This window comes from Centruroides vittatus, unplaced genomic scaffold (genome assembly GCF_030686945.1).
Source record: "Centruroides vittatus isolate TY-2023 unplaced genomic scaffold, ASM3068694v2 contig_19, whole genome shotgun sequence".
Lineage (NCBI taxonomy): Eukaryota > Metazoa > Arthropoda > Arachnida > Scorpiones > Buthidae > Centruroides > Centruroides vittatus.
Genome location: NW_027121169.1, coordinates 3,727,792 through 3,954,757, shown reverse-complemented (window position 1 = coordinate 3,954,757; position 226,966 = coordinate 3,727,792). Strand labels below are relative to the sequence as shown.

Genomic DNA, 226,966 nt, shown 5'->3' with positions numbered 1-226,966 from the left:
ATACCACTATACACTCAAACCTGTTTTTGTGCGGTCTTTTTTTGTGCGAATTTTTACTTGTGCGAGTTGTTTTGTGCGATTTTTTGTGTGCGGTATATGAATTTCAATCAATTTCGTATACTGCACAAAAATAATTGCACAAAACACATTGCACATATAAAAAATCGCACAAAAAGAAGACCGCACAAAAACAGGTTTGAATGTATTTGATTAACGCGATTTTGATACACGGTAACATCGAGGGATTAATTAACTGCGTTAATCAAGGAATATATATACGGGTATCTTCTTGCATAATGTACTGTACAGTACGTACGATGTCCTTTTTTTTATACCTTTTGCCACCTTCTTTTCATAGTCTGCTGGATAGTGTAGATGAATGTAAGACATAATTTACGACGACCATCACAATTCGAACAATCTGTATCTACAGGTTGAAAACCAAACTTAACATGTTGTCGAAATTCTGGAAGTGCCGCCATAAGAAATGCACTAAATACTACCAAATATTCTTATTTTCATTAACATGAAATCCCACACTGTAGATTTAAGACGCAATTTCCATTACCCACGAGATTTTCACTTTTTTCCTTCTTCCCTAGAATTATAATATGTATAAAAAAGTAATAATATTTAAACAGAAACAGTTTAATAGATCAGAAAATGTTCACGTGATTACGCAAATTGGGATCAATAAACTCGTTTATGAGAGGAATAATTTATCATTTTAAGAAATTATCCATTAGACCTATCAAATTTCCTTACGATCTTTCAAAATTCAACGATCTTTCACCCCTCAATTTTATCATTAAAAGTTAGTGACACACCCTTAGATCTGCTCCAAGTCCAACAGAACTCTTCTCTATTATGCATACATAGCAGCTTAAACTGTTTTATTATACACTCGGTGACAAGAAAGATTAGGTACCCATCAAAATTATCCTATTTCTACAAAGCTCGGCATAAAGATACGTCTCAGACGGTTATGTAAATTATTATAATTGCATGCTGGATAATGCTACCGGAGTGCCTTCAAATCGTTTCCTCACCAGTCAGTATCGTAAAGAAACGCTGGCGGAGACTATGTGTTTGGTGGTCTTCCAACACATGATTTGCCTCATATAACAAACTCTAAGTAAATTTGCCTCTGCTCCTCCAAGTGGCACTACAGAGTACAAAGAGACTATGTCTTAATCACAGGCTTGGTCTGATACTGGATGTCTTGGACTCTTTTAAATCAAACCTGAGATAAATGCTCGGGCTCTGACTAACTCTGGCTCCGGTTCTGGTGTAACCCAAGAGGGAACCACCAACCTTCATTGCATTCCTTGCCTTCCTCGCTCTCAAGTCCAACCCTTTTACATGGACATAGGTTTTTGGTGCAGCCTGCTCTGCACATAGAGTTCTCTACCAAAGAGAGACCAGCTCATAGTAACGGTCAGTGGGGTCTCCTCCCCTAGAAAAGGGGAGGAGCCACCCCACTGACCGTTCGTGTGTCCACTGAGCTTATAGGTCAAAGAGACCTATTACTTTTTCCGTCAATTCGTTTAGTTTCTTTAAGTTTCTTTTACTAGATGCTAGCGTTCGAAGTACTTGTTCAGAAGACTTAAACTAGTCGACTTGGTCAGCCCATCGGCGGATGTCCTCAGTAAGAGGACAGCCGAGTACATATTGCCTCACGTCACCGCGAGGATACCCACAGGAACAGCTACTATCAGCTTGTCCAAACTTGGACTTGAAGTGGGAAAACCTCCCGTGTCCGGTCAGTATTTGCGTCGTTAGCCAATCACAACACTCTGGAGTACGGCCACGAAGGCATAGGTTGACCTACTTACTGTACCTGAGTCCAGCGCTCTTGCCAGTATGTCATTGATCGTTGCCGCAGAGTACCTTCTCGTTCTGCTGATCGTTCGACCATCCTCGATACAAATCAGCCCCTGACTCCCGCCCTGGCCAGTTAGTTGGCGCGCTCGTTGCCCGGGATCCCGATGTGGCCTCGAACCCACCTCAGGACATGTCGTGCGTGCCTCGCCCACAGTACCCTACCTCTGATCTCCTGTACCAACTCATCCCTGTGGTACCTGTCGCTAAGGGCCTGAAGCGACGACTGGCTGTCTGAGTAAACCGGGCCCATTAGTGGCCGAGCGGTCTTCGTTCCCTGAACACTGGGAGTTCCGTCGTGGGTTCGCGCCTCGCTCGAACGGGGAGTTTTCCAGGTTTTTTTGTAACGCCTAAATAGAGGCCAGTTTCCCTTAAAAAAAACCTCTTCAAAGGCATCCCCCTAGGCAGATCGCCCAAAGTGTTGTGTTGCCATAACTAAACAAACAAACAAACTGAGTAAACCGTGACCGTCTCTGGATTCAGATGTTGTAGGATCCACTGGGACGCCCCCTCCAGGGACACCAGTTCCACCTGGAACACGGACGCCTCATCGTTCAGTCTGACTATACACTTGCACTCCGTCAGAAAAGCGCAGTACTACTATTAAGCTACCGTCTTTAGAGCCATCGGTGTATATTTCAACATCGTTACAGGACGTGCCCCTAAGACGTTACGCATAGCTAGAGGAATGTAAATTTTGCTGATTTTTCTATCGTGAAATTGGCAGCTCTTGTCATCACGACCATGGCAGTCGGCCGCAAATCAGAGTAATACTTTAATACCTCAAATACTTTGGATAATACCGAAGTTTTGGTATTTATTAGCAACAGGGGGCTTACTTGGCATATTGTATGTTAGTCTCTAAAGATCCGAAACAGCAACTGCAACATGTGTGACCTGGCCAACGGACTGAACACGTGGTTTTCAGGGTTTTTTTTTCACATTAGTAACATCTAAATAGGGGTCACCAAGATTTTTACATTTTTGACGTTTCGGGAACCTTGAAATGTCCAGAAATGCAAACAATTCCGATTTTTTTTTTTTCTGTACGTACAGATGTTAGTGTGTATCTGGAGGGGCACGAGTTTATTCACCCACTTTAAAGCTTAATAACTCCTGTCGAAAATTAATGAAATTTCTCAAGGAGGTTTGGGTATTAGGGGGATCGATGCTATTAAACTTTAGTGATTGAAAGTCGAGGAGTGGGGTGATACAGGGGTCACCTGTCATCCCTCGGGACAAACTTAATGAAGATTTTACTCTTCTCTATCCTGAAAACTAATCTTTTAGCCATTTTATGATAATTATTGATATACAAAGATTTTTGAAATAAAATATCATAACAGATGGTGCCGTACAATTTAAAATGTTTTTGCCGTTCTATCTTTTTTTAAGATATTTCTTAAATCAATCCATTCTGTATTTGTTTTAAATTCTCGTTTGCCCTCGAATTTTCATATTCTTTCATTGAATATTTCTAATTTTAAAATGATCTACATATATTACTCATACTCTATATAGGGTATATTGCTACACTTTACTCTGTTTTAAATTTAATAACGAATTTAATATCGCTAGAATACAGATAAATATCCAGATATTACACATGTAAGTTACATTTTTTCTTGTATTTTAGAAAAATAAGTCTGCTTAAAAGTAAAGATAAATACTTCACTAGTTATATAGTAAAATTATTAATAGTTGTAGATTCTTTTTATATGAATTAAATAGGAGTATAAATTACTCGTGACAAAACCATCAACGATCAACGTCCAACACACAAAAAATATCCTCTTCCAACTGGTGGTAGAGTATTAGTAAATCAAACAGAGATTCTCTGCAAATATTTTTTTATATTCTCTTCCATACGGATATAAAAGAATATTTGCAGAAATTCTTTGTTTGATTTACTAATACTCTACAACCATCTTAGGTTTAATAAAATGTATATTTTTGACTTATTCCGAAACCGTGTCTTATTTTAATTATTCTTTACTTCACAACTGGATGGATAGGAAAACACTGGGCATCTTTAATATCACTCTTTACTCCTGAAAGATATTCCTGAATAAAGAGTGATGTTAAAGATGCCCAGTGTCTACCTATCCACCCGGTTGTGAAGTAAAGAATGTATATTTTTCTTTATGTAAATTATATTATTAATGGCTAACTTCCTTATTACCTCATCGAAAATCGTGTGTATGCTATATTCCTTTATAACTCCATCGTGTTTCAATTTGTATTGGCATATTCTTTAAGAAGAATTGATTCTTACCTATCGAAACTTAAAATATTCCATTTGCAATGGTAATTCCTTGGTTACGCATTACATTATATTAATCATTCACTTCAAAAACTTTATGGAATGTTATAAAGTTTCCAGAGTGAGAGTGATTTATATTACCATCTTCTAGCATTCTATCCAATTGTTTCCAATAATACTCTTTGCAGTCCTGATTGTAATCTTGTTAGTGATTTAAATGTGTACAATTTGTTGATTCTGTTATTTTTAACCGTCTGTACTTGCTTACTGAATGACACGCAAGTAAAAATTCACAAGGTGTTAAAATTGAATATTTAAATCATTATTTCTGCATGTTTTTTAATGCAGAAATCAATTAAAATTAATAATAAATCATTATAATTCTCGTCAATATTTCTGTATCGTCTAGTAAAAGAAGACCTGCCGGATGGTCGAAAAAATAAAGACATTAATTAACCTGCTTCTCTGAGGAATCCAGGTTCGATGCGGGTAAGGATCTTCAGGAATTTTTCAGGGTCCGTCTACAAAGGCGGATTAAGACAGTCAGGAGGACCCTGGCATAACGAAACTGGAGCCATATCGTAATTCTTAGATTTAACCAAAAAAAAAAAAAATAATAATAATAATAAAATAAATAAATAAATAGACCCTAAACACTTTTAAATACTTTTTCCAAAATTGTAGAAAGTAATGCATAGACGGTTCCATGAGAGATTGAAATACTAAACTGTATCTATTTTAGGAAAGATGAATGACAAAATGGGACAGTTCTGTGATAATTTTGCTACACGTGCGAATATTTATGCTTTACGAATTTTATCAGTTATAATACGTCGGTTTTCCTTGAAAACAGCATTTGTGTAAAGAAAAGTGAACACCGTAGCCTACACGATAACTGGGAAAGTAGCCCAGGGCAGAAGGGGTGATCTATGGATTTAATAATCAGTCAAACACATCACATTTTTACTTCGACGGACACTGTTTTCTGGACAATCTTGGGATTTGAGGTTCGAGTTCCGAGAAAGTTTAATGGTGTCTCAAAAAAAGATTTTAAAAACCAGTAAAGACACGGAGATTACTATCTTCATCCTGTCATTCATCTTCCCTAAAATAAATACAATTACTACTGATCAAGTCTAATCTTTCATCGCGCCGACTATAAATAACTACTTTAGATTCCCGCTTCTACGACTTACTTTTTTTCCTGGAAAGTCATACAACTCGATGTCACAAATACATAGTAGTGTCAACAAAAATTTGCCAACTAAATATAAATATTCTACTATGACTGAAAAATATTGTAACAGTTATAACGGGAGATTTACAGTATCTAAGATTTGATGATTGAATAAATGACCCGGGTGTAGTTTTACCGAGGATTGTTAACTTATATTTTCAAACTGTATATAGGCCTAAGTAAAATAGTGGATAATATTTCTGAATAAAGAGTAATGTTAAAGATTCCTAGTGTCTACCTATCCACCCGGTTGTGATTCAAACAGAGATTCTCTGCAAATATTCTTTTATATTCTCTTCCATAGAGATATAAAAGAATATTTGCAGAAATTCCCTGTTTGATTTACTAATACTTTACCACCATCATACATCTTGGCATTGAACGACGTGCATTGGGAGCTGTGGTTCCCAAAGTGTGGGATCGCGACCCCGAGAATCGAATTCGAACAAATCGTAAACCGATTTGTTCGAAAAGTGAGTAGTTCGAAAACTGAGGTTTGATTGTATCTCTTTTCTATTTGAAACAAAAAATTAGTGTGAAACGCGCTGGTTTTTCAGAAATTATCTTGAGTTCTCAAATTGAAACTTTTTACCTTGAAAATCTGGAGTCAGTGTTCCTTTAATAGAAAGTACTGTATATCTGGGAATACCTGCCGGAAGGCATTCCCTCAGGATTTAATTTTGGAAAGCCGAGTTGAACGGATAAAAATTTTAATACGAATTCAATAAAATTCCTATATTAAGTGATAACTAATTCATAAGTAGCGTAGTACTAGAAGACACGACACAATGTAAATAAAGAAATTAATTTTAAATTTTTAATTAGGAAATGATTTTTCGAAAATTTTCTAGTGTTTGTTTTTCCTTTTCTTTTGGAGGGTGCCAGGACCCTTTGGACGAGACACTAACATTCACCTGTCGAAGCATTCAGGTTTAAAAAAAATCCCTTATCCTTAAATGAATAATGATATCATCATATCGTGAAATTAGTTACGTCAATGATATTTTGGGCTTCTCATTTGGTCACCACGTACTGTTTGCGGCATAAAGGTTTGTACCTACAGTAGTGGCCAAAAGTAGAGCTACCCTTGACATATGTTTTAAAAATGCGACCTCTATTTTGTTTACCACCTATTACATAATTAATACTGTAATAGTTAAAAAAGCACCAAAAAAAAAAGTCAAAATACTCAATTAAATCAAACAGATTTTATTTTAAATCTGATTTACAAAAGAAAAAACGAAGTTTTTATACTTTACACTGTGACAAAAGTAGAGCTACCAAAGGAAGTATGCAGATTTGTCCAGTATTTTTAGAACAAAATATTAGAATTTTGTGGCGTAACCAGAGCTTGTGATCACTGCATCACATCTACGTTCCATTGAATCAACTAGGTTGTCAAGCAGTGATTTGAGAGTCTCATACCATGCATTTTGAATGGTAGACCACAATTCATCCGGATTCGAATATGTACACTGGCGTATACGACGCTCAACTTCATCCAAAAGATTCTCTATGGGGTTTAGGACTGGCAATTGGGCTGGCCATGCCATAAGATTCACCTTTTTCTGTTAAAACCATCACTTTACCGAATTTGCTGTGTTTTGGGTCGTCGTCCTGTTGGCAGATCCATTTCCTTGGCATTGAACGACGTGCATGGGGAAGCATTTGATTCTGCAATATGTCCCGATAAACGGTTTGATCCGTTATTCCATTAATTCTATGAATTGGACAAATTTCCTTTGCAGAGAAACATCCCCATACCATTATGCAGCAACCACCATGCTTTATTATAGGAACTGTTGGATTTTGGATCATATCTCACGTTCACTGGTCATCTGACATATCGTATACCATCACTAGAGAAGACATCGAATTTAGATTCATCACTCCATAACACCTTGGACCATTTTTGTTCGGCCCAGTGATGTGTTCATGTGCAACATCTAATCTCAACTTTACGTTTTTTGCAGAGATGAGTGGTTTCTTTGCTGGTCATCTCCCATGTAATCCAAAACTAGTCAAACGTCTTCGTACAGTCCTTAAGCTTATACCTGGGTTACCCACTTTACGTTTAATATGTGAAGCAGTCTAACAAGGGTTGGCTGTACTCTTACGCTTGATTAAACGATCCAACTGTGGCAATGCTTTTCGTGGTCTACCTGACTTTTTGGCAGAAACAATAGTCCCATATATTTGAAAACGCTTCACCACTTTCGCAACAACAGTTTTATGCACATTGAAGGTTTTACCAATTTCAGTGAGGTCTTTTTTTCCTTCAAACGCATACTTACCATTCTTTGTTTGATATCATTTGTTAATTGTATTCCTTCAGACAATTTAGTTGATTCAATGGAACGTAGATGTGATGCAGTGATCAGAAGCTCTGGTTATAAAAATCCTAAAAATACTGGACAAATCTGCAAACTTCCTTTCGTAGCTCTACTTTTGTCACGGTGTAAAGTATAAAAACTTCGTTTTTTCTTTTGTAAATCAGATTTAAAATAGAATCTGTTTGATTTAATTGAGTATTTTGACTCTTTTTTGTGCTCTTTTCAACGATCACAATATTAATTATGTAATAGGTGGTAAACAAAATAGAGGTCGCATTTTTAAAACATTTGTCAAGAATAGCTCTACTTTTGGCCACTACTGTAATTCTAAGCGATCAGCACGCGCGGAAATTGAGCACGTGCGATCAAGGTCAGTTCTTTATTGGTGAAACTGCTAGAATTCATGGAAATTTTTGCATATTTCTACCTCGTCCTTATGTTTTATAAATCAAATGATTAAACTTAATTTTATTACTGCAATTTTTGTTATTTACAGGGAAGCAACATTTGGTATGTTTATTGGTTTAAAACCTTGCCTGTCACTCACGCAAGGCTTTAAACCACGCAAAGCTTTCTTCCATGGTCATAATGGGTTCGGTCATGAAGCCCAACATATCCGGGATACACCGCCAATAAAAAATTCCTGGGGAGTTGCTGGTCCGAACTCGATAGGCCGATACCCTAAGCGCCTAGAGCCTAAGTCCTAGGCCATCCGGCAGTCAGCGGATGATAAGCTAAGTAAGCAAGACAATGCAATGCACCGCGTGTTGAATGACACGCGGTGCATTGCGTCAGCTTGCAGCGAAATATATGACCATCCACAACTATTGTGCCAGAATAACGAACTTCACTTATTAAAAGCCCGCTTTGCTCATTTCTTCTCAACTTGAATCAGTTTACTGTATTTTCTTCAATTACTGAGTCAATAAAAAAGAAAATAACATCAAAGTTTATAAGAAAAATAAAGTTTAATTTTTAGTTTGCCTTCATGTTTTACATCCCACGTATCCATATGAAGAAACGATAATTTTAAGCCGTTATTAAAATCTCAAGTAAATAAAATTATTGGAAAAGCAAAACGCTTGTAGGCTTATACGAGACGTTACATTGTTTACCTATTTTTCACACTCTTCTGAAAGATTTACACAAAAAAACACACAAGAAAGCTGATGACTCGCTTTCTAAATTCACTTACAAAGCACTCAAAGTAGCACGTATTGCTTTACGTATTTCTTCATCCAATACATTTAGTCCTTTCTGTAAGAAAAATATCATTATTAAAGAATCCATACTTATTAAATGCTAAATGACTATAAATAACGATAAATGAACGTAGAGTAATTGTTGATATATTCAATTCCTCTTATGTACAGTCAAACCTGTTTTTATGCGGTGGATAGAGACCGCATAAAAAAACGCATAAAAAAATCGCACGAAACTTCACGAGTGGCTATAAAAAATAGTTTTCGCAACACAATTAAAAATATATTTTTTTATGCGGTCAATAGGGACCGCATAAAAAAAGTCTCACATAGAAAATAACTCAAAACCGTACGAAATAGAATTTATTGACAACAGATGTCAGTACTTGACTGCATCGTCTCGTCTATCGTCTGTTTTACATATTTTTGTCCAGGTGCTGTTTTTTTTACTTAAAAAATAAATTATTTCATTTTTCGCATATTCATGCAATAATATTACTATAATAAGTTCATTTATGCTATAATAAGTTTATTTAGCTATAATAAGTCAACGTGAGACATGACGAATCGCACGAGACTAGTCGCCAACTATACCGCACAAATAAAAAATCGCACAAAAAAAGACCGCATAAAAACAGGTTTGACTGTACTGAGTAAGCTGAAAAAATTTATGAATTAGTCAAGCTGTTAATTACTACATTAAAAAACAAAAAATTGTATTCTTGGATAATGAGTGATCTTTGAGATTAACACTACTTTCATAGAATTCTACAGCAGTTTATTCATGTATGGCAATGTGACAAATGGGCGATGCCTACCGGAAGACTTTTTTTGGAAAACTGGCTCCAATTTAGGTGTTACAAACGTGAAGAAAGCTCACAAGTCCTCCCATTTTCAAGGCGCGAACCTACGACCAACTACCAGCGTTCAGTGGTTTTATCCACTCGGCTACATACAGGTGTTTGAGTAACACAATACAGTATATTAAGGAAGAACTGAAAAGGCAATATACAATGTATTGTTTTATTAACATAGTAACATTTTTCTGTTTGAATCGCTAAATGAATGTGCTTATCTCTATGCTAAGGACGGACGACAGTGGGAATGTCATCTAAAACTTGCAGCGCAATATAAAAAATTACAAATCAAATATTTAAGGTATTAGCATTGGCTAATTTATTGGAATTGTATACATTATCACCATGATATCCACTGTCCTTTATTTGTAATTTTGAACATCGTTTTCCATAATGCACAGTACTTCTATTATTATCAAAGTATGTTTTCTTATTAAGCCCTCTTATTCCAATACATGCTCGTGTTCTTACCAGACAAAATAGGAGAACATTCTCTAAAACCGAGCCTGCAACTTTTCTAAAATGAACTCAGCTGGTCTTAAAAACTAACCTTTTTTGCCTTAAATTTACCCTTGTGTCGACATACTCAAACCTAATTGTCAAAATTTTATTTCTTTGTTTTCAGGAAAACATAAATAACTTATACAGTATTTTCGCTTTCGTTTCCTGAAAATATAGTGAATTTTCTTATTTATCTCTCTGGCACAATAGCTGTGAAAGACGTCGGATATTTCACTGTAAGCTGCTCAATGAATGGATGAGATTCAATATTAGATGCAACAAGTGACAGCAGCTAAGTAAGCAAGTCAGTGACATAGATAAGCGAGCCACAAATATTTTGTTCATTCCATGTGTACTAAAAGTAGGCCTTTCCGATTATGTATAAGTGATATGTCAAATATGTTCGCAGACGGGATTAACATATGCCTCTCTATACTGTCAATGGCATCATTGATATAGTGTAGAGAGTCTTGTCGCCATTTGCCCCAGCGGTGAAGTACAATTTGAATTAATAGACTTTCTCCTAAATTAGATGGTTGTATTATCAACTTGTATACAAATTAACGAGTATAAATTATTCTATTACAGTAGAAGTTTGTTAAACCGGCACCTACGAAACCAGGGCCGTGTTCAGTAACGCAGAACATCTAAGTTAGAATTCTGAGTGGCTTAGTGGGCGGAGCTAAGAATAGATAAAGGAAGCTAGCGGTGGGAGGAGTAAAGCAGTACTTAGAAACGAGTTCAACATCACAACATAACTAGACTTAGCAAGATTTCTGCGTTACTGAACACGGCCCAGGTTAGTACCGGATTACCGAGCGTTTTTGTTTTTTTTTTTTTCAAAACTCTACAAGCTACATTTTATAAAACTCTACAAGCTAAACGCGATCCAAATATTGCAGACTCTGCGTACATTTTATATTAGCATACACTGTTGTATGTTTTTGATTGTTTACGCATATCTTTAATCAGTCTGAAGATACAGTGTGTAGCTACAATATTAAGATCACATCGTTCTCCATGGCACTGTCGACAACCCCGACATGTAGCAACGTGCACGACTACAACTCTTCATTTCCACCGGGATCTTTAGCGTAACACATGTCCAAACAAATTCAGATTCGAAGCATCTCAGATTATTACAAGAATATGCCAACTTTTCTGAGAATGCCGGATTACTGACATTAAGGATAATTGAGTGCGGGATTAAGTAATGAACTGTGAATATAGTTCAAAGTTCGTTAATGTTTTCCATTTTACAAATTTTTTCAGACTATTTTATTAATAATACAGCATCAGCAGGCCAAACAAAACGTGCATAAAAATCCACGAAAATAAAATATCAAATTATACAATTGATAATTTGAATATTTACATTTGAAATTTCTTTTTTGTGAATCGTTCTATTTGGTGTGCTGATGACAGAATAAAATAATTCAAGGAAATATTATAAACATTTTGATGCCTGATCTTATTCTGTAATTATCTTTCAAGACAGTTGAAAATGTTTCTAAGTTTAACACAATTCTTTAAATAATTGTGAAATTTCAAGATTACCTGAGTCCATGCAGAACATTCAATATATTTCACTGCTTTTAGTTCTTCAGCTAATTTCTCTCCTTGTTCAATAGTTATTGGCTTCTGTTTATTTTTTGCTAACTTTTCTATGGTAGCAGCATCATCTCGAAGATCAATCTTTGTCCCTACCAATAGGAATGGTGTCTTCTGACAATGATGAGTGACTTCCGCAAGCCACTGTAAGTAAAATTTGTTATTTGTAAACTTATAATTTATAATAATAACTTTATTTAGCTTTATTTAATAAATAATTAATTTTAGATAAAGCTGTGATGATAAAGTGAGATAAATGTAATCTTTAATATGCTCTTGTTTTTGGAAACTAATAAACAGTGCAATAAAGGCTGTTGCATTGTCTGTAGCAGTATATTTTATCATTTTTAAAAACCTAGCAATGAGTTGTATAACTTTTCCGGCTGTTATTTGATTTAATTTAAAAAATAATTTTTATGTTGTTAATTATTATAAAATGGGTAGGTGGGTTTTATTAGATTAAGGCAACGCGACACATGGGCGATGCCGAGGGAAATGCCTCCGGGAGATCCTTCATGGGAAACTGATCCCTATTTAGGTGTTACTGACGTAAAGAAAACACGGAAAAATCCACGTGGCGACGCGCGAACCCACGACCAACTAAGCGTTCAGTGGTTTTATCCCCTCGGCCACTGATTATAAAATGGGAAAAGAATTTTGAGAGGAGAGACGATATTTTTTTAAAAGAAACAAAATTATGTATGCTAATAACAAGTAAAATCTTCAAAACCTACCGCTTTACATGTCGTTGAAGAAAAACACGAGACGGAAACATAACTGTCTACCTCTAGTCAAATTAATTAATTTCTAATATTTAATTATAGCCTTTGCAAAGCCCAAGAATTTGGTATATCGGTTGGTGTGAATGAAGGTCTTATTTGTGAATCGGTTGGTGTGAATGAGGGTGGTTACGTGTCACTCGAGTTATGACACGTAACCACCCTCTATCTCCCCACTCCCTCGACTTTTAACCACCAAAATTTAACAGCATCAATGCCCCTTATACATAATCTACCATGGAAAATTTCATTTCTTGATCATTACCACCATCCTGAGATATCAAACTAAATGCATTCCCATACACAAATCCACGAAATTTTTCTTCGTTTTTTTTTTAACTTTTTTGGGTTCATAAAGTCTCAAAACATGGATACGTGGATTTGCAACAAAGTTGGAGGGTCAAATTTAACACAATTTCAATACTTTCCCTTGTTACGTGTAGGTAACATGTCAGGAAAGTAAAACGCAAACAGGAATCAAAACAATTGCAAAATTTTGATCTTCGTATAAGAAGAGAGCACGCCGTTTCCAGATATAACATATTGTTGGCATATTATATAATAAATAAGCTATACAATAAACACGATTTACAGTAGAAAAAATATTTTTAATCTTAGGTTTCAATTAGCAATTAGCATTTATAAAGAGTGATAATTTTAATATATTTATATGGCGATATTTTATCCAAATATTAATCAAACATTATAAAAACGAGAAACTAGCTTCTTAGACATTATTTTATTATTTTCCTTACAAAATTTTAGTAATTTATTTTAAAAATATTTGACAGATAATATTTAATTCCAAAAATACTTACTTTTATTTTCACATTTTCAAAAGATGAAGGAGAAACAACAGAAAAACAGATCAAAACAACATCTGTTTGAGGATAAGTTAAGGTCCTTATCATATCATAGCATTCTTTTCCATCTGTGTCAAATAAATCCAATTTAAATGACTTGCCATCGACCATTAGTGTCATTGCATAGTTTTCAAATGCCTGCAAAGATTAATTAATTTGTTAAGAAAATGCTGAAGTCAGTTAAAAATAGACATTTGTTAACTGGCCATTACATGTTTTGTTTAAAAGAGTGAAGGAAGACTTGAATGCCGAGTAATTAGTGAAATTGAAATTCATAAAAACAATGTTTACAACATTGTTTTTGTGAATTTTGGGTTTCTTAAGTTTTTCTAAATCGAACTAAAGATGGTTTGATTTCAAAAACTGACACCATGATAGACACCAGACAAACGACAGTGAGAATTTTTAGGTCTACAAATTTACATATTTTGAAAATTGCAACCCAATGAAAACAATGGCAATGCTACAGTTGCACTTCGAGAATTTCACAGTCAAGGACCATTGACTCCACAAGCTCCCAGAAGTATGATACTAAATTCGAGAAACTTGATGTCTAGGAGTTTTACCCTAGACAGAGGCTCCAAACCTACCGCTTTACATGTCGTTGAAGAAATTAACACAACTATTGTTGTACAGTCAATAAATATTGTTGCAGGTTCCAGTAGTGCACGTGCAATGTTGGGTGTATGCTATGATGCAGTATAAAAGATACTGAGAAAGTTGGTGCATTATTGGTCATATAAGACCAGTCATAAGCAGCAATTGCTTGCCTCCAACAGAAAAAGCCGACTGATCTTTTCATTGACTTTCTTTGCAGAAAGTGGATGTGTCGTAGCAATGGACTGGATTAGATTCATAATATGAGGTAACGCAACAGTAAACAAGCTGCCAAGGGAGGATGCTCCGGGAGGACTTTCTATGGGAAACTAGCCCTTATTAGGTCTAACATACTTGAAGAAAACCCGAAAAACTTTTTGTAACTAACCAGTTGGCAAGGCGTGAATCCGCGACGAACTACCAGTGTTTAGTGGTTTTATTCACTTCACACTTCTGATGTCGCAGACATGAAGATGTTGTGGATCAACAAAATATATGAAATACCTTATGGAACGGTAGATACTTGTGATTGTCGCATTTCATGTTTTACAGTAGATTTCAATTGCACTCACCTAAAGTTATAGTTAGATGAGGATTCACAACCACATTTATCCTTCGGCCATTTTTCTTCAAAGAAGCTAGCCCCATTGGTCCATAGTGAGAGATGCTTAACACTTTTGTAGCACCCCAGCTGCAACAGCGACAATTCCTTCAGTCAACCATTTCGTGTCAAACAGAACGTTTCCTGGACGGCCGGATGGCCGAGCGGTCAAGGTGGCAGCCTACCGCTCTGGGAGACCCGGGATCGAATCCGAACGGGTCGATTAATTCCCAGGAATTTTTCGGGGGGTGGTCCGTTCGGATATGTCGGGCCCCGTCCCTCACCACCCGGTCGCCCCATTGTGGACCTGGCCGAACCCATAATGGGCCTACTAAAAGAGGCCCTCTTAGTGCCCAGAGGGCGGAAAGAGTTAAAAAAAAAAAAAAACAACGTTTCCACATATCAGATGATGCATACAGCAGTTTCTACATTTCACAGATAACAGAGTGATTAGCCCTGTATTTCCCACCCCTGGCCACCTCATTTTGCGGATCTTAATATGTATAAATTTCGGGTGTGGGACACTTAAAAAGTGTAGTTTATATAGGACATGTTGCAAATTTTTCGCCCAGCGTGTGAGGACCGTCATAGAGAGTGACTCTCGATGTCTCGGCGGGGAGTTGTTAAAAAATTGTGTCAAGTAAATTACGCTTCGAAGCGGTACCCATAAGATTTTTACCTGTATTATTCTTTTCTACATTTCGCTTCGAAGCGCCAAGCTTATCTTTACCAAAGAAAAACTCATATGAAAATATTTGACCGTCGTCTAAATTGTCGTAAGTTTTTACTTGGTGCAATTTTTTACATCTCAGATGTATTTGTTTGGATAGAGAATCAGTTCGTCTGTCGTTGAAAACACTGTTCCAGGTATTACACCTTCCAAATGGGACCACATTAAGTACTATCGTGTACATCGCTATCCCTTAAAAGTATGTGTCTTGTACATAGGCTTGTTCGTTTCGCCCAGAAAGTGTACACTTTTACGTCAATTTGACGTCGTTTTTAAACTTATTTATGGTAAAATTAAAGACAATACATCAAATTGATGTAAAAGCGTACACTTTCTGAACAAAACAATATATATTATAATAACAGAAAGTTAGAAAAACGATTTCTGTTATAGAGCATTGTTATGATTTAGAACTGAATTATTGCAAACTGATAATATTTTTGCTAGTATTTTTATCTGAAAAAGTTTATCTTACTAATTTCAGAGAATAAGAAAATAAATAATATTGATATTTGTCACATGATATTTTGTAACGAAATATCATGTGATAAATATCAGTATTATTTGATTTATTATATCATATATATGTATAATAAAACAAATACTACTACATATATATATATATATATAGTATCTATCTTTATATAGCATATTATATAGAAGAAACAAATAATACTGATATATATATATTAATAATATAGTGACCACTCAAATGTCAAACTCTTTTAAGCTAATTACCCTCTTAGATAATTATATTTTCTTAGAAGAATATTTTAATTCTATATGACTCATTGTTTTTTAATCCTCCTTAAGCAAAACCACCCCTTTACTGACCAATGACCACCCGGACTAAATGTACCCGGACTTGAGGGTATTTCACACAGGTTGCCTCAAAGAGGTTCAAATATTTCATGCTTATGCCCGCTGGGTTAAAGCGATATTCATTACTTTAACATCTTTATCAACCGATCCCAAATGTTCGGATGTTATTTAATATTGTAACAATCTATCTGCATCCTTATAAATTAGAAAAAAAACATCAATTGACTACTTACCGGAGGAATATTTACAGGTGGAAAACGCTTTGTTGTATAAGTAATAAGCAAACTTGTCTTACCAACTGCCTCGTCTCCTACGACAACGCATTTTACAGCCTGCATTATTACAGTCTTAACTCGTCTACACTTAGAATATAATTATTTTTCTCTCCAAAACTGACTTAGGAAAGATAATTTTAATTATTACTAATAATTTATGAAATGTTGATAACTTGTATGTAGATACTAACACTTCATAAACCTGGCGATTTATAAAAATTACTATATATCTATTGGAGTATATCTAAAGTAACTGTAAATGCAATCATTTTGAATTTATTATCAACAAGATAACAAATGGAGTGTTACTGTGTCACATTTATTACATTCAACTGATATTTATCAACAGTATACATCTAACAGGTATTCGTTGCTTAACGCTGAGAAATTAATTACGACAATCCCTTTATATATGCGGCAAGAGTTTTAATTAAAGCAACTTTAATTTCAAATTCACCACGCAAAAGAATGCAAGCCTCGAGGAGTGTTTGCTGACCGAAAGTCACGAGCGTGATAACGTTATTCCTCCTATGCAGCAGCCTGTGAACCAGACAGTTACTTCGCTGCCAGCATTCAAAGTGGATGTAGCTCAAATTGTTCTACTGTTTTTACAAATGACCGTTCTTAGTAAATTGTACAGCCCATTGATCGAAGCATGCTTGTTTGCCGAAGTCTAGAAAGTCATTTTGCTTATTATCGTAGAATTTATGCTGATAAGGGGGAACTAAAACTGTTCAAACAATTATTGATAACTCTAGCAAATATTTAATAAATGCTTGCAGGTACAAGCATTTATTTTTTTAAATTTTTTCCTAAAAGAGTATACAGTAAAACCTCGCTTAACGAGCACCTCGCATAACGAATGGCCAGGAGAGGAAGTCCTGGATTGTGCGCATGCTCCATCTAGCACTCGTTCAGCTAGCATCTTAGCGTCGCTTGTGATCACACGTTTTTCCAAACTTTTTCCAACACATATTACGTATAAACATCAAAAACCATAGCCCGTTATATAATAAACACGCCAAATGATATGCAAAATTCTTGGGCTACGTAAAAGCTATAATTTCATATTAGAAATTAATTTGACTAGAGGTAGGTACTTATGCTGCCATCTTGTATTAAATTTAATGACCGATTCCAAATTAAATTCCAGGAATGTCAGAATTAAAAATTAACTATTTATAATTATTAAATTTAACACGAGATGGAAACATAACTGTCTACCCCTAGTCAAATTAATTAATTTCTAACATTTAATTATAGCCTTTGCAAAGCCCAAGAATTTGGTATATCGGTTGGTGTGATTATCAGACAAATTATCTGATTTTTTTTTTTTGGTTTTCTGTAAATCGAATTCGCATTTCAGGTTGGTTCATTCTGCACTAGAAGAAATGATGATGATTCACACTCCTTAACAATGTTTATTGTATAATTTTCTTTGAATAAACATTACACATAAAATATTTGAGTATATTTTTCGCGTGGAACGCATTATCGTATTTTACATTAATTTCTATGAGAAAAATTGTTTCACATTACAAGTAAGACCCTGGAACGAATTATGCTCGTTAAGCAAGGTTCCACTGTAATAGCATATGAGCAAATGTTTTTTTTTTTTAACTATTTCTGCACTGTGGCCACTAAGAAGGCCTCTTTTAGCTAGCCCATTATGGGCTCGGCCAGGCCCACAATGATACGTTAGGGTAGTGAGGACGGGATCATTCATTCCCAAAAATTTCTGGGGTTTTATCGACTCGTTTGGATTCGATTCCGGACCCCTCAGAGCGGTAGGCTGCCTAGAGCGGTCTATAATAAAATTGAAATTGATTTTTCTTGTAAATAAATTTTAACAATACTTCTTTCAAAGGCAAATGCTTGTTTTATAACAAAAGCTTGACCAAATCCCTAATCAGACCGGCCGAATCCGAACGGGTCGAATAATCCCCAGGAATTTTTCGGGGGGTAGTCCGTTCGTATATGTCGGGCCCCGTCCCTCACCACCCGGTCGCCCCATTGTGGGCCTGGCCGAACCCATAATGGGCCTTCTAAAAGAGGCCCTCTTAGTGCCCACAGGGCGGAAAGAGTTTAAAAGAAAATCCCTAATCAAGAACATGCATTCTTCACTTAAAGAAACACTTTCTTTTAATAGAAAGCATACTTTTTCGTTTTTATGAAATGCTATACATTATACTCATCTGGAGTATTGATAATGGCAATATAATAGTAGTTTAAATATTGATTTCTTTCTCTGTTCTAATTAGTTATACTAGTCACTTAGTCTATTTTGCATTTTATAACAAGAATTTTATCTGATAATGATATAAGGGTTGATCAAAGTTTTCGTTCTACAGAGCTGCATGTATGATATGAGTCGTGTCTAGAATGAGTCGATGATCCAGACTGCAATTAGTGAAGTATTTGTTGCACTCAGAATTGCGTGTAGAACGCGAGGTAAACATATTGATGGTATTGTTTCTACAAAATACTTCGAAATGTATTCAACATAACGTTATCCTGTTTTTGGCTGCGGGAGGAAATCGCAGAATGGTAAAGATGTATGGGAATGAGTGCCTGTCCAAAACAACCATTTTGAAATGGTGTGCAAAATTCCTTTAAGGTTGCAACAATACGCATCCCACGTTGACATGCCGTCCAGCAGAAGTTGGACACTTAAATGGGAAGCTCCTGGATCACCTGCTATAAAGTCCAGTAAGAGATCTGGACTTTACAGCGGGTGATCGGTCATCTGAAAAAGTTTTTGAAAGTTTCGATTTTTATGCTGTAGCCGGGCGACTTCTACAAGAATCGTTAACTCAGTTCGTCAATGGGATAATTTTCTTGAAAGCAGTGGCGATTTCTTCTAAATGGAATGAATCTATAACTCTCTAATGGAAAATTATTGTTGATCTCTTAAATTATGCACAACACTTTAATGCAAATAAAATAATTTTATTTATTGACATATCTAAATCACTACTACTGTTGAAAAGCACGAAAATTAATATATTTTAATCAAAAATTCTTTTCTGGAAAGCTTGACTGGACTTAATTTCAAAACTTCCATTCGCTACTAGGTTTACTTTATGGATGGCGCGGTATTTATTCCGCCATTTTTCATTAATTATTTAGTATATTTTAATATTCTTCTCAGAACGAAGAAACTATTAATAATCAATTATATTCTATTTCGGCGATTATTAATCAAATGTGCTATTTAATTCGCATAACTAGAAGTTGTGAATCAATCCATTTATATCTTAAAACTGACTATGGACTATGGAATTACATTTCTGCTATATCGATATGATCATTATCGTAGATTAGACGATCTTTTTATTTTTTAAATATCTGCACCTAATCATTTTATATAATTTTTGATTTCTTATAATTAAATTTCCTAAACTACTTTTAGTTATTGTGTACATCCCAAGCCAACAACGGCGTGTTTTTTATATTTCATGATATAGATAGAAGTATAAGCGGCTAACTCCAAAATTTTTATAGAGTATTTCTATTATATTCAACACGTTGTATTTGGAACTATAGATAGATATGTAAAATTCCAAACGGTTACATAAAATTTGCTAGTTTTGCTTTTCAAATCCTGTTTTCTGAAAATTACTTATACACAGTTGGCTGTGTACGGTTTTATACCCGTGATATTAACTATGGTTAATATGGATTTCAGAGATGAATAAGGCCACACTCGTAATTGTATGAAACATCCGAAAGGAGCATTGTGGTCATTTATTTGAAGTAATGAGATTATCATCCCGTTGTCCACAAAATCCTAACTCTGAATTATTGCTTTTTTTATGCATGCACAATCAGCAACGTTCCATCAAGCTGTGTTAAAGATCAGGGGTCAATTGAAGTCACGGAAGAAATAAATCAACAATTCGGTCTTGGAACAAAGTACTGATTCTTCCTCACTCCGTTCGTAATATAATGGCAAAATTGCAAGAAAGCGGCTTCAGTGGTGCTGACAAAGAATATATGAAAACTACAGCTGCTGAGTTCTATAAAATAGGCAAAGAATATTTGGAGCAGTGGACTTTGTTTTTTGAAGAATTAGAAATATTTGAGAAATTTAACCAAAATACCTACACAGGAAGAAATTCAGTGTAATAGATGTATTGATTGAAAAGGGATTTATTAATTGTAATCAAGATACAGAAGTATTTGATGAGTATTCTCTTATTTCTAACTACATTACACCGCAAAAAGTGACAGAATGAATACTTGGAATGTTTCAATCGACAGTCGTTGGGTAGAATTGTTCAAACACTTTCACACCAGTAATTTGAATCATAGAACTTTCGTATAATTATTAAATATATTTTGTCTGCCCGGCACTAATAAACTCGTAGAAAGGGTCTATTCTTTTATAAATAAGTTATGGACGAGAGGAAAAAAAAAACATTTGAAAATCGCAGTTCTTAAAGCAATGTTAATTACCAAAGTATATTTTAAGAAATCCTGCCAAGAATTTCATTCTTTCCAATGATTCGTTTTGAGTTCTGTCAATATGATCCTGGCTGAAATTGTAGGGATGTCTACCACAAAGCTCATTCTGATCCCAAGATTGCTTGACGGTGTCTGACCTGGATCTAACACTGTACAGAAAGTGCACAAGCTTGTGTAAGTTTAATGATTTACTGATTTCATCTGCAAGAATTACTGTTGTGCAATGGTGACGTTTTTTATTTGTGAAAAATTTTCTAGAGGTTTAAAATATCTCAGGTCTCATCCTCTATGAGGAAAAGTTAGCCTTTCTATTGTCAATTTAGGATAGTGTTTTATGTTTTGTTAATATTGCATACATTTTCCTTTCGAGTTATTGTAGTTCTATACGTGACTAATATACAACTCCAAATGAATATGTTGGTACTGACAGTGAGACGTGTTGACTGCTTTAAAAAAGTGTTTTTGCATTCAGATTTATGTTAATATTGAATTTAATATGTTATTGTACAAATAAAATAAAGAATAACGAAAGGATAGTGTTCTATGAATTTGTACTACTGGAATCCTAAATATCTGTACTACCCTCATCCATGGATTGAATAACATCTCCATTTCTGAGTACAAAATCATCTTTCTTCAGCTGTGTATTCTGCATTTCTCCAGGCCAAACTCCATTTAAATGTTAGTAGAGTAAATGTGTGTTATTTCTAATAGGTGATTTATCTGCTTGCATGGATGCAGCTTTATGTCATCCATATTTCATATGCATCATATTTCAAAATTATTATTAAAAATAAACAACAAAACCTTCTTGTAAATCAGCAGATACTTTATATAACTCTACACAACTAAAGTAAACATTTTCATCCTTTTTAAAGCTGTTCTAATTGTAACAGCATGAAGATGGTCTCTCTAAGGCTGAAAACATCCACTTTAGTTGTGTAGAGTTGTATAAAGTATCTGCTGATTTAAATGGCATTTGTTTGTTTGTTGATAATATGTAGTGTGTTATTCTTTCATGTTTGAGAATGTATCCATATTTGTTGCTGCTTAACCTATTGGAAAGTTGGTTTAAAGCCAGAAAACCAAAGTGGACTTAATGGGTCTCCCTGGAAAATGCCTTGCTTTATATGTATTTAGCTCGTTTTGATTGGTTTAGTTTATTTGTGTATGTAAACATGACATGTGGGCAATTTGCTGAAAGGAGATACTTCACAGAAGAACCTATGGGAAACATCTGTATTTAGGTATTACAAACATGAAGAAAACCCAGAAAATGCCACATGGAAAACTCCAGCCATTTGGTAAAGCACAAAGCCCGTGACCAACTATCAGTGTTCAGTGATTTTTATCCATTCAGCCACTGGTGGGCTTAGGTTGTTTTGATGTGGCATAATGTTATTCTCCAGTGTTGCATTTTGTTTTCTAGAAATATTGTTAAGTGTTAAATGTGTTTTGCAGAGATGTAATGACTTTTCATAGCTCATAAGACAAGCAGACAGTAAAACTAACTTAATATATATATATCATAACAAAATCAAATATATAATTATTCAGGTTTTACAAACAAATTTTAAGTATATTTTTAACAGATAATTCCAGAAAAAAAATTTTTAAGGAAGAGAAAAAAATCTATATTTTTAATAGTAAATAAATAGACAAAATGTATAAACCCAACTGATTACAATTATTTTATGTAAGAACGGTACTGATTCAAAAAAAAGTTCACTTGATGAGAACCAAACCAGCAATCTCGCAAGTATCAGTAAGGAATACTGCTGCCAAACTATATGAAAGGTTCTGAAAAAATTTAAAGTTAAAATATTCAGAGAGATTTAAGAGTTTCTCGAAAACATTTGAGAAGTGCACTTTCTTACTTTGCAAATAAAGATTGATACAAAGGCTTATCTACACAAGCAGTATTACAGAAATTCACAAGAATCATGTCATAACTTTCCTTTGTCAGACCATGTAAGAATGTATTATTATTAAGGCAAACTGATGATCAAAGAAACTTTTCAGATTTTTCTACAGCCAGAACAATATAATGTTCTATAAATACTGTTCTTTATACAGGATAGCCCAAAGTCATATTTTGTCAAAGTTGCTATTAATGTATATTTTTTGAGACAATCAAAGTTATGTGCATATTTTATTAAAAAATACAAAAGTATTAGGTTGCATATCATCATACAGGATCTGTTCAAAAAATAATCAAACTTTTTGAATTGGGCAGAAACAGTGTCTTAGCATCATGAGGTTGGCAACACTATGTTTGTAATAACCTACTGAGTAAGCTGCTTTTTCGAATTGTTCTTATCTCGTTTTGTTCCTGCATTTTTGTTTTTGAGTGAAAGGTGTTTCAGTGTTTGTGGCAATTTTTGCAGTGTGTAATTTTTGGGAGCAACATGAAGTTTTGCATGAAATTGGGGAAAATTTTTACAGAAACATTTCAACTTTTGAATCAAGCTTATAGAGGTGATGCTCTAGATCAGGGGTGGCCAACTTTTGTGTACATAAGATCTACTTTTTATCGTAAAAATGTGTCGCGATTGACTTGTTGTCATAGGCATAGTCTAAGTGGGGAGGGGGAATTGCGAAATACATACTATGTTTATACACTGTTTCAGTACGAAGTGAACTCACTGCTTATGAGTCGAGTCATAACTGCATGCATACAGTTGCGTTTGGTTACAAATATAATACATTAAGTCAAGACATCGCTAGCGATCGACTGCGATCGACTTGTTGGCCACCCCTGCTCTAGATCATATGTAGTGTTACAAATGGATTACCTAATTCAAAAGTGGTCATCAATCAGTTGAAGATGACCCTCAACCAGGAAGGCCTTAGACCTCAACTGATGAAATTCATGTTTAGAAAATCAGGTTAATGTTACCTATGGTTCCAAGATGACAGCCCGTCTCTGATTCCAGCAAATAGAAGGGAAACAGTGGGGATGCACATTCTAACCTAATCTAATCTATTCTAATAAATTACCATAATTATTACCAACAAAATTATTAGAATAGGTTAGGTTAGGTTAGAACGTGTGTCCCCACTATTTCCTTGCTGGAATCAGACAAGCTGCCATCTTGGAACCATAGGTAACATTAACCGAAAATCAGAGATCTAGCATCTGCAAATTGTCATTCGACTGTCAGAGAACATGCAGAAGAGGATGGGATCTCAATGAGGTCATGCCATGACATTTAATGGAAAAATGAACATGCATAGAGTTGCAGCAAAATTTGTTCCTCATTTGATAACCGAACTGCAGAAGGAAAATTGAATGGACGTTTGCTAAGAACTCCTTCAACAAGCCAATGATGACAAAACATTTATGCAAAAGATCATAACAGGTGACAAGAGTTGGGTTTATGGCTATGACATTGAGACAAAAGTTCAATCATCACAGCAAGTTTACAAGTGATCTCCACACATGAGAAAAAAGCACAACAGTCTCAATCTAATGTCAAGGTGATCACCACTGTTTTTTTCAATTTGAGTGGAGCTGCACACTTTGAATTTTTGCCTCAAGGTAAAACAGTCAATCATCAGTACCATACGTCATGTGTTTTGAAATGGATGTGTGAAAAAATTCGCAGAGAGACCAGAATTTTGGCAAGATAATTCATGGTTCCTTCACCATGACAATGCACCTGCTCACTCAGCCTTGTCAATTTGTCAGTTTTGTGCCAAAAATCAAATGACTGTGCTCCCCAGCCTCCCTACTGAGCAGACCTGGCTCCTTGTGATTTTTTGTTTCCAAAACTAAAATCAGTGCTGAAAGGATGCTGTTTTGACACAATTGATCACACTAAAACAAATTTATCACAAGCATTGAAGGACATTCCAAAAGCAGCTTACCAGGACTACTTTGCAGAGTGGAAACACCACTGGGATAAGTGTGTGAATAGGGAAGGGAAGTACTTTGAAGAGAACAAGGAATAAGGAGCAATAATTTAACTCAGCGATTCCCAACCCAGGGTATGTGATAGGTTGTTTAGGGGTACAGAAAAAAGTTATTATGGCAGAAAAAATAATATATTATGAATCACAAATTAATAGTATTAAAAAATTATTAGGTAAAAAATGTTCCTTGCAACAATCACAAACTTTATTATACAAATCAAAATGCAAAAATAGAAATACAAACTTATGTTGCCGATTGTACAATGCAACAGATCAATAAATGTTGTGCAGTCGGTCAATGGTAGTGGGGATAGCTTTGTGTTTGATTAGTGATTATGCTACGGACTTATGATGGTGGGGTGTGTTACTGTTATTATTATTATCAACTCTCTACAATATTCCCACGTGTTGTTTGAAAAAAGTATTTTTTATTGTTAACAAGGAAAAGGACATAGCTAGTTTCTCCAGATTTTCTCTACATGCAATAAATTTTTTCATTATTTATTCAGTATTTTTATTAAATTTTTAATAAAAAGTACTGAATAAATGGTCTTTTATGGGTATAGAATATATTCCTGTCATGTCATTACGCTTATCCCCTTAACCATTTTATTTAGAAACGGAATATAATTAAGCACTATACTTTTTCTTTGCTCTGTATTGCGAGGTTGCCAGTTTTGTTTCTGCATTTTCATAATTAGTGCTTCGATTTCCTTTCTCCGGGAACCATGTTGCACTGCTATCACCGTATATATTCTAATTCCACGTAAGTGTCATATATATTCGTGCAATGGGTGTAAGCTCTTTTTATCCATGCTCGAAAAGTTGCCATTTTAAAGTGTTCCGTCTTTTTAGCTTTAATAAAAATAAATTTTTATTAAAGCTAAAAAGATGGCCAACGCCCACATTAGTATTGCTAGGAACACATGGGGCCTTGGCCGTAATGCTACTAAGCTTATTTACAGGGGTGCAATTCAGCCATCACTCCTCTATGCCATACAGGTCTGGATCCATGTGACTGCCAAAGTCCTTAACCGTAAAAAAACTGTTATCTGTTCGAAGAATTGCATCTCTCCGCATTTGTAAGGACCCTATAAATGTGCAGATTGCTAGGCCAGGTGTACCTAGTTGTACTGCTCAATAGCACAGGTGGAAACTTTAGCTATTTATATGAGCTTAATTCACATTAGGCATAGGAAAGACAAAAGACACTACTTACACTATCGCATTTATTGTGACAGTAGGGTAGCTTTACACAGGATTGTGAAGTCTGATAGCCACTAAAAACTCATCCATCTCAAACACCACATTCTCAGACATTTAGACGACGACATTAGAATAGATTTCCAATGGGTCCCAGGTCACGCAGGGGTTCTCGGCAACGAGACTGCTGATCATCTTGCCAAACAAGCTGCAAAGTCTTCAGTCACTAGTGCTTTCAGTTACATTCCTACCTCGTACATCAACAATCACATCAAGAAGCAAATCTTCATTCTTTGGCAAGACGGCTGGGACCACGACACCACTAGTATCACCTACACTTTTATCCTCAAGGTTGACACTACTGTGATTCTTTAAAATAAAATAACACCTTTCTCGATCCAGCACAAAAATTTAATCAGTTAAAAAACATTTTCAAAACTCGAAAGCAATATACTATCCATATTCCAGAATGATATAATAATATACTCGAGATATGTTGATGATATTTTCATCTTGTGGAAAAACGATAGCAGTACTTGCCATTTTATGAACGTAATCAACAATAACCCGTATGGATTAACATTAGAGTTGGCTCAAGAAAGTGCAAATAATGTTAATTTCCTAGATATAACAATCATGTGCAGGGAAGGAGAGATCAGGACGGGTATTTATCGTAAACCAGTATATCAACCCATTATCATACAGAGGAATTCCACAGATTTGGAACAGTTTAAAATGGCAGCTTTTCGAGCATGGATAACAAGAGCTTACACCCATTGCACGAATATATATGACACTTATGAGGAATTAGAATATATACAGAAGATAGCGGTGCAACATGGTTACAGGAGAAAGGAAATCAAAGCACTAATTATGAAAGTGCAGAAACAAAACTGGCAACCTCGCGATACAGAGCAAAGAAAAAATATAGTGCTTAATTATATTCCGTTTCTAAATAAAATGGTTAAGAAAGTAGCCAGAAATAGGAATCTACGAGTAATTTACAGACGTAATCCAACTGTATACAGACTTTTGGGAAACAATAAGAGAAAGGATAAGCGTAATGACATGACAGGAATATATTCTATACCCATAAAAGACCATAGGTTTAACAATGATATGGTATATATTGGCACAACTTTGCGAAACTTAAAGCAACAAATAAACGAGCACAAATACTCTGTAAATAGAAGCATTGACACTACAGTACTGTCAGCATTTGCAAAACAGCAGGATATCAGCGTGTTCTGGGATAAAGCTACAATCATTAGGGCTACAAGACCTAGACAAGCAATATGACACCTTGAAAAAGTGGATATATATTTATAGGGCACAGATAACCATGCAGTGCATTAATCACAGGGATGCAAACGGTTTGTCGTCCGCCTGGAAATTGTTTTATAACAACATAAATTAACAGATACATCCTCAGGGATGACACTATTATTTATTTATGTTAATGTTTATATTATTGAATTTGTAGTTTTTGTTTATTTTTGTTGTGAATTGAATAGCATGCAAGCGCATTACCATTAACTTGTGCAACTGCAGTTTGAGTTTTGTTTTCTTATAATACATAACTTTGAATTCTTTGTTCTTTTTGTTGAACGGATAACTGATGAAGACTGCTTAAGTCAGTCGAAAATGTTTTTTAACTGATTAAATTTTTGTGCTGGATTGAGAAAAGTGTTATTTTATTTTATTTAATAAATTCCAGTAAACGTTTATTTATTTGTTTAACTGTGATTCTTTGTCACTTTTACCCTAGTTCCACTCTCACTCAGCTATTTACAGGACACGGCAACTTTAAGCAATACTTGCATAGATTTAACCTTGGGGACAATCCACAATGCAATTGTGGTATTCAGGAGGACCAAACACCACTTCACTTAGTTTTTTTGCTGCAATAGGTACAATCACATTAGGGATAGTTTAATGAGAGCTCTATTCTTGAAGGATACAGCTGGCCTTGCAATCTGCAACAACTCATTCACACATGTACAATGTTCTATTATCTACTCGCATTTATATCCCTTAGTGGGGCTCTCGAGAACACTCACTCCAGGGCACAGATGGCAATAAGCTTTTCCTTGCTTTGTTCCAACTGTCAGTATGTAGCTACCTTTAACTTTATATTTTAATTATTTTTTCTGTCTAAATTCGGTTAGTCCTAGTTGTAAGTTAGATTAGTGACTCAGCTTGGTTTCCAGTTAGTATATAATAGGTTAGGGTTTGTTAGCTTTATTCGTCAGGTTAGGTTCGTCCTAGATTATGATAGGTTAGTTTAGTTAGTTAGTAAGATAATATTAAAAAAAATTTGGGGGTCTTGCCTGTTTGTCTCTGTCAGTCCATTTGTCTCGTCTAGTTTGTCATTGTGTTCATTTCCTTTTCATGCTGTCTGTCTAGCTGTTAAGTAGTACAGTAGAGCATCGATTATCCGACCGCGTTCTAGTCGGCAAATTCAAATGTCTGCTAGTGATGTGGCGCTACAATATTTGGTTATGTCTTGGCTACTTTATTATTATTTTTGTTAAATTTTTGCATGTTTTAGCTGGCAGCACTGGCTCGACCATGAAAGGGAGACTAGTATTTAAACCAGGCCTAATACACTATACTAATAATGTATTTTTTCATACTTTTCTGTTATCCGACCAACCCCAGTCCCCAATTAAGTCAGATAATCGATGCTCTACTGTATTAAGATTCGCAATCATGTTCAGTTTTATTAGTATTAAATAGATGTAAGTCTTCCTACTAACAGTCACTTGGCAATAACTTCTACACTTAACTATTTGTGGCAACACTCAATTATTGGTGTTCGCTACACACAGGTTTTCTTTTAAACCCTTTGGAGGACTACAGCCTTGCAGCATAAAAACTGCACACCAACATCAAACAGAGAGTACTGTAGCCATATGTATGTCATTCAGAGAGATCCTACCTTTCTCTACTGTCTATCTGCTCTCCTGCCTACTTCCCCCTTCCCTTACCCTCTTTTCTGCCATCTAAACACTTCTTGTACAGCCAATATCTTTCATGTATGTATGTATGCGTTACCAGCTTAGAGGTATGAAGGAAGTACACATGTCAGAAGTTGCAATTTGGCAGAAAGTATTAGGTGCCCAAATTATGCACACACAAAAAAAAACCAGATTTGTAGGTACTCAGGGGACCAAGAAAAGAGTCAAAATAAAATTCAAAATAGCAACATTCTCTACAAACAGGCAGTGCAAGATTTGCGCATGCGTTGCTTGTTGGAAAGTTAGAAATGCCATGGGGGTACGCTAATGAAAAAAGGTTGGAAACAGCTGATCTAACTTGAAGAATAAAAATAAATTTCAGTTATTTTTTGAACAGACCTCTTATCACTCAAAAGTTTAATTTCTGCACCCAGTCCTGAATCAGTATCTCTGAAAAATAAAAATCTGTCAGTTTCATTGTAAAACACATTTGAAAAATTTCTGAAATTATTTTGAACTGCTTCCTTTAGTGAGTTCTATAAGATCTGCAATGTCATTTTTCATTCTTTTAAGATCATAACACATTATTGAACATTTAACATGAATAATATGGGTCTGAAAAGAAAAAAGTTAAGGCAATTTAGACAAATTTAATCCTTGCATTTTGTATAGAAACATATACAAAATCATGTCTTTAAGACAATTTTTTTTTTTCATTTAATACACTTCAACAAAACATATAATGACTTTTGGAATATTTCTATAGATCAAAACAGACTATGCCTATAGAAAACAAAAATGTTCTTTGATGATAAAATTATCTGCAGTTGCCTTAAACAAGCAATATCATTTTTTATTCTAACCTCATCATCACTTAATGCTATTCATACTTTCATTAAAAACTGGAAAAAATAGTATTTAAAACTCTTTCCCTTGAAATAAAAAAAAAATAAATAAATGCATTAATTACACTCCATAAACAGAATTAAGAATAGGGCATTTGTATTATAATCAAAAACCTTTTTTACAACAGACACACTAATGCTATAAAAATTCCAACTACTTTTGAAAGAAAAATTATTCCTTCCACTTTGTTATTAAAGAAGTTGATATAATTTTAGAGATGATATAACAATATTCTTTCTAATGTTATATAAACAGGAAAAGAAGCAAAAATCATAACCAAATGGTAAATAAAATTAGTTTTATATTAAGAAAATTGAATGAAACATTCATGAAAATGTAATATCTTACATATGTCAACTGTGAACATTAAACTTCAATTCTTTGAAAAATTTGAATAATATTTGTAATAATTACACAAACAACAAACAATAAAATGATGCAAATTAAAAAAAACTTATTCGAGTTTTTTTTCAAAATGTATTTTTTAATATCAACAATTATAAGTTTAACATTCATGAAATGCGTTCCAAGACATTCATCAAAGTACTAAGTATACTTAAAATGGCAAAATACTAAAAAAACTTACAATATAAATAATTATTTCTCCAACTTTTTGGCAAAGGTTACAATTGCTAAATAAAATTTCAAAAAATTGTTTAAAGTATATTTAATGTAAAATTAGTAGAAAATATTTATATATTTAACTAATAAATTATAAATTAGTATCATTTTGATCAAAATGCTGATTGCAGGAAAAAAAACTTGATCAAAAATTATTGATTCAATCAGCTTCATTTACGATGGTTCCTAATTAGAGATATGGAATGCTTATATATAAATAATACATAAAACATTTATTAATTAAATTTTATTAGAAATTTTACTTTATGCACAATTTATATGAAAGTTTGCTGCACAAATCAGACAGAAAATTCTAGTAAAATATAATAATAATAATAATAATAATAATTAAACTATAAAAAAATTGTTTGCAGCAGCAAAGAAAAAAAAATTATAATATATATATATAACCACACTCAAGAGCATAATTTTGATTGCTAACAGATTATATTAATCAAATTTAAAGACCCAGTAGATAGGATGATGCAAGGTAATACATATGTAAGCATAAAAATACTGTGACTTAGTTTCAACCTGTAATTAATTCCTGTGTTTACGTTTGTCAGCATGATTACTGAAATATGTCACTGCATACTAAATCGTAGAAGTTATTGACTGCATCACCAACACCCATTGTTACTTTAGGAACAGGAGTTAGTGAAGCTCTAATGGTCTTTTTGTTGAAAAAAGACTGGCTCACGTTCAGATTCCCCCACTCCCATGGAGTACATATTGGAGTGCGTACAACTCCTTCAAATAGATAAATTGCCTCTTTCAAATAATTCCCCAAATAACATTTTTTAAAAATTAATTAATTAATTAAAAAAAAATCAGCCATGAAAAAAATTTCCTGTCTTCTAGTATAAATGGCATATACTAATGCAGTTCTCTAACTGCAGACTTATACAGGATCTGTTTTTATTGTTTATAATTAGTACAGCTGTATTAAATAAGCCATGTCCAAAAAATTTGTCAATTTGGGAATGGATGACATAACAAAAGTTATAAATGTATTATATATTTCATTTTTTCAATATAATTTTTAAGGACATGACAAACTTATTCCAGACAAGGCAGATTACAATTATCAGGTGTAAATACCTGTCTTTTTTTTTTATTCTCTTTTTTTACATCAATGCTGAATAGAGGCTGAAGAAAACACAATAAAATTGAAGAATGAGAATAAATAGTCTATAGGAGGATGCATTTTCGTCTGGGTTTCTGTTCCGGTGGCTCCAAAGCAGCAAGTATTGCTTCATCAAATACATTCTTTAGTCCTTTCTGTAAAAGAGAAGACTCATTATAACTTAAATAAGTTTGAACTGATCAAATATAAAGACAATAGTACGTCACAATCAACCTAAGAGCAACAATGATAATAGTTAATATTGTCAATTCTTCCTCATTTTTAAAGATTCAAAATATTTTTAATAAATTAATGTTTTAATGAAGTAGAAAACAATTTAATTTTAATTTTTTGTGACAGGCAAGTCTTTTGTAGGCAACAGATCACCAATCCATGAATTTAAATTATAAATATGTTAATAAGATATTTTTAAAAGCATTATGAACTTTAATTTGAATAAAAAATATTTGATTACTGATATAGCTTGTGACAATTACTGATTTATAAATCTGACGTCAAGTTTGATAAATACAAACAAGATTTAATTATCAAATCAAATGCAATTTCACCGCTTAAATTTCCCACAACTACTAGTTTTCTCACTGGGATTTTTCACCAAATTAACTTACTTAATTCTCATGCTTATCTCAAAGTCTGATGATTATATTAAAGCCAAATAATTATAAGATTAAATCAGGCTACATCACTGCCATTAATAATTTTAAATACAACGGTAATTTGGCACTGGGAAATAGGCATCACATGCCCTCTATTATTAAAACTCTCTATGTAAACCACTTTTCCATTATTAAATATGAGTAATAATAAAATTTAAAATTCAATTCTACACAGATGGTAACAAACAGCAAAGTGTGAATGGGGAACCACTGAATAAACTGCTATCAACAATCATAATACTATGCACATGAATAAGTTAAAATATTTGCAGAAATAAGTTAAAATATTTGCTTTGAATTTAAGCTGCACCCTAATTTTACTTCTTAAATTCAAAGTAATAAGGTATTTACAACTCTAAAAAACAAACATGTATTAATTTTATGGATGCAGACAGTCTATCTACAGCATGGAAATGTATTTTTTAACCATGAACTTAACACATTAGTTATTTTTATTTTTTACTTACACTGCTGGCCATCCAAAATGTAACACCAAGAAGGACCAGAGATATCACAACCAAATTTATTTGGGAGATAACACGTTGTATAAAGATGAAATGATTGAAAATACAGTCTCTTGTGAAGTGAGGAAGATGATGGAATCAGTATGTTGCCACCATTGCTGGCTATAACCACTGCTACACGCCTTGGCATTGAGTCAAAGAGGCTTTGGATATGTTGTTGGGGTATAGCATTCCATGCTGCTTCCACATATTGCCAAAGTTGATCTGGTGTAGCAGCGGGTGGTGTATCCCGGGCCAGTCGTTCTGCAATCATCGACCAGACATTTTCTATAGGCGAGAGATTGGGAGAACAAGGAGGTCAAGGCAGCAATGCAATCTGATGGGCAAAGAAGAAGTCATGAGCAATGCGTGCCATGTGTGGTCGCGCATTATCCTGTTGGAATGTGGCCATTGGCAAGCTCTGAAGGTATGGGAGGACAACAGGCTCCAACACCTCGGAGATATAGCACTGGCTGGTCAGTGTACCGGCAATGCGTACTAGGGGGGTGCGAGAATGGAATCCAATATCACCCCAAACCATAATACCGAGTCTAGGACCAGTATGGCGATGCATAAGGCAACAGTTTAGCAGTCTCTCGCCATGGTCTCCAGACTCTGTGGCGTTGCACATCCATCCGACCATCATGGTGTTGCAGGCAGAAGCGGGATTCTTCAGTAAAATCAATGTCATTCCATTCGGTTGTCCATCATTCATTGCATCATTGCCGGCGCAAACACCTGTAATTTTGACTCAACGGTAAATGCAGCAATGGACACCTTGTAGACATTCCACTCTGCTGCAAATGACGTCGAATGGTACACGTGGACACTGATTGTTGCACAACAGACTGAATTTGTTGTGATATGGTTCGTGATGTGGAACAGCGATCCATCACTGCCATGTGCATGATATGCCTGTCATCACATGCAGTGATGAAATGAGGTGGGTGCAATCGGTCTTGTCAGTCCATCATTCCCTCCTGCATCCAGTGGTTACAGATCCGCATCACAGTTGCTTGGTTACGTCCGACACAATCGGTGATTTCTCTGAAGGATAATCCGCAATCCCTATAGGCAACTATTCTTCCTCGGTTGAACTCAGAGATGTGCTCGAAAGGCACTCATTTTCTTCTGCGAGGCATACTGAAGCTGCTTACGCCAAAAAAACACACGAAAGAACAATTCCAGTACTTCAAAACGGCCTTCTATTCTCCCTTTATATAGCGCTTGCAGGTGACACAACAGGCACCCATAATGTGCATCTGTACTGAAATGCTAATCATTTGCATATCTCGTTGCTGCAAACACATGGTGCAAATTTTACTTGATTTGGACGCTTCCTTCAGGGTGTTGCATTTTCGATGGCCAGCAGTGTATTTATGTTTTGTTAATCTTAAAATTAAAATTTTAATTATCAATTTTATTTTCTTTATTTACATATTATATTATATTTGTTTAAATATGTAAATTTGTATTTTGTTCTATTTTAATCTAAAAATGCTATTTATTATTCGATTAGTCAGTCCTGACTGAGGAAGACCTATGAATAGATTGAAAACATTTACAGTATTAAACAACTGCTGGAAATCAAAAGATGTATTTTCTTATCTAATTGTAACACTACTTTGTCTTGAGAATATTTTAATTTAATCATTTCATAATTAACTAGCATATAGACCCAAAGTTATCCACATTAAAAAACAAGTAAACTGTTCAATATCAAAACAAGAATTGTCTAATAGTTTTATATTATTATAAAACTGTTAATCATATTTTGAAAAAACATCATAAAAAGCAATTGTCTGAATAAATGGCCCCAATACAATGACCATCTCTCATACATGAAGCTTTGACCACTTCCAATCCTTCTTTGTAGGCTTCTAGAAATATGACATAGTGCAGCAGTTCCCAAAGTGTGCGCTGTGGCACATGACATGTTATAAAATTTTTATAATGTTAGAATTTGACATAGGGCACCTTGGGAAAATCTGCATTTAGCAAGGGCACCTAGAATCAAAAAAGTTGGGAATCACTGACATAATGCAATGTTCAAATCCAGTGAATCATCTAACAACACGAACATATAAGCATTAAGACAACCTATAACAAGTATACACAGTCAAGGTCACAAACATTAACTAGAATGGACAAGCAAAATTTTAAAAAGGAAATCTAGAAATATTTTGAAAAACAACATTGGACTAATAAGTTTAAGATCTTTAAACTTTACTCTGAAAAAATCTTGCATTAAGAACAAATATCCTTCATTTAGAAAGGTCCTTCGTTACTGTAATATTTACACAAATGCACCAATTTATACCTATGGCAAGATTCAACGATAAGGTACACTCAAAACAAATGGTAGAAATCTCTATTCCTGTCTTGATTATTATTGAAAGAAACTTTTAAATAAAAGTAGAACAAAACTAAAGTTGAGTTAAACTATAGCATCCTTAATTTTGACCAAAAGAAAAACATTAAAAACTATTTTTTGAATATAACAACATAATCAATTAAGCAAAGCTTAATATAAATAACATATGTAGATGTTATTTATATTAAGCTTTGATTACGAAACCATAACTACAATAAAACTGAAGTTTATAAGATGACCAGATTGACAGGAACTAAATAAAAATATATTTAATTTTTCTGTTCTTAGGACTGTGTGCAATAATCATAAAAACATTGAATCACAATTTGATTCCCCTTTCACAAAAAAAAATTACCAGAATTCTCACCACTCAACGTCCCTGAAGTTGTGAACAGGTTATAAAATGTTCTAGTTTCTGTTCCAACATAAATTGAGCTCTCATATTGATTGTACTGTACATCAGTACATTTTAATTAATAACCAAGTAGAAGTATCATTTTAGTAATTTTAAATTGCACCGTATCTATTACGCCCTTTTCAGCCCTGTAGACAGTTCCCTTTAATTTATACAATGGACAAACAGATACATTCAAAAATATATAGACATAGTAGATAAAATAAAATTTCAAGATTACCTGAGTCAATGCAGAACATTCAACATATTTCACTGCTTTTAGTTCTTTAGCTAATTTCTCTCCTTGTTCAATAGTTATTGGCTTCTGTTTATTTTTTGCTAACTTTTCTATGGTAGCAGCATCATCTCGAAGATCAATCTGTGTCCCTACCAATAGGAATGGTGTCTTCTGACAATGATGAGTAATTTCTGGTACCCACTAAAAATAAAAATTTCATTTATTATATTTGAAAAACTTACAGTTACATTCAACAATATGATACAGAAAATAGACAGACTCCCTCTAACCAACTTTTGTAAAAAAATAAAAAATAAAAAATAAAAATAAATAAATAAAATAGAAGAAAGGTTTTTTTATAAAAATAATTTTGTGAATACATCCAAATTCAAGCAGATGTCTAATTCTTTTATGAATGACAATGTATAATAATGGGTAATTTTGAAGGAAATAATTGTAAAACAAGGGAAGGTCAGTGTGTTGAAACTTCAAGCTGATTAGTTGATTTGTTGAGTTTAGATTTTATGTTTTATTTGTGTATTAATGTTTTTGTAGCTAAATTGTAAGTATTTATGCTAAATAAACAAAGATTGGAAGATTACTGTTCGACCTACAAATTCTCTTAGCAAAAATTCACTAAGAAAATAAAATTTTAGAGGAGTTATTCTTTAATTTATGCAACAAAGTTCTTTTAATTCGACCATTTTAAGTTTCAATGTAATATATTTTTATAGAAATTATCAAAAATAACCAATGCAATAATGACTGGTGTTTATTCTGTAGCAATACATTTTATTCTTTTAGAACATTTTTAAGAAAGTTTAATTCAAAGAAGATAAATTTCTATTCTAATTATATTTTATTAAAATGAATTCAGATTTTATTCCATTTTCAAATGTGTTACCTGTTTCTACAATGCTATTAGTAATTTTGGATGTAAGTAGTCTGCATTATTATTCAAATCATACAACCCATTTATGGTTAGAATTTTGTTTAAATAAGTCATATAATTAACAATTTTTAAAACTTTTTTAAATTTACAGTTCAGATTGCTAATTACTTACAAATAAACTTCAAAATGTGAAAGATGATCAATAAATTATATATTAACATGTTCTAACATCTCTGGCATTAAATTCAGCTTATTAGACATCACCTGACACACATTCAATTCATTAAGAGCATGAAATGCCCTTAATAAATTGAACCTACATTGACTTAAGCCAAGCCTTTGATTCTGTAATACCTAGCACCCTTTTAAGCATCTTTGACAGCGATCCAGCAATACATTCCTGGCTACATTGTTACTTTTTATCCAGAAAATATAAGATTAATGTTGGTTACTATTTTTTCTTTAGAATTTTCACCACTACATGGTGTACAAAGGCTTGATCTTAAATGCAAACTCTCCTCCACATATATTGACAATTTAAAGTCTAAAGTTGTGGTTTATGCAGATGATATAAAATTATTACATCATGATCCTGATGCTCTACAATTGGATTTAAATCAACTTATTGCTAAATTCAATAAAGTTAATCTTACAATAAATATACAAAAAGCTGTTGTAATATGCTTCTCCTTGCTCTGTAATCCTCCCCTCCCAGTGTACACATCAGTGTACTTAAGAGATCAAATTTTACAATATGTCAACTCTTTCAATGATCTTGGTGTAATCTATGATCATCATCAATATGATTTTTGAAATTTAGTTTAAGTGATAAAATTTCTTGAATTTCTTTAGAGATTCTGTAAAACTACCACATAAACCCATATTACACTCAATTTTTTTTTCTAATTTTCAGTCAGTTGATTACTGTCTTCCAATCTGGTCCATTAATACTCCATCACTGATTTCCGAACTTTTGCACAAACTTGATAAACTGTATTTATTATTAAATAAATTATGTACCTTACCACATACTCATAGTCCTATTGTTTCCCATGTACACATTGGTCTCCCCAACCTTAAAGAACACACATAATATTTTGATTGGGTCCGTTCTTATAAATATTTTAATGGTTTAATAATTCCCCATTGGTTTTATTTAAAAATACTCCATCAATCTACCCACAATTTTTCTTGTATATTCACTCATCACTACATCTAACAATATTACACAAATTTATTTTCTATCATATCGCAGAAAATATAAAACCTGTAGAACATTTACTACATGTTTTATATCTCATCCATTTTAAAAAGAAAATGTTAAAATATTTCATATCAGTGATGTATTAGTTTTTCTTTTTTTTAGTCAATTAGTAAGAAAAAAATCTTATTTTCTTTATTGTTCTATTATAATTCTGTATGCAATATTTGTTTGATTCTTATACTAACTTTAATATATAGACATTTTAAATTTTTTGTTTTCTCTTTTTATTTTATTGTTTTCACTATATTTTTATTATAAATTTTTAAATTTTCATACATTAATGCATTAACATATATTGTGTTATTACATAAATCATTTGTTTTAATTCTTTGTTATTTTTTGGTTTTATCCATTCTTCACTGTTGAGGTGTTTTGTTAATTGGGGTGAACATGTTATGCTGACTGGCAGTTCCTAACTGTGTAAAAATAAAATTAAAAGAATAAAAAATTAATTAATTAATGCTAGCTATTTTAATTTTAGAAATATAACTACCCTCATTTATGACAGAATTGTTAATGAAAAACAAGTGGAATTATCTGAGTATTTCAACTCATCACTATATATAAGGGGTGTTCAAATGAAAGTGATTCGAGGTGTGTATCTATGAGATGCGTAGGGACAGAAATGAGACAGATATATAGATAGAAAAAACAATATTTAATGAGTGAAATGCATACAAAGTTTGTTAAAAGAAATTACCCATGGTGTTTAGGCAGGCATCCCATTGTTTAGGAAGGTTACGAATTCCATCTGCAGGGTACCCATCGGCAACAAACTTTTTGATACTTCAGAATGTTTGTGACAATATTGTGAACAGTACTGATGGAAACGTTTAACTCATTTACGACATCACGAATGTTTTGACATCAATTTCCCTTGATTGCAGTGTCAATGTCTGTAATCAGCTTCTCTGTCACAACTTTGTGCACCTGACCGGGCCGCGGCAAATCCCTTGTCTCGTGTCGACCGTCACTAAACATTCTCGCCCACCTCATCACCGTGGGCTTCGACACACACTTGTCACCGTACACAGCCAGCATTCTGCAATGAATATCCACCCGGCTTACACCCTTCCAGTGTTAAAAACTTAATTACAGCTTGCTGATCCGTTTTGGACACAGTTGCATCCACACCAACCATTTTTAAATGAATGTCAAGTCCTTACGAATCAAGTTATCACAAATCCGATTGCGCATGTGCATGCATGGTACATAAACCTTCACTATTGCATTTGTTTCACGAAAATACATTGAAAACTGTTCGCACGCGATGCTTTGAATCACTTTCATTTGAATACGCCTCAAAAAATTTTTAATTTTTCATTTCAATTTTTCAGTTAATATCATGAAATATAAGACTTCTTTTATTATTTTGAAAATGTCAATTCAAGTATTGAATGATGAAAAAACAATTTATTCTTAAAAATATCAACACTAAATTTAAAATATTAACATTCTTAAAATACATATCAAATCTAATAAAGGTAATAATTTTTGTACAGAAATGCAAATAAATAAGTATTAACAGTTACTTAACTTTAAACTGAACTATTTACTACACAAATTCTCACTAACCTGTCAAAATAGTCCAGATGTGTCAAAACTATCACCTTTCAATGTTATTGCAACAAACCGCCAAGTTAAAAACATCTGTAAGTGGGGAACATAGAAAGATGAAGGATCAGGAAATTTTCAAGGCAACCAGGAAAGATAAGTGCATTAATAACAAGGAAGAAAGAACAATCTCAAAAGCATGGCAAGCATGCTTTCATACTTCCTTATAAACTGAATATCAAGGCATTTTGTAATGTGCATGACAGCAAAAAATTTATTCAATTTGAAGCACACATTAAATGAGTATTTCAGCATTCAATTTCCTGATGAATACCTTCAGAGTCTGTTAAAAACATTAGAAAGATAATACTTTTGAATCAACTGGACTATTTTGAAAGATATGATTTTGGCCAGACAATCATCATCAGCCGTCCATAATAAAGCGAGGTCTGTTTTATCTGTTATACTAAGGTCAATAATATTGAGATTTTACTGTATTACATTTTTATTATAAGATTTTAGTAATTTATTTATATAAACAAATAAACTGAAATCCTTCTCTTCTAAAACAAACAAAAAAACTTACTTTTTCTTTTACATTTTCAAAAGATGATGGTGAAACAACAGAAAAACACACCAAGAAAACATCTGTTTGAGGATAACTTAAGGGCCTTAACCTGTCGTAATCTTCTTGTCCAGCTGTGTCAAATAATCCCAATGTATATGGCTCACCACCAATCATTACTGTCACTGCATAGTTATCAAATACCTACAATAAAAACATTAATTCATTAAGAAAAATCAAATTAAAAAGAGACAAATGCAAAAGTCTCATTAAACTTTTGTTTGTTTACAAAGATAATATTGCCTGGTGAACAAACATCCCACAGAAAGTTACTTTGAAAAAATTACAAATAAAACAAATTAAGTATAGTACTCTCTCTATAATCCATCACTTGCCAGTCTGACACATCCAGTAATCCAGCACTCTGCAGGGTGGTACACACAAAATTTTCACTTTACCACTTGTTGATGTATGTGTAGTTGGCAAAACAGTCACAATCATGATTAAGACAATAAACTAACCTGTGAACAAAGTGCATTTTTTTTACTACATAGTACACATGCAAAATTCAGTTATCTGACACCTACTAGTCTGATATAAGTTTGATTATAGAGATTCTACTGTAATTTGTTTTTTCAATATATAGAAAATTTTCAGATCTCATTTAATTTTTTTCATTAAGTGTAATGAAGAAACCCTCCATTTCTTAGTTGAAAAACAGCTAAATTCAAAATAGTAAATCAGGTAAAGCTAATAAAAATGCTTGTGTAAACTCAATAAAATCAAGAATTTTTTTATATCATAACATTTTTGCTGTCTTTAGTGTGTATTATACTAAATGTTGATGTAAACAGACCATATATGCTTATGTTGGATGAAACGTCTTCTTATTTGTTTCATAAAAGAAATTCAAACCACTAAGTTTTCAAACCAGATCCTGACATAATTCCTAATAAAGCATTCATTCAGTTTTTCATGCCAAAAGACATGCAATATTTATAGCATTTTATACATTTTTTCCATTTAAATAGAGATGTCTATCTTTATTTAAATAGAACTGTTGATGAAAAAATATTAAAACTAAACCATTATAAAATATAATTATTAGTTTAATGTTGACTTAACATGTAAACATGATTCATACAGGAATTTGAGAGAAAACACACAAAAATTAACACATCATCTAAATACATTAAAATTCCAGAAAATTCTTTACTTAAATGAGTAATTACCATACACATACAACTTAAATTAAAAACACTGATTACTTACTGTTGGAACATATTCAGATGGAAACTTATTTGTTGTATAGGAAATAAGTAAACATGTCTTTCCAACTGCCCCGTCTCCAACGACAACACATTTTATAGTCTGCATTATTACTGTCTTTCCTCAGCTACACCTAAAATATACATAATTTTATTAATACGTTTTTAACTTTCAAAAAGTTAGTATTAACAACTGAAATTTTTTTCTAACATTTCATAAATCTAGATATCTATTGTAATTATTATAAGTAACTTAATTACTTTAGCTTCAATTATTTTCCAAATGAAGACAATTACTTAATTTGTTTTCAACAAAATATAAAATATGTATGTATTAATGACAATCCTTGTCATAAAATTTTTCTAGCATGCAGAATAGTCTACTTTTGCATGTAAGGTATAACAACATATACAGTAAAACCCTGATTATCCAATGTAATATGGATTGATGCTACCTACAATAAATGAAAACTCAAAACAAATTTAATCTGACATGGAACAACCATTCTGGATTAAAATTTATTAAAATTTGTTGGAAACTGCTTACAACAAAAATGCCTTTGAATTAAGTTGAAAATTTAAAGAAAAAAATGAACTTAGATCAAACTTCTAACTTAAATAAAGGTAATTTTCATTTTTAAATAAAACATAAAGATTTACAATAATATATTGTATTATAAGATTTTAAAAAGCAAAGATAGTCAATACTCCAATCACTTAATCTGGTTCTTGTTTTAGTGAAAAGTCCTGCTAATGAGAATGCCTTTTCCAATTCAATTGATGTGGGTGGAATTGTCTTTAATGCATTCAAGAGAAGACAGATGTTATGTGGTTTTTCACCCGTAGCTTGGAAGATTTCTACTTTGTTTTCAAGATGCATTGCAGTACTTCTTTTGCTTTCAAGTATTTTTGATTTGTCTACTTAGGTTGCTTTAATAGCAGCATCAATCTTACAGCCTAATAATTCGGCAGTTCATTTGGCTTTAATAATCAAGTTTATGAAGAAAAACTTCATACTTCATACTCATTTGTATCCTTGCCCAATTTGCACAACCTGGCATTATGCAGTTATCTAAATTACTGGGCGTGGTTAAAAATTAAGACGAAATCAGAACAATTTTTCATGATATTACAGGTTCTGACAAAGAATTTTCTGTGTCTTGCCACAAATAGGCTACATATTTATTATTAGCAATCTGTGACATGCCATGACAAGCAAATATTTAAAAAACTAATAAGCAGGCTTAAAATTAATAAACAAACTGTCAGAATGCATTTGTGAGTTAATTATACTTTCTATTTGCAAAATTTCTTCAACCTCAACACAAAATAAGAAAAAAGTGAACTTAAGAAATTTGTGGGATTTTCTGGGATGAGAAGAATTTTCTGGGATATTTTCCAAGTTAAAAAAAGCAGCTAGGATTACCAAGATTCTGGGATCCCATTAGAGAAACCCTATTACCAAAGAAATGTGAAACCTCATTCAACATTCCCTTCAAATGCACTATTTCATTTTTTGTAAGAAGCCTAATTCTACTCAAACATTTCAGTGAATGAATAACTGTGCTTCAGTGTGATCAATAAAGATTTATTTTATAAGATCCACACTTTGGTTTTGGTGTTTTGTATGTGTTCTTGTTTAAGCACTGCCAGTTTTAAGTTATTATTTCTTCTTTCTACTAAAAACAACATACTTTCCATCTTTAATTGTACAGTAACAGTTATCAATATCAAACAATCTATACAACAATTATGAGACATCTATCCATAATTGAAACCGATATCAATGATATATAATTACTGTATTTTACATTCATAAAGCAATTTGATAAAGAATCAGGCCAACAGAGTATGCAAGACACTAAAGCATGTAATAGATAAAAATTAGTTCTTGATTATTTTAAATGAATTCATTTAAAATACAATATAATTTTTGTTTTCATATTGGTCTCTTTTTTACTTTATTGAATGCAAGAATAGGAAATTATTTTAATATATACTTCTACACATTAGATGGATAGTTAGATATATGAAGTATTAATTAGGTTATGCAGGTGATCAACACCAATTCTGCTAAAAATAGTACATTAATGTTAATCAGAAAGAATAAAATCTTTGTTTTATCTTAAATTGGGACACAGCTTTCATTTATTCCCATTTTTTGCTAATGTGATACCTAAACATTACATAATTGTAAAAACAACATTGTATTTGAGTTTTTGCGCCAAACATCATCTTTTTGAGTTACGAACTTTTCGACTTGAGAACGACCACTACGAATGGATTAAGTTCATAAGTAGAGGACTTACTGTACTTTTTTGACAAACTACGTATAATCGAGAACGACGTAACTCGAAACAACATAACTTGAGGTATACCTGTATTTATTATTTGTTAACAAATCCTGTATAATCCATGTACAAAAGTATATATTTATTAAATTTATTTCTTAATAAATTCCTGAACTTTATAAAATATTAATAAACTGGGGGAAAAAAATCAAAATTGTTTTGTTGCACAATCAGAATTATTAAAATGAAAAATTATAATACCATTTAAATTAAAATTATCATTTTTTGTACTTTATCTTTTTTTCCCTTATAAGTTCATTAAAATTTGCCCTCAAACTGAGGGTGTAAATGGTAATTGTGAGAAATTCATAGAGTTAAAATATTTCAAAAAAATTTTTATCAATGTTAAATTATTAAGTGTATTACAGACTTTTCTCTAAAATTCATAATACTGCATATTTAATATAGCTGTGTTAAAATTTATAAATGACAATTGATATGGCCGTATATTACATTTGGGAGTTAGTTCGATCCCATGGCATTTTGCAATGCTTTCCTTCCTATTGCACCTTATAATTCTTCACATAAAGAATCAATATTAGTTTTTTAAATTAATCTGTACTATCAGTAAAAGAAATAAATGTATATAACCAGGGCCGGATTTACATAAGGGCATTTGGGGCCTGTGCCCAGGGCCCCCACAAAACTAAAAAAAATTATGTTTAAACATAATTTTTTTTTCTATTACCGCAACAGCCTAGTGTGGCCTAATCATGAGGGCAACAGGCAGAGAAAACCAAACCCAAGAAAAAACCTATGAAACATCGGAAAATTTCGGGAAAAAATTTCACATACGTATTTTTCAGTTAAATTAAAATAATTAGTTTTACACAATAAAATATATGTATGTTTACAATAACCTTATTTTTAAATGAAATTTACAACTTCCTAGTTCAAATCTAATTGAAAGTACAGTATTTTGTGTAAATTTTCTAAATCATCAAATTTGCCTACTCTTAAAGGGGGACCCCACCAAATTTGTGCCCAGGGCCCCTGGATTGATAAATCCGGCCCTGTATATAACAATTGTATAAACATTAAACAAAATACAAAAAAATACTCAAAGTGATTACAATTTATAAGGTCTGATTTTGAGTGATTTTAAAATACAATCTTACAATGCAATAGAATAATAATTACAGTAGAGAGTCATTAATCCGAATCGCCGGTTATCCGAACAATTTTCAGTTGGACTGTGTCATGCTGAATCAAACATTTTTGATACTAGATTTACTTCTAAAGTATAATTTTCATGCTTTTATATTCTTCAATATATTTATTTTGTTTGTACAAAATAAAGAAATAATTTTTAACGATACAATAGCCTCGATTATTATTATAAAAATTTTCGTTAGGCTTAAAATCGACGAAAATTCAACACGAAGTGACACGCAACGGAGAAAAATTTCAACATCGGACAGGTTAATATATTTTTTCGTACATAATCGGTTATCCGAACAAATCACTAATCCGAACAACCCCGAACAGTCCCAAATTGATTCGGATTAATGACTCTCTACTGTATTATTATCATCATCTATTGCACTTACATAATTATTATTATTACACTTATGTGTAATAAGACTTACTCATTAAATCTAAAATTGTACAAAAAATGCAAAAATTAAATCTTGGCTGATGGTATTTACATCAAAATATATATAAATAAAATATATCGAAGCTACAAAATTGTCTTTGTGTAGCTTTTGAAGACAATTTTGTAGCTTTGATATATTTTATTTATTTATATTTTAATTTAAAAATTAAAATTAACTCATTTGATACGGTTTGGAAAGTTTAAAGAACTGCATACAAACTTGGTTTTTCAGTATAGTATCAAAAAATAAAAATTGACGAATAGCACTTGTGTATTCTGTACCGTACATTTCTATTATACACACCCACACATTAAATTGACATTTCACTCTAATAGTTTTAATATTCTTATCAACAACAATGCATCTTTATTTAAATTGTAAAAGAAAAACTTAATACAATTTTTGAAAAACTGGAAGAACTACATGTCTCAGTACAAAATGACATGACATACAATGACATGCATTAACGTAGCATTTCTCAAACTTCACCTTCTGGTAGACCTGTTTAATAAATTTTAATGTACCATTTACCTAGTTTGCATAGTTTGCTGTCAATATATTTGCCTAGACCCACATGGTGTGTGGACCTGAGGACCACACATTGTTGAGAAATCTGCTATCTGAATTATCTCAACCACCTGGACATGAAAATTTCTACTATTCAGCACTACACACTGGGGAAAAATTTTCAGTGTTTTCAGATGATGCTTTCAATGATGTCAAATAAAGAAAGCAGTTGGGTATCTCAGAATGGACAGATTTATGGGAGAAGGCAAAACATCTGGAAATCTTGCAAGGAGGGATTCCTCCCAGGAAGACTTTCTATGGGATAATGACTATTTAGATGTTAAATTTGTGAAGAAAACCTAAAAAACTTAATGTGTCCAACCCGCTGGTGAGATGCAAATCTGCAACCAACTACCAGTGTTTTATCTACTAAGACATTGATGGGGCTAAGCACATAAGGAAGCCAGTATTAATTATTTGTGTTATTTTAAAATCTCAACTAATTCCAAAATATTAAATAATTTCATTAAAACATTATAAATTGTACATGTATGTAATTTTTCCTAATAACTTCAAATAAAATATTTTAACTTAGACAAAATGGCGGTGAAAATAATTTCAATAAGAAGAAAATTTCCTTTTTACAATATTTTTTGGTGTTCTTTACTTGGAAGTTCATCCTTAACTTAAATTTTTGAGCATTATAAAAATTCATTCTAATTTGATTGTCATAAATAACTTTTGTATTTTTAGATGTCAAAAAGACCATTAATTACTGTCTGTGCTAAAAATAAAAATAATCATTTATGGCACTGAATTCAATTTTATTTCTATTAATCAACATATTGCATCAAGTTTACAATTGTGTATGCTATCCTATGATGAAAACATGTGCTTAAATTAAATATTTTAGATTTAAAAAATGCTTTATGTTAACTTATCAATTTAGTGTTGCATGGCAAATTGTATGGTAGGCCTACTTACTTATATGTATGATTTAATTTGAATTTTCTGAACTGTAATAATTATTATTAATTAGTTCATAAATTACAGTTTTATTTTGTATGCAATAATTTTTTAGGAAATATACACAACACAACGCAACACAACACAGTACCATACCAATACCAACACACTTAAATTAAGAAACATTTACTAACATTTTCATTTGTTTATAAGAGACATCTTCAAGCATATACTGCAAAACAAAACCAGCTACATTAAAATTGAAAATATTTCTTAATTTTTGTAGCAATTTTGGGTCCTGAAAATATTCTGCACTCTCTTCATAAGTTGTATTACACCATGTTACTTGCTACCTGCAGATGGCTACTTAGTCAAGCATACTGTCACCAAAAAATCAACAACACAGCAAAGAAAGCCAATTTCCTGACTGTTTGACAATTTTTAATAAATTCCCAGACTTTCCATGACTTTTTCCAAATACTAATGAAAATCCAATTTCCAGGTGTATAGGAAACTTGTATATATGATTTGCACAAAAAGGTAATAAGTGCTTATGAAATTCAGTGAAAGCAAATTCTTTATAAAACATATAAACCAAAACAATTAGTCATGAACAAAGCAGTCTGAATAGCAAAGTTCATTTCAGTAGATAATGAGTGTCTTGAGGTCTAATTATTGCTCTCATTGTTTCGAGAAACCTACTTGGCAAGGAATTACTATTATATTCTTAACTGCTTAAACTTTTTATTTTGCAAACATTCTTCCATAAGAGGCTAACATGAAGGATCTAAATAAATTCCTTTAGAAATATATATCAAAGTTTTAAAAATCTTAGTTATATAAATATACTCATTATATTTATAGTCTTTTTAGTTTTCTAATATATTCATTCACATAATAGAAAAATAAAAGGACTATAAATGTGATAAGAAATTAATGACTATAAAATATTCATTTCCTTTCACATAAATCTATGATGCACAATGTAAAGGAATGTATTTAAGGCAATTTACTATATATTTAAAAATTACTAGAGCTGAACCATATGAAAATATTCTCATTTTCTTTTTATTGATATAAAATTGTAGATTAAACTAAAAATAAATTGGCTTTTGTCAAAGCTATTTTATACTAACTTACCCATTTGATAAAAAGACTTACTTCTATAAATAATAAAAGCAATTATTTTTTATATATTTTTGATTACATAATTTTAATATGAATGTAACAGTAAATTTAAACTTTATATTAAAATTATTATATTTTATATGTGCAAGTTTTAAAATAGTAAAAAACACTGAAACAAGTAATTGCAATAGTTCAGAAAATAGTTTGAGGTAATACACTAACATAATTCAAAGTTCTTAAATTTAAAATATCTTGTGTCATTTTTAATTTAGAAAAAGTACATTCTCCTAAATTTCACATACAAAGGCAGAATTAAAACTATAGAATTTAATGTTTTGGTTAAAGCTATTTAATTTTAGAAGCCAGAAAAATTGAGAGAGAAACTGTTTAGTATAAATTGAAAATACAATTTTACATAAAAAATCAAAATGCATTCATTAAATTGCACAAACATTTTGTAGATTAAACTACAAAACGTTTGTGTAATTTGTATACACAAATTTAAATATATAAAAAGAGTTATAAAACCAAAAAAAATCAGAATATAAAAGTAAAGCCTTTGTTTCGGAACAGGAAGAATCATTTCAGTTTTTCATGTCATTAAGGTATCTTGGTAAACAATGAATTTAAACACACTTATAAAAAGAGTTATATTTCTATCTAAAAACAGATATGGTTGCAGACAGGTTTAATAAAAGTGACAACAAATTCAGTATAATACATTATATAAACGTAGAGAGTACATGAAACTGAAATTAAAAATTCATGAGATATTCCCACAAACAAGATATTTACAAGACATTGCATATTTTTCTTAAGATATTTAACAAATCTCTTTAAAAAAATATGCAATGTTTCATGTTTGTTATTTTTTTAAATAAACATTTTTATTTCATGTTTTTGACTTGTGTTTATAGTAATTAATTTCAAGGAAACTGTTTTGAAGTGTTCTCATTAAGACCAACTAAAAATTCTCACTATGAAAATTGCTTATTCAAGTCTCCAATCTTATACAATTAAGTAAACTTGACTGTGTTTTTATAAATTGATCAAAACGATATAAACATTTTAACACAAAACATCACTGTACAGTTTATACAGAACAAAAATCTAAAAAAATAAATAATTGAGAAATTATTTATTCAGATGACAAAAGCTTCAAAAATTGCTTCAAGATCAATTCCCAACTCAAAATTGGAATTTGGTTTTATATTCTATTTTGAATGAAGTCATTTGTATCAATGGATTTTATTTGTAAATAGTAATAAAAATAACCTTATTTAAGCTATTTAAAAGTTATACTAAATTTTACATTTTACAATACAATTTTTAAATAAATTAGATGCAATGGTACAGTACATCACATAAATAAAACTCATGAACTTTATTGTGCTTTGCACTTAGTTATGAAAACTGTTACGTCACTAAAGTTTTTAGTCCACACTTAGCACCTTCCTCAGGTACAACTCCCTAAAAAAAAAAAAAAATCAAATCTTTCCAGTATTAGTGTTTGGAATGCATTGCTATTTTGGACAGAGATTTTTTTCCCCAACAACTTTTTGTGATCTTTTAGGAGGGACAATTCCCTCTCTCATGCATCCAGCTGGTGGTTCTCCACACCACCCTTCAACAATACTTCTCTTCTCCCATGCTTCGCCTCGAAGTACACAATCTTTTGACCACCGAGGCAGATCTAAAGATCACAACCGTCAAGGGGATCCAATCTCTGGACATCTGGCCCCAGACAGTGCTGGACATCATATCTCATCTGTGGCATAGATACTTGTACTGAAAATATATGACCATCTAAAGGCTGCACACCTTAAGATTAAAGTTTGTCACTTCACCCAGAAAGGCATGAATTCACCCTCCTCAGTGACAGTTTATTTTTCTATTGCAAGAAATAACTCAGTGGAACATGTCTCAATCTACTTTCATTGATACTGGTTGGCTACACCAGTATCAATCCTTACGTTCCTTCCCCATCCAAGAATGTGTCCCCATTGCTTGTCCTTCAGACACCCTTAAAACTTGCCGCAGTCACCACTGATGCACCTGTGCAGTGATGATCACAATAAAGCCAATTGCAAGCTACTCGGCACACAAGCATGTTGGGTGGGGTGACCACCGGGCAGACTCCTCCACCCACCAATTACACTATATCTAAATTAATAGTTCTGGAAGTGAAGATCAGATGGAGGTCTGGGTAATGTAACTGACAATGCAGTTGCTAAGTGGGAGTTGAGAATTCAAGTCCCACTTGGGGCTGATTCTTTTCTTTCAGAGCTTTCTAAATTTATTAAAATATTAATTTAATTACAATTATTAAATTTATCAGGAGAGAGTGCATAATGACTGTCTCATGGTCAAATTATTTAACATTTAATTATTAATACTAGCATTAATACAGCCTGATATAAGCTGGCAATTGTTTGGCTTTAAATTAATAATTGGGTTTTTAGATGTTTATATCCTCAAATACTTATATAAGGTAATAAAATTCATTAACTTATTTAGTTAAATTATAAATATTAAATAATTTATTTATTTCAATATATTAATAAAGTAAAATAAAAAAAGAAAAACAATTACTTAATTTTAAAAAATGAAACTTCAAACTTTTAATTCTGACTTTTGAATTTTAAAGTAGTTATTTTTAGGTATTTTCATTTCAACTACCATAGATTAACAAATAATCATTCTCATTTTCACTTATTGCAGATTTTATTTAAGGAAACAGAATTTAAAAAGTCCAGCAACGAGAGTTGCATAACATGTTTTATTAAAAATGTAACTTTTATATTATTAAGCAAAATAAACAAAATTGTGGGGGCACCAGTTGTTATGAGATTTTGTTATAAAAAACTTTTTAATTACTATAAAATTGCAAAAAGCTAATTTTCAGGGTATGGATGAGTTATAAAAAAAGTATAAATGTTAATGAATAAAATCTTTATTAAGTCCTAACCCTCTGAAGATATGATACCTCTTTATCTCCTCCTTTAACTGCCAAAATTCAATAGCATCAATATCCTTCATATATAAGACACCATGCCAAATTTTGTTTCTTGATCTTTAACCCATCCCGAGATATTAAGTGAAATAGATGCCAACACATATGCACAGAATTTTTTGCTGCTTTATTTTTTCCTTTTCTTTTTGGTTTCAGGTGGTCTCAAAACAAGCAGATTTGCAAAAATCTCAGAGGGTCAAATTTGACACAATATCAATACTTTCCCTTATGTATACCTAACAGTTGGTAAAGTAAAACATTCAGGATCTAGTCTGCTTGTTTCCTTGTCACAAATTAAACTATGGGAACTGAGGAGGAATTGTCTCTGTATGCATCTATCTAATACTTTTTTTTTTTGCCAATGGCAAAAAAAGACATCAGATAGATTTGGCAAAAAAAAATTTTAAAGTTTATTTGTTCAAACTTTTAAATATTATTTTTATAAACATTTATGATAGCAAATATGGTTTATTGAACCATCTATAATACAATCGTGCATGTGTTAATAAAAAGTACTTATTAATTATTCAAATATTTAAAATTTTTTAGTTAGCTTCTGGATCTGCACTGTGACTTTACAGTACATATAGCACAATATTGGAGGTACAGTAGAGTGTCATTTATCCGAAAGCCGGTCAACTGAAACATCAGTTAACCGAAAGCTTTCCAGTCGGACTGTGTCGTGCTGAATCAAACGTTTTTGATACTGGATTAACTTCTAAAGTATAATTTTTTTGTTTTTATATTTTTCAATATATTTATTTTGTTTGTACAAAATAAAGAAATAATTTTTAACGATACAATAGCCTCGATTATTATTATAAAAATTTTCGTTAGGCTTAAAATCAATGAAAATTCAACACAAAGCAACACACAACGGAGAAAAATTTCAACATCGGATAGGTTAATATATTTTTTCATACATAATCGGTTATCCGAACAACTCCAGTCCCCAATTGATTTGGATAAACGACGCTCTACTATATTCATAATATTCAATGTTTTTAATAATATAATATTTGAGATCAGAAGTTCTTTCTAGTATTTGCTCATTTCTATTATTTTCATATTAGTTTTATTTAAACTATTTGTCTTCATGTGTCCATGCATGTGTGTGCGCGCACACACGTATTTGTATGTATTTATGTTTGTATTGTATGTATATGCATATATACACAAATTAATTTTTACTTACATTTAGTAGTGAAGCCTCAGTTAATGAACTTAATCTGTTCTGTGACTCTGTTCATTAACCAAAGCAATTTTTCCCATAGAAATTAAAGCAAATACGATTTATCCATTCTAGCCTCCGGAATTTTTGTAATTTTATTTCTAAAATGAAAATATAGGGAAACATAGTATCTATCATTACAGCAACAAATATGTAAACTTTATTTAATAAAATAGTGCTGTACTGTACATGCCTTCATTTGTTGTAGTTGGTAGCAGAAGAGTGGAAAATGTACGAAGCTTAATGCTTGGAAGGAGAATCCCCCTTCATAAAAATATTGGGTAGCACTGCATCGGGAGATTCTTCGAGTTGAGGTCTCTTAAGAAAGGAACAAGAAAGTGGTCTAAAATTGATTGTCGTACTCTTTTATACAAATTTTTCTAAAATGGAATTTTTTGATATATTCCTGCACATCATTCCATTTTCTGCAAATTTCCACTAGTGATTTTTCCCTAACCTTCTCTTCCTCTTCTTGTAAGACTTTCACATGTTCTTCCTGCAAGGCAACCAGCTCTTCTGCGATTAGTTCATTTTGATGTTCATTTATCCACTCCTCTAATAACGGTAATATGGTAATACTGATCAGGTAACAGGTAACACGGACAACTCTTTATTCACACACAACTGAACACTGGTACATCTCACTGGCTCCCTGGAACTCCAAACATGGTGGTCTCGTTTCCCACCCGTATACATTCTCAACCCGTGTTGCCAACTCCTGCATGTATACATTAAATTTAATGTTTAATTTAATTTATTAGCATATATTACATCCTCCATACCTGAATCTCAATAATTAATAATTATAAGATAATAATGGCTTCTCCCCTGCATGAATTTGGAGATTTGCTATCACATGTTTTTGTGCAAAACTTCATTTGAAATGATCACATGTGAGTGCTTTCACAACCTCTAATTTTGACACAAAAACCATTACGTTTGTTATCCAGATTTCGTTCATTATCCGAGACAAAATTTTTGCAAAATAAAAGTTCATTAACCAGGACATTCGTTAACTGAAGTTCCACTGTAGTTTGAAGTTAAAAATTAGAGTAAAATATTTAAGTTAATCTATTAGTTTCCATTCTCTAAAACAGGGATAGTCAATCTTTTTACACCTACCGCCCACTTTTGTATTTTTGTTGGTAGTAAAATTTTCAAATTGACCACCAGTTCTGCAGTAAGTTAATTTAGCGCAACTGCAAAGTACTTGTAATTTTTGAGTGGCGGTTTAATAAATTTATCTTTATATTTTGCATATGTTTATAATACACAAAAATTTTTTTGCCAGTGTGCCAAGTGTTTTTTTTTTAATGTCAAGCTGAAAAAAGTAGTTAAATCTGGCAATGCCGATCCCACCAAGAAACAAGCTCAATTTGAGTGATGGCCACTGTAACAGTACAACCTGCTCCATCAATGAGTCATAGATGCACGGTGATAACGGAGTAGCTTTGGATCAGACAACCCCTACCGACCACCATGAAAACTCAAATCCACCATGCTGACCACCACTGCTCTAAAACAAAGCTGCTTTGAAACTGCTTTAACTGTTTAATTCTGAAGCAACTTTGTTTTACATTTACTAATTTAGAAATAGTTTACTGCCACAATTTTTACACACTAACAAAATGCAACTAATATAATAATAAAATTACCATTTTAATTCTATAGTTCTAAAACCAATATTTTAACAAATCATATTTTAAAAGAAGTTATTACAAATAGAAAAACTCAGACACTTTCCATACTTATTCCAGCAGGTATGTTATTTCTAATAAAATATGTTTTCAGTCACTTTCTGGGACTTTAATTTGTTTATCATACATAATGAAATATAAAAAGTGCAACTCACATCAACCAATTATCTGGTGTGAATACAAACAACATTTGAGTGACAAACATTTTCGTAACCTCTTCTAGGTCCTTCTATAGGCTTCTTTTTAATTCAAAACAGGTTGGCAGTTAACATTTGAATATAAATTGAATGGTAAATATTCTAAATGGTAAGAGATATCGAATACTGTATGCACATAATGTTCTCCACAAGATGTTTAAATAAGATTGAATAATAGGATGAGTTCAAATGCAGAGAACCTCTGTGCATACATTGCCCTTATCATAAGTGAGAGATAGGATATTGCTTCATTATTAATGCATCCTTCCCGTGAATGTTGCTTTATAAATTTTGATGGCTTTTGTACATAAGATGTTATATGTAGAAGTTTCATGTCCCCCCAACACATCTACATCTTATTTTCCAGCTTTTGATGATGTTTTATAAATAGAACATACATTCAGTATTACATTGTGTATCTCATACTGGCTAAAGAGTCAATTTATAGAGAAATTACAGATAGATTTGGAAATGTATTAAAGTATAATAATTATTTTATGTGCATTGTCATATACACAGCTTCAGAAAACCCCCATTATTTCATTTGGAAAACAAGCAAAGAAATACTGAACTTTATAAAGCAATTCAACAGATCAAACAATTATGTTAAATTTAAAAACTATCAATTCAGCATCCTTTATATTTCCTGGTTATCAAATTTACAAAGAAAGAAGATAAGTAGGATGCATCCTTCTATCAAAAAATTCAGTATATATATATTGAATTTTTTGGATGCATCCTTCTTATCTTCTTTCTTTGTAAATTTGATAACCAGGAAATATAAAGGATGCTGAATTGATAGTTTTTAAATTTAACATAATTATTTGATCTGTAAATGAATATATAGGGTAGATGTACCAGTTTTGGCCAGTGTAGTACCAGTTCTGGCCAGAAAACAAATTTAACTTAAAAATATAATCACAAATGAAACAAACTTTTATTGTTAACTGTGTGAACAGTTAACAATAAAAGTTTGTTTCATTGGACAGGTTTGAATATGTGGAGATTATATTTTTAAGTTAAATTTGTTTTCTGACCAGAACTGGTACATCTACCCTATATATCAGGGGTGGCCAACAAGTCGATCGCGATCGGCCGGTCGATCGCCAAGCCAATTTTGATCGATCGCTAGCGATATCTTGACTTAATGTATTATATTTGTAACCGACGCAACTGTATTCATGCAGTTATGACTCGACTCATAAGCAGTGAGTGCACTTCGTACTGAAACACAGTGTATAAACATAGTATGTATTTCACACTTCCAGACTATGCCGATGACAACAAGTCGATTGCGACACATTTTTACGATAAAAAGTAGATCTTATGTGCACAAAAGTTGGCCACCCCTGCTATATATTATCCCAGAGCATCCAGTGATGATAAAAAATTTAAGCTATGCTATTCTTTGATGTAAAATTTATAGTCAATTTAAATTAATCAAAACTACAGAAAAAGTTAAGCTAGATCATAATGAAAAAAAAATGAATCAACTTAAAACCTTGTGATTTTCCATCATTTGAAGTTCAGAGTAAACTAACTAGATTAGGTTTAGAAGCTTCAAGATATTAAAAATAATTTTGATGTATTGAAACTATTTTTTTAATGATGATGTCTGCAAGACTGCAATGACTTCCCCATAAAATAAATCCTAATAAAAATACAGCACTAAAAAAGTGTGTGTGTATTTCTGAACATATCTCAACTGCTTAATAGATCAAATTATATGATAGTTTTCCTGATTGCAGCATGTAGGAATAAATTTTAAGCAAATACACCAATAAATTTTTTAAATAAATTTTAAATAAACAATAAAACATTAAATAACAAGTAATTTAATAAATATCTACACCTATTAGTCTGCAATATTCATCTAAATATTGTATCTTAAAATCAGAAATGGATTTTGAATATAAAAATTACTTTACTTACATCCTGTCAGAGGACTAAACTTACCCAGACTTAAATCACTTACAATTATAGAAGTAGCTATGTTGAAACCAGCTAGAATACTATCAATACCTATACTTATGACTGCTACAAATCAGTATAATGGTATCTTAATTTTGATTGGCTGATGAGATATAAGATGCATTGTACTTACACATTCTGAAAGAGTAACTGCTTCATATTTCATTCTGGGCAATCTTTTTATTCCAAAATGGAAAATATAATATAAATTTTAGAAAATTTACTTTTAAAATTTCAATTACTTCAAAAACCTACTAAATATTAATGTTATCACAAGTTAGCAAAAAGAATTCAAGCATCAATAATGAATTTAATTATCCTAATTCTAGTAAAAAAATTACTATTAATTATTATTATTTATAAACTAACTATTGAACAGCATTTGAAATATTAAAAAAATAGTCATTAATGAGAATACCAATTCAATTTTCTTATTTCATTCCTCAACACATCACTTAAAATTTACTCCACATCTAACTTGAAATCCAATTTGTTGTTTTCAGAACTTTAAAATTTCATCTTCAGAATTAAACTTTTGAATTAAATATAAAAAACCACATAGCTATACATCCACAAGAGCCGAATTATCGGGCTAGAGTTGGCTATAATAAATAAATAATTAATAAGACAGTTTACAGGAAGTACGGTTTCTCATTTCCCGGTTTTTTGCTTGTCCCGGGATTCCGGGATAAAACTGTTTCTTTACGCCTCGAGATTGTCCGTTAAATGGTCCGTGGAAAGTCACACCTCCACACTCAATAATTAGTTATATACAGTTTATTTACAAATATTTACAAAGATGTACACTATGCAATAACATTACGTACGCTAATGTACCGAAGCTGTGATGCCGCACGTCGGCTTGTCTGGCCGGGGAACACGAGTCACTTTTCCGGAGATGGCTTAACCGTGTGGCCGTCCGTCTCTACACCAACCTTTTTCCAGAGGACTTTCCAAGAGGAGAACACTCTCTCTATACGCCTCAAAGGCCTACCTAGTGTTAGAGACCACCACGTATCCGGTCTCTCGCCCTTTCTCCTCGTTTTTCTGCCACCCTTCCAATTTAAGAGATTCTGCTACTACCTCCTGCGACCAATCAGTTCCTTCCCTTTCTTAGAGCCTTCAAAGACGTCCGCCCTATTTCCCGCCGACGTAGCTTACATTTGCGTCCGTGCTTTATTTACATTTATTTTCCCAAGCTGACCGGCACGTGGCCAACACATTGACCCTTAAGTGGTGACGCTACACCTTTGATCCTTCCGGCCGTTTATGGCCCCGGCTCCAGGTGGGAGCAATTATCTCAGTCAGGCGGTTCCTTCGACTCAGGCCGCCAAAGGCGACCTTTACAAAGACAATTTGGCACTAGAGGATGTATAGCTTTGTAACGGGTTAGTCGTTATTTATTTATATTTATACGCCATGCCGGAGTTGCGATGGCTGGTTGAGTGCCTTGGGAGGACGTGGGCACTTGATGTGTCCCCAGCCGGCATTGTAATGACCGTCGATGGTCGTCATGTTAGCTTATATGTACTGGAGGAGGCGATCGGACTGAAGGTCCGGGTAGCGTAACTGGTAACGTGTCTGCACGGATAGCAGAAGTTGCGGGTTCGAGTCCCGCTTCAAGCCGATTTCTTTTCCTCCAGTTCCAAATTATTTATTTAATTTAATTATAATTATTAAGTTTAGTAAGAGATGGTGCCTAACGCCAAGCTCTAGTGCCAAATTGTCTTATTAATTATTTATTTATTATAGCCAACTCTAGCCCGATAATTCGGCTCTTGTGGATGTATAGCTTTGTAACGGGTTAGTCGTTATTTATTTATATAAAAAACCACATATTTATAAGCAAGATTATAGGAGCATGAAAACCAAAAGATTAAGAAATCCATTCATATCAGCATAAGATAAGTTTATTAACTGATTTCCAAGTAATATAAATTTTTCTTTGTAAAGGACTGTCTTCATAGGTAGTAACAGTAATCATATAATTTTGGAAACAAATTCAATAGATAAAATTGCTTAACTTAACATTGCCTAATGATAGGTATTTTTGAATCCTGCTTACTCAGAAATAATACATTTGAATTCTAAAACTGAGTAAAGCAGTTAACATCAGAATAATTCCATCATTTTGACTAATTGTTGGACTTGCACAAAGGAAAAAATCTACTGTCGATCGACAGTTCCTATCATAGACGAAACAAATAATTGATTACTACTTACATAGAACACAGAGTTCAGAAAAATGAAAATTCAGAATTACAAATAATATCTAAATATTAACTCAATAGAACCGAATGTATCAATGAAATTGGTGTAATTTTTACATGAGATTACAAGTTTAACTTTTGAAGATAGAAAAGTTAAATTATAAATTAATAGAGCAAGACTATTTGTGCATAAAACTTACTAAAATTCATTAATTAAGTTTTCATTTTAATTTAACAGAACTTTTAATTTCTGCAACAAAAATAATGATAATGTACCTCACAATGATAACACAAACTTAAAAAAAGCAATTTGAACATAATTAATTACTACATGCAAGTAATGAAAATTGGAATATGCAAACTAACTTCTGAAATATGAAAGGCAATACTCCAAATGCAGTATCTATTGATATTCAGCAAGTCATAATTGGACTAATTAAATGATTTAATAATTCCAGAATGTGCATACCTAAAATGGTATTTAAACATTTAATTTTTGCTTTTATAAAACAAATGCTGCAAGTTTGATTCTGTGGTTTATATATGACAGTTCAGCAAAAAGACAAAACAACAATTACAGCAAAGTTAAAAAATTGGCAAAACTTCGATTAATAAAATTTGTAGTTACAATGCACCCTGGGGCTAAACCAAACAACAATTAGAAATTAAATAATTTGGTATTAGAGGTAGATGTTAGGCATTACTTTATGTTATTATTTAGACATTGATATTATGTTATATACAATGTTCCTTGGTGCATTGTATATAATATTCAACAAATTTCAGAAAATGTAATATAATATCAATAAATTAACATGTCCCCTAAAAGTTTGTAAATCCCAAGCCATTAGAGCTTGTGATTCATGATTTAGTATCAAGAAATCAAATGATAATGAAGGTCAATGTGTTTTATTCATATAAAGGTTAGATTTTTGGAGATGCATATTGTATTTTATGCATGGTTAGCTGTAGCTATATGAAAGAGAAAGTTTCACTGTAGCAATTTAATTATGGCATTTCAACTTGAGTTCTAATCATATCTTTAGTAATCCCATTTTGTTGCAGGGTGTGTAGAACAATGATTCTTTTTTATTTCATTTCTGACTAGGTATTAATTGAACTCATTATTCAAATATCCAATCCTGTTAACCAATTGTAAACACCTAATTCTTTTTCCACTTTGAATTTCCAACTTTGCTCATAACTTTAAAATGTCATAGAATTCACTAGTGATTTGACAAATTCTCACAAGCTGGAATCTTCCTTACAGTAACGTAAATGCTAGAATATTCCACTTTGAAATACTTAGTAAATCACTTGATTTGGAATGGTGCAAAACTTGAAGCAGGCCCCTAAATGAGGCCAAAAACATTTGTTTTTATTAGATTTGGTCTAGACATTATAATGAATTACATCCAATTTATCTTTAGTATATGGATACTTTTGACTTATTTTGACTTAAAGATGTCCACAATCTGTTAAATACCAACATTCTCCATAATCATTAGTGCACTAGTACCACTAATATGCTAATGACATGCAAACTAGTAATATATATAGTTTAATCTCATGTTTTCACTACTCAGGTTTACTTTGAATGTTTTTCACACCATAAATATCAGCTGAATAATGCAGACAGAAAACAAGAAAATAAAATTGTTTCCAAGGTCCTGAGGCTTCATATCAGACCTCACAGGCTACTCTTGACAGTACTTTTATGTTTTGATAGGTCATCCTGAACACAAAATCTGTGGTTTATATAAGTAAATTGAAAAAAGTCACAATATAGCAATTACAGCAAAGGGAACAAAAATGGTGGAACCTTTTTAATTAATCAGTTTTCAAGCCAAATGATTGCTGGATTATATCAGCCTGTATTAACAATTAAACATAAGTAGTTTGGCCTAGAGGTAGGTGTTAAATTTATCAAGAGATAGCATCTATTTACTTAAAATTAAATTAATATTTTAATAATTTAGAAGGTTCTGGAAGAAAAGAATCAACACAAAGCAGGATTCAAACCCACTACTCACTGCCAGTTACACTACTCTGCCAGTTATGATGGAGTTGTGGGTTTAAATTCTGCTTTGGACCAATTCTTTTCTTCCAGAATCTTCTAAATTAATTATTAAAATTTAATTATAACTATTAAATTTATGATGAGATGGCACATAATGCCTGTCTATAGGCCAAATTACTTAAAATTTAATTATTAATAGTAGCATTAATATACCCTGATATAATCTGGCAATCATTTGGCTTTAAACTAATAATCAGGTTTTTAAATGTTTATATCTGTTTAATCAATTTTGAAGTTACAAAGAACTCTGATGTCAAAAAAATGTAAGTAACAACATATCTATAGATTATTAATGTATGTCTGAGAGTTTTTAAACAGCACAAATAAACTTCAACTTACCTTAATAAGACTTAATAGACTACCATTAGTCTAAATTATTTTATATCTACATACTGAATTAGCTAAGTTATGGCCTGATTGATCTAGCATTATTATTTGATTATTATATAATATAATAAATGATAATGCTGGATCAATATAATATATATTTAGCATCATTGACTTTATACATCAGGGATAGCCAAACAGAGGTTCTCAAGCTACACACCTGCTCTTCTAGATCTTTATTGAGTGGTTACCATATATACAGTTTATTTTTATGAACATGGTACATACTACTTATACATATATAATATTTTTGCAAGTTTTCTGACCATTACATAGTGTAATTTATACAAAAATTGTACACGAAACTCACAACTTAATCTTGAACATGCAACTGAAAGCTTAGACCATACAAATAAAGTTGAATGATTTTCTAATCATAAAGTACAAGTAAAGTAACAGTGAAAATTATACTATATATCATTAAAATACTAAAAACAGAATGCAGCTCCCATGTATTTCCAATAGGAAGTTGATATGGCATATATCTGTATTACTAATGATGACAAAATTGACGTCATAATTTGAATTTTGAAATGCAAGAAAACTGTAAAAAAGGATGGAATAGGAAGAAATAAAATTGGAAAATGGGCAAAAAATATGCATTTTTAAAACAAAATAAGTTACAATTAATAAAAATTAAACAGTATTCTATTTAAAATACAATTATAAAAGACAACTGTATGAGCATTTAAATATAATTAGGCAAACTAATAAAATGAATAACAACAATGGTAGAGAGATCCACCAATCATGGTTAAGCATTATAAGAAGGGGAAGGAAGATGTATAAAAGGTGTGATGGGAACGTATTAGAATCGAAATTAAGTAGAAACGAATAAACAAAAAGAAGTAAGTTAATTGAAATAATAATATTTTAGATAATAATTAAATTTATAGTTTTAAACTGATTTTAATGTATAAAAATTAGGAATGTGTAAAATTGTATGGTTGTTGTGGATCATGAGTTTAAGTGGAAATGTAGAGAAGATCGGAAATACAGAAATTTAAGAATTTTTAAATTTATTGTCGGGAAATGTTTGTGTTTTTAACTAATTTTAGTTATAATGGTACAAAGGAATGTTTTTATTGTTAACTGTAGAAAGTGTCGTTCAAAGGCCTGCTGAAGAGAGACGAACAAGTCCGAAACACATGGTTAAAGTGTATGTGTTCAGGTGAACTAAATAAAGAACATTATTTTTGATCTGTAAGACTAAATATCTGCATCCATAATTTCCAGTATAATAAGTCCTGTTAATATATAGAAAGTACTAGTATACAAAATAAATTTTAAATAGAATTAAAAAGGACAAAAAGGCATAATAATTAAACAGTATTGATTGCAGAAAATTCCAAAATAATTTATTAAGATATACAGAGATTATTTTTTCCAATTGAAAACAAAATTGTTATAGCACACTACAAGCACGTGTTCAATGTTGCGAAATGTAAGGCTTTCTCTATTAGGTTGAAGAAAGTTTTTGTAAATTGAAAACAATTATTTATTATGACATTATCACAATGCCAAGCAGCAACTTTTAACAATATTTTAAATTTATTTAATTTAAAATGCTTTAAATGCTCTCCACCTCAAATTAGTACTATAGTGTCTTATCTAGTGATGCCACCAGGCTGGTTTTCACCTGGACAGTCTGGTTTATAATTCATTGTCCAGACTAATTATTAATTTGTCTGGTTTTCATAGAAATTGTGAAATTATGATGAAACAAAATACTGTACTCACAAATATTTTTATAAATTTATTTTATATTAACAGTTAAAGACTTCACACTCCCACCAAAACTTATCCCCCACCTCACTCTGATGTATATCAGGTTGCAACCTGTGTTGACTTTTTTTTTTTTTTTTGCTTCTTTGCTCTCTACAGCAAACAATGTAAATTTAACTGTTAGCTAATTTCATTTCTTAATGTAATTTGTTCCTACACAAGTCCCTAAATGACTTAAAACTGGCATGCACGTTATTCTTGGCATGGTAAAATGACATTGCACATGCCTCCTACCATTTCAAAATCAAACTTGTGTTGGAACAAGCCTGTCATCTGGGCCAGCAATTTTTAAAAAGCGGCAACACTAGTCTTATCCCTGTACATCATATTTTTCCATTAGCAATGGAGTTGTGCCAGTCATCTAACTAACACCATTCATGGGAAAATTCTTGAATTGAAATGAAGTGACTTCTGGTTTGCATCAGAAGTTCATATACAGTTAATCAGGACCTCCTGCCCAAACTTTTATATCTAGTCTTGAATTTCATTTATCAAACAACATTCTTAAGATTAAGGAAAGACACATGAACAGACAGATGATTGTAGGAATTTATAGGTCTGCAATTTGAAAAATTGCAGCCTAATGATCATCTTCAATAACGAGTGGTTTATTTCATAAAGCATTACTCCTGATTGCAGAAAAGCCATTGCAAGATCTTGATAGAATTTATTTCCAAGTTGATTGACAGTATTATTTAGTCAAGTTTCTATAAAATCTTCCTGTTTAGATCACCTATGTAGCTCCTTACAACATTTACATTTCAATTTTTCCACATGTTGATTCACTTGAGATGACAAATGCTTATCATCAACCAACAAAACTGAATCATATACATTACATCAAAGTAAACTTTCATCAGTTTCAATACCTTCATTTTTGAAGGAATTAGCCAATTCATACAGTTTAGATCTTGGCACTTTCGGCATTACAAAACAGCAGAAAAAAAAATGTTAGCAATGTAATCTTGTAAATTTGTCGACCTCTGGTGTTGTTATTTGTAAATCACAAATATTAAAGCACTACATTATTACTTTATATTTAATAAAGCTACACACCAACCAATGCTGAATATTATTGGGTTAGAAACAGCTATAATATTAATAATTTATAAGACAATTTGGCACTAAATTTTAATAATTATAATTAAATAATTTAGAACTACTGGAAGAAAAGAATCGATCCGAAGCAGAACTCTAACCTGCAACTCCTCCTTACAGTTTCTAACCCGATAATATTCAGCATTGGTTGGATTGTACCTTTATAATATATCGGGTTTAGTGATGATGTTTGTTTATCTTTATATTTAATAAATACATTTACATAACTGGTTTGAAACTTAATATATTTATACTGTTTTTCTATAAAAAAAAAAGAAAGAAAATAGTTATTACGAATTAAGATTAAAAAAAACTCTAGGAAAAAGAGGGAAAGGGTTCTAAATCATTGAAAAAGAAAAGAAAGGTGCATAAAGGTACAAACAAATGTAGCTTATTTGTTACATAAACATGAAAAAAATACAAATTAAATGTTTCTGAGCTTTCCCCTGAAATGTCAAAAGTGAGGTGCTGCACTTTAAAATCTGAGCTTTAGTCATAAGGTTGCTTAGGATAATTGAATTTTCCCCATTTTTGTAGAGCAGTTTTAAAATCTGGTGCAGACTCTTGCAAAGTATAGTGCCTGCTTTATTTTTGAAAGTTTTTATTATAGTTCTATACTTGTATTTAGAATTTATTTTGTTTACTAAAAATAAGATGTAAACTTTAATAAAATTTATTGCTGAGACAATAAGTATGAACTTTGAAAAATTACAAAATACTCCCTATGGACAAACTTTAAAAGTAACCTCCTCCTATTTGAGTCCCTTCATACTTGTCCCAGCAATAAATTTTTATTAAATGCATAATTTTTATAAATGTTTGTGCTGCCACCAGAGGGTACATTGTAATGTTTTGCATGTTGAGGCAGAGAAGACATCTCCAAATAAGAATTTTATGGCAGAGTCAACCTTTATTTCCTACTGGTGTATGAAGGGACTCGAAAAGGAGGACACTTTTAAAGTTTGTTCATAGGAAATATTTTGTAATTCTTCTAAGTTCATGAGATATCCCAAGACCAAAACAATTGACAAGACATCTACAAATGAATGTGCTGCCACCATTAAAAAGATTTTGTGCCATATTTCTGTACTAATAAAAAGAATACACTAAGATAGAATTTTATCTCCTATTTTGGTTGTGTACCATAGAAAATGCAAAATTTAGTACTTACAATTACCTCACACCAAAAGTAGATAAAGGGGTACTTGTAAATGATACTTATAAATCTGACAGTATTTATAACAGTAGTCAAGAAAGACCTATTTAGCTATCAGCACCTAATATAGGCTTTTATTTCAGAATACCTCATACATACATACATAAAGAAAGAATTCCTTATAAATTTAATATTCTCTGGTTTCACAAGCTTTATTTTTAACCTTACACAAGTACCCCTTTTATCCCATTTTAACTTGTTAGGTGTAAAATTATATGTTGGCCTTAAGCCTTTCAGGCAAACTATTAATTACAGGTTTGTTTCTTTTAAAGTTTTTTCCTTGTGTAGGCCTATTGTCTATTCATGCAAAGAAACAACCAGTTGTGTTTTCTTATTTTATAACAATAAATGAAGTAGCAAAAAAATTATAAGTAGTGGAAAACCAATACAAACATTTATAATAATTCCACTCAACCTTAAGCACAATATTAAAGTCAAAAGATACACTCATGAGGTGGCTTGTATATTGCCACTTTGGCTCAGGTGATTTGGGGATGATAGAAGCTGCATGCTTTGTATTAAACAAAAATTTATTAAATTTGCAGGACCATGACACATTTAGTATTAGGGTAGATGTTGACCAGTTTTGGCCAGTGTAGTACCAGTTCTGGCCAGAAAACAAATTTAACTTAAAAATATAATCACAAATGAAACAAACTTTTATTGTTACTGTGTGAACAGTTAACAATAAAAGTTTGTTTCATTGGACAGATTTGAATATGTGGTGATTATATTTTTAAGTTAAATTTGTTTTCTGGCCATAACTGGTACACCGGCCAAAACTGGTACATTTAGTATTAGCCTATATGTTGACTGATATTTTGTATTAACCAAACGTGTTAATGTTGAAATGCATATCCTCATCCACAGAACAAATCTACTTTGCATAAACCAATAACATAGTAATAGGGTTTGACTATGTATAAAACTAATATTGTTTTATAAAGAATTATAATAAACTGCAATAGAGATGTGAACAGAATCACTTTGCAGTTGTAAAACACTAGGGTCAATCACTAAAGGCAACTGTGGGTGGTCTAGTATTCTATATAATTAATGATAAAACACAGCATACGAAGTGTTGCATCCATTCTATAAAGAACTAAAAATACTGCTCTAATAAGCAGAACTTGAAAAATTAAAGATACTATTACTAAAAGGTACATAATTATTGATTTTTTGAATTATTCTTACTTTTATTGTTTCCAAAAGTGTGTGTATGCATGTGAGTGATTCATTGTCCAATAGGAAGAAATATAACTACTTTTTTCTGTAACCTAATGATTCATAATGTACTGTACTTTATATATAAACTAAATTAAAAATTTTTTCTAACATATTAACTTTATTAATCAAAAATCTACTAAAACTAATAATTAAAGGCAATGATTAACTTATATGAGATTGTATGGTATTATAAATTATGTATATAAAAACAGATTGAAGCAGTGATCTGGATAGAAAGCTTATCTGCTTGGTTTGCAACAATTGTATGGTTTAAATCCTGTGAACCTTGATCTTTGCTTTTAGACACCATAACTGCTTGCTAAATTAATTTGTTACTTAACTAATCATCAGATTTAAGTTGCTTCTTATTGAGTTTTCATGCTTTTAAGGACATTGAAATTCATAAAGATGCTGCTTAAAGCAAATCATGATGATGAACTTTGACTACTTAATTTAATGAAATGGCTACATTGTCTACATCTACTTTCTAAAAGATGATAAATAATTTATTAAAAACATCTCAGAATTCTAACCCAATGAAATCCAATAGAATCTAGTTTATATTTAGTCAAAGTTTAATCTTTAAGTTAAAAACATTATTCTTAAATTCTATTTAAAATTCAATAATGTAGGTTTAAAATGTATGAAAAATATTAACAGTAAGAATAATTAAAGCAAATGTATAAAAATTGATATCTAAAAAAAGCTAACATTTATTTGAAAACTGCCACACATGAATAATTCAGATGGTGAGCATTGGCCTACTTTGTCAATTGTCATAGATTCAATCATTACACTCAACAATTGCATTTTTTACATTTCAAAATCTTTCCATTTAAATGATTCAAGATTAAAATAACAGATTACAACATATATAAAAAAACTGAAAATTTTTTCTCGAGTCTTAAAATCTAGCCTCTCCAACACTATTGTGCAGAAGATCAATTCAGAAAACACTTATAGTATGTTTCAAATCATTAGCAGAAATTAATAGATCAATATACTATAAATAACCATTTCTTGTTCAAATAGTTTGTTTGAAAATTGCACTGGTATATGCACATACAAATTTATCTCAAGATTAGAAAACATTTTTATACAAGGAAAACATTTAGTTTTCCAACTTATATTTGATTACAAAATACAAATATTCATGTATTGAATACATGAATATGAACTTTATAAAAATGAAGTTCTTTTAAATAATTAAACAAAACTCATTATAAATGAATACAAAGTTTTTCTTTCAAAACATAGGATGGTCTATTTACCAAGAACATATTCTAATATTTTTATTCAAAGGTTCAGCAATTTTAAAAATATTGTTAGAAAAATAATAAAGAAATCTAATTACATCTCTTTTTTACAACTGTTAATATTAGAATTACTTTTATTAATAATTACATCTCATTGTAATGACAACTGAAAAATTCATTCTCAAATTTATACTTATATATATTATTCTCTCTCTAAAGAGAATATACAAATTAATGTACTTTTTTTCTGCAAATATGCCTTAAAATTTCTAAGAAAACTTCATATTTTATAACTATTACCATATCCTATTATTCAACAAATTGCAGTTATTTATTGTTTATTACACAAATTATTGAAATTATGCTAAAGATTACATAACTAATAAAAACATTCAAAAAATTTATCACACATAACTCTTACTTCATTTCTCCTTTATTAATTCTGAATTACATTATTAAGGAAAGAATAAAACAATGTTCAAGTTACTGAAGTAGAAAACATTCTTTCACTTCAGATTACATTTGTATGTAGATTTGAAACAAAACGACAACTACAGCAAAAGAAAAATAATTAAACCAGTTCAAAATAAATTTAAAAACACTTAAACTTCTATTAAATTCTCAAAATAGCATAATTTATCCTAATAGTAATTTTTTTTCTTAAGCTATTCCTGAAATTGCTTCATATCCTGCTTAAGTTTACATCTAATAACATGGTTTATCATCTTAAAAATTCCTGAGTAACTGCAGATTGATATATTATAATATTATTTGAAACAAAATAATGAAAAATCTTCATAATAGTTAAAATAAACAAACATATCTAATGTAGTTGAAATAAATATAAAATATGGAAAACAAACATTAATCCTGAAAATCTCAATAAGTTAATACCTATTCTTTTAGATAAAATATCACTTTAAAAGTTTTGCTATTCTTTTGTATTATCTTTAAATTTTTAAAATAGAATACAAAACAGTCAACACGGTCAATAATTTGCTGACAAATATGCAATGTCATTTTAAATATTTCTCAATAATCACACGTTTAATACATTCGAGTAACTTCGAAACAACTTTTAACAAACGATTCAAGGAAGGGATATATAAATTAATTTAAAACAAATTTTAAAAACTTTCTTTTCATTTATTAAAATTGATGCCAAATCACTCGAAATATCATAATTTGTACCGATAAAGTAGGACAATTCCAAATAAAAGTGTTACTCTTTCATATCCTACTTAAATAAGTTAATACCATTAATATTATGGCTTACTGATATGCAAGAAAGTTAGCTGCAAACCGAAAGGTAAATTGTATGAATCGATCATTAGACCCGAAATGTCGTATGGAGCTGAGACACAGGCAACGACGAGCCCAAGAAAGAGAGACGGAAGCGTGGAGCATCAAACAAGGATAGAATAAGGAATGAATTTATTAGAGGTTGTGTTAAAGTGAGTCCCCCAAGCAGGAAGATGCAAGAATGCAGGTGGAGATGGTTCGGTCAAGTAGCGTGAAGTAGTAAAGAGTATGTCAGAAAGCTGGTAGCAAAAGAAAGGAGGAAGAGAGGAAGACCAAGGCTGTGTCGGAAAGATAAGACTTGAATCAGAGGGGACTTAAGAGAGAAGATGCTCTCGATAGGAAGAAACGGAAGAAACGTATTAGAGAAGGAAACACAGAGGTAAATGTCTAGCCTTACCAACACCGATCCCATATAAACAATGAGAAAAGGCAAAGATAAAGAAGAAGAATGATATGCAATGTCATCTTAAATAACCTTACGTTTAATACATTTAAATCTTGTTAATAGATTTCAATTGGTATAGAAACAATTCATAAATAATGGCGAAAAGGATACGAATTTAATCATTTAAATGGACTTTCCTATCATAAAATTGCATAACAACACACACACTTTCATTTATCAGTTGCTTTTCTAATGGTAATTATTGCATAAAACCCATCAACTGGAGAGATTTTATGCATTAATTTAAATACGCGATTCATTTATTTAATTAAATAGAAATTTTCCTCGTAAAAACTGAATTAAAATCAGTGTTTAAATTTTGTATGTAAAAATTATTATTGAGGAATAAAAATATCAAAACAAGTCAATCCGCCATTTTGTTAAACGTCCCATTATAACAAATTTCGTTATATTTACGCATTTATAATATTCTTTGTCATAAAATTAAATAATAGAATTAACGAATAATAAAATATCTTTACGGAAAGCGTTTTATCTTGGTACAATTTATAAAATTACACTTACCGTTTGGATGACTGTCCGCTTCACTAATAAAAGGCACTGGGCGTTGACAATGGCGGACGAGGGGAATGACATCACTGTACTACTTCCGTTTCCTTTAAATAATTTTGAAGTACTTTTATAAGATTAACTATATACTAATATTTATTCTGTTATTGTAGTAATTAAAACATTAATACTAATTTAATATATTTAAATTTGTATTTTAAATATTTACTCAGTCATTTTAAACGTTAGGTCCAACGAGATAGAATAAGGCCAGGAACATACATACGTAAAATTCAGCGTAAAATCTAGCATAAAACAGAAAACGTAAAAATTTTTCTGAAATTTTGGTTGAAACCGAACTGAAAATAGAGTAGAGCGTGTCTCTACTTTTTACGCCAAAATTCCTCAAATAAAGAGAAGTGTTTTCTGTGACGTCAAAGTAGACATGTTCTTTTTATTCTAACAATGGCGGCAATAAGGGTTAACCCTACAATTGTGACGGTCTCGAAAAAACGAAAAATAAATGAAATAGAGGAGTTTATTGAATCCGTTCGACCACATCAGTGTCATGTATAAACACACTGTATTTAAACAACGTTTATGGATGGTTATAGGTGCAAAATTTCAAATAACAGGTAGGTCTAGTAGAATCGATTTATAGGCTTAGTATTTAGATCACACATTATTTATTTGAATTTGGAATACAAGTGTATTAATTTAAATTTTCAATATTATAGCAGAGGAAGCGGAGAAAAAATGGAAAGTACAAAGGGATAGATAGTCTATATGAGAGGAAAAAATTAATAAAATTAGCACTGTTGGTGGCTGTGGTATTCGGCCAGAATTTTTACTTGTGTGTGTTCTGGCATATAAGCGTAAAACAGAAACTGAACTGAAAGCTGATTTCTGGTTCAGTTTTCTGCCACAAAATTTTACGCATGTGTGTTCGTGGCCTAACGGTGCTAGTAGCAGTGATTACAGCGCCACTTTTTAAAGGTAATTGAAGAGAAGGACGCCATAACAGTTTCAGTGGGTTTATACCGTAAGAAATAATCATGCAAAATTTTTGTGCCGCTATCAATTGTACCAACAGATACAAGAAAAGTTCGGGAATTTCATTTCACAAGTTATAACTACGAGTTTTGCTCACACTATATGTCTAATAAAATGTTTAAAGATTAATTTGGTTAAATTTACTTATGGTAGTCAAAATGGCAGCTCGTCTCTGATTCCAGCAAACAGAAGAAAGGAAACAGAAGGGACGCACGTTCCATCTGTTTCCTTTTGTTTTGTATTTAAAATTTTTCTAAAAATCCAGAAAATTTTGCTAAAAAAATTGTAATTTTATGAAATAATATAATAGAATTATGATAAATTTTACACAATATATTTTGATACATTGTATATGTAAAAAGCAACTTCATTAATTTATCTAAATTGCAAAATATCTTCAGTTATCATTAACTTATATTTAGTCAATAGATGGAGTCCACTTCAACTGTCATGGCTGTCGCACTTCAATTCGCCTCAGCTCTAGTAACCGGTTTAGCAGTATGTTATTCTATCTCGTTGGTTAGGTCAGTTATTTTATAGCCCAATAAATGTAATATCGATTTTTTTTAAATATTGTAGAAAATGCTTTCTTTGTTTATCGTTCTGAGAAAGCCAAAACTATTGTTCTGTTTGAGCTTCGAAAATGGGTCCTCATGGTGAAAGCACGTGATTTTCTCGGCTATTTATACAAGAATACTTTTTGTTTTATTCTTTCCGCCATGTCGGCACCAAAATGGCTCTTTTAGCAAGCCCATTATGCGTTCGGCCAAGTTCACAATGGGGCGGATCGGTGAGGGACAGAGCAATCTTTTAATGTAATGACGATCAGTTGACCAAAGCGGTAAAGCATAGAATTTGTCGTTCTCAGAGTCAATTCGAGATTTAAAAAGGAAACTTCCATGCGTAATTCGATTCGGTTTATTATTATTAATGTTGCGAACGTCATGCTCAGCTGATACTGGTGCCGAGTGCTGTGCCAGACTAAAGTCAAGACATAGCTACTCAAACAAGTGTAACATTAAGATTCTGTGTCATTGGTGTATGTGTCATTGTCTAGAAATTTCCTAACAATGTGACATGCGTTCAATATTGCAACTTTCTGAAGTGCCATGTATGTGTTTTTATTAAAGTTAATGTTTCTAGACTTTCGTGTAGTATATGTAGTATAACACCAGTAGAAGAGAGGTTAACGTACAATAAATACCTCATTCATCCTCAACACCTTGAGCGAGCGAGTGGAGTGTACTTGATTTTTTCAGTGTGAGCGTTTTTTGTTATGAGTGTTTGGAACGGACATGTTTATTATATAAGCCAGGGATGAGCAATACGCGGCCCGTTAAACATGTTTATGCGGCCCGCCAAGCATTTCTATAATTGAATTTATTTTATCGACTTTCTCCCATCAATATATTGTTATAAAATTAATTATAATAAAATGGTAGTACATACTAAACCGAAACAATTTTTTGTGACGAGTTACTCACTTGTCGACGACTTGTTCAAACATGCAATACGAACGCGCCGCGTCTGTGCTTGTTTGTGTTTGCTTCTGTCACACAATCAGTCAGACTGGTAAGCTGTTAACTAGCAATTTTATCAATTCTTGTGTTTCTTGAAAGGCGTGAGTGCAATATTATTGTCAAAAAGGTAATATTAGAGTTTTTTTTAATTCAAAATTAAGTTTTCCTACAAATTTTTTTAACTTTCAAATTTTTAATCCATAATAGCATGTCGGAAAAGCAAACAAAAAAAACGGAAGGTTGCGGATGAGCACAGGCATTTCCAAGAAAAGTGGAAATTTGATTATTTTTTCACTTTCGTCAAAGATAAAGCTGTATGCTTAATATGCTCAGAGACTGTGTCGACATTAAAAGAATATAACATAAAAAGGCATTACGATACAAAACATGAACAACAATATAAAAACTTAACAGGACGACTCCGGATAAGTTTAATCAAATGGAGAAAAACTTGGGAAACCAACAGGCTATTTTTAAAAATCAAGCTATTTTATCAAATACCGCAGTAAAGGCTAGTTTTGTTGTCAGTCAAATACTGGCAAAAAAATTGGAAAATTTTTCAATTTCATTAGAAAACATTATTGGTATATCGACAGATGGAGCACGAGCAATGTCAAGCATGGAGGTAGGAGTATCGGGAAGGCTATTTCAAGACATTAAGAAGGTCACAGAAAGGGAAATATTCGTTAACCACTGCATAATTCACCAGGAAAATTTGTGCGCGAAAAGATTGAGTTTGCCAAATGTCACAGTACCAATAAGTAAACTAAGCATCTTTTGCAGAATAATGTGTCTCACTTTCCACATTTAGAAAAAGAAAACGTTACTACTTGTCAAAAATACGCACAATATATAGACATTTTAATCAACGAATTTCAATTACGATTCCAAATGTTCAAAGCTGAGAAGACAGCGGTTTCCATGAAAATGTTTTCCTCGCCATATAATATCGATGTGGATACAGTTCCCGAAGACTTTCAAATGGAAGTGATTGACATGCAGAATAATACCGATTTAAAAAATGTATTTTTCTCAGTAAACATCGAAAATTTTTATAAATCTTATGTGAGACCTGAGAAATTTCCGCTTTTGACGAAAAATGCAAAGCAAATGATGTTTCTGTTCGGAAGTACGTATGTTTGCGAACAATTATTTTCAACCATGAAATTAATCAAAAATGACCACCGATCAAGACTGAGTGATGCACGATTAGAAAGCTGCGTACGTGTAGCTACCTCATCAATTCCGGCTGATATTGATCAGCTTGTATCGAAAAAAACAGTGCCAAATTTCTCATTAAAAATTTCAAGTAAATTCGTTTTTCTGTTCTTTTCTTGTTTGTTTTTATTTTGCATTAAAATTTGTATATGAAATCTTTACTTTTTTTAAATTTTATAATTTTTCATTCTAATGTTTATTATAAATAAAGTTTTGTAAATTATTAATAAGTGTTACTTTATGTGCGGCCCGCCAAAAAATTTTAAAATTTAAATTGGCCCGTTGATTAAAAAGGTTGCTCACCCCTGATATAAGCGATCTTACTGCATTTGTCAATGAGAATGATGTTAGATGTATTGTGATGAATTGTTTTATCTGTGATTATGGATCTGTCGTAATATATTTTGTGTGTCATTTTCTAATATTGACTGTGGAGTATGGTTTCTGAATGTTTAATAATCTAATAATAATAAGCTCTTGGTGTCTTATATTTGCTATTTGATTATGCGTATGTAAATAGACTGTGCTAAGTGCTTGCAACCAGAGGTTATATGTTGTATTGTTTCTGGCAGAATATGGCATTTTCTGCAAGAGTCATTTGAGTAAGAGTCATTCTTAAGTGTTTATGACCTGATTTAGAATGACAATTACAAAATCCTCAGTCTCTCCAAACAAGTAGCTCCTAGTCAGCCAGCAGTTTGATGCAGTTTAGTCAACATAGTCCTGACTTGGTCGTAGGAATGCCTGCCACGAAGTGCCTTTTGGGCCACGACTGCTTAATGGTATCTATGTTATTTATATATTGAGCTACGTCCAGGTGCTCAGAGTGTAAATTTAAAGGTATGGTTATTATCTTCTAGAGTTATAGCTTTTATGTAATCTTGATGATTTTTTTTTTTTTTTTTAACTCTCGCAGTGCCAGAATTTGTTTGTAGTTGGTAGTAGGCTAACTATATTAGTAAGGCCACGGTCACCTTTACGAAGAAGAGATAGTTTTTCTTAATTGTTATTACCTTACTGTCAAAATATTTACAAATTACTAAACTAGTAAAACTAAATATTCAAAAGGAATAGAAAATGACTGTAATTAGTTGCTATTTCGATTAAAACACAAGAGATGTACACGTAGGGTACATAAAACGTACACTTTTAGTCAGTACAACGATACGACGACCAAGTAGTATACAGTAGTTTGTTTTAATGTACTTATATTTCTCTTGCTAAGAAAAGTGTTCCGAAAACCTCTGCCAAAATCTTTGTGGATCAACCCAGCCACTTGCTACAAAATTAGGCTTTAAATAATTTGTATGCTTTTGTGTGGTTGAATTAAAAATTGGGTTATTAAGACAAGATGTCGCCATATTCTATCTTTGGCCATGAGAATACGATCATCTAAGAACAAATTCGAGTCATCTCCACTATACATTAACATTTTACTTCTATATCAGTCGACGTTTTGGGTAGTAGGAGTTGTTAACGCATCCAGTAAAATACTTTTCAGTCGTTTGCATGCCGGCTCATGTCCATCATTGGTCGAGATCAACGACATTTTTAAAAATTCATAAACAGATTTCTAGACATAGGTGAAAAAGTCGAAAAGCGGCTTTTCGCCATTTTCAAGGTAACATCGAGTATAAACGCTAAATTTAAGAATTTACAAAAGAAATTTTTGTCAGCCGCGTGCGCATCTACTGGCCCGAACAAGATGACGTCAAGCTCGTTAAGATATTTCATACGTAGGTCAAAGAATCGATAAGTACAGTCAAACCTGTTTTTATGCGGTCTTTTTTTGTGCGATTTTTATTTGTGCGGTATAGTTGGCGACTAGTCTCGTGCGATTTGTCATGTCTCACGTTGACTTATTATAGCTAAACAAACTTATTATAGCATAAATGAACTTATTATAGTAATATTATTGCACGAATATGCGAAAAATGAAATAATTTATTTTTTAAGTCAACAAAACACCACCTGGACAAAAATATGTAAAACAGACGATAGACGAGACGATGCAGTCAAGTGCTCACATCTGTTGTCAATAAATTCTATTTCGTACGGTTTTGAGTTATTTTCTATGTGAGACTTTTTTATGCGGTCCCTATTGACCGCATAAAAACAGGTTAGACTGTAATCGACTGTTTTTAGTGTGTGATCGACTCTGGACGTTTAATTTACGTATTTAGCGAAAAACTTTTAAGTCGTAAACTTTATTTTCCTACATACTGAAATATACTTGTAACATCTAAACCTTGCGCGATAGAGCATTTTTGTGGTCATTTTCGAATTCAGTAACCCGTTTTCGGTCTGGAGGCAAAAGGTTTTCATTTGTTTCCCACAGTTATAAATTAATCTAAAAATGTGTAATTTTTTAATATTTATTTCGATAAATATCGAATCTTCAAACAGTTATTGAATTTCGTATTAAGTTTTATTAAATATAAAACCGTATTTACAATTAAGACAATTCAATTTCCAAGTTTAATTGTTGAAATAACTATTATTTAGGTTTGCACATATAGTGACTACAATGTTTTTGCTTTGACTTTTTATTGAAGTCTAACGATAGACATCACACCGTCGTCGTTCTCTGGACTTTAATTTAGTCGAAGTAGAAGAACCAGTTCTCGGACGGCGCCCAAGTGTCTGTCCGTAAATTGGAAAGGACAGAAACGAAGTCAGATGAAAGGCCGAGTCCAGTTCATTAAGTCGTAGTGGGGTGAAAGGTCATCTCCGCATGACAGTCGACTTCGGGGGAAGATAAGCTCGGCGGAGAAAAGGTTTATTTGGTGCAGAAAAAGAAAAGCCTTTTCCACCAAGTCTTCCTACTCTTGACGGATTTTTTCGGGACCCCTTTCGATTCCTACCTCGCGCGAACGCTCTCCACCGTCCATTCCGCCATCGGTATCGTATCGTCCCAGGTACTGTACTTGACCAGAGACGAGGAGATTTCGTTCGCGCGGAGCGATATGACAACCGCCCGTTTCTTGTCGGGTGTCCGCTCAACATCTTTCGAAAGCACCCGAATCACTCGAAGGGAAATGGAAGAGGAGGTCGAGGCGCTTTTCTCCTACTTATCATCTCCCGAAGTGTGCCACTTTCTCAACTCTGAAATTGTCCATTCTGCAATAAAAAACAAGCGACTGTTCTAAGAATATTCCTATTGCCTTAATTTCTTCTAAATTGTAAGTAATAAATATATAAATTTTTTGTTTGAAAAGCAATAAAGATTTGTGCTAGAAGATTGTAGAAAATGATCGTTTCAATTAAAATAAAAGTTTCAAAGTCAGGAATTTTTAATTATTAAATATAGTAATTTTAATCTTTCCGACGAGTTTTAATGATCGATGTATAATTTAAAAAATCGGTTTGTACAAATTATACAATCCTGTCGATTGCCATAACACAAATAATTAATTAATTTTCACAAATAATAACAGAATTTCTCTAAGTTTAGAGTATAGCTGTGCGAATTTCACATGGTATAAAGATGTGTATATAAACCATAGCGGGGAATAACAATTTAATGTATTTAGCAATAAAAATGGTGAAAAGTATCTCCCAAAATGAGTGGAAAGATTCAATTCGTCCATCTGGGACCAAGCCCATCAATTGTAATCTAAATGGAGCTTTGTCGGAAAATCATAGCACTAATTTCGATATTCGGCTTAACAATGTTCAAAAATACCTAAATTAGAAACTTCGTGGTTTGAACTTACCAATCAAATCGCTGCAAATGACGAAAAAAACCCGCTTCAAATCAATCACTTTTAATAGCAGGAACTAAAAATTCAACCGTTCGCCGCAACAAATTGTCAGAGTTTTATGGTTGCGTCGCTACGAAATTTAATGTCAAACTTTGGGGATTTTCCACCGAATTTTGTGATGTTTCCGCCTCTCTGTTGCCGAAGAGATGGATTATCGCGGATCGTTCCTTGCATATACATTCACGTTAACAGTAATGTATTGAAAAATCTGATATTGTCGTTTCCGGTCCGTGTATAGACGAATAAAAATCTCGATATTATGATGTCCTCCGAAGCAAAATAATAGACTTTGAGGTATAGTAAACCCAGTTTTATCTACCTCGTTGTAATTTACTTGAGTGACACACTATCATCTATTAATAAAATTGAACTTTTGTTAAAATGTCCGAATTTTATAGATAAAAGCTTAGACATACTAGGGACTAGGGAGCGAGTTACGCTTCGAAATGTAGTACGTGAAGGAAATCTATTGAATGAATATACATCCCCGTTGAGAATGATTTTTTTTCCATTAAAACGAATTAATTTCATTCTAAACGTGTTAAGCCACGTGTTAGACAAAAAAGGAAGTACATTGCCAATACGATTTTTAACTTTTGTTTCCTGCTCCTGACAGATCGAGTGGAAACGCATAGAATAGCTTATTGCTGTTACTGATAAATTTTGAAATAAATAAATTACCAATTACTATGATATACAGGCCTGATTATTGCCCTTTTATGTTCACGAAGAGTCAGAGATCAAATTGGGAAGAGAATGGAGCATTCAGATTTCATGGAAGTCTATTTTCCTCTGAGTCCCAGAGAATAAGTATAAAAAATTTGGTACAGATCAGGAAAAAGGTTTATGAAGTAATAAGAGGGATGAAATCAGGAGAGGGCTGGGATGTCCAGGTTTAACAGTAGTCTATATTTTCCTGAAAGCCTTAATCCCAGAGAATAAGCAAAACTTTGGTAAAGATCGACCAAAAAGCTAAGAACAGAGACAAATAGTTTAACTGTGACATCATATGATGTGATTTCCCAGACTAGATGGCTGAGCAGTTAAGGTGGCATCCAATCACTCTGGGGGCCTGGAATTGAAAAACCCCAGGAATGTTTTGGGGTAGTCCATTCCTCACTATCGGGTTGTGCCCATTGTGAGCTTACCCATAACTACAATGGGCTTAGTAAAAATGATCCAAGACACCCAGTACCAGGTCAGGGAAAAAAAACAGCATTTTCCACTGTTAACTGAAAGGCACTATTTTCCATTATTTACCATAATTAAGCCAATCTAAATTGACAGTATGCCTGAAGCAAGAAATGAGAATTTAAACCATGGTGACTGTTAAATCATAATTTGCTGGACTATTGATTTATCTGTACACTATGTTTAGACTGGTTCACATTACACATATTTGTCAAGCACAGCATTCTCCCAGACTGGAATATTTAGATGCTCATAAGTTACAAGCTGTCCAGCAACGTGAAGAGTCAATGGGGTAAATATTTGAGAAAATGAAAAATTCTATCGGAAGTACTGATTTTTGGTTTTCATTTCGTTTTTGTTTATATTTTCGGAAATATTTATTTGGTTTTTCTATTGCAGAGGCATTCATTTTCTTTAATATTTAAAGTGCTCTGCATCCTCTCTCCACCCACCATTTTTCAAAAGCTCTTCTTTACAACAATGTTTCCAATTTGTTGCCAGATTGATTGTGTAAGCTCAGTGCACACATTTCACTGGTTGCTACATTAATGAGGTTCTTCAAACATTGTTAACCTATTGTCTGCTGGCATGCTTTAGTGAGAAAACTTTAATCCTGTGAAAATTTTTGGTGGAAGTAGCAAAATACTGTATTTAAAGTACTTTTAGAACAAATTTTGAGTATCTCTATTTGCATATTAAGCTATGTGCTAATACAGCTATTTATACATATCAAACTAATGCAGATAAATCTGAAATTTTCATAAAATGAACCCTTATTGTGTATTATGACAAAACAATTTGAAAAACAGAATCTCAAGCATTAAAAAAAAATAAAATATGAGCTTACTTTTAATTGGCATTTTCCCCATTTATTGATATTGAACATTTTAGATGTTACAAAGGATAGGATGGACGGGAAAGCTCCAGCTTACACCAATTATTATTCTAGCTTTTTCTTCTCTGATAGAGCATTAGCTTAGTAAAATGAACAAACAGGATTTTAAAATATATTGTGTTCATCTCTCATTTTTCATAACTCAGCAACTTTTTACATTGGAATTACACAAAACAACAAAGCCCATTTAGACAAGAAAATTTTTAGACAGGTTAAAACAATCAAATTTTAACAATTGCTAAGAGTTGTAACAAAAACAATTACTTGATAAATTCTTCTTTTGTGTAAGTTTGGACCCTATTCTAGAAAAGAAAAATATTTGTAATCAAATCCGAGTTTTATTTGGCTTAAAAATTGTCTAAATTTTATATATATAAATGCTCTCGTGCAAACCTAAATTAAAACTTTTGATTAAATTTTTCATTCCTAATCTGAATTTTGTTTTTGTTCTTGAATAAAGTAGTTTTGTTTTATCATTCTAATGTATATAAAAAATTTATGAATTTTTTCTAATATTTTTTTTTCAAAATCACAGTTGATCTAGTGAGCCAGTTCTCAACTATGGTGAAAAATTTGCATTGATTATGGTTTGACTAAAAATTTATGCTGATGGCATGCATTTTAGACGTTCGTAAGCTGCCTTTTCCAGACTCTCTCTGTGCTTAGGATGTGCAATTTCAATGAGCGCATGGGCACGTTGACGAATATTCTTTCCAAACAGATAAGCTATACCATATTCGGTGACCGCATAATGAATGTGAGCTCTTGAAGTAACAACACCGCCGCCTATAAGTACATTTAAGATTTCAGTTTTTGGTAAATTAAAACTATTATTTTTCACTTATTGATGTTTTCAATTTACCTTGTTTCAAAAATGGCACAATTTTAGATTCGCCCTTGTTTGTGGTTGAGGGCATAGCTAGAATGGCTTTACCTTTACCATCGAAAGCCATGGCAGCTCCTCTCAGAAAATCGACTTGACCTCCCACACCTAATATAAAACATTGAAATGTTTTATTAATAATTAAATAACAGAATGATGCATTTTGAATAAGTAGTTATTACCTGAATAGATTCTAGTGCCGATAGAATCGGAAACAACTTGACCAGTAAGATCAATTTCGATGCAAGAATTAATAGCAGTTACTTTCGGATTTGATGCAATGATAACATTATCATTGACATAGTCTACTACTAACATAACTGTAATAAATTAATTACATTATATTATTATTTCAATGCAGAAACTTAAATTTAATACATATGCTGTTTACTAACCTATAAATGGATTATCATCCATGAAATCGAATAAGCGTCGACTACCAATTGTGAAGCTTCCTACAATTTTTCCTGGGCAAATCTTCTTCTGATGATTGGTAATACAACCTAATTCTACTAAATCAACAACTCCATCACTAAACATTTCAGAATGAACACCTAAATCTTTATGGTTTTTCAAACTGGCAAGAACTGCATCCGGAATGGAACCAATACCTTTAAAAGAAAATCAAATACATTTTTAAATTCTTAAAAAAAAAGGCAATAAATGAAATATTGATGTTTCCAGAAAATGATAAAATAATTTACAGCTAAATGATTATCAGCTACAGCTAATATTTTAGCAGCCAAACAGAATGTAATTAATTAGTACTTTCAAAATCTCAAATTTCATCTTTGAATTAACTTTTCAAAGAAAAATACTGAATTTTCTAAGAGAGCTCAATTTTAAATATAATGAGATAATAGTAACAACTAGTTATTGCATTATTGCATATAAACTTTATGCAATGATTGACACAGAAAAATGATTTGTTCCATAGTAAATCGATATTATAAACCACCACTCCATTTTCTGCCATTTGCCAAACCACGATTTAAAATAAAATTGTCATTTTCCATACAAAATATTTTGGATAAACTGCCACAAAAATTAAGGTGAAATATTGGGGAAACAGGAGTTCCCAGCAATTTTAAAATGTGAGAAACAAGTAGTTTCATCACAAGTAATGGTTTTTCTTACCCAATTGACTGTTACAATGTTAAGGTCTGTGTACAGTCAAAATAACAGTTAAAGAGAAATGGACACACATTCTGTCAGTTGAATCTAAAACTGATTAATCTTCTCATGCTCTGAATTCTTGCTGTTGTACTGTACACTGTGATTGATTGTCTTTTATGCAATGGAGAACAAAACTATCCTTACAATCACTGAAAAGCAAGAAATCTGTGCATATAGTGAAAAACCTATACATCCTGTTCTCAAAAATATATTGCACTTTTCTATTGTCTGAAAGAAAAAAGTAAATAGACAGACAATGGGAGATACTTTAAATCATAAAAAAACAAGTGAATGAATGCAGAAAATAGAGCCAGTAGAAAAATTAAAACTGGAAAATATGACAAACTTGAAGCATTGATGATATGAATTGTGCAAGTAAATGCAAAGAATGGCACTGTTACAGATGATGTGATAAGAAAAGCAAGCAGAAATATTTGAGTAACAGATGAATATAAGCAATTTTAGTTATAGCAATGGGTGGCTGCATCAGTTTAAACAGCATCATGGTTTATCACAGTGAAAGAAACAGGGAAGAAACTGCTGGAGTTGATTTGGATGATGTAGAAGAGAGAAGAAATAGTCTGTCAACAATAGTAGAGCAGTATGATATGAAAGATGTGTATAAAATAGATGAAACTGCTTTATTTTACCGATTACAACCTGACAAAACAATTGCTCATGCACTTGTGAAAAGTTGCAAGAAAAACAAACAATTATTTATTGACATTGTCACAATGCCAAGCTGCCATTTTTAATCTTATTTTTTAAAAATTTATTTAATTTAAAATATAAGCTCTCCACCTCAAATTAGTAGGATCCTGCTCCTGTACATCATACTTTTCCTGTTAGCAATTGAGTCGTGCCAGTCATCTATCTAACTCCTTTCAGGGGAAAAGTTTTAAATTGAAATAATGTGACTTCTGGTTTGAATCATAAATTTATGTACAGTTAATCAGGGCCTCCTTTCCCTAAACTTTTCATATCTGGTCTCATGTTTCATCTCTCTAACTCCACTTAATCTTCTTCAGATTAAGGAAAGACGGATAGATGGATGACAGTGGGAATTTCTAGGCCTACAATTTTTCAAATTGCAGCCCAATAAAGATACAGAAATCACAATTGACAATTGTGATTCTGTAATTCACAATTTTTGTTGTAATTCTGTAGTGATAAAGGTACTGCAACTGTTATTGGAAGATTTGCAAAGCTTTGTTGTTCTACAAATTTTGATTCTTCTGTTTATTGCCACTACAAGCACAACAAAAAAGGAGGAATGACATCCTACATTTCCAAGAATTTATTGAAGATTTTAATAGTGATATGACGAGAGAAAAGTGTAATGTTCTGCTATTGATAATGAACCCTGTCATAAGACAGTCAATTTCAGCAATGTGAAAATACAATTCTATCCAGCAAACTACATGGGAATCCTGCAACCACTTGCATGCTGGCATAATAAAGTTTTAAATCTTGCTACAAATGCCACCAGGTAAGGAAAATTATTGAATGCATCAACAATAAAATTCCTCCTTCATCCTGAAAGATTTCGATTGGACAGTATTCCTCCAAACTTTAAAACTATCTCTCATAATTCCAGCCTTTTATTTACCTTTCTGACAAAAAGAATTTTTTTTATAGGCTTCATGAGACTGTAAGAAAAGAAAAGGAAATGAAAAGAGATGTATCTAGTATGGCTATCATTCAAGAGAAAGCTAGAGAAATTTTTGAAAAACTGTAGAAACAAACTCCACATTCCTCACATGAGGAGATAGAATTCAAGGCTACCTACCACTAGATGGTTTGCAAAGTATAGAAGAGATCTAGCATTAAACAAGTGGTAATGCATGGTGAGTCTGCTAGTGCAGATAAAGCTGAGAAGGTCTGTCTCAAATTTAAAGAATTCATTAAAAAAGGATATTGTCCACAAAAAATTTTTAATTGTGATGAAACTGGTTTATTTTAGAAGCGTATGCCAAACCATACTCACATCACAAAATACGAAAAAATTATTCTTGGGCATAAACTCATGAAAGACCAATTGACATTACTTTTGGAAGCTAAAGCTAGTGGTTATACAAAGCTTATCTCATTTCTTGTCTAGCACTCTGAGAACCCTAGAGCAATAAAAAAAATTCCATGATTACAGAAAGACTGCCAGTAGTGTGGAGATTGAATAAAAGGACATGGTTTATACAGGCTCTTTTCAAAAAATGGCTATTTAACTCCAAGCTCTGAAAACTTTTTCCTACTATGCGGCTAAAGAATAAATTGTTTTTATCCCTCAGGCTACAAGGGGAACTTGTATAGCAAAACCAGTCAAACTACTTTTCTATTGGCTAATTTCAAGTTTAAAGAATTAAAGTTTGTGCCCCAACCATCAAGGATTACTTTCAGACCAATGAATTGCCATTGAAAGCACTGTTACTATTAGATAATGCACCAGGACACCCAAAAGACCCTGAAGATAATTTGCTGGAAGGCTTTCCCCGACTGACAGTTCAGTTTCTGCCTCTGAATACCACTTTGTTGATTTAGCCAATCAATCAGGAAGTTATTGTTGGTTTCAAGAAATTGCACATTCACACATTGTTCATCAGTGTTTTGAAGCATGCCAGTTTTCCTCAACAATGGCATTAAAAACATTTTGGAAAGAAAAATTTGATATTCTTGAAGCTATCAAGCTCATTCAAAAGTAGTAGTCAGAAGTCACTCAACAATAGTTGAATTCTGCTTGGTGAAAGCTGTGTCCATCCTGCATTCAGGAAGACGAAGATGATGTTCCTGAAATTATGGATGAAATTGTGACAACTGCTAGAGATCTCAAATTGGAGGTGAATGAAGATGACATTGAAGAGCTCAATGGAACACGAAACTGATCTGACAACAGAAAAACTCTAAGAACTCTTGAATGAAGAGAACCAAGAAATTCAGTGAAATATGTTTTCTTTTGGAAAAGAAGAAGGATGTCAGAACAATGGTTTTACAATGGCATCCAAACCAGGTTGAGGTTAATAGACTTGATGATTTCTACAAATACAATGCTATTAATTACTTCTGAAAAATCCTGAAGAGAGAAAAGCAATCAACTTCGGACAATTTTTTAATGCCCGACAAACAGGAAAAAAACATGACTGATGAAAATGAAAGACTGTGTACCTGTATGTGTTATGATATATAAATACATTTAGTAAAAAATTATAAAATTTTTTATTTATTTTTTTAGGGCCTCCAAAACAAAATCAAATTTCCATAAAAATCTAGGGTAAGTCAATAATCGAATAATGTTCACCCACTGTATTAAATTTCTCAATTTTTTTTAGTTGATTATTTTTGTTTCTAGAGAAAAAACTTTTATAAGACACTAGAACTTTACTATTGTTGTAAAGAATTACAGCACAATCTTATAGTAAAATTAGTAAAAATAATATAAGAAATCTAACTGTCTACCTTAGTTTCAGTGATAAAAGTTCAGCCTAAACACTGTGTATATATGACAGCATGCAAAAAAAATCCAGCATTTAGATATTTGCTTATTAAAACTTGGATATATATGTAGTAATTTAAGCTGATTTTTTTTTTATACTTATATAACAACAACTAAAAGAACAGTGGAATTTACTTAAAGGAGAAGGAAGGAGGAAGCTGATTTTTTTTTTATACTTATATAACAACAACTAAAAGAACAGTGGAATTTACTTAAAAGATTTCACAATAATAAAAACACATTTTTATCTTAATTGTCTTAAAATTGTTTAACAATCTACTGTATTAAAACTTAATTTTATCATTACCCATTTGTAAAGTTGCTCCATCTTCTACTAGATTGTCGGCAATAAGTTTTCCAATAGCAAGCTCAACTTCTCCTAATTTTTCAGATTTCAATTCTGGTAATTCCACTTCGCCTTCAACAAGAGCATCAAAATGTGACACATGAATGATTCCATCGCCAAAAGTTCGAGGCATACGAGGATTCACTTGACCTAATAATCATAAAGCTTTCAGTACATAATATTTTTTATAATACAAAGTTTGAATTTTCAGTATAAAAATATTTACTTAGTAAAATTACATCACTATAGTGAAAAAGAATTGAGGAGTTTAAAACAGAAGTAAGATAAGGATTATGTTAAACACTCATTAGAAAAAGTTGGAACATTTTTTCTCTTAATGAGTGATTAGACTATTTCATTAATTAGAAAAAAATTTTTGTTATGTTGAAGAATAGTCTTCTATTCTCTTACTGAAATATGAAAATAACATTTTCATTTAGAGGGTAGCCCAAAACTCAATCAATCAAGGTACATTTTCAGATTATTTTAATAGCTTAAGACCAGTCTTAGACATTTTAAAACTAACTTAAAAAAGTCCAGGCACAAGTTGCGTAAGTTTCCCCGTAACATTTGGTGGTGCCTTCTGTTATGATATTTTTAAACTATTATAAAATGGAAAAAAGCTAAATTTTGAGAGTAGGGTTGTAGAGTAGGGTAGTGGTTTTTGTAAAAACTGTAAATGCTAATAATAAGTAAAATTATCATTAAATCTTAGCCTCCTCAAGGATGCAACCCCGCTTTAATTCCACCCCCCCTTCGACCTTTAACAACCAAAATTTAATAGCATCAATCCTCCCTAATAAACAAACATCCCTGCAAAATTTCAGAAATTTTCGACAAGAAACTCAGGAGTTATTAAGCTTCAAACAGAGTGAACAAAATTGTGCCATCCACCCACATGAACATCCATATATACATACATACAATAAAAATCTCCCAAATTTTTTGCTATTCTCTACGTTTCAAGGTCCAGAGTCCAAAAACATAAAAAACTTGGGGAGATCATTTTTTGACCAATCACAATACTTTCGCTCTGTTACACATAACAGCCAGAAAAGTAAAATGTATGTCTTGGTCAACTGACTTTTGGGCCACTATCTACAACATTTAATAATGTCGTATTACTTAAATAAATACAACCCTGACAAAAAACACCTCAGACAGCATGTTATTTTAATCAACCTCTAGCTTATCCTTCAATAATATCAAACAAAAATTTTGTACACTTATAATTATTTTATATTAGTAAACTTTTAAGTGTACAAAATTTTTCTGTTTGATATTATTGAAGGATAAGCTAAAGATGGATTAAAATAATATGCTGTCAAAGGCTTTTTTTTGTTGGGGTTGTATATCGTTTGATGTCAATTTGGAAAATATTCAGATTTATTTATATCATACAATAAATTTTTTACAAAGTAGTCATTTTTAAATACAAAACCTTATAGTTAACAAAATTAACATTTCTCACAGGTTACCAGACACCGGGCTACCCATGGAGACAAACACTACACCAAGTGCTGGAGATGGCCCATCTAATCTGTTATAATTCTATCTTTGCATTTGATGGAACTGTTTGCAATTAACATTTCTAATTTAGTAAAAGGAATATAAGCAATTAAGTTATTTTAAGTATCTGATCTTAAAATAATAATATTTGGCAGTTAAAATTATCTGGCTCACTTTCAAGATATATTTAGCTATAAAATTTCCTTCTGGACATATTTTATCATAAACATACTTATATATCTTATGAAGCATATATGTAATAATATAAACCATTTTGAAGTAAATAAAATGATGAAATATTGTCTTTGAACAGAAAGTTCCATCATTAATTTGGGTAAAATTAAAAATTTATTTGAACTTTGAATTTATTCTAATTATCAATTTGCTCAAATTTTATTATTTTTCATTTACTAAATTCTTTACAATTGTTTCAATATGGAATAGTTTAGCAAACTTTAATTTTTTGAATATTTTTAAATGAACTTTTTGTTGCATAAAAATGTTTAAACACAAGACAAAACACCTAAACCAGCATATGTTACCTCAAATTAGCACTCTTATGAGCATTTTCACCTGTTTATAACAGACATCTTCAGGTATATATAATGCAGAACTAAACACAAATTAAAATCAAATATGCTTTTATGAACAAATTATGAATTCCAGGAATTTGTAATTTGTTGTGACGAAAACATTTGTAAAAGTGCTAATTTGTGGTAATATATGCTGGTTTAGATGTTTTGTCTGTGTTTAAGTAATATTCCAGTATTTGAGAGTAACTGACTAAAAATGTTTATTAATTAAAATGGCATAGGTTGGTTTAATTAATAGTATATCGTATAACTTCAAAGTAACTATATATATTAAAATTCAGTACGTATTGATCAGTTAAAATCAAACTAATTCAAAAAAGAACAGGATGTGTGCAAGGTCATTTACTGCCTGAGAGAAAATCAGATTTCTTTATCAGTTGGGTTTTGAATCAAATAATTAATTAGCTAATTTATTTCATCTTAAAGATATTAGTTATTAATTTCAACTTTATAATTGTAATATTTACAATTATAAAAATACAATATTTATATAAAACCATTATTATTTGTATAAGTTCAAGCCAACATCTAGTTTTAATCTTTTATTTAATTATGAAACAAAAGCATAATTATCACAAAAATTTTAATGAATTTTTGTGGTAATTATGCTTCTATTCTATATAGGAACCATCTTTAGTATTATTATACTCAATTAAAAATTACAGAAATGCTTTTGTGATAGCAACAAAGCCTAATCTACAAGAAAACATTAGCGACCCTAATATCAACCACTCCGGTTATCTGGTTCTTACGTAAGTGTGTTTTTGTATTGAATTCCGGTGTGTAAAGATTGACTAATCTACAATGATTACCAAATCCGAAAGCCAGATTTTACTGGACTATGTTTTGGCTAGACATTAATTTAGATAATAAATAATTTGGATAAAAGGGAGGCATTCAGACTGCTATCTTGTATTAACATTAAAACTTATGTTAATTTTTAGAGATATATTCAATAATTTAGACTAATCTATAAGAAAGATTTGACCCAGAAGAGCTCAAACCTGCATCTTCTATATGCCATGATACATTATCAGTTATGCAAGCAAGATCTCTATCAAATTCTCACTTCCAGACATATTAATTTAAACAATATAACCATACAGGTTAATTACTGTGCAAACAGATGACTTTGTTCCTACCTTTACCAATTTATTGAATATCTGAAATAAGGAGTAGCAAAAAGACAGTCCAATAAAATCAGATTTTAATATATTTTAATAAAACTTCTTTGTAATTGTTGTCAATACAGAAATACAGTTATTTATTCTATGATGATATTTGTCATATAATGTAATGTTATGATAAAGATTGCATTTAAAACCTGTAAAATTTAAATAAGAAACATATGTGGTAATTACAATTATCTCATCATATTATAGCTAGGATATGTACGAATAATTAATGATTACTCTAAAAATAGCTGTTACAATCATAACAGCAAATAGCAAAGTATATTCAATGTGATAATAAATTAGCGAGTAAACCCAATGTCAAAATGAATTTGTTGTAGCAAAGTATAATATTAATATACTCGACTCTCAATTTACACACTGGATTAATACTGTATAAATCGAGACTAACACATTGAAAATGGAGGGATAGCTTTTCTTTTAATTCATTTATGTGAGATGTTGCCAAATCTTATTTGAATAAAATCCATTAACAAAGACCGTATTTTATATCTATTTAATACTTCAAAAATTTCTTGAGATGAAACTGTTTAATGCACACAGTATGAAGTTGTAATATATCAATAGTACAAAATGGAAAATCTCATCTTTTTAAAACAGTGAATTGAAAGTAATGACAATGCAAGTACTGTACAATGTCATTATAGTTAGTCTAGGCCTAAGCATTAATTTTATCAATAAAAATACAGACTTAATTTTAAAACAAAATATTGTAAAGATTATTTTAAAATATGTTAAACTGCAATTAGAGTATTGCATAATTCAAAGGTTAGATGTATATAAAATTTTTTGTTTAAACTATTTTGTTACAAATTTTATCTCTAATATAAATGCTCTTTATTTTAATAACAAATTCAAGATAAAACTTACATTTATATATTTGTACTATGTTGTAAAACTCACATTTTCAAAATAATTCTTTTACAGATTATTTATACTCTGAAATCATATTACTAAATCAAAATATATCGTATTTTACGGACTATAAGACGCACTTTTTTCTTCGAAAAATTGCCCCCAAAATTCAGGTGCGTCTTATAGTTCGTAGCGTCTTAGGTATTTTTTTAAAAAATTGCTTAAAAATTAAGGTGCGTCTTATAGTCCGTAAAATACAGTACTTATTAAAGCTTAGAAAATAAAAAGAAAAGTTAAAAGTTTGTAAAAATATTGTTAGTAATTATAAATATGTAACAATCACAACTGACTACATAATTTGCTGTAAATGGTTTATAGTCATTAAGACTAGTTAATACGGATGCAACAATTTATCTGTAATGCATCAGTTTAGTTTTAATAAAATGAATATAATTTAGACTAATCAAATTGATTAGTAATTAGCAATTGTAATAGTATCATTATCACAATAAATTTATTCAATTTTTCAAATCAATGATTTATAAATTACTGAATGTGAAGAATCTGAATGTGTTTAATAATTTTTTTAAACACACACATTTGAGTGAATTATTACTTTAGGAACCACTTTAAAAATAATTTGGGTACATTTCAAGGAATTATGCTTTACTTTTTATGAAACCTATCTGGTGACCTGTGAGATTCCCACTGGACACATTCTGTTTACCTGCAGTTGATTTATATTTTTATTATTATTATTAATTAACTAAAATAATGTTCTGTATACATAGCTGTATTTAGTTTGCTTAATAAATTACATCTGTTACACAGCATTTGGCATATTGTATAGAAATATGTAAATTTTGGATAATTCAAAGTCGCGATTATTTCGTCCCTTCAATTTCAAACTAACAAGGATTTCCTGTAATATTAATTTTTCCCATCTCCAATCGTCAAACTACTGTTTTATTACACCAGTCAGAAAAACATGATCCTGTTCAACATGTTCTCACATTGAAGTTTTAAAATTTTAAATGTCAATTTAGTAGCTCAGAGAAATTAATGCATAATAATCTTAAATGAGTTTTAAAAAAAAACTGACACTGCCCACACATGCTAAAAAATTGAGCCATCATCTGCAGGCCTTTGCCATTTTGTTGGAAATATATTAACCCATAAACAAATGCCAGAATTAGAAAATTATCTTAATTTCTATCATTCTGGTTTTCTGTAAGACTGAGATGTGTATGTATAGTCTTATACAGAGCTGTATGAGAGCCTCTTAGCATCTGGAAATGTGGAGGAGGAGAATACAGCAAGCATGAAGTTATGCCAAACTTTGCCAAAGTGTTCAAAGCACTAATGAAAGTTAAATCTTTTTTATGTGAATAGCACAAATTGAAGTGTAAAATTTGCAAAAAAAAGCAATCAAAAATATCTTCAAGAATTAGTGTTTTAAATACACTAAATATATTTCAAATAATAATAATCACTAAATATTCACTAACTTTCTATGGTTTTCAATTAAACCATTTCCATAAATACAGGGAAACAAATTAATAAAATGATAAATAGGACAGAACAGAACTATTGTTTTTCTCCTATTTATCTTTTTGTTTTTCACTCCCTAAGAAATGATGCATTAAGGTTTTACTGTTTACAGACTTTAGATTTGTGTATTTGATGAATTGGATAGTTTTGTTTTCAAGCCTGTATAGCTTGTTAACTGTTTAATCTAAAAATTGTCATTATCTTGAAAAAATTAAATTACTCAGATAATTATAAAACAAACTTGGCCAATCCAAATCATTCTGCAAACTATTATCAAAAACTATAATTTTCTGTGAGCCATATACAAAATAAAACAATCTTTTAAAAATAAACTAAATAGCAAACATTTATTTTATTCATTCATTAATTTATATATATAATGAGATTTGTTTTTCTTCATGATCACTCAATTTTTTTAAAATCTACTTTGATATTGATAGTTGCATATCTTAATTGAATTTTCAGATAGCCAGATGGCCAAGTGGTTAAGGTGGTGCCTGCTGCTCTGAGGGTCCTGGAATTAAATCTGGATGAGTCAAAAAACTCCAGGATTTTTACAGAGGAGAGTCATCAGGATATGCTGGGTACCATCTCTCTCTACCTGGCTGTTCCATTGTGGGCCTGGTCAAACCCATAAGTGGTTTGCTGGAAAAGATCCTCTTAGTGCCTAAAGGGCAAAAATAGTTAAAAAATAAATTGATTTTTCAGATTTTCATCTGTTAATAAAGTTCAAGAATCATCTGGTGGACTACAAAAAATAATATGGCAGACTTCTGGTTGGCCAGGCTTGTTCTAAAATGATTAGTGAATAAAACTATCTAATAACTTACCAATTATATATTTTGCATGCTGAACAGCTGCCCTTGCAGTATCAACACTCGTGCCGAAACTGCAATAACCATGCTTATCAGGTGGTGTTACCTGGAGCATTGCTACATCACAAGGAACAATGCCACGATGGAAAAGAAGTGGAATTTCGCTTAAAAATATTGGAACAAAATCAGCACGACCAGAATTTATTGGTTCACGGCAATTCCCACCAACAAAGAAAGAGTTACTACGGAATATACCTGTAAGAAATAATTTTTTATAATTTTTTAAATGAACTTAAATTTATTGTTTTATCATTATTGTTATTTAATGGCTTAAAATTTATCATTTTATGTTATTAATTTACCTTAAAAAAATAACAACTCTAAATGCAGTAAATAAAGAGTCAAAATTATACAAAAAGAACACAGATCAACTAATATGTGAAATAATATAAAATATGGATGTCTTAAATGTTTGACAAATTGCATTAAATTCTGGGCTTTATGGCTTTGAAAATAACTATCTGAAATTGTATACAATTTCTTTTTGATCTTCTATTTTCTATAAGGTCATTTTGAAGTGAAAAAGCCATCTTTGATTGCTTGTTTTTTTTTAATATGCTGTAATACACAAGACAAGGTTTTTGTTTGTTTTGAATATTTTGGGAGTAATGCAAAGTGTTTTGTGCTTTGTTATTCTAAATGATATAACAAAAATCATATAAAATTTGAATCAAGAAATTAACTGTAGAGTGCTGATGGCCTAAATTATTTCAAAAACATTTCTAGGGATAAATACTTTGGTAATCTTAATTAACTTGGTGGTTAATTTCTCAATATCTAAATTTGTATAACTTTCAAATAATTTATGTTACATTATACTATAATTATAACGGATATTTTTTAGGTAATTCAATGAACTTAAATTATAAACATTTCACAAATAATTTAATAACAAAAGATAAACAGTTTATAAATTACAAATATATTAATACCTTGAAATTCTGGGCGAGTATATTCTGCTGCTCCTTCAGTATGAATGTGACAAACAGTTACATCTTTCAAATTTGCTTTCTTGCCATGCTCTGCCATAGCAGGCACCAATATACGTGGTGTTGCAGCAGCTCCATGTACAAAGACTGTGTCTCCTAAAAATAGTTTTAAAAATCAGTTAAATTCACCTTATTATTGGAAAAATAGCTTCATAGCTAATATAATAATAAAAATTATTTAGAAACTATCAACTTAAATAAATATATATTAAGACATTTAAGACAAGTTAAGACAAACATTTTAAGTTAATCAAATTTAGTGTCAAATTCTTTCTTCAAGTACCATTTCTTCAATGTTTTTACAAGCAAATCTGTCAACAAAATATTTTATTAGATTCAAATTCACAGTTAAAGTTAATATATTTGTAAATATTTTCTAATATTTGGCTTTAAGAGAAAACATTACATCAGAAAAATTAACATATAGAAAAATCTTAGTAAAGAAAATTTTGAAACATTGAGAAAGTTATAGATTTATCAAAGGAATATTAAAGAAAGAATTAATAAAAGTAATAGTAAAATTTTGTGTAGAAATAATACATAATTACATAAATAGTTTTAAAAAAATATATAAGGTATACCTCGAGTTACGTCGCTCTCGAGTTATGTCGTTCCCGATTATACATCGTTCGTCAAAAAAGTATATGGAAAAATAAAAATTAAGTTTAAGTCAGTTTATTCGACTTTAAATCCGTCCGCCATAAACATTGAAGTCGTAATATCACTAGAAAAGCATTGAAAGCACATAAAATCATATTAAAATATGTACATTTACAGTAAATGTTAATATAATCATCATAAATCCTAGGGAACGAACCATGAAAACATCTGTGTTTCTGTGTTGTCAGCTTATTTAGCGGTCTTTAAGTGCTCATTATTGGCGTTTAGTTACGACGTAAGTCGAAACTACGACTTATGTCGTAACTACACAAGTAAATTTGACTTACGTCGTTTTTCGACTTACGTCACCTCTCCTGGAACTAATTATCGACGTAAGACGAGGTATACCTGTATAAACAGCAGTAGCTTGTATTTCAAGTGGCTTACTTCAAACATTCTAGAGTTCAAACACTAAATTCAAGAAAAATTTGATTCAAAATTTGAACAATGCTTCTATGTTTGAACTGCACAGCAGTGAAAAAATGCACTTGCTGCATAAATGCCAACTGTTGTGTGTCCAAGTCATATCTCACTCTTTAAGCATGAAAATTTTTATGTGTGGGGTAGATCAGGCAGCCAAATTTAAAATGTTGAAGTTCACAGCATGCACTATTCTTAAGCACAAGAAAACAATAAAAGAACAAATATGCTTGTGGAGAATCCAGCCTGCATTCATGGATTCCCTCCTGTTGGTTTGTCATACCAAACTAAAACAGTTGAATATTTTAGTAAAAACCAAACTTTAATCAGACCTGATACAATAGAAACTCAATCCTGTGTATTTAATGAGATCCTTCTTATCCTTCCTTGCCCACTTTTGAATGCCACTACTTCTCCTCTCTTCACTAACTCTACCTCTACCCTGACTCTCCTTCCTCACGCCCCAGATATCTCTCTCTTTTTTCTTCCCTTTCTTTTACGGCTGTCTACTGTTGTTCATTACTTTCATGATTTCTTGTAGATTGGATATGGACTGACAAGTCTGCAATTGAGGGGAGAAGGAGTAGATTCAATATCACTACATGGATAAAGGTGTGAAAACACTGACCAGGAAACTGCATGTTATTGCTCTTTTATTTACATTAGGAGAAGCCTAATGTAAATAAAAAAGAAGCAATTGGTTGGTAATATAATATCAGAGAGGATTATTTTTGAGAAAGCCAAGCAGCTGCATAGTAGTGTGTAATTTTCGTTTTATTATATAGTATTTACACATTTTCTTTATTGTTATCATGTTTTAATTTATTTCAAACATTTAATTGTTATTTTTACTTTATGTGTACTTGTTGTGTAACTTTATCAAAATGGGTATTATTTAGGATCTGGTAGTGAATTAATTTACTTTCCATTACTTCTAATGGGGAAAATTGATTTGAACTTCAAATGATTCAGAGTTTGAATGGCTTCCTGAAATGAATTAAATTCAAAATATGAGGCACCACTATGTATCATTATCAGTACCAGCTTAACATCAGTAGTTCATCCCTAGAAATTATGCTCTACAGGAATATATACAATATGTATACAGGTATATACTTATAATGTATTATAAGTGACAAGCTATCACATTAAGAAATAAAATGCTTATAACATTATTAATTGTTTGGAAATCAGAAAGCTATGTCTGCATGATAACATTCTACCACTTGTATTGGAAATTTTACCATAGAATTTTCCCATGTATTGTTTCATTTAAAATATCATATTAAACATTAATTTTCCCTTAGAGTTATGTACATTCTATGAAGTTTGAATATTAAGTCTCAAAAAACATTCTACTGGGAAAACAAACCTTGCAGACATTCAGGGTATCGGTGTATAAAGTGTGTTTAAGCCCGAGACTCTTTGAAATGAACATTTTTTATCTGTAACTAAGCATGATATAACTATACAATTACTTATTGTGATATCACCACAATGTTGAGCTGCAATTTTAATCATATTTTAATTTAAAAATGAGCTTTCCATATCTGGTTGCCATTCTCAAAAAAACTTCTGAATTGAAATCACAACTTCCAGTCCAGAATAGAAGTTTGCATACAGTTAATCAGTGTCTCTGGTTCAAACTCACTGTATCTGGTCTTGATTTTCATCTAACTCCATTCTCAAGATTAATGAAGGACAGATGGACAGACAACAGTGGGATTGTATAGATATGAAATTTGAAAATTTCAACCAAATAAAATGAATATATGTAACTATTAATTTTGAGTAACCAGTTACAAGTTTCCTTTCAACTAATATTTAATGGAAATGGTAAGTAAATACTTCAGAATCCATTTAGAATATTTTCAAAATTCTTTTTCACAGTTATGATAATTTTTTTCTGTTACCAGGTTTTTCTTAAAGATGAGCAAGAATATTTGAAGGTGCTTGACAATATATTTAATTTAAATGTACAATAAAGTAATTATTTTATGCAGATTTAATTTTTTTTAAATTATTCCATATTTTTAAAAGCTATTAAACTTAATCACCTGTTTAAATTTCTTTGCTTGTTGTATTATTATTCAAAATCTTTTCCTTTTAGAAAGTTATGAAATAATTTACTTCTTTCCTTGTTCAATTTTTTTCATTTATTAAAAAATGTAAATTCTATAATTATAAAAAAATCACTGTTGTATAATGAAAGCTATTAACATACAGTAGAATCCTGATAAAGTAAGGTTCTTCATTATCTGAGGTGAAACATGGAAGAGAACTTTTCAAAAATTATGAGACTGTAGTATATTATCACTCATTTTACAAATCTTAATCAGATATAGTATTTAAAAAGGGGTTCCAAAAGTTTAAGAACAATTTACTCTGGTGACTTCTCACAATGCAACTTTAAAAAGTCTAATTGTAATCAGAGATTTACATTTGTTTTACTAAATTTCATTGTAATTGAAAGTATTTTATTGCATAATTTAAAAATTTTAAGTAAAATAATATAGAATTCATCCAGCACTTTAATGCAGAAAATTCCAATTCATTTAATAATTTATCAAACATTGTGTTATATGATATTTTAATTATCCAAGGCAATCCTCTATATTAGTTTGGATAATCTACTACATCTTTAATATATTTTATTACATCTAGAATGATTTATGTATTCACTGGAAAAGTTCATTTTAACATTTATCCAGACACAAAAGAGCTCTTTCCAGCATTACATGAGTATATGCATATGGTAAATTATTTTACTGTAAACATTGTAATGTAAAAGTAATTTATTCAAAACTGGGATGTGTAAATTATATTGCAATACAAATTTTTCCTTCTCTCCCAAGTGTTATGCAATGGTATCCAAATTCCTTTATTTTTAGGATTTGATTATCCAAGATAAACTTCAGTCAAGAATTGTCCAAAATAGAGATAAACAAAATAATGAAAAATGAAGTAAAAAATGTAAGTGCTTTTGTCTTTTCACTGGAGACTACTTTCAGGAAATATTCAAGGAATACAATTCCATTTCATACTTTTGTATTTTTTAAATGCTTTCGAAAGGAATTGTCATTGAAGAGAGAGAATTTTGCTTGCATTTTTGGAATTTATACTTCTTAATTTCTTTTTCTGTAATGGTATAGTCAAACATGTGATGATACCATTACAGAAGACTAAATAAATAAATAATGCAGTTTATATTTATTTGTTTTTAATAAAAAAATATAAAAACATTAATATAGATGATAATGATTTACTTTTTTATTACAAACTTTAATATGAAATGTAAGATATAGCTATTGAATTCCAGAAAATATTTTCTACAAAATGTTAATTTATTAAATTCTAAAGCACACAAGTAAATCCTGAATATACATAAATTAATTAATAAAAATTTATAAATTTCTAACTCTTCAGCATGCATATTAATTAAATTTTATATTATATTACATTTAAAATAAATCATCAAAAAAAATAGATGATCATAATTATTTTACAATTTTAATAACGAATTATGATTTATTGAAATTTTTTTTCCTTGTAAAATTAGATTGTGATGTTAATTGTGTCATTCAATATTCTCTAAACAATGATATATCAGATTATTTCTGCTAAAAAAACATTATTCAGTATTTAGACATAAGATATTCCAGAAAAATAAATTACACATAAAATATCAATTTCAGCATTAAAAATACGAATTCAAATGTGTTAAGTACACAATATTATGGCTTAAATTTTTAAATATCAAATTAAAATTGAACTAAAAATAGTTGAATACAAAAATATATTTTTCTTACTTTAAAAACTGTAATCACAGATTATGGTTTTTGCTACAAGAAAAGACTTTTGCATTATCAGTTTACTTCCATCATTGCCAAAACATTAAAAAACTCAAGTCAGCTCTTTCAACTCTGTTAGTTTAAAAATCCAAAACAATCACTTAGTTGAGCATCAAATTATGCATCAATTTTCTTTTTATTATATTCTGAAGAAAATTTTGCAAAATCTGGCAGCCCGGCAAACTTCTTATGAACCCCAGCAGTCCCCGTTAAGAATCACTGAATTATATTAACATTCAACATTTGCTTTGGATTAATAAACTTCTATCATTTACTGCATAGGCACATACTAACATACAATTTACATATAATATAAATTGTTAAATAATGAATAAGATGAAAGTTTTTTTTTTATTATAAACAAACAATCTCATTTCATAACTAAAAATTTTCTTTCTTCATAGTATAACCATCATTGTAATTAATGTGTCCTATAATAATACATTTTGTAAATTTACTGTGGAAACCTTAAGGAATGCAAGGGTAACCATGCATAAAAATAGGTCTTACAATGATGTCACATGTGTAACTTTACTGCCAGACATCTTGTAGACTAAATAAAAGACACGTTTAAAAACTGATCTCTTACCAAGTTAATTGTTTTAGACACTCACTTTGAAATGATTAATGAGTGGTTAAATCAATTTAAAAATGTAACTATTTTAGATAAAAGTTACAATTTTAAAAAATTTAATACAATTTTGTATTTTTATTGTATTAAAAAAAGATCATAACAATGCTTACATTTATTTAATTTTTCAGAAAACTTTATTCAAAAAAAAAAAAAGTTCAAAATCATTATAAAAAGTTTATTTATTTTATAAATCATTGGTATAATAATGTTACATTAAGGAAATATATATTTTATATGAAAAAATTGATTTTTTCCATTCAGTTTAATGAATTCTATTTTCAATCTATTTGTTTTGTATAGAATTTAAAGGACAAATAATGTAAGAATATACTTCCTCTTGTGAAATATATACAGGTTAATTATATCATACCTGATTTTTAATGTATTTTTTAAATTTTGAATCAATCTGCCATTTTTAAACCTTAAATACTATTTCTTTAGGTAATTTATATATGTCTGCAACTCTGATTCCTTCATTCATTGATTAGTCAATTATTATAACTAATCAATGAATTTATATTGAACATTACATACAAAAAAAAAATTAAACAGTAGAATCATTTATTATATTTTAAACTAGATTTTTAATTACATTAAATGGGATAATTTTATTGGTTCTTATACATGCTTAATTTATTGTAAATGCTTAACAAAGTATTTTTCTTTTCTTTTTGCACACTGTAAACAATAACTTGCAAAATTACAAAAGAATCAAAATAAGAGATTCTGTATTATTAAATAATTGTCACAAATTCAATGGAATAACACCTGAACACAAATTTCCAGCAATTTCCAGAATTATAGTTCCAGTTTACAGGTGCAGTTTTCGTCAAAAATTCAATATTGATTCAAAAAAACTGTATAAAGAAAGTTCAAATGAAGAATAGTGAATCAATTTCTTTTTGTTTGTTTTGTAGGTTTTTAGTGTTAATTTCAAGCATTAACACTAAAAACCTATCTTGTTACAGAAAATAGTTTTCTACGTTAATTTTGATATGTGGGCTTTTTTCACATAATATCCTATTTTCAGAGACAAAAATCTATTTTATGCAATCATTATTATTCACTTTGAATTTTTTGAGAAAGTACACTAAAAAATATAAAGAAAAAAATTAAATCTTTTGCTCAAAAATTTTGATTTGATGCCAATAGCCTTTCCTTTACACACTAACGGAATCAATAATCTTGACAACTCAGGAATAAATAAATAAAAACAAAAATATTTATATAAAAATCTACAATTTGTTACCAGCATATAATTTTATTAGGAATGTATACTTTCATTTTAATTCGGACCATCTTCAAGTTATCCAACATCAGAATAAAATACATTATTTACAATTTACATTATTAAATATTTAAAAAAGCATTCCTTTTCACACACAAAAAATAACTTAAAATTCATAAATACAATAAATTTATGTACAGTACTTTGAACTGGTTGATTCCTCACATAGAAAACACTTAATTTTCTTTAGTTATTTTAGTGATATTCTCACAATTTATGAATTAATTTCAAACTTAATGTTTATAATTTCTATAAGAAATAAACCAGCAACGAGTTGCTCAACTTTCCCGGCAAAATTGAAAATTTTGGTGGCGCCATCTGTTATCATGTTTCATCTAAAAACCTTCCTATACTTACAAAAATGGCAAAAAGCTTAATTTAGATAGGTTTAAACGACGTTTGAACCTATCTAAAACTAAGAAAAACACTATTAAAAATAGATTACTGGATATAATTATCCGGTACATATTCTACAGGCGGAAGTACGCCCGCGCCCAAAATCTATATTTACGTGAACGTAAGGATCCATTGCACAATATAGAGATAACACAAATGCGATTATCCGAGTTAAAAATCTATAATTACGGTTGCTAACCTGATTTTATAAGACTAACAGCTTCTTCGGCCGACGTCCATTTGGGTTGTCTGTTCAGAGGTTGAAACGGTTCCTTGGAGTAGGTGTAATAAGTTTTTGCCACATTTAAACGCGTTACGGATCTGTTTTCCTGAAGACACTTGCATAAAAGTCGAGAAACCGAAGAAAATGATCTAACAACCATTTCGTTAAAGTTTCCGTAATAAACGCAACCAGTCGGCGGCCCAAAATACTCCTAGTGACGTCAGCAATCGCAGATTTGGCAGTACGTCTGGCAAAATGAAACTTATCATTTTTATTTCATACAAATTATTTTTTTATTCGCTATTTTTAAATAAATTTACATTTTTTTAAAATTTTAATTATAACATCTCTAAACCCCGACATTAAATTTATTGTTATTCAGTGTGTGTGTGTGGATATATATGAAGCGTGCAATGCCATAAGGTCGTAAATGCCATTTTTCTCAAAATACGTTTTATTGAAGAAATAAATTTTAAATGCAATGTTTTTTTCTACAAAAAAATATTGTGGCGATAGTGGCGCTCTAAGTGGCTATATTTTGAAGATGAATTTATGTGCAAGCCATAACGTTTTAAGTGCCAAAGTGTAAGCCACGTGACTTTTGGCGCGTAAAATGTTACGGTTTACATTTACATCATTTTGTTATTCCAATTTGTAACGCAGTGAGTTTTTTACGCAGAACCGGATAACTGAATTCCAGTTTATTAATAGTTAACCTGTATCACCTTATTATTTGATATTTCAAAATGATATTTGGACTTCCATTCATCTTTCAAATTTGAAGTTTTTAAATACATTTTAACTTTTATTACACTAAATTAATACCTTATTGTTTATATTTTCCTTTATTTATCATAATTATATTACAATTAATTAAGATTACAGCCCAGTTCAAGTACCAAAACTGTGGGCCCAACATTGCTGAAGCCAGGAAGCAGTCACTAATAGATTATTGCCAGTTTTTAATGTTAAAATTGATATTGAATTTGTAAATTGTGTTTAATAATCTAAATGTAAGTTTTTGGTATTCAAAACTGTTTTTCAGCTGTAGAAACATTAATTTTATGATTGCAATTGTTTTTGGCATTTACAACTTTATGCACTTGCACAATTTTGGCATTTACAACGTTATGGCTCTAACCATGTTTTTAAACTTTTTTTGTTTCCTTACCATCATACTTAGGTGTTTGAAACTAAACCCAATGTTTTATTCCAAAGTGTAAATTGTTAAAATAATTTTTATAGCATTTGATTAAAGTTTGTTCATTAGAAAGTGTTTTTTTCTCTCTCCTGAAAAGTTTGTTTTTTTGGCATTTACAACATTATGGCATTGCACGCTTCATATATGTATATATATATATATATATATAATATATGTATATATTTTAAAACTATGCTCTATGGCAGGGGGTGGGGAAACTTTTTTAGCCATTACCCCAAAATATTTTTGTGTAAGTCGACATTACCCCCTCATTTTGAAAAGGAGAAAATCGATACATATTTATCGAGTCATTTTAACTGAAAATGTAAAAAGTTTCATGAAAATAATAAATAATAGACAAACCAAATAAAATTATCATTTTGGAACACAATAATTTCATTGAAAACTTTTACTCTTTAGGTTTTGGAGAAATTCTTTATTACCCCCAATAATTTCATTTTTACCCCATTTGGGGTAATTTACCCCGGTTCCTCGACCGCTGCTCTATGGACACTACAGGGCCTCTTTTTAGCACATTATGGGTTCGACCTGGCTGAACCCATAATCGATTTGATAAGAGGCCCTCTTAGTGTCCACAGGGCGAAAAAAGTTTTTAAAAAAAAGCACTCTTTGTTTCATTTCTCCGCAGAGACCTTTTTATTTCGTATTTTGCTCTTATCTCCCTGAAGGCACTAAGAAGGGAGCCTTTTTTCCATACTCATGATGGGTTCGACCGGGTCTACAATGCAACAACTTAGGGGAAACTTGCTTAATTCGTACTTGCGCATAATTCGTACTTCGCTTATATCTCGACTCCGGTAATAGCTATTAGTGCCTTTAGTGACAAAAAAAGTAAATAACAGTCGGCCATATTACCATCTGACAGACAACACGCTGTTACGCCGCTTCCGACAAAAATATTGAAAAGGTAAGTTTTTTTCAACTTTTTTTGTAATATTTTTGCACATTTCGTAAGAACGTTCTTTAAATTGGATCGTGTATAAGTTTTTTAACTATCTGTGACGTATTAATGCGTATTTTTGTGATTTCACCTGATGTGATGATATATGAGTATTTGTTGTCAAATTTCTTGGAGGCAAATGTAAAACTTGTTCGACTCTTGCGCCTATTTCGTACTCCAGGCAAGTTCTTAAAACGTACTGGTACGATTTAGGAAAACCATTTTAGATGAATGTCACAATAAGCTATTACCGATTCGTAAACTGTTATTTTTTACTAAGTTACTGATTTCAAAAATAACCGCAAAAGTATGATCAAATGCACACGATGTGAGATATGGGTATATGAACTTTGCGCAGGAACCAATAAAAAGCAACGGATTACAACTGCAATGACTGCCAAGAATTGGCGAAGACCATCAGCCGAATCTACACACGTATTAATACATTATTGATTAAGATTTTGATTCTTAAGATGCAAACCAATGATAGGATCTCAAAGTACGATTTGAGAATATATCAGTACGATTTAAGATGAATGGTTCTAAATCGTACTTTTTTAGTGTTTTTTTAAATTGTTTATTTCTCAGAAGTTTATAAGATTTATGCTAAATTTGATTATGGTAGTAATAAAATATTTCTCAAATAAAAGTTACTTAAAATGAAAAATAATTTTTGTTTATTAATTTCGATAATAAAATGGTTTTTCCTTAAGGGGTACGAATTAGGCAAGTTTACCCTAGTTGCCACAATCCGAGAACTTTTCATGAGCGATATTTAGAATTCGTCTCTTTAAATATCTTTCTTATTTGCCCGTTGTAGGCCTGACCGAACGCACCATGTGTACGAAAAACAGGCCGTTTTAGTGCCCACATGGCAGAGTCAAAAATGAAAAAATAAAATCTTTAGTCTATAGACAAGAATCCAAATGATTAGATTAATATTTTTAATAATATTTGAGAATAATTTGTCTTCACAAAATAGAAATTTTGAATATAAAATAGACTTCAAATTAGAGATATTATATTATACCATTTATGTATTATTTCTATGAGAAGCGACATCTACCGGAAAAAGTTATACTTTGGATGTTATAGTGCCATTTATTATGTTTACTGTTTTTAGTGTTAAAATATTTTGGTACAAATAAAGAATGAGACCTTTAACCGAAGAAGAGACGCGTATATTTTTTGAAAAATTGTCTAAATAGTAAGTATAATGATTAATATTTAAATAATCGGAGAAATATATAACACGTTACTAACCACGTGGTAAGTACTGTTGAAAACGTATACTTATCACGTGGTTACAATATACTTTTAAATATCAACAATTTAAAAATATATCATATTTAAACTTTTGTATGACAATATAAACAATAAAAGTGTAGAAGTTAAGAATTTACTTTCAGGTCATTTATACGTTTGTATATGTATGAAATACTTAAAAGTAACATCTGCCAAAAAGAAGCTGAGAAAAGCTGTTACTCAGTTAAATATGCCATACATTCTTCTATACTTTTATTTCTGGCTGTGTTGATCATTGTACAGCATAGTTTTGTATCGGTTTCTGAGGGGCTCTAGCCACTTTTCATCATAAGTATATAGAAATACTTATTGAGCCAGCTAGATGGCAGAAGAGGAAGCTAAGATGTCTTCCTGCTCTGGACCCAAATCTAGCATCCTAACTGGAATTCTCAAAGTAGTATGTCAGACCTCATCTTTAACTTGTGCTTGAGTTTGAATGTTTTCATGAATTGTACAGATGACATTCAGAAATTGACTGAAATTACAGAAAGAGTACATAAATATATGCAAAATTAGTGGTCTGTCTGCCTAAAATATGGATAATTGGTAACACTGAAATACTGTGTTATTTATCAGCTAATGCAGCTAGGCCTAATGGATTTTAAAACAAAAATAGGAAATTAATTTCATGCTTTTAATCATATTACATCAGGAATCAATTAATTGTTTAGACATAAAGTAAAACATGTCACAGCTTCATACAATAATGTTCATTCAGTGGGGAACATAAACAGACATTCTTACAAATAAATTGGAGTTTTGATGCTTTTATTTAAAAACTAAATTTTTTTTTCAGTGTTAAGACTAGGGATTGCAATTGCTGGATCCCTCATCCAGCAATCCAACTGGATCCAGCGCTGCAGATCCGCAAATACTCAGTTAGTTTTCTAAATAATGGTATAAAAGTCTACGTTGTCGTGTTGCCACTTTACTAACTACTAGACTGCTACTAATTACTTACTCACTACTTTACTAACACTAATAATTAAATTACTTATAAATAAACTATACCTTAATCAATCCAGCAAAATTTAATAAAATAATAACGTACTCAATCGCTTTTAACAATCTTCCTCAGTTACAAAAGAATACAACATTAACTATAGAACATAAAATGTGTTTGGATTAAATATAAAAAGAATAGTGCTTAATTACATCCCGTTTTTAAACAAGATACATAGATGTACTGCCAGCTCGAATAATTTTCGTATTGTATACCGACGTAATCCCACTGTTTTCAAACTTTTAAGAAACAATAAAAAGAAAGAGGATCGGAATTCAACAGAATATGAACGGGTTTATATATTCGGTGCCTTTACACAACCAACGTTTCAATTCCAAGCTTGTTTATGTGGGTGCAACGATGTGCAGTTTAAAACAAAGGCTCAAGAGCACAAATATACAATCAGTAAGAACCTTAACAATACTGCGCTGGCATCATACGCAAGACAGAAGGATGTTAACATCCAATGGCATCGAGCGGCAATTATAAAAATGACGATGAATAAGCAAACGGTCAAACATGTTGAGAGATTGGAAATCTGCAAGGTGCACATGACAACTGGTTGTATAAACCATAGAGATGCGGACTCATTGTCTACCGTGTGGAGATCCTTTTACATTAATTAATGTTATTAACGGACAATGCTGGTTTCGTTGTTATATCTTATATATATATATTTTTTCCGCTATTTATTTTGTTTATTTATCTATATTTTGTCCGTTTGGGCGTTTTCCGTTAATTTTTGTATTTATTTCGAATACATTTTATGTTCTATATTTAATGTTCTGTTTTTTTGTAACCGAGGAAGATCGTTAAAAACGTTATTATTTTATTAAATTTTGCTGGATTGATAAAGGTGTAGTTTATTTAACTTATTCTACTTCCAGCACATAGTTTTATATACTTATAAATAACTATAGACTAATATGTAGAGCCTATATAAGAAAACTGGTAAGACTGATAGCCACTTAGCCACTGATTATCCGTCCTTACATTATTATAATATATTAATATAAATTAATTAGTAGAATTACCTTTGCTATTATTTAACTTAAAGATTACATTATAATTATAATCTAACTAAACATTTAAAGTTAATTATCTCTAAAGTGTTAAACCGAACCAAAGTTAAGTTTACTACCTAAATGTGTAAGAAGTTTTACTGATTTATAGTGACCAGTCTAAATAATAAAAGTTTCTTAAGTATTTTTTAAAAATGTTTTATTAGATAATTACAACTTACTTGAGCCTGTACCGGTGTGAAAGTAAGTTGTAATTATCTAATATACATCCCGGTGTGTGTGAGGGAAAAAAAATGTTTTATTTCTTTAAAAATCCATAAATTTCTGGGTAGATAGATAGACAGATAACACTTTATTGCACCAAAAATACATCCACGCTGGATCCAGCTGGAATGATTTCAATCCAGCAAAAATCCAGCTGGATTGAAAACACTGCTGGATTGCAATCCCTAGTTAAGACATGTTAAATACTTTTGTCTTCGGCAGTTGCAATAAGTTACTTCATTAAACATTTTCAGATAAATTCTTATGTAACAAAATAATATAATTAGTTTTTGTTATATCCCTAATTACAAGAATTTAATAAACTAACATTTTCTTAAAAAAGCACTTTTTACATTTGACAAAATACTTGCAACAGATGTCTCCAAAGATCAGAAAAGCTCTGTCATGAGTTAGTACATTTTTATAATTTTCAAAAAGTTTTTGATCAAAATATAAAAGTGTTTTATTAGAAAATATTAATTGTTGATCAAATTTATCAAGAAATTTAAGAGATTTAAAATATTTTTGAATATCAAGATTTAGAGCAGTAATTCGTAACCTGTTGTTAATGGATTTTTTAGATGTCACAGATATCAGTGTTCAAACAATTTAGTTTAGTTTAGAATTTTTTCAAGAATTATGTGAATTATTATTACAGATTATTTGATGAATGGACAAGGAGATACATGTACTATAGAGTCAGTCTGCAAAAAAATGTCACTTGACTGCAGAAAAATATTTGACTGTACTGATGCTAGCACAGTTCATTAGATTACTATTTAAATGTTGCCCATAGAATTACTATACATACTTGTTACACACAGTAACTCTAGATAAACAATTAAATACAGAAGAATCTTCTTTTAATGGATTGCTCAGACCGCCAAAAATTATCCATTGTTTTGAGAATCCATTATATTGTGAACAATGGATTTCCCGCACACCCAGGAAAATATGTTATTTGAAAAATTTCTGTTTTTAACCTCTATATATAAGAAATACCAGTACTTGAAATTGTTCAATCTCTTGAGATCTCTATTCTTTATCCTATAGAAACACATATACAGGGTGGGCCAGCAAAAACGAAACGGCAGAGTGTTCGTGTTCGTCCAAGCAAAGCGCTTGGACAGGTCGATTTTACTCTCGACGGGACATCTTTTGCAATAAAGTTTTTGCGATTCTGAATACAACAGACAACAAAAAATTTTAAAAACTCATTTATTTTGTATTAACTAAACAAGCATTTATTTCGAAAAAAATGTTTGTTTAGTTAATAATCAGAATCGCAAAAACTTTATTGCAAAAGATGTCCCCTTGAGAGTAAAATCGACCTGTCTGAGCGCTTTGCTTGGATGAACACGAACACTCTGCCATTTCGTTTTCGCTGGCCCACCCTGTATTTGTATATTATGCAATAGGTGTGTACGACAAAGCTGATGAAAACTGTACATCCTGTAAGAATAAAAAGAGGCAAATTACATATGCTCATTAGCACTTTGCTTGACTTCACGATTTGTTAAAAAGTTTGTCCATCTTGGTTACTTTTGATGCCGCTTTTATGTCTATTGAATACAACATTGCTTGATATTAGCAGTATCATGTACAGGAGGGTCTAATGATGTGTTCACTTGTTTATAATCGATCAGCGCAAATCGCAACCGTCAATCTCGTAACGGTCAAATCGTAACGGTCAACTCTTTGATAACAGGTGCGTGTCTGGGAATTGTAACGGATAAGTTACGGCGGCGCTGATCGATTATAAACAAGTGAACACATCATTAGACCCTCCTGTACAGTACAGCCTGTTTGTTTATGCTTAAACTCATCTGGACGGTCTTCATGACTTCAAAATATTCAATGGCCTGGCTAAATTTCAGCACTACAATTGGACCAGTGACAGTGTTCACTAGGTGACTCCTCCTTAATCGTATCAGCCAACCAACTCTCTTTGTACAATTCTTCAATTGTACTGTACATATCCCAAATGTAACAATTGCATCATCAAATTCTACAAATTTCTAGAAACATCCAAATATTAACTAAATGTTGAAAAAATGCAAAATATACAATAAATTTTGGGTAGAAAAACACTTATTCCAAATAATGGATCAGCTAAAGGGGGCTAAATTATATTGATTTGGCGGGACCTGGGAAAAAATCCATTGTTCTGCAATCCTTTAAAATGAGATTCTACTGTATTAAGCATTATAAACAAGCTTAATTCATAGTTGCATATAATTACTGGTCCATGTAAAATCCATAATTTTACCATCCACAATGAGAAAAAGATTGAAAAACACTACTCTAGAGTAGTTAGTGTGTATAAAAGCTGGTTGAGATGTGCTTGATTCTGTTCATTCGTAGAATCTGAGTCCTTTGAGTACTAATGTAGACTTGTCCTTGCTACGGTGTATAACAGCGGTTCCCAACCAGTGGTCCGCAAGAGATAAAATATGGTCCGCGAAAGATTTAAAACTTTTATTCATTTTAAATTATTATTCTCACATTGATACAAACTGAATTTAATTTTTACTAAAAATGTTATGTTTTCTATTATAATAGTACTGTGGAAGCATGTTACTCTTGAGTTTAATGAATACTTTGTTAAAAGTTTTGATTAAAGTTTATTTTTAGATTGACACAGTTCATTTTTCTTAAACCTTGTGGTCCCTGCTAACAACAATGAAATCAAAGTAGTCCCTGGTCAAAAAAAGATTGGGAACCGCTGGTGTATAAGAACAGTGTGACCAAGATTTGTGAAACACACTTTCCTCTTTGTATTATATTTTAAATAGTAATGAGTTTGTATTTCATAAGCTGACAAACCAAATTTCTGAAACATAATTTAACCATTCTAAATTGACAGGTACAGTACATTATCATTTAATTGTGATTTTTATTTGAGAGCTTTAAATTAGTTTTATGGATAGATGAAAGGACAAATCTCCAAAGTTCAAAAATTAAGAATTTTTGCCTTAGAGCTTTGATTAATGATACAAATTAAGTATCAATGTTTTAGTCTTATATAATGACTAAAATTTTATCAACAAAATCTTGATTTGTTAAAAAACATTAATATTTATCTTTTGTTGAAAGGTGTGTTTAAATTGTTTTTAGATATAAAATTTTTAGAAAAGTTTTAAAATTTAATTGTAGATTTACCAGAGGTTTTATGCAGTAAATTGAAACATATTTTGTAATTATTGATACATTAATTAATTGTTTAATCTTTATAAATATTTTGATAAATCTTTTAGTATTGGCGAGAATATCAAGCTGTTGGTGGATCGTCCTGATGGAATTTATTGTTTTCGGTACCATAAAGACAGAGTATATTATACCAGGTAATAAAGCTACTTAAATTATACAGTTTTCATCAATTTCATTATAATAGATTAAACATATGCATGTGAGCATAAGCCAAAAATGACTTTATTTTTTTTAACTAAATTTTCACTTCAATTATTCATCAAAGTCTCTTACATAATTTGTTATCACAATTTAATGATTATACATTAAAAAACAGTGTTAAGTAAAATTACCTTTCATGTTTTCTATTAAAGCAGCTTATTTAAATTTAAATAAATGTTACACATGTTTTATGTGCAGTGCTCTTTTTTTTTTTTGTAAAAAAAAAACTTAGTACTAGTATGCATGTAGTGACTGGAAACACAATTGTATTTACTGAGCAAAAGTATGAAAAACACTTCTTAATACTAATTAAAAAGTATTTAATTAATCTAAAGAAATTTCTTAGAAAATGGATTCTTTGATAAATTTAGGTATCAACAAACAATGATTTATTGTGATGTCACAATAAATCATTTTGCAATCAAATTGCAGGCTGCAATTTTTAATCATATTTTTAATTTTTTTAAATTTAAAATATATGCTCTCCACCTCAAATTAGTACTGTAGTGTCTTGTCCCCATACATCATACTTTTCCGTTAGCAATAGAGTTGTGCCAGTCATCTATTAACTGTTTTCAGGGGAAAGATTTTGAATTGAAATAATGCAACTTCCAGTTTGCATCAGAAGTTCATATATACTGTATATCTCGGCGGATAAGACGATGTATAAATTTTCGTCGAAGTTTTATAGTTTCAGCATATATCTGTCCTATAAGACGACCCCCAAACTATCAACGAACTATGAATTTAGTTTAGATCAGCAATCATTATCTGTATAATAATACTGTATAGCATATATGGAATTATGTCCTATTTGTAATTTTTCGAATGAACAAATTTTATTTTCTTGTATCTGGCAATTTTTGCAAACATTCCCACTAATTCGGGCATTCGGGTAATGACCTTGACTATTTACAAAAACATCCTATGGGCTATTCTATTTTGTGCACATACCCCACTCTCTTCTAGTAAATAATTACGGTTTGTCTGTCTTTTTATAATGATTTTAATTTATATAAATTACAATCTAATTTTTTTTTGTATCTGTCCTATAAGACAACCCTGGATTTTCGGGGCCATTTTTTTATGGTTCAACTATCGTCTTATCTGCCGAGATATACGGTAATTAATTGGGACCTCCTGCCCATAAGGTTTCTGTATCTGGGGACTTATTCTGAGTTGTATCTCTAAGCTAACAAATACGATAAAAACCAGTTTCTATTGGAACCACGTGATTCGCGTTTAATCAATTGTGAAAATGCTATTCCGAGCCGTATGTTTTGTTTTTGGTTTCGATAGCCACGTGTGATAACTAAGCTTTTGTTATTGGTCACTCTCAAGCTGCCGTTAGGAACATAATGAAAATAAAAACAACGTGGCATCTTTTGTTGTAAGAATGGTTTTACTTCACGAGCAATTGGAGAGAGAGTTAATAAACTATGTTGTTGTATTGCTTAAAAATAATTACTATAACTGTTTATGAATATTGTATGAATAATGTAATTGCTTTCTTGTTAAAATTTAAAGTAAGTAGTTATAGCATGAACATTATTTCTGAAATAGGTTTCATTCGCATCTGTATAAATTAAAATGATAGTCATATATTTATATTCAAAGCTATCAGTTACGTTTCACCATCTTCCTGGATCTTTTTGTGAGCCGACTCCATCGGAATTCAGACGGTCGGCTATTTCTTGCCGCAATTTCTGGTGATCTTTTACAGTAAAGGAAGCATCTAACTTCCCTGACATTTATTTAGGGTTGTCTTCCATAAAATTAACAAGCATCTTGAACTGGTGACTTGTAGCTCACTGGCTTCATTGTCCTTTCTTTGACATTTTAAAACAAAACTATTTCACTAGCACTGATACATGACAATGCTAAAACCACGTGCTATGCTTAGAAAATGGTGGGTTGCAGTCACATGACAAAAAATACAATGTTAACTAAACTGTGATTGGTTAAAACGTAATAGCTATCGATAGCATGGAACCCAGACGCATCTCGACTGACTATGCTTTGGTAGCAAAATTTCAATATTTGGCTTCAATTTAGTGAGCTGTAACCTTAAATCTTCTTGGTGAGTGATTTCCAATCTGTGTCTGTTTTTTGTGAGGAGATTGACAACTGCACTGAAACTCGTTTCCAGGTGGTATGAAGATGGATAAGCTATCAAAAACTTTCTGGCGATAGTTTAGAATTGATTACTCATTTTTATCTTAGAGAACATTTTTATGGATGAATTAAAAAATTAAAGTTAAAATAATAATATTTGTTATTAACTGAAAATCTGTTGTAGCGTGTGCTGATTGTTGGGTCGAGTACCAAGGTACCACTGTATTTGATTAACACAATTTTGATATACATGGTAATATCAAGAAATTTATTAATTGCATTAATCAAGGGATACCTGTATATAGTAGAAACCTGTCTACTATGGAAGAGTCATTTGGTTCCTTGGGGTTTCGTTATAGACAGGTTTGACTGTATATATACAGACAACAATTGGAAGATAGCATTGAGCAGAACAGAGCCAAAGTGAAACAAATTGCATTGAAAACAAAATAAAACCACAGCTTATCCACTGAAACTCATTCATTAGTTTTGATTAATTTTAATATATTTTATTTCTTTCTTTCTCGCTATCAATTTATATTAATATGTATAAAATATTTTACAGTGAACAGATATTGAAATTAGCATATAACGTAAGTAGAGAAAACTTAATTAGTTTTGGAACCTGCTTTGGAAAATTCACAAAAACAAGAAAATTTCATCTACACATAACAGCATTGGATTACTTGGCTCCTTATGCAAAGGTAAATATTATTATATTTTTAATTGATGGTAGTTTCAGCATCTCTGGAATACTGATTTTGTAACTTTGCAATTTAAATTTAATATAATACTTAATTAAATTGAGTCCAAATCATATGCTTTACTTGGTTATAAGAAAAAGCCTCATCTTAATTTTTGGAAATTGAGATTTTATTTCATTAATTGAAGAAAACTTTGTTTCTTTCTAGCATAAAGTTTGGTTGAAACCAAATTCAGAACAACAATTTCTTTATGGTAATCATGTGATGAAGTCTGGTCTTGCAAGGATTACGGACAATACGGAAAAATATCAGGGTGTAATTGTTTGTACCATGAGTGGCCTTCCTCTTGTAAGTTTACAAAATATAAAAATAATTCTTAGAGCAAATTTAATAATATGAAATCAAAATTTGAATCGTAAATTGCATTTTTAAGTATAATTATGGCCTAATCAATATGATACTTTTCCAGTTTATAATGAGTAATATGCATTTTGTTTTTCCTTTTTCTTTATTTCATGTTCTAGAAATTATCAATAAATTAAAAAGGAGAGTATCTTTTATATTTTGCAGGGATTTGGAGTGTCGGCCAAATCAACCATGGACGTCCGCACTTCGGATCCCATGGCCATTGTCGTTTTTCATCAGGCAGACATCGGAGAGTACATCAGATGTGAAGATTCTCTAACTTAATTTTGTATTTATAAATAAAACTTTTGTTTTATTTACTATTCCATTTTACTGTTATTTTCAATCATGTTATGATGATATCAGGGTTTCTAGAAAATATGATTACAGGAAATGACTAGTGGCCACACCTGTACGAAAACACAATGACCTCTTAAAATAGCACTCACATTTCTTTGCATTTTGAATTTTATTATCCAAGATGGATTTTTGTAGAAAATTGTCCAAAATAGCACACACTTTTAATGACTGGCTCAACTGAGGATCAACAGTTAGAGTTAGAGGTAACCAATAAGTATTCACATACTAAAACCAAAGTGAATATTAATTGGTTAACTTCTAATTCTTAGTTATGAATATGATTGTTAGTGAGTGAAAAGTTACAAAATTGTGATTCTCCAACTCGGAAGTTGGAGAATCACACAAACTTTATTTGGTTGTCATATTTGAGGATCCCTGATCTAGACAGTGTACTTTAGTTAATTTTGACAGATGTTGATGGATCTATAGCATTTTTTCACAAGGTAAAATAAAAAGTAACTTTCAAATGATTTTATCTGTATTGTTTACTTACACAAATGCTTACGTATACATAACAGCAGGAAAGCAAAATAACAAGGGAAGGTATTGGAATTTATTTCCATTAATATCTCGGGAATGGGTAAAGATTAAGAAATAAAATTTAGCATGGAGCTTGTGTATGAGTGGTTATTGATTCTATTAAATTTTGGTGGTTAAAAGTCAAGAGAGAGATAGAAGGGGATCATATGTATCTCCAGAGAGGTCAGACTTAATAAAGATTTTACTCGTTATTAACATTTATAATTTTTTATAAAGCCCATCCCTTCAAAATTAAACTTTTTGCCATTTTATAATAATAAAAAGTTAAACACAATCTCAATAGCCAGAATAGTCAAACAAAATTTTAAAAAATTTAGCAACTTTGTTGCTGGATTTTTTTAAATTTTGAAACCCATTACAATTTCATAATCTTCAGAATTCTTTGATTTTTTTTTTATTTAAATCTGAAAATGCAGATAGATGATTTTTTTGCAATGAAATTCTTGGGCTGCAAGTAAACTTTGCCATATGTATTTTTTTCAATGGAGTTGCTGAGTATCAGATAATGCATAACTGCAGTTACACTAGGTGTTAATGATGACATGATCAGTCATGAGCAAACTAGTAAGCATAATATATAGTTTATTCTAATCTTTTCACTGGTCAAGTTTAGTTTGAATGTTCTTCATCACAGATATCAGCTTAATTAAAGATGCATAATGGTAGGAGGCAGAAAATGGAAAATAAAATTAAAGTGGCAAAGTGCTGGGCTTTTATATTTTGCAGGGATTTGGAGTGTCGGCCAAATCAACCATGGACGTCCGCACTTCGGATCCCATGGTCATTGTCGTTTTTCATCAGGCATTTCATTTGCCCAGCACTTTGCCACTTTAATTTTATTTTTCCATTTTCTGCCTCCTACCATTATGCGTCTTTAATTAAGCTGATATCTGTGATGAAGAACATTCAAACTAAACTTGACCAGTGAAAAGATTAGAATAAACTATATATTATGCCTACTAGTTGCTCATGACTGGTATGTCATCTGTTAACAAGAAAGCAAACATTGCCAACAACTGACGGCTTGATTTAAGTAAACTGAATCCTGGAATAAGTAGATGACACTGCACTTCAACTTTTTTAACATTACGTATTTACATTACTCTGTTGTTTTCCTTTACAACATAAATTATATATTCACAAAAATTTAAGTTTCTGTGATTAACAAGCATTCATTTGCTCTACTTGAGTAAATAAACTTTTAGTTCAATGGTTCCCAATCTTTGTAAATATGCCCTATATATGAACAGTCACAGAAAGGATAAAGCACATTAGATATCGTAGGAATGAACCAATGTGTTTATTGTAGATTTCTCTAATACTTCTCTATGATAGCTGACTTATTCAAACTTCTCAAATGTATATAGATGATTCATAGAAATACATTTTATTAATTCAAAAAATTTTAAAATTGTTATTTTATACCTTGACATAGAGGTTGGGAACTATCATTTTGGCTAGAAATTTCAGTTTTTAGCTAAAATGGTATCCTGCCTGTGGCAAGTTTCTAGCCAACAAGCTTCCTGATGTGGCCAATGTATCATTCAGACTTCTATATTCATTGACAAAAAGTTACACACACACAATTATCTGATTATTACAAAACTCAGCATGTCCAAATATATATATATGATAATAATCTGAATTCTTGCCAGGTAATTCAACCAGAGTGCCTTAAAATCATTACCCCAGTATCGTATGAAAAAGCTCACTATATTTAGAATTTTCAGTGTATCTGTTTGGAGGTCTCCAAACACTAGGAATGCTTGGACTACATAGTTGTGCATAATATCCTTGACTGACAAAATTTGAGAAAGGCCACATCAGGCTGAGAGAAGCAGGATGACTGTTTTTCCAAACTGTCCACCATCTGAGCTATTCTGACATGATTGTACAAAAGTATTAAGGGTAGTGGATACATGAAGGCACACATACATGATGCCCCAGACAGACTAGCAGGAGAGATGATTGATTAATTGTGAGATAAGTATGTGTAATGTTATCTTCATCTACCATGCAGAGACAGGTGGAAACCTTGTTACAGAATCCTCTCTCTTCCTGTACCATTGTCAGGCAACATGCAGAGGAAAAAATTTGCATGCATGGTAACACTGTGTCTACCAAAAATTCAATAAAATAAAAACCATTCAATCATCCAGCACAAATTCTTTAATATTAAGAACATTTTCAGACGCATTAAGCGTCCATCATCAGTTAAAAAAAGTAACTGATGATGGACGCTTAATGCATTTGAAAATGTTCTTAATATTAAAGAATTTGTGCTGGATGATTGAATGGTTTTTATTTTATTGACTATGTCTACCATTAGTACTCCAGCATAATTGTTTTCATTTGTAGTGATACCAAGATAGAGAAGCATATACTGCTACAAACTGGAAACAGTCTTTAGCAATGAATCCTGGTTCTGTTTGAGATGGATGACCAATGGTAAGCCCTTAAATCTTTTTCTGTTGAATTGCACACCACCCCCACTGCTGGGGTGCTATTCTATGGAACCATCTTGTATGACTGTAGTAGTGAGACATTGATGGCACAGGAGTACATTTTGGAATTCTTGCATCCTTGTGTATTGTCTTTCATGGAAAGGCTGCAAACAACCATTTTCCAGCAAGATAATGCTCAGACACACAGCTAGGATTTCCCAAGAATGTTTCCATCAAGTTGCCACACTTCCTTTGCCTTCCTGGTTTCCAGATTTGTTGCCCATTAAGCATTTGTGGGACTAGATGGGATGCCGACTTTGGCTAGCTACAAGTGTGAGGAATCTGGAGAAACAGTTGCAACATTGTAAGCAAATTCATCACAGGATAGCATACAATGTGCCTCCATGCATCCAGGCAAGAGAAGTACTAAAGGTTCCTTTAAGTTGTACTGTTGTTCCACTGGAAATTGTCTCTTTGCTACAGCGTTGCAATCACTACCGTCACATTGTAATAAAGTTTCATTTGATTTCATTATTATCATTTGGCTGCATAACTTCTTTTGTCAATGAATATATTTGTTCATTAGGTTAATTTTTTATACACATATAAATTCCTTGAAAAAAAAAGAATATTAAGATAACTCTATACATCTTTGAAACAGCATTGTACTAAAAAATATGGCACATAATACTAAAATTCTCCACGAATTTTATGAGACAGATGGTTCTTTAACTACTTGTACCTCTTGTTCCTGATGTTCTTAAAATTGGGATATGTTATTTTTTACTGTATATAAACTATGTAACAACAAAAAATTAGTTACATTAAAAGAATCTTTAAAAAATCACAATTAACAAATGTTGGAAATGTAATTCAATTAATTTTATTTTAATAAAAATTACAATTATTACAATAAATTACAAAATCTTCATTACTTTTTTAAAAAATAAATATAAAATTATGCTCAAATAAAACTTATTTTACAAACAGGATGACAAAATTTTATACTTTAAAAATGTTCATAGCAATCACTATCGTACAAAAATGGTAAATACTGTTACAATCAAGGACATCAAAATCTGTGACAATAGTCAAAATTAATTAATTTACTTTTAAAATTTCATATTTTCATTCAAAACATTTATATAAAATCTACAGATATAATACTATTCAGGGAATGTCTTACTTCATCTACTGTGCAATATGAATCAAAAACTCTTATTTACTAAGGGGACACTCTTTCTGATGGAACATCTTGTATCTAATATAAATTGTGTGTGATTAACAATTTAGTTTCTGAGCAAATATTGTACATTGAGTGATCCAGTCAAAAAAAATGTAACTAACTAAATTTTGTAGGGTAGCTGAGAGACAGAATAAATGCCAGTTTGGCATTCTGCCAGATTGTTTTTGATTGGAAATATACCATACAAATAATTTTCATTATCTACCAGAAAATTATGTTTATTACTATATTTTTAATCTTGTCAAAAAATTATAGAAATCGAAAATTTGTAAAGGTCATAATTTATTATTGTTTTGCACCCTTTGAATCCCTAAAAATCGGGCTTATTTTTGACCTGATTTTTGAAACACCCGAAGAATCTGCAACAAACTTCTAAAATGTCCCAAGACAGCCGTAATTTATGTAAAGTTAAACAAATTATTTGGTATTGAATGTATCAAGATAAAACTTCAACAATAGATTAAAAACCATTGATCTAGGGAAATATTTTATAATGTCTTCCTGAGCAGTGTGGTTTTTAAAACAAAATTAAACTCTGATTTATCTACTACTGGTTCCTTTTATATGTAACAATTATTTAAGCATAATATATTTAAAAAATTATTTTAATTCTCTTCCTGTTAAGTGATAAAAACTTTTATATAAATTTAAATATGTTATAATTCAAAATTTTAGTTTCATTGTAAATTTAAAGTATTTGCTATAAAATATTTGAATTTTAATATAAAATAGCAATTTAAAATTTAATTCATTTATAAAAAAATTTGTTAAATATCTATTTTTGAAAATTTATTATTTCAGATTTAGTCTAAAATAATTCCTGAGCTAACAGTTAGGATAATATACTGTTCATCTATGGAGTAATCAAATGAAAGGTAGAACTACTAAAGAAATTTGGTGACACTGAGTTACACTTCATGATATGGTAAAGCAAGTTATATGATATGCTTGTAGCATTATCTGCTTATGGTATCATGAAGTCATTTTCACAGATTGCCAAATTCTCTGTAAATTCTACTTGAACCTAATATAATCAATCATCATCTGATAAATGATATCCTTTACAAATATGAATTAGTAAAATTAATATAACTCAATGAAGTTATGAATGCAATGTGGTTAACAGCTGAAGCAAATTCTGATTTGGTAGTTACATTATCTAATATGTTCAATTTGGGATAAAATTAACTCAGATTCTAATTTGCATTAATTCCTATTTAATAGTTATGAATTTGAAATTATATTCTACAAATGTTTATGATACAATTCATTCATCACATGATCTGTCTTAAACCTATGGGAAATTAATGTCAAACTGATGATCGTTGCATTCACTTTCATGTAATGTAACTATTATCTTTTCTAATGATTGAATTATCAAGAATTATTGCACAAAATTCAGATTGAGGCATCATTTTTCTCTAGCTATGTAATGCTTCCTACCAACAGCTTCAAGCCTCAGACTGAGGTGTTATCTTTCTTCTGTAACTAAATGCCATATAGAAAATCCCACCTGAAGAGGGCAGAAATGAATATGCTATGTAATTATTCCAACATGTCTCATACCAATAAATCCAAAGCTTTCTATATAAATTTTTTATTTTTTTTTCGAATTTTCTAATGGTAGCTGTATTATTTGTTTACTGAATGGTTGTCTCTTCAATCCGAAAAAGAATTCCTTTGGTAGACTATCTCACAGCTATTCAGGTTAAAAACTCCTTTATTGTTTTTTCACAAATGCATTTTGAACTAGTTTAATGCTCTAGTCCCTCTTCAGTGCATAAAGAACTTCACAAAATTTTACCAACCAAATTGTCACACCCAAATTTTCCTTATAAAATGTAGATATATAGTGAGTGATCACCTGATTGACTATAATTTACATCTTAGAAATAATGAGAGAATCTACAAGTTTTCTAATATTGTACTGTTTCTATGCAAAATTAACCTGAAGACAAACTGGAATGCAACTGATTGAGGAAAAATAATACTGTACTTGCATTGATGATATAAAATTTTATATCTTCCAGTACTATTTATTCTACTTGTGTGTTTTAAACAATTGTTCATTTTTAGGTTTCTTTTACTACCTTTTGTTTAAGATTGAGATAAAATTAAGAGTAAATGAATTGCAGAATAAATAAGACAAACTGAAAACATCTCTCTCTAATCTCAAAAATTTTTTTTAACAATGAAGAGGAATTAAAGGATAGAAACTACTAGTATTTATATTAAATAAACTCACTTTCATTAAATTAGTGTTTGCAATTAAAACTTATGAATATAATAAAAACGATTATGTTTATAAGCTATAAAATCTCTAAGCTAAACATTCAATAATGTGAATTTTGCATTTATTTGGAAGGTTTTAAGAATACAGGTGATAAAAGTGCAAATATGTATTAAAAAACTTTTTCAAAACACTTATACAATGTGTCATTTAAATATCTTATTACTTTACCTTAATTATTTATAATAATAATGCAAAATTGCCTACTAACCTTTAAATTAAGACATTAAAATTGGCAAATCAGTATGTCTATATTCACAATCCAGAATTGAATCAGAAATCAATCAATTAGCATCCATTTGATTTTATAACTTTTAACTCCAACTGTTGGCAATGGCAGCTTGGTAAGATATCAGCCTAGAATATTAGGATCAGTGTTAAAATCCAAACTATATAATTTATCATGCTTAATGAGGCTAACTGTTCCCATTCCCTCATCTAGTGCTGGTTGATTCCATTGTGAATCAAGCCTCGTTGATTATTTAGTTTGATGAATCAATTGATCATTGCTCTAATTCTTGACCAGCTCACGAGTTGTAAATATGAACAAAAGAGATTGCAACATCTTTATGAACAACAATTTAATATCATTATCTCATCTGACAGTTCAGTCAAATAGGCTAAGTTTACTTTAAAATTTGAAGTCCTTGATTATATTTACAGATATCTATACTTTTTTACGCAGTTATTACCTAAATCTATAGCATAGACATAATCATCTTTTGATACAATTCCAGCTGCTCGTTTCAGTTTAGAATCGTAGCTATCAATTATAAATTTTTGTTGTCCTGTGTAGTAATCTATAATTTGGATATACGATCCGGATTTCTCAGATCTAGTAACAAGAATATTTCCTTTGTCGTCATAATGGATTCCGCTATATTGGCCTGATGTTTTTGAGCATATTTCTCTCAGAAACATTCCTTTATTATTAAAGATGATAAGCTTTGTACCAGAAATTATGATTTCATCTGAAGGGCCATTAGTTATTGAAGTTATCAAATTTATTTGGCCTTCCTTGTTCCCCTTTTCTCCAATCATTTTCAAAAATTTTCCATTTTGATTAAACAAGAATACAGATTTGGCATAATCATCAGCAACTAAAATTTCTCCCTGACTGTTAACTGTTATGTCAATTGGTTCCACAAATGCATCATGTGTAAATTGATTTATGGTTTTTCCATCGAGTGACATTTCTGTTACCAGTTTTGTTCGCCAATTTACAACAAAAATGGTATTTCTTGCTGACATTGCTATTCCAGTGCTTCCAAAAGCTTTAAGTCCTTCATTTGAGATGTGATAAAGAAATTCTAACTGTGGATTTAAGACAACAATACGATTGTTACTTGTATCTAATACAAATATATCATTTTTTGCAGTTACATTAACTGGTTGTGACAAATCAAAATTTCCAGAACCTCGCTTACCAAATTGGCAAATGGGATTAATGTGTTCTGATGCATCAAGTATAAATGGACTATTGTGAATAGGTCTGTCAAAAATTGCAATATGAAGTTCATATGTACCAGTACAAAAAGGTACATATTTTATCTCATAACTTCCATTTTTCTTATCTTCAATTTTTACAGGTATTACATCCCCATTTTTATACATTGCCTTACAAGAAATTATATCACCACCTTCCATCTGAGGATTACTAAAGTAATCTACAGTTTTTACAGAAATGGTAGCTTCCAAATGAGCATAGGTATCTTCTACTGTTGCAGTACATAGTGCAGGAAATGTTCGACTGGTTCTTAGATTACCAAAACTTTTGAATGTTTCAGTTTCAAATGTGTTGTTACATGTATAGGATAAAAATGGATTTTCTTTTGGTTCCATTACGTTATTTATTGAATCATGTTTAACATAAAGATCGGAGATCCTCTTTGCAAGATTAGAAATATCCACTTCAAATTGTAATCTATCATTTTCTTCAGTAAGTTTTTCTTTTTCTTCTTTAATATCTTCCAACTGCTCTTTTAAAACTTGTTTTTTATTATTGTAAATTTCTGTTAATTGATCTGAAAGTGCTAGTTTACGTTCTTCAACAACATTTCTAAGTTGTTGAAATGAAGAATTTATCTGTTGTAAGGCCTTTTCTATGTTTTTATCCAATTTATTAATTTCAGTGTTTAAATTCTGTGATGCAACATTTAATTTTTGAGAGCAAAGATGTGCTTTATACAGGAATATTTCTGATAGTCTTTTTACAGCAATAGAAAAAGGTATGACTGTATGTTCACAACCAGAACTGCCATGAATGGCATTAGTACAAATGATACAAAACACACAATCACAAGTTTCACAAAATAGAAGCTCTTGGGAAGGATGTACAGAGCATTTAGGAATCACTTCTCGTCTTTGGCTTGCCATAAGATCAAGAAGTTGATTAACAACAAAACTGGGAGGAAGCGCTCGGACGCCATCTCTTGGAAGTGGAATTGTTTTACGACAAATGGGGCAGCGGAATAAACCAGACTCCCGAGCCCCAGAATTTTCTACAAGATTTTCTAAACACTGTAAACACACAGTATGAGAACAAGATAGTAATTTTGGCGTATGAGTACGAGCATCATACATACAAAAACAGGTACTACAAGTTAAAAAAGTCACATTAAAATCTTCATAATTTATTGACACAGTTTCTACTAATGTTGTCATTTTGAGATATCTAAAAAAAATACAAAAAATAATAATTACAAAAGAATAAAAATATGGGTAAAAAATCATTAATACAAACTTGAAAATTTATTATTAAAAACATTATTTACATTTATTAGGAATAATAAGAGTTGTAGAGAATTAACAGAAAATTTTCTACATGCATAGAGAATATACTAAAGTGACCAGATGTCCTGAATTAGGTGGAACATCCTGCTTTTAAATGTGTTATCCCAATTTTTCAACTGTTTTATAATTTTTGTTTTCAACTGTTTTATAATTATAAAACAGTTGAAAAATTAAATTTATGTTTAATTTTTCAACTGTTTTATAATTATATTTGTTTTATAATTAAGTTTTGAATATAACTTAATTATAAGTTATATTCAAAAATAGCCAATAATCATTGTATGAATTGTAAGTCAAAAATGAATCACATACAAATTATAGCATAAAAATATTAGTATCAATTGTGCAGATCAGTTAAAAAATGAAGTTGATGGTTTTGTTAATTATCTGATGGTTAAAGCAAACATAGCTACACTAAGAGCCATAATTAATTGTTTATTTTTGCTATTGCTGTAGATTGTTATTTTGTAAATAAGAATATATGGATAAGTAAAATGTTCATTAGTTGTAACATCTGTCATTGATATCAGAAATATAAAAAACTGACAAATGTTAGTGAAAATTTATCACATGTTGAACATCATGTTGAAATGCCTGGCTTAATATCCTGTTTTTTACACTTCAAAATCTGGTCATTTTAATATACAAAGTTCATTACAAAAAATCATTTCATATTGTCTTTTCTATTTTGTTTTTAACAAAATTTATTTAAAGAATATAAAAACTGAATATCTGAATGCAGAATTTTTTACATTTATAAACAATAATTATTTTACATTGAAGGTTCAATAATGTCCTACATTTTAGGTTCTAAATTCTAAGTTTTCTGATTTTATATAATATAATTATATAGTCATTTATATATACAGTATATAAATCAAATTACAACTTAATTGCAAATTGTGAGAGTTGTAAAATAACTGTTATTACTCAAATGTTGCTGTCTAGTATCCATAAAGAACAAGAGTAAAGAATCATACATGATGATAACCCAGGATAAACTTCAAGAATAAAGAAATTGTTCCAATACCAGTACATTGTAACTTGACAGAGCACAAATTCCAAGGACAAGGTCTCCACAAAAAACAAATTTTCTGACAACTTTAAGAACAATATCTGATGTACAAGAAAGCCAAGGTTGATTATGAAGCTTACTGCATTTTTCAGTTGACAATTTTTAGTTGCCAATGATGGTAAAGCTGATTTGAAACATTTGATCTCAAAGAAATAGACCAAAAACATAATATCAATTTTCTTCAAACTACAGGCGTAATAGCTGGCAATTTGAAGAAAATTGTTATCTACTATAAGAATAGATATGCTTTATATCAATGGTGCGATTTTCTTTATATTGCTTTAAAAATCAATTCTTTAAATATTTCTTCAAAAAAATTGATGAGACTTCATAGGTTAAATCCGAAGAAGTTAACCGATGTTTTTTTTTTTTTATCTAAACTGCATTTCATCAGAGACAAAAACTTCTGAATGTTAGCTTCATTATTCTTTATTCACTATGCATTTTGGGTGCAAGATTTTTGTGTGTAACTTGCACCCCTCATCAGGTGTTAATTTCTACAAATTGGTAGAAATACAATTATTACAGTGATTATTACGGTAAAAATCCATAATAATCGCTGTAATAAGTGTATTTCTACCAATTTGTAGAAATTAACACCTGATGAGGGGTGCAAGTTACACACAAAAATCTTGCACCCAAAATGCATAGTGAATAAAGAATAATGAAGCTAACATTCAGAAGTTTTTGTCTCTGATGAAATGCAGTTTAGATAAAAAAAAAAAAACATCGGTTAACTTCTTCGGATTTAACCTATGAAGTCTCATCAATTTTTTTGAAGTAATATTTAAGAATTGATTTTTAAAGAAAATTGTTATGTTTTGTCACCCAAAAAAAAAAACACTACAAAGGAATTAATAATGTTGGCTGCAGAAACAACTCTGGCTTTTTAGATTTAAGAATCAACCAAGTTGAGTGCTCAACCAACTTGTACTACAAGTTATTCAGCAACTATAAAACTGTTTCAAATATTTCTGGCACCAGAACTGTTAATTGTTGATAATGTTTTGACACCCAACTGCCTAATTATTGTGTAGAAAAGATTAAGTAAAGAACATTCTTTGCATTGGAGTGTGCATAGATGGAAGTAATCACAGAGCTTTGAAAATATTTCTGATTTTTATCCTGTACTTCAACAGAGAATATAGGATACAATTATGTAAAATTTACAATATTTTTTGTATATTTCAAATATAGGAAGTATATGTGACATGCCTACCTATGACTTATGCCAATTGAAAGGTGCCACTGCCATATACGATTTAATTACAAAAAGATTACAAAGTTATAAGCTGAAAAGTAGAGTATATTGTGTTTATGGCAGATAATTGCAACAGTAATTTTGGTGGTCTGCAGAGAGAGGGACAAAATAATGTTTTCTTCTATCTACAAAATGTCTTTCAAAAATAATTAATCTAAATATATAAAAATAACTTGTCCTGACTGACTGATTCATCATCGCTGAACCTGAAGAGGTGAAATTTGGTACACAGTTAGGGTATGTCACGAAAACACACACTAACAAGGGATTTTTCGAAATTCCCTTCTGCAGGGGAGAGGGAGAGCATTAAGGCTTAACCTGAAGAATGGCTTCTACTGTACTATTTTAGATGCAATTTTTTGTTTTTAACTATGTTCAGTCTTCATTGAGTACTTAGGTGTATTAAATTGATAACATTTCAGACATTTGTTATAAATATTTTTATATATTTCGATTTTTTAACCAAATGTTCAAACCGTTTTAAATTCAAATTTGTTATTGCATATTGGTTCAATTATAGAACGATTGTAAACATTCCATAAAATTGATCAAATTGAAAACAGTTCATTTGATTCTCAGTAATTTTCATCGTTCTCAGCAGTAGGTGTTATATAACAATTACTATGGTTGTTGAAATACTGAATATAAATGGTGTTTGCTTGCAAAATCCGTGCAGGCGAAGTCGCGGGTAACAGCTAGTTATATCATAATTGTGCACAACTTGCTTTTGATGGTCTGCTATTCAATATTGAATCTTTTATTATGAAAATTTATAACTAATTTTTTATTTATAGAATTCAAAACTGAGGCACTAAAGGACATTCTACCTCAAAAAAATTACAGAAATCTCATTTTGTAGATAGGCATAGAGTTTTTGGTTGTCTAAAGAGTGCACACTGGTAACAGGTAGAGCATTTTAGTTAGGTGGCTGTCATTAGTTCCCTGCATACAAAAAGTATTGCAAATGTACTGTATCTTGCATTGCAAATTTATTCAAAGAAACATCCATTAATCTTCACAGATATTTAATAAAATTATTTTTTTCAATGAAAGATATTTGTGGTTCTTAAACTCAAACTTTTTCATTCCAGTATTGAAATGACTTCTATTAAACTTTTTCTCATTCAAACATTGACATTGTAAAATCTGCAAAAAGATATTTAACTGGTCAAGAGGCTCAATAATTTCTTTCACTCAAATTTAAAGAAGCTTTAAGAATTCTAAGAACAAAATCTGGCCTTATGAAAAGCAAGTTTGTCAATGAATATAAGAGATTTGTAATATCTGAAAATTAGACAACTGTGGAGGAATTTAAAAGTTTCACACAAAATAGATCAACTTGGGACAAAATTGAAAAATCACGCATTTAAAAACAAGAAATGTAGAAGTTTACGATGCCTTGTTAGTCAATCAAGCTCCTACTTTACATATGTTTTTGGAAAACTTGGTCACAGATATGGAATTTTCGAGGAAAATATTGTTGAATAAATGTGTAAATTACTTCAAAAAAAAATAAATAAAACATTATATAGAATGTGCTCAGCAAAATATTAAATAATAATCAAACATCTTTATCGTTGCCAAGAAAGTTTAATTTAAAACAAATTCTTGTTCAGCAAAATCCCTGAATTGATACATTACAAGAACAAAGTAGTAGAACTGGCTAACCTGATATACTACAAATCTATCTTCAGCTATGATGGTCAAACATATAGACAAAAAAGGGGGATTCCAATGGGAAGTCCAATCTCAGGAATTCTTTGTGAGTTGGTTGTTAGAAAACTGGAGAAAAGAGTTTTATATGACTTCCGTAAAGATATAGTATATTTTAAAAGATATGTGGACGACATCTTTATATTATGGAATAATAACCGTAAGATAAGTGAATTCATTGAAAGCATCAATCATAATAACGACGGCCTAAAACTGAAATTAGAACAGAAAAGTTCTGTAATAATACACTTTTTAGACATCAACATCCAATTCAAAAAAGGGCATTTATCTACCAGTGTTTACATTAAACCAACGCACAGTCCGCTTTATATCCCCTCGCAATCAAATGATCCATACCACTATAAGATAGCAGTATTCTAGGCTCTAATTTGAAGGGCCTTTCTATATTGTGACAATGTTATGGACAGAGCAAAGGAAATCGACAGAATTCTACAAGTAGCCAAAACCTTAGGGTACAAGAAAAACACAATAACAGGAATTGTTAGAAGATGTGAGAAGAACATAGTAAGGGGCTCAAAACAAGGTCCCGGTAAAATCACAAAATTCACTTATAACAGATACGCCAAAGGCATTATGAAAGAAATTGCAAACCGCAATGAGTCAACAATAATTCTAAAAAGAGCCCCAAACCTATATAAGATTTTAAGAAATGACAAGGATAGCATTAAGAAGGAAGATAAGGCAAGTGTGTATAGGATACCATATGAAAACACACAGCTGGGAATTAGGAAAGATTATATTGGCGTTACAAGGAATTTGAGTGTAAGACTCAAGGAGCACAAGTATAACATCAGAAAAAGTTCCAACGCCACAGTACTATCCCAAATGGCTCAGACCCAAAGTTCAGTAGTTAAATGGGATGAAGCGAACATTATCAAACCCGTGAGCTCTCCAACGTTAGCAAGGACAACTGAGAAAATAGAGATTTATAAAAACAAACTAGAAGGGATATGTATAAATGTGAGGGACGCTGAAGGCCTTCCATTGGCCTGGAAGTATATTGTTAAAAACTCTGCAAGGAACTCTTAATTTACACGTTTATTTCATTGTTCTACATTAGTATTAGTTGATACTTGTATTTAGGAGTATTTCTGAGTTTACTTTTAATTTTTATTTTATTCTTTGTTTTATTAGATATAATTTTTTATACACTATTCATTTATTATTGTTTAATCTGTTGTCAATTTTTTTGAAATTTAAATATTTGTATTCGATCCTCTGGAACGGAACTGTTCCAATTGTCAGTTTTCAACCTGATGATGGCCTGTGGAATAGATCGTTTAATAAAAATATCGTTATAAAATTAAACTTTCTTGGCAACGATAAAGGTGTTTGATTATTAATTAATTAATAAATAAAACTTCAAACTCAAATTTTTTTATGTCTCTTTATTTTGCAATACCAAGCCACAGTGCTCATGTTGAAAGTCGTTAGCATGGCAAATACTCAATGGACCTGATGGAAATGAACTAAGAATTGATTAATGGTTAATTATAACTTCAAAGAATTTGACTGCTTACAATTTTACGATGATTGTACAGGAAACAAAAAATTGTTAGCTTAAGTTCAAAGGCAAAGTACTCTTTCAAATAAAATTCTATGTTAATTAGATAATTGTAGCTGTAACAAAATCTATCTGTCTTATGTATGTTTATTGCTAAAGTACTTGCGATGTATATGTTACACTACTTTAATTTGCGATTTAATTTGATTTTTGTGATAATACTTTCTAGTCATTCAATAAAAATTATCGTCCAGAAATATTTCGATGTTATTGAATGCCTAATGAATTTCACGTGCAAAAAATTATACTTCCTTTCTCTGGCTCCCAGATTCATTTTTTAGTATTTATGTATTCTTATGACCCAGCTATGTTACTCCTAAAATCAGCTGATAGCCTGCAGCGATTTAACCATTCGCAATATTATATCGTAACATAAACCTTTTCTGGTTTAATAATTATAATTTACGGAACAGCAATCTGAGAAGATCAAAATCTAAACGTAAGCAACAATACCTGAGTTTAGAAACAGTCTCCTATGTTTACATTCTCATAAACAACTTCGTAAACTGTCAACCACAGACAAAGCGATGGATAATTCGTAATTTCGACGCTAGGAGTGCTCAGCGCTCTGAAGTAAACTTGATGTCAATTCACTAATAGAAATAGAATTTAAGTGCAGTGGCATTGAATATGTTTCCTGTATTTAATTCGTTTAATTAAAATAACTGCAAAATTTCCAAGTCAAGTCTTTTACATCACTACAGTAAACATCCTTCATTAGTTTGTTTTAAATAAATTATATATATTTAATTTTTATTAAAAATATTGTGTAAGTTTTATGTTATCAATAACCAATATATATATATAAACAATCTGAACAATAACACGTGATATGTCGGGATTCTACAAAGCGGGCGTGGCCGAACACGTGATGAGTATGATAAAGTCTCCTTAATGCTCACAAACCAGAAAAACTTGAGACTAAAAAATTATATAAGAAGCTTGATGTAAAATTCTGTATCTCTAGACGTAAATTATCCTCAGATTAAGTTACCGTATAGTTTAATTCTTTGCATTTTGATGATTCGCGAAATCATATCCAGTAACTTCAGATTTGGATTTAATTTCGTGTATCCCACCCAACATGCACGAAACTATGCATCCACTATTTTGCTCATTGTGATACTTTGGCAATATAGTTTCGTGAGTAGAAGTTGAAAACAGTTCAAATATGCAAATATATGTGGTAAATATTTACCGATATGCATTTGAATGCCATCAGGGTCGGATTTAACAATCAGAGGCCCATGGGCACAAATAAGATGAGGGCCCCTTTAACAGTAGGCAAATTTGATGATTTAGAAAAGTTATAAACTTGCACGAACGTGTATAAATAATCACGCGATATTTCAAGTATTTTAAAAATTTCAACTGTAGGAAGTTGTAAATTTCATTTAAAAATAAGGTTATTGTAAACATAATTAGTTTTACACAATAAAATATATGTATTTTAATTTAATTGAAAATGCTTATGTAAAATTTTTTTCTGCAAGTTAACTTTACACCAGTGAAACTTACAGAGCTAGTTGAACTGCGTTGAACGCCACCTGTACGCAGGCAGGGGAAACTTTTTCGGGAAAACACGAACGTCTTTGGGTTAGATACGTACTGAGACGCGGTGCTTGTTTTCTGCCTGTGATAATGAAAAACAGCTTTCTGCCACACAAAACTTCAAAAAATAACTGTTGTGTGGTCGGTTGTAGTGTTACCTATATTACTGCGCCGCCAGGTACAAAGTTTTTATTCGTTCCCGCATGAATAATAGTCCTACCCCGGGACGAAAGAGAAATGGCTGACTGCAATTTAATTCCTGAGGTTAATTACATAATGATGTGTTGCTTTCTAACCAATCTCCAATCTCCTGTTAACCTTAGTTGGCTCTATTTTAAATTTAGTTCTCTAATGTAAAGTTTAGTAATTTTCTTTTTTTATGTTATTTTGTTAATCTGACAGATATTAATTGGCATATGATGTGATATTTGAATTTACGAGATCTGTGGAAGAAAGGAGTAAGAAGCAAAATTAGTATTTTGAGAAAATGAGGATAAGAATTTCCTTATTAATACAATACTATTAGCTATTACTATGGTCCTTATTGAAGTTCCTTTATATATATGGTTAGTTACAAATTTCATTATTTACCATGAAATAGATATATAGTTTACTTCTTCCACACCACTCTTTAAATTGTACAAAATTAAGAGTATAATAAATATAAGAATATTAATACTGCTCAGTCCCAATGATCTACAGACACTTCTCGAGTTACGACCATTCGCACTTATGACGAAAAATTTCATTAAAAATTTTTTTAAATGTATCAATTTTTTTATAGGTTTCGTAGAATGTATATATATCATATACATATATATTTTGCACGCTTTTGGCGATTGATTGCGTCATCTTTAGTTATGTTGTGTAGTTAGTTACCCTTCGCGTGTGCTTGTGAAGATGGCTAACTGTTTTGTTGAAGTACAGTCACTTCTTGACTTACGTCCGAAGTTGCGGAACCGAACCCCGTCGTAAGTCGAGAAGTGACTGTATTGACTAATGCAGGCATTACTTTGACCTTAAACTGCAGAATGTATGTATATATTATATATTATTAAATATATACTTATAAGTAATATATAAATTTAGAATTTATCAAATTTCTATTTATTAAAATATAAATAGTTTTACATGTAACATACAAAATTCATACAGGATAAATTCATATGTTGCGAGAATGCTATTATTCCTCAACAACAATCAAATGAACAAAATGATGAAACAAAAGTAATGAACATGAAGTACTGAACTTTAAAATTATCAAATTGAAAAATCATTGGTAAGATCGTCATCATCAGAATCTTCCTCACTAGAATGTTTTTGTATGGTTGAAGCAGATGATGGTTTCCAAGTGTAACATTTTATCATTGTTGCTTTTAAGAACTCGGTTTTGTAGTTTAATTTTTATTAAATTTAATTGCAAAAAAAAAAAAAAAATACGTTCAACTGCTGCACTTGAATGAGGAAGCAATAAAAACATCTATTTACTGCCAAAGTAAAGTAGAAAAATATAGAAATATAGAATTAAAACGAATGTTTTGAAAGGTACTAAATTGAAAGGAAAGATATTAGGATTTCATAAATAATAGTAGGAAAATGGTGTTAGGTATCTTGGTACTGGAACAAGTAAAAAGGTATTAGATTACTACAAAAGAACTAGGTGAAACAACACTGGTGCTGCCTTTGTAGCCCCGATTCTGTTACCCGGCGTCGCCGCTAGAGGCGCCTCAATCTAGTTTGCAGTTTCTTCCACTAGCTCTATACCAACGAAAACGAAACGGCAGTGTGTTCGTGTTCGTCCAAGCTAATCGCTCGGACAGGTCGATTTTATTCTCGAGGGGACATCTTTTGCAATAAAGTTTTTGCGATTCTGAATACAACAGACAACAAAAATTTTAAAAACTCATTTATTTTGTATTAACTGAACAAACATTTATTTCGAAAAAAATGTTTGTTTAGTTAATATTCAGATTCGCAAAAACTTTATTGCATAAGATGTCCCCTCGAGAATAAAATCGACCTGTCCGAGCGATTTGCTTGGACGAACACGAACACTCTGCCGTTTCGTTTTCATTGGCCCACCCTATATATATGCAATAGTTAAGTATATAGTACTAAAAAAATGTTTAAGCATAGTTTTGTTGGGGCCCTGGGCACCGGCCCCAAATGCCCTTATGTAAATCCGGCCCTGAATGTCTTAAGTCTTATGGTAAAATATATCTTATTAAACTGTCATTTTTAATTCGTTTCCGACTGTTAACTACATATAAAACAGAAAGGCGAATATAATACACAATTACATCAATTACATAAAAATTTGAGGATTAGTTATAATCCCGACATTTCGTAGTTTCTCTTGTACGGATTCTCTTCTTTTGTGGGTAATTTAAACTCATAAAAATTGATAACCATCCTAGATTTAAATTTTTTTTATAAACTAACCACCAAACATTATTCTCAAAAATACATATATGGAGTTACATCAGTGTTTCCCAACGTGGGGCCCACGCCCCACAAGGGAGCAATTTGATTCTTAAGGGGGGGCAATTCGAAACTCGTCCAGAGTTTAAGTTAACCGCATAGCCGCCGTACGCCATATTTATTGTAAATATTGATTTAAGTTAGTTTTAATTTTCTTTGTTTCCCTTTCCTTCTAGAATTTTCCTTTATAACCCTTTTCCCTTGGGGTGGGATTAACAATTCTGGGAACCACTGAGAACAAAGAGATGAACGAGCCCCTGAAACCGGTGAAAGAGGAGAAAGAACATTCTTTGCCCAGACCTCGAGGTGGGCAGACGTGAGTTGTGGTGTTCCAGGTCGCGTTTGGCAATGACTGGAAAGTGCAAGTGACTGATGAAAGGATTGGGTTTTATCGTGGTTACGATAAAACAGTGTGGCAATTAAGTGCAAGAAAAAACTTCAACGAACACGACAACGCGAGACCTTCCAAAAGAGTTCAACATATATGTTGGGGGGGCATAAGAATTTTAGAAAGGCTTAGGTGGGGCATAGCACAAAAAGGTTGGGAAACACTGAATTACATCTTTAAAACAATCCAGCAACGACTTGTAGTTTCCCAGCAAAACATTTAAAATTGCGTTTGGTGCAATCTGTTATAATATTTTATTTGAAAACTTCATATAAATTATTATAAAATGAAAAAAAGCTTAATTTTCAGAGACAAGTTTCATTTTTCAAATGTAAATAATAACGAATAAAATCATCAAGTCCTACCCTAATCAAGATACTGTATAACACACGAACCCTCCTCTATCTCTCCATCTCCTTGACCTTTAACCATCAAAATTTAATAGGATCAATGCCCCTAAACCTCCCTGCAAAATTTCAGAAATTTTCGACGAAAGGCACAGGAGTTATTAAACTTTAAACTGAATGAACAAAATCGTGCTCCCCACAAATACTAAAATCCATACATATAGAAAACCCCAATTTTTTTCACATTTCTCAACGTTTCAAAAAAATGTAAAAATCTGTGGGTGGTCATTTTTGACCGATCGCCACACTTTCCCTCTGTAATATAGCCTATGCAGTATAACATCCGGGAAAATTAAAAGGAAATCAAATGGAATGCAAGTGTTCTAACATGCCATTGTACAAAAATGTAATAACGTTAACAGATTTAGATGCTTTTATTTATGAAGTTATACTGTATAACATGCTTTTGTAATTACGATTTAAAGATAGTAATGGTAAAAGATAACATTATCGCCGAGAGAGTTAACTTCTGAACACATCTCTCACAAGTGGTGCGTGTGTTATGCTCAAAATTAATGAAAACACGTAAGAACAGCGACTTACATAAGGTCGCAAATCTCGACGTTATTGAGAGTCACAGCAATGACACTGCTCCAAGTAAAAAAAAGTTCAGCAACTTTCCTGGCTATTATGAGATCCTATCTAGAAAATAACTTTTATAATTTTAATTACAATTTAATAAAATTGCGTGTGGCGCCATCTGTTATATAAAGTTTTTACAAGAAAATCTCATATTTTTAACTACTCTAAAATGGCAAAAAGCTTAATTTGAGGGTAGGGTTGAGTTTTTATATTAAAAAAAAAAAACTTATCTTAATAACGAGTAAAATCGTCATTAGGTCTGACCCTACTGGAGATACACACGCTCCAGTTTATCTCCCACCCCTACGACCTTTAACCACCAAAATTTAATAGCATCAATGCCCCTCATATACAAGCCACCATGCCAAATTTCGTTAATCTTTACCCCATCCTGAGTTATTAAGCGAAATAGACGCCAACACACATCCACGGAAGTTTTATGCCGTTTTACGTTCCGGGTTATGGCTATAAATAAATAATTGCTCGTTATGTTATACATAACGAATATTTATTTATTGTGACATCGTCACAATGCCGGGCTGCAATTTTTAATCATACTTTTAATTAATTTAATTTAAAATATATGCTCTCCACCTCAAATTAACAGTGTCTTGCCCCTGTACATCATACTTGTCCTTTAACAAGAGTGGTATTGGTCATCTAACATATTTCGGGGGAAGTTTTGAATTGAAATAACATGATTTCCGGTTTGCATCGGAAGTTCGTACATAGTTCATAAGGGTCTCCTGCCCTAAGGTTTCCATATTTGGTCTCGAAATTAAGGAAAAACGCTAGTAATAGCTAAAAAGCTAGTAAATAGCCAGGACGATAATCCAATTTTTAAAAAAATTAAGAATTTTTTTGTAAAGCATTTTTTTTTAACATTTTAAATTTAATTGTCGTTCTGGCTATTCACTAGTTTTTACCAGTTTTATTAACGTAAACTAGCAGATAGGCCCGGCGTTGCTCGGGCAAAAGTAACAATAGCGAAGATTAAGATTATTACATTATAGTCAACGTGCCGTTTTCACAGAATGCAAGAATTCGGTTTCCGTGTTTTCAGACTAATTAGAAATGTTTAGATGGGTCTAAAAATATTTCGATTTCCCGCAAAAACGAAAAAAACTGCATCTGCATCTTGCACGTCGCTTTCTCTTAACACTTCCATTGTTGATGGAAGTCTTAGGACTTAATCCTGTCCCTCTCCCCCGTGGGGAGAAATTTCGAAAAATCCCTTCTTAGTGTGCGTCCTCGTGACGTACCCTAACTGTGTACCAAATTTCAACTTCTAACTCCTCACCGTTTGGGCTCTGCGCTGATTATTATTATTATCATCAACTCGTCTCGATTATATCTTATATATAAAATTCTCGTGTCACAATGTTAGTTACCGTACTCCTCCGAAACGGCTTTACCGATTTTTACCAAATTTTATATGCATATTCAGTAGGTCTGAGAATCGGCTACTATCTATTTTTCATACCCCTACACCATCTCCCCCCTTTCAAAAATATATTTATATATAAATTAAGGCTTTTATGTCCAACAGATGGCGCTACCTTCCGACGAACTAAGTTTGCTTTTCTGTCAGGCATTATGCTTTTCTGTGAGAATGGACTGAAGCAGATCATTTTCTATCTATCTATATAAATAATATATAACGTTCGTTTGTTCTTTTCTATGTTGTTTATATTAGTTTTAGTTTACGTTGTTTAGCATCGCGCGTGAGTTCTTTTGTATTTTATTTAAATTTGAAATTGGTTATTCGGAACAGTATTCGAATGTTGTTAGCCTGACGATGGCCATGGAATGGGCCGAAAACGTTTGTTTATGATTAAAGTTAAAGGTTCTCAGCATCAAGGTGTTGTTGTCTTACAGTGTAATAGAGTCTGAGTGAGGTTAGGAGAATAACTATTAATTATTCCTATTTTATTAAAATTATTACTTAATATAAATATTAATATAAATAAAATATAACGTTCGTTTGTTCCTACCGATTCCTTTGAAATTTTGACACAACGTTGCATTCGAATACGCACGTGTTTTTATATAATATACATGTCGAAATTCCCCCCAGTGGGGGGAGATGGACGGGATTAAGGCTTACCGTGAAGAACTCGGCATCTATTATACTATTTTACATGCGTTTTTTGCGTTTTTAATTGCGTTTTAATAGGTTACGTCAACAGAATATACACTAAAAAGGGATTTTTCGATATTCCCCAGCGGGAAAAGTGACGGGATTAAAGGCTTACTGTGAAGAACTCGGCTTTTATTATACTATTTTAGATGCGTTTTTGATTGCGTTTTAATAGGGTACGTCAAGAGAATGTACATTAAGAAGGGATTTTTTGAAATTCCCCCCACGGGGGAAGTGTTATACATTTATAATAGATACATTTGGGCTCTGCGCTGATTATTATTATTATCATCAACTCGTCTCGATTATATATATAGATATAATCGAGATATATACATTTACGAGTTTGGTCATTGCGGACGGAATATTTTTACATGTTTTACATATCGAGGCGGATAAGAGCCTACAATACAAGACTCCGCCGAAACACTCTTCGTTTCTGAAGACGACGTAGGATGAAGGAAAATGACGAGGCCTTGTGTTTTCTTCTGTTAACCTATTGTGAAAATTTTTTAAAAGACTTTTCTTGTAAATTGAAAAAAAAATTACTTAGTTCTAAACAAATTATTTTTGACAAAAACAGAATTCAACAACAATTCAAGCATCCCACAAAGATGCTTCTTAAGTCTAAATTACAATTGCAATTTTTCTCAAACTAAATCACTTGTCACACTCCGTGTCGACTAGGAATTACTCTTTGTCTTTGCTTTTATAGTCTTAAGTACCGAATGTGAGGTCATATTTTAAACTTCGTGCTCATCTACCCACTTATTCGGTAACAATTGTTTTTGCTCGTCTACATATTCGCTATAACCGTTTTACAATTCTTTCTTACCGACAATTTTCCCCATACAATATTTGACAAACTATATACTTAATATTAAGTTGACTAAATTACCCTGTGACGTTACGATTTTATGGCCACTTTTAATTTATCAAATCGTACGTGCCGTTTTCGACAGAGACCTGCTGATGCAAGCAACAATAAGCACGGGCATCCATCAACTTTTAAATTGAGGTTAATTTTGAATGAAGAGTGTAGGGTTTTCGTCCTTTTAAACAAAAACTGTTCAAATTAAGAGAAAAACAAACAAAATATAGCGACCTCAAAAAAATAAAATAACGTTTGGGCTGAATTCTTCACACTTCTATTAAATATATGCGTTACATTCAGAAGAAACAAGAAAAAATAACGAAAATAGAAAATGTTTATTATTTAGTTCGATACGTATTTTATAGGCTCTAAGTAAAGTTAGTATCGCAACAAGTATAGTATATCGGATTTTTTAAAAACTGACACCGATAACGCGATTTTAATAACGGATGAGAGAGATGATAAAATTTTTAAAATAACTATCGTATTCATTGTGTCTTCAGAAAATATCGATTATATATCATACAATATCGTATCTGTGAAGACTGTTTGGCTCCTGGTGATGGGGCAAGACGGATATGAAAACATTTTAGTATTCTTCTAGTATATATTGTGTATAATACCGTCTACAATTTCTAATCGGAAAAATTGACATTGATTTTATAATTTTCTCCGAATTGAGTAGATCGGTAGTAAACGATATTTTATTCCTTTGACATTTTGGAGAATGGGGAACAATTTCGATTGTGACAGCTACCTGGACACGGAACCACGCGAAAATGCGATTTATAAACAGACAATACTGGCGAGCTTCGATTTTTGGCCAACTCACTCTTTTGCGAATGATCCTTCGATAACCTTAAATCATTTTTCGTATGCCAAATTCGATTTTCGTACATTTTAAACCGAAAAAATAGAAATGAAATATTTGATTAATAATGTTATAAGTATTCACATTCAATGCTCATTTAAAAAATTTACATTCACGCTCACTTCTATAGTTTTTAACGATGTAAATTCTTTCGAAAGACATTTTATATTATGGTTTCATTCCTGAAAAGTATTTCAAGTTTTTCTTAAAACCCGCTAGTAAAAAAGCTTTCTGTAGATTTCAGGAAAAAACTATCATCTTCATCATACTTTTGATCATCATCCATTTGAACGAAATATTTACATATCTTTTGCATACTTTTCTATATCTAAGCAACGCCATTGCAAATTATGTAGTTTTTAACATACATTGTGTATAATTTTTCCGGAACGACTGTGTCTTTTGTAATTGTTTTAAAAAGAATTTTAACATCCGACGGAACTTCAAATACATTGTGTATGTTAAAGAGTCAAGGTATTCACACCAAATCAAAATCGAAAAATAAAGTATTTATATGTAGTGGATCGTTTTAATTTATGAAATTAAATACATGTACTGTACGTACATTGTAAGAAACTTAAAGAATACTGTATGACAAAAATTCAAAATCTGGTAAACAGTATGAATTCAATTTAATATGTTCAATACTTAAAATTCATAATGATTTGTGAAAAACAGATTTGAAAATTACTCTATTTTAAGAGCATAAATTGCTAAGTGATGATTCAAGTAATTAAGAACGTACAGACGTCCATCTTTAGTCAAAGTTATGTCAGACGGTCTTCGAATGGGATGAGAGAAAGTCACTTTACCGATATATTCACCTTCCCAATCAAAAACCTGTAATGTTCATGCGTGTAAAGTTTCTGTTGCCTTAATCGTGTTTATTTTATTATAACTTACCTGTATACGATCGTTTCTGCTATCGCCAATAAGCATGGTTCCTGTCGGATCCAAAGCGATGCCAGATGGTTCGTTCATGGTTCCCTCAATATTTCCAAAAGTGCCGAAGGTTTTGATCAATTTACCATCCACAGTAGTTTTATACATCACACTCAAACCTGAAAATTCAGTAATTTTGATAAAATCTCGATAAATATTCTCTGTATATTTCTTCCTACCTAAATCGGATACGACAACTTCATTAGAGTAATATGCCAAAAATCGACATTTCGATTTTTCATGTCGCTTCATTAATGGTTCGTATAAATTACGGTTTTCTATGCCGCCATCTTTGTTGAAAACAAAGAGATCAGATTTCCGTGTCTCGTTTAACGTTATCAACTTCTGGTCTTCTGTAATTGCAAGACCTGTAAATTAAAGAATAATGAAAAAAACTTGATAAAATCGTCCGTAATATTTAATAAATAAAATATTGAAGCAAATCTTAGTTGACTATATAATTTCTAAAAGTTAGCAATCAGCAACAATTTCGTGAAACATCTAAATTTTTATAATTAATCGTAATATATTTAATATTTCTCTCGATTCAAAAACATTTTACTAAATGATCAAAATTCTGACAAAAAACAATCATATTTGAATACAATTTCCCACTTTCTTGCATTTCGTCTTCATTAAAATTTTTTTGTTGCTGATATTTTTTAATTAAATTTTGAAGACCTCATTTACAGAAATTTTGTTTCTTCTCTGTAACCTAAAGATATTGCGATAATGCATTATGTTTGGTAAACATAAATAAGAAATTGTTTTACCAAAAGGCCTCTGGAGTACTGTTTCACCAATACTTCTTATAAAAATGCCATCTTTATTATATAAATGAAGTCCTGTACTATCCTTTATGACAAGACTATCATCTTCCATAACTACTACTGCTGAAGGCCTGAAGAAATTTTCTCCTGTAAGATAAAAAAACACGAATAAGAATTTAAAATGATTTACATTCATAGAAACACTTACGTTTTTGATTATGAATGTATCAATAATTAGTTTATCATAGAACACGTTCTGATATAATATCGTAATTTATATCTGTTCTTCAAAGTTTGAATTAAAAAAAATAAAATAAATTATAAACGCGAGAGAGTAATAATTTAGAAATACTAAGGGAAGAATTTTTAAAATTACATAAATTCAAAAATTCTACACTTCAATTTTTCAGCATCACGTTATCAAGTGGATTATGGAATTAGATCTGAAACACACTTTCCACGTAATTTCAAAAACTACGATCCACGTATGTGATGTTAGAAAAATAATCCCATTCAACAATAATTCATTCTTACCTTTTTTCTTTTGCTGAATTTTCTGTTTGAGTTTTCCGTCTCCATTTACAATCCATACCATGTGATGCCCAGTATCACATATAATGGTGTCGTTATTATGATTTACAGCTACTCCTATGGGAAAGTGAAGCTCGACGCCATCTCGTACTCCTACCGTAGTTAGAAGATTAGCTTTAAGAATAAGATCATCATCTGGAAGAAGAAATTCATCATGAAGCTCATAAAAAAAATTATAACAGTATTTTCGCTTATTTATTAAAATACAAGTAATGTTTAATGAGTAGCGATAATCACGAATTCGGTTATTCATAACTGAGGATTGTCATCAAATTTAAAAAAATAAAATATTTCGTCATATATTCAACGTTACCAGGACTGGTAGCGTGTGTGATATGAGCTGTCGTTTAAATGGCATGTCGATTGACCTGAGACACTATTCTGAAGATTAAGTTTTCTAACTGTAGAAAATTTATTGGCCTGTTTGAACTATTAAAATAACTACCATTCGAAGAAAAAAAAAATTCGTAACTATACACCATATTGTTCAAACAATTTTTCAAAAAATTTATAGTTGAAAAAATATCCTTGACGTGCTCGTTTATCTGTTATGTATCCTACAAAAAGTTTATGATATGCGTCACGCTCGACTATTCTTCAAGAATACTTTCGGCTATATCGGTCTCAATTCGGATTTTTTATTCAGATCTGTACAGTGCATATTTTATGATATGTAACTAATTCGAGCTATCTGTACTCTTCTTTTTTTCAGAAAATTTCCGAATTCAATAGTTACGAATTGTCATTTAAACCATTTTCTCGCTGTTTTTATCCAGAAATATCTGCGACGATTCTGTCAATCTCTGATAACCGTCCGAATTAAAGGAACAATTCCTTAATTTCAACGATTATACGATTAACATCGCAATAGTTCACATTAACTATTACAAATATAGTAAAACGTTATTCAATTTTATACAAGAAAAAGAAACGTCAGATACAACATTACGATGTCAGCGGCCAATGTACTGTACTTGTTTTACGCAGGACTGTTACTTGCGGATTAATGTTTTCGCAGATGTCAAAGGGCAGAGCCGTCGAGAGGGAAAGACCTGAGACTTTTTCCGGCCCAGAAAAACCTTAGGAACTCGTAGTATTCCTATCCATATAAAATTAACATTATTTTTACAAATGGAAAATAAAATCTACAACTTTTTAAAATAAAAGCAAACATTCTAGTACGTACCATATATTATTTGTTAAAAAAGAAATGACTAAAGAAGCCAGCTAAGAGCTACTCCTGAACCCATAAACTCTCGATGGCCCTGGCAAATGGTTAGGACCTTGGCACTAGGAATGGGTTAGGTCAATCCATTTCTAGTGCCAGCGAATCACTCTCTTAAGTCAGCAAGTCGTGCTGTACTCCTAACACAGTATTACTGAAATGAAATTTAGTATGGTGAATAATATCCCGTTTTGCATGAATTTTTCTCCAGTAGTATACTCGATACAGTATAAAATTTTCATCTGCATATTAAGAAATATCAGTTATCATTTATTATAGCAAAAACATAAAGCATTTTAAACGCATTTTAGCGATTTTTCGTTAATTGTAAATGGTTGCATAAGAGTCGAGGCAATCTACTTTGACTATTTGAAATGAAGCACAAATTTACGTGGAGTTTTGTTTTACGTGGTAACTGCTGTCATGCGATCCCCGTATCACGCAAGGGTCGCGAATGGGACGTCTCGTATACAATAAAGTTTTGTTTTAAGATCATATTCTATATGATGTCACAATGTCACATTTGAGAGATATTTCTAAAGTTAAATCATAACAATAATATAAAAATAGGGATCTAAGCACCAACTCGGAAAGTAATTGTGTGTATAATAGGAAGCACTTTCGTTCCTTCTTATACATACATATATTTCGATATCAATAAATTCTTACCGTTACCTTCCAACTTCATATCCGAACATTCTGTTTTACGATTATAAAGATTGTCTTCTCGATAATCAACAGAGTAATCGTCATCCTTATCTTCAATAAATCTATCATCATTCATGTCAATGTAAACTTTATTATTTCGACAGGATGTAGTTAAGGATGTTGACAAATGAGGTTGATGACATTCTTCATTTTGGCATGTCTTGTAACTTGAATTTGACCAGGTTTCTTCTAATAAAAGTTCTTTATTTCTAGGTGATGGTGTTTCTTGTCTCACGTATCTATCATTTCTTGTAACTGGTTCAGTCTCTACAATACAGGGACTATCTTTGATGGGGTGACCATACAGTGTTACTTGAATAGTATATTTGGAATAACTATTCAAATTAAAGTAAAATATGTAAGAACCATCTTTGTTGTCCACAATTTTCGGTAATATCTTTTCGCCACCGACATCTTCGGCATATCCGGATAACGAGTTCAAGGTCATAAAATGCCACGGTTTTTTACTTTTGACCTTAGCTTCCAGATATGTTCCAATTTCAAACTTCTGCATCTCGAGCTCAAGACTTAAATCGTCCGGTTTGGTTGGCGTAGTCCTGATGTAACCAATATGATATATGGAATTAGACACGTTTGGGACAAATTCCAATGAAAGAAGACCTAGGATCTGTATGTCGATAAGTTCCATTTCTTTAGTATTAAGTACAGATTGGGAAGTACCTTCTGTTACACTAGAACGTAATTCTGTAACTTTCATTTCTATTTCTTCTAAATATTTGCGTTTTAAATTTAAAACTTTGAAAAGATCGTGAAATAGTTCCATTTTGATAGTTTTGAACATTTCCTCAATGCGATCCCTCACTAAGTGGCATTTATGTTCTAATAATGCTTTAATATTTTGAATTTTTTGTAATTTCTTTTGAATATCCCCTTGATAAGGCTTCATAAATAATTCTTCTACTGTAACATTAGTGCCAGCCATCATTTCAGAACTGAAAATAACGTTAAGAAATATTTTAATTGAGATGATATTAAATATTAAAACTGTATCGTATATTAGATGTTTATAATTTTGTTAAATTATTGATTTTTGTATAGTAAATCAATAAATTATTGTTCATTAAACTAAGCAAATTCTAGTCTCGCTAATACAAAAATATGCGCGCAAAGACATTCAACAATCAGGAAAATCGATATAATGTGATAAATTTCTTAAAATAATGACTTTTACAATTTAGTGGAATACAGTTTCTCCACAGAAGAGAGATTATTCACATAAATGTCCCACTTTCGATCTTTATTCTTAAACATCCTCTAACAATTGCTATAGTGTTTCCCCGAAAATAACACCTAGTAGAGGTTTTGCTGAATTGTTAAATATAAGACCTCCCCGGAAAGTAAGACCTTTCGTTTGGAAGCATGCCCGCCGAACAGAACACCAGAGCATGCAGCTGTGATTCTTTTTAGCCTGCCGCCGTTATCCCCTACCTCCACCGTTCGTTGCAGAGAAGTTGCATGCAGGACATGAAGACCGTTACCTACCACCAACCCTGATGTTCCCTTCCGCATCCGTTACTTGTAAATGTGCATGCTAGACATCCGAGGAGACATAGAGGCTAGACATAGAGGCCCGTCGCCTGGCCTGCCGCCATACCGTATGCTGTACTAGTGTGCTGTGGTGAGCTCCCCTAGTGGCTGAAAGCCGCCATACCATACGAAAAATAAGACATCCCCTGAAAATAAGACCTAGCGCATCTTTGGAAGAAAAAATTAACATAAGACACTGTCTTATTTTCGGAGAAACAGGGTAAGTACAAGGAAAAACATAAGCTAATTCATAAATAAGTTCGTGCAAGATCTCCAAAATTGTTGAAATATCCATAGTTACATAATGATTAATTATATGATACCAATTAAAATGCATAAAGTATCAATCTAAATTCTAAAATAACTTTAATTAGTACATTCTAAAAACAAAATACGTTTAAAATTACTTTCGCTTATTTAAATGTTTAATAATTCGGGGATACTATAGATTACCACCTATGAAATTTCGGGAGTGAGTATATTTCAGAACTGAGGGGACCGAGATGAATTCAACGATACTCTACTTTGGGACCGGAGACGAAAAATAAGAAAGTTGTCATACTTTTTTCCGGCAATCGCGTGATGATCGGGAGTCGCGTCGCTCTCTACGCTAAGCCTATCGCGTGTTTAACAGGCAGTCCGGCAAGTCGGCCATATATACCTTCAACAGAGGCAGATGTTGATCCACGAGCACACTGATCGTCAGAAGTTGGAATCAAGTCCTTTCCTCACACCCTTCGCGCTCCTCGACCTCGGGGCCTACGGCCTTTCTGCCGCCGACACGTAGGCCGGATGGCCGAGCGGTGAAGGTGGCACCCTATTGTTCTGGGGGACCCGGGTTCGAATCTGAACGAATCGAAAAATTTCCAGGAATTTTTCGGGGGTGGTCCATTCGGATATGTCGGGTCCCGTCCCTCACCACCCGGCCGCCCCACTGTGGGACTGGCCAAACCCATAATAGGCTCGCAAAAAGAGGCCCTCGTAATGCCCGCAGGGCGGAAAGAGTTAAAGGGAAAAAGTTGCCGACACGCTCGCGGTCGGCTAGTACTACGCGCCGCTATCGTGGCTTGTCCAAAAACCCTAACCTATCCCTCCGGGAGATGACCGTCACCGCTAGGCGACGGAAAAATCTGAAATGGCGTGGAATGCACTGTGAAAGGCAAAAAATCGTAAATATTATAAATTTCTTATTTTTCGTCTCCGGTCCAAAAGTAAGGTATCATTGAACTCATCTGTCTCCTGAGTTCAAATATATACTCAAAGTCCCGAAATTCCATAGGTGGTAATCTATAGTACAGCCAATAATTCTTTACGAATTCTAAATGTTTGTTAAATTTAAAATATTTGTAAAATGATTTAAATAATTCTGAAGAATTTCAAATAATTTCGTGCAATTTGAGTAAAACAATTTCGAAGAACGAATAGAGCTGCTCTGAATACATTATACATTAATTACTCCGAAAACATATTTCGATTTTCTGGGGGAAACTTTTATTAGCGTCTAAATCAGCAATGGCAAACGTTTTACCAAAGGTGAGTCAGAATTGAATTTGAAAGTTAGTTACTGAAAAGCGCGGGTCAAATATTTGAGTAATTAGAAAATGCTTAGAAGTTTTACGTTGCTGTATTGAACTCTTTTAATCTATATAAAAATAAAATAAATAAATTCATATAAGTGAAAAGAAATATTTAGTTTATGGCTGATTGTAACCTCTTTGGTTATGTACGAGTTCTCTTGCAAGTAGCATTAAAAATATAATGCTTTTTAAAAAATTCTCAAAAATGGAAAAAGGTAGATCCAAACAGTTTTTGCCTCACACAGGGTTCCTATTCATATTTTTGTTTTAAATTCCAGGTTTTTCCCCGACCAAATTTGTAAAAAATTTCGTGATCCTCGCATCCCTTGCAGTATGGCGCATTGACAAAGTAAACGAGCAATTATTTATTGTGACATCGTCATAATGCCAGGCTGCAATTTTTAATCATATATTTTAAATTAAATAAATTAAAAATACAGTAGAGTGTCGTTTATCCGAACACCGATTATCCGAAATATCGGTTATACGGACTGTGTCGTGCTGAATCGAACTTTTTTGATACTAGATTTACTTCTAAAGTATAATTTTTGTTTTTATATTTTTACAATATATTTATTTTGTTTGTACAAAATAAAGAAATAATTTTTAACGATACAATAGCCTCGATTATTATTATAAAAATTTTCGTTAGGCTTAAAATCGACGAAAATTCAACACGAAGTGACACGCAACGGAGAAAAATTTCAACATCGGACAGGTTAATATAGTTTCTCGTACATAATCTATTATCCGAAAAAATCAGTTATCTGACAACCCCAGTCCCCAATTGATTCGGATAAACGACTCTGATGTACCTTGTCCGCCTCAAATTACGGAAAAGTATGATGTACTGTACAGTACAGGGGGTAAGCCACCACGGCTTGATATAGAGTCATGCCGGTCATCCAACTACTTTCGGGGAAAGATTTTTGATTGAAATAACGTGACTTCCGGTCCAAAATAAAAGATCGAATATAGTTAATCGGGCCTCCCCAACTTTACATATCTGGTCTCGACTTTCATCTATCTCACACTGTCCTTGAGATTATGACAGTGGGAATTTATAGATCTACAATTTTTTTCAAATTGCAACTCAACAATTTTTAAAAAATTGGAATAATACGTGCCTCTAATATCTCAATGGCATACATTAACCTAGTGTTTCTCAAACTTCACTTTCTGGGAAACCTTTAATAAAAGAAAACTTGGGTGACTCCCTATAGTCGAATTTAATTAAAATACATATATATAAAATAATGTTTCTTAAAATAATATCTTTGTTTTAAACATTTTAATTTAAACTTTAACATGAATTTTAATAAAAGGTAAATATTACAAACTTTTTAAAATTTGCACAATATAATATAGTTCTTTTACTCCTATAAACTCAAATACCCGTCAACATATTTGAGATGGATCCACGAATCACACATTGTTGAGAAATCTGATACGAAAATTATCTCAAATACCTGGATATGAAAATTTATACTGTTTCAGCACAAAATTTTCAATGTTTTCAGTTGATGCTTCAATGACATCAGACAGGGAGAGCACTTAAATTAAATATCAAAATGGATAAATTGATTGAATGCAATGCAACACGTGGACAACTGTCGAAATTGATCCTATTTATGTTTACATACGTGAAAAAATCCAGTATATTGTAGCAAACCCGTCACCAACTACTAGTGTTTAATCCACTTAGCCAATAATACAAAAATTTACCATAAAGAGTTAAGCCTAAAAGTAGGCCTATTAATTCGAACTATAAATTTCGCTTTAATTATTTAAATATCTTAAATACATTTAATTTAAAATGTTAAAATATACAACCTGAAAGATATTTGTGAATATCTTCTATTTAAACTCTTCGCAAAATATCAGAATATTTTTAAAATGTCCCTGAAACACAATTGCTACAAGCAAACGACTTGACAGAATATTTTTTTTTATTCGATAACAGGTGGCGTTTTTTTCTGATGTAATTGTCAAATTAAAATATCAATTAATTAATTCGACTTAAATAAAGTGTTTTTGTATTATAAAAATAATTTCGAAACTTTTTAATGATTAAAAATAATTGTTATTAGAAATAATTTCGCTATAAAATTATCGTGTTAGTTAATTACATTACCTCGTGTTGTTGAATTGTTATATACCCGAATAGCCCAAAAACAGACAAAAGTATCTCACTAATTCACATTTTGACCAATTATTTTCATGTAGAAACAGATTATCAAATAAAAATTTTCACGGAAAGTTTACGATTTTATTCATTTAATTACATAGCAATACATTTCATTAAATATTAATTTTTATCCTATGTTTCTTTTGCATTGTTACCCTAATTTATATTAACAGGCGGCCAGTTGGCATTAGAGCTGGCAACAAAACTGGTTTTCGGTAAACTGTGGTTTTAGCAGGCTCTTTTTATCTAATGGTCTGCCAACTAATGACGTTTTCTAGTCATACATTCCATCAAAATCTATAAACATAAGGTCAAGACACCAATGTATTTATGGAGTCGCCATTTTTGTTACTTAGTTTCATGCGGTGTGGTGACATCGGTAAACAAATTCCGGAAACAAACTCCAATTCCGAAAAATTTGCAATGTGCGACTCCGACTCCTACACCGACCTTACCATTTTTTAAAATCTCACACTACTATTCCTTTTATAAGAAAGATAGGCCCCTACCACTGGATATCCAAATATTTTTATCTACAATTTTTTATAAAAAGTCGTAATAAAATTAATGGTGAGAATCAAAATACTGGATATAACAAATTTATCTTAAATCCATAAAGAAGCACATTACATCTTAATAGCCAAAAAAATTCTACTTTTATTAGTTAATTATAAAAAATTAATTTTAGTTTAATTATTTTGCAAGACAAAAGTTATAAAAAATAACATATAATACCCTCATAAATTGTTCCATTCTTAATAAAATTTTGTCCCTCTAGATTCGCGAAATCTTACACTGTGCGATAGCTGCAATCGTGTTCCGAGAATTTAAACCAGTGAATAATAAGCTGAAACAAGCCTATTAATTACATTTTGCAGTTTTCTCTTCTTTTGTTTGTTGAAGTTAGATTCTGATCTCGGTTTTACCTTTTTTCATTGTCTTTGTTTTGACTGTTTTAAGACCAAATTATGTTATCGAAGCTATAATAAATAGTCACAAATAACTCGAAACCAATAGAAAAGCAATGAAAAAATTAGTCAAATTAGTAAAAGAAACTTGATATCCAAAGTAAAACATCCATTGCGTAAAGAAAAAATTATAGCACCCGATATAAAAGTCAAATTTTTTCTTGGGAGTTTCTCTTTGGTAAAGATAAGCTTGGCACTTCGAAGCGATATCATAAGCATTTACTTTCCAGGCGATTGACTACGAGTGTTCAGTGGTTTTGTCCACTCGACCACTAATGAATCTTAAATTAATAAAAACTATTTTCTGAAAGTATAACCTAGACATGTCGCGTGAGATATGCGTAACATTTTGTTATGAAATGGCCTTTGTGAGTTAATATCATTTTGATATCTAAACTTATCGAAGTGTCCATTTCATAAGAAATTTCTTTAGATACTAATTACTTAAAAAGTATCTTTCTTGCATCATATTTTACCAATAGTAAGACCTCGAAGTCGCTCGAGGACGTAGTCGACGGAGTCCATCGCTTTCTCATCAAATAAAATCAAATAATGACGAGGTTGCGGCCGACGTTTCAGGTCAGTATAATTCAGGTATTTTGATGTAATTATTTGGAGTCGAAAAAATTTTACCGACTCCAACTCTACAACACTGGTTCCATGGCCACGATATAGATCTCATGCACTGTACATGCAGTAAATTGCATGTTCTTTCGAGTTAAAACTACGGAATTCGTCACATAATTCCAAATTAAGTATCTTTTCGTTCAGAGGCTATTCTGTCATTTACTTCAAGGCTTTAACTAAATAGATTTCAGAATAAATAGCTATCTTGATATGGCCTAAATTTGGCTAATTTTTCCAGACTTATCACACATTGTAAGTCAAGTGATGAAAACGGAAGTCAGAGATCAGATCCAAAAATATACGTTTTTATTAGCATTGGAACTGGTTGGACTGCTGAGAGACTGTAGAGTCCAAAATGCATTTCCAATGTTAAACATACATTGAAATTTTATTTCGAAATTAGAGATTTAGTTAAGCAAAACACATTTATATTCTACGTAACACAGTATTTGTAAGCCAATGAAATTTAATATTAAATTTTCAATATACAGGATCAATTACTTTTAATTGGGTTTTCTCTTTAAAAGGTATTGGCGAATTTTGTCTATATTATATTTGATTCTAATAAATATTCTTTTAAAGATGTTTGGACGTTTACATTCGTTTTTGTAACATATAAAATTGCCAATTGCTTGTAGAATTCCAATCAAATTATTGTACATATTTGCAAAAATATCCTGCAGCTTGCAAAAGAAAGTCCGTTCTTCGTATGGTAGCATGTTTGACAGACAAGTTAAAGGATAATAAATAACGCTCCAAATAATTTTGTATACAGTGAGTATCAGTTGCTGAAATAAATTAAAGACTGTATTCACAACGTAACAAATGCAGTCACATAAAACTTGGACAACGCGACAAGGTTTGCAAGATTTTCTTCCAAAAGCCATTCCCATAATCAATGTTTGATTACGTTGATCCATTGCAAAGTTTTTCGTAGTGTTCCTGTCTGGGTTTTCGGGCAAATCATGAAATACACTATTTGCATATACCTGTTCGGTGAATGAATTTAAATATATTCGACTGTTGTTAGTATATAGATTTATATGCAAATTGTTTGATGAGATATTTGGATGATGATTCAGGTATTGCAATGTTAACCCGGTATTTATATATTTAGTATCGTATATATTTCTATTTAGCATTGAGAAACTTATGCAGGATTCTTTACGTGATATGTACTTTACATGTCTGAAAACTTTTAATGAAATTTAATGAAAAATACTGTAAGCAAAGTCTTGACGATATTGATTTTATAAAAATGTACTGAAAAAGCAATTACCTTCGACTTTTGTATACTTTTTCGGTATTATATTGTCTATCTGAAATAAACAGATGCACAGGAAGACGTCGCGAAATCGTTTTACGAAAAACATGTTGATGGTTTCTTTTTTTCGCTAATTACTTGTTACTTGTAATTGTTGCTTTGTGTAAAACTGACTGTTTTATGATGTAATAAAAAATTAATTTCGAGATATTATTAACTCATTTTTCAATGACGACCGTATGTTCGAATCGGCCTACTGCTCTGTGATACCTGGGATCGAATTAGAAATTTTTCCATGGAATTTTTCATGGTCTGTCTCGGATATATCAGGCCCTCCCTGCCATTCTCATTGTGAGCTGGCCAAATCCGTTATACGCATGGGATAAAACCCTCTTATTTCTCTCCTTTATTATAGTGATTTAAAAATTTCGATTTATTTCTAAGGCGATGTTTTTCACTATTGACTGTCCTGGAGCATTAAGAAAACGTTTAAGGCCGTTTTAGTTATAGTTGTCGTGGATTCAGTTAGACCTACAATGACGGCGACGGTGAAGAATGAGACAGATGTCTCATAAAAATTCCTAAGGTTGATGTCCAATGATGTCCCAAAATTGTCCTTGGCATAATGAGTCTTTAGGCCTCAGAGTCCAGGGTTGCCAGATTGGCTTTTTTGATGCCAAATTTGCGAAATTTGGCTTTTTTTCAGTCTGATTGGCATCAAAAATTTTGTTTGGCTTTTGGTTTTTTTTCTGGCTTTTTTCGAATAACACCATGATATTATTTTTTAACAAATCTGATTTTATATTTTCCAGTAGGCATTCTAAGTTGTATATTATTGAAAGAAGTGATCTTGGATCAGACTAATTATCTCTATTTCCATTTTGCAACTCCAATAGTTCAAGAATTTGAAAGGTTAAATAGCCTTTTTGAACAAAATAAAGCAGACCCTTATCAGTTGCATGAATGTTTATTTTGCACTACAAAATATTAAAAAGTAGACTTCATTATGGTAATTATAAGAAAAGTATTTCTAAAGTTGATTTTGGAACGAATTTTTTGAATGAATGAAATAAATACCTGCAGGTAAATAATAATGGTGAAAAAATCAAGCAACAATTTCTAACTATCAAAGAAAGGTGTTTTCACATGTCAGAAGAGGATTTAAACCAAGTTCAACAAAGGCTTCCATCAGGAATGAATTTATTTCAAGATCTAGCCCAATTTAGCCCAAATATAATTTTAAACCAAGCTTTATGACCAAAGTTTTCTGAATTCCCATTTTTGAATTTTGCACAAGACAATCTTAATATGATTGAAGAGCAATACAGAAAATTACCTTTGTCAATTGGATAGACGAAGATCAATTTAAGAAATGTGGAATACCCAATGAAAGTGAGCTTTTTTACCAAAACATATTACAAAATTCCCAATTCAAAGAACTTGCGACTTTTGCCCTCAATTGCCTAATAACACCCATTAGCAATGCTACAGTAGAGAGGGTGTTTTCACTTTTAACTCATTTTAAGAATAAGGCAAGGAATAGAATGCAACTTTCTCTTCTAGATGCAATTATTAGGATTAGGTCACAACTTTTGTCCTCAAATATACGTTGCAAAGAATTTGTCCCTTCACATAAAATGTTAGAGTATTTTACTTCTGAGAAACTGTATTCCTCTGAATCAATTTCTTCCCTTAATCATGAAGATATGCTTTTTGGAAAAGAAGCATTGACATAATTAAAGTATAATGTATATAAAATATATAATACATTTTGGCTTTTTTCTGGCTTTTTTTTTAAATCTTAGTTGGCTCTTTGTAAAAGTTTAAATCTGGCTACCGTGTGATAAGTTGGTCGAGAGTTTGAGTATGACCAACGGGCTGATTGCGTGGTTTTCTTGGCGTGTTTAATACCTAAATTCAGGCAAGTTTCCCATATAAAGCCCTTCCAGATGGGCAAATCATCCATGTGTTGTATTGCTTGTACCATCAATACGTATTATTGATCTTCCATTAGAAATATAATAAAATTACAAATATAATTTTAATACAAAAACAATACTAACACCCATCAGTGGCCTAGTGAATAAAACTCGTCCATCGAACACTCGTAATTGGTCATGGGTTCGCGTCTCGCCAACGGGTTGCCCATGTGGCGTTTTCTGGGTTTTCTTCGCGTCGGTAATGCCTAAAGCCTGGTACTCACAAGCGGAAACGGATGACTGAAACAATAAGGTAAAAATTGCCTTTCTATTTTCTTTCGAGTCACGTGTACTCACTTGCGGAAATTACCATATAATTGAAACGCATGCTATCTGTCAGCAGTACAGTACATACGTATAAACAGTTACCGTCTGTAGTCGAAAATGGCGTCGACCACGATAGATTTGTTATATCAATTAAGCTTTCTATGTTAGCTAACGATCTTATCCAAAATAAAAAAGCAAAAAACGAACAAAAATATTTCGAAATCGTTGGAAGTTAGAAATATTGAATACTTTCGTTCCCGAATTACGATTACGCCATTCCGAATACTTCATGCAGTAAGTCAATCTATTTCACATTAATATTTAAATCAGAAAGTAATGTAGCGTATAAATTAAATATATTAACGTGCTAGAATATAAATTAAACAAGGAAATTTTAACATCAAAATAAATTAGTTTACAGTAATGGTTATCAGTAAGATATCGATAAAAATATGCTGCAGCTGGAAACCACAAAAATGCCGTTTATCTTACAATTTTCTTTCCTGACGAACGTGATCAGCTCCTATATGCATATAAAAACTTGCATATACAAAATATGTACACTTTTTTAACTGCACAAACACTCGCAAATCGCGTGAAGGAAAATTTTGGAAAATAATTTAACTTAAGTAAATTATTTGCAATAACAATAATTACAATATATGAATTAATGAGCACCAAGTTTTGGCTCTATGGAGGACTTATCACACATTATTGACGTTGTTGGAGCAATCACACAGAAATGGGTGAACACAGGTTTACTATAATGACGATATTGTATTTCGGACAGCCTGTCTGTCCCTCTTCAGCCTTGTTTGTTACAATTAGGTGGGTCTACAGGAGTCTAAAATTCAGGTTATCGTTACAAACATTGATTAATAATTTTAATACAAGTACAACACTAACTCCCATCAGTGGCCGAGTGAATAAAACCATGCATATAGTTGGTCGTGGGTTCGCGCCTCGCTAACGGTCTGGCCACGCAGAATTTCCCGGGTTTTATTCACATTAGTAACACCAAAATAGAGGCCAGGTTCCTATAAAAGTCCTCCTGGGAGGCGTTCCGCCTCGGCAAATCGCCCAAGTGTTCCGTCGCTGTAATCAAATAATAATTTATGAAGAAGCATTTAGATTGAATGCTTCTTCATAAATTGTTTTCTAGAAAAATTTTTCATGAATTCTAAGGACTATAGAAAACAAAGACTAAGTCCAGGGAACTAACAAAGCGTCAACATGTGCTATTTTGTAGATAACAGACTGATTAAAAAACGATTATTATCATTTTTAATATATAAACATAAGTTTACTGGAACTAAACATAAGTGTTCTACTTCTATGATTGTAGTAATATCAAAATATACAAAATATTCATATGTCCCTAACTTTTCAGATAATTAATCCGTAAATTATAAAATTAAGATTTTGCAATTAACGTTTATTGATGATTAATAATTGGATACACCCAAATTAAACGATGTCCAGTATTGAGAGAGAAAAAGTAAGTAATTTGAAATGTACATAATTTTTGTAAGATTCAATTATTACTAGATTTTTATTTTTCATGTAGATTTTTATTTTTCAATTATGTAGATTTTTATTATTATTTAATGTTTTTAATGAATTTGTACACACGTGTACATTATGGCAATAGTCATAACTATTTTAAAGCTTTCATCGCATAATACAAGTGACGATGTGTACCTTTTACAATGATGCATTATACGACGAAAGCTTCAATTGCCTAATTTTGCACTGCAAAATTTTAGAAAATTTTGGCACATGATTATTTTGTGCTTATTTTCCCTATTTATATACAGAAAATGCGTATATATCCAATTCCAAAACATTCTTTTAAGAATATTTGGATATTTGCACTTTTGTAACATAAAATTAATTGCTTGAAAATTTCAATCAGATTACTGTACGTGTTTGCAAGGATATCGAGCAGCTTGCAAAAGAAGTATCCTTTATAAAGTAGTACATTTGTAGTTTCATAACGTGTGTATTTGTAATTATAATGTGCATGTAATCTGATAGCCAAATATATCAATTATATGTTAATGTACCCCACATATCTTCATCCAAGTTACACAACGTTCTGAATGCCTTTGAAATTGAATTTATGGCGTTTATGGGCTAGTTTTACAAGGGCATCAGTAACACTCGATAACTTAATCAAATCATAAGATCATTATAATATACGGGATGATCCATTTATAATTGTTATCAGGGAATATTTCATCCTATAAAAGTGTCCAGACCAAATTTGTTTAATATCAAGGGACACAATATGTCATATTGGTTTCATATGTTTTAACGGCAGTAACTCAAAATCCTCAACTTGGGATCACAAAAACTTCACAAGACCCAAGAATGTCTAAAACCAGTGATCCACGTATACTGAAATGGCACACATTTCGTTGCTCAAGAACTCTCCATGACAATCACCTTCAAAACCATGTGAACTATTTTTGTCGTTAAATAAAATAAAATGAATAAAATTGTCAAAACGTTTTCTGATGAACATTTACTAATCAGTCAAATAAATCGACAAAATATTTTACTTTCGGGAAACATGAAGCTTGGAACTCCAAACTCTTAACTTCAAACGCCTATAACTTCTGGTTGTTATATTTAACAATAACATTTTTTCCAGATAATTTATTACTTTTTATATAGAATTAGAATAATTGAACAATTAGAACAATTGAACAATAATTGAATAAGCGATTAGAATAATCGCGAAATGATACGCAGAAATACTTGTAATACTGAAATATTTTTTAAGAACTAGAAACAATAGATGCATCAGAAATAATAGAGAACAATGCAGCACTGAAAACATTTTAACTTTTTTCTTACATTATTATTGTCATTTAGCAATAAAATTAAGACTATACAGAATGTGTGTATATGAAACTGATTTCTCTTTTCTATTTTGAATAACATCAAAATAAATATTTTACGTAAGGTCATAGTGATAAAGCCATTTAAGTTGCAATGGTTTTGAAAATATTTATTTATTTATTCAAACTTTAACAACGTAATGCATAATTTTATTTTGTTATACAGTGACTCCGGTTTATCAGGTTTTTTTAAACATTTTATATTGTAAACATTTCGGTCGTGGAACCGTTAAAACAAATATGTTGTTCACGTGAGCAAAATGTTTTAGAAACACTGGTCTAGAATATTTTTTGTAGGATGCAATTTTTCGAGATGATTCCCGATAACAATGTTAAGTGTATCACTCTGTATATACAATTACATTAAAAAACAATTTCAAGGAAATTGCTAACGGAGATGAAATGTCACTAGAAAATTTCTCATTAAATGTATCTACACGCTTTGGTAGTAATTACGGTTTAAATTATTAACTGTAAATACTTAATTAACGCAAAACATATGTTAAAAAATAGTTCATTGGTTTGCATCATATACGAATAGAAAATTCATTTCTATTTAGCATTACGGACGCAATCTCGAATATTTTGAGTTAAGAAACTAAATTAACGGAGTTATTCGGATTTTTGTTTTTTCCGATCAATTTCTTCAGCAAATAAGAAAATACAGATAACACGGTATAATTGGTAGTACCCACCAGTGGCAGAGCGGCCTTCGTCCCCGCACTTGAGTGGACTAGACCGTGAACACTGGAAGTTCGGCGGATTGCGCCTCTCTCGGACAGGCTGGCAGCATGGAGTTTTCCGGGTTTCTCCATGTCGATGACGCTTGAATAGGAGAAAGTTTCCCATAAAAAGTCCTCCCGGAAGGCATTCTTTCCCCGCGCGCGATTAGACCATTCTATAAGGCTGGCTCTTCGGTCGCCTAGCGATCACCCACAAATCTCTCGGAATAAAAGGCGAATAGCCACAAAACTCCATATGAACCACCTCCAAAAAAAAGAAGACAAAAAAAAAAAGGAAATAACACGGTAGTTAGGATCCGAAAAAGTGCCGTTTTATACGAATCCGTGCTACACGAAACAAAGGAATATTACAAAATATATGGTTAAGTTCCAAAATTATACTATTCTTCATCGTAATTACGAGAAACATAGGGTTAATTTGCCTTAAGTCAGCCGCCGCCGCCACCCAATTCATCAGTAAGAAGAAAGCGATATTGCAGTGTCTTTCACTCGTTTGTGTTGTACAGTACATCAAGTAAAATAAGCCCTCTCAATGAACCACATTTTTGAATATTGTGAGCTGAAATTTAGAGCTGCCTTTATTACAGAGTTAATACACATACTTTCGAGAGTCGTCTTCGTGAGATATTTGATCTCAGAAGTTGAGTTAGTAGAAATTTCTGTGGCTAATTACTGGGTTTGCGAAATATATGCAAATTAGTAGTTCTCAGCCAAAAGCGGATGATTACTGGTGAATCACTCGATTTGCACAATTATTATGGCAGGCAGGCCATTAGCAGATTTAAAAACGCTCTTATGAATATTACACCATAACCTGCATTGGAGATTATTTTCCCAGTAGTCAATTGCATTAAATAGTGAGTTCGGGCAATCAGTTTACCAGAAATTAGCCAGAAGCTTACAATGATCGTAAAGTTCATTTATACATAAACATATTGAAAAGATGGATGTACTTTGTTAAATAAATATATTTGATAACTTGCATTGCCTAATCCACAAACATTTTTACACCGGTCAAGGTAGGATGGGGATAAAATTGAGAAAAATGCAATCAATACATAGCGGTCTTAAGGAGTCCAATTCGTCAGTAAGAAGAGAGCGTTCTTGTAGACCACTGACTGCAATTAGATAGAATCCTCTATCTGCAAGGGAAGCAAGTCTGCGGTTTGGGTGCCCGGAGGAACTCTGCAAGACAGACTTTATGGATATCTGTGAAGGCCCAAAAAAATGAGCCCTCAGACAATTCTGAATGCTGAAGAATAAAAAAATTAGTGACTTGGGTAATTTCATAGCAAAAGCTGGTTTTCACCTCAAGAGATCGAACCTCAAATACAGCATAAAAATTTGTCGAGTCTTTGAATAAGGCCACTCCATTTAAGGTGATTTTGGGCAGAATTGGTACTCTGAACAGTCGAGGTTCTGCACAGAAGAAAGCTAATCAATCCGTCATAATCCGTCACATATATTGGGCTGCCTTTTTCATGACAGACCACACTTATTCTTATTTTTGGCTGTGAATTTTACCTGTATTCAGTTGTAAATTATCACTTTTATAACAATGTGATTTATTTGACTGTAAAGATTATGTAAATAAACGTTTCTGAACGTTATATTGAGATTTGTTTAGGCCCACATAAACTGAAAAAAAAGAATGTTAAACATAAAGAGTAATTATTTATTGTGACGTCAGAGTACTAAGCCGCAATTTTTTGCCAAAATGTTTCAATTTTAGCACTGTCTTGTCCCTGTGCATCATACTTTTCCTGTTAAAAATAGTGTCATGCTGGTCATTTATGTAACTCCATTCAGGGGAAAATATTTGAATTGAAACGACGACATTCGGTGCAAACTGGAAATTCATATAAAAGGTATAGTTAATCGGGTCTCCTTTCTCTAAATTTTCCATATTTAGTCTCGATTTTTATCTATCTCTGTTCTCAAGATTAAGGAAGGGCAGACAGACAGACAGACAGACAGAGATGCCAGTAGTAATTTATAGGTTTACAATTTTTGAAATTGCAGCTCAATAAGAAACACGGCTGACTATTGGTATCAGAAGGGCTGAGTATCGAATCTTTTTGGCTGACCATTGAGACTTGTTAATTATTTGGCTTTACTCAAGATTTACTCAAAATTAATAACCACTAAAAATGTGTACATTGAAAACAATTACATATTAAATGTTTCTGTACATAATCCCAATATCCTGCTGCTATACGACTCGGGAACCAGCAAATTCATTATAAATGCTTGGTTAACTGACTAATAGCGACTTTACCCTATTTATTAAAGCAATCAATAATTAACTAAATCAAAGCAATGGATCACAATCAAAATACACATTAATTTCACTGTTAAACACCGTTAAACAAAAACGTTTTTTGCTTTTTAACAAAGTATCATCATTGAGTTTTCCTGTTGACCTTAATATGAAGTATTGGCAATATCTTGATTTTCTCTACTTTTTACATAAAGTCTAATATTTTCAATGTCTAAAAAACTAAATTTTTAAAGATCTCTTAATGTATAAAAATAAAACACAGCGACAGTCTTTCGAGTTCATTTAAAGCACTGTCACCAACGACAACGACACTTGATTTATAGGTAAGTTAGAATAGGAAGCTAGGCCAAGGAAGAAAAATTGTACCATCAGTTTTCATTAAAGAAAATCGAACTAAATGCTCGAAACATTGAGAATTTCAATATTCTAAAATCCATGGCAAATGTGAGACAACACGGTGCTTTGAATATCAAATATCAATATCAAATGACGGTGTTTTATACTTAAAAATTGTGATGTTTTGTACGGGGATGTCCCCAATTCTCGAACCGTTTTTTTATAACACGGCATTCCTACGAGGATACCTTTATTTTTTTTTTAAATTTTCGTGTAGAGAACTGCCGGAAGTTCCATCAAATAGGAGTTTTACTTAAGCTATACAGTGCAATTCAACAGAATTTTATAATTTGTTAATTTCAAAATTAACAAATGAAATTAACAAATTAAGCTGGAATCAAATTTTTTAAAATTTGATTCCAGCTGAAACACAAACAGTGTTTTTCTAGAATGAAAAGTGAATATATTGGTAGAATTGACTTTGTTATTTCAAATGTCAGTTTATGAATTTATGAGAAAATGTACTTTGAATTTTAAAAACAAAATCTAATTAGAAATATATTTAAATATACTTTTATTTCTTAGGAAATTAAAATTTATACATTTATACACTAATAAATGCTTTATCACCACACAAAGAAACACAACATAACACAAACATTTCAAACTGTTTACAAAATATAATAGTACATGCATGAAATCAATTACTGGAATGGTCGTTTTATTTTAAAGTCCCTACTTAAAGCATATGGAATACTGCATTCTAATTACCGATTTTAGTCTGGTTTCTGGTTGCTACGAATGTAGTTGATGTGTATTCGCTATCGTGTTACTTTACTAATAAAATGCCCTGTTGTTCGAATGCTATTCGACATCTAGTGACTATAATATTATCTATAAGAATAAGTCGTATATATATGTATATACTTACAAATTTATATATATGTATACATAAACTTCTATATACATGTAAGACATTAATGGTTGTCGTGTATAATCGCAAATATAGCCTATACATTACATATATACATAATCAGATTTATATAATTCATCTATTAAACTATCACAGAATTTTAACGCTTGTATACTAATTAACGATAGCAGTTCAAGCACAAAAATATCAGACATCATTTCTTTATAGATTCTTATAACAATTCAAACAGAAAATAGAAACGTGATGACAAAAGTATTCTATCAGAAGACATTTCATGCTATGATTGTTTTCAAAAAATATTTATATGTTTTGTTTCGTTCTTAAGTCTACACAAGGACCTTTGAATTGATTAATCATCTTCAAGATACTATTCATTCATATAATGTTTGCTTTGTTTTGTGGTTTTGAATTCAAAATTCAGACACCTTTCACTTACTTTTCTTTGTTCTAATCAAATCGTTTACTCTATTAAAGACTTCATACTTTGCAATACTCCAGAGTTTTCCTAAGTTATTATTAATTTTGCAATTATCTTTCAAATGATCAAACTGATGTAACTTCCTAATTTTTGGCATACAGTATTAATCGACTTCTAAAATCTAATGTAAATTATACAGAAACTTTGTTTTTGTATAATTTAATATGGCTACGCCATTATAAATAATTTATTTTTAACATTAACTTATGTTAGCGTGTCGTGAATATTTTATTAAATTAAAATCAAAAGGATACTTACTTTAATGTAAATTTCATTTTGTAAATAAAATTAACAATCAATGTACTATATTCCAGGGAAGAATATTACATAAAAATTAAACTGAGAAAAATCTGTATTTGACATCAAAAACAAAGAATTAAAGTTCTCATCATGTTCGATGCTTTATTATTCGTTCATTTTAAGACGATAAATTGATAAGAAATGATCCAAATAATTGAGAACGTATAAACGTCCATCTTTGGTCAGAGTTACGTCTGATGGTCTTCGAATGAGATCAGACAATGCTACTTTACCGAGATATTCACCTTCCCAATCAAATATCTGTAATATTAAATCAGTGTTAAATTCCGTTACATTGATTATGCTTACTTAATGTTAATTTACCTGCAAGCGATCGTTTCTGCTATCGCCTATAAGCATGGTACCTTTCGGGTCCAAAGCGATACCGGATGGTTCGTTCAAGGCTCCGTCATTGTCTCCAAAAGTGCCGAATGTTTTAATCAATTTGCCATCCATAGTAGTTTTATACATCTTGCTCAGACCTGGTAATTATTCGGTAATTTAGATAAATTCAGAAATATCACTCCAGAACCAATCACCCTCACCTTACACTCTCTGGTTTCTTACTCAGTTGAGAATGAATGCAACTCATTCTCACATTTAATATTTAAAGTAAAGGTGGAATGAGTGACTAATCTGAGTGCGCGTATCAGGTAATGTGTGTAATGTGTCATACTTTCGTTATTAAAATGTAATGTAACCGCAGTCACCATCATGGCGTACTCGCTTCGTATTGCATCCGAACGTGATTGTTTCATTAATTTTATGAGGTTATCGAAAGTGTGAATTATAACATAAGAGAAAATCGTTCGTGACGGACGACGAAAACATTATCTGACGGAGTTGGTGGCCGAAAACAAAGATATAAACGAATATAAGAAAATTGACTGTGTCAGTTTTTAAGAGAGAAAAATATAAGGGCTACAAGTAATGAATTAAATTCAGTGGCATTGAATAATTTTTAAGTATATTATCTTTAATATTGAGTATAATAAGTCCAAATTTGCATATAAAATTGTCTGGTAGATAAACGGGAAATTGCCCATCCCTGGGATCCAGTAAAAAAAATCCACAAATTATAATCGTAAAGGTGATTGAGATATGTAACCTTACGTTTCACCATGGGATACTATCTTTTTTTAAGAAACACCAAAAAATGATTAAAATTTTGTGACGTAATTATTAGTCAAGCTTTATTGCCCATAACGCTATGCAACTTAATTGAATTCATTGCTTCTAGTGAGGTCATGTTTTTTCCTCTTAGAAATTCTAACACCGTCAGTTTTCTTGCATTTGATAAAAAAATACAATTTTTACAAAATATGGAAGTAAACACAATCTTTCATTTGAGAGTGATTTTAAAGATCTTGTGTCCCTTAAATGTCACTCATTTTTTCACTTATCTTCAACTCATTTCATTCACTTTGCGATAACTCATGCTGCTCGTTTATTTCTGAGTACCGTTTTGAGTGAGTAAAGCTGAATGAGTGTAAAGTGAATGAGTGTGGCTCGAGTGATATTTCTGAATTCCATCGAAAATCTCGGTTAATATTCTCTGTATATTTTCTCCTACCTAAATCGGATACGACGACTTCATTAGAGTAATATGCCAAAAATCGACATTTCGATTTTTTATGTCGTTTCACTAACGGTTCGTATAAATTACGGTTTTCTACGCCGCCATCTTTGTTGAAAACAAAGAGACTTGATTTCCATGTCTCGTTTAATGTTATCAATTTTTCGTCTTCTGTAATTGCAAGACCTGTAAATTAATGAATAACGATATAAATTTCATATAAAACTTCTACATTATATAAAAATTCTAAAATTTTATAAATATTTTTTCTATAAGTTATATTAATTATAATCAAAATTTAAGTAAAAAATTCAAATTTTATATTATTGTAAGAATTTAATATTTTCTGATTTCAGAAAAATGGAAAGAAAGATCATTTCATATCTAATTGTGAAATGAATGATGCTCTGATGTATGTAAATAAATAAATATACTGATGCAAATTAGAGATAGACTAAAGTATCCGTGAATTCTCTAATACTTGACACTATTCAATATTCGATTTCTCGAATATTACGTTGATAAAAATAAATCCGAATACTACGAATGCATTAAATATCGCGCCATACGCAGTTACGATGGTAGATCAAAAAATACCCAACGGATGGCTAACTCAAAAATATTTGATTAATTAATAAATAACCTACCCTTTATTAACACGTACCAATACACGACGATTACATTGCGGATGGTGGATGGTCCGATAAATCTATATTTGCCATCAATAAAGACCGGATTTGCCTGCACGAGCATGTTTCTTTCCTTAAATCCTATGATATTGAAATCTGTATAGAAACATGATTTGGATACAAGTGGATCAAATTAGGATTGTCCGATAGCATATTTTACAATATATACCTTTATAACTTTAACGGAATCTTTTCAAATGAGGCCGTTTTTAGAACTAAAGTAAGTGCTTTATAAACTTTATAGCAAGCATGTATGATACGCGTACTATAGGAGGTTTGAAAAAATAGTTCATTTTTCAAATAATCTTTAACCCAAAAATTCCTGCACTGATCTGTGCAGTAAATTTTTGCGAACGTGCACTTTCTGTTAGAAATATCACTCTGCTATCAAACTATAGATGAGTACACAAAATTCAAATGTTTGAAATTTGAACGTCTCTTATTCTTTTTTCCCTGTCATCTTCAAATATATTGTAAACAATTGTATATATAAAAATAAATTCAATAATTGATCGATTAAGATAGCATAGGAAGTTATAAAATTTTATTAAACATGTAATTTTATTCGTAATTGATTTGATTGCGCATTTTCTACATAAAACATTACAATATATGTTTTGTGACGCCATTATTTTTAAATCCCTTGTGTCACCTATTGTAGCATATTTCTGTGTCTACTAATTGCAGCATATTTTTAGGTGGGAGGGGCTAAAGTATGACCTAATAGACGTTAGTAAGACTTGCTCCGAGATAGCAATAAAGTACATATGCTGACTAGATTCTGAAAATTTTCGAATTCTGATTATTTAAATAAAAATCTGCAACAGGTGAGAATGAGAACAATATTTGTCAATATCCTGTAGTTGAGATAAGAGTACCTAAAGAAGATACTTTAAAATTCAAGGACAAAATTAAAAGTTTGAGTTTCATTTCTTAAAATTTAGTAAATTGTTTCCATTTTTATTTTTTGTTACTTTATTAATACATTGAAATAAACAAAAGTTAGATAATAAATTATTAAATAAGTATTAATTCTTTTTGCCTCTATGCCCTTACTGTTTTACAAGTGAAAATAAAGATATTTTGATTTGACTTTTGACTAGGATCTTCTCTCTTTGCTAATCAGAAATTACACCAGTATAAGTCCTATTAATAAACAAGGTCCAAGTAGATAGTACCTAAACTGAAATATTAAATAAGTAACTTATATGAAGTTATTAAATTCACTTAGTATTTGGGGTATTCAAATATTCGAGAAAAAAGTGATATGCCCAACTCTAAAAATAATCATTCCCCAAACACATTTTAAACATTCTTATTTATCTCATTATTTAGCCTTTATTAATATTTACAGTCGACTCCCGGATAAGTCGTCACCCGGATAAGTCGACACCATCGGTTAAGTAGTCAGTTTCTGTAGTCCCGGCCGACTTACATAGGCATTAATGTTAAAAAAACTCCGGTTTACTCGACACCGTTTAACTCGTCACTACTAGATAAGTCGACATACTTTTGCTGTTCCACACTCTGATAAGTCGTCACCCCCACCTAAAAAATGAATTCACTCCGCACATGTGGTGCGAACTCATTTTTTTCAGGAGGGGGAGTCGATTTATTTATTAATATATACATAAACAAAATGTTAAGGCAGTTTTATTATTTTTATATATAAAATAATAACAGATAAACAAAAAGAAAATATACAATCTATATCAAGATCACAGCAGAATCCAATTTTGCATTTTCTCACGCTAGAGGCATTAAGAATCCTTGACAATTGCGAAGATGATGTATTCAAGGCGTTCGTGATCGTTGAAGAAGAAAGTCGAGGCAGTTAAGTACTCAAAATAAACAACACTAAACGAATTTTTCAGTTTTTCATCTACAGAGTAATTGTAAATGGAGGACACAATGTATTGTAAGCCTATACTACTGTATAACGCACTACTGTATTTTATTAATTGTAGTTTTGTGGTTTTTTTCCGACTTCGCTTTAGTCGACACATCGGATAACTCGACACATTTCCACTTCCCCTTGGGGTGTCGACTTATGCGGACTCGACTGTATTATTAACTTTTTACTTGAATATTGAACAATCCTCATATTCACAGAAATAGTGTTTCGTCATCTAAATCCAAAAAGAGAGTGATAATTTACGCTAAAAAGAATGCTTTTATCAAAAATTGTTTTACCGTAAGGTTTACAGAGAACCGTTTCGCCAATACTTCGAATAAAAATGCCATCCTTATTGTATATATGAAGTCCTAAGTTATCCTTTATAACAAAATTGTTATTTTCCAATACAACTACTGCTGAAGGTCTGTAGAAATTTGTTGCTGTAAGATTTAAAAGAAGTTTATGTATTAAACAATAATTTTAATCGAATTATTATAAATTCAGAAGTAATTCATGAGTAAACAAAGCATTATTTAATCATCACAAATTATTTAATTAATAACTTATAAGATTATTAATTTTTAATTAAATTTCACAATTCAAATATTAAATTATAAATGCCTATAAATTCGAAATTCGGGTTTTAATTTTCTACTGACTCCAAAATCCTCCACAATTTCTCTTGATTTTTAATTGTATATGCGATAACCTGTTTTTAAGTGTGATGCTACTCGTTTATAGCATACATGAAAATTGAACGTTTATTAATTTCAAATGTTTACTGTGGTACTTCGACTAGAAGGCTACCAATATAAGATCGTCATCAAGTCACGCAGTCACTTTACCACCGAAGATTTGTGCTGTTGAAGAATATGTAATACAGAATCTTATAAATTTTAAGAATTAATTTTAAAAAATATATGGAAATGTTTTGGCGAGTTAGTTTAGAAATTTTTAAAGATGTTTTGTGAGATATTTTAATAATTTGATATATTTCATATAGTAAATTTTGATTGGATATCAAAACGCATAACAGGAATATACCGAGATGCTTTTGTTACATTAAAATTTAAAAGAAAAAATCAAATTTTAAATTTCAAGAAAGATTTGTCGGAGTTTAATAAGGTAACTATCTGTTTTAAGTTCTGTTGTTTTAAAAAAAAATGTAAAATGATGTAAAATCAATTTGTAATTTAAAGACAATTGAAGAGGAGTATATACAAAGCTCAAAACGTGTCTTGCATGTAAACAGATAACTGAAGTCTGTCTGTTGGTCAACAAAAAAAGACGATTTTAAAAATTACTTTAAGTTGAAAATTAAGCCTTACGTTGCTTAATTTTCAACTTGAAGACGATACAGTACAGAATAAGGCGAAACATGGTTCTAATAAATTTGGAAAATGTTAGAATTTGGTGACACACTTTTGTGTCGAGAGATTGAACTGTAGTATTTTAATACAATTAAGATCCCCAGTTCAATCTCTGCACAAGAACTTTTTCTGGTATATGTATATCTCAAACGTCTAACTTCTTTATAACTAAAGTTTGAAAAAGCTATATAATCTACATAAACGTAATTGTACATAAACATTTATCAGTTATATTTAACTCAAATGACGTGTAACCAGTGGTGATATTCGAAATATTTAACAAAGGGTTTGCTAGAGGAAAATTTTTCCCTGACAATCACCGACAAAGGAAATGGAAGTTTTGGCTAGAAATAAATACAATACCTTTTCTTGCGATATATCTAATAATCAGTGGCGTATTTGGAACGTAAGAGGCCCTGGGCGAAGACCAGGTAAAAATAGCATATTAGTGCTGTCAACCTTTTTATTTTTAGGCAGAGAAATTTTTCACCCCGAAACGCACTACTCATAGTAGACAGATATCATCACCTCTCGAAATACAATATCCTTTTTATTTCGCTGTCCATAGCCCGACACGTGTTCCACAGCCATCTTGTATTATCTCGCGCGCGTGAGATTGTGGAATCTCTCTCATGACTGGATCTAGTTTCAAGAACTCTCTTGAATCGATCGCGATTAAACCTCGTTTCGGTCGAGATTGAAACGGTCGAGAGAGATCGCACCAAGACATAGTCCGTGACCTTGCTCACAATCTAGATTGAAATGCTCGGTGCGAACGGGGTATAAGGCTTTAGTTTAGTAGTATTACAGAGTATAATACGTATATTTTAATATATTAAAAAAACAAAACAAAACCACTGAGAAATGTTCCGTGTGTTTAACAAGGTTCGGGAAACTGAAAATTTTAACAACGGGTTCGGCCGAACCTGTGCGAACCCGCTGAATATCACCACTGCGTGTAACTCACCTTTCTTTTGATGAATTTTTTGTTTGGGTCTTCCAAATTCGTCTACGATCCATACCATGTGATGTCCAGTGTCGCATATAATAGTGTCATTGTTGTAATTTATGCCCACTCCTATGGGAAAACAGAGACTGACGTTGTCGCTTACTCCTATTGTAGACAGAAGATCGCCTTTAACGATATTATTTTTATCTGAAAGGCAATATTTAGTATAAAAACAAAATCTATGAACAATAATTTCGAATAAAATGCATATGAAAAAAATTAAAATAATTCTCTTCATTATTAGAAAAATATTCAAAGTTATAAGTAGATGTGCAAAGATGCTATATGTGACATATGTCATTGTCTAAATGACATCGATTCATGTAAGGAATGAAGTCTTTTTCTAAAGGCCGACTTATTCTTTTTCATTTTATCATATTCATTGATATGATGCGAACAATTCGTTATAATTTATGTCGTGGCTATAATTTGGCTATGGGAAGGCGGCGGATACATCTCTGATGAGAGGGCGTTTTTGTAGCATTGGAGCACGAGGTGTGCTTACTTTCCATGTAGAGCTTGTGAGACCTTTGTAGTTAACAATAAAGTTGTTATGTTGTTAAAGGATTAGATTAATTGTGAATACAGATATCCTAGCATGCGAAAATAACGCAACAATTTATACATACGTGTGCGTAATATAGACTAAATTTCAGAAACAATGTATTAAGCATTCGTTAATCTGTTTATTTTATTTAAACAAACAATTTTTAAAAATTATCTTTACGACATCACTTTAACAGACCATATTTCTTCTAATGATCAATTTATGTAGCAATTGACACATCTACTAGGAATTGACAGTGCGCTTCACACTAAATTTTTGTTCACACATCTACATATTTTTCTTGGTACTGTACTTGATTTACTATTAGAACATGCACAGTAGAAAATTAACGAGCTGTATCTGGTGCGAGTTTTTTTTCCAAAAGGATGATTTCCGGATTCAGCAGTGATAATGTTATAATGTCGAATTTATGATTTTTCAAATCGAATTATTCCTTAACTCAAACTCTATAATTCAGATTAATATATTACAGCTTTATTATTACTTTATTTGTAATTTTATAGAATGATGAACGTCAGAATGTGCGGCGTGAGTTGTAACAGTCCGCACATTAAGTTGAGTATGATGTGAATAACGAATTTATACGATACATTATTACAAGAGAACGTTGCGCGGTAAAGCGACTTTAATACACCTATACAAACAAACCAATAGTATAGACCGTTTTATTTAAAACATTCTATTTCATTGGTTTGTTTATTCGGCTAAATTACAGCCGCTTTACCAGGCAACCCGCCCATTGCAGTTGAAGGCTTCGTGGTTTATACAGAAAACCGCAAAAAATCGGTCAAAAACTAAAAGGTCGAAGTATTAATTTCTGAGCATAATCTTTCCAATGATTATCGAGTATTTCAACAGAGAGAAAGTAGTTTCTCTTTCCTGAGAATCCTTTCACACACACACACACACACACACTCTTAAATAATATTCTTACCATTTTCATCCACTTCCATATCCGAACATTCTGTTTTACAGTTGTCGAGATTGTCTTCAAGGCAATCAATAAATCAATTTTTATTAAAGACAAGGATAATGATTATCATCACTCATAAAATGTAAACGTTACCATTTCGATCGGTTATTTCTTCTTCGAACATATCGTCATCTTCGTTTTTCACTTTTATAGTTGGCAATAGTTGCATCCTGTGTCTATTATTTTTCAAAATTAGTCCAATCTCAGAGGTCACATATTTTTACATTGTAATGATCATTAAATCTATTTATTTCTGAACTGATTACTTATTAAACTTACAAATAAGAATGCTCAAATTAGTAGATCTCAAAATAAAAAATAAATGATTAGAAATATTTTGTTAGCTTAACCCTATAAATTTCAGCATATAGTTGAAAACCATACAAACCTACGCGAATGATGTAGTTATTAAGGGGAGAAGTAATGCAAATAATTTTTGAAAATGTTTCTTATTTGTGAAAATGCAGTTAAAAAATAAATTTTCTGAAATTTTATTAACAATAACTTTACAAGGAAACAATATAAAATAATAATAATAATAATAAGTTATTTGGGCAACTAGATCTTACAAAATCATCATTTTAGAAAGATTTTGCTCTCCCAAGTCCCAGTCGCCGCTAATCAAATCGATTTTGCAAATAGAACTATTCGTTTGACAAAGAAAATCGTGTATACATTTGTCAAATCACGAAAGGACCTCACGATTTTTCGTCGGGCTTGAAGCGATGTTTACTGGCGAGAATTCAAACTCCCACCTATCGTTACTGTGTATAATAATCACTCCTCTCGTTTTCCGTAATCCGGGCGTTGGCACCTCAGCGGTAAGACGCAAATTATGTCATTTCACACGCTCAGTGCTTTGTTAGTAAATACTACACAGTAGATACAGATAGCTAACCTATTTACAGTATTTATTGTTAGGTTTCAGGCCTATGTTGTAAGTATATCAGAAAATTTCCGTTTAACGTTTCTCGCTTAGGAAAAATTCATAACGCCTCCTGTACGATTATAACTCAAAACCATTGACTATTCGAACATTACCTTCAATATTTCGTGAAATTAATCTGCATTCAAAACAGAATTATTATTAAAATACAACTGTATGATGTGAAAACTCAAACGTTCGAATCCATTTCGTCGTTTCTAAAAGCATTTTCGACCTCCAACAGTCATTTTAACGAAAGACAACGGCCGTACACGAAGTGTTTAGCTGGCGTAAGAAGGGAAGGGAAAAGGGGAAGAGAAGAAGGGTAAAGAGATAGAAAGAAGAGAAAGGGAGGATTTCTCTGAGCGGTGTACGTAAAGTTACAATGTTGGCGTGCAATTTTAGGCTGCAAAGCGTGGGTCTAAAAGAAAATCTGAATTGTAACATACATCAATAAGTAGTGCAGCTACATAAAAGCTCGACAGAGTACAGTTTAAAGCTTAAAACTAAAGTAAAGGCTTCAAAGTAATACTAACGTAATACAGAAACTAAGCTAGAAATCCATGTAAGCAGAATAATGTAACTGAAACAACTAGAAGAAACAGCGAATTTACAAGTAACTAACTTAAAATTTACTTATAGCTATCTTAAATCTAATTTATTACTAACTTAAAACTAGTTATACTAGCCTAAAGTTAACCCTCCGGTATGGCCTCCACATGGTAGTGACAGACCGGACCCTAGTCAGGGGTCCGGACTGGATTCATGGAGGCCCGGTATGAAAATGGCCAGCCTAAATAACCTAGCAATTTTGTGCATCGAAAATGATTTAGATGATAATCGAAAATGATCGATGATGATAAACAAATTTTAGTGACGTGATCGAAAAACTTGCTTCGGCAAAAACCAGAAAATTTACTCCGAAATAATTTAATCGATAGTTTCTTGAGTTTTGTTTTGTTCATGTGCTTCGTTTTCCAATTTCTTTCAGTTCTTGTGTTTGTTCCTATTTCGTTTTGTTTTTAATGTCGTGTTTGTCATTGTAAAGTTTGTCCGTGTAATTCCTCTATTGTCTCTAATAAATCTAATCTATGTTTTTGTAAATGTGTGCTTAATTCGTAAATGAAAATAATATTTTTTGTCATTTAGCTGTCTTATCATATCCCAAAGCGTTCGCGGGGTCGAGTGGTTAGGTCCCTCGCCTCACATTACTAAGGTCTCGGGTTAAAATGGGAAGGTGAGAGAAGGGATCACCAATGATCTTGGTCAGGAAACACTGCTGTAGGTTGTGGGGGCCATGCCTCCTGCAATTAGTTTCCATTCCTTTAACGGACGTATTCTGCAGGGTGAGTTTTAGTTAAAGTAAACGTTAAATCTAGAGTTTGCATGAAACTGGCATTCACAAAGTCGAGTAATCCTAACAGTTTCAGTTAACTCTGACGCGAGAATATTGATGGTTTAGAGTTAAAATCGAGAGTTGACGCTTGCGCAATTGCGCTCTTGTTTTAAAATGGCGACCTACAGTAGCGAAGACGAAGAAATAAAAAAAAATTTTAGGATAATTTGAAATATTTGCAATACTTTCGACGTTACTGTCGTGATTTCTGTGTAGGAAAAATTGATGGTAAGAGAAAAAATGATTTGGAATAATTGAGTGAGGTGAATTTATTTCTCGATACTGTATAAAAACGGATACAGAAAAATGCTTATTACGTCGATTTAGTGAAAAACTTCAACCACAACGTTCAAGAAAAAATATTATAACACCTCTAGAACAAATTCTTGTAGCTTTGCTTATGCTTTCCTACTAATTCTAATAGTAACTCTTTCTTCAAAAGTGCTGAAATTACATCGTGCGTTAATATCTGTTATTATTTTATACATAAAAATACATAAAACGTTAAGGCGTTTTTATTAATATGCATATATATCAGAGGTGGGCAAGCAAGAGTTCAGTGGGAGCCGAAATGTAGGTTTTGCAAAATGCATGGGAGCCGCTGTTCTGTACTGTCGTGGCGGATAGTATGGTAAGGCGCGTGATTTTAGTATATAATATAAATATAATATAAAACAAATATTGAATTTTTTTAATAAACATAGTTTCACAAAATTATAAAAATAAAATTGTAAAAATAATAATAAAAAACAGAAATTAACACTTTCAGCAAGAGCCGCATTTGCCCATGCCTGATATATATATTAATAATATTAATATATTAAATATATTAATTATATAAATCGATCCGCCTCCTGAAAAAAAAATTCGCACCACAGTTGCGGAGTGAATTCATTTTTTCAGGAGAGGGTGACGACTTATCGGAGTGTGGGAGCAAAAGTATGTCGACTTATCTAGTAGTGACGAGTTAAACGGTGTCGAGTAAACCGGATTTTAACGTTAATGTCTATGTAAGTCGGCCGGGACTACAGAAACTGACTACTTAACCGATGATGTCGAGTTACCCGGGTGTCGACTTATGCGGACTCGACTGTATATGTAAATACTATAGGCACTTCGCATCACTTGCTAAAAAATTGAATAATTAAATCATTTCTGGATTAAAGTCTTCTGTTTCTTTACATTATTATTCGTAAATGCTTAAATAATCATTATTTTAATAAAATAAATAGGTCATAATTTTAACCCCAAACACAAAAAAATGAAATGTCGGGAAATGTTTTGTTCTTAACTAATTTTAGTTATAATTGTACCAAGAAATGTTTTTTATTGTTAATTGTAGAAAGTGTCGTTTAAAGGCCTGCTGAGGAGGGACGAACAAATCCGTAACACAAGTTTAAAGGTGAACTAAATAAAGAACATTATTTTTGATCTGTAAGACTAAATATCTGCATCCATATTTTCCAGTATAATAAGTCCTGTTAATATATAGAAAGTACTAGTATACAAAATAAATTTTAAATTAACAAAAAAAACAAAAACAAAAAAATGAAGTTTAACCGATCTTCTACTCGCCATTCTAGACGTAGTGAATGCCATTATCTACCGTATAGAATTGCCAGATGACGGCGCTCGTCCGTCCGCCGTTTACATTTTGAGCTGAATACGTACGCCTCAACCTCTATTATTTTTGACCCCTAGGCCTAAATTTTGTTAGGTGCGCTCAGTTGCATCAGAGAGCTTGGACATTGTCACTTTAACCCTTATATATATCGCAAAAAGAAGTCATAGACCTTTATTTTATACATTTAAATGGATCCTCATTACATGTTTGGATTTCTCATCGCAATTAATGGAAAATGGCAGTTTAATCAAAATCGATCGATCAAATTTTGAGAACGAACACAATTCTCTAAGCCACACAGAAGCTTTGCTAACGCTCCGCCTCAATAAATGGCGTTTTAAACCAGGTAACTATGCACTGGATTTTAATTTTAAATTAAACTTCCTTCAAAAAGCTTAAAATTGAGTAATATTTAATATGTCATTTGTCGTAATTGCAAATTACGTCAGATTTCATACACTGATTATAACATCAGAAGAATGTAGGAAATGCACAAATACAAATTCAGTTTATTATAAATGAATTTGCAGTTCCTTTTTTATTGAAGAAGCTTCAATTAAAGGAGGAGCTGAAAGGGATTACGGGAAAGTGCCCCTATTTAAGTGTTAAACACATGAAGAATAAACGGAAAACTCAATTTGGCCGGCCCGCGGTCAGGCGCGAACTCACGACAATCAGTGTTCAATGTTTTATTCAGTCAGCCACGATGGGCGAATTGAAGAAAAATACAGTAGGCCTACTTTTATTACTTGGCAATGAGAAAGTATGGCAATCGATTAAAAAAAATGGCCCTCTAAGATTTTTATATTTTCGGGTTGTTCAACCTGTTTGAAGCTTAATAACTTCTGTACTTTTTCTTTTTTAAATTTCTGAAATTTTGCAAGGAAGTTTGTTTATTAGGAGGACTGATCTATTAAATTTTGATGGTTAAAGGTCGAGGGTAGGGAGATAATGGAAGTCGTGTATATCTGGAGTAGGGTCGGTCTTAGTACTTATTATTAGCATTTACAATTTTTTTTTTTTTTTTATAAAACCCATCCCTACCCTCAAAATTAAGCTTTTTTCCATTTTATAATAATTAAAAATATAAACCGTTTTTTAATCAAATGGATAGCAGATGATGCCACCAAAATTTTAAATGTTGCCGAAAAAGTTGAGCAACTCGTTGATGGTTTATTTTTTGTCTTGTTAATTTCTTGTACTTTTATTTCTTATATTCTATAGTTTAATTTGAATGTTCATACAAGAAATCCTTAGTTCGAAATTCAGGGGACAAAATATTCCCAAATTCGAATTATTCGAGATTTAAATATTTCTGTACATGCTAAATGCCACTTAACTAATTAAATCTATTAAGCAAACGGAATACGGCTACTTATACAAAACGATATTTTCGTTAATTAATAATATAAATAAACTTTAGATAAACAGCACGTGTTCTGTGAGATGTTTATTTGTTATTAAGTTACGGCAACGCAACACTTGGGCGATCTGCCTAGGTCAGGAGTGGCCAACATACGGCCCGCTTAATGGGTTTATGCGGCCCGCGATTAATTTTTCAATATTAGCTACTTAACTTCCAATAATTGGTCGAATGGATGATTTGCGATACTTCATTTTTAGAAAAATTTCATTGCAGTGATTTACAACTTTTGTATTCGTCTGTTATAAATTTACACTATTTGAAGAACGAAAGACCCCACACTCACTGAAACTCATCTGCCATACCGCCATGTCACTCCGTTTATGCTGTGTGTGACGTACTGTACAGCGTCGCCTGCCTGTCGACCTGTTTTTTTTGTTTTTTTTTTTTGCTTGTAAGTTTCACCACATTGTAAAATGACATTGCGCATGCATCAGGAACTTCTGTTATTTAACATGATTTAATTTTAATATTTCGTTCGGCCCGTGAAAAAATTTTTCTTTCCAATTCGGTCCGGGGGCAAAACTGTTGGCCATCCCTGGCCTAGGTAAATGCCTTCCCAGAGGTGTTTCTAAAAGTAACTGGCCCTATTCAGGCAGAGAAAACCCGGAAAACTACTTGGCCAGTCCGTCCTGGCAAGGCGCGAACCCAAGACCGAACTCACAGTGTTCAGGGAACGGAACCGCTTGGCCACTGGTGGGCTATCCTGTGAGAACCTCGAAATGTAGTCCAATATTGCAATCCCATAAACCATCCGTATTTTATGAAATAGAAGAAAAACGAGTATTCCATGAGTATGGTTACACCCGAAAATGTTTCTGTAAAAGCAAAGCCACATTGACCAGATTAGAGTTATTGTTGGTCTATTGTTCTCTTATATTATGAAGACACTTGCAGTAGATCTAAACCAATGGTTCCCAAAGTGGGCAGCGAGTAAATCTAAGGGGGCTAAAAGAAGAAAGTGGAAGGCAGGGGGCTGACAGTCTTTCCCTTTCTTCTGTTAAAAGGGTAAGAAGAAACATTGCGTTTAATAGTGTCCAGATGCGCGGTAAGAACATAAAGTGTGAGCCTGTGCGGTTCATAGAAAGTCGTCTTTAGAATATTTCCAAGCCTTTCTCACACAAGAGAAAATGAGTTAGGAGGTGTTGGATATAACTTTATGGAACAAAGAGAGCGGTGGATCGAAAAAGTTTGGGAATTACTGATCTAAACGAAGGAGTTAACATGTAAATCTTCATATCCCTGGCCGGGACAAAAGTACAGTGCGAACTAACGGATTTCGAACTATCCGAGTTCGAATTAACGAGGATTTCCTGTATACGTATTGCTTTACTAGATTTTATAACACCATCCCTTTATTCTATACTACAAGCTAATTTAATTCTATTTATTGTTAAAATATTGTTGCAGTAGATTAGACTTTTATAAAATAGTCCGGAGTTGAGCCGGTTAATGTTACCTATGGTAGCGAACATGGCGGCTCGTCTCTGAAACAGTGGGGACGCACGTTCTAACCTAACCTAACCTATTCTAATAAATTACCCCTATTCTACTAATTTGGTTGCCAATAATTATGGTAATTTATTAGAATAGGTTAGGTTAACCGTTAAGCCTAACGCCTAACTTCCTTCATTCGAATATGAAAATTAGGCCTAATCTCCTTCCAGACTTCATTCATACATATAAACGTGTTTATTTAAAAATATTCAAATATACGACCTGAAAGATTCGCTTGAAAACCTTCTATTTAAGCTCTTCATCGAAATAAAATATACTTCTTCTCTTTCCCTTTTTCGGAGATTATAAAGTGAAATATTTAAAAATCGCCGAAATCTAAACGTCAATTGCCAGACGAACAAATTGAATGGTTACATAATTCGATAATAGGTGGCGAGTTTTTAAAATTTAATTATCTAAATAAAATATTAATTAATGAAAGTTAAATAAGTTGTTTTGTATTTTAAAATAATCTTAGTACATTATAAATAATTAATAAAAGTTGTTATTGTAAATATAAAAATATTTTGTGACTTAGTGTAATATATTGGCATAATCATTTCTTGCTAAAAAGCAAGAAAGGATTATGCCAATATATTACACTAAGTCATACCGCTAACGTTCCATATTAGAGATTTACCCTTAAACTTAGGGGTTTTTAAGTGTTCAACGGGTAAAAATAATCGACAGGGTTCCAGGAGTAATTTTTTCTTAGCTTTTCAAATTTTAGAATGTTCGGGCACAGTAAAACTCAAAAATTAAATTGAACATGTTTAATTTTACACAAGATCCATTTATTTGAGTCATCGGTTATGGATGTCCTCCAGACGAGAAACAATGGATAGCAATAGATATTTATTAATCGTAAATTTAGGACCGTTTACGATATGAGAATATTGGTAAATTAAAGGGGTCGGTGCAAAGCTACACATGATTACTTTTGAGATATGAGCATTTGAAAGTTTTTAAAAAATATCTATAATTCCGAACATTGGGAGTTTTAATGCTAAAATTGCTTTCATTATGAAGTTTTGGGTCTTGAGTTGAATTTAAATGATTTTGTAAAATTTTTCAATGTAAAACTGAATTATATACATATGTTCAGGGCCGACGCGTGAGATGAGGCGGCATTTTCAAAAGGCCAACATTTTCGGATGACCTACCGAAATTCTTATTCATTACAATATACAAGTAAATAATTTACTTAGTTGGCTTCTTTTATAAGTTATAAATGTAAATACGTCAATTGGCACTCTATTGTTTTTATTTTGTACCACGTCAGGTTTCACTGGCACTAATATTTTTCAAGAAGTCAAACAAACAAATGCGATTTTTTTCTAGTTGGGCTACAATTTAAAAAAAATTGTAGACTTATAAATTTCCACTGTCTTCCGTTTGTCTGTCTGTGACTTTTCTTAATCTCGAGAACGGTATTAAATAAATGAAATTCAAGCAAAGCTTAGGAGCGGAAGTCCCGATTAACTATATAAGAACTTCTGATGCAAACCGGAAGTTACAGTCAAACCTGTTTTTATGCGCTCTTTTTATGTGCGATTTTTATTTGTGCGATTTTTTTAATGCGAATTTTTAATTTGTGCGGTATAGTTGGCGACTAGTCTCGTGCGATTCGTCATGTCTCACGTTGACTTATTATAGCTAAATAAACTTATTATAGCATAAATGCACTTATTATAGTAATATTATTGCATAAATATGCGAAAAATGAAATAATTTACTTTTTAAGTCAACAAAACACCACCTAGACAAAAATATGTAAAACAGACGATAGACCAGACGATGCAGTCAAGTGCTGACATCTGTTGTCAATAAATTCTATTTCGTACGGTTTTGAGTTATTTTCTATGTGAGACTTTTTTATGCGGTCCCTGTTGACCGCATAAAAAAATTATTTTTTTAATTGTGTTGCGAAAACTATTATTTACAGCCATTCGTGAAGTTTCGTGAGATTTTTTTTAATGCGTTTTTTTTAATGCGGTCCCTATCCCCCGCATAAAAACAGGTTTGACTGTATATTATTTCAATTCAAGAATTTTGCCGTGAAAGGAGTTAGATAGATGACCGGCATGATACCATTGCTAACAGATACGGGGGCAAAACACTACAGTACAGTACAATTTGAGGTGGAGAGCATATATTTTAAATTAAAGAAACTAAAAATACAATTAAAAATTGCTGCCCGACATTGTGACGATGTCACACTAAATAATTTCTCATTCTCAGTTGCATTCTGTTAATTATACAGAATCGTTATTCGCTAGAATCTTATAACTAAAACGGCAATATTGATGAGATATTCTGAAGAGGATACTCTGTTATTCAGTTATGCGCCTCACAATTGTTAGCATCGAGAGAAAATTCGGATAAAATATTTCCAGTAAACAACAATATTTTTTTAAATCTTGGAGTTTTTTTAATCTTTAATCAAAATTTGAACCTGGTACAAGTGAACGTTTAAGAGGTCGTGTGAGAATTCTCGCATTATCTAAATAAAGATATATAAAATGAACTTTCTTTGTCTACTGGGATCATTGGTTCGAAAGAGCATTGTTATTGTTTTTGATTGTAAATATTATAGTATAATTTTAGACCGTACGGATATCAACAAGCCAATCGGAATCAAGCCAATCTCTTTGGCTATTCTAGATTTTTACCCAAATAATATTTTAGCAAGTTTTTGGCTGTGAAATTAACTACTGGAACTGGTTTGAGTAAATTAGTACTGCCAGAACTAGATCGTTAGGCCTAAAAATTGAAAATATGCGTGGTCAGGCACGCATATTTTCAATTTTTTAGTACAAAGACGAATTTTAAATCAAAATCCTGAAATCTCTTTGGTGCCATTCTATGAACCTTATTGTCAGTAATGTAGCGGCAGCTTCTGGAGAAATCATTAATATTTTTTCACCGATGCAAGAAGTGTTTATATATATATATATATTTTTTCAGTTCCACTAACAGATAAAGTGCTTTAAAAATATGTAACATCTTTAACCTGAAAAGGTATAAGTGATACGAGATGGAACAGTTGTATTGATGCATTAAAACCAAAGAGATATAATTTAGAAGTATATGATGCGCTAATAGAAATTTATTTGGATGAACAAAGAGATATAAATACTAAAACCAAAAGTAAAATGCTAGTGTTTAAAATAACTAAATTTAAATTTTTTTGCGAAGTTATTATTTGGTACAAGTATTATATAAAATTAACATAGCATCAAAATTATTAAAGAGCTCAAATACAGTCTTATGAGAATGCATCAGAATTTTTAGTTTATTTTTAGGGAATGTAGTCTCAATGGATTGTAAATGCTCTGCTGTGCCAAAGAAATAGCTATAAGCATGGAAATATCTCCAGATTTCGAGCTCGAATCTCGGATCAGATTTGAGCGCCATTCATTTTTCCCAATTAGAAAATCACAATAAATTACTTGAAATTTTATATGATATTCCACTGTTAGCCGATAAAGATTCTGCAGTTATTATATTTTTAAAAAAATTGTCAGGAGTTATATGCGTGATTGACGATCGATAAGAACTTTGATATAGAGCCATTCAATTTATTCGATGATTCTTTTAATTGTTAGATATATTTAAAAAAGAAAATACCACCACTAAAAGTTTTAAATTATATCGACAAAAATAAATTGAAAATTTTCCAAATGTTTTGATAGTATTGAGAATTTTTTTAATCCTTTCCGCTCAGACGAAATTTTTGGCATTCCGGCCCTCATATTTTGAGTCTTTGTTGTTTCGCATTTTATTGCACAGGTAATTGGGGTTAGATTTGCAAAAGTTTATGAATGAATGACACACATAAATTTGTTATGCATATGTATATATTGTAATTTAACATTAATTTGAATATTAGGACAATGTTTACAGATAGATTTCCCGATATTCACAATAAGAGATATTAAGCGCGAGAAACACACAAGTTTTTCTTGTCCTCGAGGTTGAGTTTTCTCTGGTATTTTTCTCTCTTCTCTTGAATTGGCACACGCGCGCTATCTCGGAAACTTGGCTTTCGCGTAACGACAACGGTAAAATGGCGACGATGGACAACGCCGGCGATAAAGGAAATGCTCCGAGAAGCTGCAAAAAACACTGGGAGGCCATAAATAAAAGAAAGAGTTTGTTAATAGAGGAGTTTCGTTTTATTTTTCTTTAACTTTATTTCGTTGTAAGATTCATCGGACTTTTCATTTCCGCTTTTGTATAAATGCAACTAGACGTTACACTAAGGTGATCAGACTCCCGGATTGTGCGGGACTGTCCCGGATTTGGGTTGTTAGTCCCGTATTGAACGCCGTCCCGGAAAGTGTCCCGCATTTGGTCATGTAACATTTTCAACCTGTTCGCAAGTCGTCAAGAGTGCAAAGTTGTCGTTTTCTTTTACCACTAGTAGTCCGGACGCCCCCTAGTGGGCGTTCTAGCAGCAACGGTGTCATTCCGTAGTATAAATATAAATTCATATCAATAATTCAAAAATTCCTATTGCAATAATAATATACTGAATTTATTGTTAATTTCAATATCTAGGGTCGCCCCTAGTGGCTGTTTTAGGCATACCGTGACAGATATATAAACAGCGCCGCCAAAGGCTTATATATATAGATAATATGCATGACAAGTTTGTGCTAAACTTGTCATGTCATATTTTTAGCTCCCACAACACAGAAGCGTTCCGCATTTCAACCTAACATATCTGGTCGCTTTAGGTTACACCCTTTTGATGTCCTTGGTTCGCTTGGTATTACCTCTCCTATTTTTCTCCCTCTTCCTGTATTTCTCGCGTCTGCATAAACGCAGTCTAAAAGTAAAATTGCCCATTTAAAAAAAAAAAAAAATTGGTGGCTTATTGAAAAAACAGCGTAATCTCCAAAAAAATTATTAACAAATTTGGGTTTTCGATCCGTCTCATAAGAAACTTTCGCGGTTTCGTTGTATACTTTACGGGTTTTATTGTACACCTACATTAATAAAATGTTGCGTATTAAAATGCTGGTGAATTGAAACAAATTCTGTTTTTTTTTTTTTTTTTTACTCTTCTCAAAGATTTCCTAATGTGGGGTAAGCCTTTTTCCACATGCCGATTAATTTTTGTTAATGAATTTTCCCACAGAAAAAGCTTCTACCGCCATCTATAGGACATCGTGTACCTAACCGGAAGAGTTAGGTACACGAGTTAGGTCCTGACGACTGGATAACCGCGGCGATTAAGGTGACAGCTTTGGGGATCCGAGATCGACCCGATTGGTCGAAAAGCCCTAGGTATTTTTCGTGGATGGTCTACCCAAATACATATAGCGTCCTGTCCCTCATCAGCCAGACTCCCTATCGTTGGCCTGGCCGAACCCATAATATACTTTCTGAAAAAAAGGGTCCTCTTAGTGCCCAGAGGGTGAAAGAAGTTGAAAAAAATAATTTTTTTCTGACGTATTTTCTTCTAAATTAATTTAAACAAAACTTCTAATAATTAATTTTAAATGTATTTCTCTATAGCAGAATATAAATGATTGATTAAACATTTTTAAACTAAATTACGGTGACCCAAAATTTATTCCTACGGTGACAAACTAAAGAAATCAGGGTGGTCCAAAAGTCAGTTAACAACCGTAAAAACTAAATTAATTCCGTATTCAAATACTTTATGGCTTACATATTGTTCAGAATGAAATACTAACAGATAAATAACAATTTACGAATGTATCTGGGACAAACAAAACGCAGTTAACTGACTATTGATCATATATTCATATCCATATCAATAAATTATCAATATGTCATAATTGAGTACGTCCCCATTTAAATAAGAACAGAAAATTATACATATATATATTTTATATATTCATTTAATTATAATAAAAATAATAGTAAATAATTGCGGAAATATTAAATATTACATTTATCCTGTTTAAATGTAGAACGGGAAAAATAATTTAAATCTATAACAAGTAAGTACAGTAAGTATGTAAGTGAATAAGTAAGAAAATATGTAACGAGTATTTAAACGGGTGTTTAGGGATTTAACCCCTACCATTTGAGAAAAATTAAAAAAAAAAAATTAAATTAAGATTAAGCAGCGTATTGTAAATAAGTTATGTTTATTTTATACCCGTTCAGTCCTCTCTCAGTCTACTGTATTGTGTTACGCTCTTATTGTGTAGCGATATATTGTGAAAATTAAATTAACTATGTTATGAAAAAAACTACTTTTTATAAACTTACTCTTTTTAAAATCCTGCGCAAGGGCCTGACCATTAATTAAGAAGTGAAAAGAAGGTCTTTATTTAATGATTCGATGCTGTTTGTGACTGTGTAGTGTAGAGCCATTGTTTAGATGCAAGTATGTATGTCATTACATACATAATTAGCTGTATAGTTGAGTACACAAGTAAGTAACTACGTTTCTAAATACTAATTTATAAAACTTTTACTCTCTTATTGTTGCTGTATTTATAAATATTTCAAACTCCAAAAACTTTAAAAAAATAATAATAAAACGAAATGAAATATACCTAAAAGAATAATAATAATAAAAGTAATAAAATATTTTATTAATATAATTAAATGTTAGAAACGAGGTCTAGAATTCCGAAGTGTTTGTGTAACAGGTGTAGATATATTTGTATTAAAACTAAACACCTGGTGTAGAGGTGTCATTTCCAGAACTGTTTTGTTGGTAAGTAGGTGTCTTCTACACGTTTATTGTATATTTATTTGCAATTAATTCGGTTTTTAAATATATTTTTCTAACATTAAAACCGATCATGTATATCCTATCGAAAACGAAATTTACTCTCTACACACCTTATTCTCGCATCACGGCATTATAATTTTTAATATCTCTATATCAGTTATATATAAATTTTATTGATGTTTTCATATTTTAAATATATTTTTTATACTTTTTATTAATGATTTTTATTAAAATATTTAGAAAAATGTACATTTAATTCTATTTCTTTCCACTTTATTGAGTAGAATGCTTTGTTACTTGCTCGCATGCTTTATTTTCATGTTGAGTTTATCATGAAATCGTCGTTTTTCTTAATAAATTGACATATTTCATGTAAATTTATACCTTTATTTTTTTATATCTGAGAGGAAAATGAGAGGAGGTATCATAAAATACGCATGACTTAATATGACGGAAAGGGGAGAGTGTAGCGAATATTTTAAACATCTCACATTTTATTATTGCCTCCATGTCCTGGAGGATCATTAAATTTGCTTTATTTTTAAGGCTTTTTACGTATATTTAAACTTTCTCAAACGCTTAGATACAATATGCTGCTTAATTTTAATATAATGTTTTTTTTTTTTTTTAATTTAAAACTTCAATGAAGGGTTAAAATCAAACCGGTTCATAATTAATTAATTTTCTGAATAAAAATTAAATCGAATGTAATTTTTCACGCCTAGTTTGAATGCAAATCGTTTGTTTTTCTTTTTGATGTTAAAAGTGTTAAAAGATGTTAAAAGTGGCAAGAACGTATCTTCAATATGGAGTAAGAATGATGATGTGGCATAATAAAACAGCGTAGAAAAATAGAGAAGTTATGTAACAAAATTTAAAATTTCGTATATAATGTATAAAAATTTAAAGAAAAGAAGCCAAGAGTTAGGATCAGAGACTGATTTTTGGGGTATGTGAACCGTATCCTCTGTAAAATGCCATGTAACTTTTAACTCTTCTGAATATATTTAATAAGTCCTGAGAAGTCATACCTTACAGAAATTTTCACTTTAAAAATAGATAATTAAAATATAGTAAAACCTCGATTTAACGAACTAATTTAGGCGAGGGGATGTTAAAGTTCATTATATATAAAGTAGGTTTTCGAATGTGTAATTAAAATTAAGTAGGTATGATTTCATAGTAAAGCTTTCCATATGTATCATTACTTGTGCATTCTGAGTTCTGAGAATGTAATAAGCAAGTATAAATCGAAATAAATAAACAAACATGTTTTGGATGATATACTTTATGACTGCTGACTATGATCGTCCATAGAGGGAGAAAACGAACATTTGCACTCCCTGGATTTCAATCCCAGGGCAAAAATTATAATCCAAAAATTGAAATTTACAGAGTTGTAGTCTCTGATTCTCAAACATCAATAAAAATTTGAGATCTGAAAAGGTCTGTGAAAGCCTGAAAAGAGTAAGAGATCCAAAGAAGGCCTGAGAGATCCTGAAAAAGCTTGAGAATCATGAAGAGACATGAAGCATCCTAGAAGGCCTGAGAGAGTCCGAGACGGCCGAGGAATCCCGAGAAGTCCTGAGAAGATATGACAAGCCTCAAGAAGGATTGAGAAGTCCTGAGAAGGCCTGAGAGATTTGAGTAGATCTTAGAAAAATGAAATAAAGGCCCAAATTCATCATTAAATTAGCAACCCATCTCTAATAGCCAAAATAAATAAATAAATGCGTGAAATTAATAAAACAATTAAAAACAGAACTTTCACCACCACCGTAGCAATATGGCGGAAATTGAAAGGAAGGATGATAGACGGATCTGACATTTAAATGTCCTGATTTTATCGATAGCAGGAATTCAGAATATTGCAAATAAATGAGAAAACGCAAACACACAAAACGTTTTATTAATTAAAGAAGGGGATTTTTAATTTAAAAATCTCAAAATGTTACACGTATTATAGAACAAGTTTATTCAAATAAAAAATGAGGTAAGCTAATAAATCAAATTCAAAATTGTAAGAAATATTTGTTAAATTCGCTCGTATTGAGAATATTTAATACAAAATATTTAAAAACTGGCATGTCAGGTTGCTAGAGACCTAGGGCCTCTATCTAACTGTATTGTCCTCCTATCTTCCTTTTGAGTACCGGTTTTCTCGTTTGCTTTTGTTCTGTTCAATGTCCTTTTTTATTGTACAAGAAAGGTTGCTTACTGCTTGTCTAGTCGCAAGGGAAGTAGGGCCTTGCTATTCGTAAGGCCCTTTTATATGATATACGTAAAATCCGTATCATACGATAATCAATACTTTACAGTGTAAGATCTTGACAAGTATTGGATTGCCGAGATTGAGCGTCAACAAACAACGTTTAAAGCCTTTTAAAAGTGCGAGGCCCTTAATAAAGGCTTACGCTTTTGTGCCAAAAAATTGCCATTTTATTTTTCACGAAAGTGAATAATGAATTATCTACTTAATCGTATCGTTTAAGATGTCGTAATTATAGACTAATTGATAATTTAACATCTTAAACTATATATTACGCTCACGTTCGAGAGTTTGGAGTTGCTCGCTAGCTTTTTGCTTAGTACTCCATGGTGATAAACATGCGAAAATGCGAAAAAAACGTAAGTGATGAGGATTTCTATTTAAGAGAACTAATATTCTAGTACTAAGAGGGCTTTTTAATTCATATTCATCATGAGTTTGGCATGGTCCACAATGAAAGCAGAGTGGTGAGGTAAGGGGCTTGACATATTCGATCTATGAGATTCCTGATCAGGATGAGAATCTAGTTACTCTGGAGAAGCAGGTGAAACCTTTACCAGCTGAACTACACGGTTGTCGTGGGGACCGACACTCAGGATTCTGGACTGGAATCATCCATTACTAGTGAAACAAATTGAAATTGAAACAAATGTAAATGTGAATTGTTCAAAATGGGTGAAAATTCTAGAACATGCTTGGATTAAAATACTTTTGAGCTCCTTCATTAAGAATTTTTGGTAATATGTTGATCTTAATATGAAGTCGATTACCTGTATTGAACACGTAATATTGTACTTGCTGAGTTACTAAACGTTAGAACATATCAAATGTAAATTATGTCGCCAATCCAATTTGCTGGTGCACCGCATTAATTATTTAAATATTTATTAAGTTAAATCAATTTAAAAATGATTTTAAAAGCCACTTCCCGTAACAAAAACAGTTTTCTGTTTAGTGGTTTCATAAGCACTGTATCTTATTAATTACATTTTTATAAAAATAACTAGACATCACATGACCATTTGGTCACTTACTGATATAAATTTATAAAGAATGGAAGATACTGTAATAGGTAATAGTAGCGTTTTATAGATGTGTAACGCCTCCGTATATCTTATTTTATAGATTTCCCCTCGAAATAAGCCTCAGATTATCTTGGACTCGAACCTCGATCCCGCAGATGTTTTTGTTTGAATATCAGTTATTTTTGTTTAATAATTGTTTTATTACATCCGGACATAAGACGATGACGTGTAATTTGATACGCTGTTTAGTAAAATCGACATAAAAACTTTTAATTGGCATAAATTTGAGCTTTTGTAATTCTGAGTAACATTTTGAATAAGAATCATTTGTTTCCATCCAGTTTTATCGTTATAAGCATAAAATTAAGACGTAAAACTGAAATAGTTCTATGGAAACCCCGTGAACTTTGACCTATCGACCCGAAAGTTTTGCGAGCACTTCACTGATAGAAAAACTTAAGTTTGAAATTTGAGCTTTCTAGACCCAGCAGTTTTTCTCTACGACCGTCGGCAGTGCTGGGTGAAGAAGAAGAAAATACAGCTTTATTGGCGAGTTTTGCACTTTTTAATTGCTTATATATAAGTAGCCGCTTTATATAAAGTATTGAAATTTTGTACACAACCTAAGAAAACAATTACCTTTAAAAGGAGATATTCAGAATTACTTTAGATGACTCTTCTAGCAGGAAAGTATGATGTACAGTACAGGGGCAAGACACTACAAATTTAACATGGAGAGCATATACTTGTGTTTTAAATGAAATAGATAAAAAATATGATTTAAAATGTGGTAGCATTTTGCACCAATTTTTCTGTATTTAATTACAAACTAGCCAAATAATCTCATGCTTTTAATAGTAAGTTATATAGAGAGATAAAGAGTGTTTTCTAAAATAATTTATTCGCTTCAAATTTGTATGAGGGTGAGTTTATTTGGCATTATTTGTATGCTGTAAGCTATAAAATTTCAAAATATTTTATGAAAATCGATACTTTTAAATGTTTGTTTCATCGCCATAAAGATTCATCTTTCTCGGTATTTTAATAATTCTAAAGGAGTTTAAAGTAAAAAGCCCTGATTTAGGATATTTAAAAAAAATGCCATTAATCGTTAATTATCTGGACTTTCAATTTTCCTGGATTAGGAGTTAGAATGAGTTTTAAGAATTGTTTATATATTATAGAAATGAATACCAGTCCTAAAAACGAGGGTGGTCTTGTCGTTCAGCGGAGAGTTTGTTTCTATACATGTTAATTCGAACAGAACAATGCAACCAATTATTTTATAATCATTTTTCAATGATTATTTTATCAATTTTATAGACTTTACAGGCAATCTTTTCAATATAGTAATAAAGATAATTAAATTTTTTTATTGTCATATTTTGACTTTTATAGATTGCTCAAGTTAATGCAATTATTTTACTTAAATAGTTCGTCACATCTGATCGGATGTCGTACCGCAGCATAAACATGAATAATCGCAGCCAAAGTTATCTTGTATCGGAAAACGAGTAAGTATACGAGTTTTTTCATTGTTATATTCATTTTTAAGGTATATTTATATACCGGTTCAAGTTATTAGTAGAAGAACCCCACTTTTATGACCTATTCTAATTGATTTCGTCATTAATATATATACTAATGCAATCAATACATCTATTTTTTTTTATTATTTAAGTATAATTATTTAGAATTTAAGCCTTCAAATAAGTAATTAAAAATATGTAAAATACTGTATTTTTAAAATATGCATCGATTTTCATGTATACATCATTTTTTCGCAATGTTTGGTCTTAATTTACTGTGTAGAAAAACTAGAACAAGTCAAGTATTACGGTTTTAATGTGTTTCTACAAATAAAACTGTTTTTCCATTGCTTGTAGATCCAAAAGTACCACAGTGGCGCGTTTTAATACTTTTTTGTTTTCTTTTTCTTGGAAATGTCTTTTGTGTGTTCTGAAATGTCACTATATGGTTACATTTGGCCTGCTAAATATCTCTTTAAACAGTGATGAATATGGGCATTTAATAACGATCACCGGTAAATATCAGGTAAGAAAATGTTAAATCATCAGTAGACATATTGGTATGTTAATAGGGCCTATACCTACAATTAATGTTTGTGTCATATTTTCTTGTTGTATAATTATTATACATATATATTAAAAATCATTTTATTTTGATTCTAAGATTAATAACAGAATTATTCTATTAATAATTTAATTCTTGTGTAGAAAAACTCAGATTTATTTTCATATTTTGCTAATGATACATACCATTCGTTTTTACACTTATATAACTAAATACAATGCCCTAAAGAAACTTAAATTAACCTTTGTAACTAATTAATTTTCTTAAATACTCGTAAATTATCACTAGTTGAAATTAAAGGCTAAAGAATTTTGTAACTGTAACGTTAGTAACGAGCTTAGTAATCGAAGTAACGGTATGTAAAATATTGGATATCTGCCAGTAAAATGATGATGATGTTTATGAAAAGTTAAAAAATAAGCTAAAATTACAAAGGAATAGTCGGGTATTTTGTAGATAAGGAGGAAGAACGAAAAGCATTTAAGATGACGCTTTCTTTTAATTGTTGGTAGGTATTGCGTATATGATTTTTGGACGCATTTAATTTTAAATTTTAATATAGAATATTTGGAAATATTTATTTTGTGTGATTTTTTCAGTTTCGTAAATAAAATTCAGGTTTTTATTAGTTTTATTTGTGTATGGCAACTGGACACATAGACGATCTGCCGATGGGAATGCCTCACGGGAGGTCTTTAATTTGAGTTTTTCTTGAGATCTTTAATTAAAGACTAGACCTAAATAGGGGCAGTCTTTAATGAGAAACTGTCCCTTATTTAGATATTACTAACGTGAAGAAAATCCGGAAAACTTCACATTGGCGAAGCGGGAACCCAGGCCAACTACCAGTGTTCAGTGGTTTTATCCATTCGGCCATTGCCGGACGCAAAATTTAAGTTTTTAATCAATATAACTTCTTGAAAAATTGCTCTAGAATTGTCTGGCTTATAGTTCTGAGCTTCTTTGTCTGAATATAACAGTTTCGTTCATAATATATTTAAATTTTTAAAACTTAGAAATAATAATTTTATTTAAAAATTCGATTCTTCCAGTTTCTTGGTAAAATTCAGGCTTTTTAAGTAATAAAATCTCTTGCAATCTTGTTCCAGTTATCTGGATTGTATAGTCTGAGTTAAATGTTTTTCGTTCATAAATTATTTATTACAAGCAAATTAAAAGATTATCTTTCTAATTGCATTCAATACATTTCTTTGCTTAGATTTGCAATAGCTCCAGCGTTATGTACTACATCACATATATAAAACAGACTATTGTTGATATAAATATTAGTAATTATTCTAAATTTTGTACAGTTTTACGACGCAATTTTAATTTTATTAATAAAGCACTCACAAAGCGAAGTTATAATATTCTAGATATTATTCTTGAGGGTGTTTAACCATTAAATATGTAATCGAAAAAATTTTTCTTCTGTTTTCTAGCAATTTTTACATTGCATATTTCTTCTAATGTTGTAAATAATTCTCCTGTAACAAATTTATATTTATAATTATCGTTACAATCATTATCAATAATAAAAGATATTTTTCATATATTATAAGGTTTTCACAATTGAATAAACACAATAACATTTTATCTATTTATACTCGTAATTCGAAAGATGATATTGTACTTTTTATTTTAAGTCATCGTTTCTAATGGTAATGTTTTCGTAAAATGTTGCGTGTATCGAATGTGAATTTGTTTAAAGGTTTCTACTTTAAAATTCCTGGAATGATCGAAATGTACTCTAGATTTATTAAGTGGTGCCTGATTGAACTGTGATGTTGCTGGCTTCATCAGTTTTGCAGTTCAATTCGCTTCATTTAAATTTAGTAATGTCGTTAGTTCATAGATTAACGTTAAACATAAGCAACTTAGGCTTTTACTTAATTATTCAGTGGTTTTATCCATTCGGCCATTGCTGGACGCAAAATTCTATTTATAATTCGAAATTATATACCGAGTTACTACAAGTTCAAATTTGAATAATATCTTTAGAAATTGTGAAAAGTTTGGCTATTTTAGACTCCTGTCTTCATCTCCCGACTAACTTATTGAAGGTTTGAGCAAATCGTTATGGGTATCTTAATATGACAACTGGAAAGAAAAAGATAAAATAAACTTCTTAATCTACGTCAATATTGATGAACAATGGAAAAAAATACGTAAATAGTAATGCTCTTTCCACTTATAGCAATTCCCTTTGCATGTACTCGAGAGTTATGACTGCAGAAAATTTCTAAGTCGACCTGCCTCGAAGTTAATTGTTCTGGGTGTGCCCAACAATGGATAAGACCACTGAAAACCGATGGTTCGCGCCTGACATTCGGGCTGGCTACGTTGAGTTTTCCGGGTTTTCTTCATGTATTTAAATAAGGGCCCGTTTTCTATAGAAAGTCCTCCCTGGAGGCACTTAGCAGATCAGCCATTTTCATTGCGTTATTTTATCCCATCAATCCAATTCAGTCTGGATCCTGTAGCAGTGTACAATAAATTATCTATATAAAATTTTAATTTTTCAATGTATTGACAGCTCAAAACCGCTTCTTTTCACGTGTTAAAAGAGAGACAAAGGTCACATACATAGAGATTATAAGATTGGGAAACAATAATAGGAACGAGTGATGGTAAGAGAAGGAAAGAAAGGATTCGCATTTTTAATTTAAAAGACTGGTTGAAATTTTCTAAATTCTACAAAAATTGCTCAGAATGAGAACTATGTTCGCTGCACATATTAAACACTTCAGTAATTTAAGAAAGAATTACGTCTTTTATTAAATAAAATGATCCTAGATTAATTTTAATAGTGTTTTAAAGAATTTATCTTTAACCTCTAACAATATAAATAAATTCTTGTTAAAACTTAATTTTCAGCGAATCTTGTTGGAGTAGAAAAACAAAATTAGAAAAGGCCTTGATCGTGATTTGTTCATTCGCTATTGTTTTGTCTCTTTGTCTAATTATATCAATAGTCGTCGTACGTAACAATTCATGTAAGTACGTATTAGAAATTATAATTAAATCTTATAAAATGTGTTAAAAATTAATTATTTTTACACCATTTTAGTTAATCTTGAGAGAAAATACGAAGTATGTGATAGTAAAGTTTGTCGGGATGTCGGTGCGTAAATTATCAATATTTTCTCTTTATTTTAAATTGTTATGTACACCCTAGTACTATAAAATCAAAATTTCTGTGTGGTGATAGAAAATATTGCTGGTAATTACTTGATTGCTGAAGTGCCACTATGTTTTGTAAGTTACTGAAGTGTTTTGTGTGAACTATATGATACACTTTACTGTTAAAGAGAAGGCCAGTTTGGCTTATAATAATAGAATGACTCTTCTTTAGCTATATTAGACCAATTCGGAGGAATGGCTGAGACAGAAAAGATCCATGTCACTAAGGAGAATTCAAGTTCAAATTTGAATCGTATCTTTAGAAATTGTGAAAAGTTGGGCCATTTTAGACTCCTGTCTTCATCTCCCGACTAACTTATTGAAAGTTTGAGCAAATCGTTATGGGTATCTTAATATGACAACTGGAAAGAAAAAGATAAAATAAACTTCTTAATCTACGTCAATATTGATGAACAATGGGGAAAAATACGTAAAAAGTAATGCTCTTTCCACTTATAGCAATTCCCTTTGTACTCGGGAGTTATGACTGCTGAGTACATGCAAAGTGAATTGCTATAAGTATAAAGAGAGAGCATTGCGTGAAGGAACCTATTATGAAACGCAAATTTCCTCCATTTCATCATTTGAGTGACAGTTAATTGATGAAAAATTAAACAGGACAATACCAGATTCGTACTAGGAGCTTAACTTTTGATACTATTATACTTAGAACATTAATTTTCGCTATAATTTTCATATGTATAAATTATTGAAATTACAGTAAGTGATTGAATTTATATTTTAGAAGAAGAACTTATGTCTTCTATTAACCGTTCCATCGATCCTTGCGATGACTTCTACTCTTACGTTTGTTCGGGGTGGATCAAATCCAATCCACTTCCAGCTACTGAATCGTCATGGAACTCCTTTGATATGTTAGAACATCATGTAAATGATCAATTAAAGAGTAAGAAATGTATTCTGCTGAATATTGATAAATTTTTATGTTTTAATTACTCAAAATTTTTTAGAAATATTACAAGAAATGACTACTTCCGAAAATGCAATGGACATTAAAGTGAGGGATCTCTATACAGGATGCACAAATCAAGGTTTGTTTCTTCATTATGATAATACTATATATAATGTTATTAAAATTTGTCAATTTTTTTTCATATTCAATTAAATGATTTAGGAAAGAGAGATGAAATCGGAGTAGAACCATTAAAAGTTTTAGCAAACCAATTAGGAGGTTGGCCTCTTCTAGGAGGTCCATTTGACCAAAATTATGACTGGACGAAAAGCTTAGCATGGTCTATTCGAGAACTTGGATACAGTGTTCTTATTTCAATTGAGGTGGCTGCTGATTCAAAAAACACCACAAGAAACATTATACATGTAAGTTACAAGTAAATTTGAATTTAAAAACTTTTTGGGCTGCAATTTGAAGAAACTTTTAGCTCTATAAATTCCCATTGTCTGTTCTTCTCTAATCTCTATAACAACATTAGGTAGATGAAAATCGAGACCAGATGTGGAAAGTTTGTGGGCAGGAGGCCCCGATTAACTATTTAAGAACTTCCGGTCGGGAACCAGAAGTCACGTGATTGCAATTCAAAATTTTCTCCACAATAGTTACATAGATGACTGGCATGACTCTGTTGTTGTCAGGAAAAATATGATGTACAGTACAGGGGCAAAATACTATAGTACTAATTTGAGGTGGAGAACATATATTTGAAATTAAATAAATTAAAAATATGATTAAAAATTGCACAATAGTGGCACAATAAATAATTGCTCGTTATTATTGAATGTTTTCTGTTCAATACACGAATTCAGTTTACGAGTATATCTGCAATACAAAAAAGCACAGTCATTCGACTTTTGGGTCATTCTTTATAACGCTTTTACCCTACACTTCAGCTAAAATTATATTTTAATAGCTTGACTATGCCTCTTTGGGTCTTGGAAGAAAAGAATTACTGAATGCTTCCGACGAGCAATCCTCACGAGAAATTGCTGCGTATAAAAAATTAATTGAGGAAACGGCAAATTTATTGAGTAGCACCAAGGAAAATTCTACTCTTCATCGAGAAATTGATGAAATTGTCGACTTCGAAATGAAATTAGCTACAGTAAGTCATTGCAGTAAATGAATAAGAAAATGTTTAGTATTATTTTTATTTTAAAGTAATTTTAGTTTACTAGACCCGAAGAAGATCGAAGAATTCCTGAAAGTCTTTATCATAAAATGAAGATTTCCAAGTTTGAAAATTACACAGAAGGGAAGGTATGTAATGTAATATAAAATGTATTTATGTTTCTAAGTTCTTGCTGTTTTCTTATCAATTTTTTAAAAAATTATTCTATTAAAAAAATGCCATAATTTATAATAGAACTCATAAGATTTAACTTTTAACATAAATTTTACATAATTTATGTCTCACTTAGAGCCCATAAAAATTACTTGATTACTTGATTTCTTCAACATTCATATAATTTGAATTTTTTATTGGATATTTTGTTTATTTTAAATAATTAAAAGAGATAATATAGAATATAAGTATATAAATTAATTTACGAAATGTTATAGATGAACTTATTGACGATTTTGAGTGAAGTGTTCCAAGATATAGCAAACATAACTGAAGACACGGAAATTATTGTTATGGAACCAGAATCTCTGAAAAATATATCGAAATTCCTTCAAACTGTAGAAAAAAGGTATCGGAAAACTATTAATTATTAAGAAAATATTTATAATAATAAATATAATAAATAAAAATGTTAAGTGAAGACAATTAAAGAAAATTAGTTCTACAAACAACCTTCAGCATATTTCTGTTCTACTTTTTACACAACTGTGTAGATAAACAGGAGGTCCAAAAGCCAGTTCACTTGATTAACTAAATTTTTCCTATCTCGGATAATTGGTTTTTGAGCCATCCTGTATATTAAAAAATATATGTGGTGTTTAATGATATTCTAGGTACCAACTCAAGATTCAGTGAAACAGACTCATAATTCTATGATTTATGTAATACTGATCTTTTTGATAATTCTGTGCTTCCTACTTTTTGGAAACAGCTTGAAGCATAATACTATTCCTTTCATAAAATAAGGTCTATAAAGGAATCGTTTAATGAGATAAATGTGGAGAAACTTGATTGTCCTCCATAGAGTCTTGATCTGCTCCCATTGATCATTTTTGAAATGAATTGGAGTAGCCATTGACACTCAGATTAATTCATCCATTTTCAATGGATGACTTTATTAATGCTCACAGGGAAGAATGTAAAACAGTTTCAGCTAAAACATATCAACATCTAGTTACATGAAAAATCTTCTAAGAAGAGTGCATAACAGCAAAGCATGCACTCATTATAATTATTATTAAAACATCAGATTTCGGACAAGATGTCCGAATAAGTCTGATAATATAATGTATATTAATTAGCTACTTATAGAAAGTTATTGTAGTTCCTAAAATATCTTCTATTATTTAACATTTTATGTATATTTTTCTAGAACAATAGCTAATTACATAGGATGGCGAACCATAAACAAATACAGTTCTTTAACCACGAAAATCTTTCGAGAAAAGAAATTTGAATTCTTGAAAGTCCGGAAAGGTTTAGAGGAAATGGATTCTATAGAAAATGTTTGTATAAAGATTGTCGATTTTGAATTGAGTTATGCTCTGGGTAATATCTTTATAAACCGGACGTTTAATGAAGACACTAAAATTGAGGTGAGTCATTCTTAATTTAACTATTACGTTTTTTAAGTATCAACTTTAGTAAACGTTACAAGTTATTTGAGATTAAAAGTGTCTAGAATTAAAGAAAACGTTTTGTTAAAAAGTATGCATCAGTCCATAATGCAACATGTTACGACTTTTATTGAGAGCCATGGAAGATACTTCGAGCATCTGCTATAACAGAGGTACATAATTATACTATTGTGCAATGTTATATCTCGTGCGTACAGCTGCTACGATAGTAGGCCAGTTTTGTTCTTTGTCCTACCAGGAATCTATTTTTAAAGTTTGTCTCAGTTTTACGTGTACGAGGTAGTTTAAACCTTGTACACGTAAATAATAGCAAGGATCAACAAAATTGTTCACTCTATAAAGTGCTTTATTGCACCCAATATAGGGAAAATAAAATCTTTACAATTTAATATAGAAATTATTATTTTCGCTATTTCAACTAGATCGAAAGAATGATTGAAGATATACAAGAAGCGTTTAGTTCTTTCCTCACTCTTTCTGATTGGATGGATGTGGAAACAAAGAGAAAAGCTAAAGAAAAGGTTAAAAAATAACATAAAATTTAATAGATTTTCATATGTATAACATTCGAACTACATTTAAATATATTATAATCTGCTATTTTTCCATGTATTTTGTCTTTAGTTGCACGAAATGATACCTTTGATAGCTTATCCACCTTGGATAATGAATGAAACTGAATTAAATGAATACTACGAAAAGGTAACATGACTATAAAAACAATTTGGAACACAATAATATTTTTAACAATAATTACACAAATATTAAAAATAGTTAGGAGAAATCAAACAAGAAGAATTTTTTCAAAGTATTTTAAACATCGATAAATTTGTCATACATAAAGAACTAATTAAGATTAATGAGCCACGTCACAGAGAAAAGGATAGGTAAGTTTTCATGTTATTAATTTTTCTGAAGTTGCGAATTTGGTAATAAAAAGTAATGATTGAGTTTAATTCGATGCATAATTTACAAACCCATGTAACTGTTGTATACCTATTGTTCGATGCAAAATCTAATGTTGGGTAATTAAACTTAAGTTTATGAAAAACCTTTAAACAGAAGAAACATCTAAACCTTGTTATATAAATAATGTTAATATATTTTTACAATTTAATAAATAAAAATCACGTTATTCTTTTATACTTTAAGTAATTATAATTAAAGATTTTGAGACATTTAATTGAATTTAACTTGTTTCTTTTTAAATTTGTATTCATTATTGTTTGGAAATAAAATATTCTTCTAATATTCTAATATTTTACTAATTTAACCCTTGTAAAATATTTTAACGAAGTTTTTTAGAGAAAAATCCTCTGGTCTTAACAGTAATTTCACGATATTTTAAATTGGAATTTGCATTAAATTTTATGGTATATGAAAATAAAAAATAAATGATTTAATTACTTTTATAAACTTAAATACTTTCTTGTAAAAATTAAATTTAAAATTTCTGTAAATAATTTTCAAACTGAGCTTAAAATTCGTGATAATTGATAAATACATAATGACGTAAATAAGTATATATAGAAAATTTACAAAATACTAATTGCTAGAAATAAATCTTTGAGGTTATAAAAGTGCCAGAGGTCATATGATGCATCCTTCCAGCATCCCTCTGTAAAATAAAATTTTTGAATTATCTTTTATATTTCAACATTGAATTATTTAAAAGAGAATTCTTGCATATGCAATGTTTCAATATTTAAAATAATTAAGAAATGCTTCATTATAATTAATTTTTTACTCTACTCTTTCCATCCTGTGGGCACTAAGAAGGCATTTTAAGTAAGCCCATCGTGTGTTCAGCTAGGGAGGTTAGATATGAGTAAATTCATATATAATCGGAGGTGGTATATAATTTGTAGAAAATTTCTAAATCAAAAATAAAACTTCTCATAACTCACCCGCCGTATTCTTGGCGCCTATGCAAGCAGCGCTTCTCCATAAGCGTGAGTTCATAATTACAATTTAAAATTGGCCTATAACCTGCACTTTCCTTTCAAATTGGCATTTAAAACCAGATAACCTGCACAAAAATAATGTATTTTCTTCTAGCATTTACATTTTTCTTATGAGGCACTTAAAGTTACAACGAGAAAAATTAAGTTACAAAAACTTAATTTTTCTCGTTGTGGATGTGACCAGAAGTTGTGAGTATTTTGGAAGGAAGATTACGAAAATTGAGGTCTTTTTCGCAAACACAAAATATATCAAAATTGGGCGAAAATAGGTTTTGGTTGCATCTGGCAACCCTAATGGTAGATGACTTGCCCATGAAATATTATGCAACAGCGAATGCCAACAGATATTCTGCAAGAACGATTTTGAGATTTTACAAAAACAACACATGTCAGGATAGTAATGTCAACATTTATTCACAAAAAACAGTAATTGTCGGTGTCATCTGCTGTTTATGTGAACAAAGTTGACTTACAAGATGGATAATTACGTTGAAAGATATTCTGGATCGCAGTAACCTCAATATTATTTGAATATGTCCGATATTGGTGGGTGTTTGCAACCAATAAAGAAGAGAAAAGAAGTCATTATTTGAGAGGCTAAAGTTTGTGTAATTAGCTGCACAAGCCACAAAAGAAAGAAAACGGGAAAGAGTGTCGTGGATTCTGTTGAAGATGCTTTCAATCTCAATGGTATGTATTTTGACAAGCTGTTTTTGCAAAAAAAAAGTCTCAGTTGTTTTTCTTAGCGTTGACGTTATGAAAGAACATTTGATGATTATAAAGCACTTACATATTCATATTGAAGATGTATAAGCATAAGTATATATGCAATAAAACCTCGATTATCAAAGAAATTCAGGATAACAATTAATAAGTGAAAATTTGAATAACGAGTTTTCAGAAATTCTTTAGAATGAAAAATGTAAAAATTTTTACTAAATATTAACTCTTTTGATTAATTTAAAGGTAGCAAAACCTATTTTAATTTCTTTTCAGTTGGTTTGAATCTCCTACAACAGTGAATGCATATTATAACCCTGAAAGTAATACAATTGGTGAGTAATACTTAAAACTTCACGTAAAAATAAACTTAAAATCTTGAAGTATTGAACACAAGATCGTGTTAATAACAATCACTTGGCTTTTTCCACCTTTATTTAGTTATATATTAAATAGTTATTATATATAACTAAATAATATAATATATAATAACTAAATAATATATAACTAAATAAAGGTGGAAAACGCCAAGTGGTTGTTATTAACACGATCTTGTGTTCAATACTTCTAAGACAATACAACACGGTTTCACAACAAATCAACAGTTAAATTCTTGAATTTAGTAAAATTAATGGTAAGTCAATTCTTATACCTCGATAATTTTTAGCATTTCCTGCCGGAATTTTACAGTTTCCATTTTTCAAATTTGGCATTCCAACGTAAGTACAACATGCGCATTTTTTACAAATAAAATTTTGAGTTATTAATTTATCGAAAATTTAAAGTGTTTTTTGTGTTTTAGTGCCATTAATTATGGAGCAGTCGGCACAGTTATCGGTCACGAAATTACTCACGGATTTGACGATGAGGGTAAGATCTGTTAATTGAAATGCGTTTTAATTTCACTAATAATTAATGTCACCAATGTATTTTCAGGTAGTAAATACGATCAATTTGGAAATTTACGTCACTGGTGGCCTTCGAAAATCGAACAGACATTCAGCAACAAAACAGAATGCTTTGTGAATCAGTATAGCAGTTATGAAGATCCTCATACTAATATGAAGGTTAAAATTTTATTGTATAAAATTATTATTGTTATTGTATACTATGAGTCAGGTAATTGTATAAACTGATATCGTGTTTAAGTAGTTGGCAACATTTATACTGCCGTCTCTTCATCTCTCTCTCTTAAGATAAAAAAGTATTGTGAAATATATAACTATAAGTACAAACTACTTTATTGTATTTGGATACAAAAATCCTTAACCAATGGTCCACCAGGGCCGAGTGGATGACACCACTGAACATTGGTAGTTGATAGCGGGTTTGCGCCTTACCAAAGGGCTGGCCACGCGAAGTTTTCCGATTTTCTTCACGTGTCTAATACTTAAATATGGACAAGTTTTTCTGTTCTTTATTTAGATGTTAGACAACAATCCCCAAAGTTCTCCAGAAGGACCTTTTCTTCCTAGACTATTGAGGAGACTTCCTAGACTAGATCTACTGATAGTCTATAAAAAAAAGGATCGGATTGACTAAGGTCTATGTGCTCAGCCAATGCAATCAAATCCAATTAACCAATGTTGTTATAAACAATTTTTAAATAAAAAATTAAAATTTATTAATTAAACAGTCGCTGGTATGGGATCTCGTTTATATATAATCTGGACGTTCATTATTCATTATAATCTGTTCAAACCGGAGCATCATTTTTAATTTTTCATCCATATTAATCGACTCTACTATGAGTAAGGTAAGTTTGTAATGGGCAAAATCGAGGATTATTATTAGCCCATAGTATGCAAAAGTCAATCAAAACTATGACAAACTTGTTATTAACGGATCGTTCTCTGCCATCGATGATTAAAATATGTAAATTTTATAGTAATTGTTCTCCTAAAGCGTATCCCCTCCACACAAGATTTTAGTGTAGATTTTATATTACGTAAACTTGTATAAGAAGGATCACGCTTGTCTAGGGCTGGCACATTGATTTGAAACATTACAATCTTGCAATTTGATACATTTTATAAGTATTGATGAATCCATTGATGATTTCTGAAGAGATTTATTCCATATTTTTTTTTTATTCGTAATAAAATCTTATTTTGATTTCAGTTAAACGGAAAAAACACTTTGGGAGAGAACATTGCAGACAATGGAGGACTTCGAGCAGCTTACAAGGTAAAGTCACTTTTTTAAGATAAGTTTTATTGAATTTATATCAAACGTAAGAGTACATCTCATTGTCTTCAATTAGGTAAAATTAATTAACGAAAGTAAAGTAAAAGTAATATTCTCAAAAAAAAGGACCACGTGCTTTTGGTGCACACTATATAGTAATTCGTTTCTACAATGTTCGGATGGGGAGAGATTTTTATCATTATGTTGTATAAACTAATTAACCTATTACTGTTAATTTTACTAATATAACTGCCAAAATTAAAATTTTTTTCTTTAGGCATATCAGTTATATTTGACTAAATATGGAATGGATGAGAACAAAATGTTACCTACATTAGGATTAACTCCGAATCAATTATTTTTCGTCGGATTCTCTTATGTAAGTAGCATAATATTAATTAATTAATTTATTATTATTATTCGAATAAAAAAAATTATAATATGTAATTTCAGGTATGGTGTATGAATCAAAGAACAGAATATCTTCGTAATTTAATTGAATATAATCCACATAGTCCTGCCCAATTCAGGTAAATAGTTCGCATAAACTTATAATGAATATAAATTATAAAGTAAATAGTAATTAATTTGAATCATCAAAAGTAATTTTTAAAATTAGCGTAATAATGTCTAATACGAAAAAATGCTTTGTAAAGAAGTTAATTGAAATTTCATATTTTTATCCGTAAGAATATACTTAGCTCACCAGTGGCCAACTGGATAAAACCACACTACTACCAATATCTTAGTCGTGGGTTCGTGTCTGATGAAGGGCTGGCTGGGTATAATTTTTTGGGTTTCTTTTACCTTCATAAAATAGAAACTAATTTTTTGTAGAAAGTTTTCTCCTTGGCAGATCGCTCATATGTTCCATTGCATTAGTCCATCGATTTATTTCAAGAATATACTTTCTAGAAATGTCTTCGTTTATATAAAGATATACTAAGGATAAGAAAACACTCCATCATTTTTAGTAATGTTTTCCGATCTAATAAGTCTTTGTGACAGTATTGGACATTGTAAGTATGAATATGAACAAATAATTTGTTCATGAAGAGAATAAATTCTAATGGAAAGCACGGATTCTTCATATCTGTTCTTACTTGACGTCATGTGGTATCACTAGAACGGTTCAATTGGCAACAGCAACTGTATGAAAATAATTATCTAAATTGATTCAATATTGTAATTACTAGAACAACAATAATCAAACTGTTACTGGAACTCGAACAGATTTCATCTATTTGAAATTTTCTTCTCGTCCTCGACAATACAATGAAATTTCAAACGAGTTTTTTTCTCTGTTTTTTCACATTTTATTAATGAAATGGCAATATATTAATGTTAATATATTGCCATTTCATTAACGTAGTTAATTTATTCTTTTTCAGAGTTTGGGGAGCTCTCGCTAATAACGAAGACTTTTACAAAGCATTCAAGTGCAATTCCAAATCAAAAATGTTTTTGGAGAAGAGGTGTCTGCTTTGGTGATTCACTATGCAATTTCATAGATTCAATGCGCTGGAAATAAATTAATTTATTATTCTAGTTATTTTATGTATAAAATAAGTAATATTAAAAATATGACACATTATTTTATATCTACTATTCACGATTAAACACATTTTAATTCACTTTCAAAGTTCTATTTCTATATTTTTATGTTAATACTTTTGTATATTGCAAACATTTAAGTTCTACTTTAATAATTCTAATGAAAGCATATGATTTTTATATACTTTTGAAATCATTTTGATTTGCTTACAGTTTATAAAGATTTTTGTAATATTGAAATTAACTTACAGCATTCTTAAAAATGTTGGGAATAAAATCACATTAAACAAAAATTGTCAATCTGTTTACTTGTTCATTAGAAAATAATAATAATAAAACGTATCGATTATATTGTATTTTTTAAAGAATTTAATAAAATATTAATAGCTTCATTAAAATTAATTTAATTGATATTATTTAATTTGAAAATTTTTAAGCATGAAGAAAATTATTAAATTTTTGTGAAAAAACACGGTTCCCTACTACTGTGCCTTGCGAAAGTTGTTCGTACTTCAAAAAGTTCTTGCATATTCATGGCCGGACTTGGGCCTCACATAAATAAATCAAATTTTAAGTATCTACTTTTATGAACAATGTGAATATCTCCAAAGGGGTCCACCAGTGGCAGACTGAATAAACCACTGAACACTGGTTTCGGGTACGTCTGATCAACGGGCTTACCATTTTGAATTTTTCTTCACGGATCTAACATCTAATTAAGGGCCAGTTTCCGAGATAAAATCTCTCCTGAAGTTATCCCTCTTAGTAGTTCACTCAGTGTTGCAATCTAATCCAACTCCTCCAAGAGGATCCACTAATAAATATAAATAAATTATAGAGGTCCGAATTATAGATTTTGTCTAGTGCCCGAAATTTTCTTAATCTGATGCTTAATAAGTACAGTACAAGCCGATTCCTTTAATTGAAATCGGGAAAAATGTGCCGGAATATTACTATGGAATACGAGAATATGTTCAAAACTTATCATTAATTTTTGTGAAATTTGATTGGTTGGCAGATTACCGTTTGATTTTCGGCTGTGAGTGGTATAGTACAGATTTTTAGAGTTAACATTAGAAAAAAATTTAAGAAATCGTATTTTCAATTGGTGTCTACTTGACCATTGAAAGTGTACCATACGAGTATCGCGATAAACGTATAATGGTAGGCTAAAATGATCAGACCCTATATGGTTTTCGTTTTAATGTTTGTTATAATATAGCATTTGATTTATGTAACTGCGAAGGTTATCTTACGCAAGGGTTTATCAGGCCGAGTGCCCAATCTAACACATTTTAAAAATTCTTTATTCCTCTACTGTACACAATTTAAAGAATTTTTAGAATGTGTTAGATTGGGCACACGTAAGATAACCTTCGCAGTTACATAAATCAAATACTTTAATATAATATAATAAAAGTGTTAGAAGTACGGAATAATGTAATATTCTTAATGTTTGTTGTTATTTTTTGCCCGGGCAACGCTGGGATTACCTCTAGTGACCAATAAACGGCAAGAGAAATCATTAATTATTCCATTTTTTCTTCAGGTAAACATTAATTTACACTTGTAAATTTTACAAATGTAAATTCTTTGTCATAACTTACTAAGTAATTTAGTAAATTTTTAAATATAAAATTAAAAACATATAATCGAATTTTATCCTTGTCATAGTCTTGATGAAACTTTAAACGCCTATAAATTATGCTAATCATGCCTATTGTACTAACAACATGAGCATTTGATTTATGTAATCTCTGTGTTGAGCCCGATTCCGATGTCCTACCAAAGAGTCAAAATGATTAATCGTTCTGGGACTATAACAATTGAGGGTGAAGAAGAGTAAGTATACAAATACCTTTATAAATTATTTTTAAACTTTAATGTATTGTTTTAGAAAGAATATCCACATTTTTCAGTTACTCCCTACAGAAAAAAACTTCAGTCTGAAGTTTTTTCTGTAGGAGAATAAGATTTTTTCTGTGGGAGAGTAGGTTTAAATATACATAATGCCTGTAGAAGACTAACTAAATTTACCTTGATTTTATATTTTTATTTTCTTTGTAATAATTGGGTAGAATTTCTGTTGGATTTCATTCTACGGTTTAAATACAGAAATAGGAAAAAGTACTGTTAATACAAACGTTTTGATTTATAATATAATTGTTCATAGTACAGTACCTAGCCATCTCATTGTGGGCCTAACAGAACTCATGATGGACCTGACAGAAAAGTCTGAGGAAGTTTTCAATCTCTGAAACGTACCATAATTACACATCAGTAATAAGAAACGGACACCAATTAGGCCCCAAAATGCAATCAGTATTATAAAAGGAATGATATAAATACCAAATATACCTTCAAAATGGCGTATAGCCAAGACGGTAAAAGCACCAGTTTGTCGCTCTATGGATCTGGAATCGAATCTAAATAGGTTCGAATTTTCAGGAGTTAGTAGGCCAAATATAGCAGGATCATTCCTCATAATTCCTATTATAAACCAACGACAAACATTCAAAAAGGCCCTTTTAGTGCCTACAATCTAAAAAGAGTAAATTTTAAAACAATCACATATATAAAAAAAAAGGAAAAATTTGATAATTTTATGAAATTTAACAAAATGTATGTAACTGTATTCAACCAGTAATTAATTCTGATGAAAATTATTAGTGGACCCTACTGTCAACAAGTTTCCAGAATATTCATAAATAGATTTATTTTAAATAGTAGTCCTTTAACAAATAATTTTATATTTAAAAACTAATTGACAATTTAAATTACTTTATACAAGATAATTTAAGACATATTTGTGTTAATTTATGTTATATATAATTGTTAATATAATTGTTATATGTTAATATAATTTATGTTACATAATCAAAAAGTTGCGTAAGGTAGAAAATGAACAGTTTTGTCAATTCATGTATGGCGAAAAAAACATTTTCTGCGTGTTATGAAAACATTTACAAATCAGTTTTTGAATTAAGCATAATCATATTCTAATAACACGTAATATCGAATTGCTGTAATTACATTAACTATTACAAAATAATATTTTGAAGTTGTTTTTCGACTTTTTATGACCTAATTTAATTTTAGAAAATAAGAAGTAAATGTTAAAAACGAATGGATATCTATTATTGCATCTTCATCTGCTTCTTTAGAAAAGAATATATACAGTGAAACCTCCATAACGGACACTCCCGAATAGCTTAACAGATATTTTTACAATCCCCAGACCCTTCAAATAGGACATCTATTATATTCACCTCTAAATAACGGACAACATTACGAAAACACAAAGTCCCGTCTTTAATATTTTGAATTAATTATATATTAAAACTAAAACAAAGAATCGGTTCAAATACTCTTTCAGAGGACAAATTTTGACCAAAGGCGTCGAATAAAGACTGGTTTAAAATAGGAATAGAATAGGAAAGCAGGTTTTAAAAAGCCGAACAATATTCTTTATCTGTTAGAGAAAACTGTTAAGTTGTCAATCACCATTTGTCTTCATACGTATTAATGTTGTTAACCCTCTGTCTTATTGTTGGAATTAAGTTTATTGTACCAAAAAAACCATAAACTCTTTCGAAGTTATTCATTCATTCTACAAGAACCGCAGTACAGTAGTAATGAAAAATAAACAGTTTTAAGATTACAACAACAGCTTTTATTTGGTGAAATTTCAACGATCGTGTTACGAGGGTGATTTGCCTACCACTTCAAAGTGTAGAAAGATATTCGGTTTTCTCGCATTTATGACGTAATTTATGATCTTAACAGCTTTGTGCTGACTAAAGTAATTTTTAATAAATCATGTGTTGAAAAAGCAAAAATGGTTCGAAAAATTACATTTACTCGATAACTACAAAGTAGACAAATCACTGTATCGAGTTTATTAGTCACTTAGATCATAAATGACGTTGTAAATGCAAGAATACCAAATATTAATACATTTCTTATCCTTTGAAGTGGCTAGCAAATCGCCTTCATAACTGGACCTAAACTGACCTTCGTCCACTCTTCTGTTCGTAACAACGGCTTCATTTATTTTTTTCTTTGTTACTTCCGCTCGGGTAATTTCTGATGAATTAAAAATTAATTAACGTTTACATTTTGTCGTAATTTTTATTTTCCGTTTAATTAAAGTATCCTATACTATCTGTTTGCTGTTTAGAATTCAATTAAAATGTGGTTTTTACAGCTGCAAAGATAAATAGTATATTGTATATATATTTTAATTATATATGCTACGTATACTTTTTGGTATTTTCACACTCCTAACGCAAATTTGATGTTTTCGTAATCCATCGTATTCTTCACTTTATAATGACCAGGTTTAAATACAATACGGCCGCCGAATAGCGGACAAACTTCTCAGTACGCGTGTCCGCTATTCGGAGGTTGTATTATAAATTACAAAATATGATTTTTATTCATAAATTATTCTGTTTTAAACATTTCTTTAATTTTAAAGTTAGAATTGGGACGATTTTTATTTGTTTTTCTGAAATTTTCGAATTATCATGATGATTTGGTCCGAACTGAAACGAGATTTTCCAGTCTCATTGAATCAATAAATTACCTGATGTGCAATAATATTTACGTAACGAAACCTGCAACATTAAATTATCATCGTTAATCATTTGACTATGTCTCACATCCGTTATGGTCGGGATTCAAATCTAATTTAAATCTTCACACTTTATCATACGTAATTTGCTTCGGGACGTCGTTTACCATTAATTCCTTACAGTAACCAAATCCCACTAAAAAAAAGTTGAAAATGATCATGTAACCCAACTTGGTACCACGTTTACCAAAACTAACTTAAATTATTGTAATTATTTTATTAAGTCAGTTGGTCCTCGCCTCTCAGCTTCCGATCGACTCCAATACAATTGGCCTTTCAGGCCTCGGTGCTGGTTAAGTTCTCCACACAATAATTATGTGATATCAGCAAACTAATGTTTGTAATCAGTTTTCTCTCGATCTTATTGTTATCGATGTTAATGTTTACTATACAATACAATACGAAAGCATTTGTGTTGTATTGGAATGTAGTAATGTACTAATAGTTAAGTACAGTATCTTCATAGAATTTAACTTCTTCCACTTAACAATAAGGTCAATTTTTCTTATTTGCTAATAAGATAGTTTCTTCAGTTTATGTCATGAACAAAAACAGTATACTTGAATATTCTGAGAAAGATGTGAGGAAAATTCATGTGTATACGATCAGATGAATCTTTTTCTGATGTTCGTATTTAAACACACGAATATTCCTCATTTGTTTGAGGAAAAATCCACGTATTTGAGATCGTTTTTTCCGAGAGTAACAAAGAAATATTATTATTTTTTCATTGTATTGAATTCTTTACGATCTTGAAATCGTCATGGCTTTATCATAGAAAAATTCTTTGGATAATGAGACGGAAATGTTCATTATCAAAAACATCTTGCACTAGTTTACTAAGGTCGTGTTCAATAATTTTCCATAACCCACTCCCCCCCTAGAAAAAGTGGAAAAAGTATTTTTTCTTAATCAGTAAAAGAAGCATAACGGATATGCGTTGAGACAAGCACAAAGACAGCAGTTGATATTGCAACAAAGTCGTAATTCATTTTGAGAAAATCTTTATTCATTTAATACTTGAAAGTGCGCATCATTTACCTTTCCACTGTTCCTACTATCTTCTTATTTAAAGCGTGGAAAAAGTGGATCCACTACTCTCAGGAATACGTCATCTATCCGCATTATCGAACAGGTCAGTAGATCTAGTGGAGTATTATGAAAGAGGTTAATGGAAAAAGTGGAAATTGTGGGAGCATTATCGAACATGTCCTAATATATTGTGCAATGTCATAACGTTGTAAATGCCAAAAAACAAACTTTTTCAGGGGAGATAAAAATACTTATTCTAGTGAATGAATTCCTTCAAGACTTGAAGGAATTCATTTCAATTTTACAATAAAATGGGTAAAAAACTCACTAGGTTGCAAATTCTCTGGAATAACAAAATGAGCCATTGCAAGGCATTGCACACTTCCTATAGGCCTAATTAGTATAACAAATTGATATTGACTAGGATATTAATTAAATTTAAAATTTCAGTGTTTCTTTTTGGGGTAGAAAAACGACTTTAGAAAAGGTCTTGATTGTGGTTTGTGCATTCACTGTTATTCTATCGATTTGCCTAATTATTGGAATAGCCATCATTAGTACTCGTTCACGTAAGTAAATTATAGAAACTTTAATTCCTAATTAGATATTTTGAACTGAATCGTTTGTATGTCATTACAGAGGTTGCTATTTCTGAAGAAAAAACATATGAAATGTGCGACAGCAAAATTTGTCAAGAAATCGGTAAGTGGACTATCCAAAATTTTTCTATTAAGTAACTGATGTTTGTTTTAGTTCGTCATAAAAATGAATAAATAATAATAAAACTATCAAAAGATTTACAGATTTTCAATTGGAGTGCAAGAGATTAAAACTGTTACGCATATATGAGGTCTTCAGAGAATAGAATCTTGCATCAATGCAATGTTTATGTTTTCCAGCACGGATACTGATTAGATAGTAATTAGATTAAATTATTTAAATGAGAATTTACACAGCTTATGATTAACTCCAATTGTGGCCATTCAAGTAGATCTCATTCTTACAAAATTATCCAGAATAAACGAAGTAAGACAAATGAAACCATTGCGTTTTGTCCATCCGTAAATAGAATTTCAAATCTCGAAAATAAAGTTTCTTACTAAGATACTGACTGCCTAATGACAAACCAACCCTACAATACAAATAGTGGAGTTTATTGTATGATTTAGGACTTAAACAATTAAAATTGAAATGAGATACCTGGTGCAAAACATATGCGATTTAGATCAACAGCCAAGTATGTAGCCAGTGTAAATATTATCATAGCCTTAGTATGTGTAAATATTGAAAGAATGATCAGCATGAAAGCATAAACTTAAATTCATTCCTGCTGTTAACTCATAAGAATCGTTATAAGAAAGATTATTTCTATAATTTCTAATTTCTGCACGGGTATGCAAATTTATTTTTAACCTTGCTCTAAATTGTTTTCTCTCCTTTTGAGGGACTAGTTTAGACCTGATACTTGTATATTGCAAATAAACTTTTAAATGAAGAATTATTATTTATAATGTATTAATTTTTTGATAATTTTTCTCTTTAATACCTAAACTGTTTATTTTAGAAGAGAAATTTATTTCTTCAATCAACACCAGCATCGAGCCTTGTGATGACTTTTACTCTTACGTGTGTTCTAGATTCATGGAATCGAATTCAGTTCCAATTAATTATACATCAACAGAATATTTATTAGAACGCGTAAGAAATCAATTAAAAGGTAATAACTCTATATTTTTTAAAAGTTTTTCTTGTATTTTAATTAGCACATAAACTTTCAGATATAATTCAACATATGAAAACAAATACGTCTACAACAACACTACACAAAAAAGTTTTGAATCTGTACAAGGGATGCAAGAATACAGGTTTGTTTCTTTTTGAAATTTGCAGTGTTTTTCTGATTTTATTGTACAAATATTGAACATTAAATAGATAATTTACAGTACAGTCCAAAAATTATTTGCCAATTTTGATACATTATTATTGATAATGAATAATAGACATAAGCATTTATAGTTTGAAAGGATAATTAAACTAATACCATAGGAAAAAGTTACGTGGATTGAGATCAGGAAGCAAGCTCTACACGACTACCAAAATGCTTTTTAAGATAACAAATTGCATTCATATCACCTGTTTACAAAACATGAGTGCAACAATAAATCTTTCATTGTGTAATACAAAATGATTCTCGTGAAATAGGAGTTTGAAATTGGCAGGTATTTTTTGGACCATCCTGTAAAATTTGGCAAAGTTAATGGTATATTTTAAACTAAGTTATTGCCATGACATAAACAAATTCATTTTGATAGTAATTGATCTACTGGTAAATTAGATATAAACAGATTTAAAAATACATATAAAATCGTGATTACTTACGGAAAGATATGCAAACCATTGATATCGGACTTTATTATTTATTTATTTATTTTATCATCTATTCTTCATGCTCTTAATATTTAGAAAGGAGAGAAAAAATCGGAGTGCAACCATTGAAAAATTTACTAAATGAAATAGGAGGTTGGCCACTTCTCGGTAGCAAAATTGATAATCAATACGATTGGGAAAAAGTTTATGCATTGTCTACACGTGAATATGCAATGAATATGATCATTGAAATTGCTGTCATCGTCGATACAAAAAACACAACAAGACATATTATACAAGTGAGTGATGAGAAAAATTCTTAAATAGATTTTGTATATTCTATTTATTTTGTTTTGATTTCATATTTATATAAATAAATAAATTCATGTACAATTTAGAAATGTTATAATATGCAAAATGGAATATCCAGAAATGATAATATTAAACATACCACATGCTTTTATAAATTAATTATTTCATTATATTATAAACTTTTGTCAAGAATTCTCAAACTGTAATTATTGATAGATAGACCCGACATTTCATGAAACCTGTTAGCATGGATGAGAGATAGAGAACGACTCCCCGATTAGTGTTATCTTTGATAAATTATGGGATCCAGAGTGGATTTAAATCCGAATCTCCGTGGCAAATCCGTATGCTAATCCATTACCGCATGGTCATTTAACCCATACTATTCTTCATATTTGTCTTGATGGAATACGACGACGCGACATTTGGGTAATAAAGGAGTTGCCCATACGTTGCGTCTGGGAGGACTTTCTAAGGAAAACTAGCACCTATTTAGGTGTTAGACACCTGATGAAAACCCGAAAAATTCCACGAGGCGCACTCGCGACCCCTTTCATGAGGCGAAAAATCCCTTTCGTGAGGCGCACTCGCGACCAACTGTTCAGTGGTGTTATCCACTCGGCCACTGAATTTGAATCAGTAATGTAATGTTGAATTAAGACTTGTAACTGTGAAGTACTCAGTTTTTCAAGTTTAATCTGAAAAGTATCCAAATAATAATTCAGCAAAATTGCTTTGAGTAATAACATAAAGAATGAAATGACATGAATTAGTATGATGAACTGTAAATGATTTAATTTTACCTGTTTGCAAGAAAATGAAATAATGATACTTCACTATCTTTCCTTTTTCTACACAAAACACATTCCCTATAGCTAATTGAATATTTTTTGTTTATCATTTTATTTTTTATATGTAGGCCTATATATGAACCGAATAAGACATGACTCATTAACCACGTTGCACCGTGAAAATAGCCTACAGCGTGTAACTCACAGATAACATGAGCTGTGATTTCATTTATTTATTTATTTATTTTTAATTCCGAAAATGTTAGTATTAGCAACTGTTAAGTAATATCTGAAAGTTTTGAGATAATAATACTAATTTGTTTCACAAAATAATTCAAAATTTGTATATTAATTTAAAGAGGGTTCCAGTTTGTCCGGCTTATTTTCAGTAAACGGCTGAGAATAAAAATATGGTTCGGATATCAAATTAAAGTTCTTGTCGTGTAGATGGTGCCACTGAATAAAGATTTGAGAAACGTGCAATGATTCGGGCGTGGCGAAGTGACAAATGTACAATGTCAAGTCTATGGACAATACGTCAGGGTCTCACTTCCTGTTAAAAGCATTTTTTCTGTGTTTTGCAATTTTTAATATTGTAAACACTGAGAGCAATAAATGTATATTTTAGTTAATAAAATAGGATGAGAAGACCTCTCCGGTTTTGCCTATTTTTAATACAGTCAAACCTGTTTTTATGCGCTCTTTTTATGTGCGATTGTTATTTGTGCGATTTTTTTAATGCGAATTTTTAATTTGTGCGAGTTTTTTTGTGCGATTTTTTATTTGTGCGGTATAGTTGGCGACTAGTCTCGTGCGATTCGTCATGTCTTACGTTGACTTATTATAGCTAAATAAACTTATTATAGCATAAATGCACTTATTATAGTAATATTATTGCATGAATATGCGAAAAATGAAATAATTTACTTTTTAAGTCAACAAAACACCACCTGGACAAAAATATGTAAAACAGACGATAGACCAGACGATGCAGTCAAGTGCTGACATCTGTTGTCAATAAATTCTATTTCGTACGGTTTTGAGTTATTTTCTATGTGAGACTTTTTTTATGCGGTCCCTGTTGACCGCATAAAAAAATTATTTTTTTAATTGTGTTGCGAAAACTATTATTTACAGCCATTCGTGAAGTTTCGTGAGATTTTTTAATGCGTTTTTTTTAATGCGGTCCCTATCCCCCGCATAAAAACAGGTTTGACTGTATTTGATTATAGAATCAATCTTTGAATAGAGCAATTTTATTAACAAGCCAATTTAATATCACCAATTTATAGATCAATCAATAAATAAATTTTAAAAAATAACCGAAATTCAACCAATTTTAGACTCAATTTTTACTGATTCTGAAATATGTTCCCAGTTGGATTGTAAACGTTATGGTCAACCTAAGACCATTGTTTTTATCACATCACCTTATCACCTTCTCCCAACACAACTTCACTAATCCCCCCCCCCCTCAAAAGCCCGAGAAACGCCGGACATACGCAACTCGTTTTTAATTAAATATTATATAGGCCTATATTTTGTATTAAATCAAAAATCGGAAAATCACTAAACAGAGATGGTGCTTAAATTCCAAGATTTCTCTCGGGTATATAGTATCCCTAAGTAATCTATTCGGAGGAAAGGCGATCCGGCCAAAATCTTCATATTTACCTAACGAAAGAAAGTAATCTATAGTCACACTACCAAAAAGAAAAAAGAAAAAAAGCAATAATATATTATTTCGAAATTAAGAGAAATACAGTAGTATAAAGAAGGGACTTGAGGATTGGGGGAAGACAGACAGCCTTCTTGACTGGCATTTTATATGAGCTATGGATATCAGCCATAGTTGTCAGTCGACAAAATCAGCGTCCACCCCAATGATAAATGTATAAATAAGGCCCTATTTGTGAGTTAGCTTTGTTGAAGATTTAATAGTAAATAATCTCCATTCTCTCGTATTATATTCATCTAATTGTTAAAAAATGTAGTATAGAAAATTTTGTGTCTATTGTTTCTATAGGACAATGACTGTTATAACTATAATATTGTTTTCGTCTTTTAACAGATTGGTCAAGGTACTGTTTACAGTGATTTTTTGCTCAATGACGCATTCAACAAATCTGAATACGTAGAAGAAATTCAAGAAATAGCAATTTTATTAAATACTCCCATCGATAACTCAACTCTTCGTAAAGATATCGAAAACATAATCCAGTTCGAAACAACATTAGCAACAGTAAGTAATAAATAAATACGAAATATTTAGTACTTTTAGTATTAAAATAATTTTAGATTTTCAGATCCGAAGTGCCAGATTCCGACATATATTATAATAAAATGACGATTTCAGAATTTCAAAATTACATCAGACGAAATGTAAGTAATCTGTATATCCTTCTTTATAGTTTCAATTTATCAGGATTTTTATTATAAATTACTCAGCATGTAAATATATATGAGATAGGGACTGTTTATCGTTAAGAAATCAATACTATTCCTGTATAATTTTAGGAACTCAATGAAAATTTTGGTATGAGATCTTATTGTTACAGTTGATCCAATTCTACTCTCATAACGAACAGAGTTGCTCTCTGTTCATTATTAGAACAGAATTGGATCCACTATAACAATAAGAATCTGTAGCAATAGGATATAAATGAGACATTAAGATCTCAATGAAATCTCTCATTATAGCGATGTGAGTTTTGTGAGCGATGTGAGATGTGAGTTTTCACTCGTGCCGATCAGAGAAAACCATTGTTCTACAATAATATAAAATAATAATAATGATTTCTTAATACTGTTTTTCTTCTTTTAAATTGAACCACTGTTATGGATTATAAGAGATCTCATTCCTGGACATATTCTAACAATGAGGTATTATCATTGTTATGTCGGTTCTAGAAAATATAAAATGAATTATAAAGTTATTAAGTTGATTTTTCCGAATAAATACATTAGGCCCTATATGGCTAAAAATTGTCAAGATGTTGTACACATACGAAAATTTCTAAGCAACTTCTAGTTAGATGCAGTTTATGCAAATCGAGTAAATAATTTATTCATATTAAAATTATATATATATATATATATATTGTAGCTATATAAAATGATGCCTCGTATTTATAATTTAATTCGTTGCAGGAAGCCGTTCGAACACCCGAATTGCTGATAGTCCGAATTTTTCCCATTAGAAATAATGAAAAGTGAATTAATCCGTCTCCAGAACTCTAAACAATACTCATTTAAATAAACAGCAAATACACTTAATTTAAGATAAAAATACACAGTTATATGTCCTAAATAATAAATTAAAACATTAAAATAATAAATAAAATGCGTAAGTACTATATAATGAAATGAAAATTACATTTGACTATACCTTTGTGAGGAGTGGTGACGTCCCGTTTCTCAGCGTCACTATGCAGCATGCTTGGCTTTCTCACAAACATTCCTCTCTGTGATGATATCTCCGCCAATTGTTTCTCATTTATCCACACTAGAAGAAGTTTTCCGTCTCCTCAATAACACGAGATCTCTTTGAGATCAACATTGTCACAGCTTTCTATTCTATTCTATTCGTCTCCTCTCTGGTTCATATGGAGGTTATAGCCTTATATTCGCCTTTTCTCCGAAGAGTGGTGTAATGATCGCTACGCGACCGAAGAACTAGCCGTTTATCTCATGGCCTAAACGTACGCGCGGGAAACCGTGCCTTCCGGGAGGACTTTTATGGGGAACTGGCCTCCTATTCAGTCGTTATTGGCTAGGAGAAAACCCGGAAAACTCCTAGCAGACAGCCTGTCCGAGTCGCGGCGCGAACCCACGACCGAACTTCCCAGTGTTTAGGGTCCGGTCACCACCGCTATGAGCGGCAACGGAGACCACTCGCCCACTGGTGGGGCTTGTCACAGCTTTGGTCACATTTCCTGCTTTCATTGCTTCCTCGTTCTTAAGAATGGTGCACATCATTGACTTCGCACCCCTCAAAAGCCCGAGAAACGCCGGGTTTTTGAGGGGTGTCTTGTTCGTACATGTTTGTGTCTTGTTAATACAGTAGTATAAAGAAGAGACTTGAGGATTGGGGGAAGACAGACAGCCTTCTTGACTGGCATTTTATATGAGCTATGGATATCAGCCATAGTTGTCAATCGACAAAATCAACCTCCACTCCCATGCGTGGCAGCCTGATCTGCCACGCATGTATGGCTTTCATGCCTTGCCATAACTTCCTATTTCAGTTCAATCATCATTACTACAATCTTCCTAGTAGACTTTGTTGCTTCCATACTTTTCTTGGATGCCATGGTTAATTAATAGGTAAGGATTATACATATATCCAAACATATAAAAAAATAAAGCTAAAAAAGCATCGAAAACACACAAGCGTACTGCGAGAGATGCTTTTAGAAACGACTTGGGCGCGAAAGAGATTACTTTTACGCAGCGAGCGCATTTTTCACTGCGCGCGCAGTTCGAATGTAGAAACATCGTTCGAACTCCAGGTCGAATTTCTCTCGAATTTGTCGTTCGAATTCTGGAACGTTCGAAGATACAGTAATTCGAAGTACAAGATACCATTGTATACTTGCATATAGCACACACAGCATTATTAAAAATATTCGCAACTCTTAGTGAACGTGACTAATAACCACTGTTCCAGTGAGACAGACAAACTAAAATAATAGACAATTCTGTATTTCCAATTTTATGGAAATAGTTTTCAGAACGTATTTTTTTGTTTCAACGTACTCATAAAATAAGGTCTGTAAAAGAATGTTTTAATGAGATAAATATGAAAAAAATTGATTGTCCTTCACAAAATCCTGGTCTAAATTCCATTGATCATCTTTGGAACAAAATGGAGTGCCGACTGAAAAACCAATTTATACAATTTCAATAGCTGACTTCATTCATATTTTCATAGAATAGATAACAATTTTAGTTGAAACGTACCACAGTCTATTGAAAAGTCTTCTAAGAAAAATGAAAGATGTGTTAGCAGTGTCCATTCTTCTTAGAAGTGTACCCCTTTATTAGCGAGTGGGATGCAATAGAAAGTGAATACATCACTCACTTTCCATTAATTAATACCTTAGATTTAATAAACAGATTTCGGAAAGATAGAGATATACAGTGTATTGCATTATGGTTCTTTGTATAAAACACGTAATTTAAGTATGATGTTATCAATGTTAAATAATTATATAATAATTTTATTTTTTATAGCTAAACATAACTAAGATTTTGAATCAAGTGTTCCAAGGTATAGCAAACATAACTGATAACACGGAAATCATTGTGACGGAACCGCAGCGTATAAATAATTTATCGAAACTCATTCGAACCACAGATAAAAGGTATCCAGCTTATTGAAGTCATAAATATGCATAAAATAAGTTTAGAAATACAGTGTGACCCAAAAGTCAGTAAAAAAATACCTTGAAATCGAGAATAACAGCCATGTAGTGTTCACCGTTTGGTTTGAACCATTGTTAAAATAATCTTTTAAAAAATCCTGAACGAGTTGCTTAACTTTCCTGGCAACATTTAAAACTGTGTTTGCAGTTTTATTAAATTATCATTAAAAATATTTTAAAAATTTAATAATAAAATATCATAACAGATTTTACACCATACACGCAGTTTTAAATGTTCCGGGGAAAGTTAAGCAATTCATTGCTAGATTTCTTTTGAAATTGTTATAAGCGAGGTTGAGGCCGAAGTTTTAAAGGCGAAAACGTGTACGTCGGACGTTCAGTGCCACTTTTCTGTAAGCCTAGAAGTTTGACAATGGCGTTTAAAAAGTCAGTGGAATCATGCTCGACATTCCAAACGCCATTGTCAAACTTCTAGGCTTACACGAAAGCGGCGCTGAACGTCCGACGTACACGTTTTTGCGTTTAAAACTTCGGCCTCAACTTCGCTACTATCTAATTATGCAGTTTATATTTTTGTTCCTATTTCAACAGAATATTAGCTAATTATATGGGATGGAGAATCATAAGAAATTATAGTCCATTTACAACAAAATATCTAGAAGAAAAATATTTTGATTATCTAAATCAACAAGGAGATTCAGAAACACCGGATTCTTTAGGAGAATATTGCATGGATGAAGTTAATGTTAACTTTGGTTTTGTTTTGGGAAATATTTACATAAATCAAACATTTAATGAAAATATCAAAGTGGAGGTGAGTTAATATATTTTTTATTTAACTTAATTAGCATTGATAAGAGGTAAATGCCTTGTTACATCTCACATTCTTTAAAATTATCATAAATTGTTTCGAATTTCTCCTCAGTTATTGCTAAAAATGCATCAAATACAGTCAAACCTGTTTTTATGCGGGGGATAGGGACCGCATTAAAAAAAACGCATTAAAAAAAATCTCACGAAACTTCACGAATGGCTGTAAATAATAGTTTTCGCAACACAATTAAAAAAATAATTTTTTTATGCGGTCAACAGGGACTGCATAAAAAAAGTCTCACATAGAAAATAACTCAAAACCGTACGAAATAGAATTTATTGACAACAGATGTCAGCACTTGACTGCATCGTCTGGTCTATCGTCTGTTTTACATATTTTTGTCCAGGTGGTGTTTTGTTGACTTAAAAAGTAAATTATTTCATTTTTCGCATATTCATGCAATAATATTACTATAATAAATGCATTTATGCTATAATAAGTTTATTTAGCTATAATAAGTCAACGTGAGACATGACGAATCGCACGAGACTAGTCGCCAACTATACCGCACAAATTAAAAATTCGCATTAAAAAAATCGCACAAATAAAAATCGCACATAAAAAGAGCGCATAAAAACAGGTTTGACTGTATATTTAAAATATGCTTATATATTCATCATTCATTCAATTTTCTTGAACCAAGATTTAATTGTAACTCTCAGAAGTGCTAGAACATTTCATGTCAGAATGAAAAAGTAAGCCGACAAATGAGAATCCCTTATATACCCGCCAGACAAATATTCTAGAATGTCCCCGTTGGATCTAAAAGAAAACTTCGAGAACAAACTCCATATTCAAACTATGACCTTTTTTCTAGAACAGCCATGGTCACGTAGTATAATTCATTTTTTAAAAAATTATTATTATAAGAAATGAATTAACAGATTGATTGAATAGCAGTCTAAGAGATCAGGAGTAAGAAGAGAGACTAAAGAAGACTTAGATAGTGGAAATAAACATGAAGGAATTTGAAAAAGAAAGATACAAAAAGAGATGAAAAGATTGAATCGGTTTACTATCATCGTAAAATGGAGGAAAATCTACTGTATAGTGGAAATTCTCAGAAATCCAAATACCATCTCAGAGGGATGATATTTGAATTTCTTTAGTCGTTTCCTATATAAAAGAAAAAAGTTATATCCTTGAGGGTACATACAAAAACTGTAAAAAGTATCTTTTATGTAAAATTATTATTCTGAATTTTTAAATTAGATTGAAAGAATGGTGGACGATTTAAAAGATTCCTTTGATTCTATTCTGACTGTATCTGACTGGATGGACATGGAGACAAAGAGAAAAGCCAAAGCTAAAGTAAGATAATGCCACAAAAATATTACTAGATTTTTATCGAAAATATTTAAAATATTGTAATTTATATTCTTATATTTTTTACGAAATAATTATTTATAAAGCAAAAAAAAAAAATGTAGTAAACAATTCTTCAATCTTTTGCACGCTTGCAGAAATTAATAGAAATTGTGCAAATATTACTTTATCCGTTATAAAAAAAAATGTTGTAATTATATTTAAATTTAGATAATTTTAATATATTTAATTACATTTTTATTTTATACGTTCAGTTGCATGAAATGTTAGCCATGGTAGCTTATCCACCCTGGATTATGAATGAGACATTATTAAATGAATATTATAAAGAGGTAAAATAATTTGAAATTACATCGATATTTTTAAACTAATTTAATTGATTATTTTTTGAAATAGGTTGGTGACATAACAGAAGATAATTATTTTCAAAGTATATTAAATTTGCAAAAATTCTATCGGTATAAAGAGTTAAAGTCCATAAACAAGTTGGTTGACAGAACTGAAGAGTAAGTTTCAGTGTATTTAATATTTTGCGCCCACCAGTGGTCGAGTGGATAAAACTTTTGACACTGGTAATTGGTCATGATTGGTAATTGGTGTTCTCCCCTCGCACATGGGCTAGCCACTTGGCGTTTTCCGGGTTTTCTTCACGTTTGTAACACCTAAATAGGAATCAGTTTTCCGTAAAAGTCGCTTCGGGAGGCATTCTCCCTCGGCAAATCGCTCACATGTGTGTTGCCGTAACCAAATAAACCAAACCAAACCAAACTTAATATTTTGTTCTTGCATTTTTTATAATTTAATTAAAAATAATAGATATTCAATTTAAAATAGACAAAGATTTCAATTTAGAAACTCTTTATTGAAAAGTATGAATAATTTATAGAAATTGAAACTTGGAGTTTACAGAAATGAATACTCTACTTATACATAGAGGAATTTTTTATTTCAGAAACTTGCTGCTATTATTGTACAAGAAATATTATGTTCTATGCGTGTGAAATGATTAATTAATGATGAATTATCACACTGTGCTAGTGCACAGTAATGAACCTACTACTGAAATTGCGGAAATGCTTGCTTGAATAACAATAAGAAAGATTAATTTCGGTGCCTGTGAGAGATATTTAAAATTTTAGAAAATAATATAAAATTCTTTAGAAATTGCATTTCTAATTTCTAATTTTAATTCATTTTCTCAGAGAACATGCATTGCATTAGGGAGATCAAATACTGTATATCCTATTGTACACTGGAAGACATGCATAACAAAGAGGGTTTATCAAAGAAAATACATTAAATATATAGTATAAATCCTTTATTGATGATTTATTAATGGTAGTTTCATGACATATAAAGATGTAATTGAATATAATATTTAATCACTTCATAGTAAATTTCTGTTTTCAAACTTCAAAGACTGTTTTATTCACGCTGACTGACCCCATAATGGGCTAAACTGCAGACGGCTCATAGCAGTGTTTCGGTTCAATAAATGAATCAATTAATTATTTGTTTATCAAAATTTTGATGGCAACTTCCGACGTACTTTATGAGTATGTTCTCATTGTCAGATTATACATCTATATTAAGAAAAATAGATATAAAAATTTATTACTTACTCACTTTATATCTCATCTCTTTCAGATGGAAACACCCTACAGAAGTAAATGGATTTTATGACATTTCCACAAATACAATCGGTAAGAAATTGCTAAAATTATCGTAGTTTTTAAATCTCACAACTTGACAAATGTAGAACTTATCATATAAAACATGAATTTAGATAAGCATGGCAAAATTAATCACTTGATTGTTGTTTTGTATGCATTTCGGGTCTAAAATCTTCATCAGCTCTTGAGAATTCTTTAAAAAGCTGTTCCTAAGTAAAATCACGAAGAAATTATATTTTTAGTTTAATATTAACACATAAAAGGCAGAACAATGGGGTTAATTGAATAGGACAAAAAGTTTTCAACATATCAGCTAAAATCATGTTTTTCGAAGTAAAAAATAATCTTAAAATTGTTTATTTTTCAAAATAAATAATGAATTAAATTACAAGATGTGTTAACTTTTTAGAGTTACCTGCTGGAATCTTACAGTTTCCACTTTACGAAGTTGGTATTCCAAAGTAAGTATACCAAATACAATGTTATCTCACGAGTAAATTTAATAATTAATTTTTAAATTTAGCGCCATTAACTATGGGACAATAGGTTATCTTATCGGCCACGAAATTACTCACGGATTTGATAATGAAGGTGAGATCCATTAATGGAAATAGTTATTTCGTTAAAAGTTAACAAAAATGTATTTTCAGGTAGCAAATACGATTCCTTTGGAAACCTACGAGAATGGTGGAGTCCCAATGTCAGAAAAGTTTTCAATAATAAAACAGAATGTTTTGTGAATCAATATAACAGTTACGAAGATCCTATCACAAAAATGAAGGTATGAAATATATTTCTTCTACTGAAATTGTAGTGTAAAACTCTATATGATTACATAAAATTATGTAAGCATGACTTATAAACGAAATTTTGCAATTTTCATTCTATTCTTTTTCTCTCATTTCCACATTTTTTTTTTTTTTTTTTTTTTTTTTTTTGTTTTAGATACAGGGTTAAAGTGCACTTTCTTTTACCCTCCCCATGGCACTCTTTGAATTATAGGAGGTTAATAAAATACAAATTACATTCAATTGTAGCGACCTTATTTTCAATTATCACAGCCCAGGCAGAATTTAAAAGACGATTTTTAACATTAGTTAAGGGAAATTGTCTGGTAAATTAGCATTTAGAAACTTAGGAAATGATTAACCTCATTGTTGGACTTTATATTGTAACGGATGACACTCCTCTTGGTAATAATTTAATTCTTCCAAAAATTGCTAACAAGAAACATGGATACTCTAAAATGTAAATGACAATACAAACCTGAAATACATTTCTAAGAATTGCTGCTTAGAATTTACAAGGTGTTAAGTCGACACATAAAACACCAGAGTATCACTTTTAGTGATTGGCTATTCTATCCAATTTTCACTAGATTTGTCACAACGGTTGACACAGAAGACAATTCTTACTTCATATAAGTAAGAATTGTCTTCTGTGTATAAGACCATTTTCATAGAACAAATAATAATGAATGTACCGGTACATCCCTGATGAAATATTTTAATGCAAGTCATTTTTCCATAATTTTTTCATGTGCTGGATTACATATTTAATTAATTAAGTTTGCTGAATTTACTGAAAGCAAAAGTTTAATACATTTGAAATAATGATGCTTGAATTTAATTATATTTTTTAAACTTATTTTCTTTTTCTTTGATAATTAATAAAATATTGTTTTAATTTTTAGTTAAATGGAACAAATACGTTGGCAGAAAATGTTGCAGATAATGGAGGAGTTCATGCAGCTTTCAAGGTATAATTTTCGGTAGTGTAATAGTATGGTGCTTCTACTATATGTTATAGAGAGAGGAAGCACCATATTATTGTATATTAATATTATGTAAAATGACATTTTTGCATGAGTTTTATTTGCACAAATCCTTTGTGATTGTGTTAATGAGTTGATACACTCATCGGTATCAACTCATTACAGAAATCGGAACACCAAAAAGAATGTGCATAGCCACATATAAATTGCAGAACCAGTGGCAGTGACAGAATAAGCAAATGATCTAATTTGCGTACGCATGAGGTCATGTAGTACCCAGTTTCGGGCTATAAAGACTATCAGCCAGGCCGTAAATATTATCAGCAACAATTCGCAGCAGCCAAACTTTTGAAAGAAGTGTAGAAAATGCCTCGGAGATAACAGCGAGCTGAACACCACCAGTTAACGGCTGGGGAACAAGACTGTATCTACAGCTGTGCAACCTCGGTTTGTCGATGCGCGCAGTTGCCATGTATGTTGGGCACGACGTGAGTACCTAAAGTGATGTGTGACACTATGAACGCAGGAACGTTTGCGAACACGCCGAAGAGGGAGCGAATTCCACCGACACACGACAGAGTGCACAGAACGGCAGATTCGGCCAAACATCCGAATCCGCCTGTCATCACCTTGCCGCCCCATTGTGGGCCTGGCTGAACCCATAGTGGGTTTGCTATAAGCGATCCCCTTAGTGACCACAGGGCGGAAAGAGTTAAAAAATTTTAAAACGTTAAATCTGCAATAATTGTATTTTTACTGATTTTTAAATATCGAAAGGACAGATGCTACTTTGACAACTCGTCATTAGTACTACCCATGCAAAATATATTCATGTATTAATACTACTCAATTGATATTTCTTACTTTGTCTCAACTTAAGCTTTTTTAATTTGCCCTAATTTCTTTATGAACAGTTGTAATTTTTTAATTATTTTATCGATGTTATTATTTTGAAGTTTTGGGTCCTCCAAAACTCTTTCCCTCCTAGGCCCGGGACTAGTGGGCCTAATGGAAAATCCGCCACTGAAGAATTATATACTAGTCGTTCAATTGTAATAAAGCATTAGAATTGATTGGCACTTTTCGTGTCACTTAATCATTTGCTCGAACAACTTTCTAAGATTTATGGCTTGTGTTCTAAGTACAAAAACATTTAAATACAATACAGTATTGTATTTAAATGTTTTTGTACTTAGAACACAATAATTGTATTTAAATACAATTGTATTGTATTTAAATGTTTTTGTACTTAGAACACAAGCCATAAATCTTAGAAAGTTGTTCGAGCAAATAGTTTATAACCATTCTAAATATTAATTAAATTAATAAAATTAAACTTCTGTTGATAGGCATATAAGTTATACTTAACAAAATATGGAATGGAAAACAACAAAATCCTACCAAAGTTGAAATTAACTCCGGAACAATTATTTTTCGTTGGATTTGCTTACGTAAGTATCAGAAAGTTTATTTTACTTCCCGCTGTTATAACAGAAAGTGTTGGAAAGATATTTTGCAAGTCTTCACGTTTCGAGACTTACGAGTTCTCCCCATTCGAATTTTCATTTTAGTTTTCTTCTCATACTGCTCTTTGTGATGACAATTGGTGAAAAAACGTTTATACATTTCTCCACTAATTGCCATAAAGAACAGGTGTGTTAGGTAGGAACAGGTGTATGCAAGACCCTAGATAAGCATGGATTTGTAAGATCCTTATATATATAATATACAGTAGAACCTCTATTATCCGGACTAATTGGGAATGAAGGTAGTCCGGGTAAGGAAAAATCCGGATAATCGAAAAAATTGACAGTGAAAGACATGTACTGTATATATACAGTATGAATAATTTTTATTTGTTTAGATTTACATATAGCTTCAATATTAAATTATTTTTAATTAAGGAATTCAATTAATGACTTTTGTTTAAAGCTAGCTGTTCTTTTTGAAGCTGCTAAATCGCGAATACTTTTAAGACATATAAGTGTCCTGAGTTACACTCTTCTTAGCTCTCAAACCACTTCATGGCGACATCTAAGCACTGAAAAGCTTCAAAATGTGTAGGACCAATATCTCTTACTTCGCAAATCTCTTCTTCGTCTTCTCGATCTTGTTCGTCTGAGGCAGATATTTCTTTAATTATTTCCTCATCATTCAAAATTTGGAATCCAGGATCGTTCGCATCGCAATTTAACCACTCGGTTACATCTTCTTCGTCACATTCAGCACTTATTGAAATTTGTGCTATTGCTTCCGCAATGTCTCCTATACCAGTTTCTACTGTGTTACTGGAATTTACTAATGGTCTTTTCAAAATTTTGTTCCATGCATTCCATCACGTACAGTACATACATAAACAGTGTCGCAATTCGCCAAGTGCAAATCAGCAAATTCGTACAATTTTTATTTTGAACAATCTGGATAATCGAAAATCCGGATAATAGAGGTCCGGATAACCGAGGTTCTACTGTATTGTGCATATCTGTAACATCCCTAATTGCGCAAGACTCCTAAAGTCAAAAATTCCTAAATCATCTATACTTAAAATCGCCACTGACTTAAAGGATTTTATGTTTAATAAGTTTTGTTATATTGTAAAAATTTCAAATTTCAGTTCCAGTGTTCACACGAAAACGCAACTGAACTCATAGACGACATCGAAAATGATGACCACAGTCCTCCTCGCTTCAGGTAAGTATTTTCTGCAAAATTTATTAGATATTTATGTGTTTTAACAATTTATTTGATTTTCGAAATAACCGAGATGGCAAAGATACTCCCTCCCGCTCTGCATAAGTCGGGTTCGAATCTGACTTGGCTCAGAAATTTTTATGGCTGAATCGATAAAACTGTATTAGGCCCGTCCTACATCATCCATTACCCCTATTGTGAAACTGACTAAACTCTGATGGGCATAATTAAGAGTTTTGTTAACACATGAATAGAAGCTTTTGATAACTAAATCAGGGCTCCTTGATAATGCTACCACCGATCACCTGGCGATAATCGGTGATCGGTGGTAGCATTATCATTTTCGAAAATTCAATTTAATTAATGCATGTGTATTGTTGTTTAATGGATGATAATATATTTAGGCTAATATGATGTATTTAAACGTAATTAATTATTTATTTTTCAGAGTGTTAGGATCTCTTTCCAATAATCAAGATTTTTATAAAGCATTCAACTGCAACGATAATTCAAAAATGTTCGGCAAGGAAAAATGTTCGCTTTGGTGAATCAATTCAATTGAAAGAATGTATGCAATATAAGTAATATTTGAATATGACATAATATTTTCTGTAAAATTGTGATATTGTTTTTGTATTCGTAATTTAAAACATTAAAAATTTAATTATGGAATTTATTCGCTTTTTTTTCATTTGTAAATACACTTTACTTTTCCGGCTGTTATATATAACAGAGGGAAGGTATAGCGATCGGTCAAAGAATGACTTCCCCAGATTTTTACATTTTTAGACTTAGAGGATCTTGAAACGTCGAGAAATGCAAAAGAAAATTCGGGGGTCTTTCTGTATGTATGGAGGTTTGTGTGGGGGAAGCACGATTTTGTTTACCCTGTTTGAAGCTCAATAACTCCTATGATTTTTGTTGAAAATTTCTGAAATTTTGCAAGGAGGTTCGTTTACTGGGGGGGTTGATGCTGTTAAATTTTCGTGAGTAAGGGTTGAGGGAATGATGAGATAAAGGGGTTAGTGTGTATCTCCAATAGAGTCAGACTTACTTACGATTTTACTCGTTATTAGCACTTACAATTTTTATAAAACCCATCCCTACCCTAAAAATTAAGCTTTTTGTCATTGTATAATAGTTAAAAATAAAAGTACTTTTAAATAAAATATTATAAGAAATGACGCCACGCGCATATTGCTGGAAAAGTTAAGCAACTCTTTGCTGGATTTTTTTGTTTTGTTATTGTTATGTCTAATAGTTTATACTAATTTTTTGCTTCACTTTCCGCTTTCAAATTGCATGTTATTATTTATCTTGTTAGCTTCTTTACATATATTTTCTTCTGAATTTAAAATTTATTTTGTATACTAGTACTTTCTATATATTAACAGGACTTATTATACTGGAAAATATGGATGCAGATATTTAGTCTTACAGATCAGAAATAATGTTCTTTATTTAGTTCACCTATGAACTAAATAACTAGTATACAAAGTATAGTACTAAGTATACAAAAAGTACTAGTATACAAAATAAATTTTACATTCAGTTTAAAAAGGACACAAAGCCATAATAATTAATTAATTATATATTTTCTTCATTTGTTATCGTTTTATCAAACAGAATTATGCAATCATCTACATACTTGTTATAAAATTTAATCCCCTCTAATTAATTAGGATCATATTTTCTTTGCTTTCAACGCTTGCAAATTGAGCTGAGTGATATTTATGCTGTAATCTAGATTTTATTTACTATACATTGGAATCACAATAGTATGTTTCAAAATAGAAGTAATATTTGATTTAGCGGCTGATTTTGGAAACTTGATTCTTTTCAAACTTTTCTTCAAAACGACTTAATTCGGTTTATATATAAATAGCTTTTGTGCTTGATTAATGTTGCCATCCAGCCATGTTTTCTAATCTTCAAACGAATGTAGAGTCGGAGTTCATTTTCAATTATCACGTTAAATTGTTTAAAACTCGAGGAATACCGAGCAAAATGTGAGTGATGTGTTTATTTACGCTTATAAACAAAACTTAATTGCTACGCACACTTTGTAGGGACTCATAATGCCCTTGTGGCCAACCTGGCAACACTTTACCGTGCCCCGAGACTTGTCCTTTGTCTCCCGGACAGCCATTCTGACCATGTGCATGGTACTGCTGACATGAGCTCGAAATAAATTTGTTTTACTTGTTAAGATCTGTGTTTATTTGGTCTAGAACCCAAACCATCTTAAGTCTATGGAAGAGTTTTCCCATGATATTCCTCAAGGAAACCATCTAATCGGGATTCCAAGTAACTTATGACATTAACTGACCTGAACTTAATGCCCACGCTAAGCTCAATTCATATTTCCGTGCTTTTACATTCCCAGATTATTCATTCCCTTCGTGCAGATTTCTGTAAAACTATTTACAAAAATTATTTGGATAAAGGATTTCAAGAGAACATTTGGAAATCGTGGACTGATCAAAACTGAATTATTGAGTCGACTTTGAATCGGCTCCACTCTTCTTTCTTAATGAGATTAAGATGGCAGATTGCTGTATGAGTGTGTGACAAGAATCACTTATGTTGTTTCCGCAACAATGCGTATGGTATGTTGAATAATGCTGGAACGCGTCATAGTCATTTTTAGTATTTCTAGAAAAGAATTCGGTTAACATTATTTTTATTAGATCGTGTTTGCAATTCTCAGCATTTATTTTTCTCCTCATAAAATCAATCTTAATGCTTATAAAGTAATTTGACCAACAATAAAGGATTATAAATATACTTCTATAGCAGAGAGCACTCATAAAACACAGAACTTCTATAAAGCAGAAAATCTCGCATAAAATTTTTGAGCTTTTGTTGTAATTTAGCGACATTTTATCGTTTTGATTCTCTAGCCATCGTTCTGCCCTACTGAATTTCTATTGTGACTTTAAGATTTTGTTAAAGTTGTTTTGGTTTTTATTTAACCAATTATTAGTTTTTCAGGATATACTACTAAATTTATTATTAGGAATCGAACTGTAATAATATCTTTGTAATTTAAATTTAAATTTTACTCTTAACGTACAGGGTAGTAATGATAAAACTGATCCTAATCAGAGTCCTTTCAAATGGATCTAAGTCAATGAAACTTGGTATGCACTGTCAGTGCCGTAACTAGGGCAGTGCCGGCGGTGCCCAGACACAAGGCGTAGACCCTAGTGGGGCGCAGAAATGACCTGGACCAAGTTTTGGGGCGTAGTTACAGAAGCTCGCACCGGGCGCATAAAAGGCTAGTTACGGCGCTGGGTACTGTACAGTATGCTGGTCATGTCATGATGGGGACTAGAATTCTGGAAAATAAAAATTAGTTTAAAATTTCGATACCAGGCAAAAATATAGCGCTTCAAGAACAGAAACCATAAGTCAATAAAGTTTTATTTAACGTATTTTACACTTTATTTTACACCATGTGTTCAATGTGCTCACTATTTGACTCGATTATATGTTGGAAGCGTAATATGGAGTGATTAGTTATCGTACGAAGCCTTTTCGTGGGAATATTTAGCGCGTTATACTGACCTTCAGTTAAGGCAGAGAATGTTATATTTTTTATTTATTTCATTTATTTTACATATAGCTGAAACTGTCAGTTGACAAAAGACATCCACTTCCCGAATAACATAATTTACCACAAAATACGATAAAATACAATCAAGAATAACAAAAACAAAACAAAATAAAATATTTTTAAAAAGAAATAAACAAATGATAAATGGAAATAAAGATCATACATTGCGATCTCACAATAAATCGCTCGTTACATCAATATATTTTTATTTAATTATTTATTTAGTTTTTTCACAG

At 31.3% G+C, this 226,966-nt stretch overlaps 9 protein-coding genes and 1 long non-coding RNA gene across 14 annotated transcripts; 4 read left to right on the top strand and 6 right to left on the bottom strand.

Annotated features, from left to right (window-relative positions):
• Positions 1-8,873: 8,873 nt before the first annotated feature.
• LOC136970264 (cdc42 homolog) lies at positions 8,874-16,646 on the bottom strand. Its single transcript, XM_067264686.1, has 4 exons — positions 16,511-16,646; positions 13,483-13,665; positions 11,832-12,029; positions 8,874-8,971 (listed from the first exon to the last, which is right to left on the bottom strand). The coding sequence occupies exons 1-4, from the start codon at positions 16,613-16,615 to the stop codon at positions 8,906-8,908; spliced, it is 552 nt and encodes a 183-aa protein (XP_067120787.1). The 5' UTR covers positions 16,616-16,646; the 3' UTR covers positions 8,874-8,905.
• A 14,210-nt stretch (positions 16,647-30,856) lies between these two features.
• LOC136970158 (cdc42 homolog) lies at positions 30,857-69,762 on the bottom strand. The gene is made up of 5 exons (XM_067264564.1): positions 69,670-69,762; positions 41,484-41,613; positions 40,233-40,415; positions 35,940-36,137; positions 30,857-31,905 (listed from the first exon to the last, which is right to left on the bottom strand). Exons 2-5 carry the CDS (start codon positions 41,586-41,588, stop codon positions 31,816-31,818), a joined length of 576 nt encoding a protein of 191 aa, XP_067120665.1. The 5' UTR covers positions 41,589-41,613; positions 69,670-69,762; the 3' UTR covers positions 30,857-31,815.
• A 9,481-nt stretch (positions 69,763-79,243) lies between these two features.
• Positions 79,244-100,458, bottom strand: LOC136970156 (4-hydroxybutyrate coenzyme A transferase). Its single transcript, XM_067264561.1, has 8 exons — positions 100,198-100,458; positions 92,693-92,845; positions 91,716-91,955; positions 85,146-85,334; positions 80,574-80,789; positions 80,361-80,498; positions 80,158-80,286; positions 79,244-80,081 (listed from the first exon to the last, which is right to left on the bottom strand). Exons 1-8 carry the CDS (start codon positions 100,379-100,381, stop codon positions 79,897-79,899), a joined length of 1,434 nt encoding a protein of 477 aa, XP_067120662.1. The 5' UTR covers positions 100,382-100,458; the 3' UTR covers positions 79,244-79,896.
• Positions 100,459-103,444: 2,986 nt separating this feature from the next.
• On the top strand, positions 103,445-113,443 carry LOC136970153 (60S ribosome subunit biogenesis protein NIP7 homolog). The gene is made up of 5 exons (XM_067264557.1): positions 103,445-103,590; positions 109,235-109,321; positions 112,069-112,207; positions 112,415-112,555; positions 112,778-113,443. The coding sequence occupies exons 1-5, from the start codon at positions 103,535-103,537 to the stop codon at positions 112,895-112,897; spliced, it is 543 nt and encodes a 180-aa protein (XP_067120658.1). The 5' UTR covers positions 103,445-103,534; the 3' UTR covers positions 112,898-113,443.
• A 6,082-nt stretch (positions 113,444-119,525) lies between these two features.
• On the bottom strand, positions 119,526-180,000 carry LOC136970148 (tripartite motif-containing protein 2-like). Of its 2 annotated transcripts, none has more exons than XM_067264545.1 (2): positions 179,997-180,000; positions 119,526-122,166 (listed from the first exon to the last, which is right to left on the bottom strand). In XM_067264545.1, exon 2 carries the CDS (start codon positions 122,154-122,156, stop codon positions 120,150-120,152), a length of 2,007 nt encoding a protein of 668 aa, XP_067120646.1. In that variant the 5' UTR covers positions 122,157-122,166; positions 179,997-180,000; the 3' UTR covers positions 119,526-120,149. The 2 variants fall into 2 exon arrangements, with proteins under 2 accessions (XP_067120646.1, XP_067120645.1); XM_067264544.1 differs by lacking the exon at positions 179,997-180,000 and adding an exon at positions 128,373-128,438.
• On the bottom strand, positions 137,767-146,542 carry LOC136970149 (tripartite motif-containing protein 2-like). Its single transcript, XM_067264547.1, has 7 exons — positions 146,408-146,542; positions 141,411-142,402; positions 139,460-139,651; positions 138,929-139,072; positions 138,335-138,523; positions 138,117-138,274; positions 137,767-138,053 (listed from the first exon to the last, which is right to left on the bottom strand). Exons 2-7 carry the CDS (start codon positions 142,393-142,395, stop codon positions 137,901-137,903), a joined length of 1,821 nt encoding a protein of 606 aa, XP_067120648.1. The 5' UTR covers positions 142,396-142,402; positions 146,408-146,542; the 3' UTR covers positions 137,767-137,900.
• Positions 149,307-149,789, bottom strand: LOC136970263 (uncharacterized). Its single transcript, XR_010879964.1, has 2 exons — positions 149,637-149,789; positions 149,307-149,552 (listed from the first exon to the last, which is right to left on the bottom strand). It is a non-coding gene; the product is annotated as an uncharacterized lncRNA (long non-coding RNA).
• LOC136970146 (neprilysin-1-like) lies at positions 153,307-200,541 on the top strand. Of its 4 annotated transcripts, none has more exons than XM_067264541.1 (22): positions 153,307-153,365; positions 186,245-186,324; positions 189,782-189,900; positions 189,975-190,028; positions 190,833-190,994; positions 191,059-191,139; positions 191,223-191,425; positions 191,974-192,165; positions 192,231-192,320; positions 192,624-192,754; positions 193,559-193,781; positions 194,246-194,344; positions 194,448-194,525; positions 194,598-194,710; positions 196,784-196,842; positions 197,175-197,226; positions 197,310-197,377; positions 197,444-197,574; positions 198,629-198,694; positions 198,972-199,073; positions 199,148-199,224; positions 200,086-200,541. In XM_067264541.1, the coding sequence occupies exons 1-22, from the start codon at positions 153,342-153,344 to the stop codon at positions 200,183-200,185; spliced, it is 2,304 nt and encodes a 767-aa protein (XP_067120642.1). In that variant the 5' UTR covers positions 153,307-153,341; the 3' UTR covers positions 200,186-200,541. The 4 variants fall into 4 exon arrangements, with proteins under 4 accessions (XP_067120642.1, XP_067120641.1, XP_067120643.1 ...); XM_067264540.1 differs by lacking the exon at positions 153,307-153,365 and adding an exon at positions 168,638-168,748; XM_067264542.1 differs by lacking the exon at positions 153,307-153,365 and adding an exon at positions 181,413-181,498.
• A 1,425-nt stretch (positions 200,542-201,966) lies between these two features.
• Positions 201,967-208,606, top strand: LOC136970231 (neprilysin-1-like). Its single transcript, XM_067264657.1, has 5 exons — positions 201,967-202,090; positions 206,367-206,618; positions 207,481-207,633; positions 207,695-207,781; positions 208,380-208,606. The coding sequence occupies exons 2-5, from the start codon at positions 206,588-206,590 to the stop codon at positions 208,604-208,606; spliced, it is 498 nt and encodes a 165-aa protein (XP_067120758.1). The 5' UTR covers positions 201,967-202,090; positions 206,367-206,587.
• A 5,987-nt stretch (positions 208,607-214,593) lies between these two features.
• LOC136970140 (neprilysin-1-like) lies at positions 214,594-223,787 on the top strand. Its single transcript, XM_067264534.1, has 13 exons — positions 214,594-214,752; positions 215,365-215,587; positions 216,860-216,958; positions 217,228-217,305; positions 217,370-217,479; positions 218,621-218,676; positions 219,056-219,107; positions 219,170-219,237; positions 219,297-219,427; positions 220,340-220,405; positions 221,770-221,871; positions 223,035-223,111; positions 223,560-223,787. The coding sequence occupies exons 2-13, from the start codon at positions 215,381-215,383 to the stop codon at positions 223,657-223,659; spliced, it is 1,146 nt and encodes a 381-aa protein (XP_067120635.1). The 5' UTR covers positions 214,594-214,752; positions 215,365-215,380; the 3' UTR covers positions 223,660-223,787.
• Positions 223,788-226,966: the final 3,179 nt, after the last annotated feature.

Coding starts and splice junctions, on each gene's coding strand:
- LOC136970149 (XM_067264547.1), bottom strand. CDS start 142,395: ATGATGGCTGGCACTAATGTTACAGTAGAAGAATTATTTATGAAGCCT. Junction 139,652..141,410: donor TATGAAGTTGGAAGGTAACG/GTAAGAATTTAT, acceptor TTCTTCTTCCAG/ATGATGATCTTATTCTTAAA. Junction 138,054..138,116: donor GCAGAAACGATCGTATACAG/GTAAGTTATAAT, acceptor TGAACATTACAG/GTTTTTGATTGGGAAGGTGA.
- LOC136970156 (XM_067264561.1), bottom strand. CDS start 100,381: ATGGTTGTTAGATCATTTTCTTCGGTTTCTCGACTTTTATGCAAGTGT. Junction 85,335..91,715: donor GCATGCAAAATATATAATTG/GTAAGTTATTAG, acceptor TATGATTATTAG/GTCAAGTGAATCCTCGTATG. Junction 80,287..80,360: donor CGGCACTAGAATCTATTCAG/GTAATAACTACT, acceptor GTTTTATATTAG/GTGTGGGAGGTCAAGTCGAT.
- LOC136970140 (XM_067264534.1), top strand. CDS start 215,381: ATGGGATGGAGAATCATAAGAAATTATAGTCCATTTACAACAAAATAT. Junction 219,238..219,296: donor TCACGGATTTGATAATGAAG/GTGAGATCCATT, acceptor ATGTATTTTCAG/GTAGCAAATACGATTCCTTT. Junction 220,406..221,769: donor GAGTTCATGCAGCTTTCAAG/GTATAATTTTCG, acceptor TTCTGTTGATAG/GCATATAAGTTATACTTAAC.
- LOC136970148 (XM_067264545.1), bottom strand. CDS start 122,156: ATGACAACATTAGTAGAAACTGTGTCAATAAATTATGAAGATTTTAAT.
- LOC136970158 (XM_067264564.1), bottom strand. CDS start 41,588: ATGCAGACTATAAAATGTGTTGTCGTTGGAGACGGGGCAGTTGGAAAG. Junction 36,138..40,232: donor TTGAAAATGTAAAAGAAAAA/GTAAGTTTTTTT, acceptor TTTTATTTTTAG/TGGGTACCAGAAATTACTCA. Junction 31,906..35,939: donor AATGTTCTGCATTGACTCAG/GTAATCTTGAAA, acceptor TCTCTTTTACAG/AAAGGACTAAAGAATGTATT.
- LOC136970146 (XM_067264540.1), top strand. CDS start 168,653: ATGTTTACTGGCGAGAATTCAAACTCCCACCTATCGTTACTGTGTATA. Junction 186,325..189,781: donor TATCTTGTATCGGAAAACGA/GTAAGTATACGA, acceptor CTTAATTTTCAG/CGAATCTTGTTGGAGTAGAA. Junction 192,755..193,558: donor CTTCAAACTGTAGAAAAAAG/GTATCGGAAAAC, acceptor ATATTTTTCTAG/AACAATAGCTAATTACATAG.
- LOC136970153 (XM_067264557.1), top strand. CDS start 103,535: ATGAGACCTTTAACCGAAGAAGAGACGCGTATATTTTTTGAAAAATTG. Junction 103,591..109,234: donor TTTGAAAAATTGTCTAAATA/GTAAGTATAATG, acceptor TAAATCTTTTAG/TATTGGCGAGAATATCAAGC. Junction 112,208..112,414: donor ACTTGGCTCCTTATGCAAAG/GTAAATATTATT, acceptor GTTTCTTTCTAG/CATAAAGTTTGGTTGAAACC.
- LOC136970231 (XM_067264657.1), top strand. CDS start 206,588: ATGTGCGACAGCAAAATTTGTCAAGAAATCG. Junction 207,634..207,694: donor CGTAAGAAATCAATTAAAAG/GTAATAACTCTA, acceptor ATAAACTTTCAG/ATATAATTCAACATATGAAA. Junction 207,782..208,379: donor CAAGGGATGCAAGAATACAG/GTTTGTTTCTTT, acceptor CTTAATATTTAG/AAAGGAGAGAAAAAATCGGA.
- LOC136970264 (XM_067264686.1), bottom strand. CDS start 16,615: ATGCAGGCTGTAAAATGCGTTGTCGTAGGAGACGAGGCAGTTGGTAAG. Junction 12,030..13,482: donor TTGAAAATGTGAAAATAAAA/GTAAGTATTTTT, acceptor TTTTACTTACAG/TGGCTTGCGGAAGTCACTCA. Junction 8,972..11,831: donor AATGTTCTGCATGGACTCAG/GTAATCTTGAAA, acceptor TTTTTCTTACAG/AAAGGACTAAATGTATTGGA.